This window comes from Nyctereutes procyonoides, unplaced genomic scaffold, assembly GCF_905146905.1.
Source record: "Nyctereutes procyonoides isolate TBG_1078 unplaced genomic scaffold, NYPRO_anot_genome, whole genome shotgun sequence".
Taxonomy (NCBI): Eukaryota; Metazoa; Chordata; class Mammalia; order Carnivora; family Canidae; genus Nyctereutes; species Nyctereutes procyonoides.
In genome coordinates, this window is record NW_026575037.1 from 16,569,470 (window position 1) to 16,842,461 (window position 272,992).

At 43.4% G+C, this 272,992-nt stretch overlaps 3 protein-coding genes across 6 annotated transcripts; 1 reads left to right on the forward strand and 2 right to left on the reverse strand.

The window, feature by feature from the left end:
- Nucleotides 1-13,732: 13,732 nt before the first annotated feature.
- NENF (neudesin neurotrophic factor) lies at nucleotides 13,733-24,953 on the reverse strand. The gene is made up of 4 exons (XM_055319494.1): nucleotides 24,741-24,953; nucleotides 15,769-15,829; nucleotides 14,905-15,008; nucleotides 13,733-14,043 (listed from the first exon to the last, which is right to left on the reverse strand). Exons 1-4 carry the CDS (start codon nucleotides 24,921-24,923, stop codon nucleotides 13,867-13,869), a joined length of 525 nt encoding a protein of 174 aa, XP_055175469.1. The 5' UTR covers nucleotides 24,924-24,953; the 3' UTR covers nucleotides 13,733-13,866.
- Nucleotides 24,954-31,930: 6,977 nt separating this feature from the next.
- PACC1 (proton activated chloride channel 1) lies at nucleotides 31,931-70,407 on the forward strand. 2 transcript variants are annotated; one of them, XM_055319569.1, is made up of 8 exons: nucleotides 31,931-32,087; nucleotides 35,861-35,957; nucleotides 56,818-57,027; nucleotides 58,406-58,557; nucleotides 63,232-63,374; nucleotides 64,569-64,713; nucleotides 67,159-67,266; nucleotides 68,962-70,407. In XM_055319569.1, the coding sequence occupies exons 1-8, from the start codon at nucleotides 32,052-32,054 to the stop codon at nucleotides 69,121-69,123; spliced, it is 1,053 nt and encodes a 350-aa protein (XP_055175544.1). In that variant the 5' UTR covers nucleotides 31,931-32,051; the 3' UTR covers nucleotides 69,124-70,407. The 2 variants fall into 2 exon arrangements, with proteins under 2 accessions (XP_055175544.1, XP_055175545.1); XM_055319570.1 differs by lacking the exons at nucleotides 64,569-64,713; nucleotides 68,962-70,407 and having other exon boundaries at nucleotides 67,159-67,270.
- A 1,045-nt stretch (nucleotides 70,408-71,452) lies between these two features.
- Nucleotides 71,453-222,860, reverse strand: PPP2R5A (protein phosphatase 2 regulatory subunit B'alpha). Of its 3 annotated transcripts, XM_055319294.1 has the most exons (14): nucleotides 139,465-139,865; nucleotides 138,852-138,942; nucleotides 107,705-107,901; nucleotides 104,679-104,780; nucleotides 89,448-89,540; nucleotides 85,405-85,535; nucleotides 84,298-84,357; nucleotides 83,273-83,381; nucleotides 82,511-82,564; nucleotides 75,521-75,571; nucleotides 75,085-75,204; nucleotides 74,876-75,003; nucleotides 74,135-74,236; nucleotides 71,453-72,660 (listed from the first exon to the last, which is right to left on the reverse strand). In XM_055319294.1, the coding sequence occupies exons 3-14, from the start codon at nucleotides 107,828-107,830 to the stop codon at nucleotides 72,528-72,530; spliced, it is 1,209 nt and encodes a 402-aa protein (XP_055175269.1). In that variant the 5' UTR covers nucleotides 107,831-107,901; nucleotides 138,852-138,942; nucleotides 139,465-139,865; the 3' UTR covers nucleotides 71,453-72,527. The 3 variants fall into 3 exon arrangements, with proteins under 3 accessions (XP_055175269.1, XP_055175268.1, XP_055175267.1); XM_055319293.1 differs by lacking the exons at nucleotides 138,852-138,942; nucleotides 139,465-139,865 and adding an exon at nucleotides 222,751-222,860; XM_055319292.1 differs by lacking the exon at nucleotides 138,852-138,942 and having other exon boundaries at nucleotides 139,465-139,816.
- Nucleotides 222,861-272,992: the final 50,132 nt, after the last annotated feature.

Here is a 272,992-nt window from a genome sequence, read left to right on the forward strand (position 1 = left end):
TGGCCAACACGCAGAGTGGCGAAAATCTGAGTTGCCCTTCTGGACACCCCCGCCGAGGGCACGAGATGACGTGCCCAGGCTGGGAATAAGGGTCCTTTTCACAGTCTCAGCAGGGACGTGGTTTTCTGTTTGGGTTTTTTCTATTTTTGTGATTCCGTTGGTGATTACACCAGGGCGGTGCTGCAGGGCTGTGTGGTGCTGCCAAGCACAAGACGGCTGTGGTGGGCGCTGCGGAGAAAAGGGGGGAGCGTTCGGCAAGCTTCGGGCAGGCACGAATTACAGGGCCCTGGGCCGTGGGTGCAGCATTAAGGAATCGCAATACGTGTGACAGAGTCTCTCAACCAAAACGCACATAAAACAAGGTTATTGATTGAAAAGTTCGTGTCCAGAGGCTCCAGGAACCCAACGCTGTGTATCCCCAGGGGCAAAGGTTCAGAAGGTGCTCATTCACTATGAAGAGACTATATGGGACGCCCGGGTGGCTCAGCGGTTTAGCATCGGCCTTCAGCCCAGGCCGTGATCCTGGAGACCCAGGATCGAGTCCCACGTTGGGCTCCTGCAGGGAGCCTGCTTCTCCCTCTATGTCTCTCTCTCTCTCTCTCTCTCTCTCTCTCTGTGTCTCTCATTAATAAATTAATAAAATTTTTAAAAAAGAAGAAGAGACGCAGGGTCTGGGTGGGAGCCACTGCTGCGACGCCTCGGGCACCGTGTGACACCTGCTGGGTTTGGACAGTCAGGGTGGCCATCTCGAAACAACCTTCCATCCAACTGGGAGGCGATGCATGCGTAGCACCATGTGGGGAGCAGAACATAGGACTGACCAGGTGTTAGGGCTCTGAAGACTCTGTGTGACCTCAGGCAAGTCATGTGATATTCAGGGACTCGGTTTCCCCACCCATAACATGAAGATAATAGAACTGACCCCTGGCTGGATTTGCTCTGAGGGTCAGACGTGTCTTGTGAGCTCGGATACCAGGACTCCACTGGTGTCTTTCGAGAAAGAATTCATCCCAAGGGAAAAGGCAGATGGTCTTGGCCAAGACTAGCACATTCCCAGGGAGGAAAAGGAGGAAGGACAACTTGGAGAACCAGTCGGTGTCGGCCACTCACGTTGGCTTCTAGCCTGGCCCTAAGGACTTGCACCTGAGGGGACTACCATGAAGGCTGCTTGCCTAAGAACCTTGGTGAGACCCAGGGAGCCCAAAGCCGCCAGCATTGGAACCGACATATGGTCCCGGGCAGAGGCAGAGTGTCTCCCCTCAAGGAAGGATGCCATGTACCATGGCCACCTGGCTCACCCTGTAGGAGCTGGTACCCACATGGGCAGTATCCCACCCACCCCATCCTTCTCCCACAACCGCTTGATGCAGCACCTTCTGAGGGAGTTGAGGGAGGCACAAAAGCCCAAGAAAGACTGTTAACTCCTGTTCACATGACCTTTTTTTAATAATTTTTTTTTAGATTTTATTTATTTATTCATGATAGACAGAGAGAGAGAGAGAGGCAGAGACACAGGCAGAGGGAGAAGCAGGCTCCATGCCAGGAGCCCGACGTGGGACTCGATCCCAGGTCTCCAGGATCACGCCCTGGGCCAAAGGCAGGCACCAAACCGCTGAGCCACCCAGGGATCCCCTCATGTGACCTTTTTATTTTCCCTCCAGATTTGCACAGCTAGGGAGACGGGGGTCCCAGATGCTTGACAATCAGCTGGGCTGGTAGCTATGAAAGATTTTGAAGAGGTGCCAAAAGAGCCGGACAACGCAAGGGCTTTTTATATCGGTCCTTTCAGAAACACCCCCTGGCAGGGTGGTGGCCCTCATGAACCGGAGCTGCGTGGGTCCTTCGGGTGCATCTCTGCAGTGAAGCCAGGCCTGGTGGAAGACGTGTGCCCAGAATGTCCCTCCTCTCCCAGAAGCCCGATACCCAGGCCAGCCGGTGTTTACCCACACCACCTGCCTGCTCTTTCTGTCAACAGGGGTATATTTTTCACAGTGGTTTTTTTTGCTGCTTTGGGTTGAGAAACTATCTCCCCAGTCACCTCCATCAATGGGAGCTGCTCCCGGGACGGTGCTGCTACGTGGCAGGTCCTCGGTACATAAATGCTGGGTTCCTCTTCCTTCCTTCCCCTTCCCCTTAGATTCCACCTCCTGGGCTTTTCTGGTGGCAAGTCAAGTTACTGCAGGAAGAGCTTTTATTGGCAAGAAAGACACGAATGGGAAACAGAAACTCTTGACGAGCTGAGGCAGCAGCCTCTGTCCCTCCCGGAAAGGCCCCAGAATCAGTCTGTCCTCCGTCTCCCAGCTCTGCCCAGCTTCCCTCTACCCCTGCTCGGAGTCCTGCTGGCATTGGCCACCTAGCTCAAGAACTCTCCCCTCAGTGCCCTCAGCTAGCTCAGCTTCTATGATCCGTTGGAACTTTCCAACACGGGAACCGAATAGCCCACCTCTTCGGGGCATGGTTGCTGGCTGGCCAACCCCGTGGGGCTGCTGCAGGGGTGGGTGACCATGTGCCTCAGCTCTACGGCAGATCTTCTGGAGCCCTCTGCTCTGGCCTGGGCTTAGGCATGGCCACATCACACTCACAGAGGGACATCCAGAACAACCACCCCTTCCCCAAACTTCACAGGACACTGGGAGCCATAGAGAAGCCTGCGGCCTTGTCTCCTGGGAGTGCTCTGTGGACAGGCCAGGCCGGGGGTGGGCATGGGGGGGTAGGAAGGTGCAGTGCAGCAAGGAGACAGGGGAGGGGTGAGGTGTGCCAGAGACACCTGGACCTGAGACGGCACTTTTCCCCTTTTTCCTCACTGTCCCCTCTCCCGGAGATCCGGAGGCCTGCACTGGGGCTGAGAACAGACTCTGACCTCTCTCAGGACAACGTGGCCCTTCTTTCTCAGGGGATGTCAGTGACTAATCACCTGCAGGGTTTTGCTCTTCCCTGAGTCCACTCTGACACGAAAGGCTCCCAGAGGCCAGAAGATGGTTTGGGCCCCCTGACACTGATGTCAGAGAATGCTACAAATGTGTCACACAGGTGGCATGGAAGCACCACCCTGCCCCTGCCCCCTCCCCCCGCCCGGGCGAGGCAACAACAAGAAGCATTTGGAATTTTGAAAACTTAGAAACAGGGGTGCACCCAGGCCTCAAAGGTGGGGGTATGTGCCTGCTGGTGTTGACATCTCTGGGGTGGGTGAGGGGTGACAAAGCTTCCCAGGTGTTAGAGTGGGAGGTAAGGAGGGGGCGGCAGGTGTCCCCTCCAGCTTTCCAGCGCCCTCTAGCGCCTCCTACTGGCACCCACCAACAGGCAGCAGCTGGCAAAGCCACAAGTGGTTTGAAGCCACACAGAAGGGAGGTGAGAAGAAAGATCTGTACACCGGTGAGCTGGAGCTGGAGTCGGCTCCCATGCACCTGTGTGTGTGTGTGTGTGTGTGTGTGCACATGCGCGCGCAGACCATAAGCTCCCTCCCTGCCAACAGACTGTGAGTCCTGCCCCGTGGGTGTCAGAGCTGTCAGCAAACCTCAAGGCTCTGGCTGCCGGGGACTTCTCTGTTCTGAACTGCCAGCCCCTGGGCCCCATACCCTCTCGCCGCAAACAGGCCCTGCGTGGAGATCTTCTGTCCAAAGGAAGCTCCAAACCCTTCATCTCTGGAGGGATCCAGCAGAGAAATGTTATAATGCCTGCCCCACTGTCCTGCACGAGGATCCCAGGAGCTCAGAGAAAAGTACCCTCTGGGCTACCTTGCTCAGCACCTAGTAAACACAGCGGAACTCCTTTACCGATGGGAGGTACAAGCTAAAAATGCAGCATCACCTCCTTAGAGAGATCTTCGCAGCCTGCTCTAATTAGGGCCCCCTGCCACCCTGTTGTTCTCCATCACCGTGCGTTGTCATTCTCATCAGAGCACGTGTCATGAAGCGCAGTTCTATTTTTCATTATCGTGTGTTTATTGCCTGCCTCCTCTAGACAGCAGACTCGCAAGGGCAGGGCCATGCGGCTTCCTTCACCACCACAGGCCTGGGACCTCGCCCAGTGCCTGGCACACAATAGGTCTCAATAAGAGTAGGTGAAATGCATCACCTCAAAAATATAAAACGGCATGCCTGTGTGGCTCAGTTGGTTAAGCATCTGATTTTGGCTCGGGTCATGATCTCATGGTCTTGAGATCGAGTCCCACCTCGGGCTCCACACTCAGCCTGGGATCTGCTTGGGATTCTCTCTTCCTCTGCCATTCTCCCTACCATTTGCATGCTCTCGCTCTCTCTCTCTCTCTCTCTCTCTCTCTCTTTAAAAAAAATGGCTCTGGGATCCCTGGGTGGCGCAGCGGTTTGGCACCTGCCTTTGGCCCAGGGCGCGATCCTGGAGACCCGGGATCGAATCCCACGTCGGGCTCCCGGTGCATGGAGCCTGCTTCTCCCTCTGCCTGTGTCTCTGCCTCTCTCTCTCTCTCTCTCTATCATAAATAAATAAATTTTAAAAAAATCTAAAAAATGGCTCTAGATGAGTTGTGGTAAACCAATGGGTGAATTGGTGATGAATTGGCAGTATTTGTGGCAAAACTCTCCGAGAAGAATGCTGTAGAAGGCAATCACCCTCCGTTGACGGGATGGCAGGCAGGAGGATTGCTGGGCCCTCCGTGTGGTTTCTGTTGTGCCTCTGCCCTGCTGTACGCCCAAGAGGATTAGGGCCTCACCCTCCCTCATCAGGACTTCGCCTCCAGAACCCCAGATGGCCTCATTGAATGCTGGAGCTGGAGGGACTCCATGGATTCGAGGATAGCTCCACATCATGATCACCTGGGGAACATCTAAAAACACCACTCTGTGGATCCTGCCCCTAGTTCCTGACTCTTTCGGGCCCGTAATTCAGTGTGGCAAGGTGGGTCTCCAGAAGCGTGAGCCTGAGTCCTGACTGCCGGGCACTGTGTGCTTGGGAAGGTTACTTATCCTCTCTGTCTGTGCCTCGAGTTCTTCACTTATAAAATGGGAACGATGACCCCAACCTCGGAGGTTTGCTGTGAGGATCAATGTGACATACCTAAGGCTCCTGTTGCAATGGCTGACCCGGTAAATACTGAATAAGTGCAGCTCTAACTGTGCTTATCGTCTCACGGCGAGGTAGCGAGGTAGCAGCTGATGTGGGGGAGCCTCCAGGCCTCCTGACCCGGACCCGGGGTCCTTTGCAACACGTCACTCCCATGCACACACGGCATTCCCTCTGAGGCCAGGCTCGGCAGGGAGGACGGACGGCCGCTGTCCTGGGCCCCTCTCATCGAGCCCCTGGAGGGGAGCCTCGCACCTGAGACCAAGAGCGGCCGAGCCCCGCGACCAGAGGGCTGGAGGGCTCTGCCCCGGGTCCTTGAGAAGCCCTCCGGCTGCTCCCCTTAGCCTGTCGCTATGGAAATATTGGGAACCCAAAATAGAAGTTCTTGAGGAGAGCTTAATCCTCTGGGCTTTAGGGAAACAGCTGCTGGGGAGCGCTGCGAATCACCCACCAGGAGGCACTGTCACCCCGTGCAAGTGGCCACGGGCGGGCCAGAAGTTTCCATGAAAATCCCAGCATCCCTCAGCAACCTCCTGCCCCAGCTTTTTTTTTTTTTTAAGATTTTATTTATTTATTCATGAGAGACAGAGAGAGAGAGAGAGAGAGAGAGAGAGAGAGAGAGAGAGGCAGAGACACAGGCAGAGGCAGAAGCAGGCTCCGTGCGGGGAGCCCGATGTGGGACTCGATCCTGGGTCTCCAGGATCAGGCCCTGGACTGAAGGCGGCGCTAAACCACTGGGCTGCTGCCCCCCTGTCCCAGCTTTGTCACACTCGGGACCCTGTGGCTGGGGTCCCCGCAGATCACCAGCTCCTGGGGTAGGGAAACCGCTTTGCCGCTGCGGCCAGGCCACTGTTCTCCTCCTCGGAGACCCTTAAGAGCCCGGCCAGTCCTCACATTTATTTCCCGGGCTTCTTCCCCGACCCCAGCCCCGAGACCGCACACACAGTGGGCACGAAGTACACCTACGGCGGCCGGGTGAACGGCTGTGTGAGATCTGGGGACGGTCACACGCTGTGGAAAGGAGACTGCCCGAGCTTCACGGGGACGGGAGCCAGTCTGCAGCGGCGGGGACCAGAGAGAGGGTTCCTGCTGACAGCTAAGGGGAAGGTCACGGCTAAATGGGAAGAGGGGCCGAGAGGGCTCAGGCAGGCGGGAAAGGGACAGATGTCTTTCTGGGACCCAGCTAGTGAGAGCTGCCTGATGCTGACGGCAAACCCTTAGGTCAGGGCGTAGGGCAGGAGCCCCAGGAATACGGGGCTCGAGCCCAAGCGGCCCCCAGCCACGCTCGGCTCCCTCCATGGGCACTGCTGCTCGCGTGGCTTGTTCGCCTCTCCTGCTTTCCGGGGTGGCTCGCGGCTGCCACGGTCAGGCTGTGAGCTCCTCCTGGATCACCCAGCCTCCCTCTAGGGAGATGCCATGGGGCTCAGCATCCTGATCCTGTTACCACACATCCTTGGCCCAAAGGAGTCTCTTTCGAGAGAACCTCAAGGATTTCCGGGTCTCTGCCACCAGGCCAGCCCGCCGCCTCCTACTTCCACCTGCCCTGGGCCGGGCCTCGCCTCGCGGATCGATGTTCAGGTGGAATGAGTCAGAGTGGGAGGAGCCCAGGATGGAAGGAAAACTGGTGCTGGGGTCCCAGCTCCAGGCCCCGGCTGCTATCAGACGGGTGGTTCCTCTGGCCCATTGCGTGCTCCTCCCGAGACCCAGTTTGTCACATGTAGAACCTTAACACCTCCTTCCAGAAGGTCAAATGAAGTAGCAAGTGAGCGGTGCTGGCTCGGGCCTGTGCCTACTAGCTCACGACGTGCCACGTCTGCTACGTCACCGACAGAGCAGGGGACGCTAGCAAGGGGCCTGCAGCCGGTGAGTGGGCAGAGGAGGCAGGAGGCAGTGGCAGCGGGAGGGGCGGGCAGAGGCGTGGGCTTGCCCGAGTCGAGGTGACCACAGCTGGCAGGACACGGCAAAGTCAATGTCCCAGGAGGAGGGGGAATGAGAGGGCGGCCAAAGGCTGGCTCAGTCACCCGCAGGGAAGACACAGCTGCAGGTGACATGATGGCCAGGCCGCCCTCCCGCCCCCCGCCCAGGGCCACAGCCACCAACCACCCCTGGAAACCTTGGGCTCCCCGTCCAGACACCTCAGCACCCCAGTGGCTCACTCCGGGTCCTGCCCCCCCTTTTCCTCTCAGAGCTGGGGTCCCCCCTCAGGGGGGCCTCCCCTAGAGCCCAGCTTCCTGCAGACTGCAGCTCACGCTGGCCTCACCCTTTGCCAGTGCTTTTCTGTTGCCTTCCCTGGCACCCTCGGCAGCTCCTGCCCCACACACCCCCGCCCCAACTCCCACACCCCATGTGCCTCCAGAACCTCAGTCCGTGGAGCCCCAGGGCCTGTACTCATCCTAGAGGGGAGCTAGGTGGTGACAAGAGCAAAGCTCAGGCAGGGCTGGGGCGGAGTGGCGGGGAGGGCTGCCAAGACCCAAGCTGTGGGCCCAGCTGGAGGGTTGGGGGAGGACCCGGGACCCGGGGGCCGAAGGCTTGGGCAGAGACCCAGACACTCCAGGTGAAGCCGGGGACAAGCTTGGCACCATGGACACACCTGGTAGGAGTCTCGTGGTGGGAGCCTCATCTGGACAGGGCAGGGCGGCCAGCGGAGGACCTCACCGACCCCACAGGGAGGGGACAGAGGCAACAACACGGGGAATGACAGTGATGCATGGTAGGGCAGATGGGCAGCTCCTCCAACTCATTTTTTCCCTTTGGGCCTCGGAGCAGGTGGTCCCCAGGAAGCCGAGAGAGGAGGAGAGGCCGCTCAGATGGCCCCCTGCCCGGCCCAGTCCAGAAGCTACCAGTCGGAGTGGGCTTCCTCCATCCACCCCCCCCCCCCGCCGGCCTCAAGGCTCCCCAAGGCTGTCCGTGCTGGTTACCATCTGCTGTGGTGGTTGCCAGGGGAACCACTTACTATTTTTGTTCATTGCCCACATGAGGAGGCTTTGGAAAGGCTCAGGCATGGTTGGTCCAGGAGTGATCCTGGAGGTGATGCCCAGTGGGCTCTACTGGGGACCTTGGTGAGGGGTGGGAAGTTGTTGTGGTACCCCAGGATGGGGGCCAGAATGCAGACCTATGTCCCCGAGTGGCGAAGGAGGGGGGCCGCCAAGGAGAGGGGTACCCCACCTGTGGGAGAACGGACCCATTCTCTCATTCACTCACCAAGCACAGGAGGTGCTGGGCATTCATTGTGCCAGGTGGTGAAGGGACGGACGGACACACATTAAAACACAGTTCTGGGGCAGCAGGACCAGTGCTGCCACAGGGGGTGCGGGCTGCCATCTTGGCAGGGAGGGGTCGGGGAGGCTTCCTTGATGAGGTGATACCTAAGCCAAGATAAGGTTTTGTAGGGGATGCAGGCAAGAGGAAAGTCATAGGGTAGGCAGTTAGTTGGAAGAGCATTCGAGGCAGAAGGAACAGCATGTGCAAGGGCCCAGGGGACATTGTAAGTAAGGCATCTTCTGGAACTGAAGTCACCTGACCTCTAGAGTGTGAGGTATGGCCCAACCCCAGGGGAAGTGAATGGCAAGCAGGCACCCAGACCATCAGCTGAGGTAGGGGGTGGGACAAGCTGCACCACAGTGGGTACACCCCAGTACACCTGATACTAGGCCCCTGGCAGGGAGACTGCAGTCCAGGCATTGCTCCTGGGGGAGGTGGGCAGGTTTCCCCACTGCCCTTGGGACTCTGGGAGAATCTCCAGGCCATCTGAGAAATCAAAGAGCCTGACGTGTGGGAGGGAGACGCCATAAGGGGAGCTGGGTTACTGCTCAAAGTTCTGGGCTGAGCAGCAAGTGTCCGGGAGGGGAAGCGAGCATGCTGAAACCGGTCACCCTGACTTCTTCCACCCAGCCTGCTCCCAAGACCCTGGACGCATAACTGAAGATTTCTTCTGCTGTCGGTCTGTGGAACCTGCTGGGAAGTCCAAGAAGCGTTGAGTCCTGAGGTGGCGGTGGAATGGAATGGAAGGGGAAGAAACCGAGAAAATGGGCACCCACCAGGTATTACAGTCTGCTCGGCTCATTACAGCACGACACATCCAGTGCTAGCACCAGTCTTGTGATATGGGAATTTGGGCTTTCATTTTAAACATTAGGAAACTGAGGTTCTGAAAAGCTAAATAACTTGTCCGGGATTATGGAGGCAGTAAGCATTGATACCGAGACTCATACCCACGTCAGTCTGACCCTAAAACCTATCCCTCTCCGCAAGAGAAATGCAATGTGCTGCCCACCTGCTATGTGTCAGGCAGCAAGCTAAACGCTGGAAACCTGGAAAGATGCAGGTTCTTCTGTAAGAATCTAATGAGATCATGTGCAAGGGACCTGTAGTAGATTGTATTTCCCCAAATCGGCCTGGTGTCCCTTGACCTGGGCGGGACTTTGTGGCTGCCATGGTGAGTGGGAAGTGACACTGCCTGACGCTAGAGGTGGGGTCATAAAAGGAGGCACAGCCCAGCCACCCGGCCATGAGAAGTCACGCGTGGAGAGGAGTGAGTGGATCTCCCTGCCAATAACCGGCTCCACCCGCTGGACACGTGAGCGAGCCAGCCTTCATCATTCCAGCAGAGGCCCCAGCAGCAGGGTGGACAAGCATTCCCATCCACTGGGACCTCCCAGAGTCACTGACCCACAGAATCTCAGAGCACCAGGAACAGCCGTTTCATACCAGTAAGTCCCGGGGGTAATCACTTATACAGCTATAGTCACGGGAATGAGACTTTGTAAACTGTACAGTGCTTACACGTGGAAGATGTTACTGGTAAACCTGAGTTTGGCATAAGGCGATCGTGTTGGTGTCTGAGGAAGTTAGCTTGTGTCTTGCCCCGGGTTCTACCCCCACTGGGTAGGGGCTTGTGTGCAGGGACACACATGTGGGACATGATCCATGGGCTCCGGCTCAGGACGCTGGGGAGAATGACACGGGGAAGGAAGCTCAGCCAGTTCAAGGGAGGGTTACTGAGCTGATTACCACTGTGTGCAGGTGGTGCTTCCTCGGGAGCCTGCAGAATGAGCCTGGGGTGTGGGAGTGGTCTGCGGACTCCAGCCCGTCTTGGCCAAGGGTTGTTCCTGGGGGATGTTCGCTGCTCCTTGCCCTTGCCGGTTGGAATGCCCTAGGGTGGCTCAGAGGGCTCTCTTGGCACAGGAGCCCAGGGAAGAAAACGCTGAACTTGGCGCTGAGAGATTACACCACGTGGGCCGGGCTGACAGAAAGCGAATTAGAGCACAAAAGGTGAGTGGCATGTCCATGGTATTAAATAAGTCTGGAGGCAGCGCTTACGTGTGATGTCCTGGGTGGATGCCTCTGCCCGGCCAACTTCCCCACGGCCCGGCCCGGGAGGCAGCCTGCCTGGCCTCTTTGGAAAAGCCTGTGCGGTTGCAGGTCTGCTTAAAGCAAGCCTTTGTGTCCTCAAAGCAGAGACCTTTCAGAGCTGGGCCCTGTAGGTGGTCTCTAGAAATTACAGGGATCCTTGGGGGAGGCCCGGGGTCTGGGCACTCACTGCCTGGTGGAGACTGGGCTCCAGGCATGGATTTCCAGCTTTAGGCCCTTGTAGAAGCAACCGCAAGAACCGACAGTCCCCCCAGCAGGCCATGCTCTTTGGAGACAGGGGCTCTGAGAAGTAGCCTTTTGAAGGCAGCCAATGCAGAGGGTGAGGTTGCTTATTCAGACCCTTAGCTTTTCTCCTAGAAGCTAATGATGTGGTGAGGAGCACCCCCACCCACAGGAGCAGATGCATAAAGGACTGAGGAGTCCGAGTCTGGAGGCTGTCCTGTCCAACCAAGGGTGAGGCTGGAACGTGGGCCAGATGCCCTCTGCATGACCTTGCCTCCAGGAGCTGGGTTGCTGGTCAGCTCCAGCGCTCACCCCTCTGGAACATTCAATACTTGGTGGTCTTATTTTCCAAATGGAGAACAGGGCTCTGTTTCCTGCCTTTAAGCCGCTTCTTCCCTGTTATGCAAGGGAGCTGGCTTGTGCCAGCAGCTTGGGAGGAAGATCCTGCAGCTGCAGACCCTGGAGCACAGAGAGGGAGGGAACTGGGCAACACTCCGGGGTGCAGGGAAACGTGACGCAGGAACTGCTCCCTTTCCCCTGAGAGGCTGTGGATGGGCTGCACCTGTGGAAGGAACTTAGATTTAGGAGAGGAATTAACCAATTATGTCAGCATCAACAACACACTGATGTGGGGACTGGCGGGGAGGGGCACCTACCTTAGACCAGGCCGGAGCTGCTCCTCTGAGAGGTTGAGCTTGAACTTGTATGGGGACTGGTTAAGAACCCACCCCCTTCCCACTCTCCAATGCCTCTCCTTCAGCCCTCTCTTCTCCTGGGTAAAGGCGCAGAGCTCCTTCCTCCCTTCTTGATCCCAAGCTGGCACTAAGCCTCCCCATTATGTCTGCAGCCCCTCTGCTGGGAGGAGGCCTGGCCTCAGCAGGTGCTATGGCTTGGTCCCCTGGGGTTTGCTCCACACTGAGTTTCCTGGGAGGCAGGGCTTTCGTGCAGAAGAAGGTGAGCCACTGTCAGTGAGGATCTGTGCTGGGCCCCGAGGTCCTCCTGTTTGGGGGGGCGGCAGGCTTGTAAGCAGGCAGTTAGAGTCAAGCCGGTGAGTGAGAAGCTATAGAGGACCCCAGAGGATGTGTGTCCAGAGTCTTGTAAGGATATAATACTTGAAAGCAAAGAAAAGATGATAGGTAAATACGGGAGTTGGGGTCAATGGGCCATCTGCCTTTGGGTCCTGCGCACATCCCATGATGCCAGTCCCCAGGCAGGCCCGTTCTCCTTCCCTGAGATGCACACATCCTATGTGGAGCCCCTTCCAGCCACCCAGGTTTCTGGGAGCTCTATCCTGGAATCTCTAAGTGAGGGGCATTCTGCTTCCGAGAAGCCCCTTGCTGGGGTGTAGGGCAGTGAACTGGGCATAAATGCCCCAGGAGTGGGGAGCCTGAGGCCCTGAAGGAAAACTGCTTTGCTGGGGGAGGGGGCAGGGGCAGAGAAAGAGGGGAGTGGGGGAAACAGTGGTCCTGGAAGTTCCCACCCTGCAGACCAGGCTCTAAGGAATGGAATCCTACCCCTCTCACTGCCTGATGATGGGGGAAGTGCGTGGCACATATGGAAAAGAAGTCCCCTCTCAGGTGTTTCTGAGGACTCGTAACCATTTGTCTTCATTCACGCATCATTTGTTTTCGGGCCACATGTCCCAGTACAGACTGCCTTGGCCACGTGAAGGACTTTGTGAATTCCAGGCCAAAGGATCCCGTCTGTTAAGTTCCAGGCCCCTTACTCTTGGGCGGGTGGCTACCAAGCTCCCAGCTTCTGAGCGGGACCCAGGAGTTCACCAGGAGCATCTCTAGTCTGGACACACAAAAGAGTAAGGCACAGGCCAAACCTGGTTCTCAGAAAGGCTCTGGCTAGGTTCTCCTTGAGGTGAGGAGGAAGGCGGAAGGCGGAAGGTAGTGTTTCTCAAAGTCTATCTGAGCCCATCCATATGGACTCCTGGAGTGGGCGGGGGGAGGGCAGTCATTAAAAATGCAATTCCCAGGCCATGTTCTAGAAATATGGAATCAAGAGCCCTGAGGGTGGGACCCAGAATCAGCATTTTGAATAGTCACCTTAGGAGATTCTTCAGCTTAATGTAAAAATTCTCTCTTGGGAGTAGTTGCTATTTATTTTATGTCAAAGAAATTCATCTCTACTATAAAATTCCCAGGATGAGTTTAACGTAGGCTTTCTCAAGCTCAGCACATTTGACATGCTGGGCCAGATCATTGTTTGTCTGGGGAGGGAGGGCTATCCTATGCCCTGAGTTTAACGTCTCTGGACACTAGAGGGAAAAAAAATCCCCCCTCAAAAGGGATAAAATCCTTAGGAGGCGGAGGTCTGACCCTAGTCCTGTGTGTGGTACGTGCATTCCCACACTCAGGACGACCTCCAGGCCAGACTTTGGCCACACGGCCCGTGGCCTCCTCACTGCTCCAGCTGCAGATGGGCTGAAGCCAATCCACATGGTCATGCTCTCCTGGAGGTGGCATAAAGCCAGACCCTTTAACACCCCCCTTACTGTTCCCTACCACATCCACGCATCCTCCCTGTTTCTGCCAGCTTGGGGACAGCCCCTCACAGGCGGGGGGCGGGCAAGGCAGGACGGAGATGGGGTGGCCCAAGCACAAGACTGCCCCATCCCACGGAGCAGATGAGGCCTCAAGGAGAGGGCGTGCTCTCTTGTGAAAATGAGACTCCTGAGTTGCTCAGTGGTTTAGCACCGCCTTCAGCCCAGGGTGTGAATTTGGAGACCTGGGATCGAGTCCCACATCGGGCTCCCTGCATGGAGCCTGCTTCTCTGTCTCTCTCTCCCTCTCTCTCTCTCTCCCTACCTCTCTGTGTCTCTCATGAACAAATAAATAAAATCTTTAAAGAAAACAAAATGCACAATGTATTTTTGCACTCACTCTAAAGTAAACCTGGTCATGGTAAATTTGGCAAGTACAGAAAAAGAGAAATCTAAAGAAAAAGTAAATCCCACGTAACTCCACTGCCCAGATAGCCAGTGGTGACACCAGAGGGCTCCCCACTTCGGCCATCCTTCCCCACCTGGCCAGTGTGTGGGGAGGATGCCACGGGGACAGAACCCTCAGCCAAGCGCAAGAACAGGCATTCGATGTCCCGGGTTCAACGTCGGCTTTATTCAGGTCCGGGGAGCCCAGAGGCGCAGGTGGCCTGTTTTGCAGATTTGGCACATGAGGTCTCCCTGCCCGCACCCCCACATATCAGGAACAGGCTTCTGCAGATAGAACATCAAAACTCATCTTTTGTGTCAAAATGGGGCTGGTCTTCAGGCTGGAAGTCCAGGTTGGGGCTGCCGTCCTCGTTGAGAATCCTCCGGGCTGTGTAGCCCACGATGGGGTACTTGGCTTTGTACACTTTGTTGAAGACGTCGTCCAGGGATTTCAGCTCCTCGGCTGTCAGGCCCGTCTTGGGTGGGGTGGGGGGGGGTGTGGAAGCCCAAGCAACATGGGGCGGGGGGTGGGATGAGCCAGTCGTGCCTCGCACTGGACCCTCACCACCCCACCCACCTCCCCCCACGTCCCTAACGCCAGCCAAAAAGTATCTCAGCTAATCAACTGACTTTTCAAGAGTGTCTGTGGGTAGCGCGGTGGTGCCAGGGGCAGGCCTGGCCTCATCAGGGCTTGCCCTTTGACTGATGGAGGAATTCAAGACTCCAACACCAGGCCCGGGGCAGGGTGGCGTACACTCTGCGCAGTCTGCACCCACCTCCTTTTAACGGCTCTCTGCCCCCCTCCCATTACAGATGCATGCGACCTTCCCCGCTCCTTGACTCCTAAATGTTTCTGTAATGCTGTGGTTTAGGAGTTTGACTCATCTGAGCACAGTCGGCGTGAATGCCGGCCCCTCTGCTAGAATTTCTGAGGCCCTGAAATGGCTTTTGCCAATGCTGTTTTCTCCTTCACAAGAAATATGAACAGAGGGGATACTCTGTTTCTCAACCCTGCTCACGCTCAGTGGCCTGGGGAGTGGGTTATCCGAGACCCAACCAGCAAACCTACAAGAGGCTGGGGGTGCCGGGTGCAGACTGCAAGTGGGATGGGGCTGCCAAGGCAGGCTGGAGCCAAACTGTGAAGATCACTGAGTGTGATCACCAGTTCACAAGAGTTTGGAGACTTGACTCTGTAGGTACTGGGGAGTCATGGAAGGGTCCTGAGTAGGACTGGAATGTCAATACGCTAATTAGGAAGCTTTGCTATTGCCTAGGGGTCAAAAAGGCCATGGCCAAGGGGGTGGGACATTTTAACAGAAGCTCATAATGTGGCTCACAGTGTCATGGGTGAGGTCTGCAGGATCCAGGGACATCTTGGCCACCCCTCTGGTGGAGTCCTTCCCAGTCAAGGCATTATAGGGGGCTCCTCGTCCATAAAACTCTGCAGTGGAGGAGAAGGAAGAAGACATGAGTCTGGATGTGCGTGCGAAACAGGCAGGAGTCTGTACGGGGCAGGGGGATGGGGGCTTCTCAGATCCAATCCAATGCTGAAAAAGCCTCCAAGCCCAAGGAGAGGGGAAGCAGTGAAGATGTGAAGCCCAATAAGCCACCCTTTGCCATTGTCTGGATTCCATTAACTCAGAATATGGAGTTAAGTCACCCATGCTGGACTGAGAGGTGATTTAAAAATACATATATATACAGAATGAAAATAATCTCTTAAAAATATTTAAAATGCAAACAAGAAGAGTGTTCAGTCTTCTTAAATGTTGGTGGAAGCCAAGTCTACTTCCGTTCAACACCTTTTGTCTGGTATCAGCTAAACAATGAACCACAACAAAACTACCTCCACATTATCATCTGTCGTCACCACTGGAGAAACCATGGAATGGCATGAATATGTTCCATCACGTTCTATGACCCCAGGGCCTTGCAAAGCAACACATTTCCTCTCCTTCAACCGTGGTAAATGATCAAGTTTGATTTTGATGCCATTAGGCAGCGGGGAGCCATGGAAGGTTCTTGAGCAGGGGCATGGCATTATTAGAAAAACTGTGGTAGTACAACACTGACAAAGACTGTTAACTCAGTCTGAGGGTAAAGGACCTGGCCAGCGTTCCCTCCCTTTCTGCATGCATCCAGTGCCCACTGTGGCTGCAGAGCTCCCCAGAAGTAAGGATTCGTAAAGCCGAGCCACTTACCCTTTCCAGAGGTGACATCAAACACCACTCCTTTCACAGCCATGTAGATGGGCTGGTCCTCCTGGGAAGCAGGGGAGAAGCTGTTAGGGGGAGCCCAAGAGCTTTGCTCCTCTAGCCCAAGTTAGTAGGATCTCTTCCCACCACAGGCTGTGCACACAGCAGTGGCTGAAGGTACAAAGCAGCCTGAGCAGGTCCTCAGCAAGCTGGTCGCTCTTAGGAGCTTGCCCCTACCTGCCCAATGTCATGTCCACCCACAAACTTTGGAAAGGTGACAAAGTATCATGACAAGGGCATGGCAATACCATTCTGGGGGGGGGGGGGACAAAAAAAAACCAAACAACCCAGGGACTGAAGTAACTCTGCACAGATGAAAATTCAAAGGATGTAAAATGATGAATTCTCTAAATCAGCCCAAATTTCCTTTTATCCTGGTCAATGCCCCTACATGCAACAATCAGTATAAATGATCAATTTTATTTTATTTTTTAATAAGATTTATTTATGGGATGGTTGGGTGGCTCAGCAGTTGAGCATCTGCCTTCAGCTCAGGTCGTGATCCTGGGGTCTTGGGATCGAGTCCTGCCTCGGGCTCCCTGCATGGAGCCTGCTTCTCCCTCTGCCTGTGTCTCTGCCTCTCTCTCTGTGTGTCTCTCATGAATAAATAAACACAATCTTTAAAAAATTTTATTTACTTGACAGAGTAAGTGCATAAGCAGGGGGAGGAGCAGAGGGCGAGGGAGAAGCAGGCTCCCCGCTGAGCAGGAGCCCCACTCTGGGCTCCATCCCTGAGCTCAAGGCAGATGCTTAACTGGCCGAGGCTCCCGGGTGCCCCTAAATGATCAATTTTATATCTTGCCTCTTACAGGCAATATTGCTTCATATAAACATTCCCATGTATTGAAATAACCGAAATGGTTGTCACTAAAACAGCAGTCTCTTATATTAGCCATACTGTGTACCTGTTGGTTTAGCTATTCTTCTATTTTGGGTATTTGTGTTCTTTCCAATTCCTTAAAACTATAAATATATGGAAGGATTATGAATATCTTTCTATAAGCTACTTTATAATTTGGTGAGTTATTTCCTTGCGGCGTGGGATATATGGAATTCCTGGATGTAATCACTTTTGTTAAAAATTTAACCAGTTTTTCCTTCAAAAAACCATTTACAGTGCCAGAAACATATAAGCAATGCTGTTTCCCCAAAGGACTAAGTGAATCTTATACTGCATTTTTTGCTATATCTGAGGGTATAAAATGTTATCTTTAGATTCCTACCCTCACCCCCCATCCCTGACCAAAGAGAATTACACAAAAACAGCAAGAATTTTCTAGATTCTATCCAGATGGACTGGGGGCTGGGGTGACTGGCACAGTTCTTGGACGGACAAGCCCAGGTTTCCTCCCCCCTGGAGGTCCAGGGCCACCAACCAGTCGGCTCATAGACTGGGGTAAAGGGGGGCATTGCAGCTGGGGGTTCAAGAATCTCTGGATCTGGGATCCCTGGGTGGCGCAGCGGTTTAGCGCCTGCCTTTGGCCCAGGGCGCGATCCTGGAGACCCGGGATCGAATCCCACATCGGGCTCCCGGTGCATGGAGCCTGCTTCTCCCTCTGCCTATGTCTCTGCCTCTCTCTCTCTCTATCATAAATAAATAAAAATTAAAAAAAAAGATTTAAAAAAAAAAAAGAATCTCTGGATCTCCAAGAGCACATGGCTTGGTCTTCTCTGGGAGGGGCCTTTAGGCTCTCACCCTCCGTGGAGCTTAAAGCCAAGTGTTTTCATGACCTCATTTAACCGAGAGGAGCTGGGGCTCAGAGAGGTAAGCAACGTGGCCAAGGAAACACATCTCACTGTCACATAACTTTGCAGGACTCAGTTCCTCTAACCGTTATATACGGTTAACACCCATTGGCCTTGCAGGAACACTGAAGTGAACAGTGTACGTGCACACACGGTAGGCCCAGCACAGGAGCTCAGTAAATGGCTGGTTATTATAGTCCCTATTAGCTCGGACATGTAGTCCCCAGAACTTCTGCTGACTTGGTGGACGCTTGCTCCACTTCAACTAAGAGTTATTTTTTTCTATTTTAAATTATTATTATTTTTAATGATTTTATTTATTCATGAGACACACAGAGAGAGAGGTAGAGACACAGGCAGAGGGAGAAGCAGGCTCCCTGCGGGGAGCCCGATGTGGAACTCGATCCCAAGACCCCGGGATCATGACCTGAGCCAACAGCAGATGCTCAACCACTGAGCCACCCAGGTGTTTCTTTTAATTGTTTTTTTTTTTTTTTTAATGATTTTATTTTTAAGTAATCTCAAACGCACAACCCCGAGTTCAAGAGTTTCGTGCTCTACATACTGAGCCAGCCAGGTGCCCCAGGAAGGGTTATTGTAAATGGCCTTTTAAAATCACCAGCCATGGGGATCCCTAGGTGGCGCGGCGGTTTGGCGCCTGCCTTTGGCCCAGGGTGCGATCCTGGAGACCCGGGATCGAATCCCACGTCGGGCTCCCGGTGCATGGAGCCTGCTTCTCCCTCTGCCTGTGTCTCTGTGCCTCTCTCTCTCTCTCTGTGACTATCATAAATAAAATTAATAAATAAATAAAATCAGCAGCCTGCATTTTTCTTTATGGCCTTTCTTTCACTGTGATTATATCTTGATTTCAGTTGCTTATCAAGTGGGGTTATATATCATTTCAATTTAAAACATATATTAAGTTATAATTTTACCCATGGCATTTTGTCATATTACTCATTCTGTTGCTTTTCCTTTGATAGGTTATTCCTTTTTTGCGTGCAAAGAGGCATATAAACATGACATTCACATACGTATAAAATATAAACTCGTGCATCTTATCACTCACACCCTCAATTTCTCCAACAGTTACATTGCTTATCTCCCCATGAAACCATACTTTGAAGGTCTAAGTGCTAAAAGGAAGTCCCTGCAAAGGGGTAGACAGGAATGTTGTTACCGACATTCCACAGAGAGGAATGGCTTTATCAAAACCTCAAGCTGGGGGTGGGCGTGGGAGTAGTTCCTGGCCTGTGGAGCTGGGTGTCCGCGGGCAGCAGAGCAGCAGGCATGGTTTCCAGGCCCCGGGGGTGGCAACTGAGAAGGTAGAGGGTGAGTAGAAGCCTTGGGAGCATAAATGCAGACCCCGAAACAGAAATGTCCACAGAGAAACGACAGAGGCACACATGCTCATCACCAGCTTCACACCCTGGCCCCCTACCTTCTCATCCACCAGGAAGGATGCTTCGGTTTTTGTCTGCACAGAGGGTCTGCCTTTTTCCAAGAGCCCAAAGGAGTAGTGGTGACTCCAAGCACAAGTGTTCAAGTCAAACAGGCCTGGGTTTGAGCCACCACTCATAAGCTGTGATGCCTTGGGCAAATGACTTACCCTCTCTGTGCCTCAGTTTTCTCCTCTGTAACAAGGACGATAATGAAAGTATCCACCAGGCTACTGTCAGGATTAACCAAGGCAAGAGATATGAAGCACGTCGCAGTTTGGGGAAATAAACGTTAGTTCCCTGGATCCTTCTCCAGATTTTGAAAGTTATAAGATCAAAGAGGAATCCGATTAACCAAGTGGAAGAAGACTGGAGATCTTCCCAAAGGAAAGATAGAGAAAAAAAAATGCAATTCCCAAGGGACAAATAAGGCTTCTAGAGGAATTTTAAAACTGAAAGGGCCTTGAAGATAATCTATCCAACACCTTCATGTTACAGCTGCAGCTCTCCAGGCCAGGAAATTAGGAGACCTGCCCAGAGTCACAGAGGGAATTAGAACAGTCTCTGGAACCTGGAGCCTTGGAGCCCAAGCTCAATCCACTCTCTGGCCTGCTCCACCAGAGGGCACACAGCACGGGGACAACACACTTGCCTGGGACCAGGAGGGTGAGGATGGCCTGGAAAACTCATCCACGAGATTCAGGACCACCAGGTGAGACACGGGGTGGGTCAGAGGCACCAAGGGGGAATCAGGGAACCACCTGCATGAATGAGGCCTGGCCTTTCTCTCCTCTGGGTCTTGGGCTCGCCTCACCACCTGGCCTTCCTCCCTGCTTAGTCAAGCGGGGCCAGTAGCGTGCCATGGGAACTACATGGAAGGGCATATGAAAGCAGCAGGGCAGAGGAAGGAGGGATCTCCCACAGCTGGGAGGGATCTCCACAGCTGGGAGGCACACAGGAGCCTGGGTGCAGGCAGGAAGGTGGGCCCCTGAGCCTCAGACCCTGCACCAGGGCCTGGGGACAGAGCCAAAGGGCCTCGCTGGTAAAGAGCGAAACTGCTGCAGATATTTTCTTCTGCAGAAATAATGGGGCCCTCTGAGGATCTGAGGCCGGGTTAGTTTCTGACTACAGTTGGCATCGGTAACCTATTAGTGGATCACGGGATTAATTTAGTGATTTATTAACCAAGTTTTGTGTAATGAAGCAGAAAAAGAAAAGTTTAAAATAGAACAGAAAACAGAAAATGTCGAAGTGCATCACACATAGAAAGAATAGGCATTGTCTTCTGGAACTTTTGTTGTGTCTGTGTGTGTACGAGGGGGAGGATGGAGAATGTATTACATAACACAGGCCAAACGTCTACAAGCCATCACTTGATTGTACGATTAGAGATGGTGGTTTCGCCTCTTTATTCACCAGCCTCCATCCCACAGCCTTCACTGCCTGTATAATCTTTGTCCAGAACGATCCTTTTGGAGGAAGTACAGTCTTGCTCTTCACTATCACTAAGTTTTAGAAAAGCAGAAAACAAATGTCACCCTGTCCACCTCCCCACCTTAGCACGGATTTCCAAGGAGAGCCAGTGCTGAGCACAGATTCTATCTATGAGGAATAACCGTGAAGCCGAGGGGGCCTTGGCAACTCAGGGCTCAGCATCACACTGAAGATACTCCAGATGCTAAACTACATTTCTGGTCACGCTTGCACTCTGATATGATACCTTCTTCTAGAACCACTATCCCCCTGGAGCAGGTCATTGCCTGAAGCCATGGAGGGGGGGGGCTCTTGGTAGTTCATTTCCCTTGTACAAGCCAGAGGGAGCAGCGCCTGGTTCACCTCTGTAACTCACTTGCTGTGTAACCTTGGGCAAGTTACTTAACCTCCCCTTGCCTCCCTCTCCTCTGAAAAATGAGATAATAGCACATACCCCATGGGCCTGTGGTCATGATTAAATGAGTTGGTGCTTTAGAGTGGTTAGGAGGGGATTCCCTGGGTGGCTCAGCGGTTTAGTGCCTGCCTTTGGCCCAGGGCGTGATCCTGGAGTCCCGGGATCAAGTCCCACATCGGGCTCCCAGCATGGAGCCTGCTTCGCCCTCCTCCTGTGTCTCTGCCTCTCTCTATGTCTATCATAAATAAATAAATAAATCTTAAAAAAAAAAATAAAGTGGTTAGGATAGTGTCTGACAGAGTTAGTGCTATATGAGTTAAATACATACATCTGTGCCAGGCCCAGAAGTCAGGTGGGTGTGGGGGCAGGCGGGGTGACCCTCTCTGCCCTTGATAGCCTCCAATGCAATTAAGGTAGAAAATACATTTTTCTGATGGTAAAAATCATGTTGCACTAGGAATGTGGAGGATGACATCCCCTCTGAACCAAAGAGAATCCTCAAAGTCACCTCATCTTCCCTATGGAGGTCCCAGGCAGCACCCCAAATCAACTATATTAATATTGCCACAGTAAAGAATGAACATGAATATTCACTCTAAGTATAATATGTAAAGATGATAAGTAGACTCGAGTCAGTTCTGGCAAGGTTCTATCACCAAAGGAGTTAAGATCAGATAGGGTTTTGCTATTAAATGACTTATTAAAAACAAAAACAACTCTTCTGGGGCACCTGGCTACCTCAGTTGGGAGAGCCTGTGACTCTCGATCTTGGGGTTGTAAGTTCAAGCCCCACGTTGGGTGCAGAGATTACTTAAAAATAAAATCTTCAAGGAAAAAGACAAATCCTACTCGTTTCAGAGCTTATTTGATTTTTGAACTGCATAAAATGATTATGGACCTGTTATGCTGCCTCTTGCTTATAACTTTAATAATAAGCTAATAAAAATAGCAGCTAAGATCTATTACTATGCTAAGATTACTGCAGGCCTATCCTACAGTTTGCATATCACCATCTCGTTTTTTCTTTTTTAAAATATTTTACTTATTTATTCGCAAGAGACACAGAGAGAGAGGCAAAGACACAGGCAGAAGGAGAAGCCGGCTCCATTCAGGAAGCCTGATGTGGAACTCGATCCGGGCACTCCGGGATCACGCCCTGAGCCAAAGGCAGGCGCTAAACCGCTGAGCCACCCAGGAGTCCCTCACTATCTCATTTAATCCTCAATCAACCCCTATATAGAGTAGGAACTCTTATGATAGCCATTATGATGGTCAATTTGATGTGCCAACTCTGAGCAACTACAGTATCCGGGTGTTGCTATGAAGATACTCTGTAGTCTACAATCAGTTGACTTTACACAACGGAGATTATCTTGAATAATCCTGGGTGGCCCAACTGCATCAGTTGAAAGGCCTTAAGAACAGAATTGAGGTTTCCCTGTAGAAGATGAAGAAATTCCATCAGTGGGTTGGGGCATCAGCTACTGCCCAGGGGTTTCTGGCCTGCTCAAAGGATTTCAGACTTGTCTGGCCAGCACCCATGATTAGATAAGCCAATTCCTTGCAATAAAGCAAATATAGGTTCTATTTCTGGTGGACTTCTAACTAATAAAAGCATTTTATAGATGTGGGGAAAAATGAGATGCCAAGAGCTTCAGTAATTTGCCCAAAGTCACATGGTCGAACAGGGACTCATAGCCCGGCATGATCAAAGGTGTAAGGCTCTAACAAGGATACCGTATCCTGTATTATATAGACAGTCACACTTCTGAGAGTGAAGGGGAGTGCTATTAGTAATTCTTCCCAGGCAAGAGGCATAAACCAGAACCATCTAGGGTGGATAAGAGCACAGCATGCTCTACTCAGCTGCACTTAACTCTCCTACCTGACTCTTCCTCTCTCTGCCTATAGACACCCAAAACAATTCTCTCCTTGTTTCCATCTCAAGCTTCCCCTTCCCCTTCCCTTAGTTAAGTATCAATCAATAATGTCAGCATAAAAAAGCCAAAAATCTTTTCTCCATCCTCACCCTGCAGTCCCTGGAGCTGTTGCGGCAAGTATCCTCGACCCTGAACTCTCTCTTCTCTTGGGTTCTGTGTGTGTGTGGGGGGGTCCTCCAAGTTCGCCCCCATGTTTGAAGATTTACTAGAAGGACTCACAGAACTCAGCATCCGGTTGTACTTCCAGCTCAGATTTATTACACCCCTAGAGAAGGATACACAGCCAGATCATAAAAGGACACGGGCAGAGTCTAAAGGAATCCATGGGCGGATTTCCTTATGCTCGGTCTTTCCCAGGAGGGGTCACACACAGCACACTCTTCCACCAGCAACACAACACAGCAACACGTGTGCGATGTTTCCACCCAGGGAAACCCATTAGAGACTCAGAGCCCAAGGTTTTTACTGGCAGCTGGCCACGTAGGCCCTCTCTGCTTAGCAGTGTTCAACATAAATACACTGTATAAAGAGCCCAGATTGAGCCACCCTCCTCCATTAGGGAAGTGTGGAACACCCTGGAATTCCAGACATCAGCCAACAGCCGCTCTTGCCAGCAGGCCTTTCTAAGGAGAGTAGGCCTGTTAACTCCTTTCAGCACAGATTCCTGGATCCCGTATTATCTGCTTCCCTGCTGCCCTGAGAGATGTGTCCCTTAACATCTAGTCACATCCCTGTCTCCCTCCCTCTATGTTCTCTTCCACTCAGGCTTCTAAACAACATCTCTTTACAGAGATACTCAAACTAGCCATCCCGGGGATCCCTGGGCGGCACAGCGGTTTAGCGCCTGCCTTTGGCCCAGGGCACGATCCTGGAGACCCGGGATTGAATCCCACGTGGGGCTCCCGGTGCATGGAGCCTGCTTCTCCCTCTGCCTGTGTCTCTGCCTCTCTCTCTCTCTGTGTGTGTGACTATCATAAATAAATTTAAAAAAACAAAACAAAACAAAAAAACAAACTAGCCATCCCTGCCTAAGGGCCAAGTTTCTGACCGCACCCCCGCCTTGGGAACCCCTCCGCCCTTGCGAACCCAGCCTACCGAAGGGCTAGCCAGCTTGCGGTTAGGGAGCCCAGGCTGGAGGGTTTTAACAAGACAACACTGGGTCTCTTTGTCGTTCTACCACTAACTGGTGGCATGCCTCAGTTTCCTCGTGTGTAAAGGCAGGTAGGGTGATTTCCCCACCAAACTGCTCCCCTCTCTTCCTACATCAGCCCGAGCCCGCTATGGCCCTGCCCCCCCCCCCCCCCCCCCGTGCAGCATCTCATTCCCGCTCTTCTTGGGCATCACACGGACCCCAGCAGCCCAAATGGACGCGGGGTGAGGAGTTTCCTGGACACCCCCAGACTTCTGACCGATGTGGGGGTGCTGGGGGGAGGGGCTTGGCTGTCTCTGCCTCTAACCTCCCCTCCCCCACCCTCACCCCCACCCCCAGCTCCAGCTCAGCCAAGAGCACAGGCACTAGAAGTGGGTTTGAGGAGTCCCGGCAGGAAGCCGGATCGCCCCTGGGCCTGCCCCACTTCCCGCTTCGCTCTCTCCCTCCCTCGCCACTCACCCCGCGGAGGACGCGGAGGCTCTGCCCCCAGCCGATGCTAGCATTGGTCCCGAGGTTCCCGGGCGGACCCCCGCCCAACGCCGGGGGGAGGGGGGAGGGGTGGGGGAGGGGGGAGGGGTGGGGGAGGGGGCAGTTCGCCGGAGGGAGGGGGGCGCGCGGGGCGGGGTGTGCGGGCTCGCTGCCGGGGCCAGGGCTCCCGGAGGCCCTGGGCGGCCTTCGGCCCGGAGAGAGGAGGCCCGCAGGACCGGCGCCCAGCTCGGGGCCCGCGCCTCCCGCGAGGCCTCCCGCCGCCTCACCTCCTCCCCGCCGTAGCGGGCCAGCTCCTCCTCCGTGAAGAGCCGCACCGGGGGCCCCTGCTCGGCGGGGCGCGGCGCCTGCCCGGCTCGAACTGCGGGCAGCCCCGGGGCCAGCGCCAGGAGCAGGGCCAGCGCCGCCAGCCGCCGCCACCGCCACCGCCGCGGGGGCGCGGGGCCCGCCATGGTGCGCGCGGAGCCGGGCCGGGTGGCCGGGGGGGCGGGGCCGCCGGGGGCCGCGTGGCCTGGGGGCGGGGCTACCTGGAGCGGGGCCCTCGGGGTGGGCGTGCCGGGGGCGTGGTCTTGTGGGGGCGTGGTCTTGTGGGGGCGGGGCCCGCGGGGGCCGGGAGGCGGGGCCGGTGCCCACCAGCCCCGCCGCCCCGGAACCTCGGGACCGCGCCGCTGGAGGCGGGGAGCCTGGTTTCTCCTGCCCGGGGTTTCTGACTCCCCAGTCACGGGCTGGGCGCTGTGCCAGAGAGCGACCTATGTTACGGTAGCTCCTGAGCCGGTGACACGCGGGCGACACAGCCCCACCTGGGAAGATCTATGTATAAACCCAGTGATGGAACAGAGGACTAGCTGAGGACAAAACACATGGACAAGTCCTTGAAACAGGGAGAGGGACATTCCTCTACAGACTCAACTGCCTCGATGTTCGATGTTCGTGCTTTGCTAAGGGCAGAAGGCAATCTTAGCCCGACCCCAGGATCCTGTAAGTCTACTTTGACATGTAAAAATTCCTTTAGAAATGTCCCTTATCTCTAAATCCCCAGGATACGTGCTGGCAATCATCCCCCCAGCACATGGCCCACCAATACACATCTGAAGAGTCTCATGATTCAGGTTTTATTAGACGGTAATAAGTGACCTTTTCCCAACCATAGCTAGGCCCCTCAAGGTCCTGGAAACGTTGCTTCCAAAACTCCTTAGAGAGTACGCTATCCCCAGACCCCTCCCAACTCCCAGGTCTACAATCAGCCAGGCTCACAGGCCCGGGGCAGCAGCTCTTCCTGCCCACGGGTCATAATCCTGTGCTTTAATAAAACCACCATTTTGCACCAAAGACATCTCAAAATTTCTTTCCTGGTCATCGGCTCCGGACTTCACTAATTATATTCCAAAACTTCATCACCCAGGACCCCAGCTTTATTCATTCCCTCTTACTTCTGGGGCGCACCTGGTTGGCTCAGTCGTGGAACATGAGACTCTTGATGGGGTGTGTGTGTGTGTGTAAGTTCCATCCCACACTGAGTGTAGAGTTTACTTAAAATTTGTCTTTATAAAAATTCCCTTTTACTTCTGGCTGATTTCTTTTCTTTCCCAGTTGTGTCCCCAATGGGATTTTTGCAAAGGGTAGGGCATGGTGCAGAACTGCACTGAAGCGATAATAGCTAATATTTGTGCAAAGATTCCTTCATTCATTTATTCAGCAAATACTTTTTTTAAAGATTTTATTTATTTATTCATGAGAGACACACACGGAGAGAGGGAGAGAGGCAGAGACACAGGCAGCGGGAGAAGCAGGCTCCATGCCGGGAGCCTGATGCAGGACTCGATCCTGGGACTCCAGGATCATGCCCTGGGTGGAAGGCAGGCACCAAACCGCTGAGCCACCAGGGGATCCCCAGCAAATACTTTTTGAGAGCCTCTGTGTATCAGGTCATTGGGAACACCTCCCTGAACAAGGGATCCACGCCCCCCATGGAGCTTACATTCCATGAGTTTACATTCTGTGGGTGAAATAGACAAGAATAAGATACACACATTTTGGAATAGATGATGAATACCTGGGAGAAAAATAAAACAGGGCAAAGGGATAGGAAGGATTGGAGGGTTGCAATTTTAAATAGGCTGACCAGGGCTGCCTGGGTGGCTCAGTGGATTGAGAGTCCAACTCAGAGTCAGCTCAGGTCATGATCTCATGAGTTATGGGAAAGCCTCTCCTCCCAGCTTGGGAGCTTGGTGGGGAATCTACTTGCGATTCTCTCCCTCTGCCCATCCCCCTGCTCCTGCTCACTTGCTTGCTTGCTCTCTCTCTCTCTCTCCTCCCTCCTCCTAAAATAAATAAATCTTACTAAACAAACAAACAGACAAACAGGCTGATCAGGGAAGGTCCCACTGAGAAGGTGATATTTGTAAAGAGGAGGTGAGGGAGGTAACCAGGGGGGAGGGCATTCTCTGCAAAGAGAAAGACAGGTGCATCAATGTTGAGGAATGGGATGCCTGGGTGGCTCAGCGGTTGAGCATCTGCCTTCAGCTGGGGTCGTGATCCCGCGATCCTGGGATCAAGCCCCACATTGGGCTCCCTGCATGGAGCCTGCTTCTCCCTCTACCTCTGTCTCTGCCCCCCTCTCTCTCTCTCTCTCTTTGTGTCTTTCATGAATAAATAAATAAAATCTTTTTTAAAAATTAAAAAAAAATGTTGAGGAAGGACAGTGCCCTGCTTACTGGAGAAACAGTAGGAGGGAACAGCAGATGAGGTCTGGGAGATCAAGGGGAAAAGAGAATAGAGGTGGGGGGCAGGTCTCATGGGGCCTCACAGCTCATTTTTAAAGTATTTTGGCTTTTATGCTTAGTGACTGGAACAGAGGAAGGAGTCAAAATGTTAGTGGAATGACTGTGGTGTTGAGAACAGACTAAAGCAGGGAGCTACTGCAGTAAGCCAGTAATCAGGCAAGAGGTGATAGTGGCTTGCACCAGAGTGCTGGCAAGGGAAGTGGTGAGCAGCAGATGTGTTTCAAAGCTGTGCCTGGCAGGATTTGCTGACAAATGAGAGGAGACATGGGGTCAGAGAGACAGAGCAGAGGCAAGGATGACCCAGAGGGTTTTGGCCTTGGCAACCACAAGGGTGGAGTTGCCGCTTACTGAGATAAGGAGAGATGGTGAGAAGAGGAGGTTTGGGGGGAGAAGCGCAAGATCAGCCTTGTTCAGTATGAGAACACATAGATACTGAAATAGAAGTTTCAAATTGACAGTTGGCTATATGAGTCTGGATTTGAAGGAAGAGTTCCAGGCTAGAGATATAAACCATGGGATCATTAGCATGTAGGTTGTATTTAAAGCCACAGAATGGATGAGTTCATCAAAGACATGCAGGTGGATAGGAAGGTGGAAAAGGACCAAGGACTGAGTTCTTGGGCCCTGGCCAACATTTTGTGGGTGGGAGAACTGGCAAAGAAGGACTTACCATGTGCCAAGCACTGGCTCAGCATTTTGATAAGTATTAACTCATTTAATCTTTGATTTAACTCCATGAAGCACTAGTATTATCCCTCATTTTTATAGATAATGAAACTAAAATGCAGAGATCTTAAATACAGTGCAAAGATCGCAGATAGGTGGCAGAGCCAAGAATTAAGCCCAGGCCCCCTTCCAGCGTCTTCCCTTAACCATCAGGCTACACCTTCCCTCAATGACTACCAAATTTTCATACATTTACTTATTTACAGAATGAGATTCTAGTACAGAGCGACCTGAACAGAATCTATCACAAACCCTCTGAATCTTAATTTCCGTATTAGTAACATACCAGCCTGCCTCCTTGATGGAATTGTGCTGAAACCAAAAATGATAATGGATGTGAAAGTCCGTGTAGGCTGCAGCGTGCAGAATCTATGTTACACTGTGTCACAGGATCTTCAGGTAAGAAGAGGCCCTTCTAAGCCCTTGAATAGAATATCATCCCCTTCCTGATGCATCATGCTCCTTAATAATGTCCCTGCCATATAGTGTGCTGCTTCTTTGCTTGAGCCCTTTCTCTCTACAGTTCTATTTGTTAGTAATTTCTTTGAGCCAGAAGATACTCCCTATAATTTCTACTGATCAGATCTAGCTTCCCCTCTCTGAGATACTGAGTATAAGTCTAGGATTTAATAGCATGCTCATATATGCCCTTGGATTTTTCTAGGCATTCCTCTGATTGCCCTTTCCTACTTGAACCCAGATTCGTCTTCCCAAATCAATCAGTCACCTGCAAAGAGAATACAGAATGTTCTAAGAGAAGCAGAATGATTTTTTAAAAATATTTTATTTATATATTTATTGAGAGAGAGAGAGAGAGAGCACGAGCTGGGAAGAGAAGGAAGAATCAGGCTCCCAGTGAGCAGGGAGCCGATGTGGGGCTTGATCCCAGGACCCTAGGATCACGATCTGAATTGGAGGCAGACGCTTAACTGACTGAGCCACCCAAGCGTCCCAAACAGAATGATTTGTAATAAGACAGTTGGTTGCACAGGGGCTGAAGGAGGCTGAGAAGAATCCCTGAGGTAACCAGAAGATTAGAAACAGCAGGAAAGTTAACACCATCCTACCCTTAGAAGGGAGAGGGTGGTAGTATTAGAGTCTAGGGACCTGGGTCACCAGCTAGAACCACAAAAAGCCTTTGGGGGCTGGAGCCATGGAAGGGAAACTTCTAGGAACAGGGAGCCAGGAAAAGAAGAACCCTGGCTTCTCTCTTGTCCTGACCCCCTCCAATCTCCGAGCAATGCTTCCTCTTAACTAAATTCAGTGGAAACCCAGCCAAGGGCCAGTCTCTGCCCTCTGTGAAAAATGCGTTTTCATCGGTAAGCAGCAGGTGAATAGTTAAACCCACCTTGGTTGGGAGACGCATCATTGTGATCTCTGCTTCTGCTGTAACAGGGCATTCTCCCTGTGTGTCCATCTTCCTATCATCTTCCATCTTTGTGTAAAGACCTGAGTCATAACAGATGAAGGGATCACCTTACTTTGTATGATCTCATTGTATCTAGCATGTCTACAACAATCTATTTCCAAATGAGGTCACATTCTGAGATACCAAGGGTTAGGACTTCAACATATCTTTTTGAAGAACACAATTCAACCCATAACAAGAATCTTTGGGATACAGATGGTAATTCAAACCATGAGACTAGAGAGGAGCCCATTTCACTAACCCCTAGGGAGTGAGTGGAAAGGCGATCAGAGACCTAGCTTGGGAATGCCATCTTGGAGAATTGAGTGGATGGGGAGAGACAGCAAAGGAGCCTGGAGAGAGAGCAGTGAGTGAGACAGGAGGCAAAGTGGGAGCATCTGGGGTCCTGGAAGCCAGAGGAGGAAAGGAGACAGGGAGCTGAGGAGCGGCTGAGGCCAATGCCGCTGGCAGATGAAGAAAGGGGTTAAAAAAACAAATGAACAAAGAAAAAGCAGAATCAGACCTATAAATACAGAGAACAAACTGATGATTGCTAGAGGGGATGGACAAAATGGGGGAAGGGGAGTGAGAGATGTGGTTATGGAACTTATGAGCCACTGGGATAAAAGGCACAGTATAGGGAATATAATCAATGATATTATAATAGCATTGTATGGTGACAGATGGTAGCTACACTTGTGAGCGCAGCACAACCTATAAACTTGTTGAATCACTCTGTTGTGCAGCTCAAAATAATGTAACATTGTGTTACAACTATACTAAAAAAATTAGAAAAGAGGAGGATAGGGAAATGGACATCTGATTTGACAACTCTGAGGTCATTTGTGACCTTGACAAGCATATCTCTGTGGAGTGGAGAGGATGAAAGCCTGATTGATGCGTATGTGCTCATAAAAGAAAGGGAGGAAAGGATTTAGGAAAAGCTAATACAGAAAATTCTATTTATGTGTTCATGGTTTCTCCATTCTGGCATGGAAGAGCCAGAAGGACAAAGACCTGAGAGTATTCCATTTGTTTCTCTATCCCAGTGCCCAGTGCTGTATTTGTAAAACCATGTTAAATGTTGTTGCACCAGTATCTCCTTCAAAGGTGGGACTCTGTACTTTTCCAGTTTGGCCACAGCAACAAAGAGTAGAAAGGAATGATAGGGCTGAAGTAGATTTTTCTGGTTCCTTCCAGCTCTAAAAATCTATGATTATGTGACCCACTCTATCAACCAAACTTGTATTAATACAGCTAGGAATTTGATGAGTTGTTTGCTAGGAATTTAATGAGTTGTTTGTTGTCATTTGTATTTACAAACAACAGTTAGATGGCTGGAATAAGTGTTCCATTCATAAATTGAACACTGTTGAGCAGCTTCAATATGTTAGGGGCTATAAATATATACACAGTCCCATTAAAGATGCAAGACTTAGGAACCCAGGATGGGGAGGGTGGTCAGAAGAGGGGAGGGAGGCCTCCCACTACTAATGATCTGGAGGTGCAGGGGGCTTTGATGTGGTTGGTGCTACTGTGGTTGCGGCTGAGGAGGGAAGAGGCCCCGAGTGGCCTGCATGCAGGGTGTTGCAGAGCTGCAGCTGCCAGGACACAGAGTAGCATTCACCAAACCATAAGCGACCTTTATTTGCCTCACCACTAATCAGCCCTGGGGTGGCCACAAAGAATAGCCCTTCAGGCAGTGGGAGGATGGGAAGATGCCGTCCTCAGATCCACTGGACTACAAGGCAAACACCATATTCTCCACCACGTTCAGGACAGAAGGCTTCTGCTGCAGGGAACAGCGCTTTGGGGTTTTGTTGCATGATCTGTTTAGGGTCATTAAGGCCTGTGAGCAGGGCACGGTTTAGGCAAAGAGAGGAGGGTACTACAAGACCTGCGGGAGAGAGGCAGGGGGCCTGGCCAAGAGCAGAGGGATCCTGACTCCAAGTGTCTGCCCTAGGAATAATGGAAAGCACTTGGATCCTGTAGAGTCCATCCCTGGATTAAATAACCTTCACTTCAAAACCAAAACCAAAACAAAAACAACCACCACCAAAACTTCATTGCTGCCCTTCCCAAATCCTTTCTGAAACGAGGTTCCTCAGTTTCCCCATCTGTAAAACAGGGAGAAAGATGTCTGGCTCGCACAGTTCCTTGCAGGATCGAGGGAATGATATAAGTGAAAGTGCTTTGTAAGATAAAAAGTGCCCTGCAGGACACACTTATTAGTGGTTATAAACCACCAGGCTGCCTCTTGCAGTTATAGATTAGGCTCTCCCACATATCTGACTTGACCTCTTTATTGCACTTCCACTCATTTCCTCCGTCCCTCCTCCTCCAACAAACAGAGGAAGCGAGAGATGGAGAGAGAGCACGTGCCTTCTAGAATACCCTCGGCTTAAACGCGGCTCAGGCTGTGCCGCTCCGGGGTGGCCGAGAGGCGCCTCTCGCCCAGAACTACATTTCCCGGCGTCCTTCGCGGCTCCAGCGGGAGCGAGGCGCAGGCGCGGAGGGCCGCCCCGCCCGGTCTCCGGGCCGCACCTCCGAACCGGTTTCGCCTCGCGGAGCCGGCAGCTTGGGAGGCTGCGGTCGGGGTGCTCGCCCCGCGGCTTCTCCCGGGCCGCAGCGGTGTCGGGGGTGCCTCGGCTCGCGTCAGTGCCATGATCCGGCAGGAGCTTTCCACATCCTACCAGGAGGTACAAGGCAATGGGGCGCCGAAGCAAAGTTTGTCGTGGGGCTCGGGAGCCGGGTCCCGGGGGCGGGGGGGGGTCGCGGCGGGTCGTGCGCGCTTTCCGAGGAGTGCGGGGGGGGCCCCGGGGGGGGGGTCCCCGCGTGCGGAGGAGCGGAGCGGGAAGGAGGCGGGACGCCGAGCCTCCCCCGGATGCCGCGGGCGCGGGATGGAGCCGGGGCCCCGGAGCCGCGACCCGTAACCGGCAGGTGAATGATTAAAGCGGCGTCGGGTCCGGGCTGCCCGGGCTGCCGCGCGCCGGCCTTGACCTCGGCTGTGCCTTGCAACAAGTGGAGGCACCGGCGCCCCGCTCCCGGCTGCAGCGGACGTGCCGGGGTAGCAGCCCCTCTGCTAGCCCAAGGCCTCGTGGCCCCTTGCAGGTGTACGTGGCGGGGATAAGCGGGGCTTGTTTGGGGGCCGCCCGACTTTGGAAAGGTGCCTTCGCCCCCGCCACCCAGGTGCTCCGCGCTGTGCTCGGGTTTTCTCACCAGCCCTCAACCGCCTCCTCCCACCACTTTTACTATCACTTTTCCAGCTCTTTGTCTCTTTCTTGTTGGTCCTGAGCTACGGGTTCCAGCTTTCCCGCAGACCTCCTGGCTCCCTGGAACTAGTGACCTGCCCTCCACCTCTTGTCTGGCCTTACACCCTGGTCATCTCTGGTGATCATCTTCCCCCGTGCCCCGCGCGGTGGTCCCCTCACTTGCAAGTTGGGTGGGTTCCACATCTTCGGCCCTCAGGTTTGTGTCCTTATGTCTGCTCTGGCCACCTGAGAGACGCTGTGTGTTACCACCTCTCCCTTTGGTGTCTTCCATGCTGTGCAGGTTTGTTTTGAGGCCCTGCCATGATCCCACCACATCCCTTTTAATAGACCCCTGATGCTGGCCTTGCCTTGATCTACCCGCAACAGTCCAGACTTCTTTTTTATTTTATTTTATTTTATTTATTTATTCATGAGAGACAGAGAGAGAGAGAGAGAGAGAGTGAAAGAGAGGCAGAGACACAGGCAGAGGGAGAAGCAGGCTCCATGCAGGGAGCCCGACGTGGAACTCAATCCCGGGTGTCCAGGATCATGCCCTGGGCCGAAGGCAGGTGCTAAACCACTGAGCCACCCAGGCTGCCCCAACAGTCCAGACTTCTTAGCAGCTTTCAAAGCTGCACAGCTCAGAGCTGTATGTTGGATTATCTTCTCACCCACCTATATTTTTTTTTTAATTTTTATTTATTTATGATAGTCACAGAGAGAAAGAGAGAGGCAGAGACACAGGCAGAGGGAGAAGCAGGCTCCATGCACCGGGAGCCCGATGTGGGATTCGATCCCGGGTCTCCAGGATCGCGCCCTGGGCCAAAGGCAGGCGCCAAACCGCTGCGCCACCCAGGGATCCCTCACCCACCTATATTCAAACCATGCTGGAAACTCACTGTTTACCAATGTGCACCTGCTTTCCTGTCCCTTTTTCCCCTTTCTCACACCATTTCTTTAACTCGCTCTCAAACTCCATTGGTTAAAATCCCTGCCCTACCATTATTCAGGGAGGGAGACTGACTTCCCGGATCAGACTAGCATTTTGCAGATCTTGCTCGTTTGTACTTCCTGCCATCTTGATCAATACTGACCAATATTGATGTACGTTCCTCCCTTTGTAAATAATACTCTGTGGATTAGAGAAAGCAGATGGCTTAGTTGGGATTGAAGGCAGCTGGGACTTACCTAAAACTTGCTAATTTTTAGTACAGGACCTGGTTTGGAATCTGACTTTGGGACAAATTTCTGTATTTTTCCTACTCTCTCCTTTATCCAAAAGAAACCAGATGAATTTTAACCAGTGCTGTGGATTCTGTGGGCTCCTAGATTCTATACCCTAGACAGTGAGGGAATTCTGAGGAAAGAGTGTGTCTTTCCTCTGAAAGTTTTTAGGTTTACAGGAAGTAGAGCATAGTGGATAAATACTGTTTTGAAGTCAGAAAGTCTGTGTTCCTATTCTGGCTCTGCTTCTGGCCATCTGTCAGGTCACTTAACTTTCTTGAGCTTTGGGTTTCTTCATTTGCAAAGGAAGATAGTGATAGTCCTTATCTCATATACCAGTGAGTTGGTATATGGAAAGTGCTTAGCTCAGTGCTTGGCGGGGAGTGACCCCTCAGTGAACGATGGCTCTTGTTAACAGGACGTGGGTAGCTCCTGCTTCTGGGGAGCTTTGGGGTCTTGGTTTGTAGGACCACGTTGCTCGCCATCCATACATAACCTGCAGTATCTCCTTCCCTAGCAGGGCTCCCAAAATGCTTATTAAAATATGAGCAGTTATCCTGCTTGCAGGGGCAAAGCCAAAGGTGGAGTCAACTTTCTATTTGGGGGCACTCCAAGATGGAAGACACTGGAAGGACCCTCCCCCTTACCTTCTTCAGTGCCTTGTTTTGAAAACCCTGTCTCTTGCCTTCTTCAGAAGAAGGCCTCCCAGAGAGTGGCCTGCATCTATCTTGCCTGGATCCTTCTGAGAGTGGACCTAGCTCTGAGTTAACGTTTCTTTGCTGAAGGGAGATTTTGGCTTTGGGGTTGGGGCAGGCAAGGAGTGGGCTCATTATGGCTGCAGGTAGTCAGGAAGGAAACTGGGTTGGGCCAAACTGGGTGAGACTTGGATCAAAGAACTCTGGGCCTTCCCAGAACTGACATCCTTTATTTGTCCAGGAGAGCTCCTGAAACCTCTTGCGGTGTGTTCCCACTGCCTGTATCTCATGGCGTCTTCCCCCAAGGCAGGTGCCTGACTGCTGAGCCACCCACAGACACCCCCCGCCCCCCCCTTCTCAGTGGTGTTTCCCCCATTTGGCAGGTGAGAACACTGATGAGGGGAGGTTGAAGTTGCCTACCACCAGGCTGTTAATCAGCATCTATCTCTGGAATGGACTGCCTTCCCCATTTTGCTCTCTGTCGTTTGCAGCCTGAGTCGGTGGACATGAGCCAGGGTCCTGCAGAGCCCTGCTACCAACTGCAGTTTCCTCCTCTCTCTCAGCAGACTCTTAGCTGCGTTTCCTCCTCCTCTGGGAAGCCGTTAAGATCATAGGCTTTGGAACTAGACCAACTTGGATTTGACTTCTGGCTCTGTAGCCATGGAAAGTGTTGTGGTTAGATTATGTCCCTCCAAGAAGATATGTGGGGAGTGCTAGCCCGTTACCTAAAAAAATGGCCTTCTTTGTAAATAGGGTCATTGCAGATGTAATTAGTTAATATGAGGTCATTTTGGAATAGAGTGGGCCCTAATCTAATATGGTGTCCTTATAAGAAGATGACCGTGTGGAGACCAGAGACACAGAGACTCCGTGTGAGGATGGAGGCAGAGATTGGAGATGAGATGCATCTACAGGCCAAGGAACGCTGAGGCTTGCCCACCATTACCAGAAGCTAGGAGAGTGCCATGAAAAGATTCTTCCTCACAGCCCTCGGAAGGAACCAACCCAGCCAACACCTTGATTTTAGATCTCTAGTTTCCGGGACCGTGAGGGAATACAGTTATGTTATTTTGAGCCTTGCAGCCCATGGTGCTTTGTTACAGCAGCCCTGGGAAACCAGTATACAGGAAGTTACGTGACTTTCTGAGCTTCAGTGTCCTCATCTGTAGAATTGGTATAACACACCCTACATCGTGGTATGTGTGTGTGACAATTGAAAGGCAGTTTCTGCTTTCTCGTTCCAGTCCCGACCAGCAAGGCTGCTATAGCTGACCGGTTTGCCCTCTTTGTTTCCCCCTTTAGCTGAGTGAGGAGTTGGATCAGGTGGTTGAGAACTCAGAGCGAGCAGACGAGCAGGAAAAGGAGACGGACAGAGTCCAAGGTCCAGGAGTCTTACCAGGTAAGTGGATTCAGTGCTGGGGGCAGAAGGGCTGGAAAACAGGGCTCTGCTGTTGCTTCAGTGGGAGGCTCCAGTCCAGGCGCCTTGCCAGCTGGGTACCTGCGGAAGAGGAGGAGCCCCCTGCCCTGCGCCCCGGTGTCAGGTCTCAAGTATTGCCCTAGTTTTAAAGCTATACATATTTAACCAGCCTTGGGACAGGGGATGTGTTCAGGCCAGTATCTGCTCTTTTCTGTACTCTGGTTTGAGCCAGTTCCTGAGGCCAGGCCATTGGATTCAACAGGTCTCTGCTCTGATGTTTGTTTTTCCTTAGGAAGCAGGTAACATTTGAACTTCTTAATATCTGAGTCACTTCCCAGGGAGAATATCTAATAGGCCTCACCTCCTGGACATCAGGTCTCCCCAGTATTGTCACCCAGCTGGGCAAGCAGAATCTCATCAGTCAGGTGGCGTCTTACGGAATCTTATGGTAATGTTGGATAATGTTGACCACTTCTTCCTCCTGGATACACTCTGCTCTCATATGTGATGTGACACTCTGCTTCCCAGACCTGCTCCTTGCAGCTGCCTTTGCAGTCACCTTCCAGCTTTTGGGTGTTAAATGTTTGTCAGAGGCCTCCTTGTGTCTCTAATAGGCCGTCCTACCCAGGCCCCCTCTCTGCTTCCATCACTGTTTGCTCACATGTGACACCAGGTTTACACTCCCAGCCCAGAGGTTCCATGTAAACTCCAAACTTACGTATCTTATATATCCAAATGCCCAGGCGCTAGCTCTGCTGAGACGTCCCAGAAGTACCCTAAACCTAAACCCCGTACATCCGCTACTGACCTCATGATCCACCACCCCCCCTTGCCTCCAGCATGGCCCTCTTCCAGTGTTTCCTGTTTTGGGGAATGGAACCCATCACCCAGCCAGTCAAACCAGAGAACTCTTTTCTTCCCCTTCCTTCCCTTCTTCCCCTTTTCTCTCTACCCTCCAGCCATGCTGGCCTTCTTTTATTTAGGCTTTACCCTCACCATCGGGCCTTTTTGTTTTATCCCTGTGTCATCTAGTTAACGCTAATCGTCCTTCAGCTCTTAGCTGTTTTCCACAAAGCATCTCTGACGTCCTGGTTAGATCGTCCTGGTTAGATCGCATCCACCCTCTGATCTCGTCCCTCACGGCCTGCGCACCTCTCCCTTGTAGCTATCTATCCGTGATGGGACCGTGTATTTGTTTGCCTGGCACTTTATGAACGTCGGTTCTGCTGGCATGTAAGCTCCGTGAAGATAGAGACCAGTCCGTTTTGCTTGCCACCTTAGCCCTGGCCTTACGATAAAGATCTGTTGAATAAATGAGTGTATGGAGCTCAGCCTGACTCCCAACTTCTTGGGTAGGTTGAAGGAGATGGGCTTCTGCTCTTCTATCTTTGCATCTATAAGGGAGAGGAATGAACTAGGACATTCTGTGAGTGTGCCTAATCCTTGAGACTTTGTAGAAGGAAGGAGGCTGGAAGAGTAGCTGTTTACTGACTGCTTCCTTGGGGCCAAGCTCTGTCATCCCCAGGGCCCCATTTAATTTTTGTAACTTTCACCTCCTGTGGGGTGGTCATCCTGATTTTGGTGGATGAGGACCTGAGGCCCAGGGGAGTTAAGGAAAGTATGGAAAACTCACATAGCTGATAAACCGGATCAAGCTCCGCCTGCCCTCAAACTCTTTCTACTGCACCAGTGCCTCTTAAGAAGTATTTTAAGCATCCTTTTATTAAAGCCTGTTGTGTAAAAGGTAGTAGCATTTACTGGCTGCCCCCGCTCTGACTCTAGGCATTGCCTCTGAAGCCCTAAAGCCCCAGGGAGAGAACAGTACATTCGTATTTATTTGCATTAGCTCTGTGTATTAGTTTCTGTTGTTTCTATAACAAATTACCACAAACTTAGTGGCTTAAAACAACAGAGATTTATTATCTTACAGTGCTGGAGGGCAGAAGTCCAAAATGGGTCTCACTGGGCTAAAATTAAGGTTTCAGCAGGACTGAATTCCTTTCTGGAAGCTCTAGGGGAAAATCCATTTCAGTGCCTTTTCAAGCTTCTAGGGGCTGCTCACATTTCTTGGCTCATGGCCCTTTTTCCATCTTCAAAGCCATCGGTAGCCGGTTGAGTCTTTCCTATATCATTCTGACACTGACTTCTGCTTCCTCTTCCACGTTTGAAGAACCCTGTGATTGCATTGGGCTCACCTAGATAACCCAGGAACATGTCCTTGTGTTACAGTCAGGTGCGTGGCAGCTTTAATCCCACCTGCTGCCTTAATTTCTCTTTGCCATGTAACTTGACATATGTATGATTCTAAGAATCAGGACTTGGACGTCTTTGGCAGGCCGTTATTTCACCTGCTGTACCCTGCACTACCCTCTTGCCCCCAGTTGGGGGAGGATGGATGGAGACAGCCAGCAGAAGAGAGCGGCCAGATTTGGAAGGGTGAAGCGTTCTTTTGTGTTTCCTTTTATAGATAAGTGCCAGGCAAACTAGGAAGTGGCCATGATGACCTTTGGCCTTAGCTTCTCTTTTTCCTCAGATTCCTGGGGCCTTAAAGTGTGAAGTCAGTCAGAGCAGGAAACCAGACCTCAAGCAGAGCAAGTTTTGGGGAGATCATGGACTGGCAAGAGCCTTGTGTGCTTTCAGGGAAACCCTCCTGGGCACATTGCCTTTGTAGACCATAGAAAATCCAGACTCAGAAGAAGTCTCAGTAGTGAGTTGGCCCAAATTTGATAACCTAATCTATGACTCTCAGAGCTCATTTCCTGCCTTTGAGTCCTCTAACAATAATACAAATAATGATAAGGATGCCAGTAGCCACCATTTGTTTATTGGGTGCTTTCATGTACTAGGCCTGCATAGGGCTTTGCATATATACTTACACAGAGTCTTCACGGCCACTCTGTGAGGGAGATGGTTAGTTTTGAGGCATGGAGAGGTCAAATAATATGCTCAGAGCTTATGAGTGGCAGGGCTGGGCTTTGAACCCAGGGCTGTTTCCCGGTCTGTTTAGTTTCTGGATGATATGCTTTCCTGCTCCAGAATCCTCCCCTTCCTGTACCAGAGTCACTCACGGATTCCTTCACCTGTTATGCCATGTGCTAAGACCACTAAGAGGGCCAATGAAGCAGGGCCTACCTCCAGGAACTCAGGACATGTAGCGAGAGAAGGCAGGTTACCTAAAGAAGAACTTACCCTCCTCCTGCAGAGCCTGTCCTGAACAACCTAATGAGGGCCTTTTCTCCCTGCCCTGTGCCTTCCTGATGCTCAGTACTTTTCCTTTGTAGAATTTAGCACAGTTGAAAGAGCACATTTATTGAATATAACTTTTTTTTTTTTAAGATTTATTTATTTGAGAGAGAGAGCATACCTGAGCTGGGGGAGGGGCAGAGGTAGAGGGAGAGGGAGGATCTCAAGCAGACTCCCTGCTGAGTGCACAGCCCGATGCAGGGCTTGATCTCACAACCCTGAGATCATGAACTGAGCCGAAATCAAGAGTCAGACGCTTAACCAGCTGAGCTACCCAGGCACCCCTTGAATACAATTCTTTAATTAGTCGTTACCAACCCCTTGGGCCTGCCCCTGAGTTCTGTGAGGCAATCCCAGAATTTTTGTCTTTTCCTCCCTTTATTGTAGCTCTGATGCCTAGCAAGAGTACCTATGGGTGCTCAGTGTTTATTTGTACCCTCAGGGGGATGTGGGGCTTTGGAACAGGAACGTATCTCATCCGAGCAACTAGAATGAATGGTTGAGGGTCCAGGAAATGGTAGAGACAGGTGATTCAGGAATGAACAGAGAGGGGCGGGTTAATGAAGGAAGCGGGATTGAACTGAGGAGGGCGGATTGGTAGGTGGAAAAGAAGGGGCTGGCCGGGGAGGAGGGATGGCATGCATGACCATGTGGACGTCCTGCAGGATAGAAACAGGGCATGTCGGAAACAGTGGGTGCATGGTGTGGCTGGAGTGGAGGGTTGGTGATGAGAAAAGTAGAAGCAGATGAGGTGGGAAGGACAGATTGGGTCACATTACGGAGGACTTTAGGTGGCAGGGAGTATTTCATGGGATTGGAGCAGAGGAGCAGGAGTGAAACGAGAATTCAAGGAGGAACAGTGTGGCAGTGCCCTAGGGCTGGATTAGGGTGGAGAGAGAACCATGCTGGGTCAGAGGCTGCTCTGGTAGGTGGCATCGATGTGGGGGAGCGGGAGAAGGAAGAATCAAAGAAGATTCTGAGGTTTGAAGCCTGGTGAGTGGGAGAAGATAGATAGACATCATACAGCCCAGAGGGGTCAGTTGCTCGAAGAGAAGGTGCTTCTGTGCTGCAGGTGTCTGGGCTGGTAGGGCCCAGGGGCAGAAGGAGGTGAGGACTGGCCTAGTGAAAGTAGGAGCCTTGAAGACAGCCAGGGACAGCATATAGAGGGAGCTGGCTGTGGAGATAGCCTTGGGGAATGGTCACAGTGAGGGGCCAGAAGAGAGGGTGGAGCCGGAGCCCCAGTGGGGGGCCTGGAGGTGGGAGCCGCAGGACAGGAGGGTACTAGGATGTTGGGCCTGTTGACATCGGGCAGCAGAAGTTCAAGTGAAGCACCTGGACGTTCAGGATTATATTCCCAATTTTACTCTCTGAGTAAATAATAATAATTCCAATCCATAATATGAAAGCCTCAATTTGTTTCCTCTCCATCAAACGAATCACAACCACCTATTCTCTTCCAAGGGAGAAGTGAGAGCAGACATGCTAACTGAATAAGCCGTTTGTTATATCACATTTGTAATAAAATTGAGGAAGACACTTGGCTAATTAGTCATTGTAGTCTGTTCTCCGTGGAAACAACTGTATATTAATAGAATTGACGAAGATCAGCAACCAAAGGAAAAAATATATTGGATCTCATCAAAATGAGAAACTTTTGTGCATTAAAGAATACTACCAAGAAAATGAAAAGACAGCCCAACAGGATGAGAGAGATTTTCATATCATAGATCTGATCAGGGAACTTTTATAATCCAATAATAAAAGGACAACCCAAGTAGAAAAATGACCAGAGAATCTGAATATATTTCTCCAACACAGATGACTGATATGCACATGAAAAGATGCTTGACGTCTTTCATCATCAGGGAAACACATATCTAAACTGCAGGGAGACACGTATCGTTCTGTAGCCTTCACGCCTATGAAGATGGCTACAATCAATCAGATGGACTAGGTTTGGTGAGGATGTAGAGAAATTAGGACCCCTCGTAGATTGTTGGTAGATATGTAAATTGGTTAAAAAAAATTTCAGTGGTGAGATGTAATGGTGTCTTGCTTCAGAATTGGAGTGCCACAGCATATGCTACTGTGGAAAATAGTCTGGCAATTCCTAAAAGTTCAAATACGGAGTTACCATATGACCCAGCAATTCCACTTCAAGGTATATACCCAAGGGAAATGAAAACATCCACACAAAAACTTGTACATGAATGTTCATGACAGCACTATTCATAACAGCCAAAAAGTGGAAGCAACCCAGAGGTTCATCAAGTGATGAATGGATTAATAAAATGGTTTAGTCACACAATGGAATATTATTTGGCAATAAAGAGAAATGAAGAACCAATGTGTGTGCTACATCATGGATCAGTTTTGAAAATGTTATATTAGGTGAGAGAAGTCAGACACCAAAGGTCACATGTTGAGTGATTCCATTTACACAAACTGTCCAGAATAGGCAGATCCATAGAACAGGAAGCCAGTTATTGATTGCCAAGGACTAGGAGGAAGGAGGAGTGACTCCTGGTTGGTATAGGGTTTCTTTGTGGGTAATGAAAACATTCTGCTAATTACATAGTGGTGATGGTTGCACACCTTATGAATATACTAAAAACTAAATATAGTCGTTTTAAAGGGGTAAATTTTATGGTATGTAAATCATATCTCAAAAACCCCACAATAACAACAAACTGACCACATCATTAAAAGGGGAAAAAAAAAAAAGGAGAAACCGTTCATTCTTTCTTTGCATTCAGATGCATCTTGGCCCCGTGCTGTTTGCAAGGTAGAGTTTTGCAGAGTTACAGTAGACCATTAGTTCCCCCTTCCTGTGAGTTAAGGTCCCACTGGGTTTTCAGCAGTTGGATTGCTCATCACACACCCCCTTGATGGCTGACTTACATTCTGAGGCAAGTCTGGGTTTTTGAAGGAGTGCTGTCATGGGTTTTGTAAAACTCCTAGATTACCTTTTGCAAGAAAATCTTGTGCATTATTTTTGACTTTTTTTTTTTTTAGATTTTATTTGAGAGGGTGAGAAAGAGGGCACAAGTGGGAGGGGCAGAGGGAGAGGCAGACTCCCCCACTGAGCAGGGAGCCCAACATGGGGCCTGATCCCAGCACCCCAAGATCATAACCCAAGCCAAAGGCAGCCACTTAACTGACTTAGCCACCCAGGCGCCTGTATTTTATACTTCCTACTGTCATGGGTTTGCATTCATAGAAAGGGTGTATACTTTTTGGGACACCTGGGTGGCTCAGTGGTTGAGCGTCTGCCTTGGGCCCAGGGCGTGATCCTGGAGTCCCGGGATCGAGTCCCATGTCGGGCTCCCTGCATGGAGCCTGCTTCTCCCTCTGCCTGTCTCTGCCTCTCTCTCTCTGTCTCTCATGAATAAATAAATAAAATCTTTAAAAAAAAAAAAAGGATGTATACTTTTACAACACATTCCTCCAGCTTGCCACAGAAAGCCAGTGTTTGGTTTTTCTGACTGCAGAGTGCATAGGACATTTTTTTCAAACGTCCAGCATCTTTTTTTTTTTTTTAAATGGTAAGATATAATGGTGTCTTGTTTCATTTTTTTTTAAACATTCAACCTATTATGTTCCCCTTTTATTTATTTATTTTTAAAGATTTTATTTATTCCTGAGAGACACAGAGAGGCGGAGACACAGGCAGAGGGAGAAGCAGGCTCCACGCAGGGAGCCCGATGTGTGACTCGATCCCAGGTCTCCAGGATCACACGCTGGGCCAAAGGCGGGCGCTTAAACCCCTGAGCCATCCAGGCATCCCAGTGTCTTGTTTCAGAATTGGAGTGCCACAGCATGTGTGGATGATAAAGAGTTTTACAGTTTTTATTTAATTTACATTAATTTATTTAATTTACATGGATCAAGAAAAGGTGGTAGAGAAGCTCACCTTGGCTTCTTTGAGAGACGCAGAGGAGGCACTTGGACAGTGTTCCCATGAGAGTAATTTGTCTAAGTAACTCTGCCTAGCAAATCCAAGGGATGCAAATTGTCATGTGACCCTTTTTGTGCCTTCAGTTAGTTTTTTTAAAATTTTCAAGAAGATGTAGGGGGAGATTCATCTCTTTCCCTAACCAAAGGCACCATGAAGGCGGAACATTGCAAATCATGTTTATGTGGCTTATGATAGAGTGAATACCAGTCCACAGATGCCCATTATTGTTCCTCTTCATTGCATGGGTTAGCCAGGATGAAGGATACAGTTTACCTGAAAATGCCCTGAGCTTCTACTTGGCATGAAGTTATATTCTTTCAATCAGATCTCCTTTTGTCATTGCTAGTGACTGGAACTAAGTACTAATGTTCACTGCCGTGTAGGGAAAGAACACAGACTAGAAGTTGGGACCTCAGGGCTTTTATTCTGTGCTAGTTACAGACTCTGGGACCTGGATCACTGCACAGAGTGGGTTTGGACCAGATGGCCTTTTAGGTCCCTGCCAACTCTTAAAAAAATTCTATTCAGATGTTATACACCAAACCAGTCACTTCAGAGTTCTTTCAGTTTGGTCTTATGATTTTCTCAAACCTCGCTTGGACGTCGAAAACTGATCCCTGTTGACCCCGCAGTTATGAGCAGCTCGTGACAGGGAACGTTCTTTGACCTGCCATGTTTTGAAGTGAGGCACCTGTCTGACCTAGTCAGTAGGGACTCTTGGTCTTGGGGTTCTGAGTTCAAGCCCTGTGTTGGGTGTGGAGATTACTTAAAAATATAAAAAGTCTTGAAGTGAACCTGTGATCCCACATGGGCCATGGGAACTGGGAGTGCCTTCCAGGCACAACAGCTATGAGTAGGTCCGTGTGTACACAGGCCACTACACCTTGAGTCCTGTGACCCTGCAGCCCGGCTACACATGACTGATCAGGAATCAGCGCCTGAGCTAAGGGGAAGCAGCAAAAGACTAGGTCTGAAGGACAGCAGTGTCCTGTGATGTGTGTGACAGGACACCCTATACAGGATACTCTCCGGGAGAGGGAATTCGCTGGTGCAGTGGAGCAAAGTCCTAGAGAAACATGGAGAGCAGGCAGGTAGCGAAGCCACCAGGGAGCAGAAATGGACATTGTCACTAATAACAGTAAGAAGTGGTAAAAGTAGAATCAGAGACGAAAGTTCAAAAAGAGACTTGCTTTCGTTCCTCTTGGAGAACTAGAGCTGTCCCCATCCATGGTGGCTCGTGCTCAGCTGCCCAAGGGGCTTCCTTAGGGCTTCCTGGTTCCTCCTCACTTCTCTTTGTGGCTGTCAGTGGCTGTTGCCTGCACTCACCTGCTCTTTACTGCCCGAAGGAACCTCATAGACACTTCTGGGAACTTGCACTTCTGTGTAATGTAAAAACTCTAAAGCATTCCGCCATGAATCGCAAGGCACACCAGTTGCTTTATGGTTTTACATACCTGCAGCGCACTGCTGTTGTACAAATGGAAGGTTGCAAGACTTTAGTCCCTCTGTTATTTGGGTCATTCAGGCATCAAAAGGGCCTGGAAACATTACATGCCTCCTACGTGAAAGATACTGTTTTCTGCCTCACCTTCATTTTATCTTTGGCCTATTTTTTTCTAATTTATCATTATTAAGAGACTGTATGTAGTGCTGTGCTCTTCATTTTTGCTATCTTCATCATTGAAGGCTTTGTTTTTTGAGGGGTAGAGGGTACATTCCATTTCTCTAGGAACATTAATGCATTAAGCAAACACTCTATATATATAGTGCATTTTGCAACATTCTCTCATTCCTTTTAGACATCCTGAAAGAGCCTGGAAACACTGAAATAATTATTTCCTTTTCACATGAAGAAAGTGAGGCTTAGGAGCACTAAGTAATTTGTCCTGGGTCTCAGAGTGGTCTGCAGCAGAGCTGGAGTCCAGATCCCTGACTAAAGTTCATGCTAAAGTTCATGCTTTTAACCACTCAACTGGATATCTGGACTTTCAGTTCAGAGAATAAATTGAATAATGAACACCAAATTATTACTTTGTCAGAACCTCCTGGTGCTTTGGGTACAGGGCTATGTGACCTCCACAGAGCCTTGGCTGATCTCTGCCCTTCTCCCCTACATCCATACTTCAGCCCAAGCAAAGAAATCTCACAGTTTACATCCTCCTGTCCTTCTGAGTTCTGTGGCACTTTTAGCACAGACCATCAGTTCTCCTCTCTTGGTATCTCCCTGAAGCACCTAGCACAAAGTCTTGCACACAGAGTTGGTGTTAGTGCATGTTTGTAGAAGTATGAAATGAATGACTTACTTTTCTCTGACCTAAAACCCTTTGATAGGTCTGTGCTGATCCTGCTTTTGTGCTTTCAAATAAAAGAAAATGAAATAATTATGGGCAAATACTCTTCTATCTTTGGATTTAAAGTCCATTTTTTTTTTTTTTAATATAGGGAGCATATTGTTAGGTCTTGTTTTTAATCCAGGTTGACAGTCTCTGCCTTTTAATTGGAATGTTTGGTCCATTTACATTTTTTAAGTTGAAGTATGGTTGACCTTGTTGTACACTAATATATTAGTTCCAGGTGTACAACATAGTGTTCAACAATACTCACCACAATAAATTGCCATTCACCACCATACAAAGTTACTACAAAATTAATGACTATATTCTCTATGCTGTACTTCTCATCTTCAGAATTTACTTACTTTATAACTGGCAATTTGTGTCCTTTTTTTTTTTTAAATTTAAAATGTGTTTATTGGGATGGTTTTCCACTCATTTTGATTCAAGTTGCTTTTAGTGATGCTTCTGTCTGAAGGAGCATCCTGGAAGCTTTGCTTTTCTTCCCTATAGGTTGGCAAAGGACAGCCAATACATAAAACTGCTATTTGTGGATGGCTACAGATGGTGGTGATTTTATATCCGTGAGGAAGGAATTAGAGCTCTGCACCGGGCTCTGCTTCTTGTGCCTCCTCTCTATTCTTTCATGGAGGGATAGAGGAAGTCATTTGCAAGAGGCATGTTCTTGGGAGGTTGTCATCGCCGGAAAGCCTTGAAGTTTGAATCTCTTAGTTCCTTTCACCTATGTTGCCTGTCACCCCCACCTTTCTCCCCTCTGGCAACCTCCAACTTCTTTGTATTTATGAGTCTGTTTCTGTTTTGTTTTGTTTTTCACTTAATTTCACTTAGCATAATACCCTCTGGGTCCGTCCGTCCGTGTTGTGAATGGCAAGATTTCATTCTTTTTAATGGCTGAGTAATATTCCATATCTTTATCCATTCATCTATTGCCAGACACTTGGGTTGTTTTTATATTTTGGCACAGTGCTGCAATAGACAGAGGAGTGCATATATCTTTTTGAATTAGTGTTTTAGTTTTCTTGGGGTGAATATCCAGTAGTGGAATGGCACTTCTATTTTTAATTTTTTGAGGAACCTCCATACTGTTTTCCATAGTGGCTGCACCAACTTACTTTCCCACCAGCAGTGCATGAAGGTTCCTTTTTCTCCACATCCTTGCCAACACTTAACTTCTTGTGTTTTTGGTACCACTCATTTTGACTGATGTGAGGGGATATCTCATTGTGGTTTTGATTTGCGTTTCCCTGACGATTAGGAATGTTGAGCATCTTTTCATGTGTCTTTTGGCCATCTGGATGTCTTCTTTGGAAAATTGTCTATTCAGATTCTCTGCCATTTTTTAAATCTGATTTTTTGGGGGTGTTACATGAATTGAATTAGTTCTTTATACATTTTGGATATTAACCCTTTGTTGGATATATCTTTTGCAAATAATGTTATCATTATTTAGTAGGCTGCCCTTTCATTTTGTTAGTTTCCTTTGCTGTACAAATGCTTTTTAGTTTGATGTAGTCACAATAGTTTGTTTTTGCTTTTGCTTCTGTTACATGAGGAGACAGATCCAGACAAGTGTTGCTAAGGCCAGTATCCAAGAGATTACTATGTTTTCCTTTACGAGTTTCTAGTTTCCAGCCATATATTTAGGTCTCTATTCCATTTTGAGTGTACTTTTGTGTATGATGTAAGTTGTATGGTGTACAAAAATGGTCCGGTTTTATTTTTTTTTTGCTTGTAGCTGTCTAGTGTTCTCAACATCACTTATTGATGAGACTGTCTTTTATCTATTGTATATTCTTGCCACTTTTGTTGTAGATTAATTGACCATATGTAAACATGGGTTTATTTGGGGCTACCTGTTCTGTTCTGTTGACCTAGGAGTCTGTATTGTGCCAGATACTGTTTTGATTACTATATAGTTTTCTAGTATAGCTTGAAATCTGGGATTGTGATACCTCCAGCTTTGTGGTTTCTCAAGATTGCTTTGGCTATTGATGGTCTTTTTTTTTTTTTAAGATTTTATTTATTTATTCATGAGATACAGAGAGAGAGAGAGAGAAAGAGAGAGAGAGAGAGAGAGAGAGAGAGAGAGAGAGGGAGAGAGGGAGGCAGACACAGGCAGAGGGAGAAGCAGGCTTCATGCAGGGAGCCCGACATGGGACTTGATCCGGGGTCTCCAGGATCACACCCTGGGCGGAAGGCGGCGCTAAACCGCTGAGCCACCCGGGCTGCCCTATTGATGGTCTTTTTTGGTTCTATACAGATTTTAGAATTATTTGTTCTAGTTCTTTGAAAAATACTATTGGTATTTTGAAAAGGATTGCATTGGATCTGTAGACTGCTTTGGGTAATATGGACTTCTTAACAATATTAATTCTGACAACCTGTAGGTGTGGTATCTTTTCATTTTTTGGTATTCAATTTCTTTCAACAGTGTTGTGTAGTTTTCAGAGGACCAAGTCTTTCCGTTCCTTGGTTAAATTTTCTCCTGGAGTAGTTTATTCTTTTTGATATAGTCATAAATGGGATTGTGTTTTTTTTTTAATTTTATTGGATTGTTTTCTTAACTTCACTTTCTGCTACTTTGTTATTAATGTATAGAAATGCAACAGATTTCTGTATGTTAACTTTGTATCCTGCAACTTTACTGTATTCATTAGTTCTGATGATTTTTAGTGGAGTCTTTAGGGTTTCCATATATAGTATCATGTTATTTGCAAATAGTGACAGTTTCACTTCTTTGTTACTGATTTGGGTGGTTTTTATTTCTTGTCTGATTGCTATGGCTAGGACTTGCTACTCTGTGTTGAATAAAAATGGCAAGAATGTCTTGTTCCTGATCTTAGAGGAAAAGCTTTCAGTTTTTTACTGTTGAGTATGATGTTAGTTGTGGGTTTGTCATATATATAGCCTTTATTAGGTTGAGGGATGTTCCCCCTGACCCAACTTTGTTGAGAGATTTTATCATGTATGGATGTTGAATTTTGTCAAATGCTTTTGCTGTATCTATTGGGATGATCATATGGTTTTTACCCTTCATTTTGTTAATGTGGTGTATCATATTGATTAATTTGCAGATATTGAACCATCCATGGATAAATTCCTCTGGAATAAATCCCACTTGATCTTGGTTAATGAACTTTTTAGTGTATTGTTGAATTTGGTTTGCTAATATTTTGTTGAGTATTTTTGTATCTGTATTCATCAGGAATATTGGTCTATCATTTTCTTTTTGTTGGTAGTGTCTTTGGTTTTGGTGTCAAGGTAATCTGAACAGAAATCCGTTCAGATTTTTTATTTCCTCCTGATTTAGTCTTGGAAGATTATATGTTTCTATATCTATTTCTCCTAGGTCGTCCAATTTGATGGTGTATAATTTTTGTATTAGTCTTTTATAGTCCTTTGTATTTCTGTGGTATCAATCTTAATTTCTCATTCATTTCTGATTTTGTTCTTTTGAGTTCTTGCCCTTTTTTTTTTTTCTTAATGAATCTGGCTAAAGATTTATCAATTTTGTTTATCCTTTAAAGAACTAGCTCTTGGTTTCATTGATCTTTTCTATTTTTATTTTTTTAGTTCCTATTTAATTTATGTCTGCTCTGATCTTTATTATTTCCTTCCTTTTACTAACTTTGGGCTTTGTTCCTCTTTCTAGTTTCTACAGGTGTAGGGGTAAGTTTTTGAGATTATTCTTGTTTCTTGAGGTAGGTGTGTATTGCTATAAACTTCTCTCTTAAAACTGCCTTTGTTACATCCCAAAGATTTTGAACTGTTGTGTTTTTATTTTCATTTGTTCCCAGGTGTGTGTGTGTGTGTGTGTGTGTGTGTGTGTATATCTCCATCCTCTTTGATTTCATTGACTCATTTGTTGTTTAGCCTACATGTATTTGTGCTTTTTTCTAGTTTTTTTTTTCCTTTTAATTGATCTCTAGTTTCATACAATTGTGGTCAGAAAAGATGCTTGATATGATTTTAGTCTTCTTAAATTTATGTAGACTTGCTTTGCGACCTAGTGTGATCTTTTCTGGATAATGTTCTATGTGTGCTTGAAAAGAATGTGTATTGGTGGTGATTTTGTATGGAATGTTCTATATATATCTGTTACGTCTGTCTGGTCTGGTGTTGTTTAAAGATACTGTTTCCTTATTGATTTTCTGCCTGGATGATCTATCCATTGGTTAAAGTGGGGTGTTAAAGTGCCCTACTATCATTGTATTACCATCAGTTTCTCTCTTCATGTCCGTTAATATTTGCTTCATGTATTTAGGTACTCCAGTGTTTGGCATAGGTATTTACAATTATTATATCCTCTTGTTGCCTTCGTTGTCTCTTGCTACACAGTCTTGTTTTAAAGTCTATTTTATCTGATAGAAGTATTGCTATTCTGGTGTGTGTTTGTCTTTTTTCCTGCTTTCATTTGCATAGTGAATGTGTTTCCCATCCATTCACTTCCAGTCTCTATGTGTCTTTAGGTTTAGGCTGAGCCTCTTGTAGGCAGCATTAGATGAGTCTTGTTTCTTTATTCAGTCAGTTGCCCTGTGTCTTTTGATTGGAGCATGTAGACCATTTAAAGTATTGATAGGCATGTATTTATTGCCTTGCTTATTGTTTTGTGGATTTTTTGTAGTTTTTCTCTTCTTCGTTGCTCTCTTCCCTTGTGATTGGTGACTTTCTTTGGTGTTGTTTAGATTCCTTTCTCTTTATATTTTTGTGTGTGTATCACAAATTTTTAGTTTATAGTAACCATGAGGCCCATATATGATATCCTGAGTATATAACAATCTATATTAAGTTGATGGTTGTTTAAATTTGAACACATTCTAAAAGCACTACATTTTTACTCCCCCCATTTTTTGTATATGATGTCAGAGTTTACATCTTTCTGTGTTGTAACACCCTTCATTGATGTTTTAGATAGAATTGATTTTACTAAAAAAAAATTGATTTTACTACTTTTGTCTTTTAACCTTTATACTAGCTTTGTAGGTGATCTACTGTCTTTACTATATGTTTGCTTTCACCCATGAATTTTTTTCCTTTCATAATCTTCTAGTTATGTTCTGTTTTGCTTAAAGAAGTCCCTTTAATGGCCAGGTAGTGGTAATGAATGCCTTTAAATTTTGCTTGTCTGGGAAACTTTCTCTCTCCTTCAATTCTGAATAATAACTTTGCTGGGTAGAGTATCCTTGGTCATAGATTTTTTTTTTCTTTCAGCACTTGAATATATCTTGCCACTGTAATGTTTCTGCTGAAAAATCAGCTGATAGCCTAATGGGGTTTCCCTTGTTAGTAATTTTTTTACTTTTCTCTTGCTCTTTTTAAGATTCTCTTTACCTTTAATCTTTGATGTTTTAATGTCTTGATATGGAACTCATGGGGTTCATCTTGTTGGGGACTCTCTAGATATCTCTTTCTTTCCCCGGGTTAGAGAACTTTTCAGCTATTATTTCTTCCATAAGTTTTCTGCACCGTTTCTCTCTCTTCTTCTAGGACCCTCATAATGCAAATGTTAATATACTTGATGTTATCTCAGAGATCCGTTACAGGATCTATTTTCTTTTTTTTTCAATTAAGATTTTTAAAACATTTTTATTTATTTATTCATGATAGACACACACACACACACACACACACACACACACACAGAGGCAGAGACACAGGCAGAGGGAGAAGCAGGCTCCTTGCAGGGAGCCCGACATGGGACTCGATCCTGGATCTCCAGGATCAGGCCCTGGGCTGAAGGTGGCGCTAAACCACTGAGCCACGGGGGCTGCCCTCAATTAAGATTTTTAATATTATGACAGCTATATCCCATTTTTTTAAATTAAATTCAGTTAATTAACATTTAAGGTGTTATTCATTTCAGAGGTAGAGTTCAGTGATTTATCAGTCTTCTGTAATTCTCATTACATCACATTCCCTCCTTAATGCCCATCACCCAGTTACCCTATCCCTCCACCCTCCTCCCCTCCAGTGACCCTCAGTTTTGTTTCTTTTTTTTTTTAATTTTAATTTTAATTTTATTTTTATTTATTTATGATAGTCACAGATTGAGAGAGAGAGAGAGAGAGAGAGAGAGAGAGGCAGAGACACAGGCAGAGGGAGAAGCAGGCTCCATGCACCGGGAGCCTGACGTGGGATTCGATCCCGGGTCTCCAGGATCGTGCCCTGGGCCAAAGGCAGGCGCCAAACCGCTGCGCCACCCAGGGATCCCCCTCAGTTTTGTTTCTTATGATTAAGAGTCTCTTATGGTTTGTCTCCCGCTCTGATTTCATCTTGTTTTATTTTCCCCTCCCTTAGCCTATGATCCTCTGTTTTGTTTCTTAAATTCATGAGTGAGATCACATGATAATTGTCTTTCTCTGACTTATTTCACTTAGTGTAATATCCTCTAGTTCCATCCACATTGTTGCACATGGCAAGATTTCATTTTTTTGATGGCTGAATAGTATTCCATTGTATATATATATACCACATCTTCTTTATTCATTCATCTGTTAATAATCTGTCCATATTTTTTTTTACATTTCTTTTCTTTTTGCTGTTCAGTGGGTACTTTCCATTATTCTTTCTTCCAGATTGCTGATCCGTTCTGCATCTGCTAATCTATTGTTGATGTCCTCTCCTGTATTTTCATTTCAGTTACTATATTCTTCAACTCTGGCTGGTTCTTTTTATATTTCCTATCTCTTTGTTGAATTTCTGAGTTCCTCCACTCTTCTTTTAAGCCTGGTGAGTCTCTTTATGACTATTATCAGGTAGGTTGTTTATCTCTGTCTTTGTTTAGTTCTTTTTCTAAAGGTTTGTCTTGTTCTTTTGTTTGGAGCATGTTTATATGCCTCCTCATTTTGTTTGACTTTCTGTGTTTGTTTCTATGAATTAGGTGAAAGAGCTACCTCTCCTGTTTTCAAAGAGTAGCCTTGTGTAGGAACTTCCCTGCATAGACTGTGTGTGCCTGGCAGCTTTGGTTGGCTGACTGAAGCTGTAGTGGGTGCCAGTTAGGGGTCCCTAGGTGTTCTCTGCAGGGGCCATCTTGGTGGGTCAACTGGTGCTTGGGTAGATGTGGCTGGGGGGCACCTTGGGAATATGGCTAGAGCTGGTGTGGGCTAGGGATCCAAGTCTCACTGAGGTAGTAGACAGGCTAGAGCATCCAGCCTCTGCTCTTATCTGTGCTACCAAGGTGGAAGGGAAATGTAAACAGTGGTGCTCACCAGTACCTCTGACCCCAGAGAAGATTCTAGCAATTTCCCCACCATTTGTTAGATGCTGTAGGGTTAGTGAATGGGTTTCCTTCATCTTTAGTCATTTAAACATTTTAAACCATAGCTTTTTTTGTGTGTGTGCCCCAGGGCGGGTAAATCTGCACAAGGGTTCTGCAGTGTGGTCCCCCTCTACTACAGTCTGCAGTGTCAGGGGAGGGGTGTCTGTTGTTACTGTGTTCCCATCTTTTGTGCCCTTCTCTGTTGGTCCCTCTTCTTTTGTTGTGCAAAAGCTATTCGATCAGCCATTAGTTCTTCAGGAGGAATTGCTCTATATGTGGGTGTGGAATTGGTGTGACCATGGGAGGACATGAGTTCAAGGTCTTCCTATGTTGCCATCTTGGCCCCTCCTCTAGTCTCTTTACATTTATTTTATCTATCTATCTATCTATCTATCTATCTATCTATAGAGATTGTACTTTTTTTTTTTTTAAAGATTTTACTTATTTATTCATGAGAGAGACACAGAGAGACAGAGGCAGAGACACAGGGAGAAGCAGGTTCCATGCAGGGAGCCTGATGTGGGACTCGATCCCGGGACTCTAGGATCACTCCCTGAGCCGAAGGCAGACGCTTAACTGCTGAGCCACCCAGGGTCCCAGTGTCTTTACATTTAATGGAATTATTGATATGGTTGGATTGGGTTCTACCATTCTGCTGGTTTCTCTTCGTTGCATGTATTTTTTGTTTCTCCATTCTTCATTCCTGCAAGTTATAAACCATATCATACTGTTACATAATTTTTGCTTTAGAAAGTCTTATGTTTTAAAAAGACATAGCTTTTTATATATACCCACCTGTTTAGCATTTCAGTGATCTTTATTCCTTCCTGTACGTTTGAGAGTTATTATCTAGTGTTAGTTCCCTTTGGCTTTCAGAATTTCTTTAGTGAGAATTGTGGTACAGATCTATTGGCAATGAATTCTCTCAGCTTTTATGTTTGAAAATATTTTTTTTTAGAAGATTTTATTTATTTATTCATGAGAGAGAGAGAGAGAGAGAGAGGCAGAGACACAGGCAGAGGAAGAAGCAGGCTCCATGTAGGGAGCCCAATGTGGGATTTGAACCTGGGTCTCCAGGATCACACCCTGGGCCGAAGGCAGCGCTAAACTACTTGAGTCACCTGGGCTGCCCTGTTTGAAAATATCTTTATTTCACCTTCATTTTTTGAAGGTTAAGTTTTGCTGGACTTTAATTCAGGGTTGACAAATTTTTTTTCTTCCAGCCCTTTAAAGATGTTCCATTGCCTTTTGGCCTCCATCATTTCTGATCAAAAGTTACTTATCGTTAGATATAATATCCTGCATATAATGTCTTTTTTTTTCTAGCAGCTTTCAAGATTTTATTTTATTTAAAAAATATTTTTATTTATTTATTCATGAGAGACAGAGAGAGTGAGAGGCAGAGACACAGCAGAGAGAGAAGCAGGCTCCATGCAGGGAGCCCGACATGGGACTCCATCCCAGAACTCCAGGATCATGCCCTGGACTGTAGGCGGCGCTAAACCACTGAGCCATCCCGGCTGCCCTGCTTTCAAGATTTTTTTTTCTCTTAACTTTGCTTTTGCAGTTAGACAATGATTTGCCTAGAAGTGATTTCTTATTTATTCTGCTTGGCATGTATTGAGATTCTGGGATCTGCAAATTGATGTTTTTTTTCCTCTAGTTTTGGGATGTTTGGGCCATGATTTTTTCAAATACTCTTCGTGACCCATTTTCTCTCTTCAGACATGTTGTTAGACTGCTGGATATTGTTGCACAGTTATCTAGTTCATTTTTTCCTCCAGTTTTGTTTATTTTTTTTCAAATTCGTTAATTTCTGTTCATTTAACTTCAAATACACTGACTTTTTTTCTGGCTTCTTTTGCTATTAAGACAGTGCAGTGCATATTTCATTTCATTTGCTTTCCAGCTTTAGAATTTCCATTTGGTCCTTTTTTTTTAAAAAAAAAATTGATTTGAGAGAGAGATAGCAAGAAAGAGTATGAGTGGGGGTGGGCAGTGGAAGACAGAGAAGCAGGCTCCCCACTGAGCAGGTCCCAGGACCCTGAGATCATGACCTGAGCCAAAAGTAGATGCTTGATTGAGCCACCCAGGTGTCCCTGGTTCTTTTTTATAATTTCCATTTCTCTATTTTCCCTTTGTCTGTTCTGTATCTATATATTTTTCTTTAGCTCATTCAAGTGCTATGAAGTTCCTGTCTGCTGATTGCAACATCTGAGTAATCTTGGCTTTGGTTTTCTATAGACTACTTTTTTCCTTGAGTATGGGTCACGTTTTTCTTTTCTTTTCTTTTCTTTTTTAATTTTATTTATTAGAGAGGGCACAAGTAGGCAGGGTAGCGCAGACTTCCTGCTGAGCAGAGAGCCCAGTGTGGGACTCGATCCCAGCATCCTGGGATCATGACATGAGCCAAAGGTAGACGCCCAACCAACTGAGCCACCCAGGCATACCTGGGTCACGTTTTCTTGTCTCTTTGCATGCCTAGTGATTTCTGATTCAACACTAGACATGATACTGGTACATCATGGAGATTCTGGATTCTGTTACAAGCCTCTGAAGGATTTTTGTCTTAGCAGGTAGTTAATGTTATGAGACTCAAGTTCTAAACTCCTAGGTTCCCTGTATTAGCAGCAATTGAAATCTCCTCTCGCTTCTTCTAGTTTCCAGCTGCTGCTTTTTTTCTTGGGTCCTCTGGTGTCTCCAGCCAAGAATTTAAACCTATTTTATTTGCAGATTTGCAGGTTCACCTTCCCCATCCCTTTCAAGGTTCCCCTTAACTCTGACTGCTCTGCCTCATGGGGATGGTGAGCACCCTCAGGCAAAACATGCAAATTTATAAATCTGATCAGGTGCAGTTTTTTTTCCTTCAAAGATGGATGCTTCTCCTTTCTGCCTGTTTTTGGTCATTCTCCAGTGCCTTCACATGATTTTTAAGGCTTTTGTCTTAATTCTGTAATTGTTGTCTGTAGAAGGGTTGTTGTTGGAAGCCAGAAGCCGAGCGTGTACCTTTTTTTTTTGTTTTGTTTTTTATATTTGTTTGTTTATTTATTTATTTATTATTTATTTATTTATGATAGACATAGAGAGAGAGAGAAAGAGAGAGAGGCAGAGACAGGGAGAGGGAGAAGCAGGCTCCATGCCAGGAGCCCGACACGGGACTCGATCCCGGGACTCCAGGATCGCGCCCTGGGCCAAAGGCAGGCGCTAAACCACCGAGCCACCCAGGGATCCCCTACCTTTTTGAACTTAAACTCGCACATCTCCTCAGCCTTGGGCGTAGCCGCTGTGGAGGGAACAGACCTCTTCCCCTGGGGAGCGCCAGTTTCAGCAAGGAATAGAGACAGCGCAGGGAGCCCACGGGAATGTCTCAGGCTTGGGGGAACCCTACCGAAGTAGCCCAGGTTGGGCGGCCTAAACACCAGAATTTTTTTTTCCTCAGTTCTGGAGACTGGGAATCCGAGATCAAGGTGTTGGCAGGTTTGGTTTCTCTCGAGGCCCCTCTTCTTGGCTTCAGTTTATGGGTCAGGGAAGGCTTCCTGAGGAAAGGCCTTTCTAGACCAGAGCCCGAAGTATGAGTCAGGAGTCAGCTGGGGAAGAAGAGTGCTTCAGGCCAAGCATGGGGACAGCAGATGTGGAGGGGCCCAGGGCCGAGGGGGGATCTGCACGCGGGGCGGGGGACACACACACACACACACACACACACACAAAGTCCTTTAGCACAGCTGGAGCAGGGGGGGCCGGAGGAGCGGGACGGGAAGGGACCAGGCCAGAAAAGTAGGTTGGGGCTGGTTTCCTTCTTGGACTGGAACTCTGTCTTCCAGTTAGGAGGTTCTTAAAGAGAATAACTGTCTCCTTGCCCTTGGAGCCCCCTTTCTGGCACAGGAAGTGCACAGTGCAAGTCGACCCCGCCATGCCTTAGGGTTCGGGGGAGGGGGCTGAGGTGGGAAGGTGGGGCGTGCGGGTGGCCTCGCCTCCTCGGTAAAGCAGGTGGAGGGCCTGGGGGGTCACCCGTGTGATGCTGTCGTTCAGGCCTGGACAGCGAGTCCGCCTCCAGCAGCCTCCGCTTCAGCAAGGCCTGCCTGAAGAACGTCTTCTCGGTCCTGCTCATCTTCATCTACCTGCTGCTCATGGCGGTGGCCGTCTTCCTGGTCTACCAGACCATCACCGACTTCCGTGAGAAGCTCAAGCACCCTGTCATGTCGGTGTCTTACAAGGAGGTGGATCGCTATGACGCCCCAGGTAGAGCCTGCCCCGGATGGGCATCAGGGCCCAGGTCTGGGCGTCGGCTTACCAACGAGCCCCGATGCCCTCCCACACTGTGCTGGGCACCTCAGAGGCAGAGGACCCTGAGCACAGTCTAGGTGTAGAGTCCACACCCGGGGAGCTGCTGTCTGTACCCAGCAGAGAGTGTCCTGTGCCCGGCAGAGGGGCGGATGGGGCCTGGTCACTGCATAACTGGGGTGGGCAGGGAAGGCTTAGCTCAGAGGTAGGATGTGAGCTGGGCTTTGATAGATGAGGGGAGAGTTTTTCTGGAAGGGGGATCAGCAGGAGCAAAGGTGAGCATAGGGAGACAGAGGGCATCTCTATAGAGGATGTGTCTAGCCTGCCTGGAGCTAGAGGCCGGTGATGAGGAGCAGTGGGAGTGAAGGGGTGGCAGGGGAGGTAAAGCCAATCAGAGGTGTTGGGGCCCTCCCTAGGGGTAGGGGGCTCCCTACCTTTCCTGGCCCAGTGGGAGGCCAGTCCCTGAGGAGGTGGTCATCTCTGCTGTAGGGTGTAGTGTCTGCTTCAGGGCAGTGAGGCTGGCACTGGGCTCTGGAAGTGTGGGCGAGAACCAGCAGGCCTGGGCTCTGAGGGCTCCGGCTGTGTCCACCTGCTGTGTGCACGGGCTCTGCCCACAGGGGGCCTGAGTCTCCCTCTGCATGGCTGCCCACAGGGCAAAGCCAGAGGCCCAGGTGCCTTTTGCCTGGGCTTCTGGAAAGGGTGCTGCCTGCAGCTTCCTCGCCCATCTTGGCCTATCTTGTATTTGTCCCTCTTCTCTGTGTGTCTGCTCTGGTCCCTTTATCTGTGGGTTTTACTTTCTCTTTCTGATCTCTGGGCCTCTCTGAGCTGTGCCTGTGCCTGGTGCCACGTGCTGCTATCACCTGTTTCTGCCACGGAGGTTGGACAGGTGCCATCAGTAGAGCCTTGAATGAGGTGCCAGGGGTGGGGGAAGGGAGGGACCGTTGGGGTGTGACTTGCACACCTGGGGCCCTTGATCAGAGCAGGAGGTGAGAGGCAAGGTGAGATGTGGGCAGTGCCACAGTGAGGGCCTCTCCCAGTGAATCCGCAGGTGGGCGGTGGTGCCAGTGGGCTGGCGCTGCCAGGCTCAGTCACTGAGGCACCCTCGGGTGTGCCGAGCAGGACTGCGAAGGAGGGTGGGGTTTGATGCAGGCACCAGGGAGGCTGCACCACAAGCCAGGAGAGGGGCCTTCTGGGAAGGGGATTGTGTCTATCGTTAGAGTAGGGAGTCTTGAACTTGGGTTGTTGGTGGGTGTGAAAAGAGCGTGCAATGTAATTTGAGGGGTGCGATCAGGGACCGTGACTCTGACACTCCCTTTCTTCCCTTTGTGCCCCCGAGGGATTGCTCTGTACCCGGGTCAGGCCCAGTTGCTCAGCTGCAAGCACCATTACGAGGTCATTCCACCCCTGAGGAGCCCTGGCCAGCCGGGTGACATGAACTGCACCACCCAGAGGATCAACTACCCGGACCCGTTCTCCAACCAGACCCTGGTAACTCCCGTTGCCCTGTGACACCCTGTGCCCCGTGGCAGCGCCATGGCCCGTGGGCCTCAGTCTTCTTCCTGTTGCGGGGTGACTCACTCCCTTTGTGAGCCTGTCCCGTGTGGAGTCATGGCCACGGCTGGCTGACCTGCACCGGGAAGGGCTGTGAGGGCTTCAGCATTTTCTGAGTGATCCTCAGGGATTCCTGACAGCGTGGTTAGAGCCTGTCCTTGATGGACGGACGGAGGGCTGCAGCGTGAGGCCAGTGTGACATAGTTAAGCGAGTCCTATACCCAAGTGCCCAACAGAACTGCCAGGGTAGGTTTGCAAAATAAAGCTTTCCAGCTTCCACATGGGCCAACTGAATCGTTCCTCCTGGGGATGGGCCGGGCAGGACTGGGATCTGAGAATCCGTATTTTGAAATAAATATGCCAACATAAAGAATCCCGTCTGGGAACAAGGGTCCCCAGACATGGTGGCACCTGCACAGGGTTTTGAAGGCAGAAAAGGAATTTTATATTTATTTGCACCTTCTCTCTTGTACCCCATATCCTTGTTTCAGAAAGGATCGAATGGGGCTGAGTAAAGGTTTTCCGGATTAAAGAGAGGAAGGAAGGGTGTCCCGGTGGAGGAGGCCGCGCGCTGCGCGTGTGTCTGTGCACAGTGTCCGCAGGGTCAGGTGCCCCCCAGGAGCGGCGGGAGGTGGAGCTGCGGACAGACTAACAGCTGGTGTGCAGCCACGCGTGCTCCTGGGGTGGGTCTGAGGTCAAGAGTCCCGCCGAGATGGTTCTGGTGATGTGTGTTCGAGGCTTCCTCCTGAGATCCGGCTGAAATGATTCCTCTCCTGCAGCAACTAGAGTGAAATAAAGCTGCCGTGACGCCCCACAAAGCCACCACAGGTTCCGCTACTGGATGAGATACTTTGAACTGGTGTGAGATGTAAATCGGGTCGGGTGGACCGAGCAAACAGCAGAGAAATCCCACGCCCTAAAACAGGCGCAGGAGACGCTTTGGTAGAGGCGAAAGCCTTCCTTGCGGCTCCCAGCTCCGTGTCGGCGCGCTCAGAGGGCAGGGCGCTGCGCAGGGCTGTCATCACGGGACAGTTGTCACCAGACCGCCTCATGGTGGGACCTGCCGTGCTTCCTGCCCTCCCAGGGCGCCCAGAGCTGCCGGGGAGAGCGTTGGCGTCTGGGTAAGAACATTCTCTGTGTAGCCCAAGGAGGGCCCTGCCTGGGCACTGGGGCAGCAGAGGGAGACGAGCAGGCCTTGGCCTGGGGCCTCCGTGGTGGAGAGGGCGACAGGTGCTGGGGGGAATCTCTTCCCAGAAGAGGAACACCTGCTGGGGGTCCCTGCCCACTGCCAAGGCCCGTCAGCCCCAGGCGAGCACAGGCCGAGCGCGAACCGCTGGGTGGGCACCGGCACCCCACACCCAGGCTGGGCACCCCGGCCCGGCTGCCAGCAGTGGGAATGGGGAGCGAAGGCTGGCTAGACACTTGAACGTGAAGCCAGCAGCATCGTCGGAGAGGACCGGACGGACGGACGGCCTCCTGACAGGGCGCCGGGTGCTGGTGTAAATGAAGAGGAAAGGAGGTTTTAGAGTGTAAGGAAGAGCGGACGGAGCCTGGAAGCGCCAAGCGGGGTCCCGGCTCCTGCTGGCTGCCCTGGGGCGCGTAGCTGGGCCCCGGCTGTGCGTGGGCTCTCTGGGGACCCCTCCCCTGGCACCCCAGCTGAGCCGCACTGCCCCCGAGCCCCTGACCTTCAATCCAGGCCCCTTTGCGCCGCTTGTGCTTTTTTTTTTTTTTTTTTTAAGATTTTATTTATCCATGAGAGACAGAGAGAGGCAGAGACACAGGCAGAGGGAGAAGCAGGCTCCATGCAGGGAGCCCGGCGTGGGACTCGATCCCGGGTCTCCAGGATCAGGCCCTGGGCTGAAGGCGGCGCTAAGTGGTTGAGCCACCCAGGCTGTGCCCTTGGGATGTCATTGCACTAAATACTACAAACAGCCCTGAAATAAGGGCACAAAAGGAGAGTTGTTCCTTTGGGAACTACATTGAGGGCAGTTCCCGCCTCCAGCTCGGGGTGATGGTTGGTCTCTGCAGCCATGAACTGGGAGGAATCCTGTCCTCTCTGGGTGCCAGGTGCCCCCAAGCCCATGGCCGTGGAGGAGTGGGAGGGGCAGGGAAGCGCAGGAGAGCTCCAGCGGGGAAGGGGGGGAGTGCCCCCCCCCCAGTGAGGCTGCTGGGGGTGGCCTGGGGCAGGTCCTGCCCCTGCAGGCACCCAGGGAACACCTTGCTGGAGGCGCCTGTGCCCACCGTGGCCCCTGGCCGTGGCCACTGGCAGGTTGTGCCTGGTGGAGGTCCTCCGTGGCTGAGCCTGGAGTGGACGCAAGAAAATACACCCCCCACCTCGACCCCCATTTCCAGCATTTCCAGCCCCGCCGCCCGGACTTGGAGGTTGGCTTGCCGCTGTCCTGCTCCGGTAGGCGCCTTGGTGGTGGGTAGGCCCCAGGCCCTTGGCAGTGGGTGCGGCCGCGTAGAGCCGCCCAGCAGGGCCTCCACCACTGCTCTGCCAGCCTCCAGGCCTCCCCGCCCCTGTCGTGCCCTCATCAGGTAGCAGGCTCTGCTCTGCCACAGCTCAGGCCGCCGCCCTCCCAGCCTGTGGGACCTGGTCCTGTCCCCACCGCTGGCCGCACTCCCAGGGTCCAGATGTTAAGCCCTTGCCTCTCTCACTTTGTTCCTGGAATGTTCCAGTTCCAGAAAACAGCTCATGCATTGGGCAGAGAATGGGCTGAGCTGCTGTGCAGAAAAGCCCAGAACAGACACAGCGGGTGAGACCAGAGGGCAGCGTGTTTCCGGGCGTGCGGGCGGTGGGCACCGGGGGCAGGTGGCCCGTGACGGCCCGTCACTGCCGTCCCCAGGGTGTGGTCCCAGGGCCCGCCCCGGGAGGGTGCCCTGTGTGACGGGCCCAGTGCACGTTCCAGGAACCTCTTCACGTGGCCGCAGCTGGGGCAGAAGTGAGGCTCCAGTGGGGTGGCCGTTCTGGGAAAACTTGGGATTGGGGAAGTGGTTCTAGTTCCCTGGGAGGAAGTGGGAACAGTTAGCATCCTCGGCCGCTCGACCTGTCACGGAAAGGTGGAAAGTAAAATGGACAGAGATCTCTCGGGAAAATGCAACACGCGGCAGGAAAAGTGAGGGGCGGCGGTAGACTGTACTGGGCGCAGGGGTACAGGAGGGGCGTGTGAGACGGAGCGAAGAAGCTAGGACTCTCCACTATGATTTAACAGTCAGAACTCCTGATATGCAAAACAGCATTCCATTAGTATATTTTAGGCAGAACCTGTTAGAAATAAAAACCTGTTGCCTTAAAGGGTGACTAAATTCGCACTTTTCTCTCCCACGTCCACAGATGAAATAGACACAAAGGAGAAAGGATAAAAAGTGAACAGCACAGTACGTACACAAGTGTAGAGTGAGCGTGTGGGTAGCACTTTGTGCCTCTTCAAAAACCCGCAGAGCATTTATAAAAGTTATTGATGTAAAGATTTTTTTCCCAAATTAATGTCTAAATCCAGTCTCATAAGTTAAAAGTCCCAGTTGGTTTTTTCATGGAATTTAACAATCTAGTTTTTAAAAAGTACGTTTAGAAGAGCACGTGTACAATATTATCACCCCGCCGGGTTTGGGGACGGGGAGCGGCGCCGTGGAGGGGACTTGCCGGGACACGTGGCGGGACAGTGTAAATCCGCGGGGATCAAACCCTCGTCTGTTTGTTGTCTGGGGAGTGGAAGGCAGATCCCTATTTCACACCAGATATAAAACTGAAAACGGGGCATATAAAGCGTCTGAAGGTAAAAAAAGTTTAAGTGTTACAAAGAAATATAGGAGAGAGGGGCACCCGGGTGGCTCAGTCGGTTAAAAGTGTCAGACTCTTGGTTTCAGCTCAGGTCATGATCTCAAGGTCTTGGGGTGGGGCTCAGCGGGGAGCCCCCTTGGGAATCTCTCCCTCTACCCCCCACCACGCTCTCTCAAGGGCACACATGCACTCTCTCTCTCAAAAAAAAAAAAAAAAAGAAATACAGAACATTGATGTCATATTGGTTTTCCTTGGCAAGCAAAACCCAGAAGCCACACAGAAAAAGATCTACAGATACTACTATATCACATTTAAAGCTTCATTTAACAACTGGCATTAGAAGCAAAGTTAATGGAAAAGTGACAGATTGGAAGAGAACATTTGTATGTGCAATGGATGTAAGCTGGCATCCTTTGTATGTATGTATGTATGCATGTATGTATTTATTTAATTTATTGGAGAAAGAAAGAATGAATCTCAGACAGGGAGCCTGACTTCGGGGCTCGATCTCACAACCCTGAGATCAAGATTCAGATGCTCAACCGACTGAGACACCAGCATCCTAAGTAAAGGGCCCCCTAGTGCAGGGAGCCACTGAGAAAAGTGGACGGAGGCCAGTGGCTCTCAGCTCTGGTGAGCTGGAGAGGTGAGCAGGAGAGAGCAGGGGGTGGTGGGGGTGGCCTGTGCTCTTCTGGGGTCTGCGGGGCGAGCAGCTTTCCACTCACACTCTGTGTCTGGGGCGGGAGGGGGTCTCACAAAGGTAGGGGTGGGGGGCAGGAGCACAGCACCCTGGGCTCCCCCAGGGCTAATTCTGGCCTTTGTCTCTGCAGAAATCCGCCCTGATTGTGCAGGGACCCCGGGAAGTGAAGAAGCGGGAGCTGGTCTTCCTCCAGTTCCGCCTGAATGAGAGTAGCGAGGACTTCAGTGCCATCGATTACCTCCTCTTCTCATCTTTCCAGGAGTTCCTGCACAGGTGGCCTTTTAAGTCCGCAGCGGGCCTGCCGTGCGCCGTCCCGTCCCAGCTCGCGCATCCCGGGGCGGGGCAGGGGCTGGGGCGGCGGTGACCCCTGGGCCCGGGGACTGACCCGGAGCTCAGCTGCCCCGGGAAACCCGGCTTCACAAGTGAAGCAGATCTGGGTGGTGAGTGTTGGGACCCACAGGCAGAGAGGCTGGGTCCTGTCGCTGCTGGGACCTTTTGAGCCCCCTGAGTTCTGGCCAGGTCTCCCCTGCGGTGTCAGGGGCAGTGTGGGCTCAGTGTGGGTTTGCTGCATGTTTTTATTCATTTATCTTTTAAAAAATTTTTATTTTTTAAAAAAGATTTTTACCCATTTATTCATGAGAGACACAGAGAGAGAGGGACAGAGAGAGAGGCAGAGACACAGGCAGAGGGAGAAGCAGGCTCCATGCAGGGAGCCCGACGTGGGACTTGATCCCAGGTCTCCAGGATCACGCCGTGGGCCAAAGGCGGTGCTAAACCGCTGAGCCACCCAGGGATTCCTGTCGAGTGTGTTTAATATGGGGATGAAAGTGCCTGTCTGCCTGGGGGACACGCTGGTGCCCTCTCTGGGGCCGAGTGCTCGTTGGGACTGGGAGCGTTCTCTGCATGTTCCCCGAGCCCGCCTGCCTCAGGTCCCTCAGAGCCCAGGGCTCCATTTAAGGGAAGGCGGGTGGCTGTCACCACGGAGGAGGGGCCGCTCCCCTGGCTGTGGCCAAGGACCACCTCCCCTTGGCTCACATCCCGCTGCTCCATCCTTCCATTTCAGAGCTTGCAGCCTCTGCCGTGGTCTCTTCTGCTCTGTGTGACCCCCAGATCCCCCTGGGGGAGGTGCTGGCTGGGCCGATGCCACGGGTGTCCGTGTGGTCCCCTACTGGGCCTCCCAGAGGAGGCTGGCAGGCCGGCGAGGCTCCTCGGGGCCACCAAGGTCAGAGTCGTGAGGCTGGCCGACGCACCCACAGGCACGGGGCCAGCGCTCTGGGAGGAGGGACTCCCCCACCCTCCAGGTGGGTGACAACTCTCCCTCCGTATGAAAACCAAGAAGCAGAGCCTGGAAAGGAAGCAGGAAGTGGGCAGCACCCTGGCGGTGCAGCCAGGCAACTGGCTGGAGGCAAGGGCTGGAGTTTGAATCCTGCTGTCCGGCCTCATGTGGCCCTTTCTTTGTGTTCCAAGCCCAGACAGGGTGGGCTTCATGCAGGCCTGTGAGAGCGCCTACTCCAGCTGGAAGTTCTCCGGGGGCTTCCGCACCTGGGTCAAGATGTCCCTGGTGAAGACCAAGGAGGAGGACGGGCGGGAAGCCGTGGAGTTCCGGCAGGAGGTAGGTGGCGCTGGGTTTGCGCTCCCGGCCGGCCCCTTTCACCCTTGGCCCCGGGGGCAGGGAGAGAAGCTGTGCAGAAGGGATGAGCGTTGGGCAGTCTTCACAGTGAGCAGGGGCCCCGTGCCTGGGGGGAGACGTGTTCTGCACCCCCTTCCCTGGGCCACCGTCGGTCCTCAGCAAACATGTGGGCAAGAGACGCCCCACCTCAAGGAGCAGGTGACTCGCCCCCCACAGCCCATGACCTTGGCCTTCAGAGGCTGCATGGAAGATCGGTGATTTGCAGGGAAGAGAGACCAGGTACGGGGCCTCTGGAGTGCTGTGCACAGGAGGATCCACTGAGATGCTTGGGGCAAATACTAGCTTGCTTCCTTTTCTTTTTTTAAGATTTTATTTATTTGTGAGAGACACAGAGAGAGAGAGGGAGGCCGAGACACAGGCAGAGGGAGAAGCAGGCTCCATGCGGGGAGCCCGACGTGGGACTCGATCCCGTGTCTCCAGGATCATACCCCGGACTGAAGGCGGTGCTAAACCGCTGAGCCACCCGGGCTGCCCACTAGCTTTCTTTTTGTGTTAATTTCTTTATCTCCTCCTTTTTCTATTTCTGAATACTTTGAAAAGTGTGTAACAGAACAGTAAGAGTGACGTTACATCACTTCTAAGAAAGTCACGATATGTTGGGTATGTGCCCAAAGTGTGTTACCAGTGGGAAATGTGAGGGCTTTCAGCCCACCGGCCTGGAGCCCCGAGATGTGCGGGGGGCTTCTAGCCACAGTAGCGGCCGGAGATGGGACCTGGGCAGAGGCCTGGCGGTGGGGATGGAGGGAGAGGGCTGTTTGTCAGTCACCCCCGAAAGCAAGGCCGCACCCCTACTTTTGGAACTTCCACCCTGGCGTGGCTGCCCCCTGCCCCCATCCACGCCCAGAACCAGCCATCCCACGTATCGGTGGCTGGGTGCCTGCCGAGGCAGTGAGGAGATAGTCTGTTTTAGAAAATTCTGCTCTTCCTTGGAGTTGTTCCATTGGGCTGGACTCTGAGGGGCAGCATCGGGAAAGGCGGTTAAATTAGGACTGACTCCCACCGACAAGGCTCATTGGCCAGAAGCCATGTCCTCGTCCGGGTCCGCCCCATCCCTGGGCCTCGGACCACTGCAGATCTGATGCTTTTGGGAAGGGCTTAAAGCCAATTTTCTTCAAGAGGACAGGCCTTTTCTCATCCCCTAAGATGTGGTGACCCCCGTGGCAGTGGGTCCTTAAAGTATTCCTAGTTTGTCAGAGAGCTGTCACGTCCCGGACTTTTGCTCCACACTTTCCTCTGGGAACTCCCAGGACCTTCCCATCTGGCCCTGGCCCGTCAGCGGCGGAGAGGAGACTCGCTGCACTCACCCTGCGCTGCCCGGTCTCCCCGCAGCTCCCCCATGACTGGAACCCAGGGGGGCCCAAATCCCGGCAAACCCAACCCGTATATAGATTTTAGAATGTTGGGATCCCTGGGTGGCGCAGCGGTTTGGCGCCTGCCTTTGGCCCAGGGCGCGATCCTGGAGACCCAGGATCGAATCCCACATCGGGCTCCCGGTGCATGGAGCCTGCTTCTCCCTCTGCCATGTCTCTGCCTCTCTCTCTCTCTCTCTCTCTGTGACTATCATAAATAAATAAAAATCTAAAAAAAAAAAAAAAAGATTTTAGAATGTTTGTGCTGTTCGTTAGGGCCTAAGTTAGAAGTCTCTTGGTGGGTGATGTGAACTCTTTTGAATGAAGTTTACAAGGATTTTTACATCATGTTCTAAAGTTTAAGGTCCTTCTGTACGTATTGTCTCCATTGATGCCGACCACGCCTCGGTGGTGTAGGCACTTCATCTGCGAGCGGCAGAGTGGGGCTCAGACGGGGCGGGGGCCCCAGCCCTCCTGCTGGAGCTGGGCTTCGGCCTCTGGCACCCGTCTGCTCTCCGTGACACCTCGCAGAGCTTCTAGTGGTTGATAACCCGATCTTCCCAAGCACGCCTACTAAATATTTCCAGGGAATGCTCAGCCGGGTGGATCTGTGAGGTCGCACTTTGTCCCAGTAGACCCAAAGGGTTGAACTACTCAGCTTTTAAGATCAAGTATTTTGAAATTTGAGGTTTCTGTGACTTCTGATTATGCCTGAACATAACACGTGGAGAATGGTTTAATCCCGAGTCCAGGTACATAACGGACCTTGTGGTGATAATCCAGAACACCTATTGTACATCCCAGATCCTATTCATTGCCCCCAAAGAACTGGAAACCAGGGTAGTCTTGGCTCTGGTACCAGTTTCAGGATGCTGTTTATGAGATGTCTGGCTTTCTCCGCCCAGAAGCTGGTGTGGGGAGAACCAAGGTCCAAGATCCCCTAACTACCCTCTCCCGCCTGTGACCCAGGGCAGGGAGGGGCAGAGGTAGTAATCCTCCTTTCTCTTCTCTTACCTAGACCAGTGTGGTTAACTACATTGACCAGAGGCCAGCTGCTGAAAAAAGTGCCCAGTTGTTTTTTGTGGTGTTTGAATGGAAAGATCCTTTCATCCAGAAAGTCCAAGATGTGAGTATTACTGCACGTTACAAGAGCAGACTCCCTGCCTGAGGTATTTTGACTCATCCTTGCAGGCTGTCCTCGTCTTGTCTCATGGCAGGAATCAGTTTGTCATTGGTGACATTCACGTTCTGGGTTGTTTGTGCTTAATTGGCCCTGCCATCACTAGACAGCTGGCCCTGCGAAGGTGAGGACTTCATCTTTTCTTCACCATCGTTTATCCGCCGTCTGGCAGAGGGCTTAGTACAGAGTACTTGCTTCAGGGTGATGTTGAGTCAATGAACCGAGCAGAAAGCATGGATTGCATTAAGCTTGTCTAGATGATGGCTGTTGGAAGCCATTCTATTTTAATGAGTCTCTGTTGGATAATATTCCTTATTATTTGTTGTCAGAGCAGAAAGGTACATAAAGAAATTTAACAATGCATCAGTGAGTGCCAGGTTCTCAGACTCAGTCTTGGAGGAGAGGAATGCCGGGACAGCTTTGCTCAACATTCCAGGGAACCAGAGCCAGTCCCTGATCTAACACGGATGGGCGCTTAGATAATTCCAGAATGTCCCAATGTGGTTGTGGCATAGGGGAAGCACCCCTCCTGGCTGAGACCCAAACGTGGAGGGCCTCTGTGACACGAGCTGCTCCATGATCTCTGAGCACCACCGTGAGCGTGGGCCGGCAGGGCCCTGTACACAGCGGCATGTGCCGCTTACCCAACGGGATTCTGGGTGGAAGAAGGAACGCCTTCAGCTCTACACGTAAAGCGTGTGATGAGCCAGTTTTCACTTAGCTATTATTCAGTAGGAGGTGCCCATCGAGCCGAGTAAAGGCCGACACCCGCCCAAAAGAGGCCTGCCTTCCCCTTGAGGTCACTTAGCTTCTTCACGGCCCTGAACGGGGGTGCCGGTGTAAGCATTTAGCATCTGGGAGCCCCGACGGTGAGACTGTCCAAGGTCACCCTGCTAAACGACCTAAGAGTGCTGTGGTTACCACACGGGGACTCAGAAATCCACGATGTGACCTCAGCCTAGAAGTGTTTAACGTTTAGTGGGAGCGCGATTGGGAGCGGTGCAGGGACGCATTCCAGACAGTAAGCGGCTGCCAGAGGAGCTTGTGGGATAAATGTCTCTGCCAAAGTCAAGAGGGTTTTGGCTTCGTGGTCAGAGTCGTGCTCCAAGGAGCTGGGAAGGATCAGTAAGCTCGGTAGCAGGAAAGCACCCCAGGCCGGGGAATGAGGGCACAGCCAGGAGGCAGGAGTCCAGGAGGTGAGACCGTTGCTGGACCAGGTGGAGGCAAGTTTGAGGAACTGTGAGATGGGAAGAAAACGAGAGGAACTGACCCAAGAGAGTGGGTATGGTTTTGGGGGAAATTTGTTTCAAATCCAGTTCACTTACTGGGCATTATTAGGCCAGAAATCTAAACCTCAGTATGGAACATCTGATTTGTGCAGAGCTTTTTTTGAGAAACACAACTTTTTTCCCTGGATGACTTTATGGGAGGAAGGGGTTAGTATCTTGTTTCTCAGACTCGAGCTCTGTATCCTAAAGGTACAGTCAGAACGAAGTGGAGTTAGGGCCGTCGTAGAACCCAGGTGTTTTTCGTGTTGCTCCAGTAACCTGGGGGTGGGAGGCCCTTGGCAGTAACGCTGATAGGACCCAGCAATCAGAGTTGAAGCCAGCTGATGAGCTTGTGTTCGCTGCTGTTTTCCAGATCATCACCGCCAACCCTTGGAACACAATCGCCCTTCTCTGTGGGGCCTTCTTGGCGTTATTTAAAGCAGCAGAGTTTGCCAAACTGAGTGTGAAATGGATGATCAAAATTAGGAAGAGGTACCTTAAAAAAAGAGGTCAGGCAGCAAACCACATAAGCTGAAGCGGCCTTGTGGCGTCCGTAAGACTGTCTGCGGTGATGGAAGTTCTCACTTCTGTGTGCATCGACGGAGCTGCCAGCACTGCTGTGCTCGCTTGAAACGGGCCTCGCTGGGAGGAATGGTCTGCGAAACCGCAGCTTCTGACCTGGCCCCCAAAACAGGATGTTTAGAGCCTGATGGAACAGATCCAGCGGATAACATAAAACCTTATTTAAGTGTTTAAATTATTAATGAACATTTTTTGGACATGTGAATAGGGATTGTGGAAGGCGGAATTGGATTATCAAGTGTTCTGAAGGTTTGTGAAGCCGCCCTTCTTACCTGGTTTGGTGTATAGTTCAACTCTAACAGGATGATTAAGGCTCTATGTTTTACCTTAGGTTTTTTTTTCCCCCCTGAGGGTTTTCAGGTCGATGGAAGAGACTGATTCCCCCCCAACATCCTGACTATGCAGGTGTGCAGCTATGCTTTGAAGCCTCCGCACACTGCACACGAGAGCAAAATCCCTGGTCTCTGGCGTCATCTGCCAGTTACATTACCCAGCCTCCGACATGCTTTCTCATTTGTTAAATTCCAAGTGGGACATTTTTAAAGCTACTAGGAAAGCAGTACTAAGGTTTCTTGTGGGTGTACTAGCCACCTACCTGTCGGGCTAGAGTATTTGTTGATGAAGGTGTGAGACTGCAGAGAGAGTAACCTGCAGAAGCACCGGGACATGTGTACCTAGGAGGTGCCTACGCAGTGGACCCCCATGATTTTGTTAACAGGTAAATAAAAGTTAGGTTCATGCAAAAAGTCAGTTTGCCAGTGTGAGTATCTGCTAAACCAGGAGGCACCAGTATGCTTTCATTCTGTAACGTCCCAGTAAGTGGCCATGTGAGCTTGGACTCCCAAGATGGATGCATCTGGACTCCTGAGGTACGTCATGGCTGCGTCCAAGAAGGGCAGGCTGGGAGTGGGGATTGATGGCAGATAGGGACAATGACGGATCTAGTCCCACAAATAAAAATTCTGTTCCTGTCCCACAAAAGCACCCATCTGAGAAAGGGACCCTCAGGTGTGACCCTCAAAGTTGCCTTCAGCCAGCTTTCGACAGAGAGGAGTACTGAGTATTTTTCACAGGGTAGCAACGAGGAGATCGAAGGTTACGAAAGTTGTCTCCAGAGTCTGAAATCATGTACATGCCCTTTGCTTCCAAAGGGGACTCGCTCACACGTCCTGCATTTTAAAACATGGCTTTAGGTAATTTAAAGAAGAAAAACTCAAAGGTACAAGTGGGCATTCTTATCTCATGTTCAACCTAGCAAGACACAGTTATTTGAATTACTAAATTTGTGCAAAGAAATATTCCCTGGTCCTTTGCTGTGCACAGCAGCATGCGCATTCAAATGGGAGGCTAGATCTGGTAAGGTCTTCCTTGTAAAGCAAATGCAAAACCAGGCGAGCTTCCCTTAACAATACTGGAAACACGTGTCTGTGTGTTAAAATATCTCTAAAGATGACACACCACTTTGAGCTTATTAGAGATTTAAGTAATAAACCTGTGTTTCCCATAATGTGGAAATGTGCTTGAGAGTAAGTAGGTAGTTAGGAAGCGAGCATATTTAGCTTGTGGAAGAAAAAAACTTTAATGTCTACAGCTGCAGCCTGTCCAAATCCACTGTGGCTGCTCCTCAGCGAAGGAAACAACCTTCCACTACACAGACCTTCAGACCTAACCTTCGCTCTGCCCTGCCCGCTGCCAGCTGTCAGGAACACTGGCTGGCCCTGGGGAGCGTGGGGGGTTTGGCAAGGGCACGTTGATCTGGGTGGCCGCAATGAGGTGGCTACCTGAGACGCTACAATATGAGCTGTGAACCGAAACGAAGAGTTTGTCCTGGGGCCCCAGTGGGTGAAAGGAGTTGCTTTTACCTTGACCTAGGAATCGTGTGCAGGGCCCAGGCTGGAGTTTTTCATGAATGCAAAAGAGTGGGAAGTTTATAATATTGTCTAATTTCTGACTCTGCCACAATTTCCCTGGACACCTCGCCCAGGGAAGTACTATTTATTATAAATTGTGGGTTTGTTTTAATTGAAACTGACATTAAGGTAATTTAAACCACTATTCTCTGAACACAGACATGCAGGAAGATGCAAGGGTATCCTAAAATTTAGAATTTTATGCAGGGATTCTGTAAAACGGATGTACTTTGTGGCCGTAGTGGTCAACTCTGGCACATAACCTGAAGTCTTTTCTACGTACACACGTGTATGTTTGTATGAACCTAAAGGGGCAGCAGACTGCCTCTGGATGCCTCAGCTTAGAGCTGGAGAAAGCAAAGACCACATAGGCAAAATACAAACATAGACTTTATTAAATGCTGCTCAATCCCCCAATGAAGATCTTTCATTACAAAACAGTTTTCCACACAACTGCAAGTAAAGAGATTGGAATGGTACTCATAACAAAAGATGTGAGAAATACTTGACCAAGTGAAAACATACAAGACCTCGCTACAGTCAGGAACTCTACAGGGGCAGCCTACCGCATTTCCTTTAAATAAAGCCAGGCAGTGACAGTGAGCGCTCTGCGTCACCACATTGTGGGACTCAAAGCCTCCTTCCCTGGGTCAGGAGGAACTGGAGGAAGGGCAGGTTGTGAGGACTGGAAGGGCCCTGCCTTCAGCCTTCAGGAGGAAGAGGAGGAATGAACTGAGAGGCAGGCTCAGTGTTCACCTGCACTGCCTCCAGGAGTCTGGGCTCATCACTCTGGGGAGTTGCAGATGAAGGGGGGAATATTCATGAAGAACAATCTAAAGAATTTGGTTTACTTTCCCAGCTTTTATTTATATTTTGTGCTTTAGAAAGTCTGGAGATTTAAGTTTCTGCTCAAATTCCAGAGTGCAGTAATATCTCTAATGAAGGAAGGAAGGCTTAGGGCAGGTAACTCTCCCCATTGTATTTCTGGGAGCAACAGAGGGGAGGGTAAGGTTTATACCTTAGTTTTTATTTTAGGAAATATTCTTTTTCCTAGGATGTAACTAAGGTCTGCAGCAATGTGAAAAGCACATTATAAAAGGGAAAAATATACAGAGCAGACTACTATATCTATGTGCAACACAATCAAAGAATTCAAGTCATAATTCTTACCACTCCCGTAATTATCTCACTCATATCATAGATGATAAAGTTCATTCATTTCTGTGAAACTTCAGAAGTGACACAATAAATCCATGATTAGACAAAGGTTACAATATACTATGGACATGATATAGCACAGGGCTATGTTTAGTCCATATTTTTCATTTACAGTTGCCAGAAAAAAAGTTGGCCTTTTTTAATTATATTATACTGAGAGGTTTCATAATTTTACATATTTCAAAAAAGTGTACAAAACTGCCTATCCAACAGAGGCGGTGGGCATTTTTTATTCATCACTTGTATTGCTGAGAATACTGTGCATGTTGTAAGCACTGTTCTGCTTTTCCAGAGCTTTCTTTAGCTTTAGCTCCTCTAATTTTTTCCATAATTCTTCACGTTCCAATTCCTTCTTTTTCTCTCTGTAGATAAACCAAGATTTTTGTAGTCAGAAAACCTTTCATTTAGAACCTAAAGAAACTTGCTGTTTGGCAGTTTGCAAGAGAGCACACTGTTCGCCCACATTTCACTTAAATCCATTTACTTAAGTATCTAAGGCCAATTACCAGGAGCACCTAATTGCTCTCTGTCACTCTCCTGTGATTACTAGGTCTGTGGGTCTCCTGTACCAACTCAGTTACACCTTGCTTTCCCCTACATATTGCTACATCCACGACCACTGTTGTCATTCACACTCTATTACACTCACTCTCACCTAACCCTCTTACAGCTACCACAGCTAGGATGGTCACCTTTTACAGAAACCGAAGGGTGGCTGTGAGGTCAGGCTGGAGCCACTTCTGGCGGAATCACCTCTCTAGCCACTAACCAGTCTGTATCTTTGATGTCAAATAAGAACTAGAGTTTGATTGAAAAAAAAAATTTCAAGATATTTATGTTTCAACTATTTAATTTTAATTCTAAGGAAAATGCTTCTGAATAACTTGGACCAAACTATTTTGAAGGACTATATGAACATATAAAAACAAAAGAAGTGGCTTACAGTTTTATAGTTAAATACCATTTAAGGGGACAAAGGTACTAATTTTTGCAGTTATGATTATTCTTTGTGATGTGAAATACACAAGTTTCTTGTGATTATAATTATGCTTCCCAAGGGTTAAACTAGGTACCTAATTTTTTTTTAGAGTTATTGATGGACTAGGATAGCCCTAAAGATATTCTACTTGCCACAGGAAAACCCTGATTAGGAACTTCTAGTCAAGAGAGACCAGCTTTTCCCAACAATAGGTAATAAGCTTCTTAGAGGTAAATGGTAGCTATTATCCTCAACTGGTGGGTGGGCTCAGGTACAGTGGTTACTACCCATCTAATGTTTGAAATAAATGAGAAGTGATTTTTAAGATGGTTATATATGAAGTTCTCCAAAAGAGGTGATCACTTAGGCAGGTTTGTAAATGCTGCTACATGCTACCATCTCTAAATATTGTTGCAAGTAACAAAATATTATGTGAGCTCCCTCTGACTGAAAAAGAACTATGTCAGACTTTAAGATACCACTTTGTAAAAATGGGCAACCTGACACTCCCAAACGGTCATGCAAAGAGCAGTTGAAGAGTAAAGCTCACTATGGAAGCCCGTATGAACAAAAACAATTTTCATAAATATTTCAACAATAAGAAATTGTTATATAAATCCGGCATAAATTGTGAATGAGATAAACAGGATTTATAATCCACATTAAAATTACAATCTAACCGGTAGGGTAAGTTTTTTATTTAGAAATTACTTAAAAGTTTAAGTATTACAATTTGAAAAGTCTCTAACTGACTTAAACATTATAATTTTAATTTAGGCAAGCTACCTTATTAGACTAAATCACATTCAACTAACTTAAAATGTATAGATAACTTGGTAATTAAAAATGCCCAATACCTTTGTCTTTCAGCTTTGTATGAGCTAGTAAGGTCATCGAACAGCTTGCCGTTCATTTCCATTAGGGTTTTAAGCACGTTGTACACCAGTGCTACAATGGTCCTAAAATGAAAATAAACAGTGTTGGGTCACAGAAAATGTAACATTATCATCCCTAAATGGTGGCTGACTCAATCCATTTTAGAGATAACTAAGATGCAAGATGTCACACAGCCAGTAGTGATAGAGATCATCTATCTAATTCCAAAATTCATGTCTGTATTATGCTTAAGCTCTTAAAAAATGTTACCTTCTTGTCTGTTCTACAGTCTACTTTCTCAAGCTAACAGTATTAAAAGATGTAAAGGAACTACCTACCATAACTTGTGAGAAAAACAAAGTAGGATAAGGATGTTCAGTCTGCACAATCTGAACATTGCTGATAGGACTCTAAGCACTTCAACTTCTCCCTGGGAGAGCACTAACCCAGAGCTGGGTTGGTCTCCCCAACTGGGTCTGACCACATAGCGGTGCAGAATGTCACACAAGATAGTTCTCCCTTCAGAGAGATTTGCAATTTTAAATAGAAATTAAGAACATACATATATTTACAGTTTTATAAAACTATATGTATGTCAAATACACAATAGAATTATGATGTTAACCTTGGGATAGGCTCCAAATCTGTATGGGTTTCATGTATGAATTACGAGATCGACAAACAGCACAAACAATAATACAATCAACATAAAAGATACTTACGGATTCCAGTGTTCTTTGGAGATTTTATATAAACTGCCAAACATAATTGGCAGAATTTTATCAATGTTCTCCTCAATCAAACTAAGAATATACTCATTATTCCAGAAGTACAATGCCCTTTCTGCAACCTAAAAAGACATTTAGAAATGTCAAAACTAAAAGAGGAAAAAGAATAATAGTATAAACATGGCTTCATGAAAATATCATACCTGAAAATGAGAACTGGATACACACTTGGATATCTGCTTAAAAAGGGGCTCCTCAATTTTTTTGAACTGTGTGGGTTCAATGACATCTAAGATTTCTTCAATTTCTCCTAAAAACATCACCTAGGTTAAAAAAATTTTAAGAAACATAACATGACAAATTATATGATGTTAACATAGAAAACTACAAAGGAGAAGGTTAATTTACAAATTACATAGTGGACAAGAAGTTGTATATGTAATTTACTATAATGTACAGCTATCCCCCCAACTCCCTCTCTAACCCCCCAAAGACCGTATCTTACACTCTGTAGTGGAGACAATATAGCCAGCTCAAAGAAGCATGGTTCATAATTAAGCCCTAAGATGAAGGAGTTTTTTAAAAAATTGTTTTTATTATTTATTATTAAAGAAATTTGTTTTATTGAACAAAACCTACCTCTTTCTGACTGCATGTTTTTGGCCAAAATTTCAGCAACCCTCTGATCACCTGCAAAAAGGAAAAAGTTTAGCACAAGCAATGAAGTTGGCTAATACCAGGAAATTTTTAAAAATTGTGATTATATCAATAATCATTCTGAAGTAGATCAGTATTATTTAATATCTCAGTGTATCCCCAGATTTTCTGCTCAGCTTTACACTTTTAATAATTCAACAAATATTTACTGATTTTCTGCTCAGCTTTACACTTTTAATAATTCAACAAATATTTACTGAGTACCAATGGGAATTATACATTAAACACAAAAGTAATTTTTTTTTTTATTTATTTATGATAGTCATAGAGAGAGAGAGGGAGAGAGGCAGAGGGAGAAGCTGGCTCCATGCACCGGGAGCCCGATGTGGGATTCGATCCTGGGTCTCCAGGATCATGCCTGGGCCAAAGGCAGGCGCTAAACCGCTGCGCCACCCAGGGATCCCAACACAAAAGTAATTTTAATAGTAAATGCTACTTGTAAGAAAATAAAGGAAACTATGATGATGATGACGGGGTGTGGCTGAAGGAAGGAACTTATTGTAAGGATAAACTAAGGCACAAAGAATTCCTGTTACTTAAAACCATCTGAGGCACCAGAAAGCTTCCCAATTTATTTCATAGCTAGCACCATCTTGATAACCAAAATACAAGGAAGGGATTATGAATTTAAGTGGAACCCAGTTGCAGAAATTTGTATTACGTTAAACATTAACAGTATATTAACAGAACTACTTGCTTCCTTATGCCTTACTCCAGAAATTCCAGGATAGTTCAACTCATTACAGCTTTATGTTAAAAGGGAAAAACTGTGTGATCATCTCAAAAGATTTTGAACAGTTATTTGGTATGTTTGACTATATATTCTGATAAAAATTTAAAGCTAGAATGAAGATGTCTCAGAAACCAGCAGTCATCTTATATAATGATTTCTTGGAAGTAGGGTGTAAACCGTCAGGGCCAGGTAGTTTTGTAGAAATATATCTTTGATAGCCTTTTACATTATTCTATAGCTGTAGTCCAGTTATATTTTATAGCCTGGTTCAGTAATAAACACTTGTTCAAATTAAAATTGGGAAGAACACAGTTCAGGAGACAATCCAGTAAGATAAAAAGGATGTGATGAACAATCTTGGACAGGAATACCAATACCAAATTATACTTATTTGTCTAAATATATAATGACTATATACCCCCTAATTAAAAAAACCTGAAAAATTACTAACAGTAGCAAAGTTCAATATGTGGCCAGATAAACATGTAAAAATCAATACCTTTATAAAACAAAGTATCAGTAATAAAAGATGCATTTCTTTTATTTTTTTATTTTTTTTATTTTTTATGATAGTCACACACACACACACACACAGAGAGAGAGGCAGAGACGTAGGCAGAGGGAGAAGCAGGCTCCATGCACCAGGAGCCCGACGTGGGATTCGATCCTGGGTCTCCAGGATCGCGCCCTGGGTCAAAGGCAGGCGCCAAACCGCTGCGCCACCCAGGGATCCCAAAAGATGCATTTCATAACAAAAACTAATGTAAAGAATAAAATTTGCAAGAAATGTTTACTGATCATGTAACACTTCGAATATGTGATTCAATATCATGTACTTTTCTTACATTTTATGTAATTTCAATCAAATACCAACTGAATTATTTTTTTTTTAAGATTTTATTTATTTATTCATGAGACAGTGAGAGAGGCAGAGACACAGGCAGAGGGAGGAGCAAGGTCCATGCAGGAGCCTGACATGGGACTCGATCCTGGGACTCCAGGATCATGCCCCAGGCCGAAGGCAGGGGCTAAACCCACTGAGCCACTCAGGGATCCCCCAACTGAATTACTTTCTGAAACTAGAAATATTTATTCTAAAATCCATAAATGTAAGCAAATAACTAAGAATTTTTTGTGGGGGGAGGGGAAAATTAATGGAATGGAACCTGGATTACTGATATCAGCAACTAAAACAAGAAGATATTAGCAAAGAAACTGACAAAAAGATATGAAATAGGGATGCCTGGCTGGCTCAGTAAAAGCATGCGACTCGATCTTGGGGTTATGAGGTCAAGCCCCATGCTGGGTGTAAAGCATACTTGATTAAAATGGGGGGTATGAAATAGAGGAGTGTCTACACTCACGTGTAAATGGGGCTTAGTACAACAGTGGCATTTCAATTCCTTGGGAAATAGATGAATTAGCCAGTTAAGTGGTGGTATCTGACTACTGTCCCACCACTAGAAAAAAATGTAGTTCTATTGGTAGCCAGACTCCTAAAATGATCTTCCATGATCCTTACTTCATGAATTCACACACTTGTGTAATCCTGTTGCCACAAGTTGGGCTGGCCTAGTGACTTGCTTCTAACCAACAGAATGTGGCAAAAGACTGAATATAGCTCCCATGAGTAGTTTACAAAAGATTGTGACTTCCAGCTTACTAGCTGACTCTCTAGAGCCTTCTTATCTTGCAAGCTCTGATAAAGCAAGCTGCTATGCTAGAGAAGCCCACATGACTAGGAACTGTGGGTGGCCTCTAGCCAAGAGCCAGCTAGGAACCTGAAGCTCTCAGTCCAACAGCACTTGAGGAATTGATTTCTGCCAACAACCATATGCACTCAGAAGCAGATTCTTCCTCACATAATCTTTCCTATGAGACCCCAGCCTGGGCCAACACCCTGACTGCAGCCTTATGAGAGACCCTAAAAGCAGAGGACCCAGCTAAGTAATCCCTGGATTCCTGCTTCACAGAATAAGATAATAAATGTTTATTGTTTTAAGCCACTAAATTTTCTGATAATTTGTTATACAGCAAAAATACTAATATATTTTCTTACTTGTGTCACACATTTCTTCAATTTCAAATGCTGTAATGGGTTAAATGGTGGCCCCAAAAAAGATATGTCCATGTCCTTATCTTTAGAATCCATGAATATGAGTTATTTGGGAAATGGATCTTTGGAAATTTAAGTAGTTTGAGATCTCAGGATGAGATCATCCTGGATTATCTGGGTAGTCCCTATATGGTAGCCCTATATGGACAGGCCCCCAATCCAGTGACATGTCCTTATAAAAAGACACACAGGACACGAGAGAAGAGGCAGCAGTGTGAGACGAGCCATGCCATAAGCTAGGAACACTGGAGACACCAGAAATTGTAAGAAGCAAGGAATGGAATCTCTCTTAGAGCACCTGCTGGATGCCCTTCTGACACACTGATTTTGGACTTCTGACCTTCAGAACTCTGAGAGAATAAATTTCTGTTATTTTAAGACACCAAGTTTATGGTAATTCATCATGTTCATCATGGTAGCACTAGGAAACTATTACTGATATTCTACCTATAAAGTTTTCACAGGTAAATAGGATACTGGAGAACATTTTTATAATCTCAAAAAGTAGAGGATTTTTCTGGGCACCTGGTGGCTCAGTTGGTCAAGTATCTGACTCTTGATTTTGGCTCAGGTCATGATCTCAGGATGAGATAGAGTAGCACATTGGGCTCTGCACTGGGTGTAGAGCCAGCTTAAGATTCTCTCCCTCTCCCTCTGTCCCTCCACCCAATCCCCAAACAAAGCTCGCTCTTAAAAAAAATTTTTTTTTCTTAACATGGCATTAAAGCCAGAAACCATAATGATGAATAGATTAGATTCCACTACATAATTTTTTTTAAAGTTTAGGGCAAAGATTAAAAACTATATTCAAATTTAAAAACTCCAAATGCATAAAAACTATTTGCAAACTGTAACAGGAAAATGATTAAAGTAAGCAAAGGACACAGAAATGGAAATGACCAATAACTGTATAAAAGGATGGTGTAATCCTTGTAGTAATAATTTAAAAAGCCTATTAAAATACTATTTCATACTAGGCATCTGGTGGCTCAGTCAGTTAAATGTCTGGCTTCAACTCAGATCATGTTCTCAGGGTCCTGGGATCAAGCCCCAAGTTGGGCTTCTTGCCCAACAAGGAGTCAGCTTGTCCCCCTCCCTCTGCCACTTCCCTTCACTCAGGCTCTCTCTCTCAAATAGATAAAATCTTTAAAAAATAATATTTCATACCTATTTGACTAGCAAAAATTTTAGAGCTTAATATTCAACACTGGCCAGGGTGAGGGAAGAAAATGCATCTTCAGACTCTGGACTGAAATATTAAATTGTTCAAACTTTTTGGAAGACAACTTGGATGGAATATGTTAAAATTTCCATGTAGTCTTTGACCCAGCAACATGGCTTTAATTGTAATGATTTTTAAACATTTCTATACACAGGATACCTGGCTGGCTCAGTCAGTAGAGCATGCAACTCTTGATCTCAGGGTCATGAGTTTGAGTCCCACACTGGGTAAAAGATTATTAAAATTTTTTAAAATTAAATACTTGAAAAAAATCACATTGAATAATAATAATTTTTGGTGTGCTGTTCTGAGAGCTAGATTTTTTTTTTCTAACACCACAGGACACAGAACAATTCTAACACCCTAAACATCCTCTTACCCGGCAACATGTTTCAACTACTCATGTGTCCATTAACTGAAGATATGTTATGGTAATCCATATAATGGAATTTGATGTTACCAGTGAAAATAATGAAACATATTAATAGGAAAGGTAGCCACATTATATTGAGAAGTGAAAAAAACTTGATCAGCACTGTCCCACTGTTTAACCTACACACACACACACATATATGCATAGAAAAAATTTCTAGAGGGATCCCTGGGTGGCACAGCGGTTTGGCGCCTGCCTTTGGCCCAGGGCGCGATCCTGGAGACCCGGGATCGGATCCCACGTTGGGCTCCCGGTGCATGGAGCCTGCTTCTCCCTCTGCCTGTGTCTCTGCCTCACTCTCTCTCTGTGTGACTATCATAAATAAATAAAAAATTAAAAAAAATTTCTAGAAATATATTCACCAAATTATATGGTTATCTTTTAGGGGACAAGATTTTAAGGAACTTACTCCACCTTGTGCTTTATGAATTTATATTATGTGAACTACACATTACTTTCATAAATAGAAGTAACAATAAAGCCACTTCCACTTTAGAAAATAAAATTTCAACTGAACATCTAGGTACATAAATAATGTAATAAAAAGCCAAAGCTCTGACTTATTTATAATTTGTAGGAAGCTTTGATATAAATACCAGGTTTCTAGAGACTGATATGTGAAGGCACAAACTCAAGTATCATGGCCATAATTTGGGTGCTGAATGGCCTATGGTAGAAACTGCAAGATCTATACATCTACAGATCATTATGAATTGAAAAATACTTTCCTTCATCATCTTGGATATTTACCTGCCTACCTCTTCATCCTGTTTCTATTTCCATTAACTCAGCTCACCTAAGTCATACATCTGGCCATCATCCCTCTTCCCAATCTACTCTTTAAAAAGAAATCACCTATCTTCTCCTTGATCTACCTCATATTAACTTATGTTTAAATTACATGTCTATAATTCAATTATGAACCATGACTTATTATGTTATGGGTTTTGTCTCAATTCTGAGGAGAGGTCCAATGGATTTATATTAAGTTTTAATTAATGTTAGAGGTTTATATGGTTTCATGTAAATACCAGGCTTCCAATTCTGATTTGTCTTTAAAAACTGTTTTTTTTGTTTTTTAGCTGTTTCCAGAAAGATTTGCAAGTCTAAAAGTTCAAAAACTCTAAGCATTAGGGAGTGGAAAGATATCTTTTTTTAACCTTTACAGGATGCTCAAGACAGAGGAAGAACATTAAGTTCATAATCTTTTTAAGCATGCCTAGGGATAGCCTCAGTAACTCATAATAAAGAAAATCTTATTTAAATCCTTCAAATCCTTTGTATTCTTTAAGAACTCTCAGTTTAAATATTTAGATTTAGGATGCCTTGAAAACATTCTCTCAAAATACTTTATCAATGTTAAAAGGTTGTTTTCTCTGCTTTCATACTTTTCTATTTCTCCCTACCTTGTTTTTCTTGGATCTTCAATTTTCATAATAACATTCTTATTCTCTCCTGAATCTTCTCATTGTAGGCAAATAGCAGAATTCAAAGACTGAACTGCTATGCTGATTCATAAATAACCTTTATTCCAAGATTGCATCTTGATCACCAAAGGCAAGGAAATGTTTTCAATCCCTATCATGTGGTTTAACAGTAATAAGAAGGAAAAACCTATTCTAAAAACAAAACAAAACTCCAAGGACCCTCACAGTATGTTTTAATTTTAAAAAGTGAATGAAGAGGGTGCCTGGGTGGCTCAGTCAGTTGGGTGTCTGACTCTTAGTTTTGGCTCTAGTCATGATCTCAAGATCATGTGATTGAGCCCCATGTTAGGCTTGGTGTTCAGCAGGGAGTCTGCTTGGGATTCTCTCCCTCTCCCTCTGCCTCTGCCTCTCCCCCAGCTTGTATGCATGCTCTCTCTAAAGATAAGTAAATCTTAAAAAACAAAAGGTGAATGAAGAATAAAAATATTAGTGAAGATATTATGTATAAAAAAATTTCACTGCAGTCATTGGATCCTGTCATCACACATCTCAACTATGATACTTTATTTTTATTTATTTATTTTTTTAAAGATTTTATTTATTTATTCATGAGAGACACAGAGAGAGAGAGGCAGAGACACAGGCAGAGGGAGAAGTAGGCTCCATGCAGGGAGCCCAACGTGGGACTCGATCCTGGGTCTCCAGGATCACACCCCAAGCTGAAGTGGCACTAAACCGCTGAGCCACCGGGGCTGCCCTCAACTATGATACTTTAATATTAATCTACATTTAAGTTATTCAAGACACAACTTACAACTTGTGGGAACTCCACCCTGCTCTTTGAATGCAGATTAACCTAATATTCCTTCTAAATGACTTTAAAGTATATTACTACTGTTTGATGACTTTATAGGGGTTTAAAGAAGGCTACAACAAAATGCTAAAACGTAGATTAGAGACAAAAAGAAATAGAGTACTTACTGGTTCTGTTAGTGTAGTATCCTTCTCCAGGAACTGTACGACACAGTAGGCTAGCTAAAATATAAGGGACAGTTTATAAATATTACTGAATGAAATAACAGTGATACAAGAAGTTTATATTTAGTTAACAAAAATGACTACGTCATTTTAATAAATTTTACCCTATCTCAATATATAAACATGAATATCCTCACAACTGTGTAAATTTTAACCTTGAAAATAACTTCTAGGTCAAAAAAGATGTTCTTTTTTCAGTAGTAACTTCTGATACATGAAATGGGACTGACACTTTACTATTTATTTATTTATTTATTTATTTATTTATTATTTATAAGTTTAAAGGCTGACACTTTAAAAGCTAATTTTAGTTTTCAGCAAATTTCTACATGTATACCTGTGCTGATAGGATATTATTCTCTAAATTTTCATAGAGACTAAAATTATTGTCCAACTACGCTATCAAGGCTAGACAGAACATTCTATAGCTACATGGGACTCATTCAAAGTCAAGGCTTGGACTAAAAAAGGAAGAAAATTTGGTATTATCTCTCCTATATTTACACTTGAAGTGTACTGAGCTTATTTAATAAAGCTAATTATCGTAATACTTTTAAATTATAATGAAAATTTACCTTAAGAAATTTACAAAGCAAATTGATTAATTATATCTAAAATTGCTGCCTTAATATTCCTCAATTTCTCTGCCTTTATATCAGCCTTTGAAACAATATTCATTTTATTTGAAATCTGTCTGAAACTTACCTGAGCATGAAACAAAGCTAATCCTTTTGCAGTATGCATAGGAATAAGAACCTTCATTAGAAATTGTTTATGTTCTGCTTTCAGTGGCAATGCAAAGCCATTGATAATACTGGAGGGAAAAAAAGGTAGGGGGAAGGGTTAAGTAGTTACTACTTTATTTCCAAAAATTATATCCATGAGTACATAAGGATCAGTGTTCTGCTTTAATTCTGGTGTCGAATGACTTACCCATTTTCAAACTAGTCTGTTCCTCTAAGTCATTCATGATCCCAAAAGAAACTGGGACTGCCAAATAAAGTCCCACAAATTAATTTTTATCTTCATTTTCTATAAAGCCTATCACTTTATTTATGCATTACTGCCTTTATTCTCCTACCTAAAGCCACAGGATGTCAATATCACAATGTTGTTAGAACTTTCCATATTATCTGAAGCAAAAAATATTTCTGAAGTCTGGAGTTTCTCTTACTTTGCTGAAAGATCTGAAATTAAGAATTTTCTCCATAATCATTCTCTAACTAGAAATAGAGGGGGCCTAATCTTCTCAAGTTAATACTGCTGTGTGATGAATAAGGAAGGCAAAATGTGAAAAAAAAAAAAGGAAGGCAAAATGTTTATATAAACTTTGAGGCTATAGATTCTTCTAAAATGAACAGATGGGTTTGGAATGGCCTATCAATATCTCAACAAGAACTCTTATAAGTTCATCAAACATTCACAATAGTTTATTTCATTTCTTCCCAATCAGATCTTAGAAATTTCTAAGGCAGTCTGGCAAGATCAAGCATAAAACATGCCACAGCTTCAAAAGCAGGAAGCCTATTCTAAAACAGATGTCTTGCATGGCAAGTACTTTAATATGCTGACCGCTTAAAAGCTATAAAAAGAATTCAGTTGAGAAACTATGTCTTGTGCTCTATATTTAAATTCTAAATACGAAATATTTTCTCCAACCCCAGCTAAGATTCTAATACATAAAACATTCAAAGTTATTTAACTCTTTAAAAACAAAAAAACTGACCTACCTTCCTAATATTTCAAGGAGTTCAGCAACACCATTGAAGTGTTCTGTTTCATATATAAACCTGAATTTAAAATAAAGAGAGATGTAATGAAAACTCAAACATTAGAAAACTAAAATGAGAGGAGACTCAAGAAGGTAAAGAAATCAATCCTAAAGGCAACTATAAGAAATATACAAGCATCCTTCAGGAACTCTCTGTAAGCTATTTTGCCCAAATTAGTTACTACTTTTGCTAAAATTAGCTATAAAGATAATGGATTATTTCACTTGGAAAGTTTTATTTATTAAAAATGTCAAAGAAAGATGGGTTTTCTCAAGCAAATACTTTTCAAAATAGGAAAACCTCTACCCATAGGAAAATCCAAGAGAAAAGGACCCATATGTAATAAAGCCACTTTTATTCATAGCTTCACTAAACCTAAGCTGCACAGCTGCCTAGCTTTCCAAGATTAGGCTTGCTGTTAAAGCACATAAATGACTACAGGACAGGGAAGGTGTTAAATAAGTGGACTTAGGAGAGGAAGAGACCTGCAGAAAGATGCTCTCTCTAGAGGAAGCAGCTGTTACTGATTTCTTATTGTTACAATGTGGGAATGCTAGCCGAATTTTGTCAGATTTCCAATTAAAACAAACAAACCAAACCTGAAATGTGGGTATATTAAAGCAAAATCTCCTAATTAGTAGAAGCAACTGCTTAACAGATTATCATTTATAAAGGAGTCAAAATACAGGTTCCATATAAATTTAATTAGCTTTGTCAGAAAATCTAATGAAAGTACTTTCAAGAGCTATTGATTTAAATAGTATTTATACACCTTTTTAAAGAAGCTCAAATAGGTAACTAGACAAATTCAATAAATCTTAAACATGAGTGTTGGTATTACGTCCTAAAAACTGTCTTCATTACTACTATCCACTTAACATGAGAAGTAGGTTACAAGTTTGTAAAAAATTACATGCAATCCAATGACACCCACAATATAGGCTAAAAATGACTCAAATACTATCAGATTAACAGAGTTGATACTAAAAATTAATCTAAAGGAACTAGAATAAAAAGACATGGAGGGAGGAAAATGTGCTACATATGAATATATGACCAGTTTACCTGAGGAAAATGTTGTTAATTTGTTTTCTGATGAATGCTCTTAATCCAAGAAATTTCCCATAAATTCGGTGCAGAACAGTCTTCAGGAAGTCACGTTCTCTGGGATCTTCACTATCAAAAAGCTCCAGGAGCTTTAAAAAAAATCTGAGAAATTACTTTTTAAAAATAATTGAGCTAAAACTTCACTTTATATTAATCTGATTTAGAGATAACCCAATGAAATCTTTAAAAAAATTTTAAAGATTCTTAGAGATTCTGCCTTAGATTGATTTTATTCTTGCTAAATGAAACTAAAGAAAAGCTTAAGGAGTATTTTGTTTCAAAAACAACAATATAAAAAAAAGTGGGATTTTTTTCCTAGCCATTCATTTTAAAATTCTATCCTATTCTTGGCTACTAACCATAGCTCCTAATTATACAATGTTGAAATTTGAGAGAATTTTTAATGCTTTCTGATAATAATTCAAAACTACACACAAAAACCTTAAGCTTGCAAACTGCATGTCATTAAATAAATGAAGTTTAAAAAATACACGTGTAAATGAGTATTCACAGTTTATTAGAAAGATTTATACAAACCAAAGCTGCTTTGTGGTTTTACAATAAAAAATCAAGTCAGCATATACATGCTAACAGAATAAAAAACATACATGAAATAATGAAATCAAACATGAGAAAGACCACACATTTTTACTTAAAGTCACTTTAGCAACCGGCTGTAAAATTTTAAACCAGTTCAAACTGGCCAAATCACCATTTTTCTATACCTCTCTGCACAACTCTTCAGCAAATGCACAATAAAGAGGTCTTTGAAAAATTTAAAGTCAAAAGCTCAAACTTCCATTTCTAAATGGTAAAGAAACTGAATTTCTTCTGTCAAAAAATAGTATTACTGTTTTTTAAATAAAACATTGGATTTTCTTAGGAAAAATTTAAAAATATTCCCTCTCTATATAATTACCTATATGAAGTCATCAAGAAATTTTATGTTCTGTACTTTGATATTGGTAATTACAGTCAAGATGGCAAGCTCTGAACCTCATCAAAGTTCTCTGCCCATTCTGTCTTGAATTATAAGTAATTGTTTACATATGCAGTTCTTCTACTAGAGTGGAAGGCAGTGATGACTTTAGTCATATTTATATACCCCTAAACAAAAGTCTTGTTTATAGTTTGCATTTTTTGTTCACTAGGCTATTAAAGTCCTGAATGAGGCTCCAGCCAAAAATATCCAGAGTACAAGAATTTGTGTTTATATACTTAATAAATTCAGTTCAAATTATTGTAATTAAAAATGGCTAAACTACTCACTTGAGACACTCAAATCAGTTTCTGATGTTGGGTTTACTTAGAAGATAAGCTTTTAAATTAATAAAAGGGGCTCTTAATTGTTAAGGCCGACTTGCTTAATTCAAGAACAGAATCTAGTATAAATTGATCCTAAGAAGAAAAATATTAACCTAGAGAATAGCGATTAGCCAAGTGTCAAATCTATTTAAAGACACCTATTTTGAAGTATTAATATAAGTAAAATAATCTATTTAGAAATACAAATAGATATAAATCAATATAAATTCATATAATAAACACAAACCTAGTTATTAGAAAATTGTTTCTTATTCTGGCATTGATACTTATATCTATGCTTTTAAAAGGTAAATCATAACCTCTGTCATTCTTCATCATTGATAAAATGAGTAAGGTTGAAAGTAATCTTGTTTTTTTTTTACGTGAACGTAATAACATGGTCTAGTTCCAATTCTGACTGTCCCATCTACTAGCTGTGTGGAATTAAACATGGTCTAGTTCTTTATATAAATGCATATAAGGACAGTGCCTGGTACATAAAAGTACACCCTCAATAATTCTTAGTTTCCTTTATTCTTCTGAAATCCTAGAATTTGAACATAACTTGGAATTATGCAAGTGTTTTATTCTTTTGAAATAATGAATGTCCACATTTATACTTAGGGTTTTTTTTTCCTCCCATATTTCTAAAAATTACCATGCAATCAAATAATTTCAAAATACTAAAAGCTGAGAATTCCCTTATATACAAAGGTAACATAAGAATAACTAGGAGGGAAAAAAAAAAGAATAACTAGGAGAAGTGATCTATGCAGCATAGTCATTTAAGCTGCTAAGAACAAATTACTGGGCTCTGGTTTCTCTAAACTCAGGTATTTAGAGAAGGTAGAAAATGGGTCCCACTCTAACCAGTTTTCTTCTTGTTCCCTCTCAAACCTATGAAATAATTCAGCAGCAGAAATACCTCAAGCTCCAGACTGAAGAAGCATTAAAGTAACTGTTCCCCTCAACTTGCTTTTATCTTAAACATAATTTAATATGGTATTACTAGAGTTCCTTAATATACTATATTCCTTCTGTAGCACACAGGAGCTACAGAAGAAAATAAATATGCATTCATTTGCAATTACCAAAATAATAAGGCTCCATTTAATTTGATTTTTACTTGTGAATGAAATGTAAATTTTACTGTTAGCACAAATCTAGTATTTCTTCATAATTTATGAGGAGCTGCTTGAATGGTTGAAGAACATATTCCTGACAGTATTCTCTATCAATCAATACACTCACAGCAACTAGTGAGAATACTTCATGTGAGGTCAGAGGTAGTTATGAATGACCAAAAATGAACTCCAAATATGTGGAATTCATGTTTGTAGAATCTTTACCATACAGTGTAGTTAAGACGGAAGGAAAGGTTCTCATAATGATTTTAATCCTACCAACACTGGGTTCATCACTACCTTCTCACTCATCTTCAAATCTTTTTGAAAATGCAAATAACTCTAGAAGAGGAGAGCATCAAATTCCTAATGTGACCTTACACACTGGTAAGTATTTCCCAGAGAAAAAGTGAACCTAGAAAGATCTGGTCTACTTCACAATCTTGTCTAGGGCCAACCAATTCCCCCAGTTAAAAAGAGGCATTTACATTGTTGAAAAGATTGTGAGGGATCCCTGGGTGGCTCAGTGGTTTACCGCCTGCCTTCGGCCCAGGGCGTGATCCTGGAGACCCGGGATCAAGTCCCGCGTCAGGCTCCCTGCATGGAGCCTGCTTCTCCCTCTGCCTCTGCCTCTGTCTCTGCCTCCCTCTCTCCCTCTCTCTCTCTCTCTGTGTCTCTCATGAATAAATAAATACAATCTTTAAAAAAAAAAAGATTGTGAAAATAAAAATAAAAACGAACACATTCTGAGAAGTTAATTTTCAGTATATAGGTTCTAAAACTTAATAGCTAAAAAGCAATTAAAAAAATGAAAGGGGCCACTTGGGTGGCTCAGTCATTTGAGCAGGAGATTCTTGATTTCAGCTCAGGTCATGATCTCAGGTCAGGGTCCTGGGATTGAGCCCTGCATAGGCTCCACATTTAACAGGGAGTCTGTTTGAGGTTCTCTCTCTCCCTCTGTCCCTCACCCCTACTTGTGCATGCTCACTTTCTCAAATAAATAAATCTTTAAAAAAAAAAAAGTTAAAAAAATTAAGTTAAAAAAAAGGTTATCACATGTTTCACTCTATCTCCTTAACTGGATGGCTAGAATGCCTAAAGTGGGAAGGGGAAAGGAAAAAGGAAAGGTCACTGGTAATTGATAACAGGAAAGGAGCCTAAGGCCCAAACTCCTAATAATGATCCCATTTCCATTTTTTCTTTGTCATTTCAAAGTCGCAATGCTTAAAACATATGTCAAAGTTCAAAGATTTAAAAATTTAAGAGGCGGCTTCTTGCCTCTAGATTGAATAGTCATTCAGATTGTCCAGAAAGGCTTGCTTTTCTTGTCTTTATAAAGTTACTATGAGAATTCAACATTGGATAAAATGACTCAACTTCATTAGCAGCTCACTCTTGATTAAAATACTCTCATTCTCAAAGCTACTTCATCTTTACTCTGTCTGGCAAGAGTATTAAATGCTGTTAAAGTGAAATAAACCATTTAAGTTCTGAAAAACTATTCTAATCACAAGTTAATAAATCACTGCTAAGATGAATGTAAGAAAATTTAAGACACTAAGAATTCCTTACCTGTTGTACAAATTTCTGATCAATGTATCGCTTTGCAATGCTAGGCTGGAAATCAGGGCTCTCCAAAAATCTTAAGAAGAATTCATACACCAACTATGAAAGAAAGTCATATGAAAGCTAAGATGATACCTATAAATTTTTACCCTAATTTATCACTTCATATCAAACATACCTTCTCTATCAACCTAGGAGGGAGATTTCTGATCTCATTAGAAAATGTGATGAGTTGGTATCAGTTTTTAAAAACTAAATACATATTCAGAATTTGGCCTCCTACGCTAGTAAATTTGGGGATTTATTGCTTCATATCACCTGTTGCAACTGTGAAATTATAGGAGCTAAAAAATAAAAACAACACCTAAAAATACTTAACTAAGACTATTTTGCAGTCCATACTCACTGGGAATGAGTTCTTGCTCCAGTGAACTCCTAATCCACCTTAATTTAATCTCCAGAGTTCTTTAAATACAAGATCAGAAACCACCAGATAAGAATAAACTGGATTGTAAAGGATACTGTATCAATAACAATAAAAAGCAAAAAACTTCGTATCTCTTCTATAAAACTATAATGGGAAAAAGTTAAATCAATTAAAAAAAAAGTAAACAACAAAAAACCAGCACACCATATTTACATTTGGGAAGTAATGAACTAAGTTATGTAAGTTTAGGGTTCAAGAAGCAATGTCTGTTTACCACAGTGAATAAACTACAAGTCATAGCAGGACTTCTACCTAGAGTGCCAAGCAGGGGCACTGGGATGGCTCAGTGGTCGAGCGTCTGCCTTTGGCTCATGTCATGATCCCAAGGTCCTAGGATCAAGTCCCACATCAGGCTCCCTGCATGGAGCCTGCTTCTCCCTCTGCCTATGTCTCTGTCTCTCTCTGTGTCTCTCGTGAATAAATAAATAAAATCTTTAAAAAATAAAAAAAAGTGCCAAGCATCTTGGGGCCCCTGGGTGGCTCAGTCGGTTAAGCATTCAACTCTTGTTTCGGTTCAGGTCATGAGCACAGGGTTGTGAGACTAAGCCCCTCACTGGGCTCCGTGCTGAATGTGGAGCCTGCGCCCCTCCCCCCTCCTCCCATGCATGCTCTAAAAAAAGTGTGTGTATATATTTATAAAAATATATATATATAATATATATATACATTAATATATATACAAACATTACATATATATATCTTTTCACATATATATGGGTGCCAAGCATCTTAAAATAGGAAATGTTCACTTGCTGCCACCAAATCAGAATTAACAGTAAGGTTTAGGGTGCTTGGGTGGCTCAGTCAGTTAAGCACCTGCCTTTGCTCAGGTCATGATCTCTGGGTCCTGGGACTGAGCCCCAAGTAGCCTCTCTGCTCAATGAGGAATCTGTGTCTTCCTTTCCCTCTGTCCCTCCCCTTCCCCAATTCATGCTCTTTCTCTCTTCTTTCAAATAAATAAAATCTTAAAAAAAAAAAAAGGTTTAGTTCAACTTGCCTCCATCACACCTATATCTATCTTTTAAGAAGAAAGGAAAATACACTAAAGTTTTTTTTTTATTGTAAAACAACAGCTATAAAGGGCAGGAGGATAGCCCTAAATTGTGCCTTAATTTATTAGCTATCAAACAACATATTAATCTAGTGCCCTAAAAATAAAAAAGTTAGATTACATCCCAAAGTAAAAACAGTCATTCAATAAACATTTAGGTAGTCAGGCCACATACAGAAGGGGGAAAAAATTGCTACACTAAACGTACAGACTTTACAATACACACACAAAAAAAGCATTACCAGATTTGGGACTTATCATTCACCATAGAATAACAAATTTTTCTACTAGGAGTTCAATAATATTCTAAGCTTAACAACAGTTTTGGGAGCTTAATAAATATTGGTTTTGTCTGATGCATCTTTGCCCAACTATCCAAAGGAGTGATACTTATCTGTTTAATTATTATCTAACTTTTTATTGTTAAATATGCATTGTAACACACACACACACAAACAGAAAATGGTATCAGTTTTTAATTTATAAATAATCAACCAACTATACACATAATTTTGGTTTGGGTTGCATGCAAAAAGACACAAAAATTATCAGAGTCCTCTGAAGAGTTAGTACAGTCTCACAGACTGCTACACAGTTTCACTGGCACAGCCTACTCAGTACCTGCCTATTTTTCATGTCCAATACTTGCCTATTGTGATATAAGAAAATATATATTTGATCTTCCTCTCTGGTTATTAGCACAAAGCTCCTAAAACTCTTGGAATTTCCTGATAAGTAAGAGATGCATTTTTTTTTTTTGTTCTGTATTAAGAAGTCCCTTTCAAACATGCTTGACTTTAAGCTAATGTGATAACTAGGAAAATGAAGGCTGGTTATCACAGGAACCAACGTGATGATGAGAGGGTTGAAACTTTCAGCCCCTACTCCCCATCCTCCAGGGAGGGAAGAGAGGCTGGAGACTGAGTTCAATTCACCAATGGCCAGTGATTTAATGAATCATGTTCACCTAATGGGACTACCATCAAAATTCCCAACAAAGGGGTTTGGAGAACTCCTGGGTTGGTGAACATATCAAGGTGCTGGGAGGGTGGTACATGGAACCCCTTCTCCATGGTAATTATGGTAACTCTGGGTCATTAGTGTCAGAAATGAATAAATTATAGGACAACTCAGTTGGTGTTTGCAGAGAAGTAGAGAATTTATTGGTGTGGAAAATCCACACATTTGGTGTCAAAAGTGTTATGGATAAAGGAAACAAGTTCTCCTTTTAGCTATGTATAGTGTGGCTCAGGCAGTCGAGCATCCAACTCTTGATATCGGCTCAGGTCATGATCTCAGGGACATAAGATCAAGCCCCATGTCAGCCTCTGCTCTCAGTGGGACTCTGCTTGAGATTCTCTTTCCCCCTGCCCCCACTTGTGTTCTCTCTAAATAAAAAAATAAAATCTTAAAGAATTATATGGCACAAAAAAAAAAAGAATTATATGGCACAGACTATGAGTGGAGGAGACATTTAGAAAAAGGCTGTATCAATGTGGAATAAAGTCAGTAAGAAAAGTTTTAAGGAGGACGTGCAATTGAGCCCTACATTTGATTTTGGATCAGCCAAGAAGAAAGAGGGCTTATTATAGAAAGGTAGGAGATGTCTTGAGAAGCAGATGGTGTAGGGCATGGATTGGTGGGTATAGAATCAGAGACTCAATCTTTATGTGGATCCTAGTTCAGTAGAAGTTAAGATGCATGGTAAGATGGGTCAAACATGAGTTTAACATGAGTTAAACATGAGTCAAGTATGGCATGCATTAGCCTATATGCTTTACTTCTTAAGATCTGCATCAGAAATATAGGGCTTAAGGCTGAATACTATTAAGAATAATCGCATGTCTTTTGGGAGACTTGCATGACAGCAAGCTGAATCCCCTAAATCACATATTCCGTTGAAACCTATGCCTATCACAGATATCACATTATTTCTTACACAGTTTTCTTCTACATCATTTACCTGACATAATGAACATTACCTGACCAGTCAAGATTAGCAGCAAACTGCTTTTATGCAGCCAACTTAGCACCACTAAAGTGATGATAACAAAAGGTTATCTAATAAACACATGCTAAGTAATGTCAAACAGAAGTAAAACAAACACTAGTGATCTGAGCTGAAAATCTTCAGGATGCAAAAATTAAGACTTTGCTTCCATAAAATTGTACCCTGCCCCCACTGTCACTCTCTCTGCATTACTTTTTTTCTTGTATTTATCATACCCTGACATAGTATTATTTATTCTTTTCCACTAGAATTAAAGGATTTTGCTTATTCGTTCAGTACTTTATCGCCAATATTTAGAACAATGCCTTGAACACATTTACTGAATAAAAATCATAGTTGATGAGTGACTGTTTCTGTGTAATTACTAAACTTTCTCTATATTCTTCTATATGAAGAGATATTTTGCTCTAAGAATCTAAGAAATGTGCTGCAAAGAACAATAGATACTTTTAGCAATGGATTAATTTCTCTAGTAAAATGGCAAACATCATATATGTTCAATGTATGGCTGGTCCTCCTTTTGTGAACCAAAAAAAAAAAAAAATCCTAAAAGATAAAAGTACAAAGCACACAAAGATAACTAAAAAAGGATAATCTTACCATTCTACTTCATAACGACCGTACTTTCCTAAGGCAGTTAAAATAAAATATTTAAAATTCTGATCTTCACCAGTAAAAGACTTTATAAGAAGGTACAGCAAAAATAACATAGATGATTTAAGTATCTGAAAATAAGATCTATACAAAAAAGCTAAAGAAACCAGAAATGTTTGGCCCAGAGAGGCAAAAGACCAAGAACCAACTTTAATGAACTGTATACACACAAAATGCTCTCTTCAAGGAATATGGTGGCCCAATGTTTTCCAAACTCTATTAAGAGGAAACTCATTGAAATTGTTTTTTTTTTTTTTAAAGATTTTATTTATTTTTTCATGACAGACACACAGAGAGGGAGAGAGGCAGAGACACAGGCAGAGGGAGAAGCAGGCTCCACTCAGGGAGCCCGATGCGGGACTTGATCCCGGGTCTCCAGGATTTGGCCCTGGGCCAAAGGTGGCGCTCAAACCGCTGAGCCACCCGGGCTGCCCTGAAATGGGTTTTAAAACTGATTTAATATATGAAAGAATTTGGGCAGCCCCAGTGGTCCAGCGGTTTAGTGCTGCCTTCAGCCCGGAGTGTGATCCTGGAGACCCTGGATCGAGTCCCACGTTGGGCTTCCCTGCATGGAGCCTGCTTCTCCCTCCCTCTCTCTCCCTCTCTCCCTCTCTCTCTCTCTGTCTCTCATGAATAAATAAATAAAATCTTTTTAGAAATATATATGAAAGAATTCATGTAAGAATTAGCATATACTGAACTAAATGAGATACTTCATATTAAGTGTCTAAACATTAAATCTAAGAGCTGTTTGAATGTGAAGGTGTATAGTGTAAAATGTTTATGTTCCCAGTTTACATGTCTAATTATAGAGGTCACAAAGAAGTTTCTATTCCCTAAAATACAGGTTATTACTAAAATGGTCTACATTCTAGTCTGTACCCTACATAATTACATCTTAGGTATCTGTGCCACTAAAGAAAATAACTAATAAAAAATTAAAATACTACATAATCTGCCTATATTCTAGGCTAATACAGCAGCCAATCCTCCGTAATTACCTAAGAGTCAGCATACAGAGAATTATAATCTTGCTTGTCCTCAATAAAAACAAAGCAATAATACTTAGGAAAGAAAACAAAAATAATTTGTAACTGTTAATAATCACCATATAGTAATATTTTATAAATTAAAAAATATGACTAGTTACCCACTACTAAAACAGTTTTTCTTCTGTCCCTTTTTTCTTTGTTTCTTTATTTCATTTATTCCATTTTTCCATTTTTTATAGTATTTCCATTATGGTGTGGAAAAAAATTAGCACATTTTAAGGAAATTCATGAACAGGGTTGAAGAAACAAAATTTTGAAAGGTTTTGAAATTACTTGTGATTTTTCCCCCATTAATTTAATGTTTATTTTTCATCCTATCAAATCGATTTCTAAAATCGAGTTTCTGATTAAGCTAAATGCAAATGTAAACTTCTAACACAGAACAAAAAATTTCAAGTGAGTTGATACAAAGTATGTTAACAACAGAAAAACTTTCATTGAGCAAATTTCCTCAATGCTACAACTGTCTACAATCTCATTTACCAAAGCAGCTTTAATATATTCCACCCTAAAAAATGATAATTTAAATAATGTGGCAACAATATTCTTGACTGATCCTATAAATCAGCTCACTCAGCATTTAGTAGTTTCTGATGTACCTAGACCATTTAATTACCAAATTTAAAAACTGTATACCAAGTTTTAGTTACTAGAAAGATTTTAGGGGATCCCTGGGTGGCTCAGTAGTTTAGCGCCTGCCTTTGGCCCGGGGCATGATCCTGGAGTCCCGGGATCGAGTCCCATATCAGGCTCCCTGCATGGAGCCTGCTTCTCCCTCTGCCTGTGTCTCTGCCTCTCTCTCTATCATGAATAAATAAATAAAATCTTAAAAAAAAAAGAAATATTTTAAACTATAAACATATATACCTAGGACAGAGTTTTTTCATCAGGGGATCACGGAGGTATGAAAATTTCTTGTATGTCTCTGTGTATTCTGTCTTGGGAGAAGACTCATTTTTTAAAAATCATAATTGATAGCAACTCACCACCCACCTAAAATGTTAAAAATAGCACCCACTGCTATTTTCAGGGAATTTTAATGAAATTTCCAATGAGGCCAAACAATATGTTTGTTTGGCTGAATTTTCACTGTTAATTTCCATGAGCATATAAAAATATCTTAACGGAGATACTATTTTTAGAAATTCAAAGACTGAGGAAACTTTTTCAGATTATCCAACTACCTGTGATTTAAAAAAAAAAAAAAGACATTACTTTACCAGCTAAGGAGAATTTCATGCCTCTAAAACCTTTGTATTATTAAATATATCATTAATTTTATATCAACTATGGTCTCAAATTTCACATGAATTGGTGTACACTATTAAAAATTTTTCCACTTCAGGGATCCCTGGGTGGCGCAGCGGTTTAGCGCCTGCCTTTGGCCCAGGGCGCGATCCTGGAGACCCGGGATCGAATCCCGCGTCGGGCTCCCAGTGTATGGAGCCTGCTTCTCCCTCTGCCTGTGTCTCTGCCTCTCTCTCTCTCACTGTGTGCCTATCATAAATAAAACAAAAAAAAATTATAAAAAAAAAAATTGGGATCCCTGGGTGGTGCAGCGGTTTGGCGCCTGCCTTTGGCCCAGGGCACGATCCTGGAAACCCGGGATCGAATCCCACGTCGGGCTCCCGGTGCATGGAGCCTGCTTCTCCCTCTGCCTATGTCTCTGCCTCTCTCTCTCTCTCTCTCTGTGTGACTATCATAAATAAATAAAAGTTAAAAAAAATTAAAAAAAAAATTTCCACTTCAGATTTTCTAGTTCTATAAGCTCTAACATGCTGATAAATCTTAAAATTTTTATTAGCTTTTGCTAATCCTAGGATTCCTCTCCCACTTTAGATATATATATTAGACAAAATAAATGAATGAACAATACTATTACTTAAAGCATCCCCAAGAGTGCAGAATAAAAATTTTTTGTTTTTTAAAATAAAATGGAATGACCACTAAAAATATAAGTTCTGGCAAACTAAAAATCAACACTGTAATTGGAAGTGAACAGCTAGCACCCAAATGTAAATCAGGGTTCCTCTCCACCTCCCAGGAACTATATAGAAAATAGCTGATGTTGCTGATTATCCAACCTATTGTCATTAAAAACATGTTATTTTTCATTTTACTCAAAACAGACTCTTCCCTCCAATGATTCTAGCCTGTGGCAGGCATCACTGGTTGACTAATACTCATTCCCTTCCTCTTGCCTGTCTCTAATACTCACTGTCAGGCTGCCTTACAACTAACTAGAGAAAAGGAAAAAGGGAATAGAAATAAGAAAGATGAAAAACAATCCAACACAATAAAAAAAGAGATTAAATATTAAGATTTTAAGAGAAACAGCCAAAGAAGAGCCAACATATGAATAGCTAGCATCCCCAAAGAAGAAAAACAAAGCAGTACAGCAAAAGAAATACTAAAAACTAATACTGAAGAAAACTTTTCAGAAATAAAAGTGGACTTTTGTAAGGAAAGAGTAACGATTCAACTAAGAAAATTTATCAACACTTATGTGGAACCAGTAAAGCACTTGGCCATTAAAGAAAAAACATCCTTTAGGGATCCAAACAAGAAACCCACGTCTTTTTTTGTTTTTTTTTTTTTTAACCCACGTTGTTATATAAGGGAAAGAAAATCAGACTGAAATCAAGACAATGGAATAATACTTAAAATGAATCAAAGATTTCATATCAAATCAAGTTGATGTTTAAAAATTAAAGCTACACACAAACTGCTGTTGTACATGCAAAAACTCAAGGAATAATATTCCCATGAGTCATTCTAATAAAGAATGAGCTCCAGGGGCAACTCCTTGGCTCAGCTGGAAGAGCATGTTAGTCTTGATCTTGGGGTTGCAAGTTTGAGCCCCACAATGGGTGTAGAGATTACTTCAATAAATGAGAACTTAAAAAAAAAAAAGAATGAACTCCAAATTACCAAGAAATTACCAAAGAGGAACTTTGATATAAGGATTGGCAGTAAAATTAAATATATTACCTGTAGAACTACTAACAAGCAAAGGGCATAAAGGTGACAGAACAGTAGTATACAATTACACATTATAACCATGTAAGTATTATACAATAATAAAAATATAAAGTTGAGGAAGGGGATGGAGAAGAGTGTATGGAAAATAGAAACTTTGAGGGGTGCCTGTGTGGCTCAGTTGGTTAAGTGTCTGCCTTCAGCTCGGGTCATGATCCCAGGGTCCTGGGATCAAGCCCCATGTCAGGCTCCCTGCTCAGTGGGGAGCCTGCTTCTCCCTCTGCCCCTCCCCCTGCTTGTGCTCTCTGTTAAATAAATATATTTTTTAAAAAAGTAAAGTAGAAACTTTGAATGTCTATAAAGGTATTTACTGTGAGAGTAAATGGGTTATTACTTTACATTAGATGCTAGGGAAGTAGGAAGTGGGGGTGAGACTACTCGAGAATTTCAGTATTGTTCATTTTAGGGAACTAATAAATTAGCTGTAAGAATCAAGGGTATCATATAAAGGTTATCAGCATAAAGATAACAATAAGAACAAAAATATACTTCTACCCACATGCCAAAAGTACTTATCTTTTAAGAAAACAAGGGAAGAGAAAACAGTATAGTCTTAAAAACTATACTAGGTTCTATGCATATATTATCCCATTCAATCCTTATACAATCCAATCCTATTTTATTCCAGTTTTATAAAGGAGGATAAAGAGAAGTTAAGCGGCTTAGCCAAGGATCATTTCCATTTCACCATGCTTTGTAATGATAATAATTCTCTTGTTAGAATTAGTATAGTACATAAATTTTTGTTCCATTTAACCAAAGTACATCTGTACCTATATAGTAACACCTTTAAAAACTCACCTATGAGGGCTAAAAAAGAAAAAGTGTGGCTAGTTGAATTATTTGGAAGATCTAATCTACAATGGTGTTAAAATGAAGCTAAAAATGCATGAATTAATAAGCCTCACTAAGAATTGGTCTGTATTATTTTAGGGCCACAAAGTATATTTAGAAGAGGCACTAAAGCTTTTAAAAATTAAGAGCAAGTACTCAGGAGTAATACTTGAGTGGTAAGCCTAATTCTGCCACTTATTACTTTTATAATCTTGGCCAGGATTCTTGATCTCTTTTAGCTTCATATAAGCTTATCTAGAAAATGTGAACAATATTTAAAAATTTTTATTTAAATTTAATTTAGTTAACATATAGTGTTTCAGGAGTAGAAATTAATGATTCATCAGTTGCATATAACACTCAGTGTTCATTATAAAAAGTGCTCTCCCTTACTGCCCCAATTACCCCATCCCCCTACCCTAAAATATGAACAAAATTATTGTGTAACCAGAAGGATTAAATGAGATGGTGTATATAAAGCAGTTGTCACTATCTCTGAAACATGTAAGTGCTCAATAGTTATTGGTATTGCTATAATATAATTAGCTAGTCTTATAAATGAGTACTATTGATCATACGTAGACATATTAATTAAATTCTCTAGATATGGGGATCCCTGGGTGGCTCAGCGGTTTAGTGCCTGCCTTCGGTCCAGGGTGTAATCCTGGAGTCCCGGGATCGAGTCCCACATCGGGCTTCCTGCATGGAGTCTGCTTGTCCCTCTGCCTGTGTCTCTGCCTCTCTCTCTCTCTCTCTGTGTCTCTCATGAATAAATAAATAAAATCTTTAAAAAAAAATCTCTAGATAAACATCACTGTGCTTGCCTGCAGATTTCAGGTCATTTTTTTAAAAAAAGATTTTATTTATTTATTCATGAGACACACACAGAGAGAGAGAGAGAGAGGCAGAGACACAGGCAGAGGGAGAAGCAGGTCCCATGGAGGGAGCCCGATGTGGGACTCGATCCCGGGACTCCAGGATTACACCCTGGGCCAAAGGCAGGCGCTAAACCGCTGAGCCACCCTGAGATCCCCAGATTTCAGGTCATTAATATTATTTTTTCAGTATAAAATTTATTTGAAGCATTAAGGCAAGAGTCCTTTGAACTTTTACTTTCTCCCACAGAGCCCTGCTTAAAAATAAAAAGTATCATTTGAATATTCTCAGAATATTTTAACTAGACAACTAGGGAACAAACAAAAATCCATGACCATAGGCTAGTTTATATAAAAACATGTGCAAAAGAAACACTATACAGATGTGTGTATAATATTTTATGGCTATAATGGAATCTTTGTAACAGTTTGTAAGTACTGTAAGATGATCTACCCTGAATCCTATCTAAAGAGCTCTAGTTACTAAAGTATCAACTGAGGTAGTGCTAATGTGATTCTACTGAGTGAACCCTAGATGACATTATGTTAAAGCCACATATTTGAGGGGATGTTTGGATGAAGCAGTTAGAGCTAGATAGAAACAGGGAAGGTTTAATGGCAGAATTGGTCTTGCCTACATAATAGGTTTTTATTACCAACCTTCCAATTATATCTGAGGTGTGAACTGTCACACAATGGCATTTAGGTCAGAAAGACTATCCTTCCATCAGTCTCAACTAAAGAGACGTGCTTCAGAGAAAGACTTCTGAATGGCAGACTAAGGACTCCAGTGAACTTGCTGACCCACAAAAACAATCCAAAACAGTATGAGTTGGCTTAAGAAAGAATAAGTGAATGTGAGGGTAGATCAATAGAGATTATCCAGGGGTCCGTGGGTGGCTTAGTCCAGTAAGTGTCTGCTTTCAGCTCAGGTCCTGATTCGAGTCGTGGGACTGAGCCCTGAACTGAGTTCCCTGCTCAGTGAGGAGCCTGCTTCTCCATCTCCTTCTACCACTTCTTCTGTTCTGTTCCTTCATTTTCTCTCAAATAAAAAAATAAAATATTTTTTAAAAAAGACATTATCCAAAAAAAAAAAAAAAAGACATTATCCAGTTTGAGGGCCAGAAAGGAAAAAGAATGAACCAAAAAGGAACAGAGTTTCAGAGACCTGAGAGACACCATCAGTCATGCAACATATATATGATGGGAGTCTCAGAGAAGAGAAAGAGGAAGAAAAAATATCTGAAGAAATAATAGCTAAAACCAACTCAAATTTCATGAAACTATTAATTTACACAATGAACTCTTCTTATTGGAGCTAAATGAACAAGCAGAATAAAGTCAAAGGGATCCACATCTACACACATTACAATTCAATTGACAGAAATTAAAAACGAAGAAAATGTTCAAGGCAGCAAGAAAAAAATAGCATTGTATACATGAGGTCCTAAATAAGATAACAACTGACTTGCCATCAGAAAACCATGGACACCAAAAGACCTGTGGATAACATAATCTAAGTGCTGAAGGACAAGTGCAGTTAACCAAGAATTCTATATCCAGCAAAACTGTCCTTCAAAAATGAACGGGAAATTAAGACATTCCCAGATAAACAAACACTGAGAGAATTCACTAACAGACCTGCTCTACTAGAAATACTAAAGGGATTCCTTTATGAATAAATAAAAGGATATCCACAAGAAGAAATAAAGAACATACAATTGAACCTTAAATAATGGAAGGGTTAAAGGAACTGACCCCTCCTCATTCAGTCAAAAACCCATGTGTAACTCTTGACTCCTCCAAAGTTTAACTAATAATAGTCTATTGCTGAGGGCAAGTCTTACTGGTAACAGATCAATTAACACGTATCTTATGTGTTATAAATATTATATACTGTATTGTTAAAAAAAGGTAAGCCAGAGGAAAAAATGTTAAAAATATCATAAGGAGGAATGCAAACTAGTGCAGCCACTGTGGAAAACAGTATGGAGCTTCCTCAAAAAATTAAGAATAGAACTACTCTACCATCCAGAAATTGCACTACTGGATATTTACCCAAAAAATACAAAAATGCTAATTCAAAAAGATGTAGCACCCCTATGTTTATTGCAGCATTAGTTACAACAGCCAAATTATGGAAGTAGCTCAAGTGTCCACTGATAAATGAATATGGATAAAGAAGATGTGGTATACGTGTGTACACAACAGAATATTACTAATCCATAAAAAAGAACGAAATCTTGTCATTTGCAACAACATGGACAGATCTATAGAGTATGATGCTAAGTGAAATAAGTCAGTGAGAGAGACAAATACCATATAACCTCACTCATATATGGAATTTAGGAAACAAAACAATAGAACAAAGAAAAAAAAAAGAGACAAACCAAAAAACAGACTATAATTATAGAGAACAAACTGATGATTGCCAAAGGGAGGATAAGTGAGGGGAATGGGTGAAACAGATGAAGGGGAATAAGAGTAAATTTATCACAGTGAGCACTGAGTTGTTCAATGCAGCACAGAATTGTTCAATCACTACACTGCACACCTGAAACTAGCATTAACATTGTATATTAACTATACTGGAATTAAATTTTTTTTTACAATCATAAGAAAGAAATAATACATTTACAGTACAGTATTTAGCAAATAAAATCTGCATGTAAGTAGACCCATGCAGTTTAACCTTATGTTGTTCAAGGGTCAACTATACATATATAAATATAAAAGACAGTATAAATGTATTTATTTATAACACATTTATTCTACTGCTCTATAAGACAACCACATAAAGGAATAATTACATTGATGGGCATGTATAAAGATCTAATCTGTGGGGCACCTGCATGGCTCAGTCAGTTAAGCATCGGACTCTTGGTTTTGGCTCAGGTCATGATCTTGGAGTTGTGAGATTGAGTCCTGCGTTGGGCTCCCCACTCAGTGGGAAGTGTGCTTCTCCCTCTCCCTCTCTACCTTTTTGTGCTCGTGCACATGCTCTAATAAATAAATAAATCTTAAAAAAAGAAGATCTAATTTGTATGACAACAATATCATGGAATAACCACTAAGAGGAGGTAAGGAAGGGAATGGAGGTATATTGAACCAAAACTTTGCATACTACTGAAATTAAGTTAGTATTCAACCAAACTAGATTGTTTTAAGTTGCTAACAGTAATCCCCCCAGGGTAATTACTAAGAAAATAAAAAACAGGGATCCCTGGGTGGCACAGCGGTTTAGCGCCTGCCTTTGGCCCAGGGCGCGATCCTGGAGACCCAGGATTGAATCCCACGTCGGGCTCCCGGTGCATGGAGCCTGCTTCTCCCTCTGCCTATGTCTCTGCCTCTCTCTCTCTCTCTCTCTCTCTCTCTCTCTGTGTGTGTGTGACTATCATAAATAAATAAATAGAAAGAAAGAAAGAAAGAAAGAAAGAAAGAAAGAAAGAAAGAAAGAAAGAAAGAAAGAAAGAAAGAAAATAAAAAACACTGTTAATGATACAAAGGAGTTAAAATGGTACCCTAGAAAATATCTATATATTTTTTGAAAATATCTATTTAATACAAAAAGCAGTAATGGAGACTAGAGAAACAAAAAGGCATACAACTTCTAGAAAATAGCAAAATGGCAGATGTAAATCCTACCTTATCTGTAAATACCTTAAATGTAAATGGATTAAACACTCCAATCAAAAGACAGAGACTGTCAAAACTGATTATAAAAACATGATCCAACTTTTACAAGACAATTTAGATTCAAAAAATCAGATTATAAAAGTAAAATAACAGAAAAGATATATCATGCAAACAGTAACTAAGAGAGGTGGAGTACCTATACTAATAACAGACAAAATAAACTTATGAAACCTTTTAGAGTTATAATGATAAGGACCATCCATCCATAAGTAAGATATAATAATTATAAACATAAGCAGCTAATAACAGGGCCCCAAAATACGTAAAGCAAAACCTGACAGAACTGGAGAGAAATACAATTCAACAACAATAGTTGAAAACTTCAACAACTCACTTTCAATAGTGGATAGAAGTAAATAAAAGAACAAGGAAAAAGAAGACTTGAATAAAGTTAGTCAATAACCAATTAGACTTAACAGATTTCTATGGAACACTCTACCCAACAACAGAATATACATTCTTTTCTTCTCAAGTACACACAAAACTTTCTCCATAATATACTGTATGTGAGGCCCTAATACAAGCCTCAATAAATTTAAGGATTGAAAAATTTCAAAGTATATTCTCTAACTACAATGAAATAGAAATAAGTAACAGAAAGAAATGTGGCAGTCACAGATATGTAGAAATTAAACACATTCTCCTAAATAATAAAGAAGGAATCACAGGAAAATTAGAAAATATTTGAGGTGAATGAAAAAAAAAGGGAACTTATCAAAAATTTATGGGAAACATTAAAACAAAAACTGGTACATCAATGTTCATAACAGCTCTCATTATAATAAGTCAAAACATCCATCAACTGATTAATGGATAAACAAAACATAGTATATCCAGAAAAAGAAATATACAGCCATTAAAAAGAATGAGGTATGGACACATGCAACAACACTGATGAACCTTGTAAATACTATGCTAAATAAAAAAACCCAGACACAAAAGGCCACATATTATATGATTTCATTTATATTAAAATTCAGAACAGGCAAATCCACAGAGACAAAAAAGTAGATAGGTAGTTGTCAGGAACTGTAGAGAAAGGGGAATGGGAAGTGACTGCTGTGAAGGGGGTTTCCACTTGGGGTGATGAAAAAAATTCTAGAATTAGATAGTGGTGATGGTTGCACAGTTTTGTGAACATTCTTAGTACCAATGAAGAGTACACTTTAAAATGGTTTAAATGGTAAATTAAAGAAACTGAAAAAGTTTTGGGGAAAAGAAAATAATGATAAGAAAACATACTAAAAGTCAAATATTTTTAAATAGACACTCAGATCAGGATGCTTGCGTAGCTCAGTGGTTGAGTATCTGCCTTAGGCTCAGGGCGTGATCCCAGGTTGGGGGATCGAGTCCCACATCAGGCTCCCTGTGAGGAGCCTGCTCCTCCATCTTTCTGTGTCTCTGCCTCTCTCTCTCTCTGTCTCTCATGAATAAATAAATAAATCTTTTTAAAAAATATTCAGATCTGAAAGAGAACTACCATGATTTCAGCAAAATATCATAAATGCAAAATTGTCAATATATAGTATGTTTCATACTTGTATGTGAGGCCAAGAGGCCTCAAGCGTGGGTTCATCCTCTTCTGGATCAAAATCTGGATTATCACTTGGAGGAAGAGTACGGAAGATATTAGCGCTGATCTGTAAAGAAAAAGAAATTTAGATTTATATTCTTTGTTGTACAATTAAATTAAATGACATAAACAAAATATTTTAAAGATAACTTTAAGGAAAAAGTTAAGTTGTGACAATACACCTAGTTCAAAACCTATAAACCTCATCAATATGTGAAGAAGGCAGGTATTTGTTTCTCTTTTCTCCATCTCACAATTATGACTTCTTCAGATGCCAAACTACCAAAGATTACATACAGATTACCTCTAGATTCCTCTTCCTTAAATTACAAGTCATTCTTTCCAAGTTTTGCTTAATGGAAAAAAATTAAAAAGGAGGGGAGGGAATTATGGGGGGAAAAGCATAAAGTTCCTAACTCTACCTATCTCTAACTTGGTCCTTTTCATCTTTCTGCAATTCCCTCCATATTCTAACCCAGCCATTTATTTACCTTACAATCCAGAAGAGTGTGATAAAAGACCTCCATTTATATACATACACACCACACTAAGGAAAAGGGTGGGGAGGCCAGAATACCTGCACTGCTATTATAGATGTAATTTATAATACCCCACTGGTGATGTAATTTAATGTATTTCATCTACTCTGAGCCTTTAAAAAAAAAATCTCTCTGAAATCATGATGTGAGACTGAGATTCTTCACTTCAGATTCAATGAAATATAGTATTTATAATTTCTTCATTCACACTGTCCAGGCACCAAGGTAAACTTCGCATCTTTTTTCTCTATTAGACTGTGGTGCCAACTCACAATTCTTTAAAGAATGATGAACAGACTGAGAGACCACATGGTTTAGTAAACATTTAAGGCCAAACCATTAAGGAGTTGTCCACCTGAGATAAACTATTTGAAGAATAAAGGATGAGACAAGACGTGTTTGGTGGGGCAAGCGAATTGCCAACTATTCTTATGAAGTGGCATCTAGAGTCAGCCAAAGAACTGTTAACAGTCAATTACTATAACCATAAGACTTAGATAGTAATAACCTAGAATTTGATTGCTAGAACTCAAAGCCAGTACATGAAGGCAGAACCAATAAATAGTTTGATGGGTATCGATTTCACAAAGAATGGCAGAAAGTCACAGATAAAATCTGAAAAGTAAAAATATCCATAAGAGGGCAAAATTTGCCTTTGAGATCATACTTATTATTGGTAGTAAAAGAATAAAATTAACCTTGTAGCCAAAAACAGAAGCAAATATATATAAGAGCTTTACAGGGCCAACAGGGTAAGTTGGCTTCATGCTTATCCAGAAATTCAATAACCAGAAGTTAAAAAAAAAAAAAAAAAGACAAAACATACACACCTTTTTTCTTGGGGAAAGAAATTAAATCCCAGGGTTTATTATTATATAGCAAATTACAGAATAATTTGACTCAAATTGAGTATTTTCAATATGCAAATATTTAAGTATTTTCAATATCCAAGTCAATAACTTTAAGTAATCTCTACACAAAACATGGGGCTTGAACTCACAATTCCAAAATCAAGAGTTGCATGCTCTATCCACTGAGCCAGTCAGGTGCCCCCCCACCCCCCAAGTCAGTACCTTTACAGAGATAAAAAATAAAGTACCTTTCCAGGATTTTCAAAATTCCTGAATACAAACCATATGAAATCAGTAAAATGGAAATACTGCTTTCTCCTGAACATAAATACTGCTTTCTCCTGAACATATTTTAATGATAAACACAAAACAAAACACAAAATAAGTTTATCAGTATTCAATATTTCTGTTTTCAAAGAGTCCCTTTTTACTGAGAGTTTTAGAAGCCAATTTTATTTTGATCAATGTTCCCTGTACAGCTAATCTCTTAAATATTCTTTAAGACTTTTATTTTCATTTTTCAAAAACAAAAAACAAAAATTTTCTAGTACAGTGTGATGAAAGAAAACTCAACTAGCATAATAGGGTCAAATTTAACTACGTTAAATTTTTGTTTTGTTCTTCCCCCAGAACATATGTTGGGCAAGGGGAAGGAAATGAAGATAACTACAAATTATACTTGCTATAACCTTCTATACTTGGGTAACATTTAAGCTTCAATTATGTACTCAGTGACTTTCTAATTACTCCGACTAAATATTTTGTATTTTGTTACTATGCACCAACATACAAAAATCCCAAATCCTAAACAAATTTCTGTTTGATGAAGAATAAGTTGAATTATTAATGAACAGTATCTTAACCTTAGTTTAATAAAGTTAGCAGTAATTTCTTTTTCACAGAGATTTGATACACTTTATATTATTTAACTTTTTAAGGGTCCTGAGTTTTTATTAAAATTCAAGTGTATGGGATCCCTGGGTGGCGCAGCGGTTTGGCGCCTGCCTTTGGCCCAGGGCGCGATCCTGGAGACCCAGGATCGAGTCCCACGTCGGGCTCCCAGTGCATGGAGCCTGCTTCTCCCTCTGCCTGTGTCTCTGCCTCTCTCTCTCTCTCTGCGTGTGACTATCATAAATAAATAAAATTTAAAAAATAAAAAATAAAAAAAAAATAAAATTCAAGTGTAATAGACTCTATAAATATACTAAAGTATTGTAAATTAATATAATTTTCAGACCTGACTCCTTTAGCCAACTGCTGAAGCATACAGTCCCATAGTTTTTTATTCTCTTCCCACTTTAGGCATTCTTCTTGGTAACAATTCTGCCCTGATAATTATCTATCAGTCTGTATAATCTTAAGCCTACATCTTTCTCTTAAACTCTACATCTGCACTATACAATATGGCGGCCACCAGCCACTGTGGCTGCTGAATTTTCAATCTAATAGAAGAACAGCCTCACTGGAATGAATGGATAATCTTCTAAATGGATTATTTTAAAACCAGTTTGAGTATACTGATTATTACACATTTATTAAATATCAGTCTCAATAATTTTTAATCACACCTTAGATCTTACTTGAATTTATATAAATCTTACCATTTTTACTATATCAGAATACGCTGATTCAACAATTACACCACGATTAGTTGAAACATACTCAACCAGTTCATTCAGTGTTGCTCTTTTAATTTCTTTGCTCTTCAAGTCTGAAACAGAGTCCATGAAATCAAACAGTATACAACACTGCTGCAACTTCTGACAGAAAAGCTCTTGTTGTTCATTGGAAGTGGCATCTATAAATAAAAATAAAGAAAAACTTAGAAATTACCTATTCAGAGATTACCTTTAATATGGTTATTAATTTTATAGATGCTATTCATACACATAAAGCTTCTCTCAAAAATCTAGTGAGGAAAAAAAAATCCACTGAAAAATTAACCCATCTAATTTCATCATTCATGCCAGAAACCAGGAAACATAATGACTTTTCCTCCTCTCTCACTACCCCTAATATATCATTAAGTGTTACCGATTCTTTTTTTAAGATTTTATTTACTTATTCATGAGAAACACAGAGACAGAGGCAGAGGGAGAAGCAGGCTCTCACAAGGGAGCCCGATGTGGACCTTGATCCCGGGACACTGGGATCACGCCCTGAGCTGAAGGCAGATGCTCAACCGCTGAGCCACCAGGCATCCCAATTTTTAAGATTTTATTTATTCGTGAGAGACACACAAAGAGAAGCAGAGACACAGGCAGAGGGAGAAGCAGGCTCCATGCAGGGAGCCTGACGTGGGACTCGATCCTGTGACTCCAGGGATCACACCCCGGGCCAAAGGCAGGCAGCTAAACCGCTCAGCCACCCAGGGATCCCTTCTGTTTCTTTAACATATCTGGAATCTATCCTTTTCTTGTCATTCCCACTGTCATTTTAATATCCTCATCATCCATCATCTAAAATACAATAGTGATATCCTAACTGCTCCTCTTGCCTGGTGCCATAACTACTACAACACCTGATTTATCTTCTAAACTATCTCAAAAGTTATGCTCTTGCTAAAAGGAGAATCATTCTGATCATATTCAGTACTTCTCAATGATCTTCCAAAAATTACAAATTGAAGTTCAAACTCCTCAGGATTGCATATAAAATTCAGCAGTCTACTGTCAACAATCATCTCTCAACACTTCTCAGCCATGTACCCCCACTTTGGTTAAACTGTATTCCCTGCAACTTGTGAAGATTTTAGTTTCCTCTGCCTGGAATGCCCTTTTCCCACATTCCCATCCTAGGAACTCTCCCCATTTATTAAGTTTCAGCAGAAACACCCTCCTCAGAAACTCCAAAACAACTAAAGTTAATTGGTTAATCCACTTTTATCCAAATGTATCTTAGGTGAGTACCTCTACCATAGTATTTATTGTGCTATATGGCAATTATGTTTTACATGTACAACACACCTAGACTACAAGACCACTAAGGATAGGAAACAAGTGTGATCTTTATTTTTGCCTTTTCCTCCTCCTCCCACACCTTATAACTACCACAGTGCCTAGCACATAATACACTCAGTAAATGCTTATTATTTTACCTTCTACTTTTAACAAAAATATGGGCATATTATATTGATTTGATTCTAACAAATATATTAAATCCTTTTGTTTCCAACATTTGAAAAATAACAAAACTTCAATCCTGAACTCTCACATCTGTAAACAAGGACCTTCAATTAGCTCAATATCTAAGTTTCTTGACTACTGAGATTAAATTTTTAAAAATCACAGAGATGTCTACTTAATACTGATACTTAGTTTGAAAAAGTATAAGATGAATACCTCTGCTTTTTTTTAAGCTTCCCAAATTATGTTAAACTTATTAGATTGGGTATGTGTTATACACTAGAAAAGGAGTGATTATTTAAGCTATGAGACTCCTTCTCAACTCATACTGTAGAGGAAATACCCATGAGTTTTCTCAGTTAGTAATACCTTTATGTATTTATAAAGTTTTTTTTTTAATTTATTTATGATAGTCACACAGAGAGAGAGAGAGAGAGAGAGAGAGAGAGGCAGAGACACAGGCAGAGGAAGAGGCAGGCCCCATGCACCGGGAGCCCGACGTGGGATTCGATCCCGGGTCTCCAGGATCGCGCCCTGGGCCAAAGGCAGGCGCCAAACCGCTGCGCCACCCAGGGATCCCCACCTTTATGTATTTATAAAGACTGAAATTTGATACCACTAAAAAAATTCTCACTGCTGTAAAACTGCATGGTCTTAGGCAGAAGGAGAATCAAGACAACTTTAGGAAAGTGAAACATTTCATCTTTGAAGAATTATTTTTTTTTTTTTTTATAAATTAATTTTTATTGGTGTTCAATTTACCAACATACAGAATAACACCCAGTGCTCATCCCGTCAAGTGTACCCCCCAGTGCCCGTCACCCATTCACCCCCACCCCCCACCCTCCTCCCCCTCCACCACCCCTAGTTCATTTCCCAGAGTTAGAAGTCTTTATGTTCTGTCTCCCTTTCTGATATTTCTCACACATTTCTTCTCCCTTCCCTTATATTCCCTTTCGCTATTATTCATATTCCCCAAATGAATGAGAACATACACCGTTTGTCCTTCTCCGGTTACTGTGGCCAAGTTCAAAAAGGGTGTTGCCTGAGTTCTCCTCTGGGATTTTGATGGAATCTTGTCTCACATTTAGATCTTTCATCTATTTTGAGTTTATCTTTGTGTATGGTGCAAGAGAGTGGTCCAGTTTCATTCTTCTGCATGTGGATGTCCAATTTTCCCAGCACCATTTATTGAAGAGACTGTCTTTCTTCTAGTGGATCGTCTTTCCTCCTTTATCGCATATTAGTTGAGCATAAAGTTCAGGGTCCACTTCTGGGTTCTCTGTTCTGTTCCATTGATCTATATGTCTGTTTTTGTGCCAGTACCACACTGCCTTGATGAACACAGCTTTGTAGTACAACCTGAAATCTGGCATTGCGATGCCCCCAGATATGGTTTTCTTTTTTTAAAATTCCCCTGGCTGTTTGGGGTCTTTTCTGATTCCACACAAATCTTAAAATAATTTGTTCTAAGTCTCTGAAGAAAGTCCATGGTATTTTGATAGGGATTGCATTATACGTGTAAATTGCCCTGGGTAACATTGACATTTTCACAATATTAATTCTGCCAATCCATGAGCATGGAATATTTTTCCATCTCTTTGTGTCTTCCTCAATTTCTTTCAGAAGTGTTCTGTAGTTTTTAGGGTATATTTTGAGAACCATTTGAATGGTAAATGGTTCTCCAACCTTTTATTTTCAGGTTGTAGGTGTCCTTCTGTCTAAAATGAGTCTCTTGTAGACAGCAAATAGATGGGTCCTGTTTTTTTATCCAGTCTGAAACTCTGCGCCTTTTGATGGGGTCATTAAGCCCATTCACGTTCAGAGTTACTTGAACTTCTTCTTAAAGGGGAGTTTTAAGAGTCCCCCTTAAAATTTCTTGCAGAGCTGGTTTGGAGGTCACATATTCTTTCAGTTCCTGCCTGTCTTGGAAGCTCTTTATCTCTCCTTCCATTTTGAATGAGAGCCTTGCTGGATAAAGTATTCTTGGTTGCATGTTCTTCTCATTTAGGACCCTGAATATATCCTGCCAGCCCTTTCTGGCCTGCCACGTCTCTGTGGAGAGGTCTGCTGTTACCCTAATATTCCTCCCCATGAAAGTCAGGGACTTCTTGTCTCTTGCTGCTTTAAGGATCTTCTCTTTATCTTTGGAATTTGCAAGCTTCACTATTAGATGTCGAGGTGTTGAACGGTTTTTATTGATTTTAGGGGGGGATCTCTCTATTTCCTGGATCTGAATGCCTGTTTCCCTTCCCAGATTGGGAAAGTTTTCAGCTAGGATTTGTTCAAATACATATTCTGGCCCTCTGTCCCTTTCGGCGCCCTCGGGAACCCCAATTAAACGTAGGTTTTTCTTCCTCAGGCTGTCGTTTATTTGCCTTAATCTGTCTTCATGGTCCTTCAATTGTTTATCTCTTTTTTCCTCAGTTTCCCTCTTTGCCATTAACTTGTCTTCTATGTCACTCACTCGTTCTTCCACCTCGTTAACCCTCGTCGTTAGGACTTCTAGTTTGGATTGCATCTCATTCAATTGATTTTTAATTTCTGCCTGATTGGATCTAAATTCTGCAGTCATGAAGTCTCGTGAGGCCTTAATGCTTTTTTCTAGAGCCACCAGTAGCTGTAGAATAGTGCTTCTGAATTGGCTTTCTGACATTGAAGTGTAATCCAGATTTTGTAACTCTGTGGGAAAGAGGGCTGTTTCTGATTCTTTCTTTTGAGTTGAGGTTTTCCTTCTAGTCATTTTGCTCAGTGCAGAGTGGCCAGAAACAAGTTGTATTGGAACACGGGGGAGTATCACTGGCCCCTCTAGCTGGTCTTCTGGGGGAGGGGCCTGTTGCGTTGATTTTCAGGTGTTAGCACTTGGGGGAGCTGCTCTGCCCCTGCCTGCTGCAGGGCTCTGCGGGGGTTGTTTACCCCGCCAGGCCCCAGGAGGAACAGCAGCAGTTGCTATGGCAACTCTGGAAGCCTGGATTCAGCCTCCGCAGGAACTACGGGGCTCGGGGCTCTCGGCTCTCCGTCCGCAGGGCCTGGAGGCTCCGGGGCGGGGCCGCTGATCTGCTCAGCTCGGGGCAGGAGCGTCCTCGCTGTCTCGGGCCCTCCCGGCCTCTGCCTGTCCCGGGGGAGGCCGGATCCTGGGCTGTGTCCCGGCGCCCTGTGCTCCGGGGCCTGCGCTGTTGGATTCGCGCTCCCGCCCTGCAGCTCCCTCCCTGGAGCCGCTCCCGAGCCCCTCCGAGCTGCTCCGGTCGGTCCCGCCGTGCGCGCTGCAGCCCTTAGGGAGCTCGGAGCACTCTCCTGCGCTCGCAGGTGTCTGTTAGTGTCCCCGGGAGCCTGAGGGCATCCCCGCTCTCCTGGGTCCTGCTCCAACTCCCTGCGAGCCCCTTTCCGCCCGCCCGGGAAGGTTGGTGCAGCTCCTGCTCCTCCGGGACGGGGCTCTCCTGTCCTGGGGACACTCGCCCCGGCCTCAGCCCGGCTCCTCGCGGGGCCCCTCCCCCTCGGAGGCCTTTTGTTCCTTTATTTCTTTTTCCCCGTCTTCCTACCTTGATAGAAGCGTGAACTCTTCTCACTGTAGCATTCCAGCTGGTCTCTCTTTACATCTCAGGCCGAATTCGTAAATTTTCAGGATGGTTTGAAGGTTATCTAGGTAATTTGGTGGGGACAGGCGATTTGGGGACCCTGCTCTTCCGCCATCTTGCCCCTCCCCCCTTTGAAGAATTATTAACACAACTTTTAAAATACAAAAGCCCTGGGGTGCCTGGTAGTGCAGTCGGTTGAGCATCCAACTCTTAGGTTCAGCCTAAGTCATGAGCTCAGGGTTGTGAGACAGAGCCTGTGTTAGGAGTCTGCTTAAGATGCTTTCCCTCCCTCTGCCCCTCCAACAGTCACATGTTCCCTCATACTCGCTCACTCTAAATCTTAAAAACAAACAACAACAACAAAAAAAACACAGCAACTCACAAAAATCCTGTACTTATCTCTAAGCATTAAAAAAAATGCAATGTGAATATTTATCTGGCTCACATTTTAAGAAATACTGCTCTGGTATGCCTAGGTGGCTCAGGTTAAGCCTCTGCCTTTGGCTCAGGTCATGATCCCAGGGTCCTAGAATCCAACCCCATGTCAGGCCCCCACTCGTGGGGAGTCTGCTTCTCCATTTGTTTCCCCTCATTTGTGCTCATGTTCTCTCTCTCTTTCATAAATAAATAAAATATTTTTTAAAAAGACAGAAATACTGCTCCACAGAACTATTTCTCAAGGTGTGAATTGTAACTCATAGGTGGAGAGTAGATATTTTAGTGGGTCATGACCAGAATTTTAAAATGTATATAAGGGATCCCTGGGTGGCGCAGCGGTTTGGCGCCTGCCTTTGGCCCAGGGCGCGATCCTGGAGACCCGGGATTGAATCCCATGTCGGGCTCCCTGCATGGAGCCTGCTTCTCCCTCTGCCTGTGTCTTTGCCTCTCTCTCTCTCTGTGTGTAACTATCATGAATAAATAAATAAAATCTTTTAAAAAAAATAAATAAAATGTATATAAAATATCAATGTGCTGCAGGGCACCTAAGTGGCTCAGTCAGTTAAAAGTCTGACTCTTGGTTTCAGCTCAGATCAAGATCTCATTGGGTCCTTGAAATCAAGCCCACCCCGTCCTTGGGATCATGGGCAGTGGGGAGTGTGCTTGAAGATTTTCTCTGTCTATCCCCCCACTCTCACTTGTACACTCTTCACTGTCTCTCAAATAAATAAATCTTAAAAAAAAATCAATGTGTTGCATGTATATGAGTACAGTGCTTATAAAACGTGTTTATTATAGTTTGCAGTCAAAAGGTTTGAAAGCCACTACTTTACAATATGTAAGGCACACCCATGATCACAAAACAGATCTGAAATGAAAATGGGATTCAAATCACTTAGAATGCAAGAACAAATATATGACTATAGTCTTTGAAAAAATATCAATTGCTCTAATAGCTATATTCTAAATACTTAACTAGAGATTCACAATGCATGTTAAAAATGACAAATTTGTTTACTTCTTCCCCTTCACTCTGAAATAACACTAAAAAAAAAAAAAAAGGAATGCAGATGTGTGTGTATGTGTGTAACCCCACAATAACAAAGAGAATAGAAGAATAGGCCTTTAGGCAAAAAACTTCAACAAATTTTGGGAAAACTCAAAGTACAATAAGAACTGCTAAGTGAAAAAACCTAAACACAATAAATTAGAAACTGCCTGGTAAAATACAGGATGAGATTAAAACATAAACTGAAAATAGGAGATTATAGAAATCTGTATGGGGGCACTTGGGTGGCTCAGTGGTTGAGCGTCTGTCTTTGACTCAGGTCATGATCCCGGGGTCCTGGGATCGAGTCCCACATCAGGCTCCCCACAGGGAGCCTGCTTCTCCCTCTGCCTATGTTTCTGCCTCTGTGTCTCTCATGAATAAAGAAATAAAATCTTTTAAAAAATCCGTATGTACTGAACAATCTACCATCTCAGTCCAAAAAACAGTCAAGCATTCATGCTTTAGGCAAAAAAATAAAATTTAAAAAAGGGGGTGCTGGTGGTGGTGGGCCTTCCTAAAGAAACTCAATTGTCCCAGAGAAAAACAGCTTTTACTAGTTAGTCCCCTGACCAACTGCTCGAAGCAAAAGCAGGTAGTCAGTAAACCCGTCCAACTTATAAAGTGACTTTTTTGGTTGTTCACTAATATTAACAGAAAATAAAGGATCACCAGATAGTCAAGGAAGGCCTTGAAACATGAAAGATTTCCTGATTACTCAATCAGGAAAAAATTATGCCAAGCAATGGGTTAATTTAGCATATTACTTTGAAATTTCAGATGCCCAGGAGAAAAGACTAAAAGCTTTCAGATTAAAAAAAAATTAACCGCAAAAGAACCAGAGGCAGAATATCCATTAGATTTCTTATCAGCAAGAGTGATGCCAGAAGATAATGGAGCTATAGTATTCAAATTTGAATGCCAGTCTAGAACTATGTAACTAGCCAACTATCAATTAAGTATAATGATTCAATAAGGACATTTTCAGACATGCAAATACTTGGAAAAATTGACACCCTCACCTTTATTAGGAAATTACCTAAGGGCATGATGCAACAATAAAGGAAAAAGAGAAAGAAATGGAATCTAGGAATAGAGGAATCAATCTAGAAAAGCAATAAAGTCCTAGAGAGCAACTAAGCCATTTAGAACAGGAGGAAATAAGCCTCATGTGATGCCTACTAGAGGATCAATCAATAGGATATCTTATTACATGGAAGAAAAACTTGAGAGTACGTCAAAAGTACAAGAAAAACACAATTAGAAACTCCAGGGGGGGAAAAAAAAGGAAACTCCAGGAAATACTAAAAAAAACAAACCAAAAAAAAACCACCAACTATATAAGGAAATGTAATTACTTTATATGGCTCTGAAGCCTATGTAGTCACACAACACATAAGTCATGCTCACTGACTTTCGACTTTTAGAATTACAATTTAGAGAAAATTATAGCGTAGAAAATGTTACCAACCTTAAAAATGTAACGTAAAGATGACTAAAGTTGAAGGTGAAAGAGAAGAGGAGAAACTGAAAGGCACTACCTTTCCAAGTTCATTTCCCATTATTCCCCCTTTCATACCCCATGTTCCATTTATACTGACACTTGAAATTTCCTGATTTACATGAACCAGTTGGAATGCACTCTCTCATCATTATTCTTCAACCTCTTCAGAAGCGAATAAAGATAGTGCCCACCTATACACTAACCAATAAGAAAAAACTTTAGCCAAAGGATTTCAAATCTACCAGAACCATTAACGATGTTTAAACACGATAATATCCCCTGCTATGAGAGAACTAGGATATTTTAGCCTAATACCATTCTTTATAAAATTTCCTTTGTTCTAATTTCATGCTCAGCAAGTATACTAGTTTTAAATTTTGTCCACAAATTATTTGACACTCTTCTCTTCAAAAGGTGGAATTTATTTCTCCTATGAATGTGGGCTGGACTTAGTGAGACTTGCTTCTAAAGAACAGACTCGGGGGGATCCCTGGGTGGCGCAGCGGTTTGGCGCCTGCCTTTGGCCCAGGGCGCGATCCTGGAGACCTGGGATCGAATCCCACATCGGGCTCCCGGTGCATGGAGCCTGCTTCTCCCTCTGCCTGTGTGTCTCTGCCTCTCTCTCTCTCTCTGTGACTATCATAAATAAATAAAAATTAAAAAAAAAATAAAGAACAGACTCGGTATTGCAGAATGAAGTATGCGACTTCCAAATCTAGGTCATAAAAGTAAGGCCTATAACTTTCGAGACTGGTTCTTCCTAAAAAGAACCAGGGTAAGTTACACAAGACCTCAAGGTTCATAGAGCAGACTGTTTGAGAAAAATAATACCTATGTGGTTGAGTATATTGTTTGGATGATTACAGTAACTCATCTAATACTAGCAAACTTTGTAAAAAAAATTTTGAAGATTTAGAATCTTTAGGAAAATGTGGTAAGGAAGTTTTACACTATATTCTTTGGTGTCAATTTATGAAACTATTTAGGAAGACTACCAAGATAGCTTTAAGTTAATGCCTGAGCCTATTTCTCTGTCTTATATACTCAGATACATGGTTTCTTTTTATCATACACAGTACAAATATAAATTAACCAAGTTCATGACACAGTAATAAATGCCAATTTATTAATTTAGGATAAGAAATCATTCCCCCATGTACAATATTAGAATATTATATTATGTGTTCCTTAGGCAGACCTAAAGAAGCCAAAACATAATCAGAATGTTTGGTATTTTAACTTTCTATTGCTTAGTAAAAATTATCTCAAATTTAGTGTCTTATTACCAGTTTCTTTGGGTCAGAGATTCAAACAGAACACAGCAAGGACAACTTATCTCTGCTCTATGATGTCTCAGGCCTCAGCTAGAAAACTAGAAAGCTAAGAGGTAGAATCCTGTGAAGGCTAAACCACTCATATGTCTGATAGTTAATTCAAGCTTTTGACTGAAGGTCTACCTGGGGCTAGTGCCAGAAACCCCACATGTGTCCTCTCCAAGTGGCTGGAGCTTCCTCACAATATGGTGACTGAGTTCCAGGGTAAGGAATTTAAGAAGTCTAACAAAAAACAAGAAAGACTCTTAAGAAAGTTAAAAAAATTTTTTTAAATATTTTATTTATTAATGAGAGACACACAGAGAGAGGCAAAGACAAGAGGGAGAAGGAGAAGCAGCATCCCTGCAGGGAGCCCGATGCAAAACTCAATCCCAGCACTCTAGGATCATGCCCTGAGCTGAAGGCAGATAGATGCTCAACCGCTGAGCCACCCAGGCATCCCGAAAGTTACAAAATTTTTATGAAATATATAAAGGATGTAAATAACAAAGATATACCATTAGTCGTGAATGAAAAGACTCAATGTCTTCCCCCAATGAATATACAGGGAATGCAATTTAGATTGCAACATGATGCTGCCATTAGCAGGGTGTTTTGTCGGAACTTGAAGAATTGCTCTTAAAATTCATCAGGAAAAATGAAGAGCCAAGAAGTGCCAAGATGATTTCTAAGATGAAGAAGGGAAGACTAATCTTAACAATCTACAATAATTAAAACTACATGATTTGGGGCAGGAAGAGACAAAAAGACTGGAGAAGAAAAAATAAGGTACCATGGGACAGTCTGGTGTACATAAACAAAAGGTTAATATATAATAAATAGAGTTGGCTTTTTTAAAAAAAAGTCAGTAGTAAATTTTAATTTAAAAAGTTATGCTAGGACCACTGGCTATTCATAAGGAAAAAAATAGATCCCTCCTTCACACCATTTATAAAAATTAATTTCCTCCAGAGAGCTAAAAGACCAAATGTGAATAGGAAAACTACAAAACATCTCATTTTATAACCAACTCTGGACTGGCATCCAAAATGCACAAAAGAATATCTGTAAACAAAAAAAGGGACAAATCTACAGAAAAAGGTACATGAAACATAAATGACCAACAGATATGAAAAGACATTCAATCACACAGGAAAACAGAAAAATGTAAAAATGATATTTATAAATGTATGTATGAAATGCCATACATCATTTCATACCCATTGCATACGAATGACAAAGTGTGGGAAACTCTTCTGCTTCCAGCAGACTAATGTTCCCACTGTAAACTACTAAAAACCGGACAAAATATGTAAAATAACTGCTTTCAGACAGTGGCAAACAGGCAATATGGGACTGTGATACCTGAGAGAAGGGAAACAGAGTGAGGCCCACAATCATACCAGCTCTCTGTTAACACTTTCCAGACTGTACCACAGCGAGAAGCCTCAGAATAGCAAGCAGCCTTACTGAGCTAAATAGGCAGTAAGTGGAGATCCGGGTTAATATGGTGGCTAGAATTTACATATTAAAGTACTAGAGAGAAAGGAACCATATAGAAGAAATTTCTATTTTTCTGTTTACATTTAAGTGATGACACTTTTTAAATCTGCTTACACAGCAAGTCTTTAAAAAAATTTTTTTTAATAGCAGGTGAATGAGAGAGAGCACATGCACACATGTGGGGGTGGAGGGAAGGGGCAAAGAGAGGATCCCAAGCAGACTCCATGCTATGTGCAGAGCCCCAAGATCATGACCTGAACCAAAACCAAGAGTCAGAAGTTTAATCAACTGAGCCACTCAGGTACCCCAGCAAGTCATATTTAATATAAAATCAGCCTTGGATTCTGTCATGAATATTATATGATCATAATGTATCATCCTATTTATATGTTGCTAAATTTAATTTCTTAATGTTCTGTATAACATCTTTGCATCTAAGTTCATAAGGGATATTGGTCTGTAATTTTATTTTCTTGTAATGTCCTTGTCAGGGTTCTTAATTAGGATTCAATTAAACGGCTATAAGACTTAACTCAGATGTTTGCTTCTTTTTGTGTCAGTTTCAGAAAGCTCTTTATTTCAAGTTATTTTTCCCAATTCCTTTTTCAAATTTGTTAGCATGATTACATACTTGAAAGCTATAAATTCCTAGGTAAGAGCAAGGTACTAATTATTACTAAAAGAGAAGCTAAAATTTTAGTCCACAGGAAGTTCTAACTTCTAACAAGACAAGGTAAAAACCTCCACAGAACTGAAACACTGCCCACTGAAACAAATGAAAATTATTCTTAAAACATACTTTGAAAGCCTCTGGAAATGGTCCTAAGTCAAAAAGCAAAGGAGGAAACATCTATCCAAGAATACTTATGCAAATTTGTTAAGAACAACAAGAATGTGTGGTATCTGAACAAAGACAGCTACCTGTCTCTCTCCTCTGAACTTAGCTAGACAGATACTTCACTATGGAGGGGTGCAGCCAAGAACACAAGAATCCCTTCCTTGTCAGACAGCTTTCTTCAAGTGAGAAGCATCACACTGGCATTTCTCACTCTGCCCTCAACTATCTATTACTGAGACTACGTTCTGAGCCAGTGCAGTTGAGAAGAGGGGCTCCCTTCTCTTGCCCAACTCATGGAACAAAGCCTCTACCTTTGGGGCAGCACCAAGAATACTGGTGCTGCCATTATCTTAGTCCTGGCCTATAAGGTGGTGGGGTTCCATGTTGGAAGAGGCAAGCCCAAAAGATCTGAGGCTATTGCTCCCTCTCCACCTCCTGTTCAGCTCCTGAAGTGGGTTATCACTCAGAGAGAAATATACCACTGTCCCTTTCCCCAGCCAACTCTAGAATCCTAACTCAGAAATTTTGCCTGGAGGGAGAAGCAAGCCATAAAACAGCTGTTATGTCTCTTCCCAAAAGAACTTTTGTGTGTGTGTGTGTATTTTTTTATTGGAGTTCAATTTGCCAACACATAGCATAACACCCAGTGCTCAGTCAAGTGTCCCCCTCAGAGCCCGTCACCCAGTCACCCCAACCGCCCCCTTGCCTCCCTTTCCACCACCCCTTGGTTCATTTCCCAGAGTTAGGTGTCTCTCATGAAGAACTGACATTTTTGTAACAGAGCACAGAAAAGCTCAAAGTTAGGGGTGTTCTCAAAAACAGTGGAGGTAGTGGCAAAAGGCAATGGAAAGATTCAATGAGGAAATGTTTTAACCAGCTAGTTTGCAAGAGAACACCAGGTAAAAAGCTTGGAGGAGCCATCCTGGTGTCAGAACAAATATTAGACATTGACCTCAGGAACTATTATTCCTTCAGAGGAGTCTGAATTTAACTGGATTAGTCAGAAAAAAATAGTAAAACAATTTATGCCCCAGAACATTGCTGAAAACAATTAAGCAAGATGAAAGTCTTTGAAATTTAAACTTGGGGGTGTAGTTAGGAAAACATAAATAGAGCCCTGTTCAAAGTACAGTTATCTCAGGGTGCCTACTGGCATACCTAAAGCTGTATCTCTCTGAAGCACAACATTAGACCAGTCACTAACACATATACAAATCACACCACCTCTGAGGGCTGGAACTGGTACCCAGTACTGTATTGCAGTAATGTACTGTAATACAATAAATACATTATCTAAAATGTTCAGTATACAACAAAAAAGATTACAAGATACACAAAGAAACAGAAAAGTATGTCCCATGTACAAAGAAAAAAAAAAAACAGAGGCAAGAGAAACTGCCTGTGAGAGCAACCAGATGTTGGACTAATAGAAAATGACTTAAGTTGTTATATATATCCAAAGAACTAAAAATAACCATAGTTAATGAAGTAAAGATGTGATAACGTCACATCAAATAGAGAATATCAATAAAGAAACAGAATTTACAAAAGAGAGGGAGAGAAAGAGCTCTCTGCATTAAAAAATACAATAACAAAATGAAAAACTCACTAGAAGGACTCAACAGATGTGAAATGGCAGAAGAAAGAATTAGGTAAGTTTGAAGATAAATAGAAATTATGAAATCTCATTAGAGGAAAAAAGGTGAATAAAAACGAACAGAACTTCAGAGATCTGGGGGACACCATATAGTATACTACATGCACATAACAGGAATACCAAAAGAGAGAAAGGAGCAGGGAAAAAAAAAAAAGAAAAAGAAAAAGAAATAATGACCAATAACTCCCCAAATTTACTGAATAATGCTAACCTATGTACCCAGGAAGCTCCACAAACTCTAAGAAGGAAAAATACAAGTAGATTCACAGATACACTGCAATAAAAGTGGTGAAAGTCAAAGACAAAGAGAAAATCATGAAAGTAGGAAAAGAAAAACAACTAGTCACAAGGGCTAAGATTAACAACTGACTCTCAGCAGAAACAGTAGAGGCTAGAAAACAAAGAAACATATTCAGACTGCTCAAAAACAAATAAAAAAGCCCGTAACAAAACAAAAAAAAACTGTCACCCCAAAAATCCTATATCCAGGAAAGTTATCTTCAAAAATTAAGGTGAAATAGAAACATTCCCAAATAAACAAAAATTGACTGGCTACCTAATCTGCCTTACAAGAAACACTAAAGGCATTCCATCAGGCTAAAAGCAAGTGACCATAGAAAGTAATCAAATACACACACATACACACACACACACACACACACACACACACACACAAAGAGCTCCAATAAAGTTAATTATAGGGAACCCTGGGTGGCGCAGTGGTTTAGGGCCTGCCTTTGGCCCAGGGCACGATCCTGGAGACCCGGGATTGAATCCCACGTCAGGCTCCCGGTGCATGGAGCCTGCTTCTCCCTCTGCCTGTGTCTCTGCCGCCCCCCTCTCTCTCTCTGTGACTATCATAAATAAAAATTAAAAAAAAAAAGTTTTTTAAAAAAATAAAGTTAATTATATAATTATAAAAGGCAGTATTAATGCATTTATTTTCTTACTTCTCTTAACCAATTAAAAAAAAACACTGTATAAAGCAATATATATACATATACATATCTTAAGTCATTACCATACAGAAGTGTAATACATTTGCCAATAACAGCACAAAGGAGTCAGTGGGGGCAAACATGTACTGGGTTAAAGAAATAACTACTGATGGTGAATAATTACAAAAATGTACTATTGGGGTTTATAACATCAATAAATGTAACTGAATAACAATAATGTATTATAAAGGGGAAAAGGAAATAGAGGAACATAGAAGTGATGTTTTTAGATCTCACTGGAACTAAGCTAGTATAAATCCAAAGATGATTCTACTAATATATATATGGTAAGCCCAAGAACAATGTGAGTTCAATTAAAAATGAATTTAAAAAGATATGGTAAAAAAAAAATCATTAAACAAATTTAAGTGCTGCTTTGAAAAATATTTACTTAATACTAAAGAAAGCAGTAAAGAAAGAATATGGCACAAAAAAGACATGAGACATAGGAAAAAGTAAAATTTCAGGCATAAATCCAACTATATCAACAAATAACATTAAATATAAATGGATTAAATAACCCAATCAAAAGGCAGAGATTTCAGATGAATAAATAAGATCTAACTATATGCTGTCTCCAAAATATAAACCATAGATTCAAAGACACATACAGAAAGTAAAAAGATAGAAAGTGATACATCATGCAAACAAACACAAGAAAGCTGGAGTGATAGATATATTGATATTAGATAAACAGATTTTAAAGATTTTATTTATTCATGAGAGACACACAAAGAGAAGGAGAGACACAGAGGGAGAAGCAAGCTCCCTGTGAGGAGCCCGATGCAGAATTCAATCCCAGGACCCCAGGATCATGCCCTGAGCCAAAGGAAAGTGTTCAACCACTGAGTCACCCATGTGTCCCGATACACAGATTTTAAAACAAAAAAATTATATTAGAGATAGAGAATCATTTTATGATAAAAGGGTTAATCCATGAATAAGATGTGATAATTATAAAAATATGTTCACCTAACAGTTTCAAAATACATTAAGCTAAAACAGAAGTGAAGAAATGGCTAATTCAACAATGACAGTTGAAGAGACTTCAATATTTAACTTTTAATGATAGAACAACTAGACAGAAGATCAAGGAAATACTTAACACTATAAACCAACCAGACCTAACAAACTTCTATAGAACACTATAGAATTTATATTTACTATAGAATACCCCACCCAACAACAGCCGAATATATGTTCTCAAGTGCACATAAAGTCTCAGGACAGATCATATGCCAGGTCATAAAACCACCTCAAACTTAAAAACATATAAATAGTAATATCAAAGGATGTCCTCAGACCATTATAAATGAAATTATAAACCAGTAACAGAAAACAAATTGGGACAGTTACAAATATGTAGAAATCAAACCATACACACTCCTAAATAACTAGTGCATCAAAGAAGATAGCAAAGGAAAATCCGAAAATACTTTGGGACAAACGAAAATGAAGATATAACATACCAAAACAAATGGGATGTAGCTATAGCAGTTTAGAAGGAAATTTATAGCTGTAAATGCCTATAGAAGAACGAAGATCTCAAATCACTGACTTAACTTTTACAATTGCAAATGATCCAGAATAGCCAAAACAATCTTGAAAAAGAACAAGGTAGGAAGACTCATTTCAAAATGTACTACAAAGCAATAGTAACCAAGATAGTGTGGTACTGACAAAACAATAAAATATAGATCAATGGAATAGAATTGAAAGCCCAGATACAAACCATATGCCAAGTGATTTCAACAAGGCATCAAGACCATTTAATGGGGGAAAGCATAGTCTTTTTAACAAATGGTGCTACGACATCTGACTACCTACATGCAAAACAGGGGCACCTGGGTGGCTGAGTTGTTAAGCTTCTGCCTTTGGCTCAGTTTACGATCCCTGGGTTCAGGGATCGAGTCCTGCAACAAGCTCCCTGATCAGCTGGGAGTCTGCTCTGTCTACCCCTCCCCCCTATTCATTCTCTCTCCCTCTCTCTCAAATGAATAAATAAATGTTTGGGGGGAAAAAACCCCACAAAATTACATTTGGCCCAGCAATTCTATTCCTAGGTATATACTCAAGAGATATTAAAACACACGCCCATACAAAAACTTGTATACAAATGTTTATAGCAACATTGTTCATAATAACCAAAAAGTGGAAACCCAAATGTCCATCAACTGATGAATGAACAAAATGTGGTGCTAAAGCCATACAATGGATTCTTACTCAGCCATAAAAGGAACAAAGTACTGAAACATCTACGACACGGACAAACCTTGAAAATATGTTAGGTGAAAAGAAGCTTTTGGTATAAAAGATTTACAAAAGACTATGTATGATTCCATTCATATAAAATGCCCAGCATAGGGAAATCTATAGAGAGAAGAAGTAGATTAGTTGGTTGCTTAGGCCAGGAGATGGATGAGATGAGCAATAGTTAAATGGTATGGCATTTCTGAGATTAAAATGTTCTAAAATTGACTGTAATGATGGTTGTACATATCTGTACATATACTAAAAGCCACTGATTTGTATACTTTAAGTGTGGAAATAGTACAGTGTGTTAATTATATCTCAATAAAGCTGTTAAAAATTTTTGTTTCAGTCCTGGTCTCTAAAATACTTTCATATCAAATATGCAAAATATTAAAAGTTTAAAGCATTAAAAGGAGGTAAAAGTTTAAAGATCCGTTGTGGTTTAAAGGTCAAATGCTATTAACCAATAATAATAAAAACTTCATTCTACCAAAAATGTATGTACCACACATTCCTAGGTAGATACCCCTGTTTTGTCTTTATGCCACCTATGTTAATTTATATGAAATATGTACATGAAACACAAAAACCACCACATAAAATGAGAAAGAATATTTTATCAATAGGGCTACATAAGGTTAGTTTTAAGAATAGTTTACTGAATAAAAAAATAAGTTCCATAAAGTAAAATAACTTGGAGTTTTCCTTTGTAATGTAGTTTTGCTGGTATGGTCTCAAATTCATGTTATCAGAAAATCTAGTTTATATTCATTTCTCTTAAGACCTCAGATATCAAGTAGAAGAACAATGAGATTTTAATATGCTCATTATCATAAAACCTTTCTTTTCTTGCCCATTTTCATAAAAGCCAATGTGGTAAAACTAAAGGATAACCAAATTATTTCAAGTTGTTCATTGTTAATTCTCTATTTTAGATCTAAGAATAAAGGATCAAGTATAATTTGTAACAGAAATAAGTTTTATAGGTATAATTTTCCTTAAAGGAAAAACATGTCATATTTCCAATTACTGCTGCTCATATTTTTGAAATCTAAAGTAGGAGCTCATATAGGATTCATGCTACAAATTCTAGAACAAGCATCGTATCATAGCAACCCAGCAATACCACTACAGTGACACGCTGAAGATGCAATCCAAGATTCTAATTTAAGAAACTGGCACAGAATATAGGACATGTAGCTTTTTTTGGCAATACTCCTAGAACATTAATAACTAAGACTCTAAAATGAGCTTTTATTTTAAACTTTAGAGGCTCAAACTATTATAAAGGAACAATAGAAACATTTATTAACAAATGACTCACAGCTTAGCAAATAGGACTTAGTTAAGGATCTATGATTTCATTAAAATTGAAAAATGGTTGGAAAAAACTGGACGCATCACCTGTTAGGAAATTTGAACACATCCACCCTACCATTTTGATAATGAATCCTAGTATACAAATATTGTTCTAAGAAAACTGTTAGAACACAATCTAAAACTTTGAAGAATATTTCTATGCTTTACTCCATTACTATTCAGATGTGAATACATCCACAACTATTGCATTATAGAAGGATAAGAAGGTGCTGTTCGATTTTTATCTCAAAAAAATTAACTTTATTACCTTTTGTCTTCAGAAATAACTTCTGATAAAGTAGAAAACAAGAAATGAGATGAGCCAATGGGGCTTGTTATATGAATTTCCCGGAATGTAGAAACTTGGGACTTCTGAAAGGCTGAATACTGAAAGGCTCCTGAGAGAGTACAGGTATATACCTTATTTCATTGCACTTTGCAGATACTGCATTTTTTTTTTACGAATTGAAGGTTTGTGTCAATCCTGCATTGAGCAAGTCTGTCAGCACCATTTTTCCAAAAGCATTTGCTCACTTCATGTCTCTGTCATATTTTGGTAATTCTTGGAAAATTTCAAACTTTTTCATTACTTTGTTATAGTGACTTATGATCAGTGATTACAACTTTCTGAAAGCTGATGATGAGCAGTTTTTAGCAATAAAGTATTTTAAAATTAAGGTAGGTATTTTTAGACAATGCTATTGTACACTTAAAAGACTATATAGTACAGTGTTAATTTTTATATGCACTGGGAAATTAAAAAATTCATTTGACTCACTATATTGTGATATTTGCTTTATTGTGGTGGTCTGGGATCAAACCTGCAATAGCTTTGATTTATGTCTATAAATGGAATATTTGCGTCATCTGCTTAATTCAATTTGTTTTTTGGTATCTGGGTTTTTTCTCTGATAAATTATGAAACATGGTTTTTGCTTAATTCAATTTGAATATAAATCCTGTTATTCATTAAATAAAATAGATTTCTAGAAGCATTTTGTTTCTCATTTGGAATTTTGGGGGAACAAGAAGTATTAAACAGATCTTTGCAGATCAATGCCTCTATAAGCTATTTTCAGTTTTGATGACTGTGATGAGGTTCCATCTGGAACTCCTCCTGTAACTCCTAAAAAACACCTGCTACCGTGTTAAGGAAAGGGACTAATGACTTAACAAGGTTGTTCAAGTCTCTAGAACAGGCCCCAAAGTCTACAAAACACTCCTACTTCCCTCCACCATCAGACGGGCTTCAGAGTGGTGGTGGTGGTGGTAAATCAAAGAACCCCCAAATTACATACACAATATTGTATATAATATTTTCCAAGATGATACATCCCTTTAATCAGGTTTTCTAAGATATCCATGTATAATCTCCATAAAATTAAATCTATTATTGTATTATAGATTGTATAGTTCTTAGAAATGATTTCCTCTCCTTTTAATATAAGGAATTTTTCTAATCAAGGTTTACAGTAATTTGATTTAGTATTTCCAGAAATAAAAACTGTATTCAGAAACAAATCTAAATTAATTTTTTTCTTTTCAGAAGCACACTGATAATATTCAATTAAAGTAAATAATGGGTTACACACAGAACAGCATATATTATTTAATCCCACTTAATGGTAAAATATAGAAAGGTACTCAAAATTTGGGGCACCTGGGTGGCTCAGTGATTGAGCATCTGCCTTTGGCTCAGGTCATGATCCTGAGTCTGTATCCAGCTCCCCGCAGGGAGCCTGCTTCTCCCTCTATGGGAGGCCTATGTCTCTGCCTCTCTCTGTGTCTCTCATGAATAAATAAATAAAAATCAAAAAAATAAAAAAGATACTCAAAATTTTAAGAGACATTTTCTCTGAGGATTTTTATTTTCTATCATTGTAAGATTCTTTTTTGACTTGACAGTGAAGTCTGTAAGTTTTTATAAAAATAATAAAGCCATTATAAAGGAAATAGGGTAGTTGAGAATATGACATTTCTTGTGGCACGTCGTTAAGTGAGTTTATTTTAGAAAACCATGAAAACTGAAACTCACTCATGACTCACAGCAAGTATTGTATCCTAAAATAGTCATTCCTATTCCACAGGAGAAGCTACTTTTCTAGATCTTAAGAAAAAAAGAAAAAGAAAAAAGGTAAAAAAGCAGTTCTCAAAATATCAAAATATGTTATGTGTAAGGTCATCCATGTGGTCCAAATTAAAAACAGGATATCAAAATATATAAAATACCAACATCAGTGCCTGGGTATTCAGTAGTGAGGTAAAAGCTGGGTTATTTTTAAGTTTCCTAAGTGAATGATAGAAATTTCCTATGAAGGAAATACGACTATTAAAACTAAATGCCTCCTAAAAGGTACATTGTTACATTTACTACTTTATTTCCACTTTGGATTCAAATTTAGGCTGCTTAATTCACTAGAAGGACAAATCAATGTAGAAAACTACTTAAGGAGTTGACATCATCCAATTTGTTTTTCGGAGGTTTTACAGAATAAAATCAGTAAAGTGATAGATGAATTAGCCCAACTGACTTTTATATCCAAGTCTCAGTTATCTTACTTCGATTTATTTCTTCTCTCAAACTGGGAAATGATCAGAAAGACTACGCTAATATGGCCACAAATACAAATTTTCAAAAACTGTGTGTACACAGCTTGTGTAGGAGAGTTTTCCTAAACCCTCCAAAAGAAAGGCAAAAACAAGTAGACAGTCTGATCAATTCTTGATATCCCATAATAACTTATTAAAACTGCTTATTATTGATTGTAACTTTAACCCTAAATTATAAATCTAGCTCTGACAAAAGTGTTTGTCAGATTCACTTCATCTTGTTTCTCACTACTCATTCATAAAACAAATGTTAAATATTCTCCAATGAAAAGTTTTCATTACTCTAAAAAAAGGAGGAAGTGCTAAAAGGGAGACACCAAAGAAGATCAATGAAGATTTTTATATCAGAGGAATTTAAGAAACAAAAATCCTCTGCACTGAAGATTCTTAGAAAAACTATGTTCAGTAGTGGTCTACCTGCCCAGGACCTAAAAGAAATCAATACCTTGACAAAGCTCAATTACTATTATTTCTCCTTTGTACTGTTAGAAAATAAGATGTTGGGATCCATGGGTGGCGCAGCGGTTTGGCGCCTGCCTTTGGCCCAGGGCGCGATCCTGGAGACCTGGGATCGAATCCCACATCGGGCTCCCAGTGCATGGAGCCTGCTTCTCCCTCTGCCTGTGTCTCTGCCTCTCTCTCTTTCTCTCTCTCTCTGTGTGACTATCATAAATAAATAAAAAATTAAAAAATTAAAAAAAAAGAAAATAATATGTTAATATTGCTTTAGTGCAGGCAATACATATCTTCAGTTTAATATTATGGAGGACGAATCAATAACTGATAAGATACTAACTTACACAAATATACAACCCACCTGTTTTGATTTTAACAACAAAATGCTAAACTTAGGGTTGTATGTAAACATTGTAAGTCCGTATAAAATTATGAATCACTGTATGACACAAAATGGTGCTTTTCCTTAAGTCAATTTAATAGCTTTTGCTTCATTATTTCATTTAATAAATAATAAAACCAAGAACTGACTACCTAAATGCTGGTGAGAAGGTCTAGATCTCAGGTCTTAAACCACTTAACTTATAGTCTAAACACAGAAAACACTAAATAAAGAACACTAACCTTACTCATGCATTCGTCCCAACATATTTTGTGATCTCCCTCACACATACACCATCTGGTATACACAGACATTCCACTGAATAGTGACTAGATGAGCCCAATAAGGCCAGAAGACCAAGGGGCCAACATCCCAAACTATGACCACTTTCTAACAGGCAAACTTTAAAATCTTCTAATTAATGTTTAGAAGTTACAGAAATTACCAAATGGGCACTCTGCGATTCACCCTTTCCAAAGAATATCTATTTGATATTCTTACTTGGATTGCCAAAAGGTATCTCCAACCTCAAGTTTTCAAAATGCAATTCTGGATTTTTCCCTCTATATCTGGTTCCTTCTTCAATGTATTCCTTCTCTGTGGTGGTAGATCTACTCATTCTGTGGTCCAAGCTAAAACACCTGGAAATCACCCTTGATTCCTATCTTTCCTTCTCCATCTCCCCTCAAATAATTAACAAGTCCTATCTAAGATACATCTCAAATACATTTCTTTACTTTTCATTTCAACTACTACCACCCTTAGCCCAAGCCATGCCATGCCTTGTCTTGCCTTGCCCAATAAAATAATCTAACTGGTCCCCCTTCTAAAAATCTTGTTCTGCAGCCGACAGCTAATGATGTAGTTTTTTTCTTTGTCAAGCTTCCTGAAAGAGATGTCCATACTTACTGATTTGACTTTAATAGTTTTCATTTATTCCTCACTTTACAGAAATTTCGTATCAATCCTCTGAAATGCCTCTCAAGTCACCAATGTTAGTAAGACTACTAAACCCATGGAGACTTTTCAGTTCTTATTTCACTTGTCAACAGCTCTTTTTCAATGTTACTAGTCCCCCACCCCCCACTTTTAAATATTCTCTTCCCATGACTGCCTTGCCTCTACTCTTACCGGTCTCCCTTTGCTTCCACTCAAGCTGTCTCTCTTGCCTTGAGATTACCCCCTTTCCTTTGACCATCATCTAAATGATGGTATTCCTTGGCCTCTTCCCTTTCCACACATTTTCAGTGGTTGCTTCTACGTGAATCATTTCAAATGCCACTTTTAATCTAAAGACTCTCAAATTGTTTTCTCTAGGATAGCTCTTTCTGTTTAGGTGTAGACCAAATATTTAACTTCCTAGTGGACAGCTTCACTTTGAACCTGTCCAACAAAAAAACATTTTCTCCCAAATCTGATCTTCCTCTTTTCTTCCCTTTCAGTAAATTGCTATTATGCCTCTAGGTTGCCCAAGTTAGAAATGTATCGTCATTGGTTTTTCCCTCTGACAAAGTCCTGCCTTAGACAAGGCTACTGTCATCTCTTGTCTGAATTACTGTGTCAGCATCCTAAGTTACAACCTTACTCCCATCCTCCAATACACTCTTCATGCTATTATCAGGAGTAAACACAGCACATGGCATTAAGATTATGATATAGACTCTAATTGTTGCTTCATCAGTCTCTTGTCTGATCAGTTCCCTGTTACAATATCCTTTATCACAGCCCACACAGACTGCTGGAAGTTTCTCAAATATGCTATACTCATTCACCTCTAGGGCTACACATATTACCCTTTAGGTGGACCTCTCAGACCCCATCTGTCTTGGCTGACCACCTCTTTTAGGTCTCAGTGTACCTGCTGCTTTCTTCAGGAAACTTTACCTGATCTCTCTCCTTACATACCAAAACTGGATTGGGTCCCCCATATACTACTCTAGCCACTTACTGCTTACTCTTATCACAAAACATGATAGTAATTCAAACTGCCTTATATGTCTATATTCCCCACCAACCTACAAGCTCCTAAAGACATTTAATTTTTTTAAAAAGCATTTTATCCACTTAAGTTTTAATCTCTAAATTTTAAGTACTATGAACACCAAAGAGAGGAAAATAGGAAAATATTTCTGCACCAGACTGTGAAAGCAAGTATATATATCTAGTTTTAACAGCAGGCAAACAAAAATTTTCCTCTGGCCAATTAAAAGAAGAATGGTAGTGTAAGTTGGGTTTTTTTGTTAGTTTTAAGCAGATACACGGGCGCCTGGGCAGATCAGTCAGTTAAGAGGTTAAGCATCCTACTCCTGGTTTCAGCTCAGGTCAGGGGTCTTGGGGTTGTGGGACTCAAACCCTGTGTCAGGCTGCCCACTCAGTAGGGAGTCTGTCTGGAATTCTCGCTCCCTCTGTCTCCCCCCCACTCTCAAATAAATAATCTTTTTAAAAAAGCAGATACATATTCCTACAGAAATTATAATTTATGGCTTCAGCAGATGTTTATTATTAGAAAAGTCTGTCTAAAACACTCAGTTTTGCTAAATCAAAATTCAGGGTTACAACAAAAACTGTTTCATCTTTTTCACTTTATTAATTTAAAGGCATGAGATTAACAATGTGTTCAAATAATCACTAATTTCTGATAACAGCCGTAATTATAGATTAACTTTTACGAATGGGTGTGAAACAAAGGCAAAATCACTTAAAAGAGAAAATGTATAATTTTTGAAGTCATATCTAATACTCCTGAACTACAAGTTTTAAGTCCAGCCATTAAAAAATTCTTGTTTTAGACATTTAACCTCTTTTTTCCGTACTGCCCATACAGTTTATTCATTAATAAAGCAAAATCTGAGAAAACATCTAAGAGCTTAAAAACCCCCCATATTTCCTCCTCCCTAGGTTAAAAAAAAAGCTTCCCTGATGAAATGACAAGCTATTTACTTTGAACACGAGTGAAACTGATTCCCAATGGAGATTAAACTACAATGACTTCCGAGGTCCCATTCACCACCAAAAGGCTCAACTAGATATAATATGGTAAGGTTATAGTAGCTGCAATTAGCATCACCATTCCAGTAGGAGGAGTGTGTTCCCAAGAAATCCCTTGCCTTCGGTGTCCAAGTTAGAAATAGGTTCTCTGAATATTATCATGTGAGCCTATCATATTCAGCAAATTATTCCTCTGAAAATCATAATCTTTAGGATTTCTGATCAAAATTGCAGATTTCTAAAATTCACCAATACTCACTCGAAAAAGCCCACATAAACAAATTCCTTCAGGAAAGACTTCAAACAGATATACATAAAAAGTAGCTTTGAAACTGCTTATTAGTCAATATCCTGTTCTGACAAGTAGAATTTATTTTGCATAAACCTACTCTGACATGTAAAACTCTTTCAGCAATGCATTTAGGTTCCCTGTTACACAATAATACATTAAAAGTAATTATATACTTAAAATCTGTTCCTTTCATCTCCTTCAAGGACATCCTTATAAAGATTGCAAGTCAAATTTGGAAATTACTGCAAACTAATTATTTGAGTTCATGTAATGTTTGCATACACATGTCCAGATTGGGAGTCAATTCAGTACTATTTTTCCACACAAACCTTACACAACACCTTTCCTAGTAGGAAATCTATCAATAATGTTACCTACCTATCACTTAAACCAGTTATTTGCAAAGCATAAAATACAAGAGCAAACATCCTTCATTTTAAACCTACATTTACTATTTACTGTCATGGTATCAAAAGCCCAGAGTTTATTTCCTTAAAATCCCTGAACTATATTTAGACACAAATATAGCTAAAATATAGATATATATTTATATCTATAAAAACAAAAAAGAGGGAGCCTGGGTGGCTCAGCAGTTGAGTATCTGCCTTGGGCTCAGGGTGTGATTCTGGGGTCTCCAGATAGAGTCCTATATTGGGCTCCCTCTGGGGAGCCTGCTTCTCCCCTCTGCCTATTGTCTCTGCCCCTCTCTGTGTCTCTCATGAATAAATCAAATGTTTAAAAACAAAAAACAGAAGGGAACCAATCTGCTGATAGCATCAAACTTCACTGAACAAACATCACTGAAAGAAAATCAATTAACTAGATAGGGGGAGGAGTGTTAAGGGAGGAGGGTCAGACAACTAACAGGTAATTTATTTGACAAGAGTTATTTTAACTACAGAACTGTATTTACTATGCACAGAATACTGTTATTTGGTACAATAGGATGTGAAAACACAGATGACTTCTGCTTTCAAAGTCTTTCATTCTGGAGAGAGAACACTGTTCCATAACTGAACACTGACTTAAAAAAACAAATCAACAAATAGGAGTCTTACTCAAACTGCATAACAGAAAGGCCAAAGACAAAACAAGAACATGAAATATAAGTGGTCCTTGCTGTTCTATCTTCAATAAAAAGCTGTAGTCAAGATTAAGGTGATAGAAGTAAAATATATTGTGCAAAAAAAATTTCTTGTCACTGAATAAGGACAAGGCATGACCAAAAATACAGTTAAGTTCAAGAAAAGTTCATTGGTTCAATATCTAATATTCAACATATACGCTAGAAGCAGAACAATGCCTTTAGTGCATAACAAATAACCAGTTTTACAATCCAAAGTGGTAGGAATCATCATGTTACCCTGAATGATGGGATTAAAACCCCGTTTTACTTCTCACTTTCATTTTACTCAGCCACAGCTCTAAAATCAGAGAAAAGAAAAATGGACCACCTATTATAAAATGGTAACAGTTGAGTTTTAATTATGGTAACTACAGAAAAATCCTATAGAATCATCTCATAGTACCTAAAACTCCAGAATCTAACATCACTTCAAGGAAAGCAGCTGATTAGCTATAGGGGGCAGCAAAGTTAAGAGAGTGAAAAGTAAATAGCAGGAGGTGAAGTGAGGGCAGGAAATGTTAATAGGCTGGGTAATGAGCCATGAGTATCAGAGAAAAGGACAAAGTCTCAATTAATGAATTAAATCAATAGACAGATAATGCTAACTTAGTGATTCTCAACCCTGGCTGCACATTAGAATCACCCTGGGAGCTTTTAAAAATACAAATGCCTATATCCTACCTTAGGCCAATTAATTTAGAATCTCTTGAGGATGGGCCTGGCATTGATATTTTTTAAAGCTCTCCAAGTATACAGACACGGTTGAGAACCAGAGTGCTAAACACAAAAATAAAAATAAGCTAGTCTCCATTACCAGCTTTTTACTATTTAAAAAATTACAAAAATAAAGCATAAAAATCTATTTCCCAAATACATTATTTTTGTTGATAAACTTATCTTTGTCATTCAAAGAGGGACAAAAACTCATTAAGAACTAATTCATCTTTGTTATTTTATCACGGAAATATATAATTCTCATAAATAAAAATGATTAAACTGATGCAAAAAGACAACTCAAGTTTACTATTTACAGGATAGCACTCTATCCCAATAATGATCACACTATTTTAACTAAACACATTTTATTGCATTATCACTTTAGTCAATTAGATACTTCATAAAATAATCCAAAATTCAATTAAGGATCAGAGGAGGTAATAAAACTGGGGGGAAAAGGAATTTGACCCTAAATAAGAATTCTGTAGATGTTAATTAGAAAAATTTTCCTTCATGTAGATGCCAGCAAAGGATACTACATTATCAATTTCTCTAACAAGCATATTCTAAAATTTAACTAAAAAATAAGTCTTCTAGAAGAAATATGACATTACTTTCAGAAAATAATCCTAAAATGACAAAAATGTTAAATCCCTTTGCAAACATTTTTCTTGATATATTCAGATGAATTTCAACTCTCCTTTAGAGCCAACCCAACTATAAAAAAGGGGTTTGGGGTTTATAGAAAATGATAGTAACTTTGAGAAGACTTATAAATCTTAAAAGATGAGTTGGCAGTGTTTCCTCCACCCCAAGAAAGTTAAGATAGTTAAGAAACTTTGGATCATTCAGCATACTTGTTCCAGTTACCCTAAAAAAAATTTTTTTCCCTGAAAGTAAGTAAGCACAGCATTTCATATCAGCATCACTGTTACTGGCCTGGGTACCTTCCAGTGGGACCCAGTTTCTTTTTTCTTAAGATTTTATTTATTTATTCAAGAGAGACAGAGAGAGAGAGGCAGACACAGGCAGAGGGAGAAGCAGGCTTCATGCAGGGAGCCCAACATGGGACTCGATCCAGGGTCTCCAGGATCAAGCCCTGGGCTGAAGGCGGTGCTAAATCGCTGAGTCCCCCCAGGGGTTGTCTGGGACCCAGTTTCTAAGAATATACCAACAAAGAATCTCAGTGATACTTAGGAAATTTTTCACTTCAATCTCAAAGCCAGTTTCATTGTTCTTTGCTATTTACTGGCTGTCTCTTAGGAGAAATGCACATCTATACAATTCTATTGGTTAATTCAACTACTTTGCTTGGTAAAAATCTTCTAACTACAGATCTTAATAATTTAAACAATCTTAACCCCACCCTATTTCCTGTTCCATACTTATGCTGAAAAATGATATAGTTTCACCTTACTTCACATAAATCATTTCTGAAAACTGGTTAAAAATAGAATCATTCTTGAAGTACACTAGCAAAGTTTACTATTTATATGAGTCCTTCATTAAAAAAATATTCTTAATCTGGACTTTCAAATACCAAAGAGAATGGGAACTAACACCGCCTATTTTTAGATACTTTACATTATTTCACACTTAATCCCCACAATCCTGAGGAGATATATTATGCCCATTTTACAGATAAGCAAAACAACTCAGAAAGATTAGAAATTTACCTTTGATCCAAGACTGACCTCAATAACCCAACTCTGTAACACCGTTTTAAATTTTTATAAAATAGGTTAACAGCAAAAATACTGAAATCATTTGACCTGAGGACCCATACCAGTTGCAATATCACATAAATAGTCACAGGCTTGAAACTAAGCTGTATAAGCCTCTACATTCTCATCAATAAAATATAAATGAAAAAATAAATAAATAAAATGTAAATGATAACTGGTTTTGCACAGAGTTGCTGGGATGACCCAGTGAAATATAATGTTTGTAAAAACACACCTAGCTATGGCTTGTCATGCAACAGCATGACCTTAATAGGTGTGAAAAAGCAAGGGATATCAAGAATAAGGACTCTCTATTTTTACTCCACCTCTTTGGACTTTTCACTTATTATATACAATACTGCTTTATAATTGTAGAAAAAAAGTCTGAAACAATTTGTAAATGCTAAGAGTTATATAAATGTAAAGCATCTACTACTTTACTAAATAAATTCAGAGACTTAAACAAAATAGGTTAAAACAAGCTGGAAAACTTCCCTATTTTGAATAACAGATTTTTTTAATGTTAAAAGTTTCCTGGGATCCCTGGGTGGCGCAGCGGTTTAGCGGGCCCAGGGCGGGATCCTGGAGACCCAGGATCGAATCCCACGTCGGGCTCCCGGTGCATGGAGCCTGCTTCTCCCTCTGCCTGTGTCTCTGCCTCTCTCTCTCTGTGTGTGACTATCATAAATAAATAAAAAATTAAAATAAAATAAAATAAAAAAGTTTCCTAAACTGTTGTTACTAGAGTAAAAGTTTAAGGTAGAAAAATTAAGTCCTATATTAACTTAAATTTAAAAACAGGGGAAAAAAAGGTTGATAAAATGCCTCTGTTTTTATTTTCTAGTACATAGTTCTCAGGGGGAGCTTATAGAATTAACATAACAAGAACATTTAAAAATGCTTAGAAAAACATTTTTTTAAGCTATACAAATCAGGCAGTTGAATTTTCAGGACCCACATGGCAGGTCCTAATTTTTTTAAAAATCCTTTTAACAAGGCTTTTTTTATTAAAAACTTTCTATAACAAAATAGTTTTCTCTGAACATTTTCCCTATTAAAATCCTGCAACCTACTTAGTAAATGATTTTGCACAAATAAACTTCTTATAGATGAAAAAGTTGGATTATTTTGTTAATCCTTACCCATAGTAAGCTTTGAGGAAAATAGCTGGCACCTTTCCAGCTTAGATCCATGTGGACAAAGTGTAACATAAGCAGGTTAGTATAAACACTTGAAAGATCTTGGTTGCCCACAAATATCTGAATCTCTCCACAGGAAGATTATATTTCAGAGCAGGAAGAAAAATTCTCTTTCATACACATACTAAAGGGTTTTCCACTGGTTTTTGTTAAGACCACAAATGGAAAAAACTACTACAGACAGAAAAAAGCACACAACTTTGTGGTATCAAGCACACTGCCAAGTACCATGTGAAGAAACTGGATTTTTTTTAAAAAGCACTTTTCAAGCCTTTTGGCATTTGGAGTATAAGTAGCTCTTATTAGTGGGTAATCCCAGTAAGGGTCTTATTTCCACAATTATATTTGCATAAATTTACCTCAAATACCTAAACTTTCCTTTTAAAGAACACTGTATTTTCATGTTAAATATGCAAAATTAATCTCAAGTTCCAATTTTATTTTTTCTCTACTAGTGACCAAATACTGTAAAAAAAAAAAAATTCAACGGCACCTTCAACTTGTTGAACTATGCACCATATAATTTAAAAGGATTACTGGCTCTGCATATTTTTGTCAAGCTTTTAAAAACTGCATTAAAACTCCATCTCCTAACCATGTTTAATATGCACCTATTTTTATTAAAGTAAATACATTAATAAGGACAATACTAAGGACCCACAATACCTTACTAAAAAAGCAAATTTAATAAACATGAAAAACACTAGCAGCAAACTTCCGACTATGAGAAATTCCACAATTTAATGGAAAAAAAAATCAATGACTTAAAAACGTTTTAATTAAGTCTACACCTGAAATCCATGAATAGCAATCCAGTGTCCTAACAGGTAAGACGATATTCTTTTATAGCTATGATATCACTCAAGAATTAAAATCTTGGCAATGCCTACCACCGTGGTTTACCAAGGACTATGATACGTAAATCTTAACCATTTTTTGCAAGCTGCACGACAGATGATAAATGCAGCCACACACGCTACACGTTTCTTCAATAAAACCTTTCAAAAGCTAGTTGGGATTCTGGCTGTGGAGGTCCCTGATTTAGAAGCACCCCCAAAAGACAGGGCAGTATAGGGTCTGAACGGGGTTCCAGCTCTATCGCAGGTCAACTGTGATCCGATCCGGGGTTTTCTTTAGACTCCTAGCCAGACTCAGGCGAGGTCCGAAGAGAAATCAGAACCAGATTATCCTTGAAGGAGGCGAAACGGATCGAAAAATCTCACCACCGATTCTATTTTAGTATGAGCCTTTAATTTCCAGGCCTCGCAGAAACAGACGATCTAGATTTCTATCAGGTTTCTTTTGTGCTAAGAGTCGTCTGAAATATCTAGGAGGGTTATATCCTCTCGTTCCGAGCGAATTTCTCTCCCTCACAGAGAAGCGGAGACACGAACACTACAAAATCCAAAGAGAATAACGCGCCAAGAACAAACCATTTTATCAAAAGTCCCCCGAGCCCTTGCGGGAAAAGCACGCGCGCGCCGAGAAGCGCCAAGCCCTCCTGCAAAGCCCTGCGCACGGACACGAATCTCAACCACTGTCCAGACCTACGCGGTCCCCTGGAATCTCCTCGCGAACCAAGCTCCCAACCCGCGGCAAAGCGCCTGGATTCATGGACTCTCTTGCAACTTCCCCAACTTTACCGTGTACGTGTGTGTCTCTGCGTCTATACCTTCTCCGGCAACCAAGTGTGCGGAGTCTTTCCACTCTCGGAGTCAACGATACCACGTGAACCTAAACGACCCAGCAAATAAGGCGCCGCACCACCTAGTCAGGTTTTCACGCCCGTTCGTCAGCAGCGGGTGTGCGGGGCGGCCGACTCCCGTCGCGGTCCGCGTCAGGACGGCCACAAGGGCCCGCTCGGTGTGACACCTGGGGTCGCTCCCTCCGCGGGCGGGGGAGGAGAGGGTGCGCGCCGACGCGGGGCTGACAGAAGCCGCCGAGGAGGAGTTCCGAGCGTCGGAAGAGCGGAGGAGGGTCTTGGAGGGGAGGGCAGGGCACGGCAGGCTGCAGGAGCCCCCCCCCCCCGCGCCGCGCCGCGCGCCCCGGGCGGGAGGGAAGAGCCCCCCGGCGGGGGGCCGAGCCGCACAGCTGCAGGCGCGAGCGCAGGTGAGCGACGCGCAGGGGGGCAGGGGGCTGCCATCGCAGCAAACTCTGCAGAGCAGACCTGTTGGGCGCGGGCGCGGGCGCCGCGCGGCAACGCGAGGGACGCGACTCCCGCTCCCCCCGCCCCGGGGCGGCCCCCTCGGAGGTTACCTTTGAGCTGGGGCAGGGGGTGCAGCTCCGCCTGGCTGCCCTGGCTGCGGAACTGCGACGAGCCCTGCGAGCGCTTCTGCCTCTGCGCCTTGCGCACCGATTTCCGGGTGAAGCCGTCCACTTTCTCCGAGGCCGAGATGGCGGCGCCGGCAGCCCCCGCCGGCGGCGGCGGCGGCGGCGGCGGCGACGACGACGACGACGACGACGACATCGCCGCGGCCCTGGCGCCTGGCAGCTCCGGCTGCTGCGTGCAGGGAACGGGCAGCGGCAGGAGGAGGAGGAGGAGGAGGAGGCGGAGGCGGGGGGAGAGGCGCGGGGAGCTCGCGCCCCTCCGCCCCGTCCCCGTCCCCGTCCCCGCGGCCGCGCCGCCCTCCGGCTCCCGGGCGCCGCCGAGCTTCTCCGCGCCGCCCGCCCGCCCGCCCGCCCGCCGCCGCCGCCTCACGGCCACATCTCAGGGCCGGCGGCTCCTGGTCCCCGCCGCGCGGCCGCCGCCTCCCGGGGCTGACGGAGGCGAGGGCGGGGACGGAGGGGGGTGAAGAAGTTGTCGACTCCGGGCGCGGAGGCGGGTGGAAGAGCCTGAAGTTGGGACAACTGAGGCGACGGCGCGGGGGTGCGGACGCCGCGCGCGCCTCGCTCCTCGTCAGCCCCGCGCTGCGGCCGGCCGGCCCCTCAGCGGCCGCTGCCCGCGCTGCCCGCAGCCTCCTCCCGAGGCGCTGCCATCGCGGGGCCCCTCCGAGCCGCCGCCGCCGCCGCCGCCGCCGCCGCCGCCGCCGCCGCCGCCGCCGCGGTGCCCGCTCTTCCCTGTCAGCGCCGGACCCTCATCTCCCGGGGCGGTGACCCGCCGCCCGGGCTCTGGGCGCGCACACACTCGCTCCCCGCTCCGAGCGCCCTCCCCCGCGCGCCCTTCCGCCGCCCACGGAGAAGCCCCGGCGAGCGACCGCGAGCAACTTGAGAAGGTGGAGGGCGCACGCAGGGGCGGGGGGAGGGGGCAGGACGCGGGGAGAGAGTGTGCGTGTGCGCGCGGCCGGGGGAGGGGCTGGCGAGGGGTGGGGAAGGAGGAGGCCGACGGACAACTTCCGCGGGGTCCCGCCGGCCTCGGACGCTCGGGGAGGGAGTAGGAGGCGGGTAAACATGCCAGTGCTCTCAGCCAATCGCAGGCCTAAGCGGCGGGACCCGGGTGGGGCGTGGCCTCCCGGGCGGGCTCTGAAGCGGGGAGGTTAGGCTGAGGAGTGGGGCGTGGCTGTGTGACGGGCTTCCGCCACAGCCAATCGTAAGTGAGGACGGCGAGCGGTGCGCCGCTACGTCACAACAGCGCGAGGAATTCTCCTGCTAGAAAGGGGAAGTGCCCCGCCTCCGGCGAGCTCCTCCGCGCGCGTGCGCGGCAGCTCCGGGCTCTCATTGCTCTCCCGACAGCCTATGGGAAGACCGGGGAACCGGAGTGGGTAGTTTTAGAGAGCAAAATGGAAGGCCCTTCCCCTTCCCCTGGGCTCCCTGCTGGCCAATGAGGGACTGAAGCGACTGATGGGGTCTGTCTGAGGTCTAGGGCGGGAAAGAGCGCCAGGTGTGTTGCATCACTAAGATGGGTGGAGCACAAGTCAGGTTGGGGAAGCGGGCGGTGGGGTGAATGGGCGGGCGACGGGGCCCCGGGGAGGGCGAGGAGGCGAGTTGGTCCTGTCGGGAGTTGGGCCCTGGATTTCTGGGCGGGCCCTGGGGCCTCCCCTGGCCCTAAATCGCGTAATTGGTACTTGGCGGAGTAAAGGTGTAGCTACGTGTAGCTCTTGAGGGGTTCGGGCACGGTGGCTCCAAGAACTGTTCTCGCGCCGAGTGCGGGCCGCGTAGCACCTTCTGCTTCAAAGAATCCCCCCTGTCCACACCGTCCACACCATCCAAGAAGAGGTCCCTCGTGCCCTCGCATCCCATTCGTTTTCACCTCTTCTTGCGCCGGAGGTCTTCAGCCTCTCCCACGGAACGAGTGCAGATTGCATGATCAGTGGCTTGTGGATTTGGGGGGGGCTTGCTCTTTACTCTCATCGTGGTCTCGTGGTCTCTTCCTTAGAGCCTCTTTTTTTTTAATTAATTAATTTATTCATGATAGACATAGAGAGAGAGAGGCAGAGACACAGGCAGAGGGAGAAGCAGGCTCCATGCACCGGGAGCCCGACGTGGGACTCGATCCCGGGACTCCAGGATCGCGCCCTGGGCCGAAGGCAGGCGCTAAACCGCTGCGCCACCCAGGGATCCCCAGATTTGAAACCTCTTACAGACCAGGACTGGTCACCCTGTATGTGTGTGCACGCGCGGTGCTTTGCGTATCGTGTTTAATAAAAATAAGTGAGTTGATTTGTATGAGAAGTACACACAGGGAACCAAATGTTCTTTCTCCAACCTATTATAAGACTCTCGCTGCCTAAAGCGCTATTACTAAACGGAATTCGTGAATTGAGTTGTCCTGTATGTAAAATGGATAAGCACCTACAGAGTGGAAGAAGTCCTAGAAAACCTTTAAGCCTAAATGTAAGCCTAGAAAAGTGGTAAGAATGAAATACGTAAGCGCAACGGCCTCTCCCTTTGGCTTAGGGGTTTTGCGCTTGGGGGGCCCAGATCTCCGTTCCTTCTCTGAGGAGCTCCAGACATTTTCCTTTCCACTTGGTAAAAATAGGTGCCATGTGTTTAAGCAAAAGTGGCCTGACGCGTATGTACAGAAGATTTCAACTTGGGGGGTGGGGGAAGTTGGATTCTAGATCCAGAACTAAATCGCTTCAAAATTCTTTCCTCAAATTCAAGAGTGGTGAAAGTGTATCCGACTCTCCTAGTCAAGGAGGTTCAAATCTCAGCAGCCAGTTTTGACAATCATGTCAAGCTCCAGACCATATTGAATCTACCTTCACAAACGTTCAGACCAGGCCTTCTCACAATTTGCGCAATTGGCTCCAAGCATACTTCAGAGCTTTGAACTTCCCTGCCAGATCGGTCTTTTAAAACTCCATTCACATCTTATTCACATGTTTGAAGAAAGAGTCCAAATTTAAGGCTCTCTTCAAGCTAACTCCTAACTACCTTTCAAGAGATAAATCCCACCATGTCCCTACACAAACTCTTTTTTCAGGTCAGACACATCATTCCATATACTGATCCCCTAGAAGTAGTTATATTCCCTTGATCCACCATCCACCCCCACCCCCGCACCCCTGTGGTCTTTACTCTTACAACATCTTGAAGTAATCTTTCTTTCTCCATCTGGTTGAAACCTATCTTTTTTTCAAACCTCAGCTCAATCCCTATCTTTTATGAAGCCATTTATGGTCATCTGGCCAGAAGTGATGTCTCACTTCTTTACATTGCCCAAGCATTTATTGTCTGCATCACCCACATGGCCTGTCCTCACGTACTGTTGGAGATGGCACTATGTTCTTCCTCCTCTGAAAGTTTGTAAACACCAAGAGATAAAAAATTTAGTCTTTCTATCCCTTCATATTCCCAATTGAGCCCAGGACAGACATATAGTACATAACCTAATTTTTAGTTCTCAAGAGCAGGGTTAATGAAAGTGTGGTCATTTGATCACCTGCATCAGAATCTTGTGAGGTACTTATTTAAAATGCAGATTCCAGAGTGCCTGGGTGGTGGCTCAGTTGGTTAAGCGTCCCATCTGACTCTTGATTTCGCCTCAGGTCATGATCTCAGGCTCCTGTGGTGGGCTCCATGCTCAGCAGGAAGAGTCTCTCTTCCTCTCTCAATCTGTCCCTCCTTCCATGCATGTGCTCCCTCTCTCTCTCATAAATAAAATCTTTAAAATAAAATAAAATATAGATTCCTGGATTTGGTCCCAGACGCACAGAATGAGAACCGATGGGAAAAGCACTGAGAAATCCATAAGCTCCCTAGATTTATCCACACAGATGTTTGAAACTACTATTTTCTGGATATTACTTCAAAAGGTTGTAAATGTCCAGAAGTCAGAGGTAGTATAATTAATGATAAAGAGAATTTATGTAGGATACGAAGGGGAAATAAATAGCAGAAAGCAAACCAATAAAGTCAAAAATTCATCCTGAAATATGATAATGGATACTGGAAAATAACAGAATAGATGGGAAATAGATAACAGAAACTAGTTGTTGAGAGACGTGGAACCAGCAAAGATCTCAAGGCTTTCCCAAATGGCCCCTTGGGGAAGAATTTTGAGCACAATTTTAAAGAAAGAGTGAGTCAAAATCTGAGAAGACAGAAGGATAGCATTCCATCTTGGGGGAGATGGGAAGAACAATAGCCCGAGAATTGAAAGGCCTGACTCTATTTTACCAGTAGTATGATCCTGCCAAGTCACTCACTCTCTCAAGAGCCTTAGTTTCCACATGTGTACATCAGGAAAAAAATTAAGTGAATAATCTTCCTTACAGGGTTGGCATGATTTTTAAGTGTGACCCATGAAAGAAAATACTTGGGAAAGCAAAAACTATTCACATGATAATTTTATACACACATGATTTTTCATGCACTGTCATGAGTAAATAAGCTATCTGGGTCCTAAACAGATTTGGTCACTAAGAGTCATCTATCAGGAAACTGCAATCGCAGTACTAATAATCTATTTGAGCCTCTGATGCAAGAAAAGTGTTGATGATGTTTCCATGCCATAGACCTCCTGCCTCTTCCCATCTGTGAAGACCGTTGGCAGACACTGATTCAGAGGCCAAGGCTTCATCACTGGCAAATTCTTTGGATTGGTTTGTCCTCACATGACTTGACTTCCTTAGTCCATAAACATAAGTACAGTTACTGATCTCGTTCTTGTATTCATAATGCCTAGCTTGCTGAGGAAAATGAGCAATTCATGAAACAACAACATCCACAATAGCAGAATCATGGTTCTTTAATAGTTTTAAAGAGTGCATCAAAGAGAGTGTTCTTTCCAAATCACTGTGAAATTCTCTAAAACATACCCAAGCAAGGTTTTGGCTGTCAACATTCTCCTTCCTTAAGAGCCATGATTCCCAAACTGTGCTCTAACAGAACACCAGACAAATGTGCTTTATCTGCAGAATCAACTAGTGACGGTATTTTCCAAATTTACAAAAATAAAAATTTGTCCTGTATACTTTTCTTAAAAATTTCATTCTCATAAAAAAATAGTGAAAGGGATTAAAGGGGAAAGGAGAGAAAATGAGTGGGAAATATCAGAAAATGAGGGACTCCTAACTCTGGGAAACGAACAAGGGGTAGTTGGAAAGGGAGGTGGGTGGTTGGGGTGACTGGGTGACGGGCACTGAGGGGGGCACTTGACAGGATGAGCACTGGGTGATATGCTATATGTTGGCAAATTGAACTCCAAAAAGAAAATTTCATTCTCACTATCACTTTAATGGAAACTATCCAAAGGTATCCGATTTGTCATAAAAATGTTGGTTTTTATTTTTTAAAGATTTTATTTATTCATGAGAAACACGGAGAGAGAAGGAGAGAGGCAGAGGGAGAAGCAGGCACCATGCCAGGAGCCCGATGTGGGACTCGATCCCAGAACTCCAGAATCATGCTCTGAGCTGAAGGCAGACGCTCAACCACTGAGCCACCCAGTTTTCCCAAAAATGTTGATTTTTAATACCTCCTTTTTTGTGTAAATACACTTATTATTTAAAATTTAGAAGGAGTAAAAGGGTCAGAAAAAGTCTTGCTCCCATCCCTGTCTCACAACATCCAGTTCCCCTCCTCAGAGGTAGCTATCAGATTCTTACATGTGCTTTTTTTCAGAGATATGTTTACTTCCTTAAGATTTCATAAACTCACATTTTAAGAAGCTCATGATTGTAGGTGTTTCACACTGCTCCAGACTTCAGTGAGCCTTCTAGAGTTCTTACAGGTTTATGCATATTCATTCATTCATTATTTTATTTATTAATTCACTCATGTAACATATTTATATTTGCATGTTCTGCACCGACAGAATTAGAAAGCTGAAGGCGTCTCAATGGCTGATCAGTAGAGGTTTGGTTAATTGATACATGACTCTAGGTAGACCAAGAAGGTCCTTTTCACATGCTGCAAACTAGTCCAAGTTGGAAAGTCCTTTTTAATATATATCTTACAGGAAACTTTTGTTTCTATGTACAATGAGTTTGTCTAATAACTTACTATGCAAGTTGTTAAAGCTTCTTGAAATTTGATTTTCATAAACTAAACTCAGCACTTCTCTAAAATTTTTCAAGGACTCTAGTTCTGTGTTGTCTTTCTGGCCCTTGTGCAAGCACAAGTGCTCACTGAGATGATTAGAATTCCTGCAATTTTCAGGAAGGGTCCTTTGTTATCAGGGCAAGATCAGTCATGGTTTTCAGTTGCCACTACTTTTGCTTTTTAATTATAAATTGTTTCTAGTCAAGCTTATCATTATTAAATCAGTTCATTGTAGTCTGTTATACAGGCTATTGTGTTGGTCAATCAGAAGTTTAGACAAGGTCAGTGGCAATAGAGATGGGTAAAATTGGAGATCTATCTTAGAAGAAGAGTACATAAGACTTGCAGAAGGTATTATTAATCTCCCAAAACATGCTGATAAACTTACATGTTTTGATTATCATGGAATCTCTCTTCCATAGCTGTGAGGTCTTTTGGTTCATCTAAGCAGGCTGTAATCATAAATGTCTGAAAACCCCTGATGTACCCAGACCTTTATCTGTATAGATGAGGAACCAGGATAGAATTTGAAGGGACTCAGCTCATGCCATATCCTCTTGTCCTTGCAGAATGTGACTAAAAAAAAACCTGTTGTTGGCAAACTCTCCACACTTTAATTCAACCCTGAAAGCATTTTTCAAGTCCCTGCTAGGTACCAGGCAATATGCAAGACACTAAGAATGGAAAGATAAATAAAGCATGGGCCTTACAATTTAGTGAGGAGGGGAAACATAAACAAATGATCAAAGACTACATCATAAGTGTTCCCTATGGTGTTGTGTGAAAACAGTGGAAAGAAGATCCGAGTTTGTTTTGGGAGCGGGGACCAGAGAAAATTTAACAGAAAAAGTAATGTTTGAAGTGAATCTTAAAACAGTTTTCCTATGGATAAGACAAACAACAACAACAACAAAAACTTGCCATTCAATAAATTAGCTTCCCCACATTTCTTTATCACTAAGAAGGTTTTCATATCTCCGCCAATGAATTTACTTATTTCACACAATATGTTGCCAAGAAGACATTCCAGTGCAACAGAATCAACTATGCCACACCTTGTGTCAGAATTTGACCTGGAGGTGGATAGTTAAAGAAAAAGCAGATATTAAATTCAACACGACTGCCCTCTGAATATATCTGGCAAAGCAATGATCATAAAAATACTATATGGTTTCTTAATGTTCCACTCATACGTGAATTTTATATAAACCTTTCTATCCACCTGAAAGAAGCATCTAGGTTTTGAGACAGTCCCTATCTTAAAATATCTAGCTCCTACATGTCAGCAATGTGTTTTCTCTTATTGGCTTGCTATTTGGGCTCCCACTTGCAAAAACAACCAATTTGAAAAATTCAGTAAGTTGATCTTATTTCTTCAGTGTCAGGTGATGCCTATGACACTATGATTTAAAGCAGCAATATTAATAGTATGGGATTTTCAGGTATTACATTGAACTGGAAATGCCCCAGTATTTTCAGATCCTAAGCTTTGACTTCTATACCAAAGGATATAGCTTAAACACACACACACACACACACACACACACACACACACACACGTCTGTGGCCATGGATAAGTGTAATCACTACCATAAATTTAACTAACACCTGCTATATTGTGGGTACTATTCTCATGAAGAATCCAGCAAAAAGAGATCAAACAAGATCCTCTCTTAAAGTCTCTCTTATCTGTGTGACACTCCTCTCTGATCCCCTGAGAGTTTGGTCCTAGTGACTCTTGTCATGTTCAGGAGCAATTTTTTGTATTCCAGCATCTCTGGGGTCCTCTATTCTTCTTTTATAAAAATCAGTGGATATTCAAATTCTTTTTATTCACTCTATACAGAGTCATTCACACACACAAAAAGATACTGAATAGATTGGACTGTCATGACCATAATATTGCCTAGCACTGTAACAATTTAGTATATGTGAAACTACGGAGTCCCATTACCAAGAAAGAAAATGAGATTATTGAGAGATATAATAGTGCTCAATATTTCCCATTCATTCATTCATTCATTCAGACAATACCCATTAACTTCCTATAATGTGTCTGTCCATTCCAGATCCTTGGAGAATAGCCATGGATGAGACAAAGTCTGTCTGCATGGAGCTCACCATCAGTGGGGAAAGCTAATATTAATTAATGCTCAATTATGAAAACAAAGCAGGGAATATGCACCAGAAGAAACATCATGTAATTGAACACGCAGATGTACACAGCTGTTTAGCTAACCAACAGGGTGACCAACTGGTCCTGGTTTACTAGGGACTTTCCAAGTTCTAACACTGAAAGTCCCTTGTCCCAGGAGCCCCCTAAGTCCTGGGTAAACCAGGACAGTTGGTCACCCTATAAACCAAACAAGCAATGACATCTATTTATTAGGCCTATCATGAGCCAAGGCTCATGGCTAAATATTATGGTCTCAACTCTAAGGGAGCATGAGCCCTTAGGGGGAGAGATGATGCATGTATCCAGGAAAAGATAACTTTTCATTCAGGACAATATTTCATGAGAGCGGAGACCATAAACTCTGAGAGCTCATAGATGGTGTTTGTGTTGAGGAAGAGATGGAGTTTAAGCTGGACCTGGAAGGTTGGGCATAATTACATAAGTGAGTGTCTGTCAACTCAAAATGTCCAACTTATTTTTTTTTTCGATCCACAGCCACATCAATATTTATTCTGCAAGTCCCGGTCCCCCCCACTAAAAAAATGTCCAACTTATTATTCCCACCTCTACCTCCCCTCTCTGTCACTACTTGGTTCACCGTCCACCAGTCAGTCAAGGAAGGAGTGATATGAAGGCATGCATGGGGAAGCAGAGGCAGATACAGGGGAAGTTAGATGTGTTGGCTAAAGAAGGTGATTTCTGGAAGAGTGGTGGGGAGAAAGCTAGAAAAGCTACTTTGATTCACTCGGCAAACATTCAGCACTTATTTTTGGCTATTTTCTGGTCTAGGTATGGGAATAGAAAGGGGGGCAAACCACAGGCTTTTTTTCCTCAGAGATTCTGGCAAGGGAAAGAAAACCAGAAACCAAAAAACCCCCACAAATGAGCATAGATAATACAATTAATACTATGACATAGGTAAGCAACAGAGGAGAAGTGCAGAGTCTATGGGGTTGGAAGCAAGAAAAGCTTTCTAGAGTACAAGGTTCTAGACTTGAGAACTGAAGAACTATAAGGAGTTAGGAAAAGAAAGGGAAACATAAGAAGTGAGAGTAGAATATGTAAAGTGCAGAGCCTTGGGAGAAGGGGATACACCAGGAAGCTAAAGGGAATTTGGTATGAGCCTTCTACAGTGGGCAGAAGATGAGGGCAAAGCAAGTCATGAAGGGTCTTGTGTGCAGTTATTGGACTCTGTTCTCAAGTCAGTTGGGATATACTGAAGGGCTTTTAAAAAGCGAGTGTCACAATCACAGATACATTCTAGGAAAATTACATTGTTGGCAGTGTAGAGGATAAATTGATTACAGAAGGCCAGGCAGAGATAGGTAGACCAGCAGGCCAGAAGAGGAATACTGAGAACTTGAAAAAGGCTTGTGAGGTAGGTAGGATGGAAAGTTCAGTCTTAGGAGTTATTGTAAGTAAAGAAAAGGACATAGCGATCTACTGGGGAGTAGGGGTGGGGAGGTAAGGAACAGAGAGGAGAAAAGAATGCCTTATGGGTATCTGGATTGAGTAACAGGTGTACAGCAATGCCATTTAGTGAGACAAAGAGGGGAGGAATATAACAGGACATTATAAGTTGGACATTGATTTTGAAAGATATGCAGTGAGCAGCTGGATAGTGCCGCCTGGAAGGAAAGAGATGTAGCTGAACATAGAGATCTGAGAGTCATCAGTAAACAGATAATAGATGAGCTCTAAGAATACCCTTGTTGTTCTGGGCAGAGTGTGTAGCCTAAGAATGAAGGAGGGTGAAAAAAAGCCCAGGGTACCCATATTTGAGAAAGCTGCAGAGAAAGAAGGTAGCATCCACTGATGACATGTTAACAGGTTTGGGCTTTATCCTGAGGTCAGTGGGGAAAATGAAGAATGTTTGAAGAATAGATGTCATGCTGAAAGTAGTATTTTCACCCAAAATACTGGGAAGTGGAAGCCAAAGAGATTGGTTGCAGGTGAGAACAGGTGTCCAGGTGATAAAGACCTGCCTGAGTGGTACTAAGCAGTTAGTCAACATCACCTGTGAAACTTACTCAGACTACAGTGTAACTTTGAAAAAATTCACAAGTGACAATCCAACCCCCCCCCCCACTGCCACCAACCCTGTTCATACCCTGTCCTCCATCCCCTGATGATCATGGGCTTAAATGAAAAATGGCATTGGGAATAGATGTGAGAGACATTACAAAAGATACACTGGAAAAAGTTGATCAAAGGGAGTTGGCAAGTCAAAGGGAAGAATAATGAATGATGGTTTTGAATTGGGTGGTCAGATGATCAGGGACCTCAATCAAAAAGTCCAAAGGCTAAGCCAGTTTTCTTTTGTGGGAGGGGGAAGAAAAGAATATCAGAGGAAGGCAGGAAAGAGGAAGCAAAGATGAATCTGAGGCTACATATGTTGAATTAACAGAGTTTTTTTAAGGTCATTGAGGCTGGAGACCTGAGTCTTTATTTTTAAAAAGAGGTGATGACATGTTGTATATTAATTTGGGGAAAGATGAAGATTAGCCTGGGCTGACAGCCTGGAGTAGGCCAGGGCAAAGAAAGAAATTACACAAACAACATGAGCTTCTTTTTCCTCTGTAAGAAAAAAAAAATTAATGACAGAAACAAATGGGTAAAAGATGTGTAGCCTGTTAAGTGCTTCAGTAGATTCCAGTGTCAAATGATCAGTGGGATGGCACAAGAGAGAACCAGGGCCCAGTGCAGCCTCTTGCATCGGCTGCGGCAATGGGCCAAAGATCAGGAACGAGGCATCCCTCACTATTCACAAAGAGAGCTCAGTCATGCCTCCAAAAACACCGTATGTGCACACATGTGCAATGTGCGCACACAAACACACACTCACCCACTTGCTTGTGTCCTTCACACAAAACTATGACATAATCTCTTCACAATGCCTTTATAGGGGAAGCAAAAAATCTATCTACTGACTGAGGATTTCCTTCCAGTTTCAATTAAGGCCTATGTAAGATTCCCAGCTTTCCCAGCTTCTTGACTGGCTGAGGCCTTTTCTTGGCCTCAGTAGCTAAGACCCACTCATTCACATTGAATTATAGTGATTGTATTTCCCAGCTTACTTTGGGCCAAGGATATGGGATCAGACAGGAGAATAACTGTAACCTGTGTAAGATAAGATTCCAGTCCTCACACATGTTGGACTCCATATTTCAACATGAATTGAGTATTAGTCTTCAAAAGAGAGAAAGTACTACATTAATTCATGATTTATAGTATCATTTCCTTCTGTATGCTAAGAACTATATGCCATACTCTAGAAAAATAAAGGTGAGGAGGACAAAGCTTTTGTTCTCTTGGAGTTTACAGTTTCATGAAGAAGAAGTCAAACACAGAGTCACAGTATAAGCTAAGCTAAGAAACACACAAATAAAATGCAATTAGAACTAAAGGAGGAAAGGGGTTACCTGGCTGGCACAGTCAGTTAAGCATCCAGTTAAGTTGGTTTTGGCTCAGGTCATGATCTCATGGACATGGGATCGAGCCCCATCAGGCTCCATACTCAGATTGGGAGTCTGCTTGAAGATTCTCTCCCTCTCTCCCTCCCCCCACTCTCTCTCTCTAAAATAAATAACTAAATCTTAAAAAAAAAACTGAAAGAAGAAAGATAATCCGATAGGGAATGAAGAACACATAAGAAGGAGGAGTGGGCCATTTAAAATTAACCTTGAAGAATGCATAAAATTTCAATGGATAGATATGGAGAGGAAAGGTAGAGAACTACTCAGGTGGGGAAGAGCATGAGCAAGGTTGCTAAGAGGGGAATATGTGTGGCATATTTGGAGAACAGGAAGTAGATTAATTTGGCTGGCGTATAGCAAAGTAATAAGAGATAAAGTAGAACACAGGTTGGGGGCCTACTACAGGGGACTTTGAATGCCAGGGTAAGGAGTTTGTATTTAATCCTCAGTAGTGAGAAGCTGTTGATAGACTTTGGAGCAGGGCAGTGATTGACTAGATCTGGATATAATATGTTTAGCCTCCAGCTGTTAGAGAAATGAAGGGAGGAGAGGCTGCAAGCAAAGAGAAATATTAGACTTAATTGGGTTTAACACGACTGTGGACTCTCCAAGTGGAGATGTTCACTAACACTTGGAATGAGGGTCCATGTTCGGGAGAAAGACATGGTTAAGGTCTTTGTGGCCTTAGTTTCTTCATCTAAAAAACAGGAACAACTACGTTTACTTTGAGAAAGAATGCTTTGAAAAATACCACAGTGCTCATAACGGGTATGTGGGACAGATCTGATTATGATCAGTTGCGGTGGTGGTAGCATCAGTAGTAGTTGTACAGTTAGTTCTTCCTTGTAACCTTCTTTTCTCCCCTGATTTCTGCCATGTGTTCAGGAACTAGAACCAAAGACCAAACCTTGCTTCAGCCAGAATTGCTCTTTCCCCAAGATGACCAAGGCTGTATATTGGGTCATGCAGGTGTATTTGCTCCTTGGTCCTTTAAGATAATTCTAGGAGATCTTTCAGCTCCTGGTAAATAGAGTTCCATTGAATGTCTCTTTGTTTTATCTACTGTGTCCAGAAAGAGAAGCTCAAAAAACTATAACTCTGGATGAATTAATGAATGGAGCTTAAAAACACATAAAACGGTATTTATTGTTTAGGAATACCTAGATAGTATATTTATATAGAGTTATATATTTACACACATGCACACAAAACTATATATATATTTCTAAACAATAAATAGCATTTTAAATATATAAAAAATTCGTAGGAATTAAAAACACCAAATTCAGAAATTTTACTCTGAATTTTTTCAACAATGGAGTGATTTTCTGAATGGACCAATACCTAAAGGGGCTAGTTCAGGGAGGCAAGGGAAAGATCTGTAAGTTGGAGGTAACTGTACAACTTGTAATGTAAGAAAGTAGAAACCAGCCTAGAAGATACAAATACGGAAAGATAATAAAGGAGAAGAGATGGGCCGTCTGGAGAACCTGAATATGGGAAGTACAACATATTGCAGAGCAAGGAGAAAAACTCACGAGAATAAAGGAGGCTAGAATAGGATCTCTAGGTTTCTTCCTTTAAAAAAATATTTATTTGTTTGTTTGTTTGATCTCCTTCTCACTATAACTTGTTTCTGGATGATAGTCATCTCAAAACTGGATTTGGAGCTCCATTCTTTTCCCTATCCAGTCTATCTTGCAGTTCACTGCTGCCAGAGTGGCCTGCTTACCCTAAGGAATCACAGCATTCCTCTGCCAGACATCTTTAGAGAAACTGGTACTCTTAGACTGCCACAGGGATGGACCATGCCTCCCCACAATTAAACAGGTATGATTTGGCCCTCAGTTTCTCAAAGCTTCCTGTCTTTAGGGCTTCATGTTATTCCCTACTTTGTGTTGTTTTATTGAGCCCAAGTCTCTATGAGTTTATAGATTATAACAACCAAAAGTTATGCTTCATTTCCCTTCTTTTGCTTCTAAGTGGACCCACACCTGTCCTTTTAGTCTCTTCCATGTCCAGAGTTGTTCAAGACCTGTGTTGGCACTCTTAATCCCAGTTCATAGGCCTTGAAACTGGGAGGCCATCAGGATATCTCTTTGCAGCCAGAGTTCCTGGCAAGGGGGAGGGGGAGCTGAGAAAGGCATACTGGACTTAGAATCAGGGTTTGAATTATAGCTCCAATTCTGCTGAGAGGCAAGAGCTGTGTTGTCCAATATGATAGCCACTAGCTACTTTTGACTATTCAATACTGGAAATGTGGCTGGTATGACTGAGTAACTGAATTTAAATTTTTATTTAATTTTAATTAAATCAAATTGTAATTTAAAACCTAGAGCAAGCACTTAGGGCACCTGGGTGGCTCAGTGGTTGACCGTCTGCCTTTGGCTCTGGTTGTGATCCCCGGGTCCTGGGATTGAGTCCCACATCAGGTTCCCTGCAGGGAGCCTGCTTCTCCCTCTGCCTACGCCTCTGCATCTCTCTCTGTCTCTCATGAATAAATAAATAAAATCTTAAAAAAAAAATAAAACCTCAAGCACTCTAAATCATTTTGCCATTAAACACATTGCAGAAGATATTGTTATATTGTGTAAGTGTCAGGCACATGCATACACATAGACACACCTCTTATCTAACTGATATCAATGGATTGACTGGTTTGAATAATTTTTTACACACCAGTGTAATATTAAAATGTTTTTTGAATATTTTATGTAGACAATGCAAGTTACGATGATACCTATGTAAATCATAATCGGTAATAAAATTGAAATACTTGATTTTAATTTTGATATAGGAAATTATGTTTCTGGTTTAAAACAATAAGTATGGAAAAATTTTCATACTTAAAGTGCAAGCATACTACTGATGCAGAATTGAATAGAGATGCAGAAGCTAGGGTGTACTCTAAATAAGTCACTAAAGACAAAAGAGACTGGAAGAAGGCATGTCGCAAATTTCACAATTAATGACAATAGCAATTTGCTGCAGCAAAGCAAAGTGAAAAAGCTGTTTGTTTGTAAGAAATAATTTTAAAGATAATAAAGTGGGCAATATTAGGAGATAGTTTCAGACAACACAGTGAATTTGCTAAAATGTTTCCTCTCAACAGTCAAAAGAGAATCAATATTAGTGCCTGAAATTACAATTCAATGTCCAACAAATAATTTTAAAACGATTTTTAAAAGATTTTATTTTGTTTATTAGAGAGAGAGAGAGTACAAGCAGGGGGATCCGCAGAGGGATAGGGAGAAGCGGACTCCCTGCTGAGTGTGGAGCCCGCTCCATGGGGCTCAATCCCAGGACCCTGAGTTCATGACCTGAGCCAAAGGGAGATGCTTAACCAGCTGAGCCACGCAGGCACCCCTAAAAACAATTTTTATCAGGATTCGAACTTCCAACTTTGGCAGCTATAAGATGACTTAGATTCTTGCACACACAAAAAAATCCTTTTTACATGAAGAGATAATAAAACTAAGTTATGAAAATTTTGTTGAAAAAGTATTTTTAAAAAGGTAAAACAGACGTTTTACAAAAAAAAGTAAAAGCTCTTCAATTAAGTCTCTAAACAATTGCCCATTGGATACAAAATCTTTCTACTATCGAACTTCAATTGATTTAAAGTGGGAAACATGGCAAGAGGTTTCTTTAGCGTTGGAAAAATCATGCAATATAAGAGATACCATCCACTTAATACTTTGGATATATTTTGCCTCAAAAGATTTTCAAATTTACTTGAAAAAAAGTCTTATTTCACAGCTTAAAAACTGAACACATTGTGTAGATAAGGTTGAGTTATTTCTATCTGTCAAAGAGAAACTTCATCTTGGTATGAAAACATAATTTCTATCATAGTAATGTGTTCCCCAACCATGTAGTCAAAAGTCTGGATTTATTGAATTGTTAATGTCAGAAACTAATCTTTCTTCTATTGCTTCATTCTTTTTATATGATACATACTGGAGACATTTGTGTTTAGTTTTCTGGACAGTGTTATGGTTATAGTAGTTAAAATTGTTCCATTAATGTACAAATGCTATGAATTATCAGCTTGTGGAACTGTAGAAATAGAAAATAAAGGTAATGATCTTGTTCTTTTCCAAAGCTCATTGGTTGAGTAAGGGAGGGCCTTTATAAAGATTTATCATACTGTTAACTCAAATTGAAGATTTTCTCGAAGTGAAAGGACTACCTGCCAAACATTCAATAATCAAAGACAAAAAGATAGTAGTGTGATTTATATTTCCTTACTGAATAGCACACTGGATATGAATGGGCTAAATTTGAAGTTCCAAGGAAGGAAAAATGTGTTTGCTAGAAGGTACAGCAATTTATGATGAAATGGAAAATTTTCATAACAACAACAATTTAACCCATTTTTCTAACATGAGTTAATATACAGAAAGTTTTCATTGTAAGCAAGAGAATTATGTAAATTAATTTTAAAAACTAAAAAAATATGAACCTTCCACTATTATTTATGAATTTGTACTTGCTTTTAGTTTATGCAGTACTCCGATTTCAATGTTAACACTACTGAGGTGACACAAGAGTTTTTTTTTTATATATATATTAATTTTTATTGGTGTTCAATTTACCAACATACAGAATAACACCCAGTGCTCATCCCGTCAAGTGTCCCCCTCCGTGCCCGTCACCCATTCACCCCCACCCCCCGCCCTCCTCCCCTTCCACCACCCCTAGTTCATTTCCCAGAGTTAGAAGTCTTTATGTTCTGTGTCCCTTTCTGATATCTCCCACACATTTCTTCTCCCTTCCCTTATATTCCCCTTCACTATTATTCATATTCCCCAAATGAGTGAGAACATACACTGTTTGTCCTTCTCCGATTGACTTACTTCACTCAGCATAATACCCTCCAGTTCCATCCACGTTGAAGCAAATGGTGGGTATTTGTTGTTTCTAATGGCTGAGTAATATGGTGACACAAGAGTTAGTGAATTATTCTAACTTAAACAATTTTGAAACACAGGATTTGCTTCAAAGTCAGATTATTTCTTCTAAAATACAAGAACCAGTTTTGACAAATATTAAAAGAATGATTTTTAGAATTGCAAACATTAAAAGAATGATTTTTAGAATTCAACTTAGTTATTGAAAAAGTTTTAAGTTTGGGGAAAACTTGGGTATGTAAATCTACTTTTTCAGCTATAAATTATGTGAAATATAAATATGGATCAAATATTTCTGATGCAAATTTAGCATTTGAATTGAAATGTACTCTAAGTTGAAAAATAACATGCTGGATTTAGAAGATTTCACATAAAAATGTGAAAACTATAATGAGACATTATTGATTACATTGTTGAAATGTTAATATTTTAGAGTTGTTTGGTTAAATATATGTATTATTAAAATTAACCAGTTTTACCTCTTTCTTTTTACCTTTTCATGCGGCTACTAGAACATTTAAACTTACACGTGTGGCTCACATTTGTGGTGTGTATTTTTTTTAACGCTCCAGTTTTATTGAGCTGAAATTCACGTACAACCTTGTATCATGATATTTCTATGGGCATTTCTGCATTAGAGGTTTCAGAACCTGGACTCTGAAACTCGACAGCCTGAATTTAAGTGTAGTCCAGACACTTCTAGTTGTGTACCTTGGGCAAATTTGCTTCAGTGTTTTTCCGTCTCAAAATGAGGACAGTGGGGCACCTGGGTGGCTCAGTCGATTAAGCATCTGATTTTGGCTCAGGTCATGACCTCAGGTCCTGGGATTGAGCCCCGCATCAGCCTACCTGCTCAATGGGGAGTCTGCTCATCCCTCTCCCTTTGCCCCTTACCCTACTGTCCCTCTCAAATAAATAAATAAAATCCTTTTTAAAAATGAGGATAACAATAGTTCTTACCTAAAGGGGTGATTGTAAGAATACTGGGAAATTGTGTCTGGCATGTGTGAAATAGCTGTTGCTGTTGTCATTCTTATGATTATCTATTAACTCTGTGACCTTGAAAGTTCCTTAACCATAATTTACTAAAATCTAAAATAGTGACAACAGCATCTACATCACAAGATGTCCTCCTGAACTAATGAGATATCATATGTAAAACTGCTCGACAGGAGGTAGGTGACCACCGAGTGCTTGCTGAATCTTCAGATCTTGGCTGGCATTCAGAAGTCTCTGTAATCTGGCTCAGCTCACCATTCTTAAATTCAACAGTGTGTGTGTGAAAGCAGTTGCAAACCATTAGGTGCCCTTGAGTTCTTAAACATCATTCTTATTTTTTGCCACCATGAAACCCCTGCTTCGAATATTTGTTCCCTAAACTAGCCTTTCTTGGGGCCTCCCTAATTCTATCCTTTTATCATCTAGACTGAAGGCCCTCAGTGTGGACTCCACCCCCAGTATGATCTCTCTCTCTCTCTCTCTCTCCTCTAAATTCCTGAAATATTTGCCACCCATTGTGTATATTTGGCATTTAATCATATACCTTGTATTGTTGTTTAGTGTAATCATGGGTATGTCTCTCTGGTCAGGTTAGAGTGAATGTTTTATAATTTGTGAATTCCGGGATCCCTGGGTGGCGCAGTGGTTTGACGCCTGCCTTTGGCCCAGGGCGCGATCCTGGAGACCCGGGATCGAATCCCACGTCAGGCTCCCGGTGCATGGAGCCTGCTTCTCCTTCTGCCTGTGTCTCTGCCTCTCTCTCTCTCTCTCTGTGACTATCACAAATTAAAAAAAAATTATAATTTGTGAATTCCCCCAATAGCACATGATAACTGTTCAAGAAACATTTGGTCAATAAGTGGGAGCTATTGGAAAAATTAGGGGGAATAGAGAGTTCTGACTGGGGAGATCCATGTATCTTCTACAAAGAACAAAGAGTACACTGAAGAGAGGAAGTTTTAAGCAAAACTTTGAGATAAGCATGAAATGGCCAGCCAGAACTGATATGGGAAGTGAGAAGGGTGGAGGGGGTAGGACAGAGCAAAGTGGGCATCCACCCAAAGGACAGTCCTATAACTCAGGACACAGCTGCTTCTTCCCACAGTCCATCCAACAGCTATTTCTTTCTCTTTTTTAAAATATTTATTTGTTTATTTGAGAGAGAGAGAAAGAGCACACAGAGGGAGAGAGGAAGAGGGAGAAGCAGACTCCTCATTGAGCAGGGAGCCTGATGCAGGGCTGATCTCAGGACCCTGGAATCATGACCTGAGCTGAAGGCAGATGCTTAACCGCCTGAGCCACCCAGACACCCTCCAACAGCTGTTTCTAACCACTCTGATTCTAGAAAGAGACACAAGGTCTCATCCCAATCAGTTCCCTTGTTGATGTCAGATGGTTTATTCCCAGAGCTTTCTTCCTCTCGTTCTGGGAGCATTCTCCACACACGGGTTTTTAAGATGTTTGGAAATCTTTCCCTCTGCGTTAGTTTTGCTGACCACCTGAAAGTGCATGAGTTCAGGTGACCTTCTCTCCTCTGCACTCACAAATCCCCCTGGGCATTCTATCAGAAGACACCTTCCTGCCTGGGTCATTGTAGAATCCAAACACAGTGCCTATCCTATAACAGGCACCCCATAACCACTGGATGAACTAATGTTACATGGTTGATTCCTGTTTGGGCCACAGTGGAGGAAAAATACAGTTAATGTGGAGAGAAAAAAGGCTGTTGTTCAACATGACTCATGGATATAACTCTCAACACAAGGTTCAAGTTTATTTTGCATTTGTGATGCTCTAAGGTGAGGGTAAACTGGCAAAGGGAAAGGGAGGCTGCCTGGTGGGAGTCAGGAAAGGCACGATTCAGGTCTTAACACTAACTTCAGTATGAGTTTGGGCACTAACCCATTTGGATTTGAAAAATGCAGAGGTGCTGTCTCATGTCAAACTGCTGTTATTCTGCAGAAATACCATTGCCATTAGGTATGGTGCACTAATGACAATCATACCTGGAAGGGGATAGACACTTCCCAGGGAAAAGGGCCACTAACCACTTGGCTTGGGGAAGTAGGACATCTCTGATCTGGTTATCTTGGCTACCAGGCTCAGGGACCTGTGACTAACAGAGGCCAGCTCACAGGGGAGGCATTGAGCTGTCTTCATCACTTGCTCATGCGCTCTCCATCCTCCCAGGTACAACCAGTCTCTTTCTCTCTCTTTCTTTCTCACTTTATTCCCAGCCCCCAAGCTGAAATCTGATTACGTAATTAAGTCCTCAGTAAGTGTTCTCCAATGCTGATTTTTAATGAAGTTGGCCAATGCTGCTTCCTGTTTTGAAAGACACAAACCCATTTAAAAAGCTAGTCCGTGCGCCCAATACCCACTGCTTCTTAGAAACCAAATGGGCATTTTAGCCATGGGTTTAGAGGAAGAATAATCATATGTAAATAGGTTAAAGTTCTCACAAAAGAGACAGTAGTGTTAAAAAGAGAAATGCTGGTAGCAGGATAGGATTGTGATACAAAAACTAGTACTGGTCTTTCTCTCTCTCCGTCTCTCTGTCTGTGTCTCTGTCTCTGTCTCTCTCTGTCTCTCTCTCTAGTGTATCCTACCTACTCTCAGATTGTTCTGGGCTAATATCATTAAAGATCATGAATATGACGACTCCTAGAGCCAGCTTTCTTTCATGGGATTTTGGAATGGCACGTAAGAGATATCTGTAAGAACTTTGAAGGCACCTTCCTAGCAAATCACTTCTCAGTCTCCTGAGTACCTTTGGAGACCACCTTTGGATGAATTCTAGAAATTCATATAGAGGCCTTCAAGCTCGACACCGGGTCTGCTCGTGTTCCTTAGTACAAGTAGAATCAGGCTGCCCTCCCCAATCTTCTCCATATGCACACTGAATAGTACAAGAGGAAAAGAGAGAGAAACTTTGTAAGAGTGAGGGTTTGGGGAGAAATGGTGGGCATTTGGGAAGATGTTGTCATTATTTTCCATAAGCTCTTCTGTTTTCTCACCCTAGATCCATGACTGCTGACTGCTGAAGGATTAAACTCTAACACTATGATTTCCCTACTTAAACTCTTTCATCTCCAGGTTTTTGCCACTGCATCCTTGGTTTGCCATTCAAATTCCAACCTGCCTCCTGCCTGTGCCTTTAAATTCATTTCTCAACAACATTCCCTGCCCCACCTCTCTCCTTTCAGTGCCCCTGCCACGCTGAACTCTCCCTGGGAATGCTCTTTCCCACCTTTTTCGCCTTTCATCTTCTGCTTATGCTTTAAGATAAGTCAGGTGCTGCCATCCCTGATACCCCCTTGAGCTTGGTCTTCCTCCTCTGTTAGTTCTGAGCACCCAGGCAGATGTCCATCATGGTCTTCATCACAGGGTCCTCTATCACCTCTTTGCTTTACTGTTTCCTGACTAGACTGGGCCATAAGCTCCTCGAAAGGAAGACTATGTATGAACTATCATTGTATTTCTGGCATCTTGTACAAATGCCACTCATTTATAGAAGATCAATAAATGTTCAACTAGTTGATTAGGTATAGACTGGGGCTAGAACTATCCCAACCAACTAGCGTTGGCATGGTGCCATAGAATGCAGCTGGCTTTGTTTCTAGTTCTCTCCGCACAAACTGAAGCTCCTTGGGCACTCTCTAACCTAGGCCCTTCTCCACATAGACTCACACTATTCTCTCCATCTAGACTTGGACACATCAACTCTGAGGGCCATGCTTTCCCTCTTTTGGAAATCTGTTTCCTGTTTAAACCCACTTGGTTCTTTTGCCTCATCTCTTTGGCCCCTTCATGGTTATGTGTGCTATATTTTGGGTGCGAGTTTCTGAGTCTATCTCTGCATGCATGAGTATGTTCCCTGTCTCCTCCACTCTGGTCAAAGTTTGACAGATGGCCGTGGCTCTCCACCAAGCCCTCTGCAGAGCTGTGTGCAGAATGCAAGTTGCCTCCTTCACTGGTCCAAAGCCTGTTTGGGACAATTCACAGCTCTGCAATCTTAGCCATCACTGCAAGAGGCCAATTTGTACAGCTTTCCCTGTATCACTTCATGTCCACTGTATACTGAGCCCTGTACTGGATCTATGCTGAGCTACTGAATACTAAGAGATTTCACTTCTGTCTCGGGGACGTTTGATGAGTTGATATGTCTTGACCTCAACAAGCTTAGAACAATTAAACAAGACATAATATTTCAACTGGGTTGGAATACCTCTAACCATTACCCAGTATACCTTTTGGGAGAGAAGGAGTACATATTGAGGTTTGGCTTTTCACTAAAAGGGATGTTTGGGATTCACTAAAGTGTTAGATCTCTACTGCAGATAGAAAACTATCTTTATACAAGGTTGTAACGCTTGACCATCCATCTGTAGGTTCATGCTTTTATGGCTTGCTTATTAATTTTCTTTTTCAAAACAGAAGGCTATATTAAACCACTTTTGTTCTCATGCAGTGGTCTGCACTTGAAAAATGTTGGCCAAAGTCAGGACTACCATCCGTGACCACAGGATGGAATGGAAGTGAATTCATCCACAAAGGAATCAGAAATATGACCTTGGCCCTATTACCATTCACTCAAGTAGGAAATAGGCCCAGAGGTCTGGCAAAGCCGGACCTTGATGATCACAAACTTGTGAAAGAGCAGGCTACCCTGCAAATGACCAATTACAAGTCCTTCTGGCTTCTGGGGCAGGCTGACCCCAGATCCCTGGTGTCCGGCTTCTTCCCCCAAATAGTTTCATGTTTGAAATAGTCTTCCCCACTTCAGCAGGTGGGAATAAGTCAAGTGAAATGCCTTTCAAGCAGTGAATCATGACGGTAAAGAGCAGGGGACTGAGAATGAGGCATATCTAGCCTGTATCCCAGCACAGCCACCTAGTTGCTCTCTGGTCTTGGGCAGGTGACTCAACCTCTCTAAACCTTATTTCCTCATGTTTACAAAGGGGATAGTGATAGCACCACTTCATGTGTTTGCGGGGGGGCAGGGAGGGGATTAAATAAGAAAAGGCATGTGGGTGCTTAGCACTGTGCTTGTCATATAGCTAGGCACTCAATGGTAGCTCTTCTTCCTATATTAATGACATTAAGAACCGTAATGATAAGAAGTCATATTTGAAATGATTAAGTCAAGAGAGGGCCCAGGTCAGCTGCACTCTCAGCGCCCCCCCCCCCACCGACCTGCCTGCCCCAGTGGCTCCCGCCTGTCTTCTTCCAAGGTGACCCAGCTTGGCAGTGCCAGCTCTGTGCAGGGCTGCTGAGTGAGGTAAGAAATTCGGCCAGGATCAGGCTGCCTGGGCATGACCCCTGAACTGGAGCCATGGAAGGAAGAACACAGGGGACAGGGGAGACTTGGGGTGTTACTGGGCTGGCTAGGACTCTGCCAAGGAAGTGGGTTTGTGGTGGGGTGAGAGCAAGGTAAGCAGAGGGGAGGGGCAGAGCTTGAGAAGGTTCAGCAGGAAGGAAGGCAGTTGAGAAAAAAAAATCTATCATGTGTCTTATTGGCTTCTTGGTATCATTCTCTGGAAATGAAGAATCAGAAAGAAACCAACACAGGGCTTCTGGGGTGTCACAAAATATCAGGTCTCTCTCTCTAACTTTTCTTGGGGGGGAATACAAAGGGGGTGCCTCACCAGCATCCTATCCGCAGTTCCAAAGAAGGAAAAATGGGCTGTGTTTTAAAGAGTGGTCAGACTCTCAGACCAAGATCTAATGTGCCCTTTTAGCCCTAAAAGTCTTGTTGCACAACCCAGCGTTATTTCCACAGGCAGCTGAAGTAATTCTGCTCTTGAAATCCTGCCCCGTGTGACTTTTTTTTTCTTGTTTGCTAGCTCAGTGATTAAATAATCATGGCAGAAGCATTCCTCAGTTTTGTGAGGTGCGGACATCAGCAGCTAGCCCACGTTTCCAGAAAGAAGTGCTGTGTCCAGGTACTTGGGGCTGGAGTCATAGAGCTGGTCCCACCCTCAGGGAGCACCTGTCTAATGTCCTTCCCCAGCCATCAGTTAACCAACTGAGATGCAGCTCCTCAGAGCAGACTGAGTGCCCCACTGGAGCCGTGCCCCGTGGAACCCTGAGAAGGTTCTATCACAACAGGAAGCAAAAGTCATGGGAGAGCAAGATGTCAAAAGCAAGATTTCTTCAGCACCTTGGAAATACCCACTTGCCTGCCCACCCTCCCCTCGGTTTCACCTCTTATCTCTGCCAAATCCCTCACGGTTCCAGATCTTTTTGGGCCTCTGTTTTTAAACTTGAATCAGGCTTTGTTGTGGGGAGGGGAGGCCGAAGTGAAAAAATTCACCAATGTTTTTGACTCTGAGTCTCCTCACCTCCCCATGAAATGGCCTATTGTTTGGAACAGTTTATTCTTGGAAATATGGGAGCTCGACTGTTCTGTCCTCATCTCAGATTTTGCACATTCCCAATCAATCCTTCATCTTCAAAATCAGCCCAGTCTCCTCATCTCTCTTAAACACAACCACCATCTGCCCGGCCGTTCAAGTTAAGCTTTGACTCACACCTGCTAGCCTCATAAACAGGCGCCACCAGATTCTGCTGATTCTTGATTCGTCTTAAATGTCACTCTACAGGCCCCCTCGCCATGGTCACCCCCAGACGGTCCCAGCCTTTATCACTTCCTTGTGCCTAGACCTCACTAACGACCCTCTACCAGACTTCTCAGCTCATTTTGTGCTGCCCGGCGTGTCAAAATCAATTCACCCAGAGCACAGATTTCATCACTCCCCTTTCTGCAGGGAAGCCCCATCATGGGCGGATGGTGCAAAGTCCAGCCAGATACCCAGCTGGGCATTCCCCACATTCCTCTGTGCTCTGGCTGCCAACTTCCCCAGGCAATCTCCCCACTCCCCAAAAGACACCCACTGCTCCCACTGGGCTGCTTTTAATACTGCACCCTGCTTGGTGGGGGGGCAGATACTAACTCATGGGTAGCAAGAGAGGGAGGGAGGCCAGGAGGGAGGAAGCGCTCAGCTTCATCTCTTCCACCAACCATTCTAGTCCTTACCATGGGCACCCGCCTGGGAACTGTTCCATCTGTGTCTACACTCACTAAAAAACAAACAAGCAAGCCCCAAAGCTTTTACCATGGAAATTTCCAAACGTGCATAAAAAAAACCCTCATGGACTCATTTGCTGGCTTCTATGAGCCATCAAGTTTTGCCATATTTTATTTCATCACTCCTCCCTCTGTATTTGGGGGGGTGGGTGGGATAGGAAACCATTTTAAAGCAAATTCCAGACATTCTGTCAATTTATTCCCAAATATCTCAGCATGCACCTCAAAAAAGGGACCTTTTTTTTAACACAGCCACAATGCCATTCTCACACCTAATAAAATCACTAACTCCTCCCTACCATCTATTTCTCAGTCTACATTCAAGTTCCCTAAATTATCTTTAAAAATATGATTTTTAGAGCTGAGTGTATTTTAATCAGCATTCAAATAGCAACGAACTTTCTCATTGCATTTGGTTATGTCTGTGAGTTCTCTTTTAACACCTTCTAAACTAAAAGAGTCCCTCCTCCACTTTTTCCGCCATGCCATTGATTAAATAAACAGACCAGGTTAACTATCCTGTGTAATGTCTAACATTCTAGATTTGGCTGATCACTTCCTTGTGGTGTCATTTACAGACCACTCATTTCAACCCTTATATGTTGCCTTACACTGTCTTTGACTAAGTTTTGTCTTTGTCCTGCTAATTCCGCTGGAAGTACAAACTCCCAAAGAAAAAGTGCATATGTTTGTGTGTGTGTGTGTGTGTGTATGTATCTGTAAGTATTTGTACTTTTATTATGAAGGGTTGTTCACATACCAGATCCTCAATAAATACTTGCTAAATGGCCTTTCTTGAGCTCTACTGTCTGCAGAATTATGTACTAGAGAGAGACGTACAGAAAGAGATGGATTTGGATCCCTGGGTGGCGCAGCGGTTTGGCGCCTGCCTTTGGCCCAGGGCGCGATCCTGGAGACCCGGGATCGAATCCCACATCGGGCTCCCGGTGCATGGAGCCTGCTTCTCCCTCTGCCTATGTCTCTGCCTCTCTCTCTTTCTCTCTCTGTGACTATCATAAATAAATTAAAAATTAAAAAAAAAAGAGATGGATTTCTAACCTTCATGTTTTCAGTGCTGTTAATTATGCAGGACAGTGGTTTTCCCAACTTGAACATGCATCAGAATCAACTGGGGGGCCTGTTAAAAACCTAGATTGCTAGGCTCCATCCCAGGGTTCCTGATGCAGTAAGTCTGGAATGTGCCTGAGAATCTGCATTTCTCACAGGCTCCCACGTGATGCTGCTGGTTCAGGGACCAAACTTTGAGAACCACTAATATGAGATGTGAGCTTCAGAAAGTCTTCTACAGCCCCTGGGGCCCAGGCCATTATGCAGCTTTGATTCCCAAGGCTACCTACTTCTGAGACTCGGTGTGTGACTTGGGTTGTCGAAACCTTTCAGTGGGGCATCGCTACTTGGAAGGCTTGTTTTCTGGTGGATAGGGGTGAGATGAGGGAGACTGAATGTGGGATAGAGGAGTGGCTTCCTCCAGTGGAGGGAGAGGTCAGCTAGGCCCTGTGAGTCATAGGAAGTTTGAGAGGAGCAGGGTATCAGGGGCCTGGATCCTTAAAAGCTTCAAGCCAGGGGCTCTGCATATAATGTGTATGCATGCAGCTTTGTCTGGTATGAGAGTTCCCAGCAGCCCCAATATAGGACTGTCACAGGCAGGATGTGGCTGAGGCTTTTTGCTCCAGTGTTGTATCCAGATATGGATGGAAAAGATGCCCTTAGGAAGGAGTGGGAAAAATGAGAAAACTTGAAAGTCTTTTTTTTTTAAAGATTTGTTTATTTATTTGAAAGAGAGAGAGAGGCCAGAGGGAGGGACAGAGGGAGAGGGAGAGAGAGAATCCCAAGCAGACTCCCTGCTGAGCACAGAGCCCCACACAGGGCTTGATCTCATGACCCTAAGAGCTGAAATCAAGATTCGGATGTTTAACTGACTGAGCCACTCAGGTGCCCCAAACTTGAAAGTTTTTTAAAAGCATCCTAGAATCAAAGTTATTAAAAACAACAAAAAACAAAAAACAAAACAAAAAAACAAAAAACTTGTTACTTTGCTCAACTCTCAACCAGACCTTTCCCTATACCAGGCCTATGTCTTTCCCTACAGATAGTAGTATTTTCCTAATGATAAAATATCCTGTTGTTTCATCTTTGTACCCCCTACCTCATTCTTGGAGGACAGACTCCCTTATCAATCTCTTAACTATGGACAGTGACCGTGTTCCGTACTTGGCCCGCATCTCTTCTCACTATATATATTCTCCTAGAGAAACATTAGCTACTTTTTTAGCATCAACTTTTCACCCAGTGGCTCTCCCCAAATATCTACAGCCTAGATCTCTCTCCTGAGCTCCAGACTATAACTCCAACTTCTTGCTAGATGCCTCCAGGTAGCATGCTCAATACGTCTAATCTAATTTATTTTCTCCATCTCAACATTTATCCCTTCCTCTGGCCTTGCACCCCATCATCCAAGATGGGGACACCGTCTCCTGAGTATTCAAGCTTAAAGTCAGGGAGTTCTCTTCAAGTCTTCTCTTTCCCTCACCCACCATCTATCTAATCATTCATTAAGCTCTGTATTTTCACTCCTGAAATGTCTTTCTAATTCATATCCTCCTTGCAATCTCGCCTGCCTTTGACTTAGTTTCAATCTTCATCATCTCTTTCCTGAATCATTGCTAACTAGGCATAGGCACTGCATGCTTACTATGTGCCAGGAGCAGTGCTCAAACATGTGATACCTTCTCTGATTGAAGTACAAGCTAATAACATCTCCCTTTTACAGACAAGAGAATCGAAAGGCTTAAAGATACTAACAAACTTGCTCAAGGTCCTCTGTTCACTGGTCAGTACCTTGTACTGGAGGCACCTGGGTGGCTCAGGGGTTGAGCATCTGCCTTCGGCTCAGGTCATGATCCCAGGGTCCTGGGATCGAGTCCTGCATCGGGCTCCTCATAGGGAGCCTGCTTCTCCCTCTGCCTGTGTCTCTGCCTCCCTCTCTGTGTCTCTCATGAATAAATAAATTAAATCTTTGAAAAAAAAAGTACCTTGTACAGATGTAGGAGAGTGTGGGATGCATATTAGAATCAACTGGGGTGGCTTAGTCGGTTAAGCATCTGCCTTTAGGTCAGGTCATGATCCCAGGCTCAGACTCCTTGGGATCAAGCCTGGCGTCAGACTCCTTGCTCAATGGAGAGCCTGTTTCTCCCTCTGCCTGCTGTTCCCTCTGTTTCTGCTCTCTCTCTCTCTCTGATAAATAAATAATAAATAAATAAATAAATAAATAAATAAATAAATAAAGTCTTTTAAAAAGAAAGAATCAAGTGGGGAGATTTTAAAGCCTACCATTTATCCCATTTGTAACCCAGACCAATTGAATCGAAACACTACCTACTTCTATAGCTTCAACGCTCTCCCCAGGGATCCCTGGGTGGCGCAGCGGTATGGCGCCTGTCTTTGGCCCAGGGCGGGATCCTGGAGACCCTGGATCGAGTCCCACATCGGGCTCCTGGTGCATGGAGCCTGCTTCTCCCTCTGCCTGTGTCTCTGCCTCTCTCTCTCTCTGTGACTATCATACATAAATAAATAAAAATTTAAAACAACAACAACAACAAAAAACAATGTTCTCCCCAGATGTTCATGTCTCTCCCCAAAATATCTCCAGACCTGTTTCTTGAACTTCATGCTCCTTCCTCAGGCTATGCTCCTAGGCAGTCAGAGTTGAGAACCACTGTTTTACTGCCTCTATGCATAACTACTTCACCTGCTCCCCATCCTGCCTCCACTTCAAACCTTCCTCCAGAATGCTGTCTAGCTGTCCTTTTTTTAAAATTTATTTATTTTATTTATTTATTTATTTAATTTATTTTTAGCTGTCCTTTTAAAACACCACGATGATCATGCTGCCCCAGTGGCTCCCCTGTGCTGACACAATGAAGCAGATACTTCTCAGCAGAGCGTCCAGACCTCCATGGTCTGAGTGCTCATCTGTGAGCTCCCTTCCCTTACTCTCTACCTGCAGCCACATAACACACTTGAGATTTCTAGTACTTTGCACATGCTATTTGCTCAGCCTGAAGTGGCCTTTCCTGCTTTTCTCTTCTCCAGTTTAACTCTCTAGCAAATAGCTTCTCTTTTTTCTTTTCTTGAGATGCAGTTAAAATGTCACATCTATAACTTCCCTGGGTAGTACTAATGGCTTATCTTTTGTTCTCTTTGCAATGTGCCTCATTACTCTGAGCTGCAGTGATTTATTTATACCCTTGTCTACTTCAAAAGACTTTGAGTCTCAAGAAGATCTGTGTCTTGTTCATATTTTTACTCCCATAATCTAGCCCACATTATGGCACTCGGCAAATGTTATCTGAATGAATGGATGAATGTATGAATGAACAAACTTCAAGACTCTTGCTAGCCTGTGCTGCCTACTGTCGCTGGGCTGTATGGTCAAGAGCAGAGTCTTTGAGTCAGAGGAGTCCAAATCCAGGTTCTGCCCCCTTTCTAGCTGTGTGGCCACTCCCCAGAGGCTAACTTTATTCCCTCTGTTCACAGTTTAGTCTCCTCATCTGTGAAATGGGGATACCAATGGTACCGACCTCACAGAATGGCTTTAAAGGTTAAATGAGATTAGTCCATAGCACTCGGTAATATCCATTATTATTATTTGCTTAGAAAACAGCTTTCCAATATATCATTTGATACCACTTATGAAAAATCACATCTATATGTGTTTTTGTGTGTGTATAAATATATATGTGTGTGTAGATATATATCATATACCCCCCAAACACTCTAACCTATAGTATGCATATACCAGCCCCATGAACACACATGTAAAATACACAAACGCTCATACTCCCTCAGGAGGCAGAAATTCTGAGTCCAGATGTAGCTGGCCCTGGGGACATTGAGAATGTGCCTTAGGGATGCGTGGGTGGCTCCACAGTTGAGTATCTGCCTTTGGCTCAGGGCGTGATCCTGGAGACCGGGGATCAAGTCCCGCATGGGGCTCCCTGCATGGAGCCTGCTTCTCCCTCTGCCTATGTCTGTGTTTCTCATGAATAAATAAATAAAATCTTTAAAGAGAGAGAGAGAGGAGAGAGAGAGAGAGGAGAGAGAGAGAGAATGTGTCTGTAGAGAGGACGTGTAGACCTCGAGCCATCTCTGGCCCTCAGCCGGTAGGGAGGGGTGGGCACTCTGCCAATTCTGAAACAAGGAAGTGACATTCCTATTCATCCAAGCCTTTGAGTAAACACCTGACCTGGGTGTCTGGAGACAGACCCCCTTATGAAGTGTGGGCCCATGGAGGCCTGGCCCGGCGGCACAAGTCTGTTTCTCCGGGCAGAGGAGTGGGGTGAGGAGTGGAGGCCTCAGGCCCCCAGCACAGCACACAAAGGACAGTGGAGAAGTTTCTAGAGTAGAAAGGAACCAACTAACTGCAGTCCGAACAGGACTTATTTTTATTCCCAGAAGTTTAGGAAATACAGGAGGGACTGGATGGAAGGAGCTCCATTCTACAGTTTAATTGGAAGTTCTTTATTTTTCCACTGAAAGAGAAAACGTGTAGTGATTTTTGAACTGGCTTTGATGCATACGCCTCAATCTTGCTGGAGTTTAATAGCAAATATATTACCCTGGTGGTCACATTATATGCTTGCTCCGTGTTGGCATGTCTTGTAAGCAAGAAAAAGCAGGTGTCACGTGACCTCCAGAAATCAAACTTGCTTTCCTGTTGAAGGGAGCAAATGATGCCAAGTATTAGGACAGAAATGAGGGAAGTTTCTGGAACTGTGAACCATCCCTGATCCTTGGAGAAAAAGGTAGAGAAATTAGCAGCCAATAGAACAGAGGATTGAAGACTCATCCAGCGTGGGCCCTAGCGTCAGGCCCCAAGGTCTACATTCAGTTTAGAGTCAGCGTGGGGAGGTCACAGGGTCAAGGAAAAGAAGAGAGAATCCCCAATTCCCTCAAAGGACATGATCTCTACCCTCAGAAGTTTACATTGTAGTTGGGGGAATGAGATGGACACTCATGAAATCATTAGGCAAAAAAATCTCCTTCTATCTCCTTCATCCTTATATCTTAGGCAGTGGAGAACTTAGGTGCTGAAGAAGTTTCCAGAAATATATCACTGAGCAGGACCACCACCGCGTACAGCCACAGAGGTCCTCCCTCCTTCACCACTTACATAACACTAATGATCCCAATCATCACCAGCCAAAGGAGGAAGGAGCACACATTAATACATTAATATCCAAAATTCTACTAACTTGCAGCCCCGATGAAGGAGGACTCCAGCCTCTCCTTCCACTGCCCCAAAGTTCCCAGTTCTTTTGTTTGTTCTCCCTTCCTCCTTCCTCCCTTCCCTCCTTCCTTCCTCCCTCCCTCTCTCCTTCCTTCCTCCCTACCTTTTGTTGAGATACCATTTACATACCACAAAATTTTACCATTTTAAAGCGCACAGTTTATAGGACTTTAGTATTTTCATAAGGTTTTTGCGATCATCACCACTAATTCCAGTACATCGCCATCACTGATAAAGAAACTGTGTGCATGAAGCAGTCACTCCTCTTCCTCTCCTGCCCCAGCCCCTGGCAACCGCTGATCTACTTTCCATCTCCCTGGATTTGCCTATTTCTGCACGTTTCACGTAAGTGGAACTGTGCACTTGGTAGCTTTTTTTGTCTGGCTTCTTTCCTTTGGGTTTTCAGGGCTCATGCATGTTGTATCAATGTCTCAATACTTCATTCCTTTTCTCAGTTCTTTCTGGGCATCCCAGATGGTAGTTCCCAGATGCTCAGGCCCAGGTCTGCCCAGCGACTTCTGCTCCGTGGAAGCCACTTGGGAGAAATGCTCATGGCTGTCATCTCTGGCCACTTTGCAGATGTTCTCTTGTCTCGGTCTTCTAGTATTCTTCAACCTGGAAACTCCTAGGTGTCAAAGGATCTTCAGTTCCTATCAGTCCTTGGCTCCCCACCCCGGGGCTGCACCCTGTGCAGACTCGGGAACATGGTTCCCCTCCCTGCCTGGGCACTGGCCCTGATCCATGGGTGTTTAGGAAGACCCCACCTACAGCTTGTACTGACAGGCTTCCCTGGTGCCGGAAGGAGAGCCTGGTCTGCCCCCCTCATCTCTCTCGTTTACTCTGATCCTTGAGATCAACGTGGGACGGAGCTCAAGACAAAGCAAGCACATCCTAAAACAAGAATTGAGGTGAGAGTGGTTTTTACGGATGTGTTTCCAGGAAAAATCAGGAGTATGGCAACATAGCCTGGGGAGTATGTGGAAGCCAAACAGGGAATGAAATCAAGTGACAAGCTCAGTCCCACTGGGGACCAACGCCTCTGTACCTGTCAGTCACTGGTCCAGGGCTGCTCCATGGGTGTGGACAGTCCAGGCCCTCACCTCACAGGGTCCCCAGGCAAAGGACATCCTGACAGCCTGAGGACAGCCCTTTGACATAGAGACACAGGTGCTGGCTGTTAGAAGTGAAAGCACATGGGCTCGGCAACCCTCACTTTCTTAAGGTTTCCTTTCCCCACAAACATCAGAACCTCACACATGCTGTCACGTAGCATGATGCTGAGACTCAGCAACTATTTGTTGATAGCTAGATGATAGCTAGACTGGTTGATCGGTTGATCAGTTGGCAGACAAACTTCACTGGAGCCCTCAAGATAATTTTCTTCACAACCGCAAAACATTTGAAAAAATTGGAGTATGTGTTATGCACATCGCTGGCTAACCCCTTGCGCCTCACTGGACGTGCTTTGGCAGTGAACACACACGAAGGTGACAGCCGCTAGACTGTGATGTAAGGGCAGGAAACGTGGAGCCCCCGTGAAGGAGGCCTCGTGAGGTTCCAGGTGATGAGCTCCACTGTCAACCAAGTGTCCAACATGTGATAAGCCAGGGATTCAGGCTCATGTTGTAACTCTCACCCTGGATACTAGAAGAGCCTCTCTCTGGCAACTGGAATGGCTCTTCTTTTCCTCTTTTTTTTCTCTGTGCACAGAAGCCCAGGGAGCAGAGAACAGGGTTCTCTGACTGATTCGGGTCGGTTACTGAACCTCTTTATTTTTCTGCTTCCTCCCCTGCTTTGCACACTCCCTGAGGTCCATGTAAGGATTACATCAGCGAATGTGAAGGGGCTTTGGGAAGCATACTCACCAGGCTAATGAATTTTTTTTTTTCTCAAATGGATTTTGGCTTTGTAAAAGGAATCTTGGGCAACTGAGAAGAGTTTCAAAGGGTGAAGCCGAGAAGCTTTCCTTGAGACCTCAGTGAGGTCTGAGCCCCCATGGGAGGTCATCACAAGCCCAGACCTGGCCTGTGCCTGTCCACTCACTGACCTGTCAGGCTACAGCCTGATTGCTCAGGAAAGGTCCCCCGGGGGCCCCAGCACAACGAAGAGGTAAGGAGAGAAGGCAAAGGGGGAATATAAAAAAGGGTATGGGGTAAATGAAGGAAAGTCAAGAGAGGATGGGGGGAGGTAGGCAACAGAGAAGACAGAGCCAAAGGAGGGACGGGAGACAGAGGTGGCCATGCCGGAGGGGGAGGGCCACCGTTGGTGAGGGGCACTGTTCCTGTGATGTCTGCAACCTGCACTTCTAGGCACCTGTTCTATGATGGAGGCCACATTCGCCACATCCTTGTCACAGCTCTGCTCTCCACCCTTCAGCCACCTTCCCAAATTATTGGGGGGGACAAATGTCCAGGAGGGTCTCCAAGGCAGTGTGACCTTGACACCCCCCCCCCCCCCCGCAATGTCCCGCAGGGTTTGGGCAGAAGGTGGCCAGGAGAGTCAGGAAGCTGCAGGCCCTGATCCGGGGCTGGCAAACAGAGGACTCTCAGTAAGTGTGCCAGCCTGTAAATTGTCCTTTTGTTTTGCGGGCTTTACCGAACACGGTTTTATTTCATGTGACTGTGCTATTTCGGGAGGAGTAAATATTGCCGGCGGTCTGTTTAAAAAGGCCAATGACCTGAAATGTGTGTGTGTATGTGTTATTTTTTTCCCCCTTTTCTTTTCCATTTGAATTATCTCCAAGAGACAGGTCTGTCCAAGCATCGTGGTGCTTTAATTCACTGGCTTTTATTTCTAACTTTCCCTTTCCGTCCCGTGATATGTGGAGCTGGTGAACAAAGGAAGAGACGAGAAGGGGACAAAGGCACGAGCGCTGCCCTAGGCCCGAGGAAAGAGGGGGAGAGGTCCAGGGTGCAGCCCGGAAGAGGGCAGGGAGCCATGGGCTCTCTGCTGCCTTGGCTGCTTCCGGAACTGGTGTCTGACCTATAATTACAGCCTCTTTCCTCCGATTTCCTCTGTGAAAATAGCAACATTCGGGCTAAGCGCAGAATAGAAAAAAAGCCCTACATAAAGGATCAGGGATTTATAAATATAGTTAAAATGGCAGGACGGTTACCCCCATGGTTTAGTTCTCTAAGAGTGGGTTGGGAAAGGGTGGGGGGGGCACGGTTCTTGAAACTTGTCTCAGCCCCTAAGATAGCCAGGTGCTCTCTTTGGGGGCCCAATCAAGGAGAGATTTGCTCCAGGTTTTTTTCCACCAGATGTCAATCATTGTAAGGGTGGATATCCCTAGCCAGGCACATTCCCCTCTCGGGAGTTTTTATTTCGACTTCTTAAGGATTCCACTCCCATCTCATTGTTCAGGCTGTTCTCCTCAAGCCCTTATCTCTAAGGAGGGGGAAGAGGATATCCTTGTCTCAGCAAATACCTCCTAGTCTCCTGGACTCTTCCTCCAGGACAAACACTGCATTCCCGTTGGAATTGTCATGTATTTCTATGTCCCAGCACCCTGGTCATAGCTTACCTGTGCTGGCCCTTCCACAGGGATCTCTTAACTTGGGACAAGTGAGAGATCCCCAGCAACATTCGTGCCTAGTGATGGAGACTGTCAGGTGGACGTATGGCCATGGGAAGTGGAGTCAGCCTGTTGCAGTGAAAAGAGGATGAAGCAACCATGTGTGAGAAGCAGAGGCCAGAGGCAGAGGCCAAGGCCTGCCCGGGACTGACGTCCTCGGTTCTCATGATTCCTGAGGCCTAGCTCCATGTATCCCTGATCTTTGCATAGTTTAGATACTCAACCTTTCCTTGAATTCCATGAGTTAATACAGTCCCTCTTTTGCCTCAACTGGGTCAAGTGGGGTTTTTGATGTGTGCAACCAAAAATCTTGATGAATGTGGTAGTGCTAATGCCAAGAATTCTCTAGGAAAGTTGACAAACCAATATTATCAGTGCAGCTTCTCAAAACTGGTTTCACAAAGGGCTAAGAACAATGTTTATACCATGCTGATCTGGACTTACTGTCACTATTCTACTTTCCAGAAAGATGAGCATTGGGAAGGGGAGTGAAAATATCCCAAGCAGCATTTATGACCTAGCTACTGAAGAAGAGGAAGGAATCTGGGGACCAGACTTGTGTCCGGGCCTCTGCCTTCATGTGCAATCACACAAAACCTTTCCAGATAGATTTCCAGAAGGAAGTACCAGAATTATCTTCCTATCACCCACCACAATGTCTTAACTCTCACCATGGTATCTACAGTAAGTTAAACCCAACTTCCACGTCTGCCTCTTTGTAGAGCTGAAGAACTGTGACTGATCGTGGTCAGCATAATAGTTCTTCCTATACTGAGAGTCATCATCTCCATGATAAGTGACTTCGGTCTCCTCTCAGCATCAAGAGGGCCGATGTCATGGCCTGGCATGGTGGTGCAGAGTATGCCCTGGGCTAGGCATCTGAGGACCTGCATTGCAGCTGAACTTTTGCTACTAGGCACTTGGAAGACTAGCTAAGTCCGTGGGTCTAGTTTCCTTATGTGTTAAATAAGGAATTGGGTTAGATAAATCTCTAAACTGTCCCCTCTCTCTCATAAGCCATTACTTCAAGGCAAGTTCCTGACCTCGAGTCATTCTCCACAGTGAATACTATTTGCTTTCCACCAAAAGCAGGAGGGACAAATGAAAAAGAACAAGAAATTCAGAAAATTTTGTTTTCTCACGTTTAAGGAGAGATGGATCTTTTGACAAAATTAAGGCTATTTCAACATACTATTAGATTTTTAAAATACCGAGTTTATTACGCAAGAAACACATGTTCACTATAGAAAATGCAGATATAAGTAAGTAAAAAGGAAGGAACTCAAGTTATCATACTTCCTATCAAAGATAGCCTCAACATTTTGTGTGTATAGATGAGAAATTTTTCTGTACACATATATACGCTTTTTATGAAAACAGGATCAGAATATCCATTTTGTTTTTCAAGCTGGTCTTGACATACTGAAAACATCTTTCTGTGTTAATAAATACACTTACATAGCATTGATTTTATTTTTTCTTTTTAAATGTTTTATTTATTTATTCATGTGAGAAAGAGAGAGAGAGAGAGAGAGGCAGAGACACAGGCAGAGGGAGAAGCAGGCTCCATGCCGGGAGCCCGACGTGGGACTCGATCCCAGGACTCCAGGATCACACCCTGAGCCAAAGGTAGACGCTCAACCGCTGAGCCACCCAGGCTATTCAATAGCTATACAGCTATTGGGGGATTTTAATAGCTGTATAGCAATCTGCTGTTTGGGTGGATCTTAATTTATTCAACCAATCTTCTACGACTGGATAGTTTTATTTTTCATTATTATTAAACAATCATATATACGTATGTAAATATACACTTTGTGTGTGTGTATAATTTTTTTACTTTTTTTTTATTTTAAGACTTCTAAGTGAACAGACAGTACAATTCAATATGATTAGGGATGCAAAGCAGCCACACTCTTCCTTGTGGGTTCCCGTCTTAGTCAGGCTCTTTCGGGTTGCAGGGAAGCATTTAATTCCTCTGTACCACATGACCTCCCACCACCCTGGTCACAACTGATTGGACTGGCATCCTCTCCTCTGCAAAGGCAGCCATCTGGAGGCTAGCCAAAAGCCTATGAGGGGCCTGGCAGGAGTCCTTTGCCCTGGAGAGGGATTCCTTTCCTGGGTGGTGCTGAGCTAACTGAGTAGATTCTCCCTCCAGGTGTTGAATGCATGACAGGCAGGTGACCTCTGTAGGAGGGGCAGGCACGGGGATGGATCTGTGGGGTAAAACCCCATGCACTGAAGTAACCAGTGGGTTTCCTCCCACCTGGGGGAAGAAGAAATCTCTTCCTGCATGATTCCCAGGGTTCCCCCTCCCTGACTCCAGGTAGCGTAGCAAGGAGGATAAAGCTGTGGTCTCTGGAGCCTGAGAGCCTGGGTTCGGATCCTGGCTCTGTACTTCTTACCTGTGCGATCTTAGGCTACTTAGTCTTCTTGTTCCTGGGTTTCCTCATGTGACAGTAAGGACGACAAGGCCTACTACTAAAGGTTCCTCTGAAAACTACATGAGGTAATAGATGTCAGAGCCTTTAGAAGCGTGCCTGGTACACAGCAGATGCCATTATGATTATGGCTCTGCTAGTACAGTTTGCCCTACCTACAGTCTCAGGAATCTCAGGAGGCTTCCAGGTCACCAATATCGGCAAGGACACACTGGGGACTTCAAATATCCTGCTATTATTAGTTTACTCTTGGAGTACTGCTGGTCCTTCTCACCTCTTTGGTCTCCAGCCCCACCTGCTCACCCATGGAGGCCACCAAATGTGGGCCTTTAATGTCCGATTGCTGAGCAGCCCCTGAAGCCCTGGATTCATATTAGCTGGAGAGAGGCTCAGCTGAGTCGGGCGACTAGAAAGTCAGGAATTCCAGAGGACAGGCAGCAAGTTTAGTATAAAGGTGTCAGGGATTATTGAGCACTTCCCTGTGCCAGCATTAGGCTGGGTGTGCTGTGTAGTACTAATAACAATAATAGTAATAGCTAACACACACTCATACCATCTGCCAATTACTATCCTAAGCATCTTACATGTGTTTGCTCATTTAATAACCATTAACCCCAAGTTATTGGAGTAGATAGTACTATTATCTCCATTTCATAGGCAAGGAAACTGAGGCACAGAGAAGTCAAGTAACTTCCCTAAGTTCCCATAGCCACCCAGGGGCCCACCTGGGCACGTACTTCATCGCTACTCCTAAAGCTTTTTGACTGACAGTGAAGTATGGTCATGTATGCATGTGCACGTCTAGTTCTCACGGGAACTTGTAATAGCTCGTAGGTTAGCGTGGGCCCATTTTATGGAGGAGAAAATTGAAGGCCAGAGAGGTGAAACATGTTCAGGTCACATAAGTCACAGGGGCTGGATTTTTGCCACCAGGCTTGTCTGGCTGTGTGGCACCTCAACACAGACAAGACCAGGTAAAGGGTAAAGGGACTGGAGACCACTCAGTGGCCTTGGGAAGGAAGCCCCTGGAGACCCCAGAGCACCACCGACTGCAGGTCGGGTCTGCTGGGAGTAGCATCAGGCACGGCAAAGGAGCCACACCTCTGACTGCCTGGTTCTTTGCTGGTTTCAGGGCATACCAGCGAGCTAGCTGGGTGGGCTGATTGAAGTCCCACAGTGGCGTGCCTTTTAGGAAGGAGAACCCAGCAGAGCCGAAAACTGGCTCGAAACGCAGCCACAACTCCAAGTGGAAAAATTTCAAAGCTGCTCTCACTCTCCACACTCATGTTCTAAGCCATCTAACCTTTTTTCTCTCCCCACTGGGTTTTTTCAGTCTCCCTTCAAACTATGTCTGGCTCATGATCATTAAGATTCTAGAATCACAGAACTGGAGGGAACCTTAGTGGTGATCTGATGCCCCTTGTTAAGGCTATTTAAAGCAACCGTTGCTTCTCATTGTATGTCGAAACCATTTCTCCCTGAGGAAGAAGACTTGCCCCCTTGTTAAAGGGACTGAGGAACTGGCTAGTGGCAGAGCTATTTCAGGCGCTTGCCTGGAATTGGATAAAGGAGGCTGAAGGGACAGATGCCTCTGGAGACTTGGCTTTGCCTGTCAATTCTACCACCGCCACCAGCGGTGGCCAGGTCCTCACTGGGGAAGGCCAAAGGGTCTAACCCACCTTTTCCAAATCAGAGGGAGGTCTGGGAAGGTCACCAGGAACACAGAAATGATCTTAGACTCTATTACAAAATTCACAAATTTCATGGTAATACCATGAAATTGTATTAACGGATACCTGTGCACAGTTTTATGGGAACACTCAAACCAGGAACTATCAGTGCCTGCAGGCTCCCAGACACCTGACCACCCGGGGAAAAGAAGTGAGACCTAGAGAAACTGCAGGCCTGGAAGGCAGTAGGGCTTATCAGCTGAGGGCAGGTGACACTGGTTTTGCAATCCTACTTTCCCCTTTCTGGCTGGGGGAACATAACCAGTGACACACCTTGGCATTGTAAGACTTTATTCTCACGTGCAGTCATCTGATTGGGAGGTTCCCACACCGAAGAGGAAATGAATGGTGACTATAAAATGGAGTTATACTTTACAGATTCTTATCATCATTGTTGCTATTACCAGCAGCAAGCACTAATTGATTACCCAGCACTTTTCAGAGAGAGTGAGGAGGAGGTTGGTTCAGTGGACTGGAGGCTTATGTTGAGCTCAGCAAAGCTGAGTCCCATCCACAGTGGGGCCACAGCTATGGCATTGTGAGGCCCTGGGCTCCCAGCGGGGAGATTGGACTATGGCACATCAGAACACAGACAATCTTTTTTTTTTTTTTTTTAGGATTTTATTTATTCATTCTTGAGAGACACAGAGAGAAGCAGAGACATAGGACATAGGCAGAGGGAGAAGCAGGCTCCCTGTGGTGTGTCCCTCATGCGGGACTTGATCCCAGGACCCAGAGATCACGACCGGAGCCGAAGGCAGACGCTCAACCACTGAACCACCCAGGTGCCCCAGGACACGGATGATCTTAATCACATGTCAGTTGTTTCTCAACGGAAGCTAACAGCCAGCATTAGATAAATGTCTGCTAAGTGTCAGGCACTCAGATGATTTGTTTACACACCTTCTCCAATGAATCAGTACATTATTATTCCCATTTTGCAGGTGAAGAAACTATAAGAGATTAGGTCATTCTCCCAAGGTTTCCCCTTTGTACTGTGATCTCCACGAGAGAAAGGATTGCCTTATTATTGCTGCCTCCCTCGGACCCGCGACAGTGCTAGCTAGGCATTAGGGGAGGTGTTCAGTAAAAAGTTTTTGAATGGGTGGATGAATAGGTAACAAATGGTGAAGCAGAGAAGACCATACTCTCTAGGAAAATGTTTTAGACTAACCAAAAGAACTACAATAATCCACAGCTCTTTTAACCTTCTCTTTCTCCATGTATTTACCCATTGATTGTTTTCAATGGGAAGTGTCTTACTACTCTGTGGGTGTACAAGGTTGGTGGCTAATTTTGGAACACTTGTGAATCCTGGGCCTGGAGTCATGACCAAGGCTGGTGAGTCATATTCCCCACACAGAGCACCCTACACACTGGCTGTCAGAATAAACCAGAAGTTGCCATCTCGTCCCCCGCTCTGCCTGTCTCATTTTACCTTCTTGAAATGACGAAGGATGTTCTGCAGAGGGTGGAGCCAGGGTAACAGTAGACTTCTGGATACTCTTGCTCTCTGGAAACCTGAAATTGTGCAGGCTCTGCTGGAAGCCTCACATTCTACTGGAAGAGTCTGTGTCCCCCCGCCGCCCCACCCAGGAGATCAGTGTGAACCTGAAGTGGCCAAGGCGTCCTTACAGTAGGCAATGTGTGCAGGAGCCCCACTATGCCATCCAGGCAGGTGCACAACATAACCTGTCACTAGGAGACTGTTAGCCTCTGTAACAAAGGATTTTTCTCATCCCTTACTCAGAGAGAAGAGTCTAAAAATACAGGTGCCCCCAAGAGAGAAAATACATTTAAAGTCACACAAAGTTGCAAAAAGCTGTTGGCAGACCTTCCTGGGACAGAAAGAGGACAGAAATCAGGGAAATCAAAACAGGGGCAGAAGAGGTTTGTCATCTACCGCAGATTGTTGGGTACTTAAAATACAACCTACTGACTCTCATTCACGTTGTGGATTATTCGGGCTCCTTTGTGTGGCTGGGGTAGATGACTGAATTCTTGCTTCCAAGTCTCTCAAGGGGAGAAATACAAAGCCGGGGCAGGGGGTGGGGGTGGGGAAAGAAAAGGTCTTTGGCTGGACTAGATCACTGGTGACCTGTGAACAATATGATCAAGTTCATAAGCGATGAGGCTAAAAGTTAAACCGAGATTTTCATTTTTCTCTTCAGATTTTAACTTTCATAACTCCACCCTCTCCTTTAAGAGAATGGAGGATAGATAGTATCTGGGTGTGTGAGGACACGCTGGCTGGATGAGCAGCCCCACGATACTCCCAACTGCCAATTCCTCTGACAACCGTGCCCCAATAGTTTCTCTCCTCCTAACCACTCGGGATAATGCAGGTGTAAGAACGGAGGGAGAAGCAGTGCTTTTAAAAATAGATCTGACTTAGTAGTCTTTAAATAACCGAGGATTGTGATATGAGAGAGGGCTCCTTTGGATTTCCATCTCTAGCAAGAACAGAGCTTGACAAAATGGCCTCCATCCACTTGAATGAAGGGACTTGGCCTGGCCGAGTAGGAAATTCTAAAAGGTCAGAAAGCTGCTAAACAGGACAATTTCCTTCTCTGCAGCAGTGTGGGTTCTTATTTGGCTGAGATGGTCACTGAAATTCAGCCTACCTTGACACAGACGGATAGGGTAACTCGTTGGCATTCAAAGTGTGGTCCCCAGACAGAACCATCAGCTTCACCGGGGAGCCAGTTGAAGATGCAGTCTCAGAGGTCCCGTCCTTGACCTGCTGAATAAGAATCTCCCCTCTCACAAAATTTCCAGGGGAAACACAGGTATCTAACGGACAGAGAAGCCCTCTACTAAAAGACCTTTGCAGATTCCTTCTGCTTGAGGATTTCATGGGCCAGCTCCAGTTGGGAAGCAGTGGGCGCCCCCATCCCAAAGGGGACCTGGTTACTAAGGAAGTCTGAGGCATGCTGATGCTCCCCTCCCAAGCCACAGCGTTCCACTTGTCTGTTTCTAGAGGATGTGTTTCTCCACCTCAAGGCACTGCAGCTGCAGTCCCTCTGAACACACACCAGACTCAAGCTGGGTGGTCTCCTGGGGATCTGGTGCATGTTCGGAGGGATTGCAGCTGTAGTCCCCTTGGTGTGTTTCCCTTAGGCCATCAAAGACACACCCAGAACAAGCAGTGAGGCAGGCAGTCCATGGGTTGTATAGATCCTAGCCCTCTTCCCTCCGTAGAACCACCTACATTTCTCCCTGTTCATTCATCTTGGGGCTATAGACAGCAGGTAGCACCCAACATCTCCTTTGTTGTCGGGTTATAAGGCAACTCATATATTTTTCCTAGAAGGATCTACAGAAGTCATTTTTGCATAAATTATTCATAAATGTCAATAAGAAAAAGAACACCCAAACCTCAGATGGGGAGCGAAGGGTCTCAAAATATGATGAACATCTTCCTGACTATGAGGATCTAGTTCATGAACACACACGTGAGGAGCATGTCTACACCAGGTGCTGATATCAACTACTGATTTGATCCATTTGGGCTGCTGCAACAAAATAATACAGATCGGGGGGGGATACCTAACAGACATCTATCTTCTCACAGTTCTAGAGGCTAGGAAGTCCAAGACCAAGGTGCTGGCATATTCAGTTCTTGGTGAGGTCATTCTATAGATAGCTATGTCTTCACTATTCCTCCCATGGCCATTCCTCAGAGTGTGTATGTCAAGAAAGAGCTTTGGTGTCTTTATTCTCTTCTTGTAAAGCCACCAATCCCATCATAGGGCCCCACCATCAGGACCTCATCTAAATCTAATGACCTCTCAAAAGCCCCACCTCCAAATACCATCACGCTGGGGATTAGGACTTCAGCATATGAATTTGGTTGGGGGACACAGACATTCAGTCCATAACACCTACCAATGCAACAGTCTTCAGAGAACCTTTTTTCAAATCTGCATTTTTTCCCTTGAATGATATGTTTTTGGTTAATACTAATATTTTTTAAGTATACTGAGACTATACTAATTAGAGAAATAAAAAATTAAAAGTCGTGCATCTTCCTAAAAACTGGTAGAGCTACAGAAATGCTGTTCATCGGTCCCTAACATCGTTCCATTCCACTATTTCCGGTCAAAAATGAGCCATACTATTTTCAAGAAAGCAGTTGAGATCAGAGGTTCTAGAATTAGAATGATCAGGGTTCAAATGCGATTATAGGGCTCCTATGACCTCTCCAAGCTTTGATTTCCTCATCTATAACATGGAGGGAATGAGAATAACTTCTATCATTATGTATCATTTTATAGTCTTGTGAAAATTAAATTAAATAATACATGCACTGCCCTGCTGCAGAGTAGATGCTAAATATAAAATGGCTATTACTATTTTGCTGCAGTTGCTAATATTAGACATGATACTAAGGTCTTTTTGCCTCATATGTGCTCTTTCTACCATTAGATTGAGATCTCTAAGAAGCAGGAATTAAGTTTCCCTCAATAAACTCCCTCTTACCTTCCTGAGTTTATAAAAGGTCTCCTGCTTCCTGTGTCTCGTGGAGCAGCCGAAGTAGAGCTCTGCCCTTGGAGAGTCTAGGAACTAATGTGGCCACGTGTCTGACTACTGGCTGGAAGGACTCCTCCTGAATCCTGAGCTCCCCATAAAGCTTGCAGCACGAGGTAGGCTTTGTTTGCTAGGAGGCCAGGACATCTCCCCCACCTCACCAACCCCCATTGTTCCACCCTGGTGAGCACTGATCCTCATCCATACCTCTTTATCAGAACCTGCTGGCTTCCCCTTACATAACTTTTCATCCCTGAGCACACGTCATGCACTGGCCTTCAAGGTGATCTTTCCTTCATTTTAGCTTTCATTTCGGCCAGGATTCCCTGGGGCCAGCCATCTGAGCAGGCACCTTGGAACATACATTCCCATTAGTTCATGGAGGGTCACCTGTGTATTACCAGAGTAGAAGCAGGAATCATTTCCACCCTTCCTGTGTGGTCCTAACCACACCCAGTGAGTGACATCAAAATCTGTTGTACAGCTTGGCCTTGGACCCTGCTCCTCCCTCAATCAATCACCCAATTATCTCTTTCAGGAAGCTTTCTGCCTTCTTCCCCAAGCCAAGGGCCCCTCCCTTGAATTTACCTCTATCATTACCCATTGCATTGGAATGATTTGTGTCCCTGTCTCCCATTAAACCAAGTTTCAGGAGGGCCAGGGCATGTGCATCCCCAGCGTTTAGCATTGTGTCTAATACATAGTAAGCATGCAATACATGTTGAAGAAAGAAAGAAGGAGGAGGGGAGGAAAAGACAGAAAGCACGAAAGAAGAAGAAAGGAAGAAGAAGAAAGGAGGATAGACATCGGAATAAGAAAATGGTAAGAACAGGCTGGATTGAAATCTGTAGAATCCCCAGGGGCCCTGAGCAGGGAAGCTAAAACCCATCCTCCCCCATATTTAATCTTCCAACCTTTCCCTCCCTGTTAACATAAAAATAGAATGAGTTTATATACACTCATTAAAATAGTTGGCTAAATAATCATGATGGTTCCTGGAGCCCTTGGCCGTCAGCAAGCCCTGTAAAGGACTCTCTACTGACAGCAGGGCATAAAACCATCATCAAACACAAACACTGCACTTTTTCCTGGTCACAGACACACAGTCCATTCAAAGGTCAAGGTCAGCCACTTTTTGTGTACGTGAGCCCTCCACAGCTGACAAACATTTCCACGCACATCCCGGGGAGCGGGGAGAAGGACCAACAAGCCTTTAGGAATTCCCTGTTGGTCATAACTTTATAGATACCGCCACAAACAGAGAAAAGCAGGGGCCCAGAGAGGTAAACAGCAAAACAAAACAGCCAGCTAATCATAAAAAGTATCCACATAGGTACACACACAGACACACTCAAGAGAGTTTAACTTTCCTAATACTGTTTTGCTCCGATTAATAATTAATGGCCCTGTGTACCTTGAATAGAAGCCAACTGCTCAGCAAAGAGAGGTGACAGAGAAGCATATCGACACGATCAGCCCGGAATGAAGATTAGTCGGTCCGCCAGGCAGATAATCTTGAGTTTCTCGCATTAATTTTCTATATCTTGTCTGCCTTTGTCTATCTTAGAATTTTAGAGATGGATTAGAGGTGAGTTCTGGAGAAAGTTCGCTCCACAAACTCTGGAATATTCCACTCATTGTGGTCATTGTTCTCTTCTCTACTGAAGAGAAGTAACAGTTTGACCCTGAAATCTGAACTAAACTTTGCTGGTTGTGTTTGGAGGGCCATTCCACTTGGCTTGGGAGCGAATCCATGTGTCCTCTCCTTTCATCAGAGCATGACTTCTTAGTAACACCATGAGATCTCTCTGAACAAAGAATGGGCTTTGTCCACGATTCGCTTTGTGGGCAGGAATTTCATTACTGAGGGTAGAAATCACATAGGAGGGGAGCATTGGAAAAATGAATGTAGTTGTAGGAAAAGGTAAATTATTATAATCCTCTTGCACTGTTTGTGGGAATGTGAACTGGTGCAGCCACTCTGGAGAACTGTGTGGAGGTTCCTCAAAGAGTTAAAAATAGACCTGCCCTACGACCCAGCAATTGCACTGCTGGGGATTTACCCCAAAGATACAGATGCAATGAAACGCCGGGACACCTGCACCCCGATGTTTCTAGCAGCCATGTCCACAATAGCCAAACTGTGGAAGGAGCCTCGGTGTCCATCAAAAGATGAATGGATAAAGAAGATGTGGTTTATGTATACAATGGAATATTCCTCAGCCATTAGAAATGACAAATACCCACCATTTGCTTCGACGTGGATGGAACTGGAGGGTATTATGCTGAGTGAAATAAGTCAATTGGAGAAGGACAAACATTATATGGTCTCATTCATTTGGGGAATATAAAAATAGTGAAAGGGAATAAAAGGGAAAGGAGAGAAAATGAGTGAAAATATCAGTGAGGGTGACAAAACATGAGAGACACCTAACTCTGGGAAATGAAAAAGTGGAAAGGGAGGTGGGCGGGGGGTTGGGGTGACTGGGTGGCGGGCACTGAGGGGGGCACTGGGTGTTATGCTATATGTTGGCAAATTGAATTTCAATGAAAAAATATATAAAAAAAGAAAAAAGATAAATTATTATAGATTACTTTTTAAATACAGATTTTGTGAATTTATTCATGAGAGACACAGAGAAAGAGACAGAGACATAGGCGGAGGGAGAAGCAGGACTCGATCCTAGGACCCCAGGATCACAATCTGAGCCAAAGGCAAGATGCGCAACCACTGAGCCACCCAGGTGTCCCACTACAGATTACTTTTTAGAATACTGTCCACTGTTAGCCTAGTTCCTGGAAAGAGAGGAAGAGACCAAACTAGAGTTAGCAGGGTGTCTCTCGGGAGCCCACCCAGCTCTCAGGTGAGGAAGGCAGGAAAAGGAGAAAAGGAGCAGAAGAAGGAAGAAAGGACTCAAAGGAGAATGGGTGCTTCTAGGAGATCAGATTGTTCTCCCTCGGGCACCTTGCAGGCACAGATGCAGATGCCTACCTGGGCCAGCCTCTTGCCCACTCTCCTCCTTTTTCCTCTTTCCCTCCCTGGCTCTTTTCCTACCAATCCGCTTTTACTGACCATCATACAGAGTATCAGGTACAGAGCAGGTAAAGGGAATATGATGAAAATAGAAGTCTCTAACTTCAAGTGACCGAGTAGAAAAACTAGTAACCTACGCATCCAATAAACCAACAATGGTGTTGCATCACAGGCCTGTGTCACTACACCTGCCAGGGCCAGCAGACTTCACGGGGAGCCGTGGCCCTTTCCACCTGGTAGCCAACCCTTCACATAGCTGGTTTCAGTAACAAGGTGATTCTTGAATTTCTGCACACCTACCACTCTAGATTAAAAGACGAGACATTTCAACCAAACTCAATGTAAGACTTTTGATTTGGATCTTCTTTGGAAAAAGAATCTATTAGAAGACCTATAACCTCTGGGAAAATTTAATATGGACTGGGAATTAACGGGATTTAGGCCATTATCACCAATTTTTTTTGGTAAAGATCATTGTGAATATGTAGGACAATGCCCTTATTTTTCAAGAGATAGGTGTTGAAGTATTTAGGAGTCATGTCTACACCTTACTTTGACTTTTACGGTTAAGACAAAAATATAGATGTATGGCAAAATGTAAACAATTGTAGAATAAACAATCGTAGCCTTAAGGAGATGGATGGGAGTGTCAACTGTGCTAGTCTTTCAACTTTCGAAGCTTTTTGTGGCAAAAACAATTGAGACGACTCTCAGCACCTGCTGGGTGTTATACTAAGGACTTCAGTAGAATAAAGTCATTTGTGTGTCAGTTAACCAATAAATAAACCCTAGCTCACATTTCCCGCGTGCCAGGAAATTCTGAGTTGACACAGGTCTTCTCCCTGAGTCTGCACAGCGACACTGCATGACAGGGTTTTTCTTTACAGGGAGGGGAACTGAGGCTTGGCAAGGTGAAGTACTTGTCCCACGTCACACAGCTGGTGACTGTCAGCACCAGATCCCGACCTGGCTTTGATCTGGGTCCAGACTACCCACTCTTCCCTGCTGCTCTCCACCCATGGCCTCCCGGAACACCTTGAAATGCAATGTTGGGTTGAAGTAATAGCGACAGAAATCATTGCCGTGAAGGGCGATCTGTCAACCCATGAGTACAAACAACCTTTGTAAGAGCCTTTCCTGCTTTGTTAGAGAGAAGAAGGGCCTCCAGGGGCTGCCAGGGGAAGAGAGACCATTGGTGAGGGAGCAAAGGGCAGAGGAAGAGGAAGTGGGGAGCGGAAGCATGGCCTAACCCTGTGTACCCACAACTGTTTAGGGGCAAATTCAAGCTGTTGGGCAGGTATTTCTGTCTGGAGCAGCAGACAAAGTATTTTCTGTTCGGTGGAACAGTTGCCACAATCAACGGCGTTCTACATTACTACTGAAGGTTGGAAAAAATATCAGAGGGGAGACATAAAATGGTGTTTTCTTCCCTAATGGTTTCTTTCTTTAAAGATTTTATTTATTTGAGAGAGAGAAAGACATAGAACAAGAGTAGAGTGGAGCCACAGAGGGGGAGGGAGAAGCAGTCTCCACTGAGCGGGGAGGCCAACGTGGGTCTCGATCCCATGCATCCGAGATCATGACCTGAGCCAAAGGCAGATGCTTAACCAACTGAGCCACCAGGTGCCCCTTCCCTAAGAATTTCTGAATCAAGGTCTAATTATGTCTGAAGTTCCTATTACTGACCCACTATCCGGGGCACACAATGTGATTTAAGAGAGCGAGGCTGGGCTGGGTTGAGTCATTGTTACCCGCTTACTGCCTTATGACCAGAGCCAGAGAGAGTGAAGGGCAGGCTAGGCACAGCCTACTGGCCTCTACAGGAATTTCCACCATGACTTTGACCTTACCTACCCTCTGCTCCAGTCTCCTGACCAGCCCCTGCGCACGGCAAAGCCGCAGGCCCCAGGCCAGGCTGGCAGACTGACCGTGTAGTAAATTGGGGGTCAAGTTCTATTTTGTTCTTGGTGTATGAAATATAAGAGTTAGAGAAATCATGTAAAAAGTCAAAAGGAATGTAAACTCTGCAAACACCAGTCTCCCAGGGATTTGGCATTAGAACAAAAGTCACTTCCTTCAGTGCCCTTTTCACGCTGTCCAGCTTGGAAGACAGAGGTGAGGACAGAGCTACCCTCAGAAAACCTCTGTCTGGTGGGTGTCCTGAGCAACTCAGGACCCACTGTTTATGCAGGGGGGCAAAGGGACTCCTTGTACAGAATTTGGGGCCTGTCTCTGGGCAATGTATCATTGTTCGGCACACACAATTGTGCCAACTGGTTTCAGTACATGTTTCCAGAAACTTCAGAGCAGTGTGACAATCACAGACCTTCCCTCAGCCCCAGAACAAGGATGACACATTCTGAAACAGCCCTTGGCAGACAAAACGTTGAGGTCAACTCTGATATTTCTGTGAGGCAGATTCCATTTCAACTGAGACAAAAAGGAAACCGTTCCCCAAACTTCAGAAAACGACAGAACTGACAGCTATTTCAACAATTCCAAAATGAAAGGTGCTCCTGGGGGAAGAAATGGAACAATGGAAAAGTATTTGTTCCAACAAATGGCTTTCACGGGGCGTTGCCCCTAAAAGTCTCCCTCAACGTAGCTAGTTCTCTTGCCTTGAACCCCTGTTGCCCACTGCCCAGCTGTGAGCATCCCATGAGCAGCTGCTCAGTGCCCCCCACCCCACCCACCAACCCCCAACACTGGTCGCCTTCCTCTGGCTTCTCTGAGCTCCCAGACTCCTTTCTCTCAGTGATCTTTCTAAAGATAAGCATGAGCCCATTCCTCTCCTACTTAAAACTTGTGGCTGGCCCCAGATCCCCCTACATGATCAAATCACACACAATTTGGCACTGAAGGCCTTCAGGATCTTTCTCCTGCCCTCTTTTCCCAGACTCACCTGCTATTACATCCCCCACACCTCTTTTGTTCCAGTTACACAGACTGCTCTAAATTCTCTCCCTGTCTCTAGTGAGTGGTGTCCGTCCATGCCTTCTCACTCACTGTTCCCTTCTGAGTCCACAGACTACACTGAAGCTTCGAGACTCAGCTCAAATGTTACATCCTCAATGGAGCCCATCCAGAGCTACCTTCTTTCCCTCTTTCCCTCTTTCTTTCTCTCTCCACACACTAGATGTCCTATGTGCGTGCGTGCGTGCGTGCGCGCGCGCACACACACACACACACACACACACACTTTCTCTCCATGGCTTCCTTTCCCAGCCACCCAACCATCACACCTTTTTCCAGGGCTTGGCTTTGTCCTCTGTTCATACACCTGCTGCCCACATAGACTATGAACCCTTCCTTGAGGGCAGAGTCCACACACAGTGCTCGTCTTTGTTCTTCTGGTTCTTAGCACAGTGCCTGGCACCCAGTAGGTGCTTCATCATGTGGAAGGAATCTGGATCCTCCCCAGCCAGCAAGGCCAGGCTCAAATTCTGCCTTTCCTAAGTCTTCCGAGATATACCCGCCTGACGAAACATTCCTGCCACCTCAGAATGCTGTATCCTTTATTTGTCGGTAAATCGTTACTTCTCTCTTCGCAAAAAAAAAATTTTTTTGGTATTTTGTAGGATTGAAAACATTATCTTTCTAAACTATCATATACTTTCAGGAAGTAACACTTTTGACTTCCTCTCTTTCCCAACCAGCCTTTGGTTTTGTTTAGGAAATATTGTTAATTAATTTGTCAACTGGTGCTTTAGGACAGCAACACTAATTCTTTAAAGTCTCTTAGTTTATAGAGAAAATGTAGCCAAAAGACTATATTTATCCTCTGTTAAGAAGCCCAGTGTTCTGTCCGATGAATGCTTTATATTCAGAAATCTCAGGGAAGCCATGGGCTAATAGGATAGAAGTCCTGGCCCTGTGCCCTGGCCACCTTCTCCATTGTCTGTCCTTTTGCTTGGCCCCTTCCCAGCCTGGGCTGTTTCCCTTCCCAGGGCCAAAGGATTCAGATTTACACATTGAAGTCCTCTTTGATTTTTCTGGGGATAATCCTTTCAGTGTCTGGTTCTCTGCTGTTCCAATAATACTTCATCGATAAGACTGGTAACTCTCAACTTTGCCACGGCTCTACGGCCCTCAGGCGGGAAATTCATATACATGACTCCTTTCAAAGTGACCCCGGGGAAACTATTTTGTTTTGTTTTGTTTTAGTCTCACCATTTCAGAAATCCTAAAATGCAGATCTGGGGAAGGAGAAGGATATATAGAAAAACTCTCCCTTAGGTTCCACTTGCCACTTCTTTGTATCACCAGTTACCTGAAGAGTCCAGCTGCCTGGAGGCCTTCGGCCAGGATGGTGGTGTCCTAGACAGTGATCCTGGACTGCCGGCTAGAAAGGATCAAAGTGGCCTAGGGGTTGGAGCTGGCAAGTGGGAAAGCAGCTGGTCTCTATCACCACTCTCCCTGCACCTCTACCACCCTGACTTACACTCTGTAGCCATCCAGACACAAACTGCCCCTCAAAGGCTTTGGTAGAGGGCCACGTATGATGGGAAGGAGTCTGGTTTCAATGTCAGACTGACATTGTTAAGGCTCCCTCCCACAGCCTCTCTTGCCCATATTCTTCACATCCGAGGATTGAGTGTTGGTGAGATGGGAATCCAAATCCACACATCTGTTCAGAGTCATGCTGTGGTGAGGAGTTGAGAATAAGAGGGTGAGGTCTGGGACTACTTGCTTGATAAATGGACACACATGGGTCCAGGCCAGCCTACAAAGGCGAATGTGACATGATTATGGTTAACCAAAGATGGGCTCAACCTCGTCCAAGAGCTTCTCTTAGGCAGTCAGCCAGGAGGCTAACAGCATCTTGGGGTTTTAACAAGTATGGGACCTCCAGCTAGGGGTCTAGGTTCTGGGGCAGGAGATCAACTATTAGATATTACAAAGGGAATGCTGAATTATCAAGATTTGTGCTTGGTGAAAACAGAATGTTACAAAGCAGATTGATAACACGGAATCAGGATACTGAAATTCAATCTTGCTCACTAGCTGCAGAACTGCCTTGGTGGTGGGCTACAAGTGGAGAATCTAGAGTAAGGCTTGATGCCAGACTCTGTAGGTGGAGCCCTCCCTATTCTAGACAACCAGCATCAGAAGGACAAGGACCACATGTGGCTTGCTCTCTACTCAGCAAGTGCCTGACACATAGGAGGTGCGGAATACTTATTTAGCTAATTATCCTTGTGTAAAATCTTAGGGAGAACAATGAGGATGCCAGGCACAGCCTTCTATAGAAGAGCAGAGTCAGTCCTTGTCCTGCAGGTAGCACTGTTACCAGAGCTCTGTCTGGACCCTTCCAGCTCTAGTCTCTGGATTTATTTTAATAAACAGGTCCAGCAGAATCAACTAATTTAATTCTCAAACAACTCTATAAGATGGGTCCTTTTATTGGCCCTATTTTATACATGAGGAGACAGAAGCACAGAGAAGTCAAGTAACTTGACCAAGGTTTCATACTAACCAATAAATGATAAAGTCTGGTTAAAAAAAAAAAAAGGCATTCTGGCTCTAGAGCTTATGCTCACTGGAGTAGCCTCTAGGGGATCCAGACCCATCACTATCCATGATTTGAGAGCTATGTAGCACTGATCTCTATGACCTTCCAGAAGTCATTCACTACTCTGAGGCATCCTGGTAAGTCTGAGATGCTGGCAGTGGCTACCAGATGTGGAAATGATTCCTACTGCCCTTGCATGTTTCTTAAACACAAATGAGACAAAACTTGATGAAGCATTGCTTTGTAGAACTCCTCCCTGGGCCTGGACTATGTCAGGGCCAGCATCATGGGGGCATGTGGCTGTGCAGTCACACAAGTCCTGTGCTTGGTTTAATGCTCTTCTGCAGCCATCTCGGAATTACTAATAATTTGTGAACAAGAGTTCTGGGATCTTTGCTTTGCACAGAGCCCTACAAATGATGTAGCTGATCCCGCCTGTGTTTCTATGTTGTCCATCAGATTCAACTGGATTTCCTTTTACTCACCCTCCCTTTCTTGCCTGCAGCTGAATCAGACTCCTATCTCTGTAAATTCAGGGCTCCTGGGTGGCTCAGTCAGTTGAGTGTCCAACTCTTAATTTTGGCTCAGGTCATGATCTCAGGGTCCTGGGATCAAGCCCTAGGTTAGGCTCTGCACTGAACGTGAAGCATGCTTGAGATTCTTTCTCTCTCTCCCTCTGCCTGCATGCTCTAAATAAATACATACATATATACATACACAAATAAAATCTTCTAAAAAATATTTCTGTAAATTCTGCTCATTCTCAGGTGGTAAAAAAACATGCAGGTCAACTCCAGTTTTTGAGTCTCTTATCTTAATCTGCTTCCCCTGAAGCCAATTGGAATTTTTTTCATGAGGCCTTTGACTCTGATATTCACTTCATCCCTCCCATCCTCTCCTCAAACTGAGATCTTAATCTTTCCACTCCCTGCCCATCCAGGAGAGAGAAAAAGGCAGTGAGGCTGAGGTGGGTTGTCAGCAAAGAGAAGCCTCAATGAAAGGGGGAACATCCATAGTGTTACAAGATAAACTGAGGCATATTAAAATGTTTCGTTTATTTAAACAAAGATCAATTTGGATTAGGCAGCGGCAAACTAGAAGTGGTTAGGAGTGCTCCACCAACAGAAGCCGGAGGAAGGATTTATATATAGAAAGTACAAAAACAAAGAAAATTATTTGATTGTCCATAGCTTAAGGCCTAGTTGGCTGTTTGTAATTGGTTGTCCTTAGGGTTTTGATTTCATAACCTTGGGGTATTTACAGGCTTAGATTTTGGTTTGCTTTCCTAGGCTGCCAGGGCACTTGAGCCACATAAGTCTAATGGCCTCCTTGTTTAATTAATTTAACAGTAGTCTAGATTAAAAGAGATTTAAGAGACATGTTGACCAAATTAATGTGTGGACTCTGTTTAGATCATGATTCAAATAAACCAACTGTAAAAAGATGCATCTTAGATAACCAAGAAACATTGACTATAGACTGGGTATTAAATGATACTGAGGAATCATGCTTTGTTTTGCTGGGTGTGTAAAAGGCATTGTGGTTATGTAAGAAAATACCCTGATTTCTTTCAGAGATGCATACTGAATTATTTAGAAGTGTTATGACACGGTATCTAGGATTTGCTTTAGAATGCTTTAGGGAAGAAAAAAGGTTGGAGAGGAAGGGAGATGAAAGAAAAATGGCAAAGTATTGATGCTTGTTGAAGTTGGGATGGGGTTTCTTGTACTCTTTTCTTTGTTTATGTTTGGAAGTTGTCATAATAAATAGTCAAACATGAAAGAGAGGAAAAGTGAGGGAGCCCACGCATAAGAGAGTGAGTGAGACAGAGAAAGAGAGAGAGCATCTAGACCACAATGTTTCCAGAAGAACAGAAGCAGATGTTTACTGTTGTTCTCTTTACTGGCTCAGAGGAGTCTGATCTCTGAATGAGCTGTTTTCTTATGTGTGTAGACGGCTTTCAACTTTGCAACGTCCTCTGAAACATCATCTTCTAGAGCCGGTTCAGTGATTGTGGGAATGGCTCCGCCTAACCATCCTCACTCGTGCTCCTGCCTGTTCCTTCTTGTGAGTAATTGCTTATGATGATACCAGTCTAACTGGAGCTACAGAGGCTCAAACTCATGACCTTGACTTATTAGACTCCTTCCCTAATCTCATCACATCTAAATCCTGTTCCTTCCCCGGACCTAGTTCCCATGCTACCTCCTATGTGAAGCCTTCTGTAACCACCTGGCCTGTCATGATCTCTCCGTCTTCATCTCCCATGGCAACTACAGTCCAGCACCTGGCATTTAACCCTCTATTTAGTCTTGAGTCATTCTTGGATAATTTTGTGCAACCCATTCTTATCTCCCCAATTGACAGCAGTTTCCCCTGCCTTCCACTCTGACAGAGTTCAGGGTGCTCTGAACAGCTCTATTCCACTCTGAGCAAATTGTAGGCCATGTGTTTGTACGTTTATTCATTTATTCTTCCACTACTGAGCAGCTACTATATGCTAGGCCTAGTGTTGGAAGCCAGGGATTCAACATCGAACAAGATAGGCCAGGAGCTCTTTCTGTTGAGAGGGAGAGTTAGCATTAGATAAGTACACAACAAAGTAACTCATAACAGTGGCAGTGAGTGCTGTGAAAGCAGCACCCATGGTGCTCTCTGAGTGCACAGAACAGGAGACCTGGACTGGTCGGAAGAGTCAGGGGAGGCTCCTGATAAGGAAGTGACTTTAGGAAAGGACTTGAAGGAAATGTAGTAATTAGCCTGGCAAGGAGGTGGGGAGGAGCATTCCAGGCAGAGGAAACAGCATAGGAGATGCCCCAGGGACGGGGGTAGGGGAGTTTGGCATTCTAGAAGTCCAGTTTTACTGATGTGCAGAGACCAAGATTGAAAATAAGCATACTTAAAAAAAATAAAAGAAAATAAGCATACTTCTTTAATTGAGATGAATTTCTAAGTACATTGGAACTGGGTTCTTATTATCATGTGAGGTAGATTATCATGATATTAGCCTCCCATGTGTTCTTGTCTCCCTGAATGCATGCCACTGCAATGTGACTCTATCCCTCTTCCCATGAGCAGCAGAGTCTACTTCTCTATCTGTTGAATCTGGGCTTGGTGGTATGACTTTATTTGGCAAATGGGACAATAGCAAATTTGACGCTGTAGAGGCTCTTGCTGATGGCAACTCTATATCACCATGTGGACAAGCCTGGTCCTGCCTCATTGAGGATGAGAGGCACCCCATGGAAAGAGGCTCTAGCCACACCCTTGGTCCAGCATTCCACTCAAGCTCCCAGATATATAAGTGAGGCCATTCCAGACCATCTAACCCCCAAAAAACCAGCCCAGACCAGAAGAACCACCCAACTGACCCACAGAATCATAAACTATAATATATATTTGTTATTTTAAGTCACTAAGTTTTGGAGTAGTTGGTATGAAAAGCTAACTGATACATTATCCTTACATCTCAGATCTTATATATTCCTATCAACCAACAGTCTCTTACAATCAAAGCATTTGTTAGGTGTACAATAATAATAAAAATTCAAAGATTATAATCTAAGTATATACCTTCCTGTAAAAAGGTAAGTAACACTGCAGTTCAAAATGAAAAATGCTAGGTGAGTTCTATCCACGGGAATAAGGCAGAAGAAGTGATCCCCAAGGCAGAGAAAATTTCTGTAGGAGCTGGACCTTCAACTTGGTCTTAAAGGGCACTGATTTAATCTTAGGTAGCTGGAGAGGAAGAGGGGTGATCTCCAAGACAGAGGAAGAATGCAAACAACATGTTCAGGAAACTGACGAGCTGTCTGGTTTGGCCAGAGCATAAAGGAAATCAATGAGAGATAAAGTTGGAACGGCGGGGGGGGGGGGGGGGGGGGGGGCGGGGAGGCCAGGCTATTGAGAGCTGGAAACCTGGGGTTAGAGTTGATAGATTAAGCAAATGAAATTACAGGGTGCTCAACAACATTTGGGACCTACTTATACTAAAAAAATTACTTGTTGCTTATTCGAAGTTCAAATTTAACTGGAAGTTCTGGTTTTTATCTGGCAACTCTAGCTAGGGTGGCAAACTCAACTGCCTATAGAAGACTAGGAGATAAAATGAATTAGTAACACGGGCAGGTGTAAGGCAATAGAATAGGGTGGGGACCATGGCAAAATAATCAGAGAACACTCATTCCACTGAGGGGATCAGCTCAACTTTGCTGCTGCCAATTTTTGCTATGTGAACATGCAGGTCCAATGTTTCCAAAGTTGAAACTTTGCATTTCTTTGTGAAATCTCCTCATTATTTAACATAAATGAATATTGCCATATTTTTAAAAAACCGATGTGGGCCAAACAAAACATGTCTGGCAGCTGTATCTAGTCTGAGGACCTCTGTTTTCAAACTCTATTTTAAGTCTCAAATACCTAGATTTTTGTTTGTTTGCTTGCTTTTTACTGCGGTGATACATGCCTGTAAAAAAATCAAACATCAAAACATTAAGGCGAATGTGAAAGCTTTCGTCCCTCTCTTTTCTTCAAATCCTATTTGCTCTCCTGGAGGTAATCCTGTCTACTGTCTGGGAACATATGCTAAAGATTTTGAACTTTATAATCTGGAAGCTGGGGTGAAGACAGAATCACAAATGCTAGGTTCATGTTCTAGCAGAACTTTTGTGTCTGTGTACAAAGAGGTATGTGTGTCAGGATGTTTATGTTAAACACAAGGATGTTTATGGCTATGAAAAATTTAAAATATCCTAATTCCCATATTGGAAGATTATATAGGTAGATTGTGATATATTCATGACAAAATACTATACAGCAGTTGAACTGGATTAAGTTGCTGTTTAGGTATCAAATGGACAGATCCTCAAAAACATTAGGTGAATATAAAGAATACATTACACAAAATTTCTCTATTTCTATTATCTATCTATCTATCTATCTATCTATCTCATCCATCTAGTCCAAGTATAAAAACACTGACCAGATGGAAACCTGTCTAATTCATTGTAATAGTTTCCTATTGCAGCTCTAACTCATTGGCACAAACTTAATAACCTGAAACAACACCACTCTATTATCCTACAGTTCCTGAGCTCAGAAGTCTACACTAGGTCTGCAGAGCTGTGTTCCTTCTGAACACTCTAGGAGAGAACCCTTGCCTGTCCCAGCTTCTAAACGCTGCCCACATTCCTTGGCTCTTGGCCACATCCCACCAACCTGTGCTTCCACCATCAGGTCTCTCTGATTCTGACACACCCTCTAATAAAGACACTTGTGATTACAATGGGCTCAGATGGATAATCCAGAATAATCCATCTCAAAAACCTTAATTTAATTACATCTGCAAATTCCCATTTGCCATGTAAGGTGATATATCTACAGTTAAGCACAAGGATAGCTTTGGCAGGGGGCATTATTCAGTTATGATGGAGTTCATTTAAGGAGAGGGAGAAAGTAGGATTGCAGAGACAAATAAGAGAACCTCAACTTTGTCTGCCAGGTTTTCTTTCTTTGCTTTAAAAAAGTCTTTTGAGACAAATATATCAAATTGTAATTTTCTCATTAGAGTAGGGTGGGGACCATGGCAAAATAATCAGAGAACACTCATTCCACTGAGGGGATCAGCTCAGTGGATAGTAAGTGTTAATTATGTTATTCCCTGCATATATACTATTCCTTCTATTAATTTTTTTTTCAAAATTACCAAAAAAAGAGAAAGGTTAGGAAGGGAATGTATTTTCTCCTACTTCATAGCTATGAAAGGTGTGCTGTGCTACTGGGTGAATTTATAAAGGGAAGAATCAAGAAAGAAAGAAAGAAAGAAAGAAAGAAAGAAAGAAAGAAAGAAAGAAAGAAAGAAAGAAAGAAAGATGAATAAAGGATCTTTCCTCCTCAAGAAACACTCCCCCGCCTTCCTTGTCTCCACACCCTTGAAAAGAAGAAGAAAGAAGGAAAGAAAGGAAAGAAAAGAAGGCAGGAAGGAGGGAAGGAAAGAAGGAATAGTGGAGTTAGACCAGACCAAGGGGCCGTAGAGAAGAGCTAAGCCAGTGATTGTCTCACAGCCCCGGGAAGGCCTCACCTGGGCAGTACTTCATGGTGCTGCTGGGGCCTTTAAAGGCCCCTTCTTAAAAATAAATAAATAAATAAATAAATAAATAAATAAATAAATAAATAAAATAAAGGCCCCCTCTTTCTCCTACTCCACCCTTATCCCTCCCACCCTCCCTTCAACCAAAGCACATCTGTCTTTATCTGATTTTTATGGTGGCGTTTTACATAAGATATCATCATCCCAAAAGAGGTTCTGTTAAGTAAACACGTACTCACACACACACACGCGTGCATGAACACACATGCACACACACGCACACATGTGCAGTTTGAAAACCACTAACCCATTCATCTATCTTCATCATTGTGTGATCAAGGAGTGAATCTGGGAAAGATAAAGCAACTTGAGCCTACATAAAAGGTGTTACTAACTCAGTAAATCTCTTTTATTTGTGAGTCAGAGACCAGGCCGTTACAAACCCACAGAGGAAAGCCTTAAGATTTTTCCAGTAACTGGAATTGTTTTATCTGAAAACGTTTCCTGGAATCATGGATTCCTAGGGCAGGGGTGTGGAGACAAGGAAGGCGGGGGGAGTGTTTCTTGAGAAGGAAAGATCCTTTATTCATTCTCTCTGCTTCCAGAAGAATAAAGAAACTGCTGAAAAGAGGGTTATTAGGAAGGGAATGATTAATAATAAATCTTTAAATCTAAAAAATAGTTTTAAAAATCTGGTTTCCCCACAGCTCAAGTGGACACAGATATTTCCCTCTCTGCCTCCTTTTCTTCTCTCTTGCTTTTTTGAAAGTATATGTTTTCCTTTTTCTGTCTTTCCAAGTCTGCTCTGCTTTTTGTCTCTCTATTTTGTTTTACTTTCTTATTATATTTTATTTGAAGTGAAAGGACAGGGCTGGAAGTCATCCCTCCCAGGCGTGGGTGTGTGTGTGTGGTGGGGCCTCTATCCCAGAGGAGACGTTTTTTGCCAGTTGCAGAAGGAAGGCTGTATAGAAGTTCAAAGGATCCACCAACCCAGAGGAGAGCCGAAGAGGCAATCGGCCAACCCGAGAACACCTGCTGGGCAATGTGCTGTGAAGCATGGAGCATGGTGTGAGGAGCTGGCATCCGCTACCAGAGGCAGTCAGTCTCAAGCTTCTGAAGAGATTTTCATTGGCACCTGTCAAGTAACTTAATTTCTGGGTGAAGAGTTGTCTTAAGGTGTTGACCTCAAACCAGTTTGGATAAGTTAGTTTTGGGTGTAGTTGAGAGAACTGGTAACTAACATTTTTTGGACGTTTAACTGCGGGGTGGTCACCATTGTCCTGGGCATTTGCAGACTGTAGCGGGACATGTTGGTGGTCGGCCTACTCAACTTCCATTTCTCCCTTTCTTCCTTGCTAGCTGAACCCCAATTTTGTTCATCAATTCTTTCCTTTTGAGGGTCAGAGAAAGATGACCCATCTCCAATTCCAAAGCTAGATATTAATTGGTCTAAGCTAATTATGATATTTCCACTTTCCTTGACAATGACTGGCTTGGGCAAGGTCATGTGATTCAATTCTGTCAGAAGTCATCCCAACTGGTGTTCATAGGTGAGTTCACTTAGTCTTCAGCACTGCCCATGAGGTATCTCTCTCCTTTTTTTTATAGGTTAAGAAGTGCATTTAAGGAAATATAGCTGGTATTAGCTTAGCCCAAATTTAATCTGGTTCTGACTTCATGAAGAAGATGGAACCAGGCAGCACTCTGATGGCAAGGGCAGAACTTTGTTTGCCAGTGTCTAGTACAGTGCTTGGCACATAGTAGCCATGTTGAATAAATTAGCCCAGATTCCAGGTTTAGTTTATTATCTTATGCTATTACGTTAGAAAAAAAACAGGTAACTTCCATTTCCTGCTGTAGGTAGGCCAGATAGTCTTAAAAATCCCATCACTACCAAATACCTAAAATATCAAAAAATACTTAAAACATTTTTAAACTGTTATTATTTTTAAAATTTATTTATTTGAGAGAGAAGGAGGGAGTACAAGAGTTGGGGAGGGGCAGAAGGAGAGGGAGAGGAAGAAGCAGACTCCCCATTGAGCAAGGAGCCCAATGTGGGGCTTGATCTCAGGACCCGGAGATGGTGACCTGAGCTGAAGGCAGACACTTAACCAACTGAGCCACCCAGGTGCCCCAATTTTAAATTTTGAAAATGTACTGCTGAGCTGATATGCTTTGGTGTGTGTGTGTGTGTGTGTGTGTGTGTGCACATGGTGCACAGCAAGAAAAGGAAAAACTGAAAGGCAAAAAAAAAAAAAATCAAAGCAATAGCAAATTTAAAGAGGTAAGTGAGTACTAAAGCCAGAAGCACCCTGAGGGAAATCTCTCAATTTCTAGCAACCACAGAGCCCACACAAGCTGAAGGATCAGATCAGAGACTGGGCTTCTGAAGGGCTGAACCACAGTGTGAGTGGGGGACCTACAAAGGGACTTCACAAAGAATCACTTGTCTTGGCTTTTGCTCTCAGTTTGAGAGAAAAAAATGTCTCCTTGAGATATGAGTCACCATAAAGCAGCCCTCAATTCAGTTTGAGGTCCAGATTCTCTCTACTTGCATATGCTGAAAACCTCCAATCGAGGATTTCATTTAAATTGATCGTGGGCAGGGGCACCTGGGTGGCTCAGTTAGTTAAGTGTCTGCCTTCAGCTCAGGCCATGATCCTGGGGGCCTGGGATCAAGCCTTCCCCGCACCACCACCACCATCGGTAGATCTAGGTCTAGGTCGTTGGTCGGGCTCCCTGCTCAGTGGGAAGCCTGCTTCTTCCCTGCCCCCCTCCCTACTTGTGCTCTCTCTCTCTCTCTCTCAACTAAATAAATAAAATCTTTAAAAATAAACAAACACACGGATCCTAAGTAGATAGTGATTCTGAGTGCCCAGAAGAAGCAAAGGCAAATCCTCTATGGAGGAAGACACCACCCTCAACCAGGCCTCAGAGAATTCCATCAGGTAAAGATCTAATAAGTGCAAACTTGCAGTTTTCAAAAAACAAATCGCAAAACACACAAGGAAATAAAATGCTGTGAGTGAGAGTCAACAGAAGAATCATGTTACAAAGACTCTAGATATTGGAATCATCCAAGCAGAATATAAATTAAATATATTTAGTATCAGGACACCTGGGTAGCTCAGTCAGTTAAGTGTCTGCCTTTGGCTCAGGTCATGGTCCTGGGGTCCCTGGATCGAGTCCCACATTGGGCTCCCTGCAGGGAGCCTGCTTCTCACTCTCCCTGTGTCTCTGTCTCTCTCTCTCTGTGTCTCCCATGAGTAAATAAATAAAATCTAAAAGAAGAAGAAGAGGAAGAAGAAGAAGAAGAAGGAGAAGGAGAAGGAGAAGGAGAAGGAGAAGAAGAAGAAGAGTAACAAAATAGAACAAAAAAATGGAAAGTTTCCTTTCCAACCCTTGGAAAACCGCTAACAACCGGGTAATCCCGGAGAGCAAGTTGGAGAAGAGGTGGTGATCCATGAGCTGTTACTCAGAGGGCTGTCCCTCCTTCTGGGAACAGGTCCACCACTGTCCAAGAGGCTGTTTCCAGACGTAGAGGCTTGCTCAGTTTTCTTTAGGGCAGGACTACCTGGCTTCAAGTCATGGCTCCGTCTCGCAAATCTGAGAGACATGGGGCAAGTGACTCAAACATGCTGTACTCCTGTGTCCCTTTATGGAAAATGAAGCTAGCAACAAAACCGACCTGGTGGGGCTCTTGTAAAGATTAGATGAGTTAAGATTTGTAAACCACTTGAAAGAATGCCTGGCCCATTGGCAAAGGCAAGTCTTAGCTAGCAGGATTTATCACTGTCTGCATGACTGAATGGTCTATTTTCAGGCAGATTTCAATCTAAAACAATACTGGGGCACCTGGGTGGTTCAGTGGTTGTCTGCCTTTGGCTCAGGTCATGATCCCGGGGTCCTGGGATCGAGTTCCACATCAGGCTCCCCCGCAGGGAGTCTGCTTCTCCTGCTGCCTATGTCTCTGCCTCTCATGAATAAATAAAATCTTATTAAAAATATAAAAATAAAACAATATCACCGTTCCCCAATAAACCAGTATTTTCTTAACCTTTCTCTTTGCTGTTCCTTTTCACTCGCTCACTTTTTCTGCTGAACCCCTGGAAACAAAACTGTATGGTGGGAAGACAGAGAGAGCAAAGGAGAAGGTAAATGCCAAGAATCAGAGGGCTTGACTCTCAGCAGAGGAATTGGTACATCTTTGGCATCTGACTTGGGGGGGGGAGAGAAAGGAAATGTTGAAAATTTAGTTTGTCTCAAAATGTCCTATCAACCTCAGCCCTGTGGTTAGTGAGTTATTCCCACTAGTCAATTCGTTTTACCCCATTAAAATGTAGCAGGACAAGTGGGGAAGCCACACGGGGTAGCGGCTAAGCCTGCAGCCTCTCATGCTAGACTGCCTGTGCTTGAGGCCTTAGCCTACCACTTTCCAGGTGTGGCACCTGTGCAGGTTACTGAAATGTACCTGATTGGGAAACTCTTTACCTGTTTTTCAGGAGGATTAAATGAGATGAGGAACATAGAGTGCCTGGACCCTCAGCACTCAACAGTCCAACGATGCACGCAGTGTGGGGTTAGAGAATGCCTCTTTAAGTGGTCCTTGACCAGGCTTTCACGTTGGAAACGGCCAAGTTTGTTAAAAAACAAAGGCACAGGCCTTGCACCAAATGGAAAACGCTAGAGGTTGGACAGACTTATTTTCCCAAGACACAAGGGGTAATAGACAAGCCACAGTTGTCCCCTGTCTTGGCTGGCCCTGGTGCACCAGAATATTAAGTTACCTGTGGGGTGCCCCAAATCCCATAGCACCAGGCAGTATGGTGGGAAAGGTGCGGCTTTGAAGCCAGACAGATCTGTGATGAAATTCAGGCCCAGTCACTTTCTGGCTGTGTGACTTTGGGGAAGGCACTTCATCTCTCTGAGCCTCAGTTTCCCAGTCTGTGTAGTAGAGATCATTATAGCTTTGGTGAGGATTAATGTAGGCCCAGCAGTGACTGGTGGTCAACCAATGTTAGCATCACTTGTCTTTTCAGGATGGAGCCCTGACTTATTCAACACCAACGCCCTCTGAGAAGATGGAAAATGGAGCTTCTGGGAACATCCCTGGCAGCTATTGAGCTGTTCAGACATGTAGCTGACCTTTAGGCATTGAAGGAAACTGAATTTTCTTCTTCAGGAGGAAGAGCTGCCCATTGCTGGTCAGAGTTCCTGGCATGTGGGTCACCGAGGATTGGTGCCAGCAATAGGGAAGCTAGTGGGTGGGCAGTGACAGGCAGTGGGGAGAGGTTCATTAGTTTCTACATTACTAAAAAATAAGCTCCGGTCCATTTCTAGAAGAAAAGAGCTTCATATTAGGCATTCCCTCCCTACAAAACACCATCTGGGCTGAACCCTGCTGAAGAGAGAAGTGAGCTCTGTGGTTGTCGCTGGTGGTGGATGGTGTTCCCTTCTACTCAACCAGGGGAATAATAATAATAATAATAATAATAATAATAATAATAATGAGCAGTCCGGGTGGCTCAGTGGTTTAGTGCCGCCTTCAGCTCAGGGCCAGATCCTGGAGACCCAGGATCGAGTCCCACGTCAGGCTCCCTGCAAGGAGCCTGCTTCTCCCTCTGCCTGTGTCTCTGCCCCGCTCCCCCCATGTCTCTCATGAATAAATAAAATAAAAATCTAAAAAAACAAAAACAAAAACAGGGGAAGAGTCCCTGTGATGTCTCCCTCCACTCACTCCTTGAGTTACAGTCTTGTCATGAGATATCTCATTCTCAGCATTAAAGGCACAGATTTCACACACATTATGATGGAAAACCAGTAACACACAGCCAGAAGAAAAGAGGGTCTGAGGCCTCTTTGGCCTCATGGAGATGAAAGACCAAGCAATCCTCCCCTCCCCATTTCCCAGATCCTGCCTCAACACTCCAGCAGTAATTCCCCCATTTGTCCAGGCAAGGATGAAGCCTTCAAAGGAGAAATCTCCTCCACTTCTCCTGTCAATCAGCTCAAGATATGGCCAGTCTTTACCAATATCTTTCTAGCCACAGGACATTCTAACAGGAGATACTGGGAACAAGGATGGGAAGAGGAGTAGCTCGGAAGTCAGTATCAGTTTCTTTGCTGTTGTCTCTTTGTTATTCACATTATAACTTTTCTTGCTTTGGTGCTTTTATTGATATTTTGCCTTTATTCTGATGATTGATGCCTCTTGCCCTGTTTCCAAGGCCTACACACCCATCTCTGTGTCAGATGTGCAGCAGAAACATCAAGGAACCGCTTCTGGAATGTGAGCTTCTCACCTGCTTTATTCCTCTTCACATTCCCAACACTTAGCATAGTACTTGGCACCAGAACCATCTTTAGTTATGGGTGCTGAACAAGTGGGGTGGCTTGGTACTGCTCTGGAAGCAAGACTCACTTAGAGAGGGACAGCTCTGTTAAGGTTTCTCTAAAAGGTGGTTCTGTCCGTCTCTGGCTTAACTGGGCAAGTGGCAAATAAGAGGTGGTTTCCAGCTTGAAACCATGGTCTCCATGGCCTCCAGCTTCCAGGCAAATGAAACACTTAGGACTTGGGACCTGAAACCCAAAATCAAAAGAGACTTTCTACTTACTAACTGCATGAACCTTGGGCCATTTTGTTAAGCCTTCTGAACTCCAGTTTGATTATTTATTTGTTTACAGGAAAATATAATAAGATTTTTCTTTCCTGTTTCATAATCAGAGAAGTTGTGACAATTACACTAATAGGGTTTATGAAAATGCTCTATCAAGAAGTATATGAGGGCTCCTGGGTGACTCAGTCAGTTGAGTGTCTGACTCTGGTTTTTTTTTTTTTATTTATTTATTCATGAGAGACACACACACACAGAGGCAGAGACACAGACAGAGGGAGAAGCAGGCTACTCACGGGGAGCCCAATGCAGGACTCGATCCTAGGACCCCGGGATCATGACCTGAGCAGAAGGTAGATGCTCAACCACTGAGCCACCCAAGCGTCCCTGAATGTCTGACTCTTGATCTCAGCTCAGGTCTCGATCTCAGGATAATGAGTTCGAGCCCCACATTGGGTGTGAAGCCTATATATATATATAGGGCCTATATATAACTACATAAATATATACGAAGTATATGAATGACAACTGTTATTTTTTTATAAAGTGATTTCACTAGTGGCTTCCAAGTGTCATGATTCAAAGGTATTAGATGCCCACTATATGCCAGGGGTTTCAATAAGTTCATAACCGAGAGGTGAAAAGAATACTATGAAGGCATTCAAAGAAATGAGCCATTCACAGACCACACCCAGTCTGGGGGTGTCCTGGATTTTCTGCTGCTAAAGCACCCCATAGCCTTTCATCCTGTGGAGTCTGAAGCTATAAATAACACCCAAGTCATTCCCATTTTGCTTCAGGACACCCCCAGGCTGAGTCTGTGAATGGTTCCCTTCTTTACGCCAGAGCTGGCCACCATCTCTGGGAATACAAATTTTCCTTGACTTAGGATGGGGTTACACCTTAATAAACCCATCGTAAGTTGAAAACATCATATGTTGAAAATGCATTTAATATATACTTAACCTTCTGGACATCATCACTTAGCCCAGCCTACCTTAAGCATGCCCAGAACGCTTTCATTAGCCTATGGTTGGGCAATATCAGCTGGCACAAAGCCTATTTTATGATAAAGTGATGAATATCTCATGTAACTGATTGAATACTTTACTGAAAATGAGTAACAGGATAATTGTGTGGGAATAGAATGGTTAAGTGTACCGGTTGTTTACTCTCGTGATTGTGGCAATGTTAACATTATAAGAGAGTATCACACCAAATATTGCTAGCCTGGGGGAAAGATCAAAATTCAAAGTGTGATTTCTACTGAATGCTTGTTACTTTCTCATCCGTGATAAAGTCGAAAAATCCTAAATTGAACCATCTTAAATTGAGGATGACCCATGTTGAAAAATAACCAAGTATAATCTCTGCTGAAGCCACATATGGATCATAGACACTGTGTGATTTCAAGTATCAGTGTCCATTCTAACGGTAAATATCACAGGAGGGAAAATTAATAAACAAGATTTTTGACATTGCCCTCTTCTCCGATGCTATAGATATGCCAGCTCCTCTGCTGATAGCCAGCTCTGCTGGTTCTTGGCATTCACCTCCTTCCTCTTTGCTCTGTGTGTTGCCCCCTCATACAATTTTGCTCCCAGGAGTCCACCAGAAACAGTGGGTGAGGGAAAAGGAATAGCAAAGAGAAAAATTAAGAAACAACCACTTTTATTAGGAAGCAGTGTGCTGTTTTAGTTTGAAATGTGTCTGAAAATAGACCATTTAGTCATGTAGACAATAATAAATTATATGTGAACACCAAACACTCATGCACATCTTGTGAACCTGTCAATCAATGTTCACATGCCCCGTGTGTATTTGGAGATGGTGTGAGAACACCGTAAGCATAGCCTCACGGTTAAGAACTTGGGATTGAACACTAGCTCTGCTGATTACTAGCTATGTGGTCTTTTTTATGATTCCGTTTCCTCTTCTATAAAATGGGAATAATATAGTACTTGCCTCATGGACCATTATGAGGACTGAGCGAGGAAAGCACAGCAGACTCTCCTTTATAGTGGATTGGAGGGAAATGATGACCTTACTAAGACCCCTTTCTCTTCCCTGCTTTCCTCTCCCCTTCTCAATGATATCTTCTCCTCTCCTGCAGGAGCACCTGATTCAATGCAGACTCTTCCTCCTTCAAGGCATCTAGCCCAAAGGCCTTGCCTTCCCCTCCTTGTGTGTGTGTGGGGAGCTATGTTCTTGGCTTTGAGACAGATTCTTAAATTGTGTTCTGCAGTTGCAAGTGACTCAGTCGTTGCTTAGAGATTTAATTAACCAGCAATAAGAGGCTCGAAACAGATAAACCTCTGGGGACTTTTGCTCTTCTTTGGTTGGCTGTGAGCAGGGTAAGAATGGAACAAGGAAACTTCCAGAACTTCACCGTCCAATATGGTAGCCACAGTAGCTATTGAGCACTTGAAACGTGATTGTTCAAATTGAGATGTGCTGTAAGCATGAAATAGCAGATTTTGAAGATTTGTATGAAAAAAAGAATGTAAATTTCTCAATAATTTTTATATGTGTTTCAAGTTGAAATGATAATATTTTGATATATTGGCTTTACTTATTTTAATGTGGTTACCAGACAATTTTTAAGATTTTATTTATTCATTCATGAGAGACACACAGAGAGAGGCAGAGACACAGGCAGAGGGAGAAGCAGGCTCCATGCAGGGAGCCCGATGCGGGACTCGATCCAGGGACTCTAGGATCATGCCCTGGGCTGAAGGCAGGTGCTCAACCACTGAGCCACCAGGGATCCCCAACCAGACAATTTAAAATGACCTATGTGAGGGGATCCCTGGGTGGCTCAGCGGTTGAGCGCCTGCTTTTGGCCCAGGGCCTGATCCGGGAGTCCCTGGATTGAGTCCCACATCGGGCTCCCTGCATGGAGCCTGCTTCTCCCTCTGCCTGTATCTCTCTCTCTCTCATGAATAAATAAATAAAATATTTAAGCTAAAATAAAATAAAATTACCTATGTGAGTGGTGGATGGTGCTGTTCATGACTTAATAATGACTAATAACATGCCAGAATTTTTAAAAAGTGACTTTAACATAGATCTCCTTTTACCTTTATGAAGTAGATATTATTATAACAAATTTTCAGATAAGGGCAGCAAGACCACAATCCATTCTCTGTTTGGATGATCAGTAAACTTGCTTGGTTGGAGCAGATCTAAGCTAAGGGATAATCAGATGGAAGAACACTGACTTGGGGGAATCAAACCTGACTTCCAGCAAATTACTGCCCCTCTCTGGACCTCAGGTTTTACTTAAAAAATAAAGAGATTGGCTAAATTAGAATTCAAGAACGGGAAACTACTAGCCTATGGGCCAGATATAGCCATAGATTTGCTTGTGTCTTTTGGCAACACAGCGTTATGGAATTTATATATTTACATATTCTTAGGTAGCAGGTCAGGTGATCCTACTGACTGGGGCTCTGACCATTCCTCTTGGATTCACACTCCACTACTTTTATTACCTGCCTCAAAACCCAGGAGGCATTTTGCTACCCTTAGTGCACATTTTTTTTTTTTTTTAGATTTTATTGAGAGAGAGTGTGTGCAAGTGAGAGAGCACGGGTGTGTGCAAGAGCCAGGTGGGGGGCAGAGGGAGAGGGAGAGAATCTCAAGCAGGCTCTGTGCTGAGTGCAGAGCCTGATGCAGGGTTCCATCCCACAGTCCTGAGACCACTACTGAGCTGAAATCAAGAGTCACACATTTAACTGACTGAGCCACCCCGGTGCCCCTTAGCTGCAAATTTTAAACTCCAGGTGGAAGGACTCCATGGAAGGACTGCTGACCCTTCTGTCCATGCTACAAATGCCAACTATTTGTAGATCTGGGTGGCCTTAAGTAATGGTCACCAGTCTATTCCAGGTCAAATTTTGGTCTCTCCTGCTAGTTTTTGTGTGTTCTAACAAAAACAGCATTATATCCTCCTGTAGAATCATAAATACTAACCTAGAAGGAAACTTAAAAACAATCTATTCAGGGCAAACCTTTTATTTTATAGAGGAGGAAACCAAAAGAAATTGAAGGCATATAGTGCTTTTACATTTGCATGTGTCATTAACTTTGTTTGTCTTGGCAAGTAAGATAAAAAATAAGATAAAAAATAAGAAAAAATAATTATTTTTAATTCAAATATTATGCAATTCTTTTACATAAAATCCAGGTAAAATTTTCTCCTTCTTCTCTTCCTCCTTCTCCTTCTTTTTAAATAAAACTTCAATGGGATGACTGGCTAGGAAAAGAAATAGTCTAGAACTGCTTCCCTTCCCTTGGGATTATGCTATGTAAAACTTGCAACAACAAAAAAAATAGGTAAATGTAACCCATGCAATGCAAGTAAATAGCAAAAGGATTGTAAAGCCCTGAAAGAAGCCTTTTTGCAGGAATAATAGCAATTTGGATGTGAGCTACTGCTTTTGCATATTAAATACAAGTCTTTGTCTCTTTCACCTCAGCAGTGTGAGAAAGCACAATCTGATTTGATGGGGGATTAGTAAAAGACCATAAATAAAAGGGTGTGTTGTTTCCTGACGGACAATCTTCCTCATGGCATTCTGCCCAGAAGCCCTTTCTTCTTGGCTGACCCACATGACCAGGATACGTTGAGTAACCAGACTGAGATCCGAGAGGGTCAAGAGAGACCACAAAGTTGATCAATGCCTGCAGGGTCCAGACTTGAGCCAGTCCTGACTCTGAGGCCAGACTGGTCAGTGCTGCTGTTGAATAAACACAGTCATGGACACTACGCATGATCTCTGTATGGAGAAGCTCAAAGTCAGTGCTGGAAGACATTCTCCCCAAGATTAGCTAGTAATGGGCCATCTACAGATGTGTCTGCAGGTATGATCACCCCTCAGTACTACTCCCAGGCATCTCCTACCAGGAGGGAAGTCTAATCTTCAGTGCATGGCTGGATGCAAAGAGCAGATCCTTGTGTTTTTTTTTTTTTTTTTTTTTCCTAGCCACGACACACATCATGACCATGACCTCTACCCTCAGGAAGCCAATGTCCAAAAAGATCTGGTTATTTTGTCCACAAAAATGTAAAAAGGTACATGCTGGAGGTTGCCGGAGGGTTTTGAGGACAGGTGGAAGCAAAAAACAGCCTTTGCAAATGACAAAAGCCAACTTCTCCAAAGAAGCTTTCTCTGTGCCTTCAACATGCAGAGTTTCTGCTGTTACCATCTGTACTGTTCATTTGTCACTTAAATATGGCCTCGAGCTGCTTCTTACTATATTTATACAAGTGCACCTTACCTTTCTGGCTTGGCTGTAGACCCTGCACAGGCTGGGTGGAGTGTGCGTGATGTGTCCAGCTGAGCGGAGCACAGAGCTCTCTAGAAGAGATCAGCTCAGCGGGCTCTCCACTGGCTGTGGCCCTGGGGCTTTCCTTGCCCAGTGTGCACAGCCTGGGACACCGCACTTCTCTGACTCCACACCTGGCTCCCTCCTTTGCAGCCAGACAGGAGCCACATTCACCTGTCCTGCTTTTTCCCTCACCAGAAGGCTGAGAAAGAGATGTTTATCATTTTATTTAAGAGATAAGGTATCAGGGAAACAAACTATTATCAGCTGTTTAGGGAGGTTCATGATAGCAATTACATTATCCAGATTACTAAGATTTTCTTAGAAAACCAAACCTTTTCTTGCTGAACAGAGCTGGACTGTTTAAAAAAATAGTAATAATAGCAAAAACAGAAACAAAAACAAAAACAAAAACAAAAACCAACCCAGGAAATAAAGAAAAACTTTCCACAGCTTTCTTCTAGAGGTGTTAGTTACCAGGCATCTGAGGACTTAAAAAAACAAAACCCCCAAAACTACGTATACCTTGTGTTTGTACAGTCCACAAGTTAAATGAGGTAGGTTCATAAAACAAGCATTAACAATAAAAATACAGTCCAGGCTGGGGTGCGTGGGCAGCTTAGGCGGTTAAGGGTCTGACTCTTGTTTTCAACTCAGGTCATGATCTCAGGGTCCTGGAACTGAGCCCCACACTGGGCCCTGTGCTCAGCATGGAGGCTGCTTGAGATTCTTTCCCTCTCCCTCCCCTCTACCCCCGCCCCCGGTTCTCTCTCCTTTCCACCTGGCTCTCAAATAAATAAATAAATAAAACCATTAAAAAAATGCAGTCTGGGCTGAACCGTACACTTGGTTAAGATGATACATTTTTTCCTTAAGTGCATTTTTATAATTAAAAACTTAAAAAAAAATTCAGTCTTTTTACAATATCAAGCATTAAAATAAGAGCAGCAAGTTGAAAATGGAAAATGTGAGCGAACAGATTTAGGGTGGAAGATGGGTGAAGCTATTTCAGCCTAATTGAAGGGCAAGGGGAGCCGGTAACTATGCGACACCACAAGTTAGGCCAGGAGGAAGAATAACCACTAAAATTAAGTATGGTTTAAAGTTAGGCATTTGTTAAGAAACGAAAATTGTACTTGGAATTCCAATGGGATCGAATGCATAACTAAGTGCTAGATTCACTGGATGTCTGCTTTTATTTGTAATTCTCTGCCTTTGAAAGAGAATATGAGGCGGAGCGGAGGATGATAATATTACCCAGTTGACTATGTGACTTCATTCTTTTCTCTCTAAGTTAAAAGTCACAACGTGCCAAGAACATAAAATTCCAGCCAGACAAATGAGGTAAGGAACAAAGGAAGGAAATGGTCACTCGGGCCGGGTGTCTTTGATGGGCACATCTGCAGAGGTAGTTGAACTCTAGAGGCAGACCCTCCCTGCTCAAGACATTTTTTAAAAAGCTTCCCCATTGTTGCAGCATCTCTCCAACATCATCTGACTTCACAACACTTTTTATATATAAGATATTAAGAAAAATCCCAGAAGCAGCTCCTGAACAACGTCATAATACTGGTGATAATAGCAAGCACCTGCTGATACTTACTTGCCAACACTGTTCTAAGCACTTCGTATATACTGGCTTTGGGGCTCCTGGGGGGCACAGTCAGTAAGCCTCCGACTCTTGGCTTCGGCTCAGGTCATGATCTCAGGGTCTTGGGATCAAGCTCCACATTAGGCTCCCCGCGGAGCACAGAATTCTGCTCTTCTCCGTTTCCCTCTGATCCCCTCCCCACACCTGTGCACTCTCCCTCTCTCTCTCTCTCTCTAAAATAAATAACCAAATTTCATATATACTGACATTTATCCTCAAAGCAACCTGAAAAATAGATATTATAAATGTCTCGCATTTTACAGACGAAGAAACAGAGGCACAGACTGGCGTGGACTAAACGGTTCAAGGTCATAGAGCTAGTGTTGTACATTCTATGGATTTTGATAAATGTATAATGAAATGTATCCTCCACCACTGTGAACCTATACAGAATATTTTCAGTGCCCTAAAAATCCTCTTGCTCTGCCTATTTCTCTCTTTCCCCCAACCCCTGGCAACCACTAATCTTCCTACCGTCTACAGTTTTGCCTTTTCCAGAATGTCATATAACTGGAATTGTATACTACGTAGCCTCTTCAAATTGGCTCCTTTCACTTAGTAATATGCATTTATGATTTCTTCATGTCTTTTTATAGCTTTATATAGCTCATTTCTTTTAAGTGCTGAATAGTATTCCATTGTTTGATGTACCACAATTTACCCATTGACTTACTGAAGGAAACCTCGGTTCCTTTCAAATTTTGGAAATTATTAATCAAGTTGCTATGAGCCTTTGTGTGCAGGTTTTTGTGTGGACATAACTTTCCAATTCATTTGGATAAATGCCACGGGGTACAATGGCTGGATCCTATGGTAAGAGTATATGTAGTTTTTTTTTTAAGATTTTATTTATTTATTCATGAGAGACAGAGAGGGAGAGAGAGAGAGAGAGAGAGAGAGAGAGAGAGAGAGAGAGAGAGACGCAGAGACACAGGCAGAGGGAGAAGCAGGCTCCACACAGGGAGCCCGATGAGGGACTCGATCCCGGGACTCCAGGATCACACCCTGGGCTGAAGGTGGCCCTAAACCGCTGAGCCACCGGGGCTGCCCCAGTTTTTGAAGGAACTGTCAAACTGCCTCCCAAAGTGACAATACCATTTTTACATTCCCACCAGCACTGAATGAGAATTCTCGCTGCTCCACCTCCTTGCCAGCATCTGGTGTTACCAGCGTTCTGGATTTTGGCCATTCTAATAGGGGTATAGTGGTATCTCATTGTTTAGTTTGTAATTTGTTAATGACATATGATGCTGAACATCTTTACATATGCTTACTTGCCATCTGTGCATCTTCTTTGGTGAAGTGCTTGTGTTCACATTTTTTTGCCCATTTAAAAAATTGGGTTGTTTTCTTATTGTTGAGTTTCAAGAGTTCTTTGTGTATTGTGGATAAGAGTCCTTCATCAGATGTCTTTTGCAAATATTTTCTCCCAGTCTGTGACTTGGATCATTCTGGATCATTCTTTTGATATTGTCTTTTGCAGAAGTTGTCAATTGTGACAAAGTCCAGCTCATCAGTTATTTCTTTCGTAAATTGTGACTTTGGTGTTGTATTTTAAAAAGCCATTGCCGTACCCAAGCTCATCCAGGTTTTCTTGTATGTTATCTTCTAGGAATATTACAGTTTTGGGTTTAACCTTTAGTTCTTTCATATATTTTTTTAAAGATTTTATTTATTTATTCATGAGAGACACACACAGAGAGAGAGAGAGTCGGAGACACAGGCAGAGGGAGAAGCAGGTTCCATGCAGGGAGGCTGGTGAGGGACTCGAGGATCACGTCCTGGGCTGAAGGTAGGTGCTAAACCGCTGAGCCACCCAGGCGTCCCTAGTTCTATGATATTTTTGTGAAAAGTATAAGGTCAGTGTCTAAATTAAAATTTTTTTTCACAGGTAGATTCAGAGTTGTCCTACATAGTATCTTTTTAATATATATATTTAAAGAAATTTTGTAGGAAAAATATTGGTAACATCCTAGTAACCTCTCAAAGCATGAAGATGGCTGCAGAGCAGTTTGGGAACCCTTGATCTTTTAAATCAAGAGCCTCTACGACCTGGTCCCTCTCACGGTGGCAGACTTGGTCCTTGGGACTTTCTATATATGTTCAGTTCTCTAGCTGGACCGAGCTACAGGCTGCCCTTTCCTACCTTGTTTCCACCAGAATTATTACTCCTAATTCATCTCAGACATTCCAGCTTTCACAATAGAAACATCTCTGGCTGAAATAATCTCAATTTCCTCTGGGCTAAAAGGATATTCTATTTATACTTCTGTTGATGGTTGATTCTTGCTCTGTTTTTGTTCTACCTTCAAGAATCCATATTTTGCAGGACACCTGGGTGGCTCAGCAGTTAAGTATCTGCCTTCAGCCCAGGGCATGATCCTGGAGTCCTGGGATCGAGTCCCAGGTTGGGCTCCCTGCATGGAGCCTGCTTTTCCCTCTGCCTCTGTGTGTCTCTCATGAATAAAAAAAATCTTTTAAAAAATCCATATTTTGCTTTATAACACCCCTTTTCACCTTCTGAAGCATACTTTCTGCCTTTATCACCAGCCAGGTAGGTGGCCTATAGACAGATCTGTTCAGGGATGGTCCCATCCTGCCTGGGGATCAGTTAATGTGAGCATGGTCATTTGGCTCTTCCCAGATTTGTGCGTTTTGGGTACAACAAAAACATTGGTGGGGCACAAGCAAAACCAGACATGGAGTCCCATATACGTAAACCTAAATATTTAAGTGATGCATCGAGAGAATAAACTGCTGAGTAAGGTATGTTTCATCCTCCTACTTTGACAAATATACCTTTATAATGATGGAGGAGGACAATTTCAAATTTGGAATGCTTGAACTCCTTGGAGTTCTGCTCTGGAGTGGGGCGGCACAGGGAATGATGACTCCCGTCTCCCTCCCCATCCCATCTGTCCCTGCTTCTCTCTCTTCCTGTTCCTGGCTCTGTGCAAACCTGTGCGTACACCAGCTTGCAACCCATCCCTGCAAGCAGCTGCTCCAAGGCCACCCTTCAGGTGATCTCACGCTGGCATGGAGGTGGACCCCAGGAGGATGGGTCCGGGGGAAAGCCTCGCACATCCTGGAGGCAGGATTGGGCAGGGCTATTTGTGCAAAGGATTCTGGCCTCCCCTCTGTCAGGAGCAGGGTCTAAAAGGGGAGGTAGGCTCTGGGTGGCCAGATCTCCTTAGCCCTGAGGACTCCTCGTCCAGTGAGGAGAGATGCACCTGGAGGAAGCATGTTTCTCAGACATTAATGTGCATGTGACTCATGTTATTTAGTAGGTCTGGGTAGGGCCTGAGATTCTGCATTTCTAAACGCTCCTAGGTGATGCCAACCTTCCCGATGCAAGACCATACTTTGAAGAGGAAAAACTCGAAAGCATAGACCCAAGGCAGGGTTTCCTCTTGCCGAGGCAGACTAACACCTTGGGAGAAATAAGATGTATTTTGTAATAATTTAATCATCGACATGGATAAACTTCCAGTGGAACTTTAGCACACATTTAGGTTGCACAAAAATAACATATGCATAAGACAAATTTCAATGTGGTGTCCAGCCCACACTTGGGGAGTTCTTCCGTCTGGTCTGACCAGGTATCATGACAGGTGAGTGTCACAGCTTTCTGTCCTAGCAGCTATTGTTTTCTAGACCTTTTTGCACACTCGAACCCTCCCTGCGTGTGGCTCCCCCTGTAGCCCTCACCCACCGGTTCCTGACACGCCTGTTGGGACTTGGCTGTGTCTCCTGAGACCCTTCCTTACAAACACATGTTCTTACTCTTCCTCATCTTTTCTTCTTTCTTCTCATGTGTTTCCCCACACTTCTTCGGGCAATTTCCTCAGTCCTCAAGGCCGGGCCTGCAACTCCTGCTCACGTGCTCCGGAGTTGCTCACCTTTCCCACCGCTGGGAAGCGCCCTCCCTGAGGCCCGCCTTCGGGACTATGGAGGCATCTGCAGCCAGCTGCTCGGGGCCACAGAAGAGAAGCTATTTATGCCTCTCGGAAATCTCATCATTGGGGCAGGAAGTGACCAACTTCCTGGCAAAGAATTCCCAAGAACATCTCCGCAAAGCGGGGAGAAAGAGAAAACACATCCCTGACGTACATAAATGATTTCCTTTCTTGCAACTGGCTGTGCCCCAGCCCAGCGATAGGCCTCAAGGCTGAAGAGCTCTATCCCGTGTGACCCATTCAGGCTCGAGGCCTTGGCTGTGGCAGGTGGGTAGCCTTGCCCGAATCAAGTCGTACTTCCTGGGGCTGGAACTCTGTTTCCTATTTACTCTCTCTGCTCCTCTTGATCTTTTCCTAGGGTGCTGCCAAATGTTGGTTAATGCATAAAGTTCTTTTTTTTTTTTTTTTTGGCTACAGCTGAGGATTCACCATACGTCAGAATGCTGAGTCAAGCAGATCGTGCACAGGGTATGGAGAGGGATGCAGACTTTCTTTTAGAAAGAGGAATGGCATGACATGGAGCCAGAGACTACCCTCCCACCCTACTCCCAGAAAACCCATGAAACACCAACAACCAAGAAAATCTACAGTGTTGACTGGAACATATGAGAACTTCATCTCAGGATTATGTAAGACATGGTAAAACAGGCTCTTTTCAGCGACATGATGATGTAAAGGGGACCAAAGGGTCAAACATGAGTGCTCTGTCTATGGTTGTCGGAGATGCTGTGAGGGCTTGCTGTGTTCTAGAAATGACCGAAGGTAAAAATCACTGCTGACTGGTGTCATATTGAGTCTTATTTTTTCCCAAATATTTCACTCCAAGTTCTAGTAGTCAATGACATGCCTCCAGCTGAAAAAGACTACGAACCACCACACTACTATCATTAAAAACTCAACAGGACTAGCCCCAAGGGCAAATTGAAACAAGAGTGTTAGTCTTCAGGGTATAATTTCCTCTTCCTGCTGTAACCTTCTTGCCCACAATTGTTGGCTTCCTGGCAACACAGAAAACTTACTGGTAAAAGAATTCTTTCTCCTAGGGTTGGTAGTTCCAAGGCATAATCCAGCCAATCTAATTAACTAATCCATGCTAACATGCAAACAACATTGGGCCCTCCCCTTCATTCACTATACATTTTCCTGGTGGTCTCAGCAGACCGTACCCCTCTAGTGCCTATGAAGTTAGAAGACTGACACATGAGGAAACCTTGTTGGAGCAGATACTTCTGCACATGAGTGGTTTGGACCTTCTTGGTCTGTCCAGGCACACTGGCTATTCTCTCTGTACAAGTAGTGCTCACTGCAGCTATTTGCCTGATGGGGTGACTGATGGACAGACTTTTCTGGCTGACAAATGAAGGCCCAAGGTTGTTTTCCTTCGTGGTATCCTTTAGGATGGTGTTCAGGAAGGTGGCCAGGGTGGGGGTCTGGTATAGCCGTGATTCACACCATAACTCCCTTTCCACTTGAGAGCCTCAAGTGTGGCTCAGGCTGAACCAAGTGGCTTTCCTTCCCCCAAATCAAGAGGTTGGGAGAGATATTATTCTCCTGCGTTGGTTGCAAAGTTCAACCTATTATTTTCTACATGTCCCATTTATTCTTTGTTTCTTTTCTCCTCTTTGTCCTCTCTTGGGTTGATTTTTTAATGATTCTATTCCTACTATTGGATTATTAGCTGTAGCTCTTAATTTTTTTTTTTTTTGGTGGTTGCTCTCTGTGGTTTTCAACATGCATCTTATCAGTCTACCTTCAAATAATTTTATAATTTTATATCATTTCATGTATAGTGAAAGCAACTGACAACAGTTTACTTCCATTTCTTCCCTCCTGTCTTTTGTGCTATTGCCATACATTTTACTCCAACATAGGCTGTAAACCCCAAGATACATTGTAATTATTTTTACATGAATCAATTATCTTTTAAAGATATTCAAGAGAAATTTTCTTCTATAGTTGCCCTACTATTTGACACATCTGGTGCCCTTTATTCCTTTGTGTAGATCCAATTTTCCATCACCTTCCACCTGAAAAACTCCCTTAACATTTCTTCCTGTGGAAGTCTTCTGGCAACAGATTCTTTTGGCTTTTCTTTGTCTTAAAGAGTATTTATTTTTGTTTTTGTTTCTGAAAAGATATTTTCATCAAGTATAGAATTCTAAGTTGATAGCTTTTATTTTTAGCATCCTAAGGAGGTTCTGCTGTCTCGAACTTGAAAAGTTTCTGATAAGAAGAGTGCTATAATTCTTGTCTTTTGCTACTCTGTACATCCTTTTCCCCTCTACTTTTAGGATTTTATTTATTTATTTATTTATTTATTTATTTATTTATTTTAGGATTTTAATTTTTATCACCAGCTTTTAGCAATTTGATTATGGTGCGTCTTGATACAGTTTTTTTGTTTATTCTGCTTGGAATTTATTGAGCTGTTTGTATCTGTGAGTTTATAGTTTTCATCAATTTGAGGAAAATTTCAACTATTATTTTTTCAAAAACTTTTTTCTATTCTCCTTCCTCTCCTTGAACTCAAATTATAGGTACATTACATCACTTGATACTGACTCACAGGTAACAGAAGCTCTTTTTTTTTCCAGTCTTTTTTCCTTTGGACTGTTTCTATTACTGTGTCCTTAATTAATTGATTTTTTTTATTATCTGATTTGTTTTTAATCCTATTCAGTATATTTTAAATATTGCACCTTCCTTCTCTAGAAATTTTATTTAGGTCCTTTTTGCATCTTCTATTTTCCCCTTCATTGTGTTTATGTTTCTCTCTATCTTCCTCAGCTGTGTTAATGTTCTTGTCTGCTAAATCCATCATCTCTGTCATTTCTGGGTCTTTTTCTACTAATGGATTTTTCTCCGGTTACAGATAGTATTTTCCTACTTTGATGCATGTGGCAAGTTTTGCTTGGTTGTGGGATACGGTGAATTTTACATTGTTGGGCACTGGGTTTTGTTCTAATCCTTGAAATGGTGCACAACTTGTTCTGACATTCAGTTAAGTTACTTAGAATCAGTTGATTCCTGCAAGGCTTGCTTTAAGTTTTGTTAGGGGTGGATCCTCAGTGACAGTGGGTTTGGAACTGATTTAGCACCACTGGTATGACAATGCCCTTTTGAGGACTCTCCCTGACACTGTGTGTATTATGAGGTATGTCAATTCTGGCTAAGGGGAATAGAATTCTGTGGGCTCCAGGAATTTTGGGGGCTCTTGCTTTCCACTGTTCAGCCCCCCTCTCTAACCATTCACCCATTAGCTTCATGTAGGATTCTCTCATACATGTGTGACTCAGTACTCAGCCAAAGACTTGATCTACAGATCTTCAGTGCTCTCACTCGGGGAGGTCTGTCCTCTCTGATATGCTGCCTCCTAAACTCTAGCCATCTTGGCTTCCTTGAACTCCAATCTCTCAGTTCAGTAAGACCCCCAGGTGCTTGGGTTCTTCCTCCTGACACTGCAGCTCTCCAGCTAGTAGACTGAAGCAGTCATGGAACTGACCTTGGTTTTTTGTTTTTCCCTTCTCTAAGGGACCACAGTCATGTGCTGACTATTGTCCAAACCATTGTGTTATAGCTTGTCCAGATTTGTTCAAGTTAAGTAAATTCTTGGAGTTCCTGTTACTCCATTACAGTCAGAAAGCAGAAGTTCTCTCCATGCAGATATAATGATATAATATATGACATTTTAAATCATTATGTTTTCACTTAACAGTAGATCTTGGCCATTTTTCCATTTCATTGTATGATTCTGGTAAACATTGTTTTAAACTGTGTATTCACTTGTTTACTTATCAAACAGCTACCTGTTGAGTAACTCCTATGCTCCAGGCTCTGAACCAAACAGGCAAGATTGCCACTTTCACAGAGGTTTTACTCTAGTGGAGGGAAAACAGGTAAGAGATAAGAAATAAATGCGCAAACCACAGAGTAATAAGAGCTATAAAACAGGGCAATATGTTAGAGAGTGACAAGGATAGCTATTAAAGATGGGTGTTTAGGGAAGTCCTCTCCAAGATCTGGAATCTAAACCCTGACTGATTTAGGAGCAGCTGTGCACAGAGTGTTCTAGGTGGAGGGAACGCAGGTGCAGGAGCCCCAGTGACATAGCAAGCCCAGCGTACCACAAGAACAGAGGAGATCCGCTTGGTTAGAGTACAGTGAGCAAGGGGGAAGACTAGTACCAGATAAAATCAGGGAGAGAGATAGGGGCTGAGGCTTTGTGGTGGCAAATATATCATGCGAGTGTGTTATTTATTTACTTAATTATACCACTATATAAATTAACTTATTCTTGTCCTATTGAAACTTAGGTTTTTGCATTTTGAAATGCTTTATCATCAATGACACTGCATTAAACATTTTTGTTTTCTCTTTTTACCTCCTATACTTAGAATTATTTCAATATGGCAGAGTTCCAGAACTGGAATTAAAGAGTCAGAGGGTATGTAGCAGAGGCTGTTGGTACCTCTGGGATCCCTTTTACAGTAAGAGTTGTCCTTCTTCCAACTCCTGCACTGCTGCTGACAACTCACACCTTGACCCACCAGAACCATCTCCCCGCGTGCCTGCGAATGACACCTCTCCACAGCCTACCAGCCAGTGGCTGACTGGTGAGGGGATACAAAGGCACCCACCTCCTTGCCTCAGTGCAGGACAAGCTGTGCTGCCATTTATACTCCAAAGCTCCCAGAAGGACCAGTTTGAGACCACATTTCTCCTGAAACCACATTCCTGTATAACTTCTCTCCTTCTCTATCCTGCTCCCCTCTCTCCTTTCATGATTCTTCTAGAGCACTCTCCCCAAAAGTCACCTGCACAAGAATCTCCACATTAGGTCAGCCTACAACAGGATATGAACCTTCTGAAAGTTTCTGACTTACTAAATCCTAATTAAGAATTCTATTTGTAAAGGGGTGCCCAGCTGGGTCAGTCAGAAGAACATGTGACTCTTGATCTCGGGGTCATGGGTTCAAGTCCCATATTGAATGTAGATTACTAACATAAATAAATAAACCTAAGAAAAATAGAATTCTATTTATAGAAACACTATGTTTACTGAAGACAATCTGAAATTTGCCAAGTTACCGTGAAGGGTAGAAAGCACTGGGAGGTGGTGGGTAAGTGGTTGAAGGATAACTAAAGGTCCTGAGGTGAAGGATTAGTTGTCGCTGATGACCACACATAGAAGGAGGATTAAGATTCCATCAGCTTTGGACAGGTAAGGAACACAAGTCTGTGAAGATTTAGGAATAGCCAGACTTCACCTAAATGAGAGTAGCCCGTTTGACAATATCCACGTGAAGTTGTTGCCCCTGTCCTTTTTTTTTTTTTTAAAGATTCTATTTATTTATTCATGACAGAGAGAGAGAAAGAGAGAAAGTCAGAGGGAGAAGCAGGCTTCATGCAGGGAGCCTGACGTGGGACTCAATCCCGGGTCTCCAGGATCACCCCCTGGGCTGAATGTGGTGCTAAACCGCTGAGCCACCTGGGCTGCCCCTGTTGCCCCTGTTCTCAGCAACAATGAGAGCCTACAGGTTACCTCGCTAGTCCCAGAGCACATCTCGTATTTTCCTCTGAAGGAGTCTGCCATTTGAGCCCAGAGGCCCTGTGGCTTTAACAGGACAAGAGAACAGAAACATTAAGGCCAGGGGTGGGAGCAACAGTCAGAAGAAAGAAGGAGACAAAATAAGAGAGGGGAATGAGGGTTCAGACCAGGAAGGAAATCACAGGCATATTGACCCTTCAGTCATGATTCTTTTTTCTCTTTCCTCTATGGGAAAAGATGACCATCCATGGGAAACCTTCAGGCCAGCAGTGGCTATCACTCCCCCAAACCCCTCCCTACCTCCTGCTACTCTTGCCCATTCCCCCATCTCCCTACCACCTCCCCATCCTTTGAAGAAAGGATCTTGCACAAAGGACCCCACACAGAGTGTTTAGAAGTACCCTTTTATTGACAGCCTGGGCAGGTTCCAGCCTAGCTTCCAAAGTAGACGGTAATTCTACTGCCAAGCATTTCTGAAGAGGCTGAGATCTAGAATCATTAACAAATTCATCCAAATGTCAGGAAACTGAGAAAAGACTACGTGCAGGAAGGCTGGATTCTTGTACTATCTCTACCTACGTCAGAGTGAGAACAGCAGTGATTAAGGGCAGTAGTCCCCCTATTATCCATGGTTTTGCTCTCCACAGTTTCAGTTATCCTTTGCCAACTGTGGGCCAGGAGCAGATGATCCTCCTTCTGATACGTCATCAGAAGGTTGGTTGTAGCCTAGTGCTACGTCGCAATGTCTGTCATTCCCCTCACTTCTCATCTCAGAGAAATTTTTTCATTTCACATCATCACAAGAAGTGTGAGCACAGTACAATGAGAGATTCCGAGAGGAAGATCACATCCATACAACTTTCATGATGATATAATATTATAATTGTTCTGTTTTATTATTAGTTATTGTTGTTAATCTCTTTCCATGCCTAATTTATAAACTTCAGTATAGGTAGGTATGTGTAGAAAAGAAACAGTACATGTAGGGTTTGGCTTGCTAGTGTCCACTGGGGGTCTTTGGAACAAATCTCCCACGAATAAGAGAGGACTGTTGATCACACCTGAATATGCCCCTTATGTGCTGAACACAGTCCTTCACACTCTAATGTGGCAGGTTCCTTGAGTTGCATATCCAGGTCTGTGGATGGATCTCACTGAGCAAGTCAAAGGAATGGTAATAACTGAAATTGGCACAGGACTTTACAGCTCCAAAATGCTTTCATAAACATTATTATTTAGTTACCTCTCATCTGTAAGCTCTAACTCTGATTATTGTTGTTGTTTTAATTTCTTTAGATGAGCGTATGGAGGGTCAGAACAGTTAATAACTTGCCTAAGATCCCATAGCCAACAAGAGGCAACCCTTTTCTTCTGAATCTGAATTCTGTATAGTTCTCACTCTAGCTGGCTTCCCTCCCCCCCTCTCTGCTCACTGGAGTCTTTTGGTGTCCTGATGTTCAGGGCCAAGAGTTCTGAGATCCTAGAATAGGCAATAGGGAGTCAGCCATCCATGAACTCCAGAGCCTGCTCTCTTTCTCTCACTCTCTCAAGGGTATGTTCCCATATTTACTGGACAAGGAACATTCCAGCCTACTCTTTTTTATTTGGGGGTACAGCTCCCAACTTCTTGGACATAAGAAGCATTTCTTTCCCTCCCTGATTTGCTCCTCTGTGGCTCCCAAGATGGCAGGCCTCTCCACATTGATGGGAAGATGGCAAAATGGGAAGATGGCAAGATGTGTGGACATATCCCTGGGAGCAAAAACAGTGAGCCCATGTAACAGCCTGGGTAAGAAGTGAGTGGGGGGTTCCTCTGGCCATGGTGGATGTTGAACACATTGTTTTATAACCCTGCCCCACTGGTTCCCCTTTCTTCCACACCTCCAGAGCTGCCTATCTAACTAATCTGGGATGATGGAATGCCATTTCTTTCCCTCATTACCCTACTTTAAGTATCATTACAAAGGTAAATGCTCTGCCTAAAACAAATAAATCACCTAACACACTCCAGGGAGAGAATTAAATTATTTCTAGATAATCTGTCTCTTTGGATTATCCACACCTTGGCGATTTCCCTAGCAGGAATAATTGGGAAGTAACGACGACAACAACAACAACAACAACAACAACAAATGGACTCACCTGATGCTCAGAGTCTTAGGGCTTACATTGATTTGCAGACCAAGTGTGAAGCTTGCCATGGAAGGAAGTCCGTAGTGATGGCAATTGGGAGAATTTGTCATCCCAAGGAACATGGTGGTAGTATTTTCAGCATTTGCAAGTTCTGAGTCATAGAAAAGCATGCTGTGCTGTGGGGATGGACCCTGCTCTGGATTGGACGGCTTCCCAAGGCAGAGTCGACCAACAGGCCCGGGAAGCTCGTTAATCCTCTTCAGGGCATCAGTACTATAGCCAACCCCAGCCATCAGTGAGCACAAATGCACTGCTGGGATTCCGAGGCTGGGACAGGGCGCTGGTGGGTAGAGGCAAGATTTGTCCAGAAAAGGATATAGGAGCCTCTAGGCTGGAGGCCCACTCCCCTGCTCCCAAGAACAGAGGCAGCTTAGTCCAGGGAGGGCAGTGGGGAGGCTGTGATGGTGGCAGAGGAGTGGCGGCTAGAGGAGGACGAGTGGCTTGTAGCCCCAGAGAGAAATCACGCCTGCCCTTCCTTGGCACTACAAAATCAAGTCAAGCAGCCATGCCCACACCTGCAGTTCTGTTGGCTAACCTGAGAGGTCCCTTGAGGGTAATTAGAGCCAGAAGATTCTGCTTCTCTGGTCAGCAACACTGAGCACTGATTTGGGAGTGAGAGACCTGCCACAGTTTGGGAGGCAAAGGGAAAAGAAGAGGCATCTCCCCTAGGAACTGCTGCAGTGATTGGGGAGAGTTCTGGGTCAAATGCCAAAGACCCAGGAGGTGTCTAGGAGCAGGCAGGCTGTGGAGGTGCTTTGTGAACTAGGGTTCCTCCCATCCCTAACATTCTGCTCTTCCGGTTTATTGGAGGAGACTGGATTAACATGCGTTGAAAATGTACAAATGCTAAGCAACAGGAAAAGTAGCGATGGAGTCAAGCCTCCACTTTCTGCCTTATGTGTGATCATCGCAGACCTTGGTCAAGCCCCGAACCACTGACAGGAGGGCTGAAGACTGCACACAGTTCACACAGGGCAAGTGTTGAGCACATGTGGGAGAAGGCAGGCAGGCAATTCTAATCCAAAGTCCAAAAAGCTGGTTATAGAGCAGATCGGAAGGAGAAAATTCTATGAAAAGAACTCGTCTTTTCTCACCTGAGGCTGAAAATCTCCCGAGGAGAGACTCTGCCATTGTTTTGGTCAAGATGTGAACTTGCTGAAGGCTGAGAAGATGACTCAGTTGTTCCCCCTGGAGAGGTAGCTGGCAGGGAGGGGTGAGTAGATGCAGATGGTTCAGGGCTGATTTGGGATTCACTGCCTTACCTGGAGTGATGCAGGCAGCTCAGGCCCCTGCCTTCTGTGGGCCCAAATCCTGTGACCGTTTCCCCCATGCAAACATGCAGGCAGCTGCCGTGTGACTGGTCCGAAATGCTTCTGCAACTGCTCCATAATTGTCTCAAGGGAAAATCATTTGGAGGTTAAGACAGGGAAGAAGGGAGGTATGGTGTTCTAAAGTTAAGCAGATTCGGGTAGGGCCAGGAAGGTTTTCTAGAAAACAGGGATTCCGAATCTCCTTGATGGGAAAAAAAGCTCTATTCTGTCTCATGCATGATCTGCAAAAGCTTCTTCATGTGCACTCGCCTGATGGACAGTGGTAGTACAGCTTTTAAACATTCAAGTTGGTCGAATCTCCTTTGATAGATCACAGTGAGCTGAGGTGAGAGAGCGCCCATTGTCCGAGGAGGCTGGGTCACACACTGAAATGTGCCTGGGTTCTGTTGACAGAAAGAACTGGGCTCCACTCCTATCTGGGCCACTTATTAGTCATGTTTCCTTGAATAAGTTGCTTGACCTCTCTGATTCCACAAGATCCTTAATTATAAAATGGAGACTCCATTGGATGGGACTGAGAATTAAATGTGACAATATGCAGCACGAGGCCAAAAGTAGCTCCAGGCGTTTCATTTCTGTGCATGTCAGAAGCAAACACAGTGGGAGGGCATGACCTGAGATGGAGCTGGATAAACAGGTGTGCCCAATGTGGGGCCTTAACTGTGCTTTCCTCTAATGAGGTGCCATTTGGAGGGACGAAAACCTGAACCCAGGGTGCCTATCCAAGATGGTAGCTTGTCCAGAGAGACTCTTCTGCATAGAACCAATGTTGAGCCCACCACACACGAGCCATATGGCCAGTGTTTCAGCAGTGCCTTGGGCAAACAGGGCCATCCCCAGAAACTCCCCCTAAGCCCAGGCTCTGCAGCTGTGCTTGGACAACACAACACAACACGGCATTAAGTACCAGAGGCGGTGTCTTGGGCCTGTCTGTGGTGTGTCTCCTTTGCATTCATGAGAGAGGCTGAGAAATGAAAAATAATTTCAAAGATCACAAGCACAAACTTTCATTTTTCTTCTTATTGTTCAATATTATTTGTGTGTTCTTGTATGAAAATGTGTCTCGCAAAGCCTAGTGTGTCAAACAAGAAAGAGGAATCTGAAGTCCCAGTTTCCAGCTCCAGTGCTATTAACCGAGAGAGACCTTGGGCTGATCCTTTCATCTTGTTGAGCCTCAGTGATCTCATATGCAAAACAAGGAGACTAGCGCCTCACAGGGTTGTGGTTAGGATCCATAAAATAAGGAATGTTAAAAGCCCTTAATGAACCAGGGGCCAAAGTGACACAAATGGAAACTAGCTTTTGCATGCCAAACATACATTGATCATCTGCTTGAAGCGTCTGTAATTATCAGGTTGACCTCCTGCACTATCTAACATCTGAACCTGTTCCTTCTTCTTTGCTCCTCAATCTCTACCTCAGTCTCCCTCCTCCATCAGTCAAGAGAACTGAGACACTGTTGACCTCATTATGCCTGGGGCAGGTCGGATATTCCTGAATGGTCATTATGGACTCCTGGGGACAGACATGAGGATCCCAAGTTGCTGGTGTGAGTGTGAGAGTCTTTTCTCCTTACCTTGCAAACCCTCTCAATTTTCTGGGTTGTTCCAGCCTTTTCTTCAACAGCGGTGAAGAGAGAAAAGAAAAGAAAGGAAAAGAAAAAGAAAAAGAAAACAAGATAAAAGAAAAGGGGACACAGGGGCACGGGGTATGGGATATTAACTGCACGGCCTCTGAGTTGCCCTTGAATATGACAAGTGTTTCATGGAGAATCTCTCAAGTCCCTTCTCTGCTTTGTTCATCATGCATTCCCCTCTCAAACACTACAAAGGTTGTAGAGTACCAGGCTATAGCTACATGGCATGAAAACCAAGAGTGGGTGCAATTCCTGGCCATTCTATGTGAATGTGACTTTATGGTCACTTGTTTATCTTGCTTTTAGCATAAATTACCTACCAATTTTCTTTCATTAAAAGATTAAAACCATTTTCTACCTATAAAATAATACATAAAGAAAACATAAAATAAATGCAAAGAAGAAAAAAAAAGATTATAATTCCACCACTGCTAACATTTTGGGTGTATCTCTTTTCACAACCGCAAAATGTGGGTGATGATATGTATATAGTTTTGTGTGCTTTTTCACTTAATGTTATGCCATGAGAAATTTCCCGTAATGCTGAAATTCTGGGAAAAACATGGATTTTAATGGCTGTAAAATGTCTATCACACAGATGAATCATAAGTTACTTAACTGATTCTCTATTGTTCAACATTTAGACTGTTTTTATTTTTTCCATTAAAAATAACATGGCTATTAATATCCTTGGTACATAAGTGTCCATGCCTCTGATTATTTCCTTAACATAAATTACTAGAAATAGAACCAGTAGGTCAAAAGAGTAGGAGTATTTTTGAAAGTCTTGATATATGGTGCCAAATTGCCCTCCAGAAAATATGTACCAATTTGCCCTCCCACGAATAGTGTGTAATAGTACTCATTTCACCATACCACCACCAAGGCTGCATATTATCTGTTTTATTTTTATGATTATTTAATTTTTAAATTTTTTTTATTATCTCTGTTTTAATCTTTGCTCTTTTATTTAAAAAAAAAAGATTTTATTTATTTATTTGAGAGGGGGATAGAGAGCGTGAGACAGTAAGAGTGCAAGAGCAGAGGGAGGGAAAAGCAGATTCCCCACTGAGCAGACAGCCCCATCCCAAGACACTAGGACCAGGACCTGAGCTGAAGGAAGACACTTAACTAACTGAGCCACTCAGGTGCCCCTTATCTTTGCTCTCTAAATAAGTGAAAATGGATTTTCTTTATTTTTATGTAACTATTTTGTCCTGTCTTTCTAGCTATGGCACTTGTTTGTTATCTGTTTCATTCCTGTGTTCACCCTGCCTACTTCCAAACAAAATCTGAGGTGGTTCCAACTAGATAGTAAGTCTGCAAGGGCAGTAATTTTCCCTCTTTGTAGCTTCTGTGATTGGTACAGTGGGCTTCACATAGTCAATATTTGACACATTTGGGGGCTATTTTTGAACCATAAAGAGATGTTCACTAACAGAATAGGGTGTTCTTTCTTTTCCTCATGTATATGGCTCCATTATGTCCCAGTTTCCCAGTCCTCATTGCTCCTAAACATTTAATATTAAATACATATAATTATTTACTAGTTTTGGGGAGAAAAAAGCAAAAACATATAAACAAAAAAAACCTGTCTCCTCAATTGAGTTATCAGTCACTTGAGCGCAGGGGACATGCCCTTTATTTCTCTTAGAAGAGATGAGTACTATGTCGAGCACATGTGGACATTTAATTTTTTATTAGTTAACTCATTCAGGTAACAAACATTACTGAGCATTCATCATGGGTCAAGCACTGTACTCAATGCTGAAGAAAGTAGCTCACAGTCTGATAGAAGGCATGGGGTATGGGAACATACAGGATATTCTGAGGACATTACGGAGAAACCTGAGGCCCAGATGGGAAGAATCAAGGAGGGCTTCCTGAAGGAGATAGTGGCTGGCAGGAGTTAGCCAATAAATAATCTGACTGAAGTGTTTCAGGGGCAGAGACTGCAATTGCAAAGTTTTGTCAGACAAAAAAAGTGTGGTGCTTGGAGGACTTTTCTACTGGTTTAGCACATTCAGAACTCAGAGAAGGACAGAGAAACTGCAGGAGGTAAGGCCAGAGAGTTGGCAGGGGCCATGAGATGTACAATAAGAATGAAAGTGACCAGTGTCAGGCTCCCACCAGTCAGTGTGTGGAGGGGCAACCCCACCATCAATATCACGCTCTCCCAAGCTCTGCATCCTGCCAGCTTGACTAAAGGAAGTCAGGATCATGGCAGAAAATCAAAGATATTTTCAGGGTCTTTTTCACCACGTATTTAGGGAACTCATTAGGGAGTACTTCCCTGTTTTGACGAAATAGTCTAGGTTATCACTTGCTCATGGCTAGCCAGGCTACAATTCTGCAGTCCCAGGCCTTCATGCTTCAACAAGAGTGCCAACCTAAGGCTGGAAGACTCGTGTTGTCATTGGTACAAATACCTAGCAGTCTGTTGAGCTTTGTAGTGTTGACATTGGAGCATCACTGCTGCATGGGAGGACCCGAAAGTATTGCCACTGCTCTGGGGAAATGCTTCTATTGGGTACAGGTCAAATAAAGCTTCCACAATGAGGCTGCTTGACTGCACTGTAATAGCTTTTGAAAATTCCACATGAGCTGCCTTTCTTCCAGGAGCCACACTTGCTGCCAAAGTGGTTAGTGAGACAAGTTCCAGTGCTAGCGTCCACCCTGAACCCAGAATACCATTCCCCTTGGGCACTCTGGCCCAAATGCTGCATTTGATTCAAGGAGCCAGATGCCTGCTTCTCTATGATGACTTAGTACTCTTGGGGCCTCTGCTACTTATCATCATGCCTCTCTCAGGCACTACCCCTTCCCCACCCCAGTCCATTGGATGACTGAAATCCAGCCAAGAACAAGCTTCAGACCTTCCTCATCAGCTGAACTGTTCAACTTCTGTGTAAATCAGAGGATGCAAATATATACATAGAGAGAAAGGAGTTGCCTAAATATTCTTATCAAAGGCATCTAAATACCATCTCCCACTCAGGTAACACACCTGGCTTTGTTAAACCACTTAGATTTAATTCTATAGGTAAAGAGAATCCAATAAAGTTTTTATATAGTATATTAGTATAAAAATTGCACTATACTAATTAATGATTAATATCTGTAATATACGAAGAGCTCTCAGAAACTGCTTAGAAAAGGCAAATCTGATAGAAGTGGGCAAATAATCTGAACATGCAATTCATGGAAGAGAAAATCCAAATGTCCAATAAATACACTTAAAATGCTAATTAAAATTAAAGTAGTAAAGTGATATCATTTTAAACCCTCTGGATTTGTCAAAATTAGGAACAGTGATAACACCTACTACGGGTGAAAATGAAGAGGAAACACATACTTATAACATTGCTGGATGAAATGTGAATTGCTACAAAACTTTTTGGCAATCAGAGAAAGACCATAAAAATTTTAATACTTATGTCCTTCAACCCAGCAATCCCACTGCTGGCCATCTCATCGGTAGAAATAAATCATGGTACCAAGGATACATGTACAAAGGTGTTTATTGCTGTGTTGTTTGTGGTTGGCAAAATACTGAAAATAAAGTGAATGCCCACCATTGGGGAATGACTGAATAAATTAAAGTGTGCACATACCATTGGGAGTGATGTAGCTGGAAAGCGGTCTTCCCCTTTTCTTATCTGAGAGGGATATATGAGAGCTGCCACTTTGACAGCTATTTTATGGGTTTGAAGATATGACTCGTGAAAGATTGCAGGGCAGATAGTTTGAAGGAACCTGGCTCCCTGATCACATTATGGAGCCATGGACTTCATACCTAGAATAAACTCTCAAGAGATTAAACCTCTGTAGTTGGGTCACTATTATGAGGAGCCCAGCACAGTATACGATTAGGTGAGCATGAGGAAAAGGTATGAAAGTACACCTACCAAGTTCTTAGCTTTGATTAACTGGGGTGGGGGTGGGGTGCAGGAAGTAGAGAAAGAGAGGAGGGAAGGTATGGAAAAGAGTATTTTAAAAAAAAAAGTGCCCTCTATTCAAAACAAAATAGCACTATGATATTATCCCATTTATTTACAGTTAGATGGTCACTCTTTCCACTCTGTGGCATCTGAATTCCAGCAAGGAACAAATTCAGAATCTTCTCTCATATGGTTGAGCAACATTTAAAAGTTGATGGAGGAGTAGAAATATCTCAGGGTAGTGAGATTTCAGGTGATCATTTCTTTTATCCTTATTTTTGTATGACTGTATTATTTTTATATTAATGCTGTATTATTTATATAATCAGGAAAAAAAAACAGCAAAGCTGTCTTCATTTCGGAACAACAAAAATGACAGAGATTGGGGTAAGGGGAAGTTGTAGACAAGATCACCTGGGAAGGCATTTTAATAATCCAGGCAAGAGATGATGGTGGGCTGAATACAAGTAATGACAAAGGAGATGGAGAGATGTGGAATGTGGGTAGGATCAACAGGACATAGTGACTGATTGGAACAGGAGGGGAAAGCAAGGTTTCTAGCTTTCAATAAGTGGATGGAGAGGTATGGCCATTTCCTGGGATGAGGAACACAGGAGGAAGAGCAACCATTGAGTAAAGGACATGTTGCATCTTCAAATATTGATGCCTAGGCTGTACCCTGAGCCAGAATCTCCAGGCACATGTTATAGGTGATTTTAAGGCACAGCCAGGGCTGAGAGACACTAGTGAAGACTCCAACACAGGGCTGAGGATCAGAGGACCAAGCAGTTTGAGACTAAGAAAAACATTGTCAGAGAAGGAGAAGGAAAGCAAAGGAGAATATGTCCCAGAAATCAATAGAGAAGGAGGTTTCTGATACTTAGCACTGTGCTTGGAGCATAATTGTTGCTCAGTAAATACTTATTGACTAAATTACAGAAGGAAGGAAGGGATAAAGGTGTCAAATATTGTCAGGGAGTCAAGAAAGGGAATGGTTTTAACTTGTCCATTGGATATGGCATCAAAGAAGTTACCTTTAACACTTGTGAGGTCAGTTTATATTGTTGAGTGGTGAGGACTGGGAACAAAAGTGCAGTGGGTTGATGACTGAATGGAAACTGACCAGCTATTATATAAAAAATCTTGGTTATGCTTTAGAAATCACATTTCTAAAACATTTTGTGATACAGAAAAATGTTCCCTCTACTTATAATAATATGATTCTGATTCGGGTGAAAAGTAGAGGCATAAGGAGCTAATTTAAGAGCTTATGCTCTGGAGCCAGACTTCCTAGGACTGAGTCTAGACTATGCCACTGACTCGATGCTCAATTCGGGGCATGTCTCTCACTGGATCCTGGTGAGCCTGGCACACAGAAAGCACTCAGGGAAATGTCAGCTATTAAGTGTTAGACATAGATCTATACACATGGAAATCCACCAATGAGTGGCAAGATTACAAAGGTTCTTTTCAGTACAGTTTTGTGCAAATACTCTATAATGAACATGAACTACCTTTATAATTAGAGAAACATGTAAGATGATATTTAACAACAAGAACAACACAAGTTTTGCTGTTCAAGAAAAGATTTTTAAAAAGGGCAAGAGCTAAACTGTAGAAGATTGATATTTCATGTGCTCCTTATGGGACAGACATTTGCCCTTTCATGACTTTTGAAAAAGCCTAAAAGGGTTGAGTGTGATAAGTATGTGTGTGTGTGTGTGGGGGGGGGGAGACGGGAAGGGAGCCTGAGTGCAGTTTGAAGAATCAGCCTTGGACAGGATACATCTTCCTGTGATTAAGAAGGAAAAAAGTTGGGGATCCCTGGGTGGCTCAGCGGTTTAGCATCTGCCTTTGGCTCAGGGAGTGATCCTAGAGTCTCAGGATTGAGTCCCCCATCAGGCACCCTGCATGGAGTCTGCTTCTCCCTCTGCCTGTGTCTCTGCCCCTCTCTCTTTCTCTGTGTCTCTCATGAATAAATAAGTAAAATCTTCTAAAAAAAAAAAGAAGGAAAAACGTTGTGAGTAGGTATAAATGCAATAATTCAGGGGTACCTGCTTGGCTCAGCCAGTAGAGCATGCATCTCACACATTTTTTTAAAGCTTTTATTTATTTATTTTTTATTTTAGAGCAAGAGGGCAAGCTGGGGGAGGGGCAGAGGGGGAGAGAGAATCTCAAGCAGACTCTGTCCCGAGCACAAAGCCCAACTCAATTCCACGACCCCAAGATCACAATCCAAGCTGCGACCAAGAGTTAGATGCTTAACTGACTGAGCCACCTAGAACACGCAACTCTTAATCCAGGGTCGTGAGCTTGAACCCCATGTTGGGTGTAGAGATCACTTAAAATAAATAAATAAATAAATAAATAAATAAATAAATAAATAAATAATAAAAACAAACAAACAAATAAATAAATAGTTTTAAAAATGCAACACTCTGTAGGTGCAGAGGCAGGAGATTGAGGAAGTTCATGTCTTCTGAGAGAGGAGATATCGACTAGCCACCATATGGAATGAAGAAGGAAACTAACAACACAGCTACTACCAAGCGGTACCAAACACCTAGCTTTGGATAGAGATGTGACTCTGCCAAGGCCCTGACCTATGTTGCCTCTAGGGTAGCAGATACATCCACCCTTCTGTCACACAGTTCTGGTGTGTTTGTGGCTTGCTCTGGATCCATGATTTAGTTGCTTCACATGGGAATTCTACTCCTTTTCCTTCTCATTTACAGAAATCCTAGTCTGCAAGGTCCAGCTCATTTACTTATTCAGGTATTAACAGATCTGATTTCCAGGTGGTCTCTCAGAACCTCATCCCTTCTGGGTTCAGGCAGTTGCAAAAGCTCCATCTATGCCTTTTCTCTTTGATACCTGCACTATCTGATCATGAAAGAGTCATTTCAGGACAGGAGCTTGCCTTGAAGTCTGACTTCCTGATGATTTTTGATTGGGGGCCAGTATTATATTCAGTCTGTGTGAGTGTACATGTGCTTCCTTTAGTTCTGCTATTAAGGATTTAATTTACTGGAGGGGAAGCACCTGTAACCCGTTTGGAAAAATGTGTAATGGCAATTCTCCCGGATGTGACCCACTTGACAGTAAAAGTTCCAGTGGAATCACTGTAGCCCAGTTCATGTGTAGATATAATCAGACATTTGGCTAGCTAGTTGGAAATGACTGGGTTCTCTAGAGAACTTAATTTTTATCAGGATCTCCAGTGCTTCCACCCCTCCATTTCTACCAATGCAGCACACCTCCTAACATATTTTTCTTTTACATCCTGCATGTATATGATGGCATATGCTCTGGCATTCTTAGCATCCAAGGTCCCTGATTTTTCCAGTGCATCTTCTTTACAGGTCGTCAGTCTCAAACAATGCAACCATCTCTTTTGTTCTATGTCAGGGCTATTGAGCCCTTCATTAGGGCACAGGTTTTTGCCTCAACATGACCAACAGGGATTAGAGCAGCTCAAGAACAAGGATGTCACTGGTGGGAATCAGTGGGACTGCAGGACCAAGGACTGGCCCCAAAGTAGCCAGGACACTGGTTACATTTGGTGGATTGTGCATATATGTAATATATTGAGGATAATGAAAGCCAATTTCTCACTATTAGTGAAGGGAGTTACAGGTATGGAAAAGGGAAAGCTGAGATCAATCCTGCAATGTTGGATTGGAATTGGAGGTATTGGTGAAATCTCAAGGTTTTTAATAGATAGAAATAGATATAGATGTGTGGTTTTTTTCTTTATATTTATAATTATATCTATATTTCCTAGTTCTGTCCACTGAGAGTACAGGGGCCTAGAAGCAACGAATGAGACTCTAGTAGGAAGGAGCACAGTGAACACCCAAATCCTGGTTTTTGAATATCACCTTGCATTAAAATGAATCAAGGGAATTGGCTAATTTCAGGGTAAGGGCAGAGAAGTATAAGATGATCCTAGGGCCTATTACCAAAAGTAACAAAGTACTAACATACCAAAAGGACACAAGAGATAACTTGAAGGGATTTCTATTGACCAAATGCGGGACAATTTGAAGATCATCATCATCATCATCATAATAATAATAGATTATAAGTCATTGAGTATAAATTCAATGAGTCTATGCAATTGACATTTAACCAAATATTAACAATTTGTGGGGCTTATAACATATGTAGAAATAACTATACTCTACTATAATATAGTACTATATATACTATAATAATATGAAAGCCAGAAAGGGAGTATTATTATATATTTTTTTATCTTATTCATGAAGTGATTTAATATTATAATGTTATTTCAAAAATATGCCTATGATAAGTTATGAATGTATATTGTAATTTCTAGAGCAACCACTAAAATAAACAAGACCCCATGAGAAATACTTATAATGGAACACAAAAAATGTTTTCCTATATATAAAAGAAGCAGGAAGGAAGATGAAAAGGAACAGAGAACAGATGGGATAAATTAAAAATAAGTAGCAACAGATTGGACTTAAACCCAGTTGTATCAAAAATTACACTAAATATAAGTGGTCTAAATACTACCATTAAAAGATAGTCTGATAAATAGGATGGTCTAGGAAGGCCTCACTACAAAGGTGACAATTGAACAAATACTTGAAGGAAAAGAGGGAGCAAGACATGCAGATAACTAGGGTCCAAATGTTTGCAGACAGGGAGAAGAACATGTACAAGACAGATACTCTTCTCAGAAAAGAGCTGATGAGCAGACATTGCTCAGAGCTGAGGCTACTTGAATTCTCAATAACTGAAATCCAGAAATATTCTTAGGATTATATATTGGTAAGTTATCATAGGCTTAGCATTTTGCAGAAATATTCCTTAAAATATGACTAGGTCTGCTTCTCAACCAGGCCTTTCCTGAGCTACTTATTCTCTGTATTCTGGTGCAAGGCCCATTTGGGAAAGGTACTCAGGCAAGCCTTCAAGGTTTATGGTGATAATGATCACAGAGTCATGGATGTAGGGATTGGAAGATATCTCAAAATGTCATCTTGTTCCAACCTCTTACTTGTGGCATGGCTGACAGATATGAGTTGGAGTTATATCCAATAAAAATGACTTCACACCTGGCAGTGCTGACTCTTCATCTGATAGAAGGCTCTATTAGAAAGCTCTTTTTTTTTTCTGTGGAGCACAAGCCTGCTTCACTGCACATGAATTTTTCTGCATGTAAGCATTCCTGATGAATGTCTTACCACATCTAGTGAGACATAAAGTAGGAGGGTTTCAATTTGACCATAAGTTTCTTGGCTTTCATCACCTTTACAGAACCTGTCAAATGGTTTAGATTTCAAAACTTAAACCCTTGGCCTTCACTAAACCTTCCCAGTACCTTCTGTCAAGAGGCTTCCTGGACTTTTGAAGGGAAAGTAAACCAAATGGGCGTTTGTTTCTCATCAGTGAAGGCAAAGTGCTTGTAGAGGCCAGCTGGTCTATTTTTGTCTGTGGATCATGGTTGGTTGCCAACAACGAGCAGAGGGGTTTACCTGTAGTAAAGACCAGACACAGGGGTTGGTGGAGATGGTCACTGATACAGAATGAAAGCTCATGAACAGGACTCAGAACCTGGGAGTGTTGTTGAGATGGTCCTAGCTCCACCTTCAAGTTCAGGCCTCTCATTGTCCTCCTCACTTGCATTCTCTTCTCTATAGGCTCAGGACTGCACTCATTCCTCTACTAATAGAAAGTAGATCTCAAGCCTTTGGTTGGGCCAGTTCTTGTAGTGCCCTCGTCTTACTATGAGATGTTCTGATTGTTGTTACTCTGAATTCAAATTGTCCCTTCCCTCATCCTAATAGGGCTCAGCACTGCTTTGGCTGGATGCAAAAGCTGGGTGGGAGGACATAGCCACCCAGGGTAGCAGTAAATGTCAAAGGGAGCCAAGTTAGTCCCAGGGAGTTTCAGATTGACTCAAATTCAAAAACTGAGTATAGCCCAGAGAAACGCCAACTCCATAGGACCCCAAATGCTGGGGTTTCAGAGCCAGAGGCCACAGGACCAGGTAAAACTGGTATTAAAGGAAAGTAGTTGGGAATAAGCCAGTCCAGGGTCCTGACTACTTTAACATTCGCACTTTCCTTAAGGGCCCATGCATATTGCATACATACACACGAATGAGAGTGAATTCAGGGTGGCTGTTTTAAAAATAGAGATTTTTAAATATAGATTTTAAAAATATAGGTTAAAATATATATTTCTAAGCCCTGCTTAGAGATGCAGATTGAGTCAGTCTGAGAGGGACCCAGAAAGCTGTCTTTCGAAAACTTCCCCAGAGGACTCTGGTGTCTGGGAGTCATCAGCTTAAAGTGTTGGAGGTCTGGCAGATACTGGTACTGGGTATCTCGCCTGTGGACATCTGGACTTCCTGCCATCAGTTGTGGCACTGTGCTCACCTTCACTTTTCTCTCACCTACCTTGCTGGTTCACATGATTTAATTACCTCAATGCCCAGTCTTAGCAGGTCTCCGGGCTGCCGTGAAGAGTGAGCTAATGTTAAAGAGTGCTTAGCATTGAACCTCATATTCACTCAATAAAAGTCCGTTGTTATTATCATCTCTGCTTGTACGATGTGCCTGAATTGTATGAATCATTGGACCATGCGATTATATCCCTTAAAGATAGTAGAATTAGGTCAATCTAATACTACTATTAATTCCTGGAATCTCTCCTCCTCTAGGAAACTTCCTGTTTGGGTTCTCACTTGGTGCCAGTCTGACTTTCTTGGGTTTCCTTTCTATTCTCTTGGCAGGATCTGGAGCAGGTGTAAACCCCTTTGTGTTTGGAAACGTTCTTGACTGGTTGGTTGGGAGGAGTTGGGCCTCCCACTTGTAGTGTTTTGGTGGTTTGTTTCCATTCTTTGTGGTTAAGTTTATGATTGTGGTACAACTACTTGGAACTGAAATGTAGTTTCTTTGGAGGCGGGGGGATTCTATAGATACAGTGTGAAATTCCTTGGGCTGGGGAGGGTCCCCAGAATGTAAAACAGTATCTCTATTGGTTCTAGAACTACCCAGAGTGGATAGGATTCTACTGTTATAACTAGAACTAGAGTACATACAGGATTCACTCATCTGTTCATTTTTGTAGCTGATGTTTACTAGTACTTTTCAAGTGCCAGACACTGTACTAACACTGACAAGAAAAATAGGGCGCCCATCATTCCAGCCCAGATCCCCTTTGTACCCCTCCTGTCCACAGATTTACAACACTATCAGGTTAAACTCCACTTACTCATACTCAGTTACTGAACACTTACTGTGTGCTAGGCTAAAAGGTTAAGACGATATACAGTAGCTTGCTTTTATCCGTTTAGGATATGTTCCAAGACACCTGGTGGATGCTTGAAAATGTGGATATTATCGAATCCTGTATATACTGTTTTTTCTATACATACACACCTATGATAAAGTTTAGTTTATAAATTAGGCACAAGAGATTAACAACCTACCCAATAATAAAATAGAACAATTATAACAGTATAACTAAAATTAATGTGAATGTGGTCTCTCTCTTTCTAACTGCCTTATTGTATCATACTCACCCTTCCTCTGATGACATGAGATGATAAGATGCCTACGTGGTAAGATGAAACAAGATAAATGACGTAGGCATTGTGATGTAGCATTAGGCTACTACTGACCTCCTGATGATATATCAGAAGGAGGATCATCTACTTCCAGACCACAGTTGCCTGTGGGTAACTAAAACCTTGGAAAAGCAAAAAAGCAGTAAAAGGGGTGTGTGTGTGTGTGTGGGGGGGGACTACCGTAGTTCCTTCTCCCAGAAGCTCACAGTTTGGTAGGAAAGGAAGCTCAGAAACATATAGCTATCCTGTTTCAAGTCCTGTTTGGCATGAGTGAAATGTGCTTATTCTACCAAGAGCTTAGCTAAAATAGAGCTATAAAAGGAATGTGTGCCAAGTACTGGGGCATAAGAATGATATGTTTGGTGCTATGCTCCACAATACAGCAAAACAGTCTCTGCTTTTATGGAACAGAGTTTAAAAGTGTAGGCTTAAGAGTAAGAGAAATTGGAGGCTGTATCTTGGTTCTACCACTTATTTACCTGCTATGTGACCTTGGGCAAATTACCCTCCCTGAGCTGCACATTTCTCATCTACAAGATGGAAGAAATAATATCTACCACATGCATTACTGGGAAGAGTAAATGAGACCCTTTTTGTTTGTTTGTTTTTTGTAAAGACCTTTAGTTTAGTCCCCTTTTATTCTAATCTAATACCTTGCATAATAGTGGGTTAGTGCCTGGCTGCTGTCCCAGACTGTGATTTTGCAAGGACCATGACTCTGTCATACTCAGCTTTGTATCTACTGTTGCTGCTGCTTGTTGTGTTGCCCCCAGGTCAGGTCTGTGTTAGAGTCCCTCAGCGGCTGCTACTGCTCCCGTGTCATGGGCACCGTCCAGGGGCTTGTGGCTAGGTGGAGTTGGTTCCCAGCACAGAACAACAGTATACATACTTGGGGGCATGAAGCAGTAATCTGGCATGGTTGGGCTTGCTCCTACCTGCCTGCAGGCTTCTGATGTGCTCCCTCCATTTTAACCAACATCCATGCCCAGGTTCTTGAACTCAGCCCCCGTCTCTTCTCTTGCTAACCACGTTGTACTCCCTCGTCTGTTGGCTGCTGACCTGTCCAGTGGCTCTCAGGGCCTCACTGATATAGCACTGTCTGCCTCAGAAACCTGTGGTCACATAGGAGGGACCCCCAACTGACTTCTCTCTCACCTGGACTCTGTGCCCTAGTGGACACCTTGCTACTAGCTTTTCTTCCCCAACTGGACTTGTCCCACCCTGACCCATTCAACAAACACACATTGAGTTTGCAAAGTGTGCCAGGTTCTCTGTGCTAGGGAACACAGAGATGAAAGACAAGGTCCCCGCCTTGAACGACACCTACGATGGCCGTCTTTTGTAAAAGGATTGTCCAGCCTCTACAAGGTTTTCTTGCCCACTTTGATGAGTGGAGCCCTAGAGCCAGCTCTCTCTCTCTTTTTTAGATTTATTTATTTATTTGCAAGAGAGCAAGTGAGCAACATGAGCAGGGGGGAGGGTAAAAGGGAGAGGGAGGAGCAGACTCCCTGGTGAGCAGGGAGCCCGATGGGGGGCCAATTCCAGGACCCTGGGATCATGACCTGAGTTGAAGGCAGATGCCCAACCGACTGAGCTACCCAGGCATTCCTAGAGCCACCTCTCTTGACTAGACTCTCAAGAATCACACAGGGCAGGAAGCAGTGAATTGAGAAACAGTTATTGAATACTTAACCTGCTCCAGGTACTGGGGATGCAACAGAGACTATGAAATATTTTCTGTCTTTGCAGAGCTTGAAGTTTGTGGTAGGCAAAATAATGGCCCCCCAAGATGTCCATGTCTTAATCCTTGAATGCTTTGAATATACTATGCAACACAGCAAAGTGAATTAAGGCTGCAGAGGAGATTAAGATTGCTAATCAAGTGACTTCAAAATAGAGTATAAGGCACCTAGCTGACTCAGTTGGTAGAACATGTGACTCTTGATCTTGACGTCATGAGTTCAAGCCCCACACTGGGAGAAGAGATTATTAAAAAAAAATAGAGGGTAATCTGGATTATTTAGATGGGCCTAATGTGATCACAGGATCTTTAAATGTAGAAGGAGACAGAGAGTCAGTGTCAGAGTGATGTGATGTAAGGAAGACTTAACTGGTCATTGCTGCCTTTGAAGGTGGAAGGAGCCATGATCTAAAGAATAAGAGCACTATCTAGATGCTGGAAAAAAGCAAGAAAACAGATTCTATCTAGAATCTTCAGAAGGAACATAGCCCTGCTCACACCTTCTTTTTATCCCAGTGAGACCTATTTTAGACTTCTGACCTCCAGAACTGCAAGATAATACATTTGTGTTGTTTTAAGCCATTAAGTTTGTGGTCATTTGCAATAGCAGCAATAGGAAACTAACACAGAGTTCAAGTGGGAAGATGGGAATTAAAGAAGAAATTATGGGGATGCCTGGGTGGCTCAGTTGGTTAAGCATCTGACTTTTGATTTCAGCTCAGGTCATGATCTCAGGGTCCTATGTAGGGCTCCAGGCTCAGTAGGGAGTCTCTTCGAGATTCTTTCTCTCTCTTTCCCTTTGCCCTACCCCTTTCTCTCTTAAATAAATAAATCTTCTTTTTTTAAAGGAGAAATTATAGTTCAATGTGATGAGTGTGGTGATTGGAGAAGTAGTGGATGCTGGGGAGTACAAGGGGCCCCATCCCAGTCTCAGTGAGCACAGCTGGGGCGCCAGGCAGTGCCTCCTGGAGGAAGTGGACTGGGTACTTGCAGGAGGAGAGGATGGGTCAGATGAGAGGGGGGATCATGATCTGGTTGGTCAGAAGTCCAGTGAAGACGTGTGGGAGGATCTGGGTGACTCTGGGCTGGTTTTTCTGCCTGCAGTTCCTCCTTTTTGGAGAGGTATTTAGCTAGAATGTCCAAAATGTAAAAAGTGGATAAAGAAATTGTGATATATTTATATAACAGAGTATAATACCACACTTAGAAAGGAAAAAAAATATTTTCACAGAAAAATATATAAAAGGCACAAATCCTTGAGCCCCTGCAATTTTCACTGCTAAGAACTTATCCTGCACTTGTGCCTTCACAGGAGTTTGAAGGTAAGTATACAGGAGGCTCTCTGCTGAATGGCTTCTAGTCATTAAAAACAAGAAATAACTTAAGTTTCCACAGATGGGTGATTCATTACATTTGAGCTATCCATGGTGTAACATTCCATGAACTTACGGAAAGCAAAAAAGATCTATTTGGCCTGATAAGTAGAGTGACCAGAAGCTTTATCCAAACCAAAATCTCTTTTGAGAGTAGAAAGGATTCTATTGATAAGTATGCTGGGACAGCAGGTGTAACCTAGGACTGTCCCAGGCAAACTAGGACATATGATCACACTATCAATAAACAATAATCACCAAGGATGATTTTTAGGTGGAAAAAGCAAGATGTGTAAAAATCTGCATAGTACGATTCCATTTGTGTGTGTTTTTAAGAAAGGATATACTCTCATAGTTACATAAACGCTTTTTTATAAAAGAATGTATAAGGAACTAATTACCATGAGTGCATCTGGGGAGGAGAACAAGACCATACTAGGAAGTTTTTATTTTATTTTATTATTTTATTTTGAACCTGTATTCATTTTAAACTCTCCAATGGGTACTTAAGTTACTTTCATAATCAAAACACAAAGTTGAAAGGGGTATACATATATATATTACTTTCACAAAAGAAACACAAATTCAAATAAAGTCATGGCAAACCAAATACATATTAATTAGGAGTTTGCTCCCAATCTTCCTCTGGTTCCTAGGTTGACACGCCTCATCTCGACACATACTGCCAAGTCTGAATCTCAACAGCTGCAACAGGAGATGATGGGCAACAAAACAGATGAAGAAATAAACACATCAACATCATATATGATAAAAAATTCCTCTAGGTTTCAATTGGGACAATTATAAAAGTAGAAGGTAAATTTTCTAGAGAAAGATCTGTTAAATTTTTTTTTTTTTTAAATTTTGAGAGAGGTCGGGAGGAATGGAGGGAGAGAGAGCAAGAGAGAGAAGAATCTCCAGCAGGCTCTGCGAGGCTTGATGTGGAACCTGATCCCGTGACCCTGAGATCAAGACCTGACTGAAAACCAAGAAATTGGAGGCTCAGATGCTCGGATGCTGGACTGAATGAGCCACCCAGGTGCCCCTAGAGAAAGGTCTCTTTAAAGCTGCAGAATCTCCGCTCAGATTGGGGGGAGCAGGTGTCCATTTGTAGAAAAAGTTTTTCCTCTATATTCTAGAAACTATTGTAGGACACTAAATTCTTCCTCCATTCCTTTTCCTTCTGCACTGAAAAAGGAGTGCATTTTAACGCTTTCCTTCTTTAGATGATAAGTTCCTTCCAAGAAGGGAAGGGCTGAATCTTAGGTCACTTGTCCACCCGCTTCCTGAGAGCAGGTCACTTCCTCAGTCCTTATTGTGGACCCTGCCTGAGATCATGGAGGGGGTGTGGCAGGACTATTCTTTGGCTTGGTGGTTTGGTCAAATGGCCTTGGAGGGGTCAAGTTTGTCTGTTGATTTCCTTGGATTTTTGCTACTCTGGAACTTCTTCTTGGGGGGCCGGGAGGGGGGGATGGAGGTACCCAAACAGGTCAGAAGATTGAGAGGGTGGAGTCAGTGTGACCGCTGCCCTAAACAACTTTTTAATACAGAGAATCCCTATCAGACTCATTCTGTTCCTGCCCTTTCCTGACCTTTCAGGATTACTTAACTTTTCTGGCCTTGGGGAGCTTTTCCTCACAGCAAGGGGGCAGGAGATAGGGGGAAGCACTCTACTAAGCAACCCAATGAGGGTCTGACCCCCAATGAGGCTGCCTCCAAAGCCTGTGATATCTCCACACTCTGGGCTCATCTCCTCTTGTCCCTGGGGGAGTTCAGTGCCTCCTTCAGGCAGGGCTTTTCTCAGCTGTAAGCACAGCTCCTTCTGTCCTCCAGCCGCCCCACATCCCATTCCCATCCTTCCCATCCCTAACTCCTGGTTCAAATACCACCTGCCTTGGGGGGTACCCTTCCGGCCCCATTTCTTTCATGAAGATCTCCCTGAGCACTGATATCATGGAAAGACGATACTGGATTTTGGGGCACCTGGGTGGCTCAGTGGTTGAGCATCTGCCTTCCACTCAGGTCTCGATCCTGGGGCCCTGGGATCGAGTCCCGCACTGGGATCCCTGCAGGGAGCCCGCTTCTCCCGCTGCCTATGTCTCTGCCTCTCTGTGTGTCTCTCATGAATAAATAAAATCTTTAAAAAAAGCGGATTTAAAAATCCTTCAAAAATTGTGCAGAAGATTATTATTATCACTGATGATCTTACCTAAGAGGCACATTCAAGCTTCAGGCTTAGCACGGTGGCAGCCTGTGTGTGGAAGCATGGATTCTCCAGGTTGGCTTTTCCAAACAGGTGACCTAGAGCAGCAAGGGGAACTGATGGCCTGCAGGGCCAAGGAGACCTCTAGCTCAGGGTGAGAGAGAAGCCAGCCAGAACCAGCCTGCTGGCAGGAGGGGCAGGGAGAAATCAGGTTGCCGTTTGCACATCAAATCCCACACTGTTTTGCTTCAAATATGAAGGGATCACTTCCTAAGAGGGAGTCAGTTCTCACGGCTTACCTGACAAGCCACCAAAACAACTCTTGGTTGCTCTCAGAATACAGCAGGGTATAGTTTGGTCTCAGCACAGAACCTGGGACACTCATTCAACCAGGACGACCTGGACATTCCTCTGACCAAAGCATTCTGGCTGTCGTCGCCATCCAGACACAGGGGTTCCTGTTTCCAGATTTGTTAGTAGAAAGAGAATCTGGGCTTGGGTCAGAGAATCATAAAATGTTAAGTGGTAGAAGGGAATCAAGGAGAAATCCAACACTCTCTGATAAGCTAAATGAGGCCTAGAGAGATTTCAGAAGTGGTTCCCAAATGCCAATCCTTATATCTGTTTTCTGGGGGATGGGGGTGGGGGTGGAAGGAAGGACAATGTAGTGAGTTTAAAAAAAATTAACTAGATGTACTCTATTTAAAAGACGTGCCTTTAATTCTGAAATTATGGTCTTTTTTTTTTTTTTAGGATTTAAGGTAATTTTTAATATTCTTTAAACAAATATAACTATACTTGAAATTCCGAAGTTCAGATCCCTTGGGGATTGGGTAACTCACCAAAGGCCCTATACATCTAGTCAGGGGCAGAACTGACTTTGAATTTCTATTACTCACTGTTTTCTTCTAAGCCACAGAGACACTTAACAAATGACCTGGGGTAAATGATTTACATCCTGAGCTCCAGATTTTGCCATCTGTAAAATGAGTGATAATAAAATCTTCCCTGGGTCACCAAGTATTCATGAGATAAAAATGAGGTAATGGAGAAAGAAAAACTCTGAGAAGTAAGGTTTTTACACTGACCAAGGGCTCCATAAGTCAACTGATTCCTGAGGCTCTCGTTGTGTGGATTATTTGCTCTGAAGACTGTACTAGTTTCCTAGGGCTTCGAGAACAAAGTACCACAAATCAGTGGCTTAGAACAAAAGAAATTTATTCTGTCACAGTTCTGGAGGCTAGAAATCTGATATCAAGGTATTGGCAGGATCATACTTCCTCTGAAGGCTCTAGGAGACTATCCCTCCTTGCTTTGTCCACTTCTGGTAGCCCCAGTTTCTTTGGCTTCTTACAGCAGAACTCCTTTCTCTGCTTCTGGTTTTCCTTGATCATCTTCTGTCTCTGTGACTCTTTCTCCACACAGTAGTGCTCTTTTCATGAGGAAACCAACCATGTCAAATTAATACGACTGCATCCAAATGTGATTTCACCTGCAATGAGCCTCTTTCCAAACAAAGTCATGTTCCGAGGTACTAGGGGTTAGGGTTTCAACACATCTTCTTTGCAGTGGCAGGGGGAGGGGGGAGGGACACACAACTCAACACATTACAAAGATCATCCAGGTAAATCTTAAGTTGAGTTTTAAGTGGCACCAGCTGCTCTGACTCTAAGGAAAGCAAATTTCAGTCACCCTAACTCTTCCAAAAAGGACCAGTATGAGGCAAAAAACGAGAAGTGGGGAGGCCGGGGGCGGAAGAAAATTAAAGCAGTTGGTTAATCAACAAACAGAATCCTTGGGTCCTGAGATGCAGCACTTATGGCTCTAAAAACTTGACCAAGCTTGAAAGCAAATTCCAGGCTGCGCTCACTCCTTGGAGAACTCTTAGCCAGAGTGCTGCTCCCCTAGAACAATCTGCATTGCCAGAGAGAGGTGAAGCTTTCTTAAGTCAACACACTTGGGCCTGAAGCAATATTTGTTTATGAAGGGTCTGAGCTGGGTTCTGCTCTGCCAGGAGTGGACACACTGGTGGCGGGGGCATTGCTGGGCAGTCTGGTCTCGCCAGGCCCTGGGGCCAGTTGAATCAACACCAGCACTCTTCTTGTCTAGCTGCAAGCCTCCGCTTCCTTCCCAGAGAGGTTTTTTGTTTTTTTTTCCTTCTGACTCAAAGGTCAAAGGCAGCTGTATTCAATTCTCCCAAGGTCTGGGCCAAAGAAGGACATGGTCACGAGGAATTCTGCTCAGATCTTGCAAAGCATTCTCTCTCCATCAAGTCTGTGACCCCTGAGACATGTTCCTTGAGGATGACAGGGCTGCATTCTGGCTTTTGCTGGCCCTCGGTACTTTTGCCTTTGTGGGCTCCTCCCTCCATACAAAAATATTAAAAATTATGTTTTATATAATTCGTATAAAGGTTAGCATAATTCAGTCTGGATGCTTATTATATATCCATTGATATTACAAACAGTCTTCCTTCTGGTTTTAAAAGAAATTAAAATTGAAACATTTTTATTGGTACTTAAAAATCTCATGGGACCCTTGGCACTGTGCCTACTGCGCCTATGGATAAGTCAGCTCTGGGGAGAGACTATGCTCTTTTTAAGCATGTGGGCATGGGAACAGTGAGGGGAGTGTGTCTGTATTCCTATGTGTGTGTGTGTGTGTGTGTGTGTGTGTGTGTGTGTGTGTGTGTGTGTGTGAGTGTGATTTAGATTTAGGAGATGATTTAAAATCAATCCAGTCCGACCACAGAATGACCAAGATGACCTCCTGAGGCCCATGTAAGCTGAAGGAATAAGTATTAAGGTACCAAGCCCTTTCTCCTTAGAGTTTGGTTCTCTCTTTCCTCCTTTGAACCCAGATATATATCCAAATGGAAAGTACATCTACCTTGTTAGTGGTTCCCTCCTATCCAAGTTTGATATCTGGATACCTTGCCTCACCATAGGTCAAAAATGTAGAGGTAGATATGCAAAACAGGGTGATGAGAAGGGGAGAAAGCCAGAAGGAATTACGTGGACCACTAGTCTAAACAGGGGGCTAGGGCCTGAGATTATTGCACATCAACACAATTCCTTCCTTGTGGAGGGTCCCAAAAAACATTTTTCACTGGGGCCAGAACTATTCATGGTTTTGAGCACAAAGTATTTCATCTTCCATCTATCCTAGTGCTTAACTACCTGCTCCTCCATCAAGGAAAGTTGTATCAGTTTTACTGAGTCTAGGAAGCATTCACTGAGTCACTAGACTCACTTGTGGGTTGGCAAACTTCTGTAAAGGGCCAGCTAGTACATATTTTAGGTTTTGCAGGCCTTAGAGTCTTTGTTCTACTGTGATAGTGCAAAAGCAGTCATGAGTAATATGTAAAAAAATGGCCATGGCTGTGTTTCAGTAAAACTTTATTTACATAAAGAGATGGAGGCCCAGATTTGGCCTGTGGGTTGTAGTTTGCCAAACCTGGACTACTCTATCTTTCTCTTTCTGACCACATCCCATTCCTTCTTTCCAGAACATTTCTTGAGTGTCTATTATGTGCTAAATACTGTTAGGGACATTATTAGTTCTTATAATATTTAAGTTTTCCTATTTTTGTTTGTTTCTTCAGTGGCATCACAGGCTCTGCTTTCTTCTGTGTTCTCCATAAGGTGTAACATAGTACTGAACTAAGTATACTTTGGCTTCTTATGATATTTATTGCTTACATTTTTCTGGCCTTGAAATCAATGGGGAAGGCCTTAGTGAATTTATTCACTAAAATCTACCAATTTGTATTTGATGTTCAATAACCTTTCCTTTCAGGCTTCTGCTTTCCTAATGGAGCAACCTCCAGCTCTTGCCTGCAAGGCCCATCCTATAGAGCTTTGCTGGCAGTTAACTATATTCAATACCTGTCAGTCAATAAATATCTATTTAGCACCTACCAGTATACTCTTTTTTTTTTTTTTTTAAGATGTGATGCCTACTCTAAGTGTTTATAAACTGTGGCTATTGGTGGCACACCATAAACCACATGTACCTTTTGAAGTCCTTTCCCACATTGCTTCTTGGGTTGGCTGGGTGGCTTCCTCAGCCAAAGAACTATTAACACACATGAAGCAGGTAGGTAAGTACTTGCATACTAGAGCTCTACTTCTTGAAATGCTCCCTTTTAGAACTTAGCTGCCATGCTGTAAAGAAGCCCAGGATAACCTGCTAGAGAGGAGACTATATGGAGAGGCCCCTGAGAATGAGGCATCATATGGAGAGTAGGGCCAGCCAGCCCCAGTGGTTCTAATCTCCTCAGCTGAAGTATTAAGACATGTGAGTGAAGCCTTCTTAGATCTCCCATCACAATCGAGCCTTCAGATGACTGCGGCTGCATGACAGACACTTAGCCAACTGGCCAAAATACCACTCAACTGATCCCAGCTCATATTATAGAGTTGTGAGTAATAATCATTTAAGTCACTAAGTTTTGGTGTGGTTTGTAATGCAACAATAGACACATTAGTTGATAATCGATAGACACTAATTAGGAAGAGTGTACACACACAACCAAGAAGATGCACAAGGCCATGCCTGTTGGATCAAAGACTTGTACCAAAGACAAGGGTAGGCAAGGCTGGAACAAAACCACTGAGGAGTGTTCTGGGCCTGAATGACAGACAGGACTTGAATATGTGGAAAAGAGCAACCTACGCAAACAAACAGTGAGAGCAAAGACTCATCTCTCTCTGGACTACATGCCTCTAAAAGAAGACTCTGAGCACTAAAAGTATCCCTAAGGACTGACTCTAATGATGGACTTCCAGGAATGGTGACGTAAGGAGGCATTTTAGTATGTGGCTGAGGCAGCCTCTCGTTTCTCTCAGAACATACACGTGGGTGGCAACCTACTCCACTTACTCATGAAGCCAGCCCTGATAAAAATAATCTATTATCAATTTAGAAAACTCCTAAGGCTAAATCCCCAGAACCCTAATAGGAGCTTCTCTCTTGGGAATAGCCAGGAACACTTAGGTTTACACTGCTTATTTTATAAAATGGCCAAATGCAAGGTTTCAGGGTCCTGTTATTATTCATCCTGGTCCATCTTGTGTACTAATGATTTGATTTCTTGTTTATCTACGTATTACCTACTTTTTGAAGGCTTATAGTTTCTCTGCCAGCTGAGTTTCTGGTTCCCTGATGGCAACACCATTGCCTGAGATCCAGAGTTCGACAATGATCACTATGTTGTAGTTGACTGTCCTCTTCTCTGCAATCCCTACTAGAGCAGGAGATCCTCAAAGACAAAGATTTCTTCTGTTCAGTGTTGTGTTTCCATTGCTTACATACTGATTGACAGATAGCAAGTGTTCAATAAATGTGTCATGAATTAATGAGAAACCCAGGAATATGACACTCCCCAAACCAGGCAAATTAGAGTGGAAGATACAAGAGGCATAAAAGATTACTAACATTTATTGGTGTATTTCTATTCCAGAATCTGTATTATTAAGCATGCGATGAATCTTTTGTTCACTCTTAGTGTTTAGCAAGTTACAGTGACACCTGGAGGGGTTAAATTATTTATCCGTAGCTGGAATTCAACTGGGCCCTCTGTTCCCGAGGGCATGCTTCACTTCCTAGTTCTCCTGGATGGTTGAATACTACCCAGCCACTCCTATCTGAGGGTTCACCAAATGGGGAGAGAGACGGAGGAGAGAAACAGACAGGGGGGCTTCCTTAGAGAACCTTTGCTTGGGCCTCAGGAAAGAGCTCACTTACCCCCAAGCATGTGCTGAGGAGGATTAGGTGCAGACAGAAGATGCCCTCAGAGTCTTTGAAGACCTTTCCATGGGCTCAAGGAAGGAGTTGGCACTCAGCCAGTGGTGGGAATAAGAATGAATCCCTCCCAGGCTGTTCTTTTCTCCTTCAGGACCAAGTTACTGTTCTCTGGAAGGACTGACAGGCAGGAGGGAGCAGCCAGACGTGCCTATTCATAGGGTGGGGCATTTCAACTTGATCCTATTTCTCCCCAAGTTTCGTGATTAAGATGGGGAACTCGGGGTGGGGCAGGGGCTTGGCGTTGGGGATGAAATTGATGAGGGAAATTTGGGCTCCCAAAGAGCAGGGTGGAGCTGGGGTGACTCAGGGGGCAGGACCCAGTGTAGGGCAGCCTTTGGCAGGCAAGGGCAGATCTGAGCAAAGTGTCTGTGTCTAACCACATTTCCGTATCTGTGGGTTTGCAGGCATCATTTGTCAGCTGCAGTGCAGTAAGTTGACCTGTGGCTTGGTCTCCAATGGCCTAGGTGCCAATCCTAGCGCGGTCATTTACTCTCCCAATGGCCTTGGCAAAAACATTGAAGTTTTCAGGGCTTCAGTTTCCCCTTTGATAGCATGGGACTAAAATGCTAGGTTGGGGTGACAAATAAGTGGGAAAGTATGCTGAACCTCAGTTCCCCTCCTTCTCTCCATCCTTCTGGCCCTTGATATTCCCCAGAGCCTTAAAGGTGAGCTGTGTCAGACAGGGCCACATTATGACTCTCATGTGTCCCTTTTGCCTTCCTGGGCTGCTTCGTCCATAAAAAATACTAAAAATTCTATTTTATGACTACATTGGCATAAAGATTGAAATAATACGGGAAGCCTGGGTGGCTCAGCAGTTTAGCACCTCCTTCTACCCGGGCATGATCCTGGAGACCCGGGATCAAGTCCCACGGGGAGCTCCCTGAATGGAGCCTGCTTCTCCCTCTGCCTGTGTCTGCCTCTCTCTCCCTGTGCCTCTCATGAATAAATAAATAAAATCTTAAAAAAAAAGATAGACATAATCTAAGCTAGGTTTATTATCATCTATTCATTATTATTATACTCATTTTCCTCTGATTTCAACAGAAATTATTATATTTTTTTTGTGGGCCATAAAAGTATCATGGGACCTCAACGCTGTGCCTGATAGATACATTGGCTCTGGTGTCATGCCGTGAGCCATTCCTGCAGGTTTGGGTCTCTTCCTTTTTCCTGAATCTTTGAGTACCATTGCAGTCAAAATGGTTCAGGCCAGTGAACTCACAATCAAAGAGATATTTTTCTCCTAAGATATTTATTGGCTCAGTGAAGGCTGTGTGTTGCACGTGACTATGGCTATTTCTGTGGTGGTCTCAGCGTATCTGTACTTCAGGGTATGGTGGTTTCTGAGTGGAGCCAGGGCAGTGTGAAAGCCTAAATTATAAAGTACCTGAAACTTTGTTGGTTCATCCAATAAATTTTTTGAGTATTTACCACATGCCAAGCCTTGTTATAGGAACTGGAGATATAGCGCAATGAATGAAAAAGTCAAATCCCTGTCCTCATGCAGCTTACCTTCTAGTGGAGGGAAATAGACAAACCAAAAAATTCTGTCAGGTGATAAGTGTTAAGCAAAGGTGGGTAGGGAGAGCTGGTAGTGGTAAGGTGAGAGTGGAGTTTCTATTACATAGAAGATGATCAGGAAACACGTCTTTGATAAGGTAATATTGGAGCAGAACCCCAAAGGAAGTGAGGGATGGAGCCATGTGGCTATCTGGGGGGAAGAGCATTCCAGACAGAATGAAAGGCAAGTACAGGGCACCTGGATGGTGCAGTTGGTTAAGTGAATGACTCTTGGTTTTGCTCAGGTTGTAGTCTCATGGTTGTGAGTTCCAGAGACCCACATCCACTTTGCACTAAGCTTGGAATCTGCCTGGGATTCTCCCTCTCCTTCTGCCCTTCCTGCTCATGCTCGCTCTCTCTCTCTCAAATAAATAAACCTTAAGAAAAAAAAAGAAAGAAAGGCAAGTACAAAGACCCTGTAGCAAGAGCCTTCTCAGCAAGCTTGAGGAACAGAATGAAGGCCAGAGTCTGGAGTAGTGTGGCAGATGAAGTTAAGACAGATGGCACAGGGCCAGACCATGTAGGGCTTCTTGGCTGTTGTAAAGATTCTAGCTTGTAGTCCAAGTGTGATGAGAAGCCACTAGAAGAATTTGCTAGAGGAGTGTCATGATCTGACTTAGCTCTTAATATTCACTTTGGTTGCTGCATAGACTAGATGGCAGGAGGCAAACACAAACGCAGGGAAGCTGGTTAGGAGAGAATTTATACAGATTTGGACCAGAGGGTTAGCAATGGGTGATGCTGGGATGTGGTCAAAGTGGGGATATGAAGGTAAAGCCAACAAGACTGGTATATTAAGACATCTGGGGAACCAGAAAAAGAGGAGTCAAAGGAAAGCTCTCAAACTGGAAGCAGGGAATTGGCATTTACTGAAATGGGGAAAGGGAAAAGATTCAGAGAGGACTAAGAGTTTTGTTTTGAATGAATTAATTTTGAAATGCTTCTTAGATAAAGATTCCCAGACTGAAGCACTGGCCGGGGCTTTCTAGCCCCACAGTGACCAGGCTTCAGATGTGGGCTGCCTCCTATAAGGGGGTGTAGAAATGAACCAAGGAAGCTCCCTTTAGCTGACAACATTGTCCAGAGAGCGACAGAGCTATGAGCCATCAACAGGCAACACTCATGGGTGCTGAGGGAATCTGGATGCTGCCTCATAGTATCCACTACAAACAACTTCTTGTGCTGTTCAAATCCACTCCATCTGGGAACAGCTTCTCTGAAACTATAGTTGGTCTGCTTCCTTGGGGAACTTAAGGAAGGTTAGTGGGATGAACTAGCCATACCTCTCCCTGTCTCCACTACTGCTACTGCAGCTAGTCTTGAGGCCACAACCAATACTCATCATCTCCTTTCTGTACTACCCATTCTAGAGTCTCCTCATCCCTGGCTGGCATCTCCCCTGTTCCAAGTGGCTAATCTGGTGTTGTGACCCAGACCTTTATTGATCTGAGCAGTGGGTCACCATGCCTTCCCAGATAAGGCTGCTGCACATTTCCATTTACCTTTATACTTGGGAGAGGGAGTATCAGGAGACACTCCAGTAGATTACTTTGAGTGCCAAAGACAGTCTTCCTTGCTCCCAGCATCCTGTAACACAGCATCCTGATGACCTTGGGCAATGTGGTGATCCTTTTCTGTCTGCCAGTCTCTTGGGATGAGGAACCTGAAGTGACCAGGCAGCAGCTGTGACTTAAAGCTTACTGGAACTCCTACTATAGCTCCTCCTGTTAGAAGCATTCTCCCTTTGGGAACTGGGACCTCTAGACCCACAAAGCCACATGTTGCTAGGACTGGAAGCAGAGACTTCCCGAGGAGGCCACTGGAGTGATGGTGAATGGTTCTTCCTCTTGGTTCCTGGACTTATGCATTCTGCCTATTGGGAGACACAGTACTGTATAATGATTGTTGATTGAGATGAGATCACATCTTGGGGGACAACACCCCAACTTTGCAGGTTATCAATTCCAAATTGGTGCCTCAGCTGCATCTTTAAGCAGCCACTTCACCCCTCCATCAGGCCAGTAACTTCTGGGTATGAGATAGAACTAGGGGATACCATGGTCATGTGCCCACTCCCACATCTCCTTTGCAGAAAGGTGAGGCCCACCGTCTGAGGCAAGGTCACGCTTGATCCCATGTCAGTGGATCTAGTGTTCCGTAAGCCTTTGGACTGTGGTGTTGGCCAAGGCTCCACAGGCAAGAATGGCAAATCCAAATATGGAATATCAACCAGGAATATGTTGTTTTTAAATGAAACCTTTATTTGATAATTGTAAATGCACATGAAGTTGTAAAAATTAAAAGAGATCCCATGTACTCTTTTATCCAGTTTCCCTTAATGGTACATCTTGCAAAACTATAGCACAATGTTACAACTCGGATATCAACATTGGTACAACTCAGATTGCCCCAATTTTACTTGTACTCGTGTGTGTGTGTGTGTGTGTGTGTGTGTGTGGTTGTACACATGCACTTAGTTCTGTATCATTTTATCACCCATGTGGGTTTGAATATCTACCACCAGTCAGGATCCAGAACAGTTCTATCCCCACAAGGATCCCTATATTGGTCTTTTATAACCACAGCTGCCTTTCCTTTTGTTCTTCCATCCCTGATGCCTGACAACCATTGATCTATTCTCCATTTCTAAAATTTTATCATTTTGAAATGTTTTATAAACAGAATCATACAGGACATAAGTTTTGGGAATTAGCTTTTTATCACCCAGCATAATTCCCTGAAGATTCATCCAAGTCTGGTTCATCAATAGTTCATTCTCAGTTGCTGAGTATTCCATGGTATGAATATATTAGTTTGTTTAGCCATTTATTCCCTGGAAGACATTTGAGCTGTTTTCAGTTTTTTAGCTGTAATGAATAAAAGCTTCTTCGAATATTTGTGTACAGATGTTTGTGTGAACATAAGTCTTAATTTCTCTGGGATAAATGGCCAAGAGTGTAATTGTTGGGTCATATGGTAATTTTATGTTTAGTTTTATAAAAAAATGACCAAACTGTTTTCCAGTGCAGCTGGACCATTTTACATTCCCACCAGGAATGTGTGAGTGATCCAGTTTTTCTACATCCTCACCAGCATTTGAGGTCATATTTCTTACTTATTTAAGTATGTAGTGATACCTCACTGTGGCTTTAATTTATATTTCTCGAATGGCAATAATATAGAACATCCTTCCATGTGCTTATCTGCCATCTGTATACCTTCTTTGGTGAAATACCTGTTCATGTGTTTGCTCATTTTATAAGTGGATTTTTTTAACTGTTGAGTTTTAAGATTTTTCTATGTATATTTTTAGATACTAGTTCTTTGTCAGCTGTATGTTTTGCAAACGTTTTCTCCCAATTACTGTCTAAAATCCTCTTTATAGGATCTTTCACAGAACAAAAATTTTACACTTTGATAAGGTAAAATTTATCCATTTTTCCTCGTGGATCACTCTTGGCCTAGCTCTACATCCCAAACATTTTCTCCTGTTATTTTGTTGTTGTTAGTTTTGTAGCTTTATATTTTACATGTAAGCCTGTGATCCATTTTGAGTTAATGCATGAGGTTATGCATATGCATTTGAGTTAATGAAATATGTCTTAATGCTAGTCAACTGGTGTTTCCTCTTTCAAAATGAGAAAGTTCCAGTGTTATCAACTTGCCATAAGTGTCTGGCTTATGTCCTTGAAGGATGGTGCAATATTGAGAGCTGAGCATCAGATTCTGTTTCTGGCAGGCTGGTCATTTGTGGAAGCAGTAGCTAGACTAGCCTTTGCGACTGGGAGTTTGCACAGAGGTAGCCAGTGACAGAAGCTATCTGAGATCAACTGGCTGAGTCATTTCGTCTACTTGTGTTTAGTGGCAGTTGCTTTCTGGTGGCTGTTAATATGTGGCAAAATACATCATACTTCATGCCTACTTCCATAGGTCTAGCCACATGCCTCTTTCTCAGACCTCCCTGCCCCTTATCTTCCAAGCTTTGTCCTTTCCAGGCCCCTGACCAATACAGCTAAGCTATTCATTGCTACCTATATATTCTTTGCCTTAGGCTATTTATCTTTTCTTACAAGAGAATGACAAGTGGGTGGAAGTTCTATTATGAAAGTTTCCTCTGAGCACTGTTTTTTAGGGCTGCCCCTGAATGGGCTTTAAAGCAGCACCAGTCCACTTGTGGTGTGACCCAACTGTGACCTAAGCTTAGCTTCTTCCTCTTCTATCAGATGATCATAAGAGCCCCACCTCATGTCTCCAAGTAGGAGCTGAGGGAAATGTGGTAGTTGACTCTGATCTGGAAGCTATACTGCCTTTCCAAACTAACCTCAAAGTCAACACAGTATCACTACCTTGTTCAATTGGTAGAAACAGTCACAAACCTTCCCAGATGAAAGGACAAAAAAAAAAAAAAATAGACTCTACTTCTTGATGTGGGTATAGCAACTCACGTTGTAGAAGAGTATGTGGTGTGGGAGATACTGGAAAATACAATCTGCCACAAGGCCTCTCTACTCTGGCTGGTAAGAACTTGAATGATTCCCAGCCCTATATAAGTCTTAAGAATTTTTCAGCTTTTGGCTCTCAGGAATTAGTCTTTTTCCAGCAGTTTTTCTTTGGCCTAGAGTTGTGAAGTATCACCCTTTGCACACAGACTGGTGTTCATTCAAAGAGAAAACTTCTTATATAGAGCTCTTTCTCCATGTAGCTCCTTTCTTTTTGACATTTATCAAGCAAATTTTAGCTGACTTAGCTTCCTCAAATTCTAACTTGCCTCCTCAGTTCAGCAAGATCACTGGGCTCTGTTAGGGTTTTTCCAATCCATAAAAATTTGTGCAATGGTGCAGTAATGGAGGCTGAGTAATCTGAAAATTTCCTCCACATCTGAGGGTTCATCTCATTTATTTCTCTTCCCTTAGGGATCAGAACAGTCCTGTTCTGCCTCTTGTCCAATGTCTAAAGATAGTTGCTTCATATCCTTGATCCAGTTTTTCAGTTGGTTATGGTGAGAGGGTATTTCCCATTTTTTCATGGATGGAAGCAGAGTCTGATTATATTTTGAAGATAAAGCCAATGGAATTTGATTCTAAGTTGGATATAGATTGTAAGAAAAAGAGAGATGTCAATCAAGGATGATTTCAAGTTTTTGGGTCTAAAACTAGAAGGGTGACATTGCTATTACCTAAGCTTTGATCAGAATTGGGGTGGGGGGAGTAAAATTAAGAGTTTAGTTTTAAAAATGTTAAGCCTGAATACCTGTTAAACATTCAAGTGGGGCTGTCAACTTTTCAGGGGGATATAAGAGTCAGGTGTTCAGGTTGGAGATCAGGCTAGAAATATGCAATTGGGAACGGTCTCTATAGATGGTATTAGAAGCCATGAGTCTGAATGAGATCACCAAGGAAGAAAGTATAGGTAGAAAAGAGAAGTCCAAGGACTAAGACCTGGGACACTTCAATATTAAATATTTGGGAGACGAAGAGGAACCCTGGGGTTGTCTGTGCTAACTCTCCTTCTCCTCCGTCCCCATTCTCTCTCACTCCCATGACTGTGCCTCATTCTGTCTTGCTGATTTTCTGGCTCTGACTTCTGCTGACCTGTTTGGTCCTGTGGCCATCCCAGTCTGGGCCTGACAGATCAGTTCCAGGATTGATACGGGGCCTCAGAAACTGCTCTAGTCAATCCATGTCCTCAGACTACTCTGGAGTCATTTGAGATCCAACTGGCTCCATCAGGACTGACTCCTGCCAAAGTATAGGGTGGGAATAAGGCAAATAGCTCATGACTTTCAGAGTGAGCAGTTCCTTGGCCAGACCTCCTTATCATCTGTGATAGTACCTCCCATGTTGAAAGTTCAGAAGAACAGAGAAATAGCAGATATATTATCTTAGACCAAGCCAGTTTCTTTTGTCAAAGATTCTGTCCTGCTGTGTGGGCACTTGCTGTGTGGGCAAACTTGGTTAGTTGTACTCTATGTCACTGGCTTCAAAACACTAAGTGTATATTTTCCAAATATCTCCAACTTCTCCATAGCAACTTATTATTGACTGGATGGTAGTAATCAATATTAATATCATTTGTCTAGCCACATGTGAAAGGACTAGACAAGGAATTTTATCATAGTACTATTTATAAAAGTAAAAATATTAGAAATGACCTACATGACTAACAACAGGAGACAAAATAAGTAAGTTGTGGTACATCCACAATAAGCACTCATAGAAATAATTTTGCAAATATGGGAAGATGTTTATAATACATTGGTTTTAACTTCTTTTTTTTTTAAGAGAGGAAGAGGAGGAAAGGGGGAGAGGGCATGAGACAATCCTAAGGAGGCTCCACCCCCAGCACAGGGCCTGATGCAGGGCTCCATCCCACGACCCTGAGATCATGACCTGAACCCAAATCAAGAGTTGGACACTTAATTAACTGAGCCATCCAGGTGCCCCTGATTTAAACATTTTAGTAAGGCAGTAAGGTGTGATGTTTAAAAGCACTTTCAAATAAACAGATGTAAAGATAGCTCCATAGCTTGAACTCAAACAACTAATGGCTAGGTAGAGAAGAATGCAAGGGAGATTTAGCAAGATCAGGGTCAAAGATCAGGTCAAAGATATAAGAAAAGCATTGTGTCATAGAAGAAGGCAGGCAAAGTTTTGGTTTGTTTTGTTTTTTAAGAAAAAAGCAATGGTCATTCAACAATTCAGTAGAGTCAAATGCTGAAAAGGCAAGATGACTATTGGAAGATGACCACTGTATTGACCATGGATATTACTGATGGCCATTGCCAGAGCTATTTTAGCAGAATAACAACAGCAAAAGCCAGGCTGGAGTGGGCTGAACGGTAAATGGGAGGTGAGAAAGTGTAACTACTCTGAGGAATTAGATTGTGTAGAGAAAGAGAGATAGAAGGCCACAGACAGAGGATGTATGTTCAGAGATTCTTTTTTTGTTGAGAAAGATATGAGTTTAAGTAACCATAAGACGGATCTATTAGAGAGGGAAAGACTGGATACACAAGAGCAAGACTGGATAAATTACAGATGAGGTTCATGAAAATGTGGGTGAAAGATGGGCTATACAAGTAGTGGAACTGCTCTTGGTTAGTTAGAAGGAAGAACTTTTCAATTGTAAGAGGAAGCAAGAAGGAAGGGTGAATATGTGGGTAGGTTTAAACATTTGGTAACACAAAGGAAAGACTCAATGTTGACTTGTTGATGCAGAGGGCATCAGAGGGGCAGGGGAGTGGGGAAGGTTTGAAAAAGTTGTCGATAGGAGTGTGACCTGACCATAGATAAGTAATAAGCTTTCATCTACCCTTTCGTCCCATGTAGGGCTGGTGATCCTGATGTGGTAACCCATCTGCCTGACAGTGAGACTGTCTTCAGTAGTATTTGGGTGCAGGCAAGAAGGAAACAGACAGAATGGTTCATTTGTGGTTGCAATTTAGCCATACAGGAGATGAAAATGTCTCTCACCTGCTTGTGGGCCTGGGTGGATGGGCATGAGCCAGCTGCCCAAGAACAGCTGGAGGGAATTGGGAAGGGATGGTTCCTCTGTCCCCAATGAAAGAGTTTCTCTGAAGTCCACCTTCCAAACTTCCTGTCCCTGGGAAAGCTTGTCTTTTGTTAGTCTGACAGATTAAGCTCAGCCTCCCATATGCTCTTTGCTGTTTCTGCAGGCTTGTCAGGAACAATCCCTTTCAGTTTTCAGAAAAGGTCTTTTTATATGTGCTGCTTCTTGATCCATACTGTGCTTGTGAGTGCATGGGAGGGGCAGGGCTTGACTCCCGAGGAAGGTCACTGGTAAGCTCTAATGAGGACAAAACAACCTTCTTTAATGCACTACCCACTTGATACTCTGGTGCCAACACTTCCTATAAGAAGCAGTGGGGCTTCTCTTTCCTCTGGCCCTTTGCTTCTGTGAAAAGCAAAATAGAATGGAGCCACTTACTTTCCTTAGGTCTAGGCTTTTTACCCAAGGAGAAGAAACAGGGCAGAGAAGTTAATGATTTGTACATGTGTGACATTCCTAACCTGGTGGCTGGGCCAGAGTTGGCACTGGGAAAGGAAGGGCTGGAGAAATGGAAAGAGTGGGGGAATCAAATTCCAGCTCCCCCACAGGCCTAAACTGTGACTTCTAGTGCTTAGAGAACAGCGCAGAGAGGGTTAGCACAGGGTGAGCTACTGTTGACTCTGAAGAGTGGACAATGTTCCCCAAGCACACTGGCTTGGGAAGACAGTCACACTCCACCCTCACCGGACACACATGCTCCAACCAGAAGAAGGCCAATGTGTATTTCCTATGTATCTTTGCTCCCTCTGGGCAGAGGAGCCTCATTTAAATGATAAGTACCGGCCAGCTGATGAACTGGGAGGTTGCCTGCCATTTCTGGGCCTGTTACTTCATCTACAACCTGAGAGTTGAATGGAAAGGATTTCTAAGGCTCTTTTTGACTATAAGGCTGATGTATTCTGGGTATAAATCTGATTAAACTGGTGTTAACACCAGATTTTAGCTGTTTTACAGACACTGGATTCTGAGGGTTTAACACAGATGATATACACAGAATCCCAGCACGGTCCCAGAGGAAAGGGTCAAGGGAGAGAGAATAATTTAGGATGGCTCCACCCAGAGGAACGTGTTGAACCCCATGGCTCTGACTCTACTTTTTAGGCCTTGGTTTTGTCAACTGTAAAATGAGACTCTAAGCCTAGAAGATCTTTAAGATACAGCTCTGATTTTCTGTGTTGCATGTGTCTGTCCTCGGGTAATTCTAAGCCCCAATGGACAAATACAGTGTGCTTACTGAACAGTTTGCTTGGCATGTGTGCAGGGCTATAGTGGAACATGATCCCTATCTCAAGGAGCTCACAATGTATTTTTAAAAATACTGGGCACCTGGGTGGCTCAGTGGTTGAGTGTCTGCCTTCAGCTCAGGTCACGATCCCAGGGTCCTGGGATTGAGTTCTGCATGGAGCTCCTTGCGAGGAGCCTGCTTTTCCCTCTGCCTATGTCTCTGCCTCTCTCTGTGTCTCTCATGACTAAATAAATCAAACTTAAAAAAAATAAAATAAATTAAAAAAATAAATAAAAATACTAAGCCACACACATAGGAAAGTATAGTATAACATGCAATATCATCCACGGCTAAATAAATAACACAGACACCACAGGACAGCTCTCTCTGGGCATGCTGCAGGCTGGAGGAGCGACAATTAATGCTTGCTTCCACCATGGCCTTCTACTTCAGCTCTCAAAAGGGGCTTTGGAGGGGTCAGACTGCTGGGTCCAGTTCTGGCTTTGTCACTTGCAAACTTTGGGGAAATTACTTAACTTTTTGTAAGCTGTAAGGCCAATTTCCTGATCTTTAAGATGAGGTTAATAAAAGGATTCCCTTGGCAGGCTGTTGTAAAGATTATGTGAGTTCTCAATAACTTGGTATAGAGAGAATGTACCTCAACATAATAAAGGCCATATATGACAAGCACATAATATAGAATGTAATGAGAATGTAATATAATGAGAATGTACCTCAACATAATAAAGGCCATATATGACAGCTAATATATTCAAGAGTGAAAAGCTGAAAGTGTTTCCTTAAAGATGAGAAACAAGACAAGGATGCCCTCTCACTACTTTAATTTAGTATAATGTTAGAAGTCCCAGCCAGAGCAAGTAGGTGAGAAAAAGAAATAAACAGACATCTGAATCAGAAAGAAAGGAGTAAAACTGTCTCTATTTGCAGATGACGTGATTATTATATATAAAAACCCCAAGGACTCCACCAAAAAACTGTAATAAACAAATTCAATAAAGATGTAGGACACAAAATCAATTTACAAAAATCAGTTGTGTTTCTATGCACTAATAACGATCACAGGGAAATTAAGAACCCCATTTACAGTTGCATCGAAATAATAAAATACCCAGGAATAAAGTTAACCAAGGAGGTGAATGATCTGTATGCTGTAAACTATAAGACACCAATGAAAGAAATCAAAGAAGACATAAATATATGGAAAGATATTCCATGTTCATGGATTAGAAGAATTAATATTGGGGATCCCTGAATGGCTCAGCGGTTTAGCACTGCCTTCAGCCCAGGTCATGATCCTAGAGTCCCAGGATTCAGTCCCATATCAGGCTCCCTGAGTGAAGCCTGCTTTTCCCTCTGCCTATGTCTGTGCCTCTCTTTGTGTCATAAATACACAAATAAAATACATAAATAAAACTTTTTTTTAAAAAAGAAGAATTAATATTATTAAATCTCCATACTACCCAAGGCAAGCTACAGATTCATTGCAATCTCTATCAAAATTCCAATGGGATATTTCACAAAAATAGAAAAAACAATCCTAAAATTTGTATGGAATCACAGAAGACCCCAAATAGCTAAAGAATTGTTGTAAGAGAAAAACAAAGCTGGAAGCATCACACTTCCGGATTTCAAACTATATCACAAAGTTATAGTAATTAAAACAGTATGGTATTGACATAAAAACAGACACACTTCAATGGGAACAGGATAGACCCATGCATATATGGTCAATTACTTTTTAACCACCCAAGAATCTATAGGGGGGAAAGGACAGTCTCTTCAATAAATAGCACCAGGAAAACTGGGCAACCAAATGCAAAACAAAGAAACCAGACTTCCTGTCTTACACCATACACAAAGATCAACTCAAATAGATTAGAGACTTAAACATAAAACCTGAAACCATAACAATGCTGCAAGAAAACAGGAGTTAAGCTCCTTTGTATCAGTCTTGGCAATGATTTTTTTTGGATTTTACAACAAAAGCAAAAGTAAGTGGGACTACATCAAACTAAAAGCTTCTGAATAGCAAAGAAAATAATCAGCAAAATGAAAAGGCAACCTACTAAATGTTAGAAAATATTTGCAAGTCATATATAAGGGGTTATATCTAAAATACATAAAGAACTCCTATAACTCAGAAAGAAACAAACAAAAGTTCCAAAACAATTCAATTAAAAAATGGTCAGAGGAACTGAATAGACATTTTCCCAAAAGAAGGTATACAGATGGCCAATAGGTACATGAGAATGTACTCAACATCACTAATTATCAGAGAAATGCAAATAAAAACCACAATGAGCTATCACCTCACACCTGTTACTGTTAGAACGGCTATCATCAAAAAGATAAGAGGTAACAAGTGCTGGTGGGGAGGTAGGGAAAAGGGAACCCTGTACACTGTTGGTGGGAATGCAAATTGTAGCCACTATGGGAAACAACATGGAGGTTCCTCAAAAAATTTTAAAATAGAACTCCCATTTGATCCAGCAATTCCACTGCTGCTGAGTATTTATCCAAAAGAAATGAAAACAGGATCTTGAAGCAGTATCTGCACTCCCGTGTTCATTGCAGCATTATTCACAATAGTCAAGGTATGGAAATGATAAAAGTATCAATAGATGAATGGATAAAGATATGACACACACACACACACACACACACACAGAGAGAGAGAGAGAGAGAGAGAGAGAGAGAGAGAGAGAGAGAAATATTATTTGGCCATAAGGAAAAAGAAGATCCTGCAACATGGATGGATCTTGAGGGCATTTTGCTAAGGGAAAAAAGTGAAATAGAGAAAGGCAAATGCTACATGTGGAATCTAAAAACTAGAAAAAGAAAAAAAAAGCCAAACTTATAAAAACAAAGTAGAAAAGTGATTGCCAGAGGTCTGTGTCAAAAAAGTTCCCCTTAGTGTAATGATAATGTCTACCTGATGCAGTGATGCCCAAGACTGTCAGAGAGATAGGTGGCAGTGATGGAGAAGGATCCCATACCTATAGTCATCAATGGTTTGGTTCTTAGACTGGCACAAACCAGAGGCAAGCAGGCACAGGTGGGTCAAGTGAAAGAGGCAGAGCTCCCATTGGGCTCTAATCACTGCTTTGCTGTAGAGTCCTGGAGTTCACTACAAACCACTCAAATCTATTGGATCCCAATTTCTTTATTCCTTATAGGTATTTAATATAAGATAAAACTTGAATTCCTAAGAAATCCCAGGAAATTAACAAGGTTTACTTTTTAAGAAAAGGGGTTAAGTTTAGAGGAAGTCAAGGTATTAATGGGGATTCACCTTGGGAGGCCATGGATGGATCTAAGGGAGGCTGGAAGGTTTAAGGCAACCAGACTTACAATTAAAGAGCCACAAGCATCGCCAGGGCAGTCTTTGGATCTATCTGTTCAGTAGCAACTAACTCAAAGGCTTGTCCTAAGGCCTCTCAGGGCCAGTTAGCGCGAGTTGCTAGAGCCCTGTGCTCATGGGATCGCAGATTTGACCTGTGTGTATGTGACTGTTTCCACATTAGACTGAGCCCTAGCCCCAGCCAGCAGTCACACATGTACTCATCAGGGACACACAGGGGACTGGCTGGGAGAGGACAGGTGGATCTTCACCTGTGGAATCTAGCTCAAAGTATATTCCAGCTCAAACTGCATACCTTGATACCTCAGGTTTGGAGCAGTGTTTGTAGGTATCCTGCATGTCACTGTTATTTCATAGTAATTTTAAAAGAATGTGTGAATAGCAAGAGAAGACCGGATTCACTTTTGAGGGCTGAGGCACTAGCCTAGTGGGTTGACCAACTGGCCTGACTGGCAATCCTCCTTCAGGAAACATGGACTCAGAATTCTCAATCTATGAGGAAACCACAGAGCTCTCCTTTCTTGAGGGCTCTCTGGGCATCTCAGCCAAACCTGTGGGGCTGGTCATCCAGGCTCACAGTCAGAGCTACAGCTGAGTGTCAGGCACGCAGAATTGGAGGGCTGGGCCTGTGACGGCAGGTCCCAAAATAAGGTGCCAAGCCCTACTTCTCACTTTCCCCTTGTGCCCTGTGAGATGCTGGCACTGCCTTTGGAGCCATTACTCAGCAGCCCAAATGTACAGAAATAGGCCTAGTGCACTGACCCAGCAGGCCACAGTTCTTTCCTCTGGCAGGGTCCTGTCCTGAGATGGTGGGCCCAGGCAGGGCTGTGTGCGGACGTGACTTGGCCTCCCACTCTCCCTTCCTGTCAGGCAGTAATCCTACCACAGGCCTGGGCTCTACTTAACTGCTTCTAGGCCACTGAACGTCTAACTCCTTGCCCCTGGACTGTACAGCACATTAATGGTGAACATGTTTCCTTACCTTCCCCACCTTTTCAACACACACTCTTTCCACCTTCTTATCCTAAATGAAAACCTGATCTGCCTTGTTTCCCTGTCCTCTCCAGAAGGGGTTGCTTCTTACTTCCCCTGGTTTTGAAGTTTGGAGAAAAACCTGTTTTTTATCCAGGTTCGGAGTTCCTGTTGTTTCTCCAGACCATGTCTCTTGGGCACGCCGTCCCATCTTATAGGCCACCTTCTCCAACTGTTTACTGATTTTTGGCACTTTCCTATCCTCCTATCCTGCCTCACAGCTTTCCCAGCCATTTTATCCCTGAGAGGTGAGGGGACCCTTCGGACACCCTGGATTCACCATCATTTTGAAAACTACAAATGACTAAATTCTGCCCAACCCATCATTCACTGTGATGAACATAATTTCAACACGGGCATCAGTAATGGCTCGTCACCTCAAGTTCTCATATCCCCACGTGGACCACAACCTATTCTTTAGACCACAGCTAACTTCTTTAGCTTCTTTCTACCTGTCAAAGTATTTCTTCATCTGCTCATCCTCCCCGGAAACTCTCACTTCCTTCATATCCAGCCTGGACCTGCTGGTCCGTTCCCATGGATCCCTTTCTTTATTCTTCCCTGGGTTCTTCCTTGCTGACTTCCTATCTTGGCTACTCTCTAACTTCGCTTTCTTTGCCTCTGCTCCCAGATTGCTGAGCTCTGCTGAAAATTTATAATTTCTATGCTGCCAGAGCCCTCAACAAACCATCCTGTTAAGATCACGTGTCTCTCTTCCCCACCATTTGTTCTTCAAGGTGGAATTTTTGGCACCCCAGAAGGTTAAAAACTTTACACACACCTGGCACTTGTCTAGGCACTTTATACATGCTAGTTCATTTGACCCCTACCCAACGACAGTGAGGAAAATACCGTGAATACTTCTCTTACTTGGCGGGGAAACTGGGGCTCAGAAAGATTTGATAAATTGCAGAAGGTCACAGAATTAGCAAGTGGCAGGGTCAAGATTAGGGAATCTGGTTGGGTGAGACATTATATTGTGTCTCTTCATGGGATGATTTTATAAACTCTGCAGAGTTGGCTGACTTTCGTCAGAGCTCCAGTTGCAGTCTGGCAAGCTTTTAAATCAACCCTTGTCCACTCCTAATTGGATCTATGTGTATTTCAACTCTATTACTTTTGGCCAGTTTCGATCAGAGAACAAAGGCATCCCCTCAGAATTCCCAGTGAGCATTTAGAACCTTGAGGGTATTTTATTTTCTCCTGCCTCATTTGTGATTGAATGAGCTCCCATACAGCTTCCCTCTGGACAACATATACCATAACCCTGGATCTTTCCAACTATTTAACTGGGCTGCAGAGTCTCAGTCTCCATTCTCTAGGGAGGGGAGAAGACACTGTTAATTTTCATAAGGGTTATTTCAAGCCATTTCCATGCAAACTGGCTTTGGAGGCTGGGACTTAAATCCCTCCTCTATTACTCGCTAGCTTTTATGGGCAAATGATTTAAACGCAGAGGTTTTGTGTCTTTTTCTGTAAGGTGGGGATAATAATAATACTCTTAAAGGGTTGTATTTATGAAGGAGCCTAGCACAGAGCCTGGCACAGATAAGGCACTTGAAGCATTTGTTCCCTTCCTTCTCTTCTCCATACCCTCCTTTCGCCTAGCCGATACATCTGCTCCATCCTTCCCAACCACAGATCTTTTCCTCACCATAGCCCGCTCCCCAGTGTCTATCCTTTCTCACTTCTCGTCTCAGGTGGACTCCTTGGAGAGTAAACGGTGTTGGCTATCTCCCCTTTTCTCCCTGATACTGCCATCTGGCTCCAATACTACCCCTCTAAATTATCAAATACAACTGACATTATTTGTTCTTCATCTTGCCTGACTTTATTCAGTTTTAGTTCCTGACACTCTATCTTGACCACCTCTTTCTAAAATGACTGACTCCTCCTCACACGTTCCTGTCTCCTCTTCCCTCTTTAATCACCCCCAAATGCTGGCTTTTCTCCACACTGATGGTTCTCCCAGCGGTTCCCAGACAAGCAGCGTTGGCATGGCCCAGGAACTTGTAAAAATGTAGATTTTCAGGTCCCAACTCAGACTCCGTGAATCAAAAACTGGTGGGGGTACTTGCTCAAGTTTGAGAAACATTGTGCCAAACATTTTTTCTAATCTCTATGAGCTCCTCTTTTAACTATTCTTTTCCCACCTAATATTCTGAAAATTCCTTCCACTCCAGACCACTCTCCAGAGCTCCAAGTGTATAGATACAGCTACTGATGGGGCTTCTCCACTGGCTGTCCATTAGGTGTCTCCATGGAGAATAACCTCTCATAATCCTATCACTTCTGTACTCTCTGTCCCCAAATGATACCACTGTTACCCATTTGCCAGTTCCAGGATCCTGGGATTCATGATTCCTGTTTTACCCAACTAAGAAAACACTAGTTTGCCATTTCAGGAGTATCTCTCAAACTGACAATATCCTCTTATCAGCACCACCATTACTTTACTTCACGCCCACCTCCTCACTGCTTGGATGACTACAGTCTCCTGACTGGGTCACTAAAGTCTGGTTTCTTTCCAACGCACCCTCCACACTGCTACCAGAATCATCTTTCTACATAAAAATCCTCTTTCGTACACCCTCAAACTGCTGTTCAAGCTATTTTGCTATTTTCTTCACTTACCATCTGGAAAATGTTCCTTCTCTATGGTTCAGCTCAGCCAGCTTTGGTATTGGAACCTCCCCCTGGATGTGCAGGCTCAGTCCAATGTACTCCCAACAGCCCCCATATAGTGTCTTCATCAGAATCCTTATCACGCAATATTCTGTTCTCTTGTCACCCTAGGCACCTGGGAGAAGCTCGAGGACAGGTCTGTATGTTATCTTTGCTTACTGCAATGCCTGACACATAGTAGGTATTCAGCAAATGGCTGCTCAGTAAGAAAGACTGCTTTTTCTTTTGAAAGGCATCTACATTTACTGATATTTCCTAACCACCCCTATCTTTTCATTCCCAGCCACAGTTCAGTCTTATTATGCTATTGAAAAAGCTCTGTAGAAGGACAAAGATGTTCTGGCTTTATTTAAGCTCTCAGCTTCCGAACTTCTCTGCAGCAATGAACTACCCATTTCTCAAAAAATTCTCTTCCCTGGGTTCCTTAACTCATGCTTTTTGAATTCTCTTTACTTCATGGTCTGCATTCACACTGGTTCCCTTCCTTCTTCTCCATGCTTGTTGCAACTGCTCTCCATTACAGCAAGTGCAGGGGTGGCTGGTGGTGGTGGTGGGATTCATATAGTGATGTGTTGGCTCCCCGGGGGAAAAAGGCCCTCATTTGTAGCTTTTGTCTATTCCATGGTGTAAAGACTCACCAGGACCAATGTCAAGCTACCAGCATTTTAATGACCAGCTCACAAAGTTCTTGAATATTTATAATTGGCTCTCATGAGCATACATACCACTAGATATGCAGAAATGAGTAAGATCAGTTTCACATCTAGGAGGATACAATGTGTTAGAGGGAATATGGAAATAATTCTAAGACAAATATGGTAAGCACAAGGCATGATGGAGGGGCTGAGTGGAAGGCTTAACTAGGAAAATCTGTGACTACCTCCCACAGGAAGGTAGAGGGTCTGAACTGAACCTTAAAAATGGTTACATAGAAGAAGGGCTAGTGGATCAGGAAGACTAGGGCACCAAGAATGCGGGGTACCAGAATGGATTTTGCCATTAACTGGTTTTGTGACCTTAGTCAAATTGGTTAACTTCCCCAGGCCAAGATGGTTTCTCCATCTTGAAAATAAGAATTTGATTTCCATGGTCCATTCTGCCTGGATTTGATGAAAGACCTTGGGAAGAGAAAAATATGAGTGGGGAAAGAAGGAAAAAGGAAGAAATGTACTTAGTGTGAAGTTTTTAGGAGGTCAGATACTGCAGGACCTTCTCTTCTAATTAGTCCTCCCTGCTAACTTCTGTCTCAGTCACAATTATGAAAATCCTAACCCCATGTCTGAGTGATTACATGGTTTGCTGAAGGCTCAGTTCTTGCCTTTTCAGTAAATCCTGACAGTATATGTGGATGCAAGCCAGTTCATCCTTCTGTGTTGAGGGAACAGAGGAGTTTCCTTAGAAAGTATTAAAAAGAGCCCACAGACTTGCTGAGTACCTCACTCCACTTGAATCAACTGTCATTATCAAAACTATCTAGAATTTCCCCATCCCCACGTCTTGCCTATTAGAGAACTTCTGATTCTTCTGGAGAGAAGAGTCTTCTCTAGAGAACTATCTGATCTTTATTCCTTTTCGAAAACTTTTACAAACAACATGAATCATAAAACAGAAACATGCATAAAACACAAATGTAAGACATAATTATAAAGCAAATACCCATGTAACTACCAAGCAGAGGAAGAGAGAACCTTGCCATAACCTAGGAAGTCCTTGCTGTGCTACTTCCCACGTACAGCCTTCCAGAGGGATCCGCTATCTTAATTTATTGTGTTTAATGATTTGCCTCAGATTTGCATTTTTTGTTAACATCTGATATGAAGAGAATCATCCTGCATGCATCCCCTCGTTTCTTGCCTCTTTTGCTCACCATTCTAACATTCATTCATGTTCTGTGTAGCTAGTTTATTCTTTTTCATTTCATGGTTAAGAGTGTCTACCATGAGCATCCCAGTTTACCCATTCTACTGTAGATGGATATTTGGGTTGTTTCCAGCCTTTGGCCAGTATAAACAATGCTGCTCTGAACACCTTTCTTGTGCCCAGCACATGCAAGCGTCCTTAGGGTGCAGGGGTGGAATCACCTGGTCACAGGGTATATATAGCCTCATCTCCATTCTTTCCCCTACATTAGTGAGCAAGCCTTTCTCTTTTTCTTTTCTGAAGAATTTTTATTTTAAGATTTTATTTATTTATTCATGAGAGACACAGAAAGAGAGAGGCAGAGATATAGGCAGAGTTGTGAAGCAGGCTCCATGCAAGGAGCCCAATGTGGGACTTGATCCAGGAACTCCAGGATCACATCCTGAGCCAAAGGCGGAGAGGCTCAACAGCTGAGCTACCCAGGCATCCCTCTTTTCTGAAGAATTTTAACTTCTGTAACTTTATTCCTGTTTCTCTTTCAATCATGTTTGTTAATCTTATGTTTCTATAACACACATTATCAGTACTGATTCTAGCTTCTAGCCCTGTATATCACCTTCCTCTGGTAGTTTACAATGGTGTCCCCTCCAAGTAGTATCATTTCATTTATTACTCAGAGAAGAAATGTATTTGGAACATTTTAAGAGTTCTTCTTCTTGTTCGAATGTGTGCAAAATAGAGAGCATGTATTTGAGTAATAGAAGGCCAGGGACAAGTTTCTTTCTCTGAGGCATTAGAGTATGGGAATTAAGACTGTGGGCTTTGAGTCAGACCAAATCCACAAGGTGCTGGCTATGTATCCTTGGGCTAATTACTTCTTTGTGCTTTAGTTTCCAGTCTCTCAAAATGTGGATAACAAATTATATCCACCCATAGATGGATATAGGGTTATTGTGTACATTTATTACATCAAACAACCTACAAGTTTGATCAAAAGAGGTTTATTAACTTGGTCTTTAGGGAGAATAAGGAATGACAGGCTTTCAAAATGCCTTCGGGTTGTATAATGAAGATATATACAATGAGTTTGTCTCTAGCATTTATATAGAGCCTAAACACTTTTCCACTTCTCTTTTTGGAGCAGCTGGCTAGAATAGGTAAGTAAGATACTGCCAATGGCCACAGAACGGAGTGAAGTGAACTGGCCCTTTTAGGAATCAAATCCACAACCCTAGCTTTAAGCACTATTCAACTGAGTTCAGTTGGCAACGTAACATGAAAAAGGAGAAAGTGAATGGGACTAGAAATACTGTCAAAGTAAACACAAAGGCAAGAGGACACTATAGGGTAACTCAAATTAACAAGCTGCTCTAAATGGCATCCTCTCCTTGTGCAATTTATTGTATAGGAGAGTTGGCTATAACAGAAACCATTCCTAATCATCAAAAAAACACATTCTAATTTTCCTTATCCTCCAGACTCTCCATGTATAATTCCAGACTTTGTTGCTTACATCTCTTGGTTTTAGGATATAGTTTTCCAAAGCTAGAAACTTAATTACAGGTTCTACACTTCAAGGCCAGTACCTAATTGCCTAATTAGGGAGCTGAGAAATGTCTAGCATAACCACCCTCCTTCCTACCCCTACCCTGAAGTTATTAATGTTCACTTCTACTTGTTTGCTAGTCAACCCTTGTGAATATATGGATTTTTGGATTCCGAGTCTCTTACTCCTACATAAAGCTATCTAAATTCAATAAGGCTTTTGAGGAAGCAGCATCTCTAACTTGACATTAACTGGTGGGTCAAATAATGACCATTACAGGGACGCCTGGGTGGCTCAGAGGTTGAGCGTCTGCCTTTGCCTCTGGAATTCTAGGACTGAGTCCCACATGGGGCTCCTGCATGGAAGCCTGCTTCTCCTCCCTCTGCCTGTGTTCTCTCTGTGTCTCTCATGAATAAATAAATAAAATCTTAAAAAAAAAAAAAAGAAATGACCATTACAGAGACAACAATGACTACTGGATTTTAATTATTTCAGTTCCTGTACCACTATTATTTCAGTTATACTTAATAAACCCTATTACATAGCTTCCTATTAAATAACTCTTAGAAAATTATGAGTACATGGTAGGTTATAGAAAAAAGGTGGAAGAGATATTAAAAAGGGGAAGAATGGTTCTGAATGATTATTGAATGATGTGGTATGATAATATTCGTTAACTTCATGTCAACACAGCAAGGCCAGATGGCTTATTTAGAGCTATTTCAGTAACATGTATTATCTCGTAGTATATTGCTGGGGGAAGGGCTGATTTGTATAATAACTATACTTCTACACTATGATTTGAAAAGTGAATAGGCTGATAACAGGAAAAAAACAAAGCAGCCCTTAACATTTTCATTTGAATTGATAATTTTGGCACCAACCATAAAGGGGGCTGAGCATGGTGGGACTGTTTGCAGAGGTGCAGGTGCCAGCTTCTAATAAGAGAATACCACATTCTCTAAATTTCTGCAAATTTGGAAACCAGGGTCTTGAACAACAGCAGTGGCAGCATAATTTGGTGCTTGGATGTTAAATGAAACACCAATGTTGGGTTTGTCCTCCATAACGTGAAAGAAACCTTCATGGCTGGTATTTTGACACTGATGTGACCCTGACAACAGGTATTATTGGTATCAAAAGAAGCCCAGGGAAGAAGCTCATTAAGTGAGAAAAAAGAATCTAGAGTCTACAACATTACTCCTCAACCAAATGTTTGAATCTTGCATCCTGCAACATCAGAGCTACTAAGAGAGCAACATGGCTTGCTCTGAGCTTCCTCTCTTACATGCCTACTCACTGGCCATGGAACACAACAGCCTAACAAGTGATCAAGAGCTGGCACCCAAGGCCGGCCAGTTGCAGCTTCCTCCCTAGAGGTGAGCACACATTAAACAATATAGCAGAGCTGGTGGAGGAGAGGAGGGCAGCAGTCAGGAAATAGAAGTGTGGGCTCTGTGTGAGTTAAATGCTTTGGCTTGCTTAGGAATCTAGGAGACAGATTTGCAAATTAGAGCCTCTTTGCACCCTGGCTGAGACCACATATGAAATAACCTCTGTAATTTTCATGTGTACTTGGTGGGTAAAAATCACAACTCTCAAACACCTGCGGAACTGGAGTTGTTTTGTTTTGTTTTTCTAGAGGTCTACTTGCTCTTTCAGAAAAGTGCTAGGACTGGGAGGCTCAGGCAACATAAAGAAGAAAAAAAAAAGCTTCCCAGGTGATTCTTACTTAGTTCCCATACCTCTGAAGACCATGGCTCTAGCGGAAAGGGACTGAACAGGAATGAACAAGAATGAGTTAGAACTGAACAAGAATGAGTTAGAACTGAATAGTTAAAACCTTCATGTCCATTTATCAAATGAAGGATAAAATTCCTGCTCTCCCTATCTTGAGAATAACAGCTAATGGTAACTGTCCAATAAACATTAGCTATTATGTGACAGGCACCATCCTAAGACCTATATTCATACGATAACCATGCAACCCCATTTTATAAATGAGAAAATTGATTCACAGGTAGGTTAAAGAACTCACGCAAGGTCACACAGCCAGGGCTTAGATTCAAAGCTAGGCAGTTTGGTTATAGAGATCATGTTCTTAACTATTATTCACAATAGAATAATTCATAAAGAAAATAATAAAAACATGCATGAGAAAAGCATTTTACTTTGAAAAGTTCAGGTGCCCTAGGTAGTTGTTGAATGAAGTTCTTGGAGGGAAGAGTCTGCATTGCATCTAGACAGCACTTGCTACATTAATAGCTGCTCACAAACAACTTCACTCAAAGGACTTGAAAATCTGATCTTTGCCTGTTTCTCTTAAATGCGGACTTTACCCACTAAAGTGCCACAGATAAAGTGACTCCTTTGACAATGGAAAAATAAAGAGAAGAACTCTGCAGACCAGGTGCTGCACACAGGGCCTGGCACCCAGGTGATAAATAAAATGTTGACTGAATTGAAAACCTAATCAAAGGTATTTTGAAATGTGCTATTCATAGTCCACAAAATGACTTGAATGCAAATTATTTAGAATGTCAAAACAGGAAGGGGCATATGGCAAGTTAAGGAAATTAAAGAGAAATGAAGTATAAATGGAATACTAAACCTTTGAAATTCAAAATAAAGAACCTGGTTATATATCCTTGAAGTCCTCTTTCTTGGTTTAGCCGGGAAATGGGAGGGATAAGCTTTGGGGATGGAACAAGCCTGTTCTTTAATAATATAATACTTCTTATTTGTGTACTATGTGCTTGCTGTGAGCCTACTGATCTGAACAAGCTGCTTAATATGCTCAGGTGATTTTTTGAAAAGGCTGACTTTTCCCTACACTGTTTCCTAATGACCACTGTGCTTTTTTAGCAGGCACTCAAACATAGCTCAGAAGTAAAACAGGTTTTTCTACCACTTTAGACAGAAAAAACGGGTCCCTTATAACAATTTGCGCTTGTACTCCTAGTATCAGATCTCATAAAGCAGTAGACGTACCTCATGTCCAATGTAATGTTATGTCTGGCCTCCCTGTAACTTTCAACCAGTACCTAAAGAGCTAATGCATAGGCTTTTCCATAATTCCCAAGAATTTAATGAGTGACTGGTTATTTCATGATGTGGCATTATCCAGACCTGGGCAGCCAAAGGATCTCCTATGAAGACCTGTTGAGAAGTAGTGAGACTTGATGAGCAAGAGCTCACTGGGCCCCCAAGTCAGCTCTGTAATTGCCATAAGAAGGACAATAGCTCAGTTTCTCCAGCACAACATCCTCAGTCTCTCTTCTAATGCACATCTTTAAAATGCTGTGCACACTGCCTGCCTAGTTGTGGAAAGGATTCTATGAGACTCAGAGCAGTATGAAAGGAAGTCCAGACCCTCTTGGGACTAGGAAAAGCAGAAAAACAGACCTGAGAGCAGCAGTTTAATCTGCTATGATAGGTCTCAAAAAGCATGTGCTGACCTGATATATGACCTATACAAGGTCATGGCCATAGGCTAACTTGAAGCTGGGGGGTAAAAAAACACACACACACACAAACTTTAAAAAGTTATCTCCAGACGTCCATATTGCACAGTTGAGATTTTTAAAAATGATTCTTAACCAGGGTGTTCCAAAAGTCTTAGTGAAGTTTTAAGCTCTTAGGGCTGGAGATGGGGTGGTGAGCTGAACTCTCCCTCTGTCAGTCAGA

Excerpts from the sequence above, each read along its gene's own strand:
- NENF (XM_055319494.1), bottom strand. The coding sequence starts at position 24,923 with ATGGCGGGCCCCGCGCCCCCGCGGCGGTGGCGGTGGCGGCGGCTGGCG. Across the intron at positions 15,830-24,740 it reads CCCGCTACGGCGGGGAGGAG|GAGGACCAGCCCATCTACAT; the intron begins GTGAGGCGGCGG and ends CCTGCTTCCCAG. Across the intron at positions 15,009-15,768 it reads TGATGTCACCTCTGGAAAGG|AGTTTTATGGACGAGGAGCC; the intron begins GTAAGTGGCTCG and ends CCTCCACTGCAG.
- PACC1 (XM_055319569.1), top strand. The coding sequence starts at position 32,052 with ATGATCCGGCAGGAGCTTTCCACATCCTACCAGGAG. Across the intron at positions 57,028-58,405 it reads GGATCGCTATGACGCCCCAG|GGATTGCTCTGTACCCGGGT; the intron begins GTAGAGCCTGCC and ends TGTGCCCCCGAG. Across the intron at positions 64,714-67,158 it reads CCGTGGAGTTCCGGCAGGAG|ACCAGTGTGGTTAACTACAT; the intron begins GTAGGTGGCGCT and ends TCTCTTACCTAG.
- PPP2R5A (XM_055319292.1), bottom strand. The coding sequence starts at position 139,675 with ATGTCGTCGTCGTCGTCGTCGTCGTCGCCGCCGCCGCCGCCGCCGCCG. Across the intron at positions 89,541-104,678 it reads CCTCTTGGCCTCACATACAA|TTGGTGTATGAATTCTTCTT; the intron begins GTATGAAACATA and ends TTTCTTTCATAG. Across the intron at positions 83,382-84,297 it reads CTCCTTGAAATATTAGGAAG|TATTATCAATGGCTTTGCAT; the intron begins GTAGGTCAGTTT and ends TTTTCCCTCCAG.